Genomic DNA, 288,358 nt, shown 5'->3' with positions numbered 1-288,358 from the left:
TTTTAATATCTTTTTGTTGTTGTTGTTGTGTATGTTTAGTGTTTGATGATGATGTGTTGTGGGGAATTCCTTTTCTGGTCCACTCTATTTGGTATTCCATAAGGTTCTTGTTCTTTGGTAGGCATCTTCTTTAGGTTGGGTAATTTCTTTTCTATAATTTTGTTAGAAATATTTTCTGTGCTTTTGAACTGGGTTTCTTCTTCTTCTTCTCTCCCTATTCTTTGTAAGTTTTGTCTTTTCATAGTCTCCCATATGTCCTAAATATTTTATGCCTGGATTCTTTTTTTTTTTTTAGATTTAACATTTTCTTTCTTTAAGACCTGCAATTTTCTCTTCCATTTCTTGTAACCTGTTGGTGATGCTTAGCTCCGAGATTTTTGGCATCCTAAGTTTTTTATTTCCAGTTTTATTTCAGTTTGGGTTTTCTTGAGTGATTTTATTTCTATTTTCATGTCTGGAATTATTTTCTTTATTTCATTCAGCTGTTTGAATTTTCATGGTCTTCATTGGGCATTTGTTCATATTTTCTTTAAGGTCCTTGAACATATAAATAATTGTTTGAAGTCTTCATGGTGTACTTAAGTTAACCTGTTTTTCTTAGGGCCTATTGCATTAGGATTACTGGCTTCTGGAGGGGGCATATTGTCTTGGCTGTTCATGTTGGTGTTTTTGCATTGGGATTTAGGCATCTGGAGTTAGGATAATCGAGATGTTTCTTGGTTTAGGTAGATATCCGGCCTTGCCTTTGCTGGGCTAATTCTCCCTTCTTTGGCCACTCCGGGTTCCAGGTGGCTGAAAGGTCCGGTAGAGAGAGCTTCTGTGGGCTGCCATGAGACACAAAGGAGTGGAAATGGCCTAGGAGGAAATACTGAGAGGCTCAGCAAGAAAACGCTAGGAGGACGGGGGTCACAGCAACAGGTGGCGTCTCCAGGAAGTGGGGGTACAGCGGGGGGGGGGAGGATCTCGAAGGCAGGTTGTTAGGGGACGAAGAGTCAGCAAAGACATTGGAATGAAGGACGGGAAGAGCAGTGAGGATCACTGACTTGAGTCCCTGCCAGTGTGGCCTCTGGGGGTTCCTGCTGACCAGCAGCTGACACAGAGGAATGGAGATTGGATAGATGGAAGATTGAGAGGTCGGCAGAGGAGATTCCTGGGTCCTCACCAGAGAATGGGGCTGGTGTTGGTTTTTCATGACAATCCTTGTGCCTTAGATTTCCAAATACTAGAATTATAGGCATGGGCCACTGTCATAATTTGGTCACTGTGATAAAACATTGCCCAAATCAGCTTGGAGTGGAATGGGTTTATTTCAGCACAGTTCCCAGATCACAGTCTGTCCGTGGGGAATGCAGGAGCTGATGCAGAGGCCAAGGAGGGGTGCTGCTTGCTGGCTTGCTTTCTTATGCAGCCAAGGCCCACCTGCCCAGAGATGGGGCCCTGAGCAATGGAGGCTGGGCTCTCAGACATCAATCAACAAGCAAGAAAATGTCCCGCTGACACGATCAGTCTGATGGAGGCAATTCTTAAGAGAGATTGCCTCGTCCCAGGTGAGTGTACAGGTTTGGGTCAGGTTGACAAAACTGTGATAACCACTATGCCTAAGATTATCAGTTTCTTATTTCTCTAGATTCTAGATCGTTTGAGTTTAAAAAAGAAACTTCAGTACAAATACCAGGTTCTGAGGTCTCATATTAAAGAAATCCCTAGAGCAGTGGTTCTAAACCTGTGGGTCATGACCCCTTTGTGGGGGTTGAACGACCTTTTTCAGAAGGTTTGCCTAAGACCACTGGTAAAACACACATGTTTACATTATGATTCACAACAGTAACAAAATTGCAATTATGAAGTAGCAATGAAAGGAATTTATGGTTGGGGGTAATTACAACCTGAGGACTTACATTAAAGGGTCACAGCATTAGGAAGGCTGAGAACTGTGTCCCAGAGCCTCCCTTGACACGAACCGCCTATTCCCACCTTCCTCTCCCATGAGGAAATGAATGGCACCTGGAGCCCAAATCCCCAGCCCTCCTGGACCAAGTCAGGTGATCGCGTCTCCTCTCCTTATCTGGCTGTGGTTTGATGGAGAGGCAGTGCGGTGAAAGAAACCTCTGTGGTTAGGGAAGCATAAATCAAACTAACAGGGCTGGTTCAAGAGCCATATGTAGAAAAAAGTGTTTCTGAGAGAAACTTCATCATCTACAGTGTGCTCTTCAGAGATACATGGTTCTAGTCCTGAAAGAGCCTGTTTTGTTTTATGTGTGTGTGCGTGTGTGTGTGGTGTGATGTTTTGTGTGTGTGTGTGGTATGGTGTACGTGATGTGGTATGATGTGGTGTATATGTGGTGTGATGTGGTATGTGTGGTGTGGTGTGATGTGGTGTGTGTGTGTGTGATGTGCTGTGATGTGGTGTGTGTATGTGTGGTGTGATGTGGTGTGTGTGTGTGGTGTGATGTGGTGTGTGTGTGTGGTGTGATGTGGTGTGTGTGTGTGGTGTGATGTGGTATGTGTGTGTGGTGTGGTGTGTGTGTGTGGTGTGATGTGTTTTGTGTGTGGTGTGATGTGATGTGTGTGTAGTGTGATGTGGTATGTGTGTGTTTGTGTGTGTGTTTGTAGGGCTGGGGACTTTCACAGTCCTCATGTTCATACATCAGACTGTCTACTTACTGAGTCATCTCTGTTCAGATTTTTTTGTTACTTTGTTTTGAGAGATAGCCTCTAACTCAGCTCTCAAGAGCTGGGACACCAGGGGTGCATCACCATACCTGGCTCTGGCAAGATCTTGATGTGCTGCTCAGGTTGGTCTCCAACTTTTGGGCTCAAACCATCCTCTGCCTCCGGAGGAGGTGGGTCCTCCCGAGTAGGTGGGTCCTCCCGAGTAGGTGGGTCCTCCCGAGGACGTGGGTCCACAGGCATATGTACCACATGTGCAGATGTCAGCTCAGTAAATTATAGATAATGGATAGATACATATTGAACCAAGTATAATAGTGCATGCCTGTAATTGCAGCACTTTCAAGATAAAGGCAGAAGGATCAGAAGTTCAAGACCAGCCTGGTCTGCATGCTGTATCAAACAAACAAATAAAATAAACAACAATCACATACACACAAAATCTGTCTGTAGCGATTTGACCCCTACTCCTTGTACAGGGGCAGAGGTCATCACCTTTGTCTTCATTTGTGTTCAAATCAACTCTCCTTTATTCCGTGTATATTGGGCTGCATTTTCCTTTGAGTGGTTGATAAGATCCCTCGTCTTGGTTCCTTCAAACCCTCTGAGAAACAAATTCTTTGATACATGCTCCTTTTCTCCCAGCCCCAATGGCGCACACTTTTAATCTAACCCTTGGGAGGCAGAGGCAGGTGTAGCTGGCTTCTGAGGCCAGCCTGGTCCACCGTGTGAATGAGTCACAGGCCAGCCGGTAAGATGGGGAGACTCAAACAAACCCTGGTTGCTTAGGAGACTTTGGGGAGTTGTTCAGGGGAAACGGATGTGGTTTGGAGTGGCTGTGACCTTTAAGAAAGGGAAGTGTGGCTGAGCCCTAGGCTGCCTGCATGGAGCTACACACTCTTTCAAACACTGCTTGAGTAGATATCTCTTTGGTATCCCTTCTTTCCTGGTGTCCACTAGTCAATCTGAAATGTCTCATTGCAAGGGTGCATTGCAAACTGCTCCCATGTTCACAGTGAGCTGTGAGTTAGTGTCCAGTAACTCAGTGCCTGTCTATGTCAATGAAGGTTTCTGTGCTAGAAAAACCATTTCTAAAGACTTTAGCCATGCTCGGTGAAAGCACAGGTTAGAATACTCCAGACCATAGTCACAAAGCTGTCACACTGCATGTACTCAGGGCTCCCCAAAGTCATCTGACTCTCGCTTCTCTGGAGTCGTCAAAAGCATCTGACTTGGACCACCGATGTCACCTGTACTCCTTCCTGGCACGCCTGGGCAAATAAATCATCTGGTTATCTAGGTGCCTGGTACGTGTCTTGACTTCCGGTAGGTAATTACTTATAGTCGTAAATATCGGCTCTCTGTTCCCAGATGCTGATGCTGTAGCCAGAGGTCTTGACTTTTGGCTTCAGCCCTGGGAGGCCCTTGTTGCTGGGTGTAGCTGTCTAGGCAGAGGTGACGGACAGCTGGGCCAGCTGGGAAGATTTGTTCAGTTGAACTGTGCAGGGGAATAAGAAGGGAAGGCCTGGGTCTTTTTCCTCCGCCACACATCCCCACGGAAGCTAGCTTTACACGTTCAAAGGCTAAGTAGGCATTGGCTAGACATTATCTGGGCCCCAGGAGGATATGCTGGGATGCTTCCACAATGTTTTTCAGTGCTGGCCATGGGTTACAGCCAACTGGGGACCTCACAAATGATGATGCCTGAGCATCTAGACCGTCAAAGTCTGCAGGCTCTGGCCCACACTCTGCTCGTTGTTTGGTTGCTAGCATTTGTTTTGAATGTTTTGTTTCAGTCACGCGTGTTTATGTCATGGGGTGGGAGGAACATGTACGCGACATAGGTGTAGAAGTCAGAGGACATCTTGCAGGAGCTGGTTACTCCTTCTACCATGTGATTACTGGGGATTGAACTCAGGTCTTTGGTATTGGCAGGAAGTTCTTTTACCCGCTGAGCCATTTCGCCAGTTTTTGCTAGACAACCCAGACTGGCCTGGAACTCACCGCGGAACCTAGACAGCAGTGAAACTCAAAATCCTTCTGTTTCAGCGTTCCAAGTGTAAGGATTATTGGAGTTCATCATGATTCCTAGCCTGCTGGATTTGTTTTGTTTGCTTGCTTTTCTAAAGTCTCGGGCTGTAACCCTACCTGGGCTGGCTCTTGCTATGTAGATCAGGATATTCTCAAACTTGTAGAGATCCTCCTGTCTCTGACTTTCACATAGGGGATTACAGGAATTCGGTCAGCTATATTTCAGTTAGACATAACAGACAGCACAATGAATTGGCCAGTGTTTCCACCCAGTACCTATCACGCGATTCGCGATTCAGCAGGCCGAGCACACCCAGCCCCCCGAAAGTCCTCATCTGCCTTTTCATGGAAGGAAGAAAACATTTTCAAGTTCTCTGAATGTCTCTGTAAATTAGATTGACAACAGACACAATGCCTAAACAGGCAGCTTAAGGTCGAGGTTAGAGCTGGCTTGCAAGATGTCTTAATAAAGTTGTAATAACTGCAGAAAAAGGGAAGGGATTTTTAAAACCCTAGAGTTGCAAACTGTGGGGAGACCAGTAGATAGATCCAATAGAGGGGGCAGGACTTGTGGGAAAGGGGTGTTCCATAATCCCCTTTCATCCCCCTAGGTTGTCTCTGGTGATTGACTTCTGCCCTCTCTAGCAGAGAGAAGGTCACCTCCAAAAATGTGCGTCCTGCTTTTAGGCAGATAGCCGGAGGGCAGAACCTTGCTTGAATCTGCTTCTTCTCAGCTACCCACAACTCATAACAGCGCACACGCCAGTCTTCCATCTGCAGGACACCACGTCAATGCTCTGGGTGCAACTCTTGGCCTGAGGGGAAGGGACATTCCAGGGACTCCAGACCCTTCCTAGGATCGGCACTCTGTGTAGAAGCCACTTGTGGTGACTCCGCCTGTAATCCCAGCACTCAAGAGGTTAACTGAGGAGAACTGAGTTCAGGGCAAGCCTGGGCTGTATGGCAAGACCCTGTCACAAAGACCGAGATGATGATGATGATAATAATAATAATAATAATAAGTTGGAGAGATGACTCTGTGGTTTAGAACACTTGCTGCTCTTGCAGAAGACACAAGTTCAGTTCCTAGTGCCCTCATGATGGCTCACAACCAACCCGGGCTTTAAGCATAGTAGGGAAGCACCCACTGAGCTGTATTCCCAGACCTTTGGTTGTTGTTGTTGTTACTATTATATTCTTTGTATTTATTCCATGTGCTTGCACTACAGTTTCCAGGCGGAAGGAAGAGGAGAACATGGAGGAGTCAGGTCCCCTCCACCATGTGGGGTCCAAGGGACTGAACTTGGTCTTCAGGCTAGAGGTAGGAGCCTCGACCTACTGAGATACCGTGTCAGACATGTGGGTTTTTTTTGTTTGTTTGTTAGCTTGTTTGTTTTTTGTTTTTCGATACAGGGTTTCTCTGTGTATCTCTGGCTGTCCTAGAACTCTCTCTGTAGACCAGGCTAGCCTCGAACTCACAGAGATTCACCAGCCTGCTCTCTTAGGCATTGGAATTAAGGCTGTGCACCACCATGCCTGACCCCAAGATTGCTGTGGACTGTCAGCATTATTTCATTTTGGGTTAAGATACAAAACCTCATTTAATGGTGGTAAGCCTTTGGCTTTGTTTAAAAAGAGCTGAAGGTATACTCGAAATTTCCAAATAAATCTATTGCTTGGAAGTGCATAAAAACAAAAGATTTTCTCCTTTTAGGTCAAACTCCTCCCCACAGGGTCTTCTAATGATTCCTTTGGTAGGAGACACCTCTTGCCTGCCAACAGTGAATGTGGAGTTTGCTTGGCCTTTCAATAATATCGATGGAAGCCATTTTGAGGACCTTGTCTTGAGTGGTGGTGACGTCTTGACTCTCTAGTCTGTAGCATTTTCACTCCGAGTGCTATTTCAACTTGAGAATTGTTTTCTAGGCTTTTCCAGAAAAGCCTGCTGTTTTAGTTAGGGTTTTTATTGCTGTGATGAAACACCATGACAAAAAGCAACTTGGGGAGGAAAGGGTTAACTTCACTCACAGTTCATAGAGCAGTTCATCATCAAAAGCAGTCAGGACAGGAACTCATGCAGGGCTGAAACCTGGGGGGCAGGAGCTGATGCAGAGGCCATGGAGGGTGTTGCTTACTGGTTTGCTTCCCTTGGCTTGCTCAGCCTACTTTCTTATAGAACCCAGGACCACCAGCCTAGGAATGGCCCCGCCCACAATGGGCTAGGCCCTCCCTCATCATTACCAATTAAGAGAATGCTCTACAGCCTGATCTTATGGAGACATTTTCTCAGTTGAGGTTCCCTCCTTTCAGATGATCCTAGAACCCATGTAAAAAGCAAGGTACAGTAGCCTACATCTGAAATGCCAGCAATCTTATGGCAAGATGGATACATAAGACAGGAAAATTCTCCAGAGTACAAGGTCAGCTGGCCTGGCATATCAAAAAGAGACCCTGCCTCACAAGGACTGACACCCAAGGATGTCCTCTGACCCCAACAAGAATATCATCTCTCTCTCTGTCTCTCTCTGTCTCTCTCTCTCACACACAATATTTAAAAGAAGCTTGAGGCTGGGCGGTGGTGGCGCACGCCTTTAATCCCCGCACCCGGGAGGCAGAGGCAGGCGGATCTCTATGAGTTCAAGGCCAGCCTGGTCTACAAGAGCTAGTTCCAGACAGGCTCCAAAGCAACAGAGAAACCCTGCCTCGAAAAACCAAAAAAAAAAAAAAAAAAGAAGCTTGAAGCATGCAAGAATGAAAGCCATGTTGAGGAAGAAAAAGCCTTTCCTTCTACTGTCTTATGGGTGCGGCAAAATAAATTAGTGGGGTAAACAATAGCAACGCCACAGAAGTAAACCTCACAGAAAACTCCAGGACCACAGTTGTATGTGAAGGCTCCAGCTTGCTTGCTTGCTTTTTTATTTGTTTATTTTTAAATGTATTTATTATTATTTTTTTTAATAGTGCTGTACCCTGTAGCACCAACTGGCCTTGAATTCACATTGTATGCTAAACTGGCTTCCAACTCCTGCAGTCCACCCTCCAAATGCTGGATCCGGCACCGAGGACCGCACAGCCAGCCTCCTACAGCATTTACAGAAAGGGCAAGCTATGTGTCGGGAAGTCATAGAACAAAAGAAAAGGGGTGCAAGTCTCTAGAGGGGTTCAATATATGGGGAGACCAAGAGGAGAGCTGGAGGTTGCTGGACTGAGCCAGGGTCTCATACGTGCTAGCCCGTGCTCTGCCGCTGAACCGCACCACTCCAGCCTGGAAGGCAGTAAAGTCTGTGCAGCACCATCTCAGTGTGATGACCGAGATGTCTTCTTCCTAGTGACAAAATCCTCCTGCAAAGAGAGGTGGGAAGAAGCAGAGGGGGGACAGAGAAAGAGAAGGGGAGATGGGGGAGGGGGGCTTCTGCCCTTTGTCGGAGAAGCTGCATCTGCCTGATTCTCAGCGGCTCTCTGCTCACACAACCCGTCCGCCGAGAGGTGATTTGAGGACGGCATAGTCTACCCTCAGTTATAGTGGGTGCTAAAGGAAGGAAATGCCTTCTCTGGTCCTCAGGCGTCCCTCAGAACACCCCTGACCCTGCTTTCTGTAGACCACTCCCTCCCTGAGCTGCCTTGACCTCAGTGCCTTGGGATGTGTGAACTGTTATATGACCCTGTATGGCTCATTTGTTAGGGATGTGTGCATGCATGCGTGCATGTGTGCGTGTGTGTGAATGCATGTGCGTGTGTGTGTGTGTGTGTGCACCTGCGTTTGAGACTCAGTCTCCTTGTGTAGTTTAGACTTCAGCGATTCTCCTGCCCTCTACCTGTCCTTTCCTTAGTGCACAGCAGAAAGATGTGCTGTGGGGTACAACATAGCTACAGCCAGGCATGGTGGCACACACCCTAAATCCCAGCACTCGGGAGCCAGAGGCAGGCGGATCTCTAGTTCTAGGACAGTCAGCGTGACACAGGGAAACCCTGTCTAGAAACAAAACAAAACAACACCCCCCCCAAAAAAAGACACAGTTGCAGAGATGAACTGAAAATGTAACCGAACGTGTAGATGAGCCCCTCCCACTCCACCCCGGACCAGAGGTCAGATTCAGGGCCTTGCAAATGCCAGGCAAGTGCCTTATCACTGAGCTGCATGCCAGCCCTCGGAGGAGTCCGGAGAAAAGGGGAGGAGCTAAGATCGCCAGGCTCCAGTTTCTAGAAGGAATTGTGGTGAAAAATCACTTTTCAAGATCACAGATCTTGCCCAGGTGACAGGTCACAGACACTTGCTGCCGAGCCCGTGATCTGAGGTCAGGCTCTGGAACGGAAACGATGGAAGGCGAGAACTAACTCCTGCAAGTGACTCTTCAGCCACTGAAAGTGGTCGTTATTGATCCTGGTGTTTGAGAAGGAAGCTGAGTGGCCATATCAGCACCACTTAGATAGCCCGATAAAAAGGCCAGCAAGTACAGACCAGATTGAACTCCTCCATGACCAGCTCCTCCCATGGGGAGGCATGTACCATGCAAGCATGGGCTGCCACACATACATCACAACCGCACACACACAATTTTTTTTTTCAAAGAGGCCAGAGAGATGGTTCAGTCAAAGTCTTTGCCACCAAGCTTGACAGTCTGAAGAATTTGAGTTTAATTCCCAGGTTCCACATGCTGGGAAGAGAGAACTGACTCCCACAACTTGTCCTCTGACACAAACATGCACACACATGCACACATATACACATGCGCACACACAGAGACATATAAACACATGCACAAACACATGGACACACAGACATACACGTATGTACACACAGAGACATAGATACACACACATGTACACACACAGACATATACACACAAAATAAGTAAACAAACGTGGCCTATGATTACAAGCAGCACATGTCAGAGAACTTACATATTAGAGGTTCTCGTGGAGGTATGGGGCCGTCTTATGGTGGAAGGATCTGCCAGCTAAGAAGGGCTGCCAGTAACGTGAGTTTTTTAGACATCTGGCTTAGTGGCTCCCAAGCTCAGAAAAGACAACAGCTCCCAGCGGGAGGACTAGGCCTTCCTGGTGGAGCACAGTTCAGTCTGCACTTGCTGGCCTTTTTATCAGGCTAAGTGGTGTTGATAGGGCCACTTAACTCCCCTTTCAAACACCAGAATCAATAGTGGCCGGTTTCCAGTGGTTGAACAGGCTCATAATGAAGCCTCGAAGTGACTGTGAAGGAAGGCGGCAGGCCAGCCTGGATTCTAAGCCTGGTCTTGTTGAAAGGAGCTATGGGCTGTGTTCCTGTCACCCGGCTCCAGGCTGCCTGGCTAGCTTATGCCCCGAAATAACAACACACAAACTGTACTCTTTTAAACGTTGCTTGGCCCATTAGCTCTAGCCCTTACTGGCTAATTCTCATATCCTGATCAACCAATCTCTAATAATCTGTGTAGCACCAGTCTTATCGGGAAAGATTCAGCATGTCTGACCTGGTGGCTTGCTTCATCGCGTCTGCCCTGGAGAGTAGAAGCATGGCGTCTGTCTGAGGTGTCTTACCTCACTGCCTTCTTCCTCCCAGCATTCTGTTCTGTTTACTCCACCCACCTATGTTCTAACCTATCAGGCCAAGCAGTTTCTTTATTAATTAACCAATGACCTTCCTCCATCATGGTCTCATTTGTTTTCGTGTGGCAGAGGTTGAGGATGCTCGCAAACTTCTCTACACCTCCAGTTGAAAAAGATGGGGATGAAGGAATTACTGGTGGGTAAAGGTGCCTTCCACACAGCCTGTGGACACAAGTTCGATCCCCGGAACCTAAAGGTGGAAAGAGAGAATTGTACCATCACCAAATTGTCTTCAGACTCCATAGCATCATGGGTCATCCATGCCCTGCCCCATGAAGCCCCCATGCACATCACCATGCCTCTACACACATCATGCTTCCTGTCTTAGATAGGATTTCTATTGCTGTGATGAAACACCACAATCAAAAAGCAAACTGGGGAGGAAAGGGTTTATTTGATTTACTCTTCCATATTGCTGTTCATCACTAAAGGAAGTCAGGGCAGGAACTCAAACAGGGCAGGATCCTGGAGGTAGAAGCTGATGCAGAGGCCATGGAGGAAGTTGCTTGCTGGCTTGCTTCCTGTGGCTTGTTCTGCTTTCCCATTGAGCCCCTGACCACCAGCCCAGGGATGGCTCCATCCACACTGGACTGGGCCCTCCCCCATTGATCACTAATTGAGAAAATGCCTTACAGCTGGATTTTAAGTGAGGTTCCTTTCTCTCTGATGACTCTAGCTGTGCCAAGCTGACACACAAAACCAGTCAGCACACGCCCCATATCATCATGCCCACAAATATTGTCATACTCTACATCACCATGCCTCTTACATCATCAATCATTATCACACCCCTACATATCTTGTGCCCCCCCACATCATCATCTACTACACACATCTTCCGCACACACACAAATAATATATATATATATATATATATATGTATATATATATATATATATATATGAAGGAGGAAGATGGAGACAATTCTTTTTCGTTGTATCTGGACTGAGCTTTTCCTAGCTAAATAGGACACTAAATAGCCACAAGCTACATAGTATCTCGGAATGATGTGTGACTTTGGTCTGGCTCTTAGAGTGCTTGGTCCCGACTACTCCCTCTCAGAAGAGGGCCTTCACCTGCAGCACATGAGTGGAGTTCTGGGATCTTGTTGTCATTGCTTCATTTTTGTGTGACAGGATTCCACTCTGTAGCCCAAGTTGGTCTTGAACTCACGATGGCCGCAGACGTCTGTCTCAGCCTCCCAAGTGCTGGGATCACAAGCATGGGGCACCCGAGGCTTTAGATATCTATGCTTGAGGTATCTTTGCCATCTTAGTTTATTCTCTGTCTTGCTAGGGTTCCGTTAGTTGCTCCATATTTGAATATGTAACCAAGAAGTAGAAAGGATATCCCTCAACCTCTGCTTTTCTTTTCTTTTTTTTTTTTTTTAAAGAAAATCAGTGTTCAGAAAATGACTCCAATTATTTTCACCCTCCCTTCCCTAAAAGCTAGGAATTTCTGCAGATAGACCTCCCAAAAGCTCTTTCAATTAGGAGAACTATTGTTCATCCTGGCAAAACCATGCCTTCCCTTTCTGCCTGCCTCTTCCCACTTCCTCCGAGCTGTTCCCTGACCTCCCCTAGCTCTGGTCTCTCATCTCCTGTTCTGAACATGGTTCTCAGACTCCTTGAGACTCAGTTTGAGTTCGAGTCCGTGCTCTCTCTTTCTCCTAGTGATGTTTGCCATTTAAAATTTCCATCTGTCTTAGAGAGCCAAAGGCTTTATGATGGCCTGACGACAGGACAGGTCTCTTCGATCTTTCACTAGCAGCGCTATGTCCCTTCTTCCCCAGACTTTAGGGGCCAGACAGGAAGGACAGGTGCTGGGGCAGGGCGCAGATCCTACCAGCTGTGTGAAGGGGTGCCAAGGATGAGCTATATTAGTGGGACCATGCTGTTTTGTAAAACCTCCTTCATTTTGGTTGAAATGTGATAATTCCCTGAACTATAGTTATTTGGTTTCCAGACCTAAGTTGAGTTGTTTCTCGACCACTGAAGGAAGAAAAGGACCACAGTGTTCCTCTTTTGGGAGTTCACTTAAATATTCTTGGGAGTGGTCCTGGGTCACACAGGGAGGGATTAGGACCTGGCCTGCTGGGATTTGGAGTCCAGAGTGTTAACTCTCAGGCTCAGGGGGCTAGGATAGATGCAAGGGGCTGGGGCCTAAGCTCCCAACTTCACATCTTGCTTCCCTTGCCCCATGAACCCCCTGTAATTCAAAAAAATGATTTTTGAATAACCTAACAGTCTTTTGTTTTTTATATATAATTTTAAAAAATTATTTTTATCTCATGTGTTTACCTGTATATATGTCTGTGTGAAGGTGTTTGGATCCCCTGGAACTGGAGTGACAGACAGCTGTGAGCTGCCATGTGGGTGCTGGGAATTGAACCTGGGTCCTCTGGAAGAACAATCAGTGATCTTAACCACTGAACCATCTCTCTAACCGCTTTGGGTCACCTAACATTCTTTAACTAGTTACCCCCTAGCCTTGGCCAACTTTGGCCCAAAAAGGAATCTTTCTGTCACCCTCCTCCTTGCGTTCCTGCTCGCAACCAAAGGGCTCCGGTTATTTTATTGTATGCATATGGGGTTCCTCATGTATGTCTGCACCATGGATGTGCCTTGTGTCCTGGAAGGTCAGAAAAGGATGTCAGATCTCCCGGAAGAGGGTGTTGGGAGTCTCCTGGAACTGTAGCTATGGTTGGTTTTGAGCTACCCTGTGAGTGCTGACAATGGAACCTGTGTCTTCTGGAAAAGCAGTTTGTCCTCTTAATTGCTAAGCTGTTTCTCAGGCCCCCAGCTTCTAATTCTTACGGAATTCCTCTCTGTAGGTTTCCCTCCAAATAAGTTACTTGCTCCCCCCCTCCCCTCCCTTGTCATTCTTCTCTTCTCATTGCTCTCTTGAGCTGCAGAACATAAAAACACGTCTTTCTGACTCAGGTCTGGGGTCCAAATGGTATAGGAGGAAGACTCAGGTCTGTGAACACCAGTTATTCTCACCTTGACTGACTCACCTCTTGGAACTGAGAGAAGGTAACCGTTTCTGTGTGAGCAGAGTCTGCTTCCTTCTTCCTTCATGCTTGCCCAGTTCCCTCACTGAGTCTGAGGGAAGAGTAAGGCTCCCTTGCCCAGAGCCATTTTCCTGGTTTTTATAGCTCCCTCCATCAACCCACCTCATAGAGTCCAGGGCTCCCCAGCTCCAGGTGAGCAGCTGCTCAGGACAGGAAGGCAGTGACTAGAAAATAGGGCCTCAAGCCCCGGAGCCTCTTTTCCAAGGGCAGTAATCCATTCACAGCCCTAAGCCCTCAGCTGCTGGTCCTTGTCGATTTGGGAGTAGAGGGAGATAGGACTGAATCCACGGCTTTGTACATACTAAACGTGTTACACCCCTGAGCTCTGCCGCTGGCCCCAACTATCCTCTCTTATTTTTCTTTCCTCCCACCCTCCCTCCTCCTACTCTCCCTCCTTCCCTTCCTCCCACCCTCTTTTCCCCTTTCCCTCCCCCTCCCTCCCTCTCTTTCTCCCTTCCTTCTAATTTACAGTGCTGGCATCAAACCCAAGGCCTCATCCAGGTACACCATGCAGGAGCTCTACCATGAGCTCAGGCCTTAAGCAAAGGACTCTATCTCCTCAGTCACCATAGTGAGGGTTAAGTTTGGAGTTCCGGACGGCCACAGCTGGGCTATAGTGATGCCCACATGGAGGTTGGCCTTCTGTCAACTGTCTTCTCACCCCGGCCCACAGTGAAACTCTCCTGTTTCTGAATGCTTCCCTGAGACTTTCATTTGAACATGGCTTAATCATAACTTTAGTTTTCAGGATTAAACAGAGGGACTTGGCTGGGTTGAATAGTATCTCTCTCAAAGTTCAAGTCCATTAGAAATTTAAAATATGACCTTGTTTGGAAATAGAATCTTTGCAATTTGCTCTGATGAAGTCATAGTAGAGGGCTCTAAGACCAGCGTGACTTCATGAGACAGAGGAGGAAAACTTAGACATGTAGACACACACACGCACACGCACACACACACACGCACACACACACACACACAGGAAGAAGGCCTTGTGGTTGAGGTGTCAGTTGGAGAGATGGCTCTACAATCCCTAGCATTGAGACACTGTTAGGAGCAGACAAGTAAAGATTCTCCACAGAGCCGTCAGAGGACCAGCACGCCTGGCCAGCTACTCAACTTCAGTATTCCAACCACTAGAATGGAGACATATATTTCTGTTTTCTGAAGCCCCCCTAGTTTCCTAGCTGGTGTGATGATTCTGAGGCGAGTACTTGCCTCACATGCGTGGAGCCCAAATGGATTCTCAGCTCCACTTAATCCGGGTGTGGTGGCCCACACGTAGAGTCCCAGAGCTCAAGAATACAGAAAACATAGGCAGGAAGATCCTGCCCCAACCAGCATGGCTTAGGGATTACCCTAACTGGGGCAACAGGAAACAAAGAAATGATAACCAGACATACACAAGAACCAGAATTAAGTTGGTCATGGACTCTGGTGGAGACTCATCAACAGTCATCCAGAAACTCAGTGCATTTATTTTATACGTCTGAATTGAGGAAGCAGATTTGTTCTGCACTGTTGAATGAAGAGGCATGCTTAACCAATTTTAGTGCAGGGTGGTCTCTGTAGGGGAGCAGTTCTAGGGTTTAAGAATTCTGGAGGAAGAAACTACCACCCATGTTTTCTACATATACTGCAAGCATCCACACATGGACCAGGGGAAGGCTTTGACATTCTGAGGCATTTGGGGTTCTTGACATGGCCATGTGAATGTCAACAATACACATCCACTCAGGACTTCATCTGCTTCCCAAGGATCTGAAGTTGACAGTCAATCCCAGTTACCTAAGAGTTTGAGGCTCACTTAGGTTATATGAAACCCATCTCAACCCCCCACATATGTAGACGGAGGCTGCTCATTGGTTCCGGGACGCCCAGAATCAAAATGACCACACAGAAATTATATTATTTGCAATATTGTCTGGCCAATAACTTAATCATATTTCTGGCTAACTCATATCTTAAATTAACCCATTTTTTATTGATCTGTGTATGCCACATGGCTGTGGCTTACTGGCAAGGTTCATGTGCGTCTGTCTCCTGCAGGAGGCTACATGGCTTCTTTTTGACTCAGCCTACTCCATATATTTCTTTCAGGCTGGCTTACTCTGTTAAGTCATTGGCCAAAAGCAGCTTCCTTATTAACCAATGGCAATAAAACATATTCACAGCATACATCACCTCCCACATCACATGTACAGCAAAACAGAACAACCCCCCTATATTCCAAAACAAAGTGAAAATAATCTGCACAACTTCCTTCATCCTGGATGTGCCCATGGCATTTGCCTTTTATTTTATTCATATATCTTTTTCTCTTGCTATGTTGCCTGGGCTATCAGGTCTCTGGGCTTGAGTTATGGTCTCTCCTCTTGATGTCTAGGACTACAAACATACACCATGCATAGTAGTCTGCTATTTTGTATATTTTATTTTTGTTTTTAATAGGGAATAACATTCTTTTTTGTTTGTTTTTTGTTTTTTGAGGCAGGGTTTCTCTGTGTAACAATCCCTGACTGTCCTGGAACTTGCTTTGTAGACAGGGCTGGCCTCAAACTCACTAGTCTGCCTCAGCATCCCTAGTGCTGGGGCTAAAGGCATGCATCACCACTGCCTAGTGAAAAACATTCTTTTAAATAATTACCAACTTATTAAATTTTAATTTCATTATGTGTGTATCTACACATGCACTTCCACCAATAGTAGAGGAGTTTTTTTCTTCACCCCACATTCTCTTCAGCATAAATGTCAGCAGTACTTTTAATCTTGGACAAGGATAAGATGGAATCTCAGAGTTTTGATTTGCGTTTCTCTAATGGTGAAGGATGTAACATTTTTTAAGTGTCTTTCAATCATTTTAAGTTCATCTGCTGAGAGTTTTTAGTTTGGGTCTGTACCATACTAATTTCCTGAATCCTTCGTATGTTTTTGGAGTGGATTAGTGATAAGTAAAGATCTTTTCCCATTCTACAGGCTAATATCGTATCTTGTTGACTGTGTCCTTTGCTACACAGAAGCTTCTCAGTTCAGGAGATCTCATTTATTAATTGTTTCTCTCAATGTTTGTGCCACTGAGGCTGTGTTTGAGAGGTACCAATGCATTCAAATGTACTTCTAACTTTTTCTTCTGTGAGGTGCAATGTGGTTGGTTTTATGTTGAGGTCTTTGATTCATTTAAACTTGAGTTTTATGCATAAAGATGAATATGGATCTATTTTCATTCTTCTACATGTTGATTTTCTAATTAGGCCAGCATCATTAGTTGAATGCTTTCTTTTTCCATTTTTCTATCAGCTAGGCAGACTTGCAACTTAAGAGGAGAATAGTTTATAAACTTTTGATTACATATACAATGCTTAAAGCCTTAGTTATAATATTCTTAGGAGTCCTTGAGCCACCAAGTAAAATTCTTAAAGGGAGCAATGAGCCAGTTTCCAATAGAGAGCTTATAGTACCTGCCAGACAGGTACTCAAGCAGGTGGAGTATAGATCAACAGATAGAGTATACAATAATCAACAATTATGATTCGGCTTTGGCAAGTGTGTATTAAGTATAAAACTTATTCTACAGCAGTTTTATGAAAAAACAGAATGCGTTTTATGACTGCACCTTCCCTTTTTTGTCAGTTAAGATATTAAACTCTTAATTTAAAGCAGTAGCTTGTCTAATACAGGCTGGAATCTAGGAGACAGTTTAGCAGAGAGTTGACTATGATCAATGTTTCTTATACTAAGCACTAGATTAATTGATAATTTAAAGATAGTGATTCTTGGACAATTGTGTTTGCTCAGTTCAAAAGCCAGAGTTAGGGCCTTTCCCCAGACGATCGTTGCTGCAATTCGCACAACTATATTTCGCTAATGTTATAGCTAAAGATCCCTTAAAGGATGTTATGCTGAATTTTACAAATGGCTCTTCCAATGGAAGGACTGCATATATGGTTAACAATGAAAAGGATTTGTGGAGCATGATCTGGCTCCTTGAAAACAACTGAAGAGGATAAAAGCTGCAGACAGATCTGGTGACACCAAGGTGACCTTGCAAAGAGGCAAGGTAAAAAAGCCCTTGCAATGAATTATGAAAAGACCCGACCTATATTAATTTGGGGTCGAGGATGTGCTTGTGCTTTGTTCACAGAAAGAAAATAAAGCTGGATGAGATGACTGCATATACAGTAAAGGAGTGGCAGACCTGATGACATCCTAGCTGCAAACACCCCCATGATGGAGCTGAAGAGGAGTTCCTTGGTCCAGTCTCCCCCACCTCCCACTGAGAGGAGTACCTGGTCTGCAGGACCTGCTGCCACCACTCTACACTGCAAGATGCCATGCTGCTCGGAGGGACACATGCTGAGCTGCTTCCAGACACTCGGGACCCACACAGACCCAGAGGCCCTGCTGAGGTGACTACTGATGACTATAGTTTTCTGTAGTTTGAATCCTGTTTGCTTTGGAGCTGAAATGCAGACTGAATGTTTGACTGTTTTAGTCTTTTGGGGCACAGAACTCATTTTGATTAAAATATTGGACCTGAGAACTAAGACCTAAGCTTTCCCCTTAGGGAAAGAAAGACTCAAAATAAGGAATGACTGAAACCCCTCTTCACTTTAGAAGGGGGCAGACTAAGGGTTTAACTGCTGCTCAGAGCCTGGAACTGGTCCTGGATAACAGCAATGTCACTGGACTCTCACCCCTCAGAAGAGCTTTTCTTGTCATTTGATTAATGCGGATTTAAAAAAATTGTGACATGTTTAATTGTGAATTTATTGTTAATTATGGTATTGACATGATGATATTTGTAACTGCATATAAGATGTTGAGAAAAGTTGGTATTGACCAATAATGCTGAGAATTATGGTATTGACCTGATAATATTTGTAACTGCTTTTAAGATGCTGAGAAAAGTTTGAAACACCCTGTAAATGTTAGGATTTAATGTATATGTTAAGAATTTTAGATTTTGATACAATGTAAAAGATTTAAGAGGTATTCTAGATCAGCTGAAGAAACACTTTCAACGCAGGCAGTCCTTTCTCCTTTAAATAGGAGATTATAGCCTTTAGGAGCATGATTATTCATAAAGCATTGTAGTTTATCCTGACAAGAAAGTATGGCTCTGAGAAACAGGGCCCAAAGGTGTCTCTCTCCCTCAATCTCTTTTCTTCACACAGATCAGCAGTCAATGATGGGTTTGAAGCTTCTTGTCCCCAGATGCCTAAGACAGGAGCTTGCATAAAATGGAATGCCTGTTCCAAGATGAGTAACTTTGGGTAAAGGGAAAGTCTTTGCCTAAGGCAGGCATAATCATCTGTCCTGTTGCAGAAGCACAGGTTTTATTAAAATTAGTAGGAGAGAGTGGATTGTAGGCCCATATTTCTACATGGTATGAATCTCAGGTCATAGTTTGCACCTGCCACACAGGAGTCGGTCACCTCCCTAAAAAGGGTCAGGATTTGGAGGATGCCTGAAAAGAGATGTTAATTCAGCCTACAGGACAGAGCTGGCATACGGAGCAGAAAGACGTGACAGAGCAGGCACAGGTAGATGTGGATGTGACCACAGCCATTCACCTGGTTACCTAGGAAATAGAATGCTAATGAATTTCCCCCTCAGCTTATGTTTTGGTATATAAGGCTGTTTGGAGAATAAGTGGAGGAATTTTCAGGATGTGAACTCAGGATTTCATGAGGGATCATTGAAAATCTCCCTCCTGATAAAGCCATGTGAGTTGTGTCTTTATTCCCACGCCATCTCTCTGATCCAGAGAAATAATTTAGGATCTGGACTGGCATCAGACCCAGACAAGTTGTGGAGGTCACAAGTCTAAAATGTGTCCCTGAGGACCAAACTCAGGTTTAGACAAGGCTGCTTTTCTTTGTAGAGTTCAGAAGTATACATTTTAGTTGCCCTTTCTAGCTTTACTATACTTTTTGAGACAGGGTCTCATGTAGCTCAGTCTGACATAGGCAACTATGACCTCAAACTCCTCTTCCTCCTGTCTCTACCTCCCCAGGGCTGGGATAACAGGCATTTATTACCATATCTTGTGTGTGTGTTTCACAGGGCTTCATGCATGCCAGGTAAGCACTCCATCAACTGAGCTACATCCTCAGCCCAGCTTTTCTCTTTTCTGTTAACAGTTGCTTACATTACTTGGCTTGTGTGCTCCCAGTATCTTTAAATCTACCGGTGACTCATCAAGTCCCTGTGTTGTGGGCTGTCTCTCCTATCTCTCCCTCATTCTAAGGACCCTTGTGGCCTCACCTAACAATAGAAGATTAGGAGACAATGCTATCTGCCTCCTAGATTCCCCTATGCCATGTAACATATTATCTGCCTATAGAGTCTAGGGGTTAGAGCAGCGTATTCTGAAGAGGGGATGATCTTCTGTCCAACACATGGTCAATAAGTGACCAGGAGAGTCCACTAGCTGGTGGCAGGAGCAGAGCTGAGGCTCTCAGTGGTCCACCATGGCATGCATCTAGTCCTGTTCCCCACAGTCTCAGGAGGTGGTGCTCCACATTCCGATGTAGGAAGCAATGGGGCAGGTGGCACCTGAGGACACAGCAGATGCCACTCGCCCAGTCCAAGCCTCCTTTCATTTTTTATTTCGAAGCAGCTTGAAAAAGCATCTCACTAAGTTGCTTAGGTTGGCCTTGAGCTCACTTGGTAGCTCAGGCTAGCCCTGAGCTAGTGCTCCTCCTGCCTCGGCCTCCCAGGTATAGTTGTTGGTTTTTGTTTGTTTGTTTTTGCTTTTGTTTTCCTCTTTTCTCTTTGGGGGCCCACAACCCAGCTCCCAAATAATTACATTTGGAATTTATTTTTTTGAGACTTATTCTTTCTTATAAATGCCAAGCCTTAGCTGGGTTTGTTTCTAGCCAGCTTTTCTTAAATTATCCCATCTATCTCTTGTCTCTGGGTTTTTACCTTTCCATATACCTTTCTTTACTTCATACTCTGTGGCTGGCTGTATAGCTGGGTGGCTGGCCCCTGGAATCCTCCTCTCCTTCTCCCTTTCTTTCTCCTTCTTTCCTATTCTTCCTCTTTCCCATTTACTCTCTCTGCCTGCCAGACCCGCCTATCCTTTCTCCTGCCTTGTTATTGGCTGTTCAGCTCTTTATTAAACCAATCATGTGTTTTAGACAAGCAAAGTAACACAGCTTCACAGAATTAAACAAATACAACCTAAAAGAATGCAACACATCTTTGCATCATTAAAACAAAATTTTCGTAGCATAAGCCAATGTAACACATCTTCATAACACCCAAGTACTAGGATGATAAGCCTTTGCCACCAACCGTAGCTCTCAAACCCATCTCTGGCTCTGGCTGCTGGTCCTTGTTTTTAGGAGCTGTGTACAGGGAAGTGGAGGCTATTTACAGACAGCCTCTTGCTCAAGCACATTCAAATTTAGAAGGATTGTGAATAAAATCAGGGGGGTTGCATTGCTTTGTTTTTTGTGATGGGACTGGAGGTTCAACACAAGGTCTTGCTAGGTATGCTTGCTATCATTGAGTGAGACACCTCAGTTCTTGAGTGAGTTGGACTTAATTCATCTGACCATTTATTCAGTAACTGTGGATAACACTTTTCCAAGCTGGAGGGTGATCATTGGTGTAACACATTAGTTCAAAGAGTCACCTCTTTTTGGCTGAGTTCTGCTCTTTCATTCCAGAATGCTGGAGAGACTCTGGTGCAAAGATTCTCCCGGAAAGAAGGGGACAGAGGCCTTTTTAAAAGTGATGCTGTTGGACATAACAACCAAAACTGGCTACAAAGAGCGTATGGATCTTCCCATTAGCCCAAATAATTGATTAACTTAGACATCCTACTTCTCAATCAGATTAGATATTAAATATGCATGACAATTGAGGTCAGGTTCAACTCAAGTGATGTAAACACGGGGGAGAACGTCACCTTCCTCTACCACTCAAACACCCCTCCTCTGTGCCAGAGAAAGGAACTCGGGCTGAGTGACCCTCACAGTCAAACAGTGCTGCACCTACAAGAAAACATGCACCTCTGCTCTGCACACACTTCCAGATGGGCGTTTCTAGAACATAAGAACGTTAGACCACACACCATCCACCACTATGGACAGAGAGGTCCTGCCCTCCTGCAGGGCGTTAGGCATCTTCAAATAACGAACTCCAAATGAACTGTCCCACGGCATACTAAATGGTCCCTTTGTTCTTCCAGAGATCCCTTATCCAGGAATGTTCTTGAGATCTTTTGAACACCTCTTCAACCAGAAACACAAGAAAACATGATCTTTCCATGTCTCACTGGGCGGAGTTGGTCAACCTTGGGTCCATTTTCTTGGGCAGAACACCGTCATTATCCTTACTTCCCACAGGGGACTTTAAATGAACTAACTTTGCTCTCAGCTTAAGCCTTGCCTCACCTTCCCCGCGGCTCTCTCTGGTCTTTCGAACCCTTTGTTTGAAGGTCGATCTTGTGTGTTTGTTCCCCTACCCTTTCTCCATTCCTCCGCCTTAACTGCAAACTGCCAGTTCCAGCCAAATTTCTCAGCAGTTCAGTCAGGGCACACTGCGGGACCATGTTATTTTGCTTCGAGTGCATACATACCATTCATGGAGAACTGTATCCAGGTCTGTATACAGGCCTGCATGCATGGTCATTTGGGGTTGTCCCAGGCATGCTGCTAATGTTGGTTTACCCTTCTGGATAGTACAGAGATCTTAAACCTGGTGCCAACATTCCCCAGACATTTTGAGTTTATTTGACTAGCCAGCACTCTTGTACCTACTGGAAAAAATGGAGGCTCGTGGTGAACTGATGTATAGGAAATCTTTGTTCAGTGTTAAAAAGCAAGATGGGGCTATGGGGAGGGAGAGGGCAGTTGGGAGGGAATCAAAGCCAGCCACCCTGGAAGGTCATCTTGGAAAATTAGGAGATCCAATTTTGTTTTTTTTTTTTTTTTTTCTTTTGTAAAGCTCCATCTGGCTTTCATTTCCAGCCTGGTGTCTCTTACAGAAAAAGAAGATGACTTTAAAACTAAACGTAAGCCCTTCTAGAAATAGAACACACGGCCCTCTCTTCTAGTCTGGTGGCAGAATTGGCTTTTACACTACTGAATGCTGCGTGGGCTACCTTTTTCTCCATGTAGAGAAGCAGAACTGTGGAGCTCCCTCTCCAAAGAACTCGCCTTTCTCGTGGACTCGAAAAGCCCCACATTTCCTGTTAGTTTGCTGTGGCTGAGATTTGTAACTGGAGCCGCTGCCCAGGGTTCCAGTTCATTTCACCTGCTGTGGGTGCCCCACGCAAATAATCCGTCACAGCCAGCTCAACAGTTAGGGCTTGTTCTAGCCGAAGAGGAAAGTCTGAGAGGCGAAGGGCTTGGACATATGCTTTTGGTGGAAGCTCACTCAGTGTTTGGATTTCCAGTATTAGCATCACCGCCATGCCACAATAAAAGAGGCTTTTAAATGGTTGGCTCTTGTGGTAAGCTAGTATTTGTGAGTTCGTGAAAACAACAGCCTTCTAGTTATCTGCGAGTCAGGCCGCTTGGGTGGCTGCTTCAGGTCTGCCTCCTGGGCTTCCTTACCTGTGACCTGGAAGGTCAGAGCCAAGGTTGACAAAGCCAGCCTGGGAGTCTAGGCTTGCAGGTGTTGAAGATGACTCTCTCCTCCTTTCTTCCCAGTCATCTCTTTCCTGGGTTCTCAAAGACTAAACATTCTCTTGTGATCATTAAGTTGAGTTTGCTCTGCTTCAGACCCTCTCCACTTTCTGTAAATGTCCCCCTCCCCCACCTCACTCTTCTGCCTGTGGCCAGCTTCCAACACTTCATTGAAGGAGACCCGCAGCCTCCTGCCCCAGTTCCACCTTCATAGTTTCGATCCCCACTTACCTCACTCCTTGGGTGGCTGCTTCCTGCTCTGAGCTTTGTCTCACCTGCTGTGGGACAATGGTCTGTACCCTGTCAATTGTCTTTTAATAAAACGCTGATTGGCCAGTGGCCAGGCAGGAAGTATAGGCGGGACAACCAGGCAGGAAGTAGAGGCAGGGTGACGAGAATAGGAGAATTCTGGGAAGAGGAAAGACTCAGTCTGCAGTCCTCATTCAGACACAGAGAAGGCAGAATGTGACTGCCTCGCCAAAAAAGGTACCAAGCAATGTGGCTAACAAAGGCAAGAATTATGGGCTAATGTAAATTATAAGAGTTAATAAGAAGCCTGGGGTAATAGGCCAGCAAGTTTATAATTAATGTAGTAGACCACTGTGCGTTTCTTTGGAACTGAATGGCTGCGGAACCGGGCAGGACAGAAACCTCTATCAACAGGGACCCTCGCTGCTCCTTCCAGCCTTGCACCCCATACTCCCTTCTCTCTGTATTCTGGCTCCTAAACCCTTCCCAATGTGTTTAATGTCGTCTCTCCAGACAAAACACAAACATTTCTTTAAAACCACAGCCTCTCTTCTCTGCTATTCTTTTAGAGAATATCTTATTTATTGTATTTATGTGTATGTGTGTTGGAGAGTGCAGGTGTGGAGGTCAGGAGACAATTTTATAGAGACTGTTCTCTTCCTCCACCTCTGTGGATGCTGGAGAATGAACTTAGGTCATGGGGACTGATGTCAAGTGTTTTCACCTGCTGAGCCAATCCAGTGAAACTTCTCGAATAAGCTGCCCGTTCTCTTCCTCCTCGTCAGTGCCACCGACTTAGTACCATGGCTTCCCCAAGGAGTTCTTGCCTGCCATTGTGCCCCAGGGAAAAGTTACCCCTGAACTCTGTCTCCTTGGCCTTTGGAGCACCAAAGCTCTTAGTTGTTTTCTGCCTCCATCATTGTTCTTTCTCTCCCTCCTCTTTTCCCTTTGTTGAGACACGGTCTCACTATGTGACATAGGCTCTCTGGAACTCCTGATATCACCTCTACCTCCTGAGTGCTGGGATTCCAGGAATGTGCCAGGATGTCCAGCTGCCTGCTCATTCCTTATCTCCTTTGTTGGCCCTTCTGTCTCCATAGGGCTATAAAATGCTTGGACTATGTAAGTTTTTTTGCCTCACTGTCTTCAATCCTTACTAACCACATCTACTGCTCAAAATACATAGTTGGGTTTTGTAGTTGGAGGCCACTGGCTTGTTTCCCAACCACCTAGACCCGAAATAATTACACTGAAATAATATTAATTGCAATACAGTTTGGCCAATATCTTAAGTGTATTTCTAGCTAGCTCTTATATCTTAAATAAACCCATTTCCATTATTTTATATTTTACCACGAGGCTCATGGTTTACTGGCAAGGTTCTGTCTGGTGGCTCGCATCTTTCTCCTCCCACAGTTACATGGCATCTCATTAACTCTGCCTTCTTTGTCCCAGCATTCAGTTTAGTTTTCTTGCCTAGCTCTATTCTGCTCTGTCATGGGTTCAAGCAGATTCTTTGTTAAGCAATGGCATTCACAGCATACAGAGGGGAATTCCACATTAGGGTTTCTCGTAGGCATATCCAAACCTCAGGTCATGACAGTTGCCCTAACACATGGTACCCCATCTCTGATTCCTACTCAGCAAAAGATCCATCCCCAGGTTGCTCAAGTCAGAAACTTAAACATTCTGACTCCTTTTCCTATTTCTCAGACAATGTATTCTTTAGCCCTGGACGCTTTAATTAATTATTATTTTTATGTTATGTGTATGATTGCTTTGCCTGAATGTATATAGGTACACTATGTGCATGTCTAGTGCTCAAGGAGGCCAGCACAGGGTACCAAATCCCCTAGAACTAGAGTTACAAAGTTGTGAGCCACCGTGTGGGTGCTGGGAAACTGAACCTGGGTCCTGTGCAAGAACAGCAAAAGATCATAACCAATGAGCCGTCTCTCCCGTCCCTAACCCTGGAAATTTCTCATATGCATTTATCCTTTCCACCTCCACACCTTTTCTCCAGCCTTGGGTACCATCTTTCTTCTCTGTCAGTGCAGGAATGCCCCAACTAGTTCTGCTTCCACTCTCAGTCACCTCTAAACTGTTCCTCACAGTGTTGCTCGGTCACTGCCTCTCCTGATGGGAGCCTTTTGGGATACACTTGCTGTGGGATAATGTTCTTGTACACTGTAAAGATTTATCACTCATATTGCTTTAATAAAATTCTGATTGACCAGTAGCCAGGCTGGAAGTATAGGTGGGGCAACCAGACTAGGAGAATTCTGGAAAGAGGAAAGGCAGAGACATAGTTGTCAGCCAGATGCAGAGGAAGCAACATGAGAATGCCTCACTGAGAAAAGGTACCAAGTCACATGGCTAAACATAGACAAGAATTATGTTGTTGTAAGAGCTAGTTAATAATAAGCCTAAGCTAATGGGCCAAAAGTTTATAATTAATATAAGCCTCTGTATGTTTCTTTGGGACTAAATGGCTGTAGAACTGAGTGGAACAGGAACTTCTGTCTACACAAACCCTCTGTCATCCCCTTTACTGTGTCCTTCTTTTCCTAGTCTGCTTCTAGCTTGGATAAATGCCTCGCCTCAGGCATGACTATTCAGGGGTAATGTGGAAGCCTCTGAAAGTACAAGAGAGTTGGTTTCTAAGCAGCAAAACATGACCAGTGAGCAACGCAAGAAGGGAGAAGATAGGCAGATTAATTACTTCTTCTCTCTGCTTAGAAGTTCTGAGAAGCTAGACATGATAGGTCATATCTATAATCCCAGCACTTGGAAGCTGAGGCAGGAAAATTACCAAGAATTTGAGGTCAGCCTGGGCTATAAAGTAAGACTTGTCTCAAATTTAAAACAAAATTCTGGGGCATGGGTTTCCTTGAAAATTCTCTAGAAACATCCTGTGTGTTTAACAAGCATCCCTACTATGGTCCCGCACCTCCTTGTGACACAGTCACCAGAGTAATGACACTTAACCTTCCTTGTGTCACTTTCCAGTGTCCTCCCCTCTCTGTCCTAGGCTTTCACCTCCCAAGAAAGTGCCACTGTTTCATCTTTAACTCAGACTTAGCTTCCTCGAGGTCCCTGCCAGACAGAGCTTAGGATAAAGTCAGATGTGTTTATACACATGGATTCCTATCCACCTGGTTAGGCTATCTCATCCCTTGCCATTTTCTGGTTTATCACTGAGTTCTTTATTCAGTCTTCACATGCTAGAAGTCTATAGCATGTATTCTAGTTGGCCTTAGTAATAAAAACCCAGAATCAGATACAGGGGATAATGCTGATAATTAGAAAAACAGAGAAGCCACTAGAGAGTTCTTGCCTCTACCAATGCTCAGGCCAAATGGGGTGATCCTATCTCCATGAATCCTCAGACTGACTGATGTCTTTACGAAATCTCAGACTGTGTGCTTAGACTGACTCCTCAGACTGCATCTCTGGCTGAATCCTCAGATTGTATCTGAACTCCTATCTCCTGCCACCTTAAATTCCTCTGTTGACTGAGGTTTCTGTCCTGCCTGGTTTTTGCAGTTGTTAAGTCCAAAGAAATCACACAGAGGTCTACATTAATCATAAACTGATTAGCCCATTAGCTTAGGCTTCTTATTAACTCTTATAACTTACATTAGCCCATTATTCTTCTCTATGTTAGCCACATGGCTCAGTACCTTTTTCAGCGGGGCAGTCACATCTTGCTTCTTTGTTGTCTGCAGAGGAATGGGCTTTCTCCTTCCCAGAATTTTCCTGTTCTCATTGATCCACCTCTACCTCCTGTCTGGTTGTCCTGCCTATACTTCCTGCCTGGCTACTGGAAAATCGGCGTTTATTTATAACATAATTGGCAGAATATAGACAGTTGTCCCACACCATTCCTCACTCCACCCAACATTATCACTCCTGTCTCCATCTTGCTACTGCTGAGATTAAACGGTTGTGACTGCCAAGTACTGGAATTAAAGGTGTGTGAGCCACCATGCCTGGTGCTGTTTCTCTTTGAGGCTGGATCAATTTAGTGTAGCCCAGGGTGGCCTTGAACTCACAGAGGTCCATGTGTGTAGCACGAATAATAGAAACCCAGAGACAGATATTGGGGTTCAACCTGAATATCAGAGAAGTAAAGTAAGCAAGACAATAGAAAGCTCTTACCTCTATGAAACCTTCAGACTGAAAGAGAGCAAGTTCCTCTCTCATCCCACCTTATATTCCTCCCTAGTGCTGGGATTAAAGGTGTATACCACCATCTTCAAGCTCTATGGCTAACTAGTGTGGGTGTTGGATTAAAGGTGTGTACAACCACTGCCTGGCTTGTGTGGTTGTTTTGTACTTTGGTCTTCAGGCAAGCTTTATTTATTAAAATACAAATCCTGTACCACTGTATTTCCTCTTTTTGTCTAAAAAAGAAGGCTATAACTAATATAAGAAAAACTATATACAATAAGTACAATAACTATATATAATATATAAAGGCAATAAATACACCAACAATATCTAGTCAATTTGCATTTGACATATTCAGATAAAATACTCCATATTTATCCTACCTTGGTGAGTCCAAAGTCTTGTTCTTAATTTACTTTCTATCATAATCTGCTTTCTGCATCTGGTAAACAAGGAAAATAAATATAACTGTCTAATCTTTAATTTCCTCAGAGACCAAGGAGAAAATAATATTAACCGAGTAAGTAGGAAGTGCAAACAAGTGACTTCCAAAAGTGTGAGAAATGACAGAAACAGCTGGCTTCCTGGACAGTCACCCAAAGTTCCTCTGCAATGTTGGGGCATCCATCTTTGGCCTAGAGGTCTAGCATATCTGACAGACTTTTCTGTGAAGCAGGATATTCTGAAGGGCTGTCTCTCCTTGTCTTTTTTTTTTTTTTTTTTGGATTTTTTGAGACAGGGTTTCTCCGTAGCTTTTGGTTCCTGTTCTGGAACTAGCTCTTGCAGACCAGGCTGGCCTCGAACTCACAGAGATCTGCCTGCCTCTGCCTCCTGTCTCCTTGTGTTGACAATGTTTGGCAGTCACTTTCTTTTGTATCCTACTTGTCCCATTAGGACAGCATAATGTCAGCAGTTAAGGCAAGGGCATTTTCTTGCCCAGTGGTTTACGTTTGCCACAAAGAAAGTAAACTCCATGTGGAGTTTCTTCAAAGCCCATTATCTTCTCTGAAGTAGATTGGTGCTGCCAGGAGCAGACATGTCTCAATGTCATGAAAAAAAAGAGCCTATATGTTATTAAAACATCTTAAATGCCATATTCTGTAGTTCTCTGAAGTGTTTGAAGATGACCTATCTAAAATATATCTCTGTTTGACCTTGAAAACATACCAAATGTATTACTTGTTTGATTATAATAGTTGATTAACTACTAACTTACATTTTCATAGTATCTTAAGCAGTTGGTAATAATAATTTTCAAGGACTAGAAATTTACAGTACATTGTTAAATGAGTTGTATAGGTACATTACCTTGAACAAGAGTAGAAATGTCTGTACAGTATGTTCTAAAATATTAATCTCATTTATCAGTGAGTGCCAATATAATAGATGTTCCCCAGTGCAAGAAAGCCCCGTTGATACTTGAAATAGTAGAAAACTGTGGTTTATTATTCTACATCATTACATTAAAGCCAATGAGCTCTCCATTGAAGACTGGTCAATTTGTTCTCTGCAGGACTAGCCTTGATCTCTTGGCTTTATCTCAAGGTGATCAGTAGGTAGGTAGATGAGAGCTAGATGGTAGATAGATAATAGATAGATAGATGATAGATACATAGATATATAGATAGATGATAGATAGATAAATAGACAGATGATAGGTAGATAGATGATAGATAGATAGATAGATAGATAGATAGATAGATAGATAGATAGATAGATGATAGAGAGATAGCAGATTGTGGTGGTTTGAATAGGAATGGCCCCCATAGACTTATGTATTTGAATGCTTAGCCCATACATAGGAAGTGGCACTATTAGGAGGTGAGGCCTTGTTGGAGGAAGTGTATCACTGTAGAGGCGGGCTTTGAGGTCTTATATGTTCAAGCTAGGCCTAGTGTGACACAGTCTCTCCCTGTTGTCTGCAGATCAAGAAATAGAACTCTCAACTTCTTCTCCAGCATCCTGTCTGCCTCTGCACTGCCATATTCCCCACCATGATGATAATGGACTAAGTCTCTGAACTGTAAGCCAGTCCCAATTAAATGTTTTCCTTTATAAGAGTTGCTGTGATCATGGTGTCTCTTCACAACAATAAAAACCCTAACTAAGACACAGATTCAACTAAGCTTCAACTAGGACAGGATCTGGAATAGAGACTATATTGTCCAGACTCTCTTGCAGCTAGATGTGGTGGAGCAATGGTAATGGTTGTATGAGTCTTCCAGTGACTTCTAGGAACAGGATCTCTTCATCCTTTGAAACTGAAAAGGCAGGTTCCTAGTCTGGGTATGGACTGTTTGTCCACAGTTCCTGTTACTTGGGAGGCTTAAGCTAGAGGATAACTTAGTCCCAGCATTTGTAAAGGAATCTGGACAATAGACTGAGATTGTATTCTAAGCTGAAAAAGGCTCACGGATGCTGTGATGTTTTAAAGGAAATTCTAGCAGCATGTGGTTTTGTCTGTGTGTATTTTGGTATACACTATCCAAAGGGGAAATCATTTATTTTCTTTATTTTGTGTATGTGTGTGGGGGTGAATGTGTGTATGCCAGTGTTCATGCACTGTGTGCTTGGGTGTGTATTGGCAAGATGACAACCTTGTGTGTTTCTCCTCAGGCTCCAGAAACCTGATTTTCTTGTTTGTTTGTCTCTTTAGAAAGTCTCTACCTTCCCAGCACTGGGATTACAAGTGTGTGATGGCATGCCTGATTTAGGCTGGGCGATTGAATTTTTGGGCTAGCCTGGGCCACATAGCAATACTATATCTCAGGGTTGGATATTCTGGAAGATAGCTCAGTCACTGAACTACTGGCATTATGAGCAGAGGGATCTGAATTTTAAAAGCTGGGCATTAGTGGGGTGGTGGTGGAGCACACCTTTAATCTAAGCACTCTGGAGGCAGTGGCAGAGAACTCTGAGTTCAAGGCCAACCTGGTCTAAAGAGTTCTAAGAGAGTCAGGGCTACACAGAGAAGCTCTGTCTCAAAAAACCCAAACAATCAGTCCTGCAGCCCAAGCTTCTCAAGCATTTGGATTAACAGGCATATAACAATGTACTTGCTTTGAGTATAATTTCGCACCCAGCTTATATTTCCTATTTGTGATGGTTTAAACACCAAGTGGCAATACCAAGAAATACCTAATTATGTATTAGGACAAGTTGCATTAAGACACCTCCTTTCTAGGGTGAATATAAAGAGTTAAAATCCTCCTTATAGTTCAAGTTGGAAACTATAGGACAAAGTGCACACTCCTTCATCCTCAAGATGTCTTTTGGCTCAAAGAAACTGGTAACTAGACGACACAACCTCCTCCTCCTTCTCTTTCTTCTCCCATTTTAATTTTTTTGTTTTTAAATTTGACTTTCCAGACAGAAACAAAGTAGGATCCTTGTAGCTACCTGGGGAAACATATTCCCAGGACCACAGTTTGGGAAACTTTGATTTAGAAGAACAGCCAGTTGAAAACCAGGCGTGTTACTACATTTCCCCTTAAATCCCAGCACTTAGAAAGGGGAAGCAGAAGATTCAAGAGCTCAAGAACAGCCTGATACACCTTAGACCATGTCTCAAAAGTCCAAAGTCAGTTTACATTTTTATACATGTGTAATATGCATGTGTGCATACGTTTGGCTTGTGTGTAGGTGTGTTCATGTGAGTATGTATTTGGTGCCCATGGTTGTGTAGGGAATATCCATTGAGTGTTTTTTTTTTTTTTTTTTTTTTTTTGAGACAGGGTTTTACTGTAGTTTTAGAGCCTATCCTGGAACTAGCTCTTGTAGACCAGGCTGGCCTTGAACTCACAGAGATCCACCTGCCTCTGCCTCCTGGGTGCTGGGATTAAAGTCATGCGCCACCACCGCCCGGCCCCTTGAGTGTTCTTATACTTTATTCATTGCTGCAGAGCCTCTCAATCAAACCCAGAGTTTTCCAATATGGCTAATCATGCTAACCAGCTTACTTTGGGGACTCCAAGACTTCAGTTACGGGTGGATGTCCGTAGCCAACTGGCATTTATGTGGGTTCTAGGGACCCAAACTCTGGTTCTCATGCTTGCACAGCAAGCACTTTAACTGCTACTTATCTCCCTAGGCCCCCAAACCATTGTGGGTTTTATAGGGGGTTGCAGGGGCTCATCCTGAAGCTAACCTGGAACTCACTGTGTAGACCAGGCTGGCCTCAAACTCAGAGAGACCTCTGCCTCCTCAGTTCTGGGATTAAAGACATGCATCACCATGCTTGACTCCAAAATAAAATGAAGAAGAAGAAGAAGAAGAAGAAGAAGAAGAAGAAGAAGAAGAAGAAGAAGAAGAAGAAGAAGAAGAAGAAGAAGAAGAAGAAGACCCAGTTCAAAGAAAGCATCACTGAGCTCAGTGCTTTGGTATTTGAGAATCATAGTGGCGGGCTCTGACTACGAAGGGTTTTTCTCTTTTTAACAGTATTCCACTCTAAGAAGGATGGAGCAATCACTCTCAGCTTTGACTCCCGGTACGTCTGTTAGATTAGCAAGCACTGGCATAAAATACTGCAAATCTTGAGCAGATAAAGAAGCATGGTTATAAAGTTAAAATCAGGTCAAAGCCATCTGTGGCAAGAGCCTCCGCTCTGCTGCTCTGTCTGGAGGCGATTAATCTACAAGAAATATTTGCAGTGAGGATCTGGGAGGTGGCAGAGTTATAAGCTGCAGAGCACAGCGGCGTTCCAGCTTTCCAGCTGTGGAAGGAACCAGCGTAAGCACCTCACAGCAACACGCTGCCAGTGGTGTCTTCTAAATTAAAGAAACGATTCCGTTAATTGATGCTTCAATGGCTGGCTAAATATTTATACACTCCACAAGCACTGTACTCACAATTTACAACAGCAAAGCAGCCTGCAGCAACCAAAATATTGATCGAGCCATAAAACCTCAAGGTTATTAACCCAAGTGTCTCCCTGCTTTGTATCAAACTAATCGTGAGGGCCAAGGAATGCAATTTCTGAGACAATTACCAGCAATGGGGACTTTAATGACTTGGCCTTATTGTATTGAATAAATAAATAGTCGCTGCCTAAACCGGGTCACCAAGTGAGGCCCCTGCCAAATGCCAGTGTTAATCAAAATGTTTCCCTTCCTAAGCCTAGATAATTCTTTATCTGCATCTAGACCTGTGCGCATTCCGAATGTGCGTCCCTGCACCTCTGCGTATCTCCAGGCAGACATGGCTCTCGGATGGTACACTGCCATCCTTAGAGTCTGGAAAAGGAAAGCAAAGTAAGTTGTCAAATAGTGAACTGTGTCTCCATCGTGGCTTTGACGCTGCAGACAGGAACTCCAGCCCACTGCAGGGTTCGCTAGGGAAGATCCATGTGCCGGGCGACCTTGTGCTCCTGGGATGTGGTGTTTTTTGAGGAGTCAGGCAACATTCCCCCACAAACTCAGGACATAACCAGGTGTGGCTTGATCAGCAGTTGCAAAACAAGATATATCGAACTTGGGGTGGTCACAAATTGTCTCAAGTCAGGTCTGGCCACCATCCTCAATACCCCAATAAAAAGAACCAAATTAATACTAGAAAGGATAGGGGGAAAATCTATTTAGTGTGGTCGCATTAGGAAGACGGACAGAATTCAGAGTCTGTCTTCAGGGGCTGGAAGCAAAATCAGAATTTAAGTAGAAGGCCAAGGCTATACACACCTACCAGTAACCACAATTGCTTGCGTTTCTATCTCATCCTACAAGGTAATATCACAAGTTGTTTAGAACCTTTTGAAATTTCTTCCTGAGAAACAAGTTCTTTCTCAGGCTTTCCTTCTCCCAGCATGAGATTCCTGATGAAATTCCCACTTCTCTAGAGCCCACTGTTTCCCCGGTTTGATAGACTGAGAGACACAAGGCTCTCTTTAGGATATCTTCATTTCTGCCAGGGATCAAGATCATCATGAGGAAACCCACAGAAGAAGCTGAACTGAACTAGTGGGAGCTCACTGACTCCAGACTGACAACCAGAGAATCTGCATTAGACGGGTCTAGCTTCCCAACCTGCAAAAGCAGGTGACAGTGGGTGGCTTGGGCAGTTTGTGGGGCCGATGGCAGTGGGGTCAGGAACAGTCCCTAATGAATGATCTCGCTTTTTGGAGCCCATTTCCTATGACAAAAAAACCTAGCTTAGCCTAGACACGAAGAGGAGGCCTTGGCCCTGCCTCAGTTCGTTGACTCCCCATGGGAGGCCTTACCCTCTCTGAGGAGCAGATGGGGGGGCAAATGAGAAGAAGGTGGGAGCAGCAGGAGGGGAGAGAGGGAAAACTGGAATTAGTGCATTAAAAAAAAACAAATAAAAATTGAAAAGAAAGAAAAAGAACACTCAGGACTAGAAGGTGAGAAGCTCTCCCATGCCCATGAATTAGAGGAATCTCCCTCAAGCTCTGAAGCACAGGTCTGGGACAGGCCACACAATGAAGAAGTACTTTAATCAACCCAGGAATTGGAATTTGTCTTAATCTTTTCTTCTTCTGATACTGGCGATTGAACCCAGGGTCTTTTGCATGTCACACATATACTGTATTGCTGATCTGTAACCTTGTCCCTGAATTAGGGATCTCTAGAGAAATAGAACTTACAGAATGAATATACATACATATACATTCATTTATTTATTATATAATATATTCATATGTATTCATTTATTAGAATGGCTTACAGGCTGTGGTCCGGCTAGCCCAACAATGGTTGTCTACCAATGGGAGGCCCAAGGATCTAATAGTTGTTCAATCCACCAGGCTGGATGTCTCAGCTGGTCTTCAGCATACATGGAAATCCCAAAGAAGTAGGAGCTAATGCCAGAGAAGGAATGAACTTGCCAGAGAGAACAAGAACAAGCAGGCAAAGAGAGAAAGCGTCCTTCTTTCATGTCCTTGTATCGGCTGCCACCAGATTTTCCCACTTCAAAAGTTCTGGATTAAAAGTGGGTCATGCCACTTCAAATGATTTAATTAAGAAAAAAAAATGCCTCACAGGTGTGCTCAGCTACTTGGGTCTTAGTTCATTGCGGATGTGGTCACGTTGACACCCAAGAACAGCCATCCCAGCTCTCCAGCAGTTTAATCTACTAAAAGTAGAGACTGGCTTACCTACAGCCAGGAGAGCACCTTGCTGTGGTCAGAGGCAGAGGAGGAAAGGAAGGTGAGCAAGGGGAAGTAGATAGCAAGGATGTAGGGCTTCCGCTTGCGGTCTTGCTCGTGGTGCCTACGCCGGCAGAAGGCATGACTAAGCTTCCAGAATGCCTGGAGAAGGAATAAAATCTAGCTCTCACTGTTCCATAATCTGTCCTGAGAAGCCTGGTGTCCACCAAAAGCTCCCCTCCAGAGGCTGTTCGAAGAGGCCGGGAGAATGAAGCAAACTCTAGGCTTTGCCTAGGGATGGGAACAGGGAGCATACTTCTCCAACTGTCTTGATACTTCTTGTTTCCAGAAGTGGAGGTGACCAGGTGGCCTGGTGCCTCAGTGAATGAGCACCTTTCCAGGCTTAGTTCAATACAACCTCCAGGACCCAGACAACTGGAATGAGTCAGGAACTAAGCACAAGGAGCTTGGAAGCCATTTCTATAAGCTGGGCTTTGCCTTTGAACAGTGGGTGAGGCAATGGAAGACCTGCAGGTGTAGGAGCACCATGCCTGGGTTTGGTAAAAATAAAATAAAATATAGTTTAGAAGGCTCGCAATGGGGGCTAGGGGCCAGAAAAGGTCGCACGGGGAGATCAGGGTCGCGGGAGAATCCAGCAAGTGCTTGAGTTGGGAATTTGCGGCTGCACTGGGGAGAACAGAAGGGATTTATCTTCTCTTCTTGCTCGTGAGACAGTGTTTCACTGTGCAGCCCTGGCTAGCCTGAACCCACAGCCATCTTCTTGCTTCCACCTCTGGTGTGCTGGGATAACAGGCATTTGCTACCATGCCTGCCCTAAAAGGTGAGCAGATTTCTAAAGATATTTAATCTGGACCTGATCAGAGGACACAAAACACAGATCTTGCTGTGGACTTGGCTAGGTACCCGTCACTTGACATTTATGACCTATCTTATCAACTTTATAAGGTCAGTACTCTTACAGTACTCTAAATGGTGTGTTCAAAGAGGCTGGAGATGATGGCTCGCTCAGAGGTTCAAAGCACTGGCTGTTCTTCCAGAGGATCCGGGTTCAATTCCCAGCACCCACATGGCTGTTCACAAGGGTCTTAAACTCCAGTTCCAGGGGATCTGGTACCCTCACACAGATGTACATGCAGACTAAACACCAATGCACATGAAATAAAAATAAATAAATCTTTAACAAAAAAGATGCGATGTGTCCAAATAGCTCCTGATTGGGAGCGACAGAGTGAGGAAGGTGTACAGGATGGGTGAGGGTGGTGGGGTTTTCTGAGGTGGGTGCCGTGGAGGGAGGAGAAACTGGGCTTTCCAGGAGGTTGAGTGAGTTCCTCCAGGACTCGCTGGGCTACAGAGGTGGAGACATTCAGCCTTATCCCCCTGTGGTTCTCTTAAAACCTCCACAATGATACGCTTCACTTTTCTCTTCCCTAGGAGGCTATAAGGAGATGTTGGAACGGGAACATAGGTTCAGTGATTACTGCTGTGGGTTCATTTTAAAGCTTTGGGGTTGTGCCCAGCCATGGGATGTTTATCTCTGAATCATGAGCGATGAAGCCCTTCTCTTTACATGGGTAGCCACCGCCACCTCATGCATTTAATTGTCTTGTTTTACATGTGAAGCTCCGTTTTTGGCGAAGGTTTCATCACCCAAGAGAGCAGAATGAATTAAGTAAATATGTGGTTGGATGGTTTCTAAAAATCTGCAGTTTAGCCCGGGAGGCGAGAGAGGTTCCTGTCCCCTAGGTAAGCAGCAATTAAATGGGACGTCCAAATATGCATTATGCACCCGATTGGCCCATGACATAATTATGTATTTTAGGAATATTTCGAGCATGTGTCTGACATCCCTCCACACTGTTTAAATCCACCAAGTAATTCTATACTTAGAACATGTGTTCTGCATAGCGAGTCGTTTTATAAACCCTTGTTAAAGGGAACCGAAGCGAAGGCTGCAGCTGCAGCCCGTTTTTCAGAAGAGTTTATGCCAACCAAAGGCAGATAAAGCGAAACAAACCAGAGCTTCCTCCTAGCCTGGGTGCTGTGCTCCTCAAGGGTGAACCTGTACTGCAGGAGCGGCCTTTGAGGCTCCTGGCATCCTCTCCATAGTCCAGCTAGAAGCTGGAGAAAAGGGGAGAAATAATAAGGCAAGAACTGGTTATAATCCCCACCCTCTTGGCTCTGAGAGTGAGAAGCCGAGGTTCTGGCAGCTGGCTGGCAAGTGGGAAAAAGAAGGCTCGGGTCTGGCTTTCCCTCATGTGTTGCACTGGCCAAGGGGTGGGAGCAAGTACCATGACTCGGAGATCTGAGGGGTCACTCCAGAAGTACAGGATCCTCCTACAGACCTCAGAATGAATGCCTGAGGTCAGGGGCTCTCCTGGGTTCCCCGTTCAGAACTCTCGGCCTCAACTGCTGTACTGACACAGCAGCTCATACAAAGCCTTGGTTTTCCAAGCATTTCGGTTTCTCTTAAGTCTTTAAAAATGCCATTTCCAGGGCTGGGGAAATGGTTCAATGGTTAAGAATACAAGATGCCCCTTTAGAGGGGCCGGGTTCAGTTCCCAGCACCCACATGGCAGCTCACAACAATCTGTAGCTCCAGCTCTAGGGGATCCATGGCACCAGGTAGTCACTTGGTACATATCTGCCTACATGTATGTTTGTGAATCACATATATGTGTGGGTAGTGCCTGCAGAGGCTAGAAGAGGGTCTCTCAGATCCCCTGGGACTGGAGCCAAAGAAGGCCTTAAGCTATCATATGAGGGCTGGGAATCAAACCCGGGTCCTCTGGAAGAGCACCCAGTGCTCTTAACCTCTCAGGCATCTCTCTGGCTCTGGGGCTGCAGTTTAAGGCCAGAAATGCTGTAGAGGATGGAAAAGGTGGTTGGGGCCTGAGAGTCACACCTGGAAGGATTTCCAGGAAGGCAGTGAAGAAGAAAGTCACCCAATCACCAAAGTCTAAGTCTATGAGGAAAAGATGGGGGAATGAGAAGTAAGCAGGAATGGGACTAAATCATAGGGGTGCTGAGAAATAGTAACTTCAGGGGAACCCGTGGGAGAGGGAAAGGAAAACATTCAGAGGAAAAGACAGGTTGATCCGACCGGTTCCTCTCCTGGAAAAGATCCCCTGCCCGAGAAAACACAGCCCCCCTCTTGCTGAGTTGTGTGAGGACAGCGTGGAACAGCACCTAGTATCTGGGGACTTGGAAATTCTTTTGTTGTTGGTTTTACACATCTGCCTAATCAGTTTTGAAATGCGACACATGCGTTCTTCCAATGTTTTATGTCTAAAGTCATTGATGCTTGTGGGCAAAGTTGGAGATGAACCCCGGGAGATGCCCGAGTGGATCTTGGCATAGCCTTACATGTTTTAAGAATCTGTGACATCACAGGTAAGGTAGCTGAGTGGCCTTGGGCTTTCTGCTGGGTAGCAGACTCATTTGTCAGCAAGGTGTGGTTATACTGGATGGGGCAGTGGCTGGTTATCTAATAGTCTCCATTTAATGAGCACATTCCATGCTCCAAGTTGCCACGGGCACTTAGCCTGTTTCTTCCAACAACCTTGCATGGCAGGCTTCATCAGCCTCTCTTACAAATGGAATCTAAAATGATCCTGGCCTCACAGTGCCTGGCTACCTGCTTGTCTGTCTGTCTTTCCTTTTCTTGTGCTGGATCAAACCCAGGGCCTGTACTTATGTGTGTTAGGCAAGTACTCCACTGAGCTATATTAAACATTTTTGAGACCGCATCTCACTATATACCCCGACTGGCCTTCAACTTGAGATCCCCTTGCCTGCTGAGTGCTGAGACCTCACTCTGCATCACCCCAGCTGCCTTCACTCTTCGGTGTTTGCCTGTTTCCTTGCTGAACTATTACCATTCCCCACCAGGGGACCTGCTACCTATCCAGACTGTATTCCTCCCACCATTGAACAGCTCAGCTGCAGATGTAGCTTAACAGTATAACAAAAAAACCCAGCCACAGTGCGCTGGGTCATCAGCCACAACCGGCCACTTGCTAGGTCTTTTATAGTAGGGCACAAAGGAATCTATGTGTCCGAAGGGCTTGTTAAGACAACATTTAGACGTGTATTTGCCTACTTATAGTCAGTCAACAACTATTTATTGAACATTTGTTCAATATAGGCCAATTCTGGGTCCAGGATGGAGCAGTGACCCAAACAGACCAAATATCTCTATGCCCCCCCCCAAAGCTTATGCCCCCAGGGGCAGAGAGAAAATAACTGCAGGGTGAAGAGAAGCAAATGAAAAGAGAGAGAATAGGAATTTAGGGACATTCCTGCAGTCACCTGAGAAGGATGCCTGCACAGAGGGCTGAGAGGGCCCTGGACAATGGGGATGGAGCCAATGGCCATTGCAGAGAGGCCAGGCCCAGTGCACAAGGCACTATGGTCATGGAGAGGGAAAGGCAAGGAGAGGATGCTGGGATAGCGCAGAGAGAGAAGAGGGAGGGCAGGCAGGGCAGCCCTTGCTGTGAGGGCTGTGGCTTCACCAGAAATAAAGACAAGAAGTCATTGAAAGATTTCAAGTGGAAGATAATGCTAATTTTAAGTCTTTCCTATGATTTTTGCCTTTTCCCTTCAACTATAATATAAACATATCGACTATATGTCTAATTTTGTCTTAATGCCATCCAACCACAGGCTCACCTCTCTTCCTGGGCACGCATGTGCTTCGTGAAATGGTGCTTCATGGACCCTCGGATCACCCAACCCAAGTTTCCCCATGCGTGGCTCTATGTCCTCGTCACCGTGCAGCCACTTCACTGGCAATCATGCAGACGTTCACTGTTCCTCGGGTTCCATGATTTCGCTGTGTGTCTTTGCATGGAGTACGTCTGACGGTTCTACCTGTGGGGCCCAAGTCTTCCTGGCAGCACCACCGTCCCAGAAGCTGCACACCTTGATTCCCTTTCCGAGTACTTTATTTTCTCTCCATGAGTTAGCACCTTCTGAGTGCGACACTGAATTCTCTGGGGAGATATTCTTTTCTTCGACTTACTTCGGCTACTGTGTGGAGAACATATTCCAGTTTTACAGGCGAATGAGATGGGGACACAGAAAGATCTGGACTTGCACTGGTCTCCGTTCTCCAGAGAAAGAAAGCTAGATAGCTCAATGAGATTGATTACATAGGACTGGCTCACAAGACGCTGAAGGCTGAGAAGTCCTAGACGACCATCTGCAAGGCAGAGTCACAAGAATCTTGGTGGTGTAGGTCTAGCCCTGTAGTAGGAGCGGCGGGCCGCTTCCCGCCGCCTGGCTCCCAGCTAGCTTTACCTGAAATAATTACATGGAAACTGTATTCTTTTAAACACTGCTTGGCCCATTAGCTCTAGCCTCTTGGAGAGCCAGGAAGACTGGTATCTTACACCAGAAGATGGATGCGTCTTAGACGGAATCAGACTGGTCCTTCCCTCATCTTCAGCACTAAGGGTGCTGTTCAGGCCCTTCGTGGACGAGACTATGTCCACTGTCATCAAGTAGGGCGACCTCTCTACTCAGTCCACAGGTTTAAATGAATGCTAGTCTTTTTGGAGATATCTCCACTGACAAGTGGAAATACTTTAATTTTCTTTTTCATGTGTATGGGTGTTTTGCCTGCATAGATGTGTACTGCATGTGCGCCTGGTACCCACAGAGACTGGAAGACATCAGACTGCTGGAGTTACAGATGATTGAGAGCCATAATATGGGTACTGGGACTTAAACCCTGGTCCCCTGGAAGATCAGTCAGTGTGCTCTTAACTGCTGAGCTACCGCTCCAGCTCTAGCGTGTAGAAATACTTTAATAGTTAGTTGGACATCTACTGACCCAGGCAAGCTGGCATGGAGTTAGCAAGTTAACAAGAAGGTACCCAGATCTCCAGATTCCCTTGCCCACCAATGACAGGTGCCCAGGAAGATTTGCTGACTGGATTTAAAATGAAAAAGAGAATAACTCCTCAGATGCGACCCCTCCCTGAATGATTGGTTAAAGAGCCAACTTGCCATGGGGCTCCCTTTCCTACTCCCCCTCTTGTGTGATGTCTGACAGGCAGCTATGTCTGTTGGACACTTGTCAGGTTCTCTGCTCTCTTCTGCCTCTCTTCAACAATCCTAACACTAATTATCAGGGCTTTATGTCTTAGTCCATGCCATTTGGTTAGGCACGGTTGTTCTAACATAGTCAGGCTCCTTTCCGTACCTGTGACCCATGTTCATGTGACTTCCTACAGCATTTTCAAGTTCCTGAATATAAGGTCGTGACTTGAAGAGACCATAAGATTCAGAACAAGGGGCTGGAGAGATGGCTCAGAGGTTAAGAGCATTGCCTGTTCTTCCAAAGGTCCTGAGTTCAATTCCCAGCAACCACATGGTGGCTCACAACCACCTGTAATGAGGTCTGGTGCCCTCTTCTGGCCAGCAGGCATGCACATAGCCGGAATATTGTATACATAATAAATAAATATATGTTTTTTAAAAAAAGATTCAGAACAAGACTACGCATGTGACACTAATTTCAAAGTCACATATCATGGCAACCATAAAAATGACTAGTTCCCAGGGGAGCATCACCAGCTCTCCTCCTTACCGTATATGTATATCCAAATTATTCACATTCTAGCTTTGTGCCCCATCTTTTTCTGAGAGGGACAGATTTTGCTATATAGCCCTTACTGGCCTCAGTTCACTATGTGGACTAGGCTGGCTTTGAACTTTGGGCCCTCTTCCTTTACCTCAAATGTGCTGGGGATTACAGGTAGGCACCACATGCCTGGCCTATTTAAAATATTGGTGCTAAGTTGTATGACTGTCAAAGAGAGAAGGTTAAACACCAAGTTCAGCCATGGGTCTAGAAGAGTCCCTTGTATTGACCATCTCTTGCTATCTCCGAGGAGACCCATTTTCTACTTCAAAGGAGGTGGTACCAGGACCCGAGAAATACTCACCTGAGACCAGACATTCTGTGGCTGAGATGTGATAATCATGAGGGCAGAGCAAGAAGGTCCCCAAGCAGAAGTTCAGTGTAGAGAAAGGCAAGGGACAATACAGAGAATGGGAAGGGGGAGGGAATGGCTTAGCATGGGTGGGCCCTGGGTTCAATTCCCACCACACGCTTGTGTGTTCCCCTCCCCCAACACACAAAGGTTAACCCATGTACCGCATTGCTGATTCAGTTAGCTTCTAGTTAGGAGTTCCCTGGCAGGAAGGCTTAGGCAAGGGTCAAGTGGGAAGGAAGTAAAAGTGGTTCTAGGTAGCTGGACCCAACTTTTCGGCAGGATGAGGTTGGTAACCAGGGTCCTGTGGGCTCCAGATGAGGCTCAGAGAGTCAGTCAGCAGGTACTACAAATATCCAGTTCTAGTCCACACAATCTATGTGTTGTTTTAGTGTTGAGACAGGGGCTCATCCTGTAGCCCAGGCTGGCTGTCACCCCTAGGTACTCCTGCCTCAGGCCTCCTGAACAATGTTTGTTATTGTAATGTGTTGCACCATTAGGGTGGCAGGTAAAGGTAGCTATCTGCTAAGCCTGAGTTTGATCCTGGGAACTTAAATACCCACAAAAGCCACACACACACACACACACACACACGTACACGCGCGCGCGCACACACACATGCTGTGGCTTCCAAACTCACATCTAGGCACACCAACTTCTCATCCTGCCTCTTTTCATTGCCTGCCATTTTACAAAAGGAAGCTCATTCAATAAAAAAAGTGGGCTATAAGAACCTGTGAAACTCAAAATAGATAATTTTACTACTATACAGGCAAGCTCGGATTCAAGTTGTGCTTTTTCCCAAGCTCCTGCAAGGAAGGAGATTTAAATAACAGGGCGAAAAAGTGGGGTCTCATAATTTTATAGGTGTCAATTAATATCATCTATGAATTCACTGTTCCTAATTCCATCGACGACCAAGAATTAACTGGTATAGAGTAAAGACAGGTATGGTGGTGTACGCTTTTAATCCCAACACTTGGGAGGCAGAGGTAGGAAGATCTCCGCGAGGTCTAGGCCAACCTGGACTACGTAGGGAGCTTCAGGCCAGCCAGGGCTAAAATGGAGACTCTGTCTCAAAGGCAACAACAACAGCTAAGAAAATTATGTTTTTCTAGAATGAAACGGAAATACAATTTCAGGAGCTGGAGAGATGGCTCGGCTGGTAAGAGTGAGCAGTGTTCTTGCAGAGCATCTGAACTGGTTCCCAGCACCCAGGCTGGGTGGCTCCCAACCAACTGTAACCCCAGCTCCAGGGCATCCAACACCCTCTTCTTGCTTCTGCACCCACATTCACAACCATATGGAGGCATACCCATATGCAGGTAATTTTTTTAAAGTCTGAAACACAATTTCAGTTGTAATTATGAACATGCGCATACATGTTAAAATTCATATTGTGCAGAAATTATTAAAAATAGAAAAATAATTACTATAAGACATCCCTGCCATTTCACAGTGATCAAACATACACATTTTTACATATCAGAATTCATAAATACTTAAGAAGTCTAGCCAGGCACATACCTTTAATGTCAGCACTCAGGAGGCTGAGGCAGGCAGAGTTCTGAAAGTTCCAGGACAGCCTGGTCTACAAAGTTCTAGGACAGTCAGAGCTGCATTGTGAGGCTCTGTTTCAAAACAAAACAAAACAAAGAAGCCTAAGTAAAAAATTATTTTACTGTCAGGCAGTAGTAGTACGTGTCTTTAATCCCAGCTCTCAGGAGGCAGAGGCAAGCGAATCTCTGAGTTCAAGGCCAGCCTGGTCTACAGAGTGAGTTCCAGGACAGCCACGGCAAATACAGAGAAACACTATAATTGAAAGCTAAAAAGTAAATTATGTAACCGACCAGCCTGGCATGTTAGGCCAGGCCTGCAAGCCCAGCTTTGGGAGGTAAAGATGGATGCTACAAGTTCGAGGCCTGTCTGGTCTACATGGTGAATTCCAAAGAGAAAGCAATAATTTCAAAGAAATTTTCTCATTGGACCACTTAGGTGAGGCTCCCAATTGAGGACTGGCCCAAGGTGACCAGAAAGATACAATCAGGTAAGAAAATAGTCGGAGCGCAAAGAGAAAGTGCTTGCAGAGTAGGCAGACATGAAGACCCACCCACCAAAGATACCCTCTGACTTCCTTAGAGATCCAGCTTGGTTTTACTCCACTCTCCTTGCTCACACTGGCTCACCACCACACCCCATGTTCTCTCTTCATTCCACAGAATCCTTACTTGAGGTTGTTTTGTTTGAGACAGTCTCACTGTGTAGCCCTGGCTGTCCTGGGACTAGCTCAGCAGACCAGGCTGGCCTCAACTCAGAGATCCACCTGCCTCTGCCTCCTGAATGCTGGGATTAAAGGCGTGCCCTACTTACTTGCTTTTAGGTTCTCCAGCTACAGGAGGGGCAGGGGTAGTGAGGAGATCTGGAGGTCTCGTGCTTTGCTCAGTCTTCTACCTAGCCTTTGCAGGACTTTCTCCCAAGGCTTCCTGTTGTTGGTGTTTGGCTTCTTTTTTCTTGCTAGGAAATGTATGCCTAGAGTGGGAACCACCATTACGTTCTTCTCTTAGTCCCCAAGGCTCAAACTGAATGGTTACCATAGCGACATCTTTTCCTGAAAGAGCCCTTGCATGTGCTGGCTTAAGGTGCTCTGTGTGGTAGTTTGGCTGCAATTGGCCCCCATAATCTCATAGAGAGTGGTACTATTAGGAGGTGTGGCTTTGTTAGAGTGGGAATGGCCTTGTTGAAGGAAGTGCATCACTGTGGGGGTGGGCTTTGAGGTTTCCTATGCTCAGGATACTGCCCAATGTGTCTGTCAACTTCCTGTTGCCTACAGTATGGAAACGCTTTATGGGGGGGGGGGAACAAAAACAAAAACCAAACAGAGAGAGAGAGAGAGAGAGAGAGAGAGAGAGAGAGAGAGAGAGAGAGAGAGGAAAAAATTGAATGGTTGTGGTCATGGTGTCTCTTTACAGCCATAGAAACCTTAACTAAAACACCCTGTAACCCTCAAAACATCCCCAAGAGGGGTTATTAGCATTACCATCAATATCTCCATTTTACAGATAAAAAGCTGGGGCATAGAGAAGTCCACAAGCTTGTTGAAATTCAGAGGTAGAACTTAATTCAGGCAATCTGTTACCAAATCCTTGTTATTGGACCATGCAGTTCAGCAAAGACCTCCAGGCCAGGACATGGGCTCTAGGACTCCTCTGAGGCCTGAGGGCCTAAGACTTGTCCCATCCTTTTCGTCCTTTCTCTGTTCAAGGTCCTTCGATTGCCACCCTACTGTACCCTCCCCTTACCCCTAGTCTCCCATTGGCTGTGGAGGAACCCAGGGCCTACTGCTAACAGCTGCTGCTGCCTGGGCTGAGCCAACTATGGGAATACAAGAGGACAAAACTCCTTTGCTGCTCAGGGAGAAGGGAGCTGTGCCTTGCTATTTCAAGCAGACAGACCCTGTAGCAAGAATTCTAATTGGTCTTAATAATAATTAATGCTGAAAGATCAGGGAAGTAGAGTAGCCAACCACTAGAGTTCTTACGCCAACCAATGCTCAGACCGAATGGGGAGATCCTGTCTCTACGAATCCATAGACTGACTGCTGTCTCTAGGAAACCTCAGACTGCCTCTCACACTACATCCTCAGACTGCATCTGAGCTCTTGTCTCCTCCCGCCTTATATTCCTCTCTCCACCCAGACATATCACTCCTGTCTCCTCCCTAGTGCTGGGATTAAAGGCATGGGACCCCAGGTACTGAGATTAAAGGTGTGAGCCACCACTGCTCAGCTCTGGATCAATGTCGTGTAGCTCAGGGTAGCGTTGAACCCACAGAGATCTGTCTGCCTCTGTCTCCTGAGTGCTGGGACTGAAGGTGTGTGCCACCACTGCCTGGCCTCTATGGCTAACTAGTGGTTTAGTTATGATCTTAAGACAAGCTTAGTTATCTGATCTTAAGACAAGCTTATTTGTTAGATTACAAACGAAATATCACTACAAGATTCTCTTATTTTAAAAACTCTGCATTGAGCAGTCAGTGGTAGAGCATTTGCCTAGCGTGTGTGGAAACCCCTGGTTTGATTGCCAGCACCGTCTAAGGAAAGAAAGCTAGGCAAGGGTTTGGCTCCTGCTGTATCTCTCACTGGGCTTGTGCTCTGTGACCTGGACAAGGGCGAGAGTGTAGTTCAGTGGTAGAGCTTGGACAAAGACGCTTTTAGTTGCTACTTTGAACCTGGGTTTCTCAGTCTTATGAAGATCAAATGAACATGTTAAAGCTCATCACAAAGTGACTAGCATAGAGTAAAATTCAGCAAATAATCATTATTATGTTACAGTCCCAACTATAGTGTCTGAGAATCTGACCTTTGGGCTTCCAAATCTTTACACTTTCCTGGAAGGCATGAGGTTGGCTTACAGGAATCAATATGGATTTCCAAGTGCACACATTTTACAACAGTGCACATCACAGATAGCTCCTGGGGGCTGGAGAGATGGCCCAGCGGGTAAGAGAGCTTGTTTCTCTAGCAGGGGACCCAGCTGCACCTCGAAGCAACCTCCATAAATCCAGTTCCAGGAGCTTCAGTGTTCTCTTCTAACTTTGCTCAGTACCAGGCATGCAAGTAGCACACGTGCATTTGTGTGGGCAAAACACTCATACACATTAAATAAATTTTTAAAAATATTAACAATAAAAAAGTAATAGCCTCTGGATTTGAGATCTGAGAAACCCCAGACAGGCCCGGTGGGATGGGTCCGTGGGTAATGGTGCTTGTCACTAAGTCTGAAGACCAGAGTTCAATCCCCAGAACCCACATGGCAGAAGGAGAACAGGTTTTGGCAAGTTTTCCTTGGCCTTTCACATGTACAGGAACACCCCAACACATTCCATCACATACATGTTAAAAATGTAAAAACTCAAATAGGCAGCAAACAGTTAAAATTTCAATGGCCAGGTATGGTCCTGCACCCCGTAATCCCGGCACTTGAGGGGCAGAGCCAGAAAGATGGGGAGTTCAAGGTCGATCGGTGTTAGAGGAGAAACTGTCTCAAAAATAAAAAACGTCAACAAAAAGCAGGCCTTTTGTGGCAAAAATATTTAGAGATGAGAAGGAATTTGAGTGAGTAAGCAGGATAATTAGGGGAGAGTTGAGCATGTCCAGGAAGCAGTTTGCTTTGTTGGAGCTGTCCCTGGAAGGGGTGGCACTGGGCAGAGAGCACGTCCATTTCTTTGCAGTGGCCTGGCCACAGTAGGGAAAGGAGAGGTAGCCATAGCAGCATGCAGAGAAGAGTGGCCTGCTCGGGAGGTGAAAAGGCAAGGAACCGGCAGGTTCATTTTTGTGTGAACCAACCTGAGGATGGGGCCCCTCACCCTGCTTCCCCCTCCCCCCCCGGACCCCTAAACTATCAACCATGCCCTCCCCAGACAAGGCCCTGAGACTACCAAACGCAAACCATTGCACATACATACATACAGGCAAAACAGTCACACATAAAATGAATAAACTGAATTTAAAAGAATTATCTAGGTTGCATAGGCATGCAGGCCTGAGTTCAAATCCAGAAACAAAATAAACCCAGGCAAGCCATGGAAGGTCTGAAAAAAGCAATGAGGCTCTGCTAAGCCCCGGGAAAACTTGCCGTGACCTCATGTACACAGGTGTGAACACCAAAGAGACCGGTTCAAACAAGGTGGAAGGTGAGGACTACAGCAGAGGTTGGTTTCTGAGCTCCACACATGCACTTACGGCATGGGAGTCTCAGTCTCTCTCTCTCTCTCTCCTCTCTCTCTCTCTCTCTCTCTCTCTCTCTCTCTCTCTCTCTCTCTCTCTCTCTCTCTCACACACACACACACACACACACACACACACACAAAACACAGTGGGAGTTATACAGGTAGGGTTACCAACCTACCAACCAAATAAACAAACAAATAAAGGTTATAAAATCCTTTTTATTTGTTTGTTTCGGTTTGATTTTTCGAGACAGGGTTTCTCTGTAGCTTTGGAGCCTGTCCTGGAACTAGCTCTTGTAGACCAGGCTGGCCTCAAACTCGGTTATAGAATCTTTTTTTTTTTTTTTTTTTTTTTTTTTTTTTGAGACAGGGTTTCTCTGTAGCTTTGGAGCCTGTCCTGGAACTCCTTTTGTAGACCAGGCTGGCCTCGAACTCACAGAGATCCGCCTGCCTCTGCCTCCCAAGTGCTGGGATTAAAGGCATGCGCCACCACCGCCCTGCTTGGTTATAGAATCTTAACTTGAAAATGTGCCCTCCACTGGTTATAGAATCTTAACTTGAAAATGTGCCCTCTACTGGGGCGGTGGTGGCACATGCCTTTAATCCGAGGCAGGCAGATCTCCGAGTTGGAGCTTGGTCTAAGGAGTTAGTTCCAGAACAGCCAGGGCTATCCAGTGCAACTCTGTCTTGAGAATTCAAAACCAACCAAATCCACCGAACAAACAAACAAAAAGCCTCCCTTGCTTTTCCGGAACCCGGGGCCACTTATCTTAAACAAACGAGCCAGACAGTTCAGAGGGCTGTGACTTCCCCAGCTACAAGGGCATGACCTGAGTGTAGTCCTTGTAAGTGGAATTCAGCATCCTTTGCTGAGGCAAAATGCTATGAACTCTTGGGTTGTTCCAGTAATCCTTGCGTTCAGGATTTAAGGCAGAAGAAAAGATAATGCAGATGTAGTCAGTTGTAACAGAAAAATAAAAGGAGTTGGACAGAATAAGTGACGAGATAAAGAAATAAAGCCAGCACGTGGAAAAGGGCAAGGGGACCACAAAGTCAGAAGAAAGAAAGAACCGCAGGGTGGAGGAGGAGGAGGCGGGAGGGAGAGGAAAATAAACAGTGCCCCACAGGGCAAAGCCACAGACCGTGTTTGTGGGGGGAGGGACGAAGAGAGACAGAAACACGGAGAGACAGAGAGAACGGAGGGCAGGAACAGACGCCTGGGTGGGGGAATCCCACAACAGGCCATTTACAAAAATGCCAGTGGAAATTCCAACAGCGACTCCACGCGCGCGCACGCGCGCGCGCGCACACACACACACACACACACACACACTGTGTGGCGGCTTTTCTGTCTAGACTAGAGAGGGAGTTCTTTCGCCCAGCAGATGCTTTTAGAGTGTAGGTTTCACAGGACCCAACAGCTCGGCGGTGAATGGGGTGCGCTGGAAACCCAGACGTCCGTACCCATCGCCACCTACGGATCATTGTTCTTCCTCCTTTGCTCCGCAGCGTGGGACCGGGTGGAGTCGCCTGTGCTTTGCTTATGACTCAAAAGAGGTTCCTGTCTGTGGGGTCCGCTCCCCTCCTGCCCACACCTCTTGCAGCCCGTGCCCATCCTGCCCAAGCCCCTGCAGCTCGTGCTCCTCCTGCCTAAGTCCTGTGCAGCCCGCGCCCCTCCTGCCCACGCCCCCTGCAGCCCGCGCCCCTCCTGTCCACGTACCCTGCTGTCTGTACCCCGCCGGGCCCCGCCCTCTGCTGCCCGAACCCCTCCTGCCCCCGCCCTTTGCTGTCCGAACCCCTCCTGCCCCCGCCCTTTGCTATCCAAGCCCCTCTCGCCCACGCCAGCTGCTGTTCCAGCCCCTTCGGCTGGAATCCCTGCCGGCTTGAGCGGTGGAGTGCTACTAGGTGGCTTCCCGGAGTTCTTGAGCTGCGGGAGGGACCCTGTGACGCACCCTCCTGGCAATAGAACACATCACCTTCTATTTATAGCCACCCCACCGACCGCAAACCTACCATTCCCTGCCTCCCTCGTCGTACGTGAAAAAGCTCACCGAGGACCAAAGAGCCTAACCTACAGCAGTGAGGAATCCTATGCTAGCGTGCTGTTCTAGTTCCATCTAAAAGTAGCTGCAGGTCTAAAGGTTTCTCAGGCAGAGAATCCCAAGTTTTCTAATGCTTTAAAACCCGAGCGACTATTTTTACATGCGTCCAAATCTGTCTCTTCTGAGTTCACGAAATAGTCTCCAAGATTTTAACCAGGCCAAACAAGACCTAAACTGGCTGAATTGTGGGAAAAAATGTTTCTAGCTGGTTTGATGAATCTACTAAAATCTAACAGTTCCAAACATAGCATTTATTTGGGAGAAGGGGCTCAAATAAAAGGACAATAGCAAGTACACATCTCAAATGATAGGAAAGTTGTTCTTTTAATTTGACTTTTAGATACTGATTTTATGTTTTTTACATGCACACTATTCATGTAATTATAAGTGGTTAAAACGAATTCCTACCTAGTCACGTTAAAGTTTGCAGTAATTGAATTTTTAAGGCTGTAATTTATTTCTCATAATTATCCGTCAATCTAAAGAGGAAGCCTGGCCTCTGGCCTTCATCTTGGCTACTCAGTTTCACTTTCTCACCACCAGAAACGCCAGAGCGAGACAGCCCTTTAGCGTCAAGGAAAAGGCTGGAATAGGCAACCCTAGTTACAGGCTTGTTTTTAAAAGCTTAGCCAGCCACAGCTTAATCCCCGTGAGGGTAGGTTATAACCTCAAAAGGCAAGCATAGAAATGTACAGTGTGCTGTTCTGGCTAACACGTAGGCCACCAAAGTGCTGCAGGCGGTCAGCGATGGCGTTATGATGTGACTTTCCTGCAGAGGGCACGGGTTAAGTACTTTAAAAAGACCCCCGCAATAATCGGTACAGGCATTGTAAAATATCCCTTAACGGCAGGACCTTCCACAGTCAGTTTGGCAATACCTATCACATTTTAAATGTGCATGTGGACCTGGAGGGATGGCTCAGTGGTTAAGAACACTGCTCCTGCAGAGGCCCGAGGTGCAGTTTCCGGCACCCACACAGTGGCTCACAACCATCTATAACTCCTAGGAGTCTTGGTCCCCCCAGGAACTGGGCATGCATGTAATGCACATACATACATGCAAGCAAAACACTGTTACACATTAAAAGAAATGTTTCTAAAGCTTAAAAAGAAAAGTACACATAGCCAGGTGGTGGTGGTGCACGCCTTTAATCTGATCACTCGAGAGGCAGAGGCAGCCAGATCCTCTGTGAGTTGAAGGTCAGCCTGGTCTACAGAGCGAGTTCCAGGACAGCCAGGGCTTCACAGAGAACAACAAAGCGTACATCTGTCTGGAGCAGCAGTTCCACTACCGTCTTCCAGGTAGGGCACATGCGAAGTCATGGTTGTCGCAGGGCTTGTCCTAGGAACCAACTAGAAGCAACGTTTATAAAATGTTCTATACCGTGGCACATCCATACTATGATCTGTTCCGCAGGCGTGAAGACTGAAGCCACTCCTTTAGTGCTGGTGGACAAGGGACTGCAAGATACAGTAGTAAGTGAGAGAAGTACAGAAACAGCCTGGTGCAGACACGTCTATAGTCTCAGCTAGTACAGAGGAAGAGGCCAAAAGAACGCCAGAGCCCTGGGCTTCCAGATAGATTAGCTTGGTCAACACAATGAGACTGGGGTGGGGGGGAAGGATGGAAGAAAAGAAGGAAGGAAGGGAGGGAGGGAAGGAGGGAGGGAGGGAGGGAGGAAGGAAGGATGGGCAAAGAAAAAAAAGGAAATTTTGAATGATTTTTTTAAAATAGTTTACAGCTATCCTGAAGTGCATGGAGAAACCTCATCTTACACACGGAGAACAGAAACAATATACACGACTATCGTTTACGTTAGAAAGATAAACACTCATGCACAGATTAACTTCTACTTCATGTATGTGAAACTGGCCGCAGTGTTTGCCTCCGGGAAGGTAACTGAGAGAAGGGAACTAGGGGGAGGGAGAAACTATTCTCTATTCTATTTCTCTAAACTGTGTTGATTACCTGTCCTTTCCTATTTCTGGAATGTGTTCCATGAGCACCTTGAAATTTGAACTAGAAGTACTTATAATTCCTTTACATATCTACCTATATAAGCTAGGCCCTCTCTTTATAAACATGTTAATCTTTGGAAGCAAATCTCCGGGTTGTTCTTTTCCTAGACTGTGAAGCCCTCAGAACACACTGCAGATAAGTAGTGCTTGTGCAAGTTCCGTGCTGAGTAGTGTTGTTATTTTAGAAAAGTTTATAGTGAAGCCACTAAGAGCGAGATTCTTGTCCTCAGCATTCTTCGCCTAGCCGGACCCACCCTCAATATCGGGGTGCTTCACTTAAGGTTGCTAGAACTGTGTTATGGGCGCTTCAAAAGGAGGAGCTGTCGTGCCTATTTTTCTCTATCCCGTGGCGTGTTGTGGATAGGAATAACAACAGACCGAGTAACCATTATAAAATAATATTTGAGACTCATAACTCATCCATTTTACATTGCCACACATTTAAAACAATAGACAATAGTCAAAATTCGCGTTTCCCACAATGGCTTTCTACGCCAGAGGTCAAGCGGTGAGATTTCCAAAGTACTCCAGTGAGGTGGGCACAGAGTGCTTCTGTTTTCGTTATAAAAGTGAAAATGCACACACGCTGAAATGGCCGTCGACACTGCTGGCTATGCCCCTCAGCCGTAGATGTTTGGTGCTGAAGTTGGCGTTAGCGCCTTACTGGTCAGCAGAAGTAGGAAAGGACTGACGGTCAGCTGAATGCTTTCGGAAGGTTGGCCACTATAATGAAGATTAGGGGGGTGGATATCTCTGAACAAACAAATGTTTTTGGTTCGCCTATGTGTGAGTAATATGCATATAGCATTTTTCCAGAGTCTGGCAGAAAACAGTTCAAAATAGAACTATCACTGGAATCCAGAGAGGTTTCAAATCATTTCTTGGGTCTCAAGTTGTTTGAGTCGTAGGGTGAAGCTACCTACTGCCCTACCTATTTTCCCAATCCACTGCACATGGACTTTGTGGTTTGGGGAAGCAGAAATGGCAGTGGGCAGCCTCACCTGGTAACGCAAACAACTTGAGACCCAGGCAATACTTGGTCCTGCTTTTCTTCTCCAGCATCCCGACATGGAGAAAATGACCCTGGAGCTAGAAAAGTGGGCTCTGCTCCCTTTGGCGGATTCTCTCCCTAGCTTTGTAGCTCTTGGTTAGCCCCGCCGCTTTCCTGTGTGTTTGTGTATCAGACTCAGTGCCCCCTCCCTGTCTCAGTTCACAAACCATGCTAAGGACAGAAGTACACTTGCCAGCTGCTTAAGAGCAATAGGACTAAATTCTGTGAGTAGTGAATTTGAGTGTTTTCTGAGGAAGAACAGCTTGTATAGTCTAAATCCTTGTATTTTTTGGTTGAGGTTGAGGAAGCCTTATATTTTGGAATCGGTCTAAAATATATAAACCTATGTTCTATGCATACCAAGGAGTATATAAAAGCAAGGTGTACATTTTAACATTATATAGTGATACTTATGTGTCTACCATCCATTTTAATGAATAGAGCACTACTAATCCCAAGAAACCACAGTAATAACCACTTTAAAAATTTGCTTCTCAGCCGGGCTGTGGTGGCGCACACCTTTAATTCCAGCATTCTACTGACCAAACTATCTCTCCCTACCTGCCCCTTTCTCTCTCTTTAAAAAGCCTAAATTTTGTGTGTGTGTGTGTGTGTATGTGTGTACACATATACGCTTGCACACAGGTTATAGGACAACTTGTAGCAAGCAGATGGTTTTCTTCTACCACGTGGGTCCTAGGGATCAAACTCAAGCCGTCAGACTTGGTGTCAGTATCTTCACATACTGAGCCATCAACTACCTGCCTCCACCCCTTTTCTTTTTTAATACTAGTTTTGAGATGGTGGCTCCCTAAGCCACTTAGGCTGACCTTGAACTTGTGATCCTCCTGGGTAAGCCAGCCTTCCATCGTAGGTAGGAATGCAGGCATAGGGAACACACCTGACTTGACTAAATGCTTATACATGGCTTTCTAAAAGTCTTGACTGTGCTTAAACTATAAATAAGTAGAATTCTGCATTTCTCAGTTAACAGTGTTGTTTTCGAGATAACCTTGACCAAGTCACTCAAAGGACTATGCCTTCCGACTGCAGCCCTCCAGCTAGAGCCTTGAGGGATGCCTGCATTAACCTCCTGACCAGTCCTCTGTTGCAGATCTTTCGCTCCAAAACTGTCACCTTAAAAAATCGAAGTTGAAGGCCTGGGTTATATCTTACCCTGAATTTATTTTCACACGTCCCAGCAGAGGGGAGCAGATGAAGTCCTGAGTGAATGCCTGCTGTTAACAGGAGCCCAGTAGAGTCAAGGACCCCAATGCCTCAGCCCTGTAGGAATGGCAACGCTGCCCCCAGCCCCACGCGCCAAAGTTGTAACGGTGGGATGAACATGGAAGGCTAGATGATGATGCGGCCCCTGGGAGTACAGCAGGCAGACACAGATCCTTTCGGGTTGTGTTTCTGGATGTGAGAGTCCCAGGTAGAAAGCGGTGACAAGCAGTGTAGACTCCAACTGGGAATCCTGAGAAATAGGCTCCCGAAAACCTTCATGTCTGCAGGATCCCAGTCTGGACCCATAGCTAGAGGGGTCGCCTGACGTTTCTCAGCCCACCAAGAAGGGGTTCAGGCAGCTGGGTTCAGTCATACCACACACCTTCCTGCTGAACCCCCAGCTTAGGCCCAGACCTGCTCCTGCATAAGAACATCTGAGGGCCATGAAGCTGTAGCCATTACTAAAGGTCAGAGTTCAGGCTGCCAGTAATGAGCCATTAGGAGAGTCAGCGGAGACCAGCTTTTAAAGCAGCGGGATCCATATAGCAGGGTTATTCTGGATGCTCCTTTGTGGGAGATGATTGTTTTCAACTTGCCTGTGGAGGAGAAATATATAACCTAATAGTGCTAGTAAAAATTTTCTTCACCACCCGCCCTTGCCTTTAGCATGCAGCACCCTGACTCTATCCCCAAACTGCTTGGTGACAATTCCACTTGTCAATCAGTCAGTCCTGGTTTCAGAAGGGCGCTGCACCTCTGCCTAAGCCACTCTCCACAGACAATCTCTCTCCCTTAGGGACTTTGGAGAGGCCTTTGTGCCTATGGCTTGTTTCCCAACTCCCGGCTGACATCACAGCTGCAGCTACTGCTTGTCACCGTGATTGTGCTAGCGCCTGCAGCTTTCTAAGAAGTGTACAAACAACACACATGTAAACATGCCGAGGCTAGTCTGGAAATGAAGCTTTTTAAAATCCTGGAATGCTTGACTGTTTCTAACTAGGAAACAGGCGTGAGCAGAAAGGGTGGCTGAGTGGCGGGACTGTACCGTGTTAGAGCTACCGCCTGGCTGCACCCGCTCTTGAAAATTGGAAAGGGAGCCCCAGGGAATGCCGGGGGAAGCCATGGCAGTAGGAACTGTTGGGGGAATGTAGATAGAAGAGCCACAGCATGTGTGTGTGCGCATGTGCTGAAAACCTGCTAGCTCACTTGAGTTAGAGGGGAGTCAACTGCATTGGTAAGGTCACCCCACCACAGCGGTGCAGGCACTGCTGCGATGACCACCTCCCGCTCTCAGGTTAAGGACCCCTACAAAGCCTCCAAGAGTTCAGGAAGTTCTAAAGTTGGGGTTATTAAGACAGACAGTAAACAACTCAGAAGTCTCAGAAGTTCCTGAAACACACCAGATTCACAAGGCTTCTCTTTCTCCAAGGTTATAAAAGCAATAATGACTGGGAAGGAGGGAGACTCTCTGACCTAATGTGCTGGGAGGAGAGAGACTCTCTGACTTAAGGTGCTGCAGGCAAGTCGTGCAGAAAGCTCCAAGATTTCAGCTTTGAGTTGTCACTAAGGCTGGGGTGGGATTTTTTATGACATAACTGCTCTTGAGTAATCCATTCCTGTAAGTAATCCCGTATCCATACCACCATTAAGAAACCCTAGGAAGTCAGGCAGTGGTGGTGCTCTGGAGGCAGGGGCAGGGGGAGCTTTGAGTTTGTAGCCAGCCTGGTTTACAGATGGAGTTCCAGGACAGCCAGAGCTCTGACATAGAGAAACCCTGTTTTGAAAAACCACCCCACCCCCAAAGAAAACAAAACAAAACAAAACAAAACAAAACAAAAAACTCCCAAGAAATTCATTAGTTTACTGAGTTAGACCTTTATGAGTGTTACCTTGGTTTGCCCCCAGTAATTAAACGTTTGTCACTCTGACCTCAGGAACAGTGTCACACAACACTCTCCTCTCAGATTTGAGCACAGGGAACATGCAAGTGACCACGAAAAGATCATAAAATAGAAGACAAGAGAGAAAGAGAAATGAGAGGAATAAGGGTAAAGACAGGTCTCTAATAAAGTGGTTAGTATTTTAATATTCAGGTCATTTGAGCTATTTGCTTAAGCAGCAAATGACCTATAGTCCTGAGGGGAGACCCAGGAACAGTGGACCTTTCACACTTTAAGAAATATTGGAAGAGGGAGGGCACAGAATCCTGAAGTGATACACAGTGAGGAATGGAGGTAAGCCACAGCTTTCCCACCACGAGATGCTAACCCTTATTTGGAGATTTTCCACGTAGTCAAAAATCTGCTTTTAGTATGGTATATATAATAATTCATTATATTCACCTATCTATAAAACAACCGCATAAAAGAAGGTTTTATATATAACATCAGTAAGTTGGAGAGATGGCTCAGCAGATAAGAACACTTTGCTGTTCTTGCAGAGGACCCAGGCTTTGTTCCCAGCACCTACACAGTTGTGAGCAACCTTCTCTGACTCCAGTTCCAGGGGATCCGATGCCCTCTTTTGGCTTTCACAGACACCAGGCACTAGTGAAGGACACATTAATGCATACAATCAAACACTCATAAGCATAAAATAAAATGTAGCACAGAAACCCAGATTAGAAATACAGCGTTTTTGCCTGTGAGAGAGATCTGGTTGGTTTAGCTTTTCATAGGTTGACCTGGCTAACTTTTGTTCTCCTCCTACCAACCATGAGGCCGAAGGTGAGAACACTGGGTCCCCTGCACAGCTCCAAAGTGGTTTCAACACAGTAAGAGAAAATGCATTCATGGGCTGTGCGCTACAAGACGTTCCTGGAACAGCTCGCTTTCATTAGCAGATTCTGGGCTCCAGAAAGAACTCATGGAGTAGGGTTGTGTCACAACTAAGCCTCGGAACAGTGTGGTCTGTATCCTAAACTGAGCACAATGAAGGAAAATCCCAATGTGACTAGAGCAAACCTTTGCCTCAATTCTATCTTTTCTGATTTCCAGGCCACTGTTGATTTCAGTTTTGGGGTGGGGTGTATCTTACTTCAAGAACCTACAGCAATGCCGTCTTGCTAGTACTTGATTTTGTCAGAAATGGTTGTTACATATTCATGGTAGATCTGAATAGGAGTACAATTGTTTTAAGCCTCAGGAAATCATCTCTGAATCTGAAGAGGTCAAGGCAGTAAGGATGAAACAGGTGGAAGGTTCAGCCTGGGCTACACCAGCAAGTAGCAGGACAGCCAGGGGTAGGTAACAAGACCCTGTCTCCAACAACATCCAAAATTAACAGAATGCATTTGTCAGTGTGTCTGTTTTCTGGGACTTCCTTCAAGTACTAGTGTACGCAAAGGGTTAAAGTCTGTAAAGTGATTACTGGATAGTAGCCAAAATATTGAGACATGCTGGGAATGAGTACCAAAGCATGGAGGCACTGCCTTAGGGTTCAAGGTGAGGAAGTGGGAGAGAGTTCAGAGGGACAGAAAGATAAGCCCCACACCAGTACTGCAAAGCCCAAAAGAAGTTCATGCCAGGTTAAGAAGTGTCATTTCCAGAAACCCAATAAAGGAACGTGTGTACTGAGGAGCTGTTTAAACCTGTCCACACCCTAGGAGACTTCCCCACAAAACGGGCAAATCCTGGGCCAAAGTGACTGGTACGCCTCGCGTCTTTGGCTCCTCAAATCCCAGAGCACATGCCCACCGGACTTCACATCGGGCTGTGGAGGAGTGGGCGCTGCGTGGACGCCAATCAAGTTTGGATCAGATCCACTTTGAATCGCCCGGGGAGCGGGCTTGGCGGCAGGGTCCGCCTGCAGGCTTCGCAAGGGACCCGCCGGTGCGCCCCTCCAGCCGGTGCCCGGTCACGCCGCTCCGCCCCGCCCACGCTGCCCCGCTCTCACACGCTGACTTGCGTGACTTAACTCGGGCCGGGAGGGCTGGAGGACCGCGCGGGAGGAGGGGGCGAGAGCACGGGCCCGCCCACTCCTCGCCGCCAGCCTCTCCTCCTCATTGGCCACAGGCCGGCGTCCATCACCTGCAGGTGGCGCTCTGATTGGCGAAAAGCGCACTTCTAGAACGAGGAGGGCAGAGTGACTCCGCGGGTCTCCCGCGGCTCTTTTTCTCCTCCCCCTGCTCAACGTCCACCCACCTCTCCCCACCCCCATCGCTTCCCCCGCCCGGTGCGCGACAGTGTCCTTAGAAGACTCATTGGGCCAGGGGCGAAGCCAGCCACCTAGCGAGCCCCACCACCATTGGTTGACGATCACGCCCGTCAAGGCGGCGCGCCCCGCCACTGGGCATCCTCGCTGCGCTCCCGCCCCGCTGCCTCCTCCCTCGCGACTCTCCCGGGCCCCCTACCCCGCCCGCCCCGCTGCTTCTTCCCGGTCCAGCTGGGCGGGGACTGCCCTAGGACTCTTTAAAGTCTGTGAGTCACTGCACAACCCATCAATCCAATTAAATGTCTTGAGCGAGCCGAGCGGGCGGTGCTCCCCGCCGCCGGCCGCCCCTGCTCTCGGCGCCCCGCTATCCATGGCTGGCTGGCTGTACTCCTCCCGGTGCGCCCTCCTCCCGCATCTCGCCAGCCACGGCAAGTTCCCCACAGCCAGCCTCTGCCCCCAGGCCGCCGCGGCATGGGCTAGACCCCGAGCCGCTTCTTGCCGTCTCCGGTCCAGCCCGTGCGCGGTCTCGCTCCTTTAGCCCTCCTCGCCCGTCCCCGCCGTTCCCCCGACAGTCAGTCCATCACCCGGTCGGCTTTCCTCCGCGGGGCAGCGGCGGAGTACCCGCGGGCTCGGTAGGAGCGGGCACCCCCATCCCGCTCCTCCTCCCGCTTTTCCGCGCTCCCACTCGTCGGGTTCCCGGTCCCGCACCGAGGGACGCGCCGACCGACGCCCGCTCCCCACAGTCGTACGACCCGCCCGGGAGCTGGACCCGGCGCCCACTTCTTCGCGGAAGGTGAGTACGGCGCGGGGTTTTGGGTGGGGTGGTCTAAGAGAAAAAAAAAAATTGGTTGCCAGGCCACTTTTGGGAAGGGCAGGGATCAGGTTGTGGTTGGAGGTTCCCGGTCCGGTGTGGATTTGAGGAGGCGACTCCCTCCTTCCCTGGCTCGCTCTTCCCCCGCCCTTGACGCCCTCCTTCTCCTGTCTTGCTGTACATGTAGGTATTGCCAGACTTCCACCAGCGGGGCATTAAGCCGCTTGTAAAATAATTGGTGCTGGCATGCTTTCTGTCTTTTGAATGCCTAAGTGAGCAGTAATAGGCAGCGATGTGATCTGATAGACTGAGTGCCCTGCAAAAAGTGTAAAATGCCTAATGGGCACATTTTCCTCTAAATCAAAGTTAACTTTCATTCAAAGAAGGCAAAGCAAAAGGTGTTTTTAATTTGAACGCATGGTGATAGAGGAGGAGAAGACTGGTTGCCTAGTGGCATTGCTTAGCTTTTATTTTGAAACAATTTTGTGGGTTTTCTTCTGAAAAATGTGAATTCAGTATTGAAGGTTATGAAGTCTGAACCTGTTGGAAGAGAACATGGTAAGAGAGGAATCCAGCATGGTGTGTCCACTTCGGGCTTCCTCCGCCTTAGGGAGGCATTACAACACAGAACCTTGTCTTTCTCAGTCACTGGCGGCAGTGCAGAGCGGTATGGATGGAAGAGTGGTTTAGGTTTTGATTCTTTTTGTATACCTTTTGTATTCTTGACTGTTCTTTAAACAATGTTACTCTACAGAATTTCCTCAATTTTAGATTTGGTTTCTCCATCTTACGTGCCTCCAAACTACAGGTACCCACACCTCTCTATGCTTCATAAGGATCTTCCCTTCTGGCTCTGTAATATTTATTTTGAGGTGAAAGAATGATAAGACATGGTTGCTCCGAACTGGATTCTGAGGTTGCTGTTTAGACGTCAGTAGTTTTGAGCTGGTGTTGCCCCCTTTAAATCGAGTTCTCCATTAGTTGTCCACAAGATTTAAATTAGGCCAAACCAAACATGTTTTGAAATATTAAAACACAACATTGGCCTCTTAGTCGTTCATTTTCGACTTCTCTTTCAGACTAACCAGAATAAGTTGTTACTAAATTTAATTTTAAAGAATAGACTGTTCCTGTGCTGAAATGTGCCAAGTTGCTACAGAAGATTTCTTTTTAAAGAGCAGAAATGCGGTTATGATCAGTCCAAAGTGGTGAAGTCGAAAAGTGACTTAGATGTAGAAATGCTGTTTTAAAGACATGCTTGTCACCAGCTCCCAGGCCTTTCAGGGTGTTTCAGGAAGACTCACACAAAGCCTCTTTGGATTGTTTAATAAATTTACCATGTGACTTTTTCATGAGGATGAAGCTGCGTAGCACCGGGGACCCTGCTGTCTGAATTTGGATTTTGCCCACTCTCTCTCTCTCACTGGCTCTGTGACCTTGGACACATTTCAAATAATCTGGGCTGTAGTGGTTTTCTCCAGTTGTTTCTCCAGAAAGACTCCTCTTTAAAAGTTTTTTCTCTCACCACGCAGATGGTGGCGCACACTTTTAATCCCAGCCCTCAGGAGACAGAGGCAGGAGGAGCTCTGTGAGTTTTAGCCTGGTCTGCAGAGCAAGTTCCAGGACAGGCTCCAAACCTACACAGAAAAACTCTGTCTTGAAAAAACAAAACCAAAGCAAAAAACAAAACAAAACAACCCCCCCCCAAAAAAAACAAAAACAAAAAACAAAAAAAACCCAACAACCAAAAAAACCTTCCCCCAAAATAGTTTTTTTTCTTTCAAGGATTAATAAGATGCTTACCATAGATACATCATTGTTGGAAGATATGTGTCTGTGTAGTATTTAAGGGTGAAGCCTCAGGGACTGGGGAGATTGTTCACTTGGCAGTCTATTTTTTTGAATTCAGATTCTCAGTACCTACAAAAAGGTGGTAGCCTTCCTGTAATCCCAATACTCATGGGTGGAGACAGGGACTTTTGGGGCAAACTAGCAAGTTAGACTACCCAAATTGGCAAGCTCTAGGTTCAAGGAAGAGACCCTAGCTTCATAAAAGATGGACACTTGATGTCAGTCTTTGACCTCCACACGCGTTGCACGTATTTCTGTGCAGACACATGAATACACATGAATACATGCACACATACCATACCCACGGGCCTGAGGGTGGCGAGTAGAGCTCCAGACAAGGCTGCTGGTGACCAGCAGAGCCTATCTGTCAGGGAGTCTGAGGCGAAAGGATGACCTGAGACCAGGATGCAGACCATAGTGGAGCCTTTTCTGAAACAAACAAACCAACGGACAAAGAAACTAAAGCCCAAACAAAATGAAAAGAGAGTGTTCTTGACTGGGGTCCTGTAGGTCCAAGTCTCAGTATGCTTTTGCTGTCTCTGTGCCCTGGGCCAAGTTAACGTTGGATATTTTCACCTATGATATGATAACAGTAGCAGTACCAACTCCACACTGTTATGAGGACGGAGTGAATTAGCATGTGCAGAGATTTTGAATAGTGCTTGCTACACCTTCCCAAGTTTAGCTCTCTTATGTTTCTTGTATACAGTTGACTTTAAAAAAAGAAGGATGTTTGGGAATCCAACCTCCAACCCTGCCTGTGTGAAGGCAGGAGCTCTACCACTGATTTGCATTCTTAGCCCCAGTGGTAAAATTTTTATAAAGCATCATTGCCGTTAAGCAGACTTTTATCGTATGCCTGATGTTTGAATTAGAGTTTATGTGAAACGTTTAAGCTCAGTTTTTAGAAGCCAGATATGGTGGCACATTCCTGTAAGCCTGTACTCCAGAGGCAGGGAAAGCCACAAATTTGAGGCTGTCTTGGTCTACATAAAAAGTTCGACGCCAGCCAGGACTTCATAACAAGACCTTGTCTCAAAAATGCCTTCAGAAAGGCTAGGGAGATAACTCAGTTAATAAGTCGCTTGCCTTATAAGCACGAGGACCCGAATTAGATCTCCAGGCCCCACATTGAAAAGCTGGATCTGGTGTTGTAGGTTTGCGATTCCAGCGCTATGGAAGCTGCAACAGGCCGGTGCTCACTGACCAGCTAATTTAGCCTACTTGGCAGGTTCCAGCCCAGTGAGCGGCACTGTCTCAAAAACAAAGTAGATAGTGCCTAAACAATGCTTGAGGGTGTCCTCTGGCTTCCACGTGTCTGCTCATACGTGTGCGTGATCGCGTGTGCACATACCCGCACACGGGAGCATGCATACACATACTCAGAAGTGAAGGAGGGAGACTCAGTAATTGGGCAAGACATATTGTAATATACTTATAACCCTGGCACTCAGGAAGCTGAGGCAAAAGGACCAGAAATCAAAGGCTAACAGGGTTATATAGTGAGATGTTCTGAAAAATGGCTTTTAGCTCCCTGGATGAGTTGAGTTGTCCACACTCTTTTTCTTCTTTTTTCTTTTTTGAGAAAGGCTCTCACTCTTAAGTCCAGGCTAGCTTCAAGCTTGTTTGAGCCTCCTGAGTGCTAGGATTACAAGTTTGAGGCCCCTTTGCATTTCAATTTGCATAGTAGCTTGTACCCACCTCCTTCATAAAATTGTTACAGAAGTCAGTGTAAAACTCACAGTAGCGTTTTGCTGCTGAGTTCATTGCTGGTGCCTCACTTGGCATATAAAAAGTGAATAACTGGAATTAATTGAACAATGTTTTTTTTTTTCCAAATTGTTTATGAATAGTGCAATGTGCATGTTAAGGGTGGCACTGTAGACAACATTGTTTCTTGTTGAACTGGATTTTTACTTGGGTGTGGTGGCTCCTGCCTTTAATATCGGCCCTCAGGAAAAAAAAGGAATTTTTACTTTTAGTGCTTTAAGAGTAAATGAAACTTATAATTTATCTTTACTAAGAAATTTTTAATCTGAAGATTAAGTTGAAATACTTTGAAAAAGCGTGTCTTTTGTTATCTGACATGTCCAGGTTTTAATCATCACCCTTTTTGACTTTTAAACGTTCTCTCACTAAGACGAATGCTCTTCTTCATTAATGTTAGCCATACAGAATAGATTTGGAAAGTCCCAATCGGTGACAGGATAGAATTCTCTGCTTCAGAATTAATGAAGAGAACGTATGAGCCTAGCATTGGAGGGTGAAATGGCACCACTTCCTCAAGGACTGAAGCTTTGTCTGCTCCGTTCAGGAGGAAAGCTCTTCCTCTTGGACAGTCCTAATAATAATTAGCTGCCGAGGGGCGGCAGTAATAGTGTGGTCGGGACTAAAATGGAGGCGCATGCAATCAGTAAATGAAACAATCTTCAAACTTTCCCACGACTACACAGTTGGGAAATACACTTTTTTTTCTGAATGAGCGAATTTGATGGGGCCTGCGACCTATACTGTTTATAGAACTCTTTTGTTATACTTGTCAATAAAACATAGTTTGGTTACTGTGCCCTCTGAAGTTATAAATGCATGAATTAAAAGAAGTATCTTGTTTAAAAAATCAGGAGTATGGCCGAGTTTTATAACACTGTTAAACCTTCTCGAGAGAATTACCTGGTTACAGTAACCAGGTAATTGTGTATAGAATCCTTTGTTTAATCAAATCATACTACACAGTCTAGTTGACCATGTTGCATTTTCATCGACTAAAATAATCAAGTTTTAGAACACTTGTTCTCATGTGTAGCCCAGGCTGTGCCATGGTCCTCCTCCTGCTTCAGCCTTTGAGGTCTTGGATTGCAGCCATGTATCCCACATCTTTCTGTTCATGGGCTTTTTCCTTGAGATGGGGGCCTCGGAGCCCCGACTGGCCAGGAACTGTGTGGTCCAGGCTGGTCTGGAGCCCTCAGCAATTTTCCTACCTCCGTCTCCTGAGCGCTGGGATTACGGGTGTGAGCCACTACACCCAGTTAATCGGAACAAAACTTTACGAAAGTGTTTATAAGGCCGGTGAGACGGCTCATGGAGTAAGGGCTCTGATCAGTTTCATCTCTGGGACCCACATGGTGGAAAGAGAGAACGGACCCTCAAAGACAGTCCTTATGCACACACTCACTGAATAAATGAGATAAAATATTAAAAAAGAATTTATAGGCACTTAGATACAGCGTTTTAAGTATCTGTTCTGAAGATGGAAGGCCTCGTGTTTTTCACTGAACATGTGGAGTGTTTCCTACTGTCCTCTCTGCGCTCCCCCTCTTACTAAGTATGGCTGGGTTCTCCCGCTGCAGCCCTCAGCTGTCTTGACCTAATGGCAGCTCTTCTTGTCTCAGCCTCCAGTGCTTTGATTATAAGTGTGGGCACCAACCCTGGTTTTGAAATATGGCTTTGGTTTTCTTTCTGTAGACCAGGCTGGCATTGAACTCAAGAGATCCATCTGCCTTTGCCTCCAGAGTGCTGGGATTGAAGGTGTGTACTACATGCCTGGCTTGAAACTTGAAATAATGTTTTTTTCTCTTCTTCTTCTTCTTCTTCTTCTTCTTCTTCTTCTTCTTCTTCTTCTTCTTCTTCTTCTTCTTCTTCTTCTTCTTCTTCTTCTTCTTCTTCTTCTTCTCCTTCTCCTCCTCCTCCTCCTCCTCCTCCTCCTCCTCCTGTTCTTCGGTTTTGTTTTTAAAAGGCTGAGGCAGTTCTACTATACTTCTTTTCTTTTCTTTTCTTTTCTTTTCTTTTCTTTTCTTTCTTTCTTTCTTTCTTTCTTTCTTTCTTTCTTTCTTTCTTTCTTTCTTTTCTTTCTTTTCTTTTCAAGACAGGGTTTCTTTGTGTAGCGCCAGCTGTCCTGGAATCCCCTGTATAGACCAGGCTGGCCTTTACTCAGAGATTCGCCTGCCTCTGTCACCCCAGTACAGGGATTAAAAGTGTGTGCCACCACACCCGGTACATTTAATGTTTTTAAACCAAAATCTATAAGCAGACTAAACACCAATGAACATAAAATAAAAATAAATTGTGTGTGTGTATATGTATGTATTATGTGTATATGTATAGAACCAGACTTATGATTTTTTTTCAAAACAAATAAAAGAGAAAAAGTTAAAAAGAAAGTCAAAGAAAAATTCATTATTTGCTTTCAAAGGGAGCACTTGGCTTTGGGACCCCTCTTTGTACTCACGTATATTGAACCATTTGCATACAGTGGATTACACACGCTTCAGAATAGAGGGGCTTGAAGGAGTTCATCTATCCCAGTCAGTTCTTTTTATTTGGGCAGACAAAGGCATGCGCAAAAAGGCTGCACTATAAAAGTCCCCTGCCTGCCTCTGGAAATGAGTGGGGAGTCTTTATTATTGGTTGTTGTTGTTGTTGTAGGGTTTTCTTTTTTGTTTGTTTTGTTTTTTAAGACTGGGTTTCATGCAGTGCAGGTTGGCCTTGAGCTCTCGATCCTCCTGCCACCTTTCCAAGTGTTGGGATTACAGGGTGCACTACCACACCAGGGTTTAGGAGTCTTTAAAAATTAAAAGATAAATGGAGGTATGGTGGCGCACACCTTTAACCCCAGCACTCGGGAGCCAGAGGCAGGCAAATCTCTGAGTTCCAGGACTCCCTACAAAGTAAGTTCCTGGACAGCCAGGGATGCACAGAGAAACCAGGGATACACACACACACACACACACACACACACACAAATATAAAAATAAACATTAGAAGGTAGCTGGACATGGTGGCGCATGCCTTTTATCCTACCACCTAGGCAGGTGGAGGCAGGAGGATCAGGAGTTCAAGCCACCTGGTGTGGTCCAGGTCCGTCTGGGCTTCATGAGACACTGTCTCAAATATATATACATCTTAAAGTCAGAGGCTTGGAGTTAGCCTGTTGTATGACTTGGTCAGAATTCCGTTTAACTCCTTCTCTAATTATTAGCAGTTATCAGTTATGATATTGTTCACCTTCTAAAGAGAAAGTGAGATGTCAGTGTTCTCAGAACAGGACCTGTTTAAGCACGTGAGCTCTACACAGAAATATTATTGAGCTAATCAGTATTAAGAACAATGAGTAGTAATCTTCCAAATGTGAGTTTTCTAAGCGGAAATCATGTTTCTCTGGCTGCTGGGATTGAACTGTGCACTGTGTGCACACCAGACACATGCTCTGCCACTGAGCTACGGCCCCCATCCTCTAGGAAGCAACTCTTCTTTGTTTTAAGGCTTACTCTATTTTAAATTATGTGCACTAGTTTACTTTAGGTGGTGCGTGCGTGAGCGCTGTGCCTGTGAGGCTAGAAGTGTCGGATTGCCTGGAGCTGGGCCTACAGGCACTTGCGAGTCGTCTGACATGGACACTGGGTACTGAATTTGTTCTTAACTGCTGAGCCATCTCTTCAGCCTGCTCCCAGGAATCTAATCATCTTAAAGAACAAAAACAAAAGCAAAATTACCAGGTAGTGGTGATGGCACAGGCCTTTAGTCCCAGCTCTTGGGAAGCAGAGACAGGCAGATCCCTTTGAGTTCAAGGCCAGCCTAGTCTACAAAGTGAGTTCCAGGACTGTTACACAGAGTAAACCCTGTCTCAGAACAAAACAAAAAACCAAACCAAACAAACAAAATAAACTCACTTCTTTGTTCTTATTGTTCAACAGCCAATCACCTGAAGCAGTGGTTTCATTCATTCTCTGTTTTTGCATTTAAAGTCCATATTGCTAGGATGGTTTGTGTGAGGGAGGGTATGAGTAGACCTTCGGCACCCAATGTTTACTTTAATATATTAAATAGTCAAAAGATCCCACCTTTTATATAAGCATTGTTTCCCATAACCCTCTTCCCTTTGTTGTGAAATGCCTTTCATTTTTTACTATTTCTGGTTGAGTTTGTATTCATGTGTGTGTGTGTGTTTGTGTGTGCGCGCGCGCTCGCGCACGCACGCATTCCCGTGTGTATTCCTGTGACATTTTCTTACTTGGGCTTTTTATAATCATTGCGGTTCTTTGCTTGATCACAGTAGGGTTTTCCATTCCCTCTAGGTGCGTTTGTCAATGCAGGACACAGGGTTGAAGCGTTCGTTTACTTTAGATTGCTGTATTAGACCCATGGGAGAGTCTTTTCTACAGAAGGATTTTCTTTGTCTTATGGAAAGATGAGCATTGATGATCTTACCTGCACAGGGTCAAAGGCCACACTGTAAACCTCAGACATGTCTCAGAGTTTGTGAGAATTAGCATCTTTGTTATTTACTGACTTTTCTATTAATCTGTCTCATGGGGGGAGGCCCAGAGCCTTCTTTCCTACTGACGTTACTGTAAAGTGTCTTGCCCCACACCAAGTGACTGGTGATTGTGTAAGCTTTCTTTTGTGCGTGGTGACTGTCCCAACCATATTGAGATGACTTTCCTGAGAACCGCAGTGTGGGGAGGAGCAGCTCCTCTTGTTTTGTTTTTGACTCTTGAAATCGAGTCGGGACATCAGACCTTGTCCACTGTGACGTCTTCCAGGCTCATGTTGTTGCCTGATTAATGTCCCTGCTGAAGTCACATCAGCCTTATTGTCTTCATTGGCTTTACCTCAAATGCAGTGTCTCCTGTTGTTGGATTTTAAGGGTTCTTTTAGCTAGAAAATCAGAGTTTAAAAACAAATGCTTTTTTCTTTCTTTGTGATGCTGAAAGTCCCCAAGAAAACTGTCCCATAGCCACACACAGCAGGTGCCCTTCCGCTAGGCTGCACCTCCAGACCCAGTAAGACTTCCATAAAAATCTTGTAAGAAAAAAAATTTCCCAAGGACCACAGTGTTTCACTGGTGGGAGTGTTGGAGTGTTTGCTGACCCAATTTCTTGATGTTATTTAGACATCACAAATCAGGTGTCCTTAAACCCAATTCAGTAAAACGAATAATCGTTTCTTTTGAGACAGGGTCACCCTATGTCGCACAGGCTGAGCTTCCTTTGCAGTCAGGCCGACCTGATCCTGCTGTGTCAGCCCTCCGTGAGTGCTGGAATCGTCCGTGTGCACTGACGAGGCTGCCTGGCTCTTCCTTCTGACTTGGAAAATAATCTGTTGCTACTTTTAAAATTTAATTTTATGTGTGTAGGTATTTTGCCTGCATGTATGCTTGAGTACAGTTTGTGTGTATGGTGCCAGTGAAAACGTCAAATCCCTGTGAACTGGAGTTAGAAATGACTGTGAGAGACCATGTGATCACGGGGAATTGAACTCAGGTCATCCAGAAGAGCGGCCAGTCCTCCTAACTACTGAGTCATCTTCCCAGTCCCTGTTGTTACATTTTACTTAATTTAAATAAAATTAGATGCCCTGTGTTTTGGAGTCCCTAATGTGGGCCTGCTAGGCAGTGCGGTATTGCAGTGGGAAAGGGCATAGCCCTCCCTGGAAAGAAACCAGATTCCAGAGGGCTGTGGTGAGTTCAGAGCTTGGGAGCTGCTGTTTGGAGCAGTTACAATTAAATGTTGTCCAATGATGAAATGATAACAGGAAGGAATCTTAATGTGGATTTTATGTCCTTTGATTTTGTATAAAGGGAATCCCAGTTCCAACCACAAAATGCATTTGAGTAAACAATTTTTATTTGAATTTGAGTTGAGACATCAAAACACAACAATGTCAGCTTCTCCCAGAAATCATGAATCTTTCGTATTTATTAACCCTGGAAAATTATATGATGACCATGGTCTGGAATTCTTTCTAAACTTTTATTAGACTTTTAAAGTTGTTTTCCCTTGTTCCTTTGTTTCCTTTGTGACAGAGCCGGAACAACAACAACGATGACGAGGTTTCACAGTGGGGCTGTAGCCGTAGTCCTCCCAGCGATATTAGCAGTTAACAAGTTTGCTTGCATTTGCTTTGCCTGGTGTACAGTGGGAGCTAAGGTCTGTTTCAGTGACTGCACAAATGAAACTCTTAGTGTTGGTCCCATCGGGAATAACGGAGTGAATATACCTTAAAATACATGTAGCGTGGCACGTAACATGTAGTGATCGTCGTGAATTATTCTGTTTCTTTTTTATAAATATTTAATACATGTGCTGGGTTCTTTGGAGTATAGTGAGACATGGCATCTTCCCACACTGATGCTCATGGTCCGCCTGGAGACAAACGGTCCCTGCAAAGAAACGAATCCCTTCGATTGGCCAGTATGTAGTGTAGCGTAATGGAAAGTCTGCTGTGTGCCACAGCAGTAGCTCCAGTCCTAGACCCCTGGACCTGCCTCTGGACGTTCTGGACGGCCTTCTTGGGAACCATCCTCTCTGTAAGCTTAGGTAACATTGGTTAGAAAGCGTTTGTGCCTTGGACAAAGATTAGTCTCATCTCCAGCTACTGCACAGACTCAGTAGGAAAGCAATGAAAAATGGAGCCGGCACCCTGGCTCTTAGGGACACTCACTGTCCCCCTGGGAAGCAGCAACTGCACCTGTGAACAGAGTTTATGCACACAGTGTGGATATAGTTTAGATTCCTGAGTCAAAATTAATAAATAGAGGGCCCGCTTGCTGGGAACAGCATCAATGAAGGTGCTGTAGACCAGGGAGTTCCTGAGGAAGGATGGGCAGGCAGCCTTTGGCAGCTACTAAATATGCTTTTTCCCCAGTTTTGCCTAGAATAGCCCTGTCTGCCAGGTGGGTTTACCTAGGCCTAATTTGGCAAACTTAAGAAGCCGAATATATATATTGCTATAATTTGTAAATAATCCTTCCAGATTACTTTGTGTTGAAATTAGCAGACAGGCTGTACGTTTCTGTTTGCTGTTGTGGAATAGTGATGGAAACTGGGCCTAAGGCCACATGAACTCCAGGCAAGCACTGCTCCACCGAGTGGTGTTCTAGCCTTGGATTTAAATTCAGGCACAATGCTGTATGACTATGGTTTTGTTCAATTTTTTTCTGACCGTTTTGAAATGCTGATACTCTTATTTTTAGACCACATGATTCTTTATTTGGAACTACGTCTAAGAATAATGCATTCCTGTCTCTTAGGTTGCAATTTGGGGATAAAAGTCCAAAATCTCACAGTTTATCTGTTATTTGCTTTTTTTTGTTGTTTTTGTTTTTCAAGACAGGGTGTCTCTGTGTTACTCTGGCTGTCCTGGAACTTTGTAGATCGGGCTGGCCTTGAACTCATAGAGATCGGCCTGTTTCTGTCTTCTGTCTGTTAGTGAAAGTATTTAGACTGTTCTACGGAGACTTAGGAAGAAAAACAACCCAGGAAGACTGTGTTTTCCTGCACAGGGCATCATCTCTACCCATCACTCAGTCCCCGGGCTGAAGAGCCCATCCAGCATAGTCGTGTGTGCGTTATCTCTGTTGCGAATGACTTGAGGATGTCGACCTGTGTCAACTGTACCAAGCTGTAGCCTGACACGATGTTGTATGATGCCTGTAATCCCAGCACCTAGAAAGTGGAGGCAGGGGGATCAGTAGTTCAAGGTCGTCCTTAGCTACATAGTAAGTTTGAGACTACCCTGAGCCGTATGAAACCCTGTCTCAGAACAAACAGCTGCCGTGTAGGTCAGTGGTAGAGCACTTGCCTAGCGTGTGTGAAGTCCCGGGTTCAATCTCAGTACCACCCCACCTCTACAAAGAGAGCGAGGATTTACCAAAGTGATTGTGTGGTGCGTGTGCCTGTAATCCAAGTTACTCGAAAGGCTGAGACTGGAGGATTGAGTTAAAAACCAACCTAGAAATGACAGCAGAGACCCTGCATCAAAATAAATAAATGAACTTTACTAAATTCAATATTTTAAATGCATGCACTTAATGTATAATCAATACAGCTTATGTTCAAGCCACCTAGATTGTAAGGTACATTGTTATGATACTCTCTATTATTAGAATTTTTGTTTTTGTTTCTTTTTTTTTCCCCCAACAGGATCTCATTGCTTCTCACCCTTTTGACTAAGATCAAGTGAGGAGACAGGGTCTTACTCTGTAGCCCAGGCTGGCCTGGAACTTACTATGTAGCCCAGGCTGGCCTTTGTTTCTTAGCTTCCCACATGCTGGGGTAACATGTGGAACAACCACACCTGACTGACTCTGAAGTATGATTTTGAGTTTGTGGCTTTTAATCATTTCTCTATCTTATGTACCCTTCAGTCTCATGTTTCATACCTTAGGCCGTACATACATTTTAAATTTGAGAAACGGATAGAACCAAGGAGGCACGGAGGAATTGGTGTTGGTTTAAATTTATGTATTAGACCTTGGAGAGCTTTTCTTCATATGTAAGACTCACTGGAGTGTCTTTTAATAGTTTGCACACATTTGAAAGTAGAGAATTGAAGTTGTGTGTTCTCCAAGGGATCCTTTCCTTATAGGTTTACTGATTATGACTCATCTTTGACATGGAGTCAAGAATATAATTTTAGTCAGGCTTCTTTGTTCCTTTTATAATTATTCCATGGGGGTGGGGTGGGGTGAAGATGGTTCAGCGGTTAAGGGCACTGGCTACTCTTTCTGAGGATCTGGGTTCAATTCTCAGAACCCACATGGAGGCTCACAACCATCTGTAACCCCAGTTCTAGAGGATTTGATGCTTTATTCTGACTTCTGTGGGCACGAGGCATGTGTGTGGTACATATTCATACATGCAGGCAAAACACTCATAAATATAAAATAAAACAAAAAATCTTTAAAAAGAAAGTGTGGAGGAATGGATAGTGTCTGGTGTGTGCCTTTGTGTGCATGGGTGCACTTGCCTGTGCATTCATGTGTGGAGGTCAGAGTTCAGCATCCTGTGTTTTCTCCCTCTCCCCCTTTTTTGAGAGGGTTCTTTCACTGAGCTTGCTTTCTAGGCTAGATTGACTGGTCAGTCCCCTCCCCTAGATTTACCTGTCCACCCCACAATCTCCGGCACTAGGGTTACTGAAAAGTATTGCCTGGGCCTGTTTTGTTTTTTTTTGTTTGTTTGTTTTTTATTTTGTTTTTGTTTTTTCGAGACAGGTTTTTTTCTGTAGCTTTGGAGCCTGTCCTAGAACTAGCTCTTGTAGACCAGGTTGGCCTCGAACTCACAGAGATCCACCTGCCTCTGCCTCCCGAATGCTGGGATTAACGGGGTGCATCACCACTACCCAGCTCTGTGCCTGCTTTTATGCTGGGGATCTGACTTCATGTCCTCATGCTTACACAGCAAGCACTTCACCCCCCCAGTCATCCCCCTAGCCCCTGTTCTTTTTATGAATGGGGTAAATGGCTTAATGGTCTCCTAAATACATTGTTTCTTTCCCCCTCTTTTTTAGTTCTCTAAATTGAATTTTGCCTGTGGAGCCATAGACTTTCTGGATAGATTTGTTTAGAGGAGAAGTACATCCGTTCCATTCTTCTACCCTCCAGTTTTTGTTTTTATGGAGCCGAGGGCCTTCCCATTGCTAAACAAGTGTACAGTACTGAAGGCTCAATACAAGTTTACCAGGTAATGATTTCATGTGTGTGTTCTGGGTAAATTTCTCTATTGTCTTTAATGACTACATTTAGTTTAAAAATACTGTTAACTTCTCATTGATTAAAAATAATCAAGAAAAATGATCAAACTTTGGGCTCTGGCATCTGGACTATCAGAGTATTAATGAGCTGTGACTTAACGACTCAAGCATTTTCTGCCATCTTATCAGAATACATAGAATTAGCCTTTTCAGGACACAGTCCAGCAGGGAGAGCCTGGTTTTGATGTTTTGGAAGTCCTCAGGGAACCTGAAGCATAGATATTCTACAGTGCTGTGTCTTGATACTTTATCCCTCGGTACACCAGCCAAATGAGATGGGGTCTCTATGTAGCCCTGGCTGGCCTGGAACTCACTCTGTAGATCAGGCTGGCCTTTCATTTTGCCCTCCGCCCCAGTGCTGGGATTGCAGTGGGCATGCCCACAGCCACACTTCTCAGATGTGCAGAACCCTGAAAGGGAATCCAGCTAACAGCTCTCTTCCTCGCCCTAGATTTGCTGGGTAGGAGCCTTCTGCCGTCTGCCTCTCTCCCCTACTTTCCCTGCATGTCTACTTCTCCGGCGAGACTCTCTGCAGTCAGTTCCTCATGCAGCTCCTGAGCTCTAGGACACGCTCCTCTGTAACCAAACACTCTGCCCGCAGTGATGAAGAGATGGACGGAGGATCTTGCTGGTGATGTGGGAGGAGAGCCACCATGTGCCACCATGCTTGTTTTTGGTGTTAACGATATCATTTCATGTAGTTTCGGACTTAAGTATTGGATATTTGTATGAATAAGGTTTTTTGTTGTTTTGTTTTTTGAGACAGGGTTTCTCTGTATCCTTGGTTATCCTGGAACTCACTCTGTAGACCAGGCTTACCTGGCCTCGAACTCACAGTACTGCCTCTGCCTTGAGCACTGGGCCATCATTGCCCAGGATAAATAAGGTTTTTGAAAGAGCTTTTTGTTTCTTTTTTTCTTTTTTGGTTTGGTTTTTGAAAGGGTCTCAGGTATCCGAGGCTGATATCAGAGTTGTCACATAGCTGAGGATGACCCTGAACTTCTGGTCCTCCTGCCTCTACTTCCCTAGGGTGGGATTCCAGCTGTGCATCACCAGGCTTAGTTTACTAACGTGCTGGGAGTTGAACCGAGGCTCTGTGTGAGGCAAACACTGAGGTGAACTGCATCCTCAACAGGATGTTTTGTTTTCTGATGAAGTCTCACCGTGTAGCTCGGGCTGATCCTGAACTTCTCGGCTCAGGTGGCGCTTCTGCCTCAGCTTACAGACTAGCAGGAGCTACAAGCCTGTGGTACCACACTTGGTTTTTTTTCATCTTATGTTGGTCACTTCTGCACCTACAGGCACGACTGCTATGCGTATTACTCTTTGAGAGCTTGCCGCTTGTTCTTCACTGTAAACTGCTAGCATTCCAGGTAGCAGCACCTCACCTCTTCAGGGACAAAACAAGATGCACTTTGGACATTCATTTTTTTATGACGAGGAGAAAGGTTTGGGTGAGGAATCCTCTGTTCAGCCACTGCACTGGAACCGAGTCCTTTATTAGTTGTGTCTTGGAAGTTGACTTGTGTTACTGCTGCAGTCACCTGTGAGTGTGAACGCCCCCGTGAGTTCCTGGACTCCTTCCTGCTCCCCAGGTGGCTGTCATCTGGTGTTGAGTACTGAGCGAGTGCACTGTGACCGCCTAAGCAGAGGGCTTAGAAATGGCAGGTGATATTCTGGAAACTAGGCAGTTGGTCAATCTGATTATAAATTTCTGTGCTTCAGATGTCTGTTTTGTTCTGTGTACACCTCTGATTGCTTTATAACAAGACTGTCAAATTGTTAAATATAAAGGAAACAAAAAACCCCAAATGGCCAATTTTAGAATTTATCTGTGTCTGAGTGCATACACGCGGAGGCCAGAGGTTGATTCTCGGGTCTGTCTTAATGATCATTCCCCACCTTGTTTTGACAGTCTCTCACTGAACCTGGAGCTCATGTACCGGCCGGGCTGGCTAGCTGGTGAGCCCCAGCATCCTCTGTGCTAGATTGCAGGCATATGCACGGTACTGGCTTCATATGTGACGGCTGGGAATCCAACTCAAACTCTCAGGCTTGTGTGGCAAGCACTTTACTGACTGAAACATTTTAAGTTAGGGAAGGGAAAGTATTAAGAATGAGAGGGCTGGGGATGTTAGCTCATTGGCAGAGCACTTACCTAGCATACACAAGGTTCTGGGTTCAATTCCCAGTTCCATCCCCCCCGCTCCCCAAAAATGTAATAATGAGTGAGAATCTCCTTTGGTTTGGATTGTGTTGTGTTACTGTTCTTCTTGCGTATCAATGTCAAGATAACTGCTTTGCTTTATATAAAAGTCTGTTTCCTCTAAACATAAAATGTTGGAATGGCTGGGACAGAGCTCAGAGACAGACTGCCTGTGTAGCATCCATAATGCCCCAGGGTCAATACCTAAGTGAAAAGAAAAAAGAAAAGGAGGTTTTTGTACTGTCAAAAATAATAGACAAAGGAGATAAGACTCATGAACTTCTGTCTCCTGCGTCTGGAGGCGAGTCTCTCCCCTGCAGTCGTCGCCTTGTCCACAGGCTCACCCACGCTCCTGCCAGCTGCTGTTGTCGGAGTTTTTCAGGTGTCCTTTATGTGTGAAGCAGTGAAGCTGCTCACAGCCATTCCTAGCCTGCAGCACAGCTGTATATTTCTGTGAAGGTTTTTGGCATCTGTTTCTGGAGCTCGTATTCAGGAGGAACTCAGGGGTGGCCCTTCAGGTTCCTTGAGGTGTTTTAGAATAGTGGCCAGTATTGCTTGTTGGAAGCAGCCCTGGTGAAGCTGAACTGGTGCCATGGTTTTGTGCTACTGTGGTGTCTAACTAGAAGATGAAGGAAGTGCTGATTAACACTTCCTACTGACTTAGCAGGTTTTCCTCCCTGGCATTCGGAGGAGTTGGCCACTATCAGGCACTGCCCCAGCCTCTTTCTGTTTCTAATTCCTCATGTAATGTACACAGCTTCCCCTTGTTAGCTTCTTTCTAATGTCTTCTGTGAATTGTAAAATAGCATTTACTATTTTCATTCCCATTTCTCAGATGCTGAAAATAAAGCCCATCCCAGTTTAGTATTTGGCCAGGTTTTGCTCCTGTCAGCCACAGAGGCAGACCGGAACACGGGACTCTTCCCTGGCTTCATCTTGTTGATGAGCTGTGCTTTCTCCCCTGATCAGATATCCTTAGAGGACAAAAAAGTGTGTTCCGAGCACTGGTCACATCCACATGTCTCTTCAGTGTGTCAGCGTTAGGATTCAGGTGTGCCCCTGTGCAGGTTCAGCCCAGGCGTAAGCATGGTCTGCTTCATGTCTGGGTCAGATTGCTGCCCCAGAAGCGGGGGACTCGCAGGAAGTTGAGTGCCGCTCCTGTAACTGGTACTATGGGTTGACTTCCGTTGGGGGATTTTATGAATGGGCAATGTTCAAGAGCCATATTTTTTCCTTTATAGTAAGAGATGTAACAAAATCTCTCCCTCGGTGGATTCAGTTAGAGTGTGTTAGTGTTTTGAGCGATTGCTTCCAGAATTGTGTGTAATAGCAACCCTAACGACTCTTCAAATGAAGCTGTTACAAACCTGATCACTAGAGCTTTGAAGTTTGTCCATAATTCTTGTTAGTGAATGTTTGTAGAACTGGGTGGAGGGCTCTGTAAAGGCCAGAACTTCTGCTTTTAGGTTATTTTCTCAAGATTAAATAAACGATGAAGTTTGTGAGGGATAGTTCCTCCCTACTCTGAGTAACAAAAGTGAACGTTGTGTTTGATCAACTTTGCTTCGTCTTAGTGAAACCTAAGACGTGTGCTGTGCACACACCAGGAGATTTTATTGTTTTAGTGCCCTGAATATGACTCTGTGCACATACTCACGCCACGTAAAGATCCGTTCCTGCGCACATGCAGCCCGAGGAGACAGCCCGGGCCCTCTTGGGCTCAGTGGAAATTGGCAGCCTTCCTCCTGTAAACAGCAGCCTGACATCACCCTAGGATGTGAGAAAACCCACCTCGGAACCATGGAAGGCCTGGCTCTGCTTCCCTTGTGGCATACTCAAGCAAATGCAGTGCTGAGAAATTGGTTAATGTCCCAAATACTGGGGTAACCCTTTAAGAGTTTTAAAGGTACAGTACTTATTCTTGGATTTTCATGCGCAGTCCGAACAGCAGCCCAGCACGGCAAACTAGACAGTTGTGATGATTCATGTTAGGAATGTACCAGTGACAGATATTCAGAGCCAGACCCTTGGTGCCCCCCACTTTCATTCTTTTGTTGTTGTTGTTGTTTTTCTCAAGACAAGATTTTCCTGTGCAGCCCTGGCTGTCCTGGAACTCACTCTGTAGACCAGGCTGGCCTCGAACTCTGCCTGGGATTAAACGCGAGCCCCATTACCACTAGCCACTTTCATTCTTTTAATAGGCTCTCCCTTTTTGGTGCCCAGGCCGATCTGACTCTTGATCTCCTCATGTTGGAATTGTAGGAGACTGATAATTATCTTTGGGGTCTCTTGCTTTTCACTTCTTAAGTTCTGTAGAACAGTAAGTGTTAATTGTTACTTCCTCTCCCTTTTAAACATGGGAAGATGATTTATGGGGTTCCCTGCCTCTGTCAAGACCTCTGCACATGGAAATTGTATACAGTGAGGAACCTGTAGACAGTGAGCTAGCCCACTCTCTGCCTCGAGTCTTGTGAAACATGCAGCGTTAAGTTTACACTCAGCAGGGAGTTAGAGAGGTTTATTAACCTGATGACCCTGTTGCTCATTTCCCTCTGAAAAGCTGAGAGGATGAACTTAGTTTCTTGTGTTGCTAACTTGAGGAGACAAAAGTAAGGCTCACAAGTGAGCATTTCACCTGAGGAGAAGGGACAGGCTGAAGGTTAAGATTGACCTTGTTTGTACTGAAGTGATAGTGCATTCAGCATAGTGCTTGCTGGCAAGAGGACCCGCTCTCAGGGCCCCCAGGACCCATATTTCTTTCTCTTTCTTTTTTTAAATTAATTAATTGATTAATTTTTATTTGTATGTATGTGTGTCTACATGAGTTTATGCACACCATGTACATGCAGAGGTCAGAGGGTGAGCCCCTGGAATTGGATTTATAGACAGTTCTGAACTGCCTGATGTGGGTGCTGGGAACTGAATTCCCTTTGGAAGAACAGCAAAGGTGTAGAGGTGCTTAGCCTCTCAACCCCCAAGAACCCACATTAAAAAAAGAAGAAAAAAAAAAAAGACATATGGTGCTTGCAGTCCAGTGTCAGGGAGGTGTGAGGTAGGTGGATCTCTCCTGATGAGCTCCAGGCCATCTCTCCGTTCCAGTGAGAGACCCTGACTCTGACTCTGACAGACAACTGAAAACAAAACCAGAAGGAGCAAACAGAAGCCATGCTTTGACAGGTGTCCATTGACCACAGCAAACTGTGCACAGCTTAACTTCTCTGCTAGCAGCCAGGGCCCCCAGCTTGCTTGCCTTTAAGGCCTATGTCTAGGGAATATAAATTAATGTTGATTTTCACTTATCCCTAACAAGATGTGTTTAAATCCTATCCGTTGAAAACGCAAATATAGGACTCCGTTGTTAGCGCTCTCCTAGAATACACGAGGCCCTGGGTTCCCTCCGGGTGCCACACAGGGTATGGTGGCGTACGCTTGTAATAACAGCACGGGGGAGGTAGAGGCGGGTGGATCAGAAGTTCAAGGTACAGAGTGAATTTGAGGCCAACCTGGGCTACCAGAGACACTTTTTTAAAAAAATGCAAAAATTATTACTTTATAAATTACTTTAAAAAATTAACTTTGACACACAGTAGGTACTCAGAATGCATTTAAATAGTTATCATGCTCATAAAATATTGGCAAACTCAGCTAGGATCTATACAACAATTGACAGTGTATTCAAGGAACAAAAGCGCATTTGAAGTAAAAGAAACATCTTACTGAATAATTTTACCAGAACCAAAGGACTGTTTATTTTATTTTGCATTTTAGTTCATTTAACGGGGGGAGGGGGGGAATTGTGCCCTGAAAGGTGAAACTGCCAGTTTTTAAATCCTTTAGCGGGCGGAAAGAATAGAGGCGAAGTACTCAGATCTGGCCCAGACAAAGAACACAAGTCACTGCTCAGCATCGTTCACTCCGTTCTCTGAGTGACAAAGAAAAGGAGCAGGTAACAGCTGCCAGCCAGACTCATTTCTGCAGTGAAAGTCTAACAACGTGGGGCTGCTGCTGCGGCTGCTGCTGCTGCTGTTGCTGCGGGCACGGCGGTCTTCGTGATGCGGGCGGGGCGCTGCGCTGCGCGAGGCGGGGCCTGATTGCTGTGAAGGGCGTGGCCATCCAGCCAGGCGCTGCCGTCCCGGTGGTGCAGTGTGGAAAACGACCAGCAGTCTGGATCTGCCCCAGCCCGCAAAAATAAAAAAAAAAAAAAGTTTTGTTTTTTATTTTTTTTTCTTTAAAACGAAAAGAAGAAAAAGAGACTCCTAAAGTGTCGCAGCGTACCATTGTATAGCATTGGGCATTTTCAGCCCTGCGTGCGATTGTTATAATTGTAAACAAATAGTAGTTCCGGGCAGAGGCCAAGTCAGATAACTGCCGCGGAGCCAAATGGTGCCTCCACTGTAACGCACAAAGCAAATGATCTTGCTGTCTGTTCCACATAGAACACAAAGACTTTTAATTTTAATCCCTCATTAAAGTATTAGCTTAAAAAAATCAGTTGTTGAAAAATACTGTTTTTGAAAGAAATGTTACAGTTAATACCATGAGATTTGAATGGTTTTGCATTCTTTTTCTCATTAAAAAAGCAGTCTGTGTGAGTGCCCCGGAGTTCAGTCTCTTTCTCCAGTGTGCGACTGTGCTCCTTGTCAAGCCTGACAGCGGGTGCCCTTCTCTGCTGAGCCATCTCCAGCCCTACCGCTGTTACTGGTGCTCTCATGAGCTTTCTCCTCTGCAACACTTTAGCAACAACCGCCTTGTGAAGTATCGCCTTCCTGTGGTTTTAGACTGTCCAGCCCATCTAGAGCACCCTACTCCTGCATTCCCTCTGCTATGCCTGGAACCAGCCCTTGGGTGGCCTGGCTTCCTGGTGCTTCCTCCCGGCACAGAACAGTCTGTCTATGGCTGTTTCATGTTGCTTAAGAACAGTACATGCCTATCAAGTGGCAGCTTCTTGGATAAACTCTGACTAAAAAATAGATTAAAACTAGGGTCCATGTCAATTCTTAGAGTCAATAGTAGGGACCATTAAAGGTTTTTATGCTTATTTTTTGTGCTGGGGAGAACCTAGGACCTGCTGAGTGAGTGTGCTGCTGCTGAGCTACACTCACTCTGCCCTCCCACTTAAAAAAATTTTTTTTTTTACATTTATTTTGTGTGTATGGGTGTTTTTCTTGCATGTGTGCTTGTGTACCTTGTGCATGCCTGGCACTTGCAAAAGCCGGAAGAGGTTGTAGGATCCCATGGAACTGGAGTTAGAAACAGTTGTGAGTTACCATGTGGTTGATGGGATCAAACTCTGGTCTTATGCAAGTATAAGTGTTTTTAACTATTGAGCCAACTCTTCAGTCTGTCTTATTTTAAATTGTGTGTGTGTGTGTGTGTGTGTGTGCTACAGTTAAGGGCATCCACTTCTTCGGACCGTGCCTACGTGCCCTTTCTTGTAACGGGCTCCTTTAGTGGAGTTGCAGTTCTTGTCCTGGGAGCTAATTTGACCTGAACTTGCAGCCTGCATTCCTGTGAAACATGTGAGCCCTGCTGTGCTCCAGTTTAGGGTATTGTGAGGAGACCAGATCCAAGGAAAATGGCCCTAGTGCTAAGTGTTCCACTCTTTCAAAGCCTCGAGGATACCCAGGAAGAAGAAGCCCTTTCTTGCTTAGTGTTGTGACCTGATTCTGGTTCTTGGGCAGCTGAGGCAGGAGGATCTTGAGTTTGAGGTCAGTTTGGGCCACCGAGTGGGTTCTAGGCTGGTGCCTGCTGGAACTGGCTGCAACTGAGCCTAGTCTTGGACTCCTGTGAGTGCTGTGATTCCAGCATGTCCCGCCACCCGTGGCTTTCCACATTAACTGAGAAAACCATGTTGTTGATACTGGTATCAGAGTCCAGATACTGGCCTTTAACTCCTCAGAAGACATTTCCAAAGAACTAAGCAGCGGCGTTTGTGACTGCCCTGTGAACTTCTCTAGATTGTGGCACTGATCATTTGGATGGTCTCCAAGGGACACTGACTTGCAAGGGAATGAGGTTGGATAATTACAGTTCCATTGTACAAGAGACACTTCGCCAGTGCCCTCACAGAGCACCACATGGTCCCGCCCTGTGTTTCTTGGTAGATTCTTCCAGAGAGGAACAAATAGCACTGTGTAAAAGTTCAGTCCGTGCAGTGCACTGCATGACACATTCAGACAGACACACAGACAAGTGGGCTGCAGGCCTCAAAGGCGAGCTGGCGTTCAGGAGAACAGATGATGAAGCGTGTTATATGTTTAGAGGAAGAAAGCTCTCTCTGTAGTTTAGAAAGCAGCGTTCAGTCTCCTAGCCTCTTGGTCTGGATTCTGCTCTACTGTCTTGGTTTCTGCTCTGCATCCGTTCCCTCACGTTTCTGCCTCCAACTTCCTGAACAGCAAACACCTCAGTAGAACTCAGTTGTAATCCAGGGACCCTGCCCTCAGCAAGGTCTCCAGGGTTAAAGAACTTGACACAGTGCTTTGGGGATTGCTTAAGAAACACACATACACACAAACAAACAAAAACAACTCCCCCATATATCCTTTGACAGCAGTCTCTGCAGTACCTTCTGCTGCCAGGTAGCTCACTGGCTTCTAGTCAGCACAGAGGCAGAAACACTATTATAAATGATGTATTTATACATGAATTTTGCTAAAGAGACTTTAAAGTTCCTGTTTCCATTTACCAAATTTGCCGTCAGATGTCCTTTATTTTATTTTAGTAGTAAAGACCAAAAATAGAATTACAATAAAATACCTTTACAAAAATTTATTTTTAATTTTATGTGTATGGGTATTTTGCTGGCATATATGTCTGGGTACCACAAGCATGCAGTGCCAGCAGAGGCAAGAAAAGGGTGTGAGATCCCTTAGAACAAGTTACAGATAGTTGTGAGACACCAAGTGGGGTACTAAGACCCAAACTCCCATCCTCTGCAAAAGGAATAAGCGGTTTGAATAAGGATTGCCTCCTGGGCTCATATATTTGAATGCTTAGTCACCAAGTAGTAGAATTATTTGAAAGGAATAGAAAGAGTAGGAGCTGTGGCCTTGTTGGAGGAAGTGTGTCTTTGGGGTGGGCTTTGAGGTTTCAAAAAGCCCATGCTGGCCCAGTCTCTCTCTGCGTCCAGATCAAGTTGTAGCTCTCAGCCACTTCTCCAGCACCATGTGCACCTGCACGCTGCCATGCTCCTCGCCATAGCGATAATGGACTAAACCTCTGAAACTGTAAGCAAGCGCACAATTAAATGCTTTCTATTTTAAGAGTTGCCTTGGCCATGCTGTCTCCTCACAGCAGTAGAGGAGTGACTGAGACAAACGGTAGTGTCACAGCTACCTCAGTATGGCCAGTAGTCCCTGAATCTCATCTCTACCTCCTTTTGCATGTTTATCTCATTCCTCTTCCACTCAGATGCCTCCTGTGTACCAAGTTAGAAGATAATGGACAAGGAACTTGTGAGCAACATGGGCATGTACCCATTCCTTGTTGGTTACTCACCCAGGGCTAGAGCAGTGGTTCTCAACCTATGGGTCATGACCCTTTGGGGGTCGAATATCAGATATCCTGCATATCAGGTATTTATGTTATAGTTCACAACAGTAGCAAAATTACAGTTATGAAGTAGCAATGAAATAATTTTATGGTTTGAGGTCACCACGTTATGAGGCACTGTATTAAAGGGTCGCAGAGTTAGGAAGGCTGAGAATCACTGGGGTAGGGAGATGTGAAGGTTATATAAAACCGTGGTAACATCTTTGCACACATCGGCTATTAAGTGGGTAGATTTCCCTGGGTGCGGGTTGGTGACTGGGAGGAAACTCCTCTACACATTCGTCACCATAACCTGGCAGGTTCTAGTGCCTGTCAGATGTTTGAGGAGATTTGTGGAAATAATGCATTTTGCATTGAGGCATTTATATACACACAAGTTTGACTGAAAAGAAAAGATGTGCAAATCAATACTCACCCCGCTGCATTCTCAGCAGTCCGGTCTTCTTTCCTACTTCTCCAAGGTGGTTCATTGAAAATAACGCTGATTGTAACCTACATTGCCAACTTCACAACTCATTCGTGGTCTGTAGTTGGAAGAATTCTGTGCGAGACGTTACAGTCGAAGGAAGCTCATGTTCTGCACGTACCCTGTTGTGAGCATTTATGAGAGGAAGAATCACCGTTCTGTAAAGATGCTAGCCTGTCAGAGAGTCATAGTGACATGATTGAGTGTCTTTTCCAGTTTCCCTACTGAGGAATATTCTGGAGTGACTCTCCAAACTTCCTTTTCTTAGATTCCATTTTTACATTGATGAGTGTTTTGTCTGTCTGTCTGTATGTATGTATACCACGTGTGTACCAGATGCCCTTGGAGGAGGCCAAAAGAGAGCTTCTGATCCCCTGGAACTGGCGTTACATGTAGACACATGAGAGTTACCATGTGGGCGCTGGGAACCAAGTCCCAGTCCTCTAAGAGCATCCCTCCCCAGTGCTGTCAGCATCCCTCACTGGCTTTTGCGTTCACCTCTCCCTGAGAAGCAGAGATGCTGTGTGCCTTTCCCCAGCTTGCCTTCTGGTCTCCTTCATCATCAGCACAGCTTCCTTGAAATGGCAGCAGGGATGATCGTGAGCCTCCCTGATCTCAGCTGTGCTCTCAGAAGATGGCTGCCCTCTAGTGCTTTAATCTGTTCTGGAAGCACTGGGATCCATCACCTCCATCTCTTCACTGCACTGACAGATTGCAGTGGAAGCTTGGCAGTCATGACTGGGGACCAAGCAGGCAGCAGGGAGGAGAGGCAGTTTCTGGTTGCTCGCAGTCAGAGCCTGTGGCTCTAACTGAAAGACTGAGACTATCTGAATGACATAGAGTTAGGAAGAGGGAGAGGTTTCTCCATTAAAACATAGCAAGTATTGATTAGAACAGGAAAGATTGATAAATGTGACTATTTCTGATTAATTCTTATTCTTTGAAAGATGGATTGGGGAAAGTATTTAGAACCCATATAATATCTGAATATTTGATTAACTGCTGATGAAAGTGTCCTCACCATGTGTGGATAAAGGCTGACAGTGTCTAGGAAGCAGGAAGGAGAGGGACGCATGTCACCACAGTTCCTCAAGCTGCAGTTTCTCCTGCCCTCTGATTTCACTTCATATTTATGATATCTTTAAAATATGTCACCGAGGACCTCAATGAACTTACGTTAACATGAATCATGCATTATCTACCATTTTAGCAAATAAAAAAGTCAAATGTTTTCCATGAAAAACTTTTGGGCCTAGTGGTATAGCTTAGTGAAGAGGCTTGCCCAGCATGCTCGAGGGCCTGCACTCGATGTCTGTCATGGAAGAACCAACCAGAAACCACCCCAAGAAGATGAGTTGTTGACACAAATGGCGATTTGCTTTGTTTTGTTTGGGACTAGGGTCCAGCCCAGAGCTGAGCAGGTACAGTGAGTCCTCCACCTCTGGGCCTCATCTCCATCCCAGATGACATGGGTGGTTGTTGCTGTTGTTTTGTTTTTAGAAACTTTCCAAGACAAAAATACTAACAGAATCCTTTTTATTATTATTATTTTAAAGACAGGATCTCACTATGTAGCCTTGGCTAGCCTGGTACTTCCTATGTAGACCAGTCTGGTCTTGGACTCACAGAGATTCACCTGCCTTTGCCTCTGAGTGCTGGAATCAAAAGATGCGTGCCACCTTTCCCATGAGAATCTTGTTTTACTATGGCAAATCTGATTGACGTTTGTCTTTGTAGAAGACAGCTAGATAACCATATCTCCTTTTCCGTTTAGGCAGATATGTGTTCTTTGGATTGAAGTACATAATGAAAATGTAGTTTCCCATGGATACGTAGTTGGGAAAAGGCGGAACATTTAAATAACCTTTTCAGATAATTATGGATGTTCTTTTATACCCGATTAAAACTTGAAGGGTTGGTGCAGTGTAGTACCTAAAACCGAGTCCCTGAGCTCTTAATTATTTGTTACAGTAAATGTGGCTTACCTTGGCTACTGGATAAGCTTTTACTTGTACCTGATGAGGGTGTATCACCCATTGATTATTTAGAAAATACGGGTTTACTTGGTTATGCATAACTTTTCATAGCTGAAGGTTTTCATTCTGTGACATTAAAATCTCTCATTGTTAACGTCTCCACTGGCTTCAGCAGGAACACACTGAGTGCTGGGAAGGAGTCACGCTCAGGGTGCAGTACGAACTGTCCCGAACTCTCCTTTCACTCACAGGTCTGAGTTTTATTGCTACCACCAAACTACCTGCCAGTCCTTTCAAATCTGAATATCCACGGTGTGCATGACTGTCAGGCCAGCAAGGTGACATGGCCCGTGCTTGATAAACAGCAGCCCCATCTGCTCATAGGCCGACAAGGGCAAGGGCCTTTCTCAGGTGCCCTGCAGACCTTAGCCAGCTCATGTGCATGTGTGTTCTTCAGTTTCCCACACAGAGGGGCTAGGGCTGTGTTCAAAGGAGAGGGTTAATAAGACTAAGACTGCTCATAACCTGGGCATTTTCAGTGACTCTGATGTGAATGTAGGGAACATGCCATCATGGTTCTTCCTAACTTTGCCTATGTGAAGGACCTGGCTTTTTTTTTTTTTTTCCTATTCAGAATTCTAGCTGTGAAAGAGTAATGTATCAGAATTATGGCAGTGGTCTTGACTGTGCATCCCTTGAAAGAGTCTAGGGAGCCACCAGGGTCCTACGTCCCTACCACCACACAACTTTTGTTCCTGGGGTGGGGGCGTGTAAGGTTGAATACATGGCTGGATGGAGCTTGTTAGGTGATAGTGATGTTGTGTGTTTTCCTGGGAAAGAAACATTTGTTTTAGAATAGGCAAACTATAAAAACTTTAATTTATATTTTAATTTCCTCGCTCCATGTAGGAGATTCTTGGCGCTTTGGTGAAGACTCCCATACAAATCAAACCAGAAATCTCTAGGGCACCACTCACCACACCACAAACCAGCGTCCTTGCCTAACCTGCAGCTGCACGGGGATCATTGTTTTAGTACATACACACTTGCACCCAAACCATGCTAGAGCCAGCCAGTGCCAAGGAGCAAGAGGACATTGTTTTGTTTCCCTTCCTTCCTTCCTTCCTTCCTTCCTTCCTTCCTTCCTTCCTTCCTTCCTTCCTCCCTCCCTCCCTCCCTCCCTCCCTCCCTCCCTCCCTCCCTCCCTCCTTTCCCCCTCCCTGCTCCCCCCTCCCTCCTTGCTTCCTTCCTTCCTTCCTCCCTCCCCCCTCCCTCCTTTCCCCTCCCTTCCTCCCTCCCTCCTTCCTTCCCCCTTCTCTCTTTCTCTTCCTCTTTCTTTCAGTTCCTTCTTTTCTCTCTGTCCTTCCTTTTGTATTTCTTCCTTCCTTTCTTCCTTTCTTCCTTTCTTTCTTTCTTTCTTTCTTTCTTTCTTTCTTTCTTTCTTTCTTTCTTGTTTGGTTTTTCAAGACAGGGTTTCTCTATGTAGCCCTGACTGTTCTGGAATTTGTTCCTGACTGGCCTTGAACTCACAGAGATCTGCCTGCCTCTGCCTCCCAAGTGCTGAGAAGAAAGGCAAGTACCACCATAGTCCACTGAGAAGATATTCTTGTTGGGAGCTCAGGAGAATGGGAAGTTCATGCTTTCCTCCACAGGTCAGCTCCACTGTGGTCCATTCATCTTAGCAGTGGAGAGATGGAAAATAACCCCCCTTTGCTTACATACCTGGGTACACACTGAAGGCCATGCTTGGCGGCATAGAAAGTGCACTTCCATGTAGTCTAGTCAGTCTTTGTGGGCTGTTTTTTTGATTTTATAGCACAGACCGACTTGAACTCACGGCAGTCCTCCTGCCTCAGCCTCCTAAGATATAAACCCCCATACTCATCTCTGTTTTGTTTTAAACTAAGAATTACTTTGAGTAAGCTATTTCAGACCCAGCATCCACACAAAAACCAGGCATGACGGTGCATATTTGAAATATTTGAACTTCTAGCCCCAAGGAGGCAGAGATAGGAGGATTCTGGGTTTATTATCTAGCCATTCTAGCCAAATTAATGAGCTCCAGATTTAGTGAAAGACCCTGTCTCAAAAAATAAGGCGGAGAGTGCTTAACTTGGTGAGGACACCCGCCATTCACTGTGACTCCCTCATACCATGCACGTGTGAGCGGGATGCCCACGAATAAATGAGCAGCATTGAGGCTGGCGTAGGCCCTCATTACACAGCCAGGACCCAGAGCCAGCGAGCACCGGTCTGATCAACCCCAGCCACGATATTATTTGTAAGCATATGGTCTGAGTCTGCGTGTTTCACAAGTTAAATATAACAAATCTAAATGAATCTGCTAATTGTGCTTTTCCTAATGCATCTCAAATAGGGCAGTCTCTAATTATAAGCAACCCCTCCTTGCGAATGGCTGCAGCTCTTGCCCCAGTTTCCCCTTCTAACCGGGCCCTGGGGCTGCAGCTGCAGAAGTCATTGTGGTGCTCACAGAGACTCATTTGGTGTGGAGGAAGGGAGGCGGCTTTGGTGAAGCAGTTACCAGGGGAGTGGACCCAGAGGCCAGCTGGACTGTGGGTTCTAACAGTTCATTCTTGTGTTCTTGCCCAGTGCTAGCGTGGTTTTGTTTTCCTAGTTTACCCTTGTCATGTGCTGCAAAACCCAGTGACAAGTTTAGAATGATGTGAGTCTTTGCATTTGTTGATGTTTGTTTTTATTTTTACTTTTTGAGGCAAGATCTTGTTATGTTGCCCAGGTTGGCCTCTAACAAGTCCTACTGCTTCAGGTTCCCCGGTGCTGTGTTCATCCTAACACAAGTGTTTAACACATAGCAAAGAGGTTATATCTTAGGAGACAGGAAGTTGGGATACACCCCTTCCCAGCCCTGTGACCTTCAGGCGGGTTGCTTCATCGTCAAAATTAAGTCTCTTTTACCTTCTATGAATAGAAATTTTTGTACCTACCTCCCAGACTTACCGTTGAGCTTATATCATCCCATATCTAGGACATGGTGAACTCAGTACATGATAACTCTTGGGAGACTTCACACCAAAAGAAAGCTTATTAATGATCTGTGCAGGGTAAATTATTCTTAGACAGTGCTTTTTCCAAGTATCTCGCTGAGTCTGTTCCCTGGAGTTCCTGGCATGGAGAAGGTAGTAGTAGATGCTAGGGGAAAGGGCAGGGGGCGCTCAGGAGATCTAGACAACGCATGGAACTGGGAAGCGGGGAGACGAGACTTAATAGTGGGAGGAGATGTTTTGCCTGCACCGAACTCTATGCTCACTGTTGCCAGGCCAGGAACTACTAATGAGTACTGTATCTGCGCATTGACTGCACATTTAATCAACCAGAGGAATTAAAACCACTGTGTTTGGACCCTTCTAATCCATCAGTCTGGATCATTTTCTCCTCCTGGTCCTCCTCCTCTCCCACAGGGCCTCCCTCTCATAGCACAGACTAGCCTTGAACTTAATGTGCAGCCAAACTGGCCTTAAACTTGGCCCTCCTGCCTCCATTTCCCAAGTGACAGCTAACAGTCCAGGCTGAGAAGCTTTTGAAATGTGTGGTGTAGAGTAAGGACATTTGTAAAAGATGCCTAGAACTTGTCCATTTTGGCTTCTATACCAATGAACCCTACTACACACACACACACACACACACACACACACACACCTCACATGCGTGTGGTCCACTTTTATCGTGACTTTGGGGAATGTAGAGGAGACGCTGTTGTTAAAGGCTTTATTCACAAGTGGCTACAAGGTGTCCCAGGTACCTAATGGGGCATGCATGCCAAGCAGAGGTAGACATTAGGATGCCAGTGCAGAGCATGGAGTCAATGCCAGCAGGAGTCCTTCTGAAGCATACCTGTGGACTGCATTTTAAGAAGGCACTTTCTTAGACGTAGTGTGTATGGCTATCATTTCAGCACCAGAGAGCCTAAGGCAGGAGGTCAGCCTGGGCTACGTGACAAGACCTTGTCTTGAAACACAAAAGCAAACAGAGGGCCCAGAGGTGGTGGTGGTGGTGGCGTGTGTGTGTATGTGTGTTTGTGTATGTATGACTTTAACTTTGGCATTTGGAGTCAGAGATAAGTGGATCTCTGTGAGTTCAAGGCCAGCTTGGTCTATATCGTGAGTTCAAGACTACCTGGGACTAAGTGGGATGATGTCTCAAAATAAACAAATAGCATCTATGGTTATAGATAGGAGAAGGGGGAGGCCTTTCAGAGTGAGGACATGTGGTAGAGAAAGCCTGGAGATGGTGCACCTCAAGGCAGTGTAAGCGGTTGATTCTGGGTGCTGTTAAGGACAGAAATTCTAAATTTAAAGGGGGTTAACAAAAAGTAGGTGGGCCAGGTAAGGAGAGACTTGAGGCTTATGGTGAGGAATTTGACAAGTTGGTGCAAGTGCAGAACAGGAGGCGTCTTTCTGTCGACAAAGGACCGGAAGCAAGCAGGCTTCCATGGACATATCCTTCCTGAAGAAAAAAGGTTTCATGACAGTGGAATAGGAGTGTCTGTGTGAGCCAAGGTGCATGTGAGCCACGGACAGGGCTGTGGAGTTAGGACGGTCGGAGTGAGAGCTGAGGACAGGGCTGTGGAGGTGGGATGGACGGAGTGAGAGCCGAGGATGGGGCTGTGGAGGTGGGATGGATGGAGTGAGAGCCAAGGACAGGGCTGTGGATGTGGGATGGACGGAGTGAGAGCTGAGGACGGGGCTGTGGAGGTGGGATGGACGGAGTGAGAGCCGAGGATGGGGCTGTGGAGGTGGGATGGATGGAATGAGAGCCGAGGATGGGGCTGTGGAGGTGGGATGGACGGAGTGAAAGCCGAGGATGGGGCTGTGGAGGTGGGATGGACGGAGTGAGATCCGAGGATAGTGGCAGTTGGGGTGATGTGCATGTAACTGTCATAGGACAGAAAGCTCATTGTTCTATTCTACCTGCCCTTGCATAGTGTGCAGGATCTAGGCTGGCCAGATTTAATGTCTATTTGGGGTGGGGGAGAAGAGAGATGTGCAAAGGTACAGAAAATAGAAATTTTTTTTGAAAACTATTGTTTGGACCTAGACAATTGAAAAGGCCATTCAAGATAAGGTGTGGCCACTGCAGTCCACTTGTAACTACTGGTTCCTGCTAGATTGTTTCTAGACACCTCTGGAAGATTGTCTGACTTCTCTAGATCTTCCTCCCATTGTCAGACGTTCTTTATGTGATGGCCGAGATGGACAGAACCCTTGGGAGAATATGAACAGAGTTCCATGTGGGAGCACACAGAGCTTTATTTATGATAAGAAGAGTTTGTCGTGAGCCTGTTGCATGCAGCACCCAGTGGCATGCTTGGCATCTCTGGAAAGGCAGGAAGGAGTGTGGGTGTGCACGGCCTGCCTGTGCCAGCCCAGGCATGGGAAGGTAGTGCTTTCTGTGACTTGCATTCAGTGCAGAGGCTAAGAGTGAGAGGAGCTGGTCGTGCTGCCCTAGGAGGGACACTCATTAGGCAGCCGTCCAGTAGAATCCGTACTGGGTGAGATTGAGGACAGCGGCTTTCGCTAGGAAGAGTCCATACAGTGACAGGAAAAGACGGTAGACCAGAAGAGGTGCTCAGTCAACCTTCTCATCCCCGTGTTTTTGCGGTTTGCCTCATTTCGTATGTGTGTTTTTATGTGGGTACAAATAATACTCAGTATGATACCGTATCCCAGAGTGTACACTTGAAATTATAGTAATAATTTTATTGTATTTCAGGATCATTTTTATAATAGAATTTACTATTATGAATAATTCCTTATGCTTATAACTCAGAGTCAATCAAGCCATTCCTAATGTTAAGTATTATTCTTATTTTTAGATCCTAATCATGGCCATATATGTCTTCTGTGTATTTCTTCTAGCTTTTATTCAGTTATTTCCCTAGAATCGATTCTAGTGTTGTTATTGAGTCCAAGGGTATAATAATATCTTTATGTTGCTTGTCACAGTTTTTTTCTGAAAATAAATCCTGTATCTGCTTAGTACTTAGGTAATCCACCCAGAAACTATGATGTTTTCTTATTTTACCACAATTTTGATGCTAGCTTTTAAATCTCAAATTGACAAAGTATTATTCCTTCAGTTTAACTTTGTTCTTTTTTTCAAGACTAGGGATTGAACGTAGGGCCTCATGTATGCGAGGCAAGTACTCTATTGCTGAGCTAAAGCCTCAGTCTTAAATTTATCATCTTAAAAATATATCTTCATTCATAACTTAAACCAAAAATCACTTCATTAACCTGTAAGTGAGCCACAGCCTCTATTATGTTTCTAAAACCGTGGACATCATCTTCTCTGTTTGATGTTTCCAAGTTTGTATCACTCTTACTAAAGCTCTCAATCTGTGAAACTGCAAGTTTTCTTTTCTTCGTAATATGATATTCATATTTACACATTTAGCATGTTTTGAAATTTCTGAAGTTTGACATGGTAGCAGCTTATGCTTGTAATCCCAGCACTTGGGAGGTCGAGGCAGGATTACTGTGAATTCAAGTTCAGGTTGGTCTACAGAGTGAGGCCTTGTGTCTAGGAAGAAGACAGAAGGAGGGAAGGAGGAAGGGAGGCAGGGAGGGAGGGAGAGAGAGGGAGGGAGAAGAGATGGATGGAAAAATGATGGAAGGACGAACCAGCCTGGTTTTATTTCAGCTGATATATACAGATCTAACAAATGAAAGTACAGTGTTTCCCATAAGCTTTGAGTTAGCTGCTCTCAGGCAGATCTTTTTCCAAGAACTTGTTTTCTATATATTCGACGCATAGCTTTGTAAGCCTGAAATAAGCTTTGTGTCTGCCCACACTCTGTCCCCTCCAGCCCGTCTAGCTATTCCTTACTCCCAGGCTCATTTTCCCAGCAAGCCTTAGCTGACCCTCCATTTCTACATGAATTAAGTATACACTTCTCGCATTGATGTGCAGGATGCCAGTAAAGCATGCCTTTGCCAATCATGAAAATGGCACAAGAACATCCGTGTGCCCTGCAGCTCCTTCCTCACCCAGATTTACCTAGTTAAAACCTCATTCCCTTCTAAAGCTAGCCAGTTGAAGCTCCATGAGTGAGGGCCACGGCTCAGGACCCTAGAGACTGCACCAACAGCTCAGTGCTTTCAGCCTGGCGCAGGCCTCTCTGTGGGTGGGCTTCCTTTCGCCCTGGAGATGGGTTCTTGTGCCTCATGAGAGTGGCTGCAGTTGTGCATACAGCGATCACGGGCACAGGGTACAGGCTAAGAATGTTAGTGAGGTGGAGGATGTCACGAGCTTTGTGCTCCAGCAGATGGAAGCGCAAGCCACAGCTCTGTCCATCCACATTTTAGACATTCTCAAAGTTGCTGGATTCCCCAGTCCTGATTTATAAATAGGCCTAAAAATACTTTATTCAATATAAGATATAAAATGTTAGTACATAGCAATACAGTGTAGTGCAAATAATAAAAACCCAGAGACAGATATTGGGGTTCAACCTGAAAATCAGAAAAGCAAAGCGGCAACCATACCCCAGCACTTGGGAGGCAGAGGCAGGAGGATTTCTGTGAATTCAAGGCTGACCTGGTCTACAGAGTGAGTTCCAGGACAGACTCCAAAGCTACACAGAGAAACTCTGTCTCGAAAAACCGAAAAAAGGAAGAGAAAAAAGAAAAGAGAGAGAAGCAAAACAGCAACCGCCACTGGCTCTTCTCCCTCAGACTGCAAATGTGTGGACCTGTCTCCTCCCATTTAATATTTCTCTCTAGTGCTGGGACTAGAGTCGTGCCCTACCACCACCAGGTCTCTTTGACTAACTAGTGTGGCTGCTGGGTTTAAAGGTGTGTGCCACCACTGCCTGGCCTGGATGGATGATTAGTGTGGTGCTTTGCCCTGATCTTCATGCAAGCTTTATTGGTTAAAACACAAATAATATACCACTGTAGTAGAGTGGGCACAAAGTTATAGCAGATGTTTATTATATATATGGCACTGTTCTAAACCCCTTGTGTTTTAGCTACACAGCCTATCTGCCCTATGAAGTGCACCACTAATATTATTTCCCAGAGGAAAGACTAAGACCCGGGGAAGCTAAGTGGCTTCTCGAGGTCACACAGCTAAAGGCTGAGGATTTGGGACTCAGTCTTCAGACCCCTGAGCCCACTCTTACTGCCTCCCGTGTGATTTCTCACTATTGCATCGTATTATTGAATTGTTGGCACTTTTATTTTATTATTTTATTCCCTTCACCACCCGCCTTGTCAGCACTGTCTCATTTAGGGATGTGGAGAGTTCTTCCTATTCCCACGGCTCCTAGGAAGTACTTCCAGCAGATATGTGTTCGATTGAGCATAACGACCCTGCCCACTTCTGACAGCTGGCCACATGTAATCCACGGGTGCTTTTCCTGCTGGGCAGCTGCCCTCCAGCAGACCATCTCTGGCCTCATTCTGGACTTCTTTAATTTGCCCACTTAGCTGCTTTCAGGAAGCTCGTCTTCGTTTTTGAGGAGGCAAGGGACTTGGTTGGGACTCCGGAAGTATGAGGGCTCTGATGGGGAGAGGCCGAGGGAGAGCTGCCCTTCATCCTTGTTACCTGTACCTGTGATTGAGTTGGGAGGAAGCCTCACTCCCAGTGCCGTGGACATCCTCGTGTGAGAGACGTGATGCTGTTTGGCTGGCTGTTCCCAGGGGTCCCCTTTGACCCTCTTGTCTTCTCCAGTCCCTTCTGCTCTGGCGCTTCACGGGAGAGAAAGAATGCTGTCACTCCCTCCTGTCACGTTGCCACCCTGGCTTCCGGGGACTTGGCAGTCTCCTCTCAAAAGCCCCTTTATATTAGCAGTCTTCAAAGGGAAGAAATGAGGTCTGCAGTCATCCTACGTCACTCACAATCCAAAAACCGAGAGGTTTGATCAGAATCCTCCTTCCTGAGTAATCTGAATTCCTGTATTATAGTAATCATTGTTTTGCTTTGATATTAACATTTTGAGTATTGTTTTTTTACAGCACTCTTTTGTTATCACGTCAGTATATTCTCATTACAAGTAGTGGTTTGAATGGCAGTGGCCCCTACAGGCTCATATGTTTGAATGCTTGGGCCCCAGTTTGTAGAACTGTTTGGGAGGGATTAGGAGGTGTGGCCTTGTTGGGGGAAGTATCACTGAGGTTTTGAGGTTTCAAAAGCTAATGCCAGGCCCAGTCTCTCTCTCTCTCTCTCTCTCTCTCTCTCTGTGTGTGTGTGTGTGTGTGTGTGTACCAGGATGTAAAGCTCTTAGTTACTGTTCCAGCACCATGCCTATCTTTTTCCTGCCATGGAGACCATGGACTAACCCCCTAAAACTGTGAGCAAGCCCCCAGCTAAATGCTTTCTTTTTTAGGAGTCGCCATTATCATGGTGGCTCACAGCAATTAGAACAGTAACTACAACATCACAGGAAGCAAAAAGTACAGAAAAGAGTTTGTTAAAAAATAAAACTAGCCAGGTGGTGGTGGCACACACCTTTAATATACCAACACTCAGGAGGCAGAGGCAGGCAGATCTCTATGAGTTTGAGGCCAGCCTGATCTACAGAGCGAGTTCCAGGACAGCCAAGCCTACACAGAGAAATCCTGTCTTAAAAAACCAAAATAAATAAATAAAGTAAATAAATAAAATAAAACTAGGCTTTATTTTGTTACTTAGTGATAAGTCACTTTAACATTTTGATAGATATGCTTCTTGTGCTTATTTAATAACCACTGTTGTAAAGTTAGATACCAACTATGCATACCATATCTTAGTGTTATCCTGTTGTATGAATTGTATTGTTCTTGACTGGTTTAAACAACAATGGAAGTAAAGGGAAAGTGGAATTTATGTATGCTGCCAATGGTCACCAGTAGGTGTTTGTTGTTAGCGTGTTTCTTAGGACTTTTACCGAAACTCCGTTTTGGAGTCTGCTTCAGGCAGAAGAATAACTGGAAGGAAAAATCCTCTTGGGTCGGGGAGCGTTAGAGGTGGTTTCCTGTGTGGATGGCAGGCGCTGGCCTTCACCCTGTCATCCGAGTCCCTGCTGCTGAAAACAAAGCTGGCTTTGGGCTGCGCGCTGCTCTGTGTGGTGCTTGATTCTATATGCCTTGCTTTTCCATATGCCTTGCCAAATTGGTTTCCTGACCATGACCTTGTAGTTCAGCACTTCCTCTTCCCTCCACCCGTTTCCTCCCTCACTTTTGATCATTGAGACCCCCTCCCTGCTTTGAATCCCAGGGCAGTTAGCGGTAGCCAGAGCTACAGTCAGGAGACCCCACCCTGGTCTCCTAAATTCTTTTTTGGAAAAGTACATTTGAGGGTCTGTCCTCCGTAACTGTAACCTGACACCACCAGGCAATAGAAACTTGTCTTTCTGTTTGGCACAGCAGATGTTGGAGCAGTGAAACATTTTTTCTTCATTAATCCTGGCATCAGCTTTGCCCCCAAAGATAATTTTCACCTCTTACCTGACATGTCTAGTTCTGCCATTTTGTCTAGCCCTGACCCTCTCTCCTGGCTGGAGTTGTGCGTTTCTGTGTACTTTGAAGACAGCTTTTACAAGTGTGGCTTGTCACTTTAAGCTCAGACCCTCTTAAATGGACCTCATTGTGCTACACACAGACCTGCTTTCGCTGCTTGTTTTTTTTTCCTTCCTGTGGAACCCGATACCTTCTGTCTCCTGGAGAACTAGCCATTAGCACAGGCAGAGCCCAGCAGAGTGGTCAGGCGCAGCCTAAGCTCACAATCGGGTAGTTTTCCTGTAGATCATTAAAGCCGCCTCAAAAACATCATTTTAAAAGTCCCAATAACCATACCTATTAAAATTATAAATTGTGGGGATGGGAAACCTTAGTAATAATTCTGTAGGGTACATAATTGTAAGTAACTTTTGCTGAAAGGATAATACGTAGAAAAAACATTTATTTTCAGATGGGACCCACACACAGCAGACAGTCTGCCCATTAGTACAGGTCCAATAAAAGTGGCAGTGGAATTTTTTAAAAAGTTGTTTATTGTTCCTCTCTCTGTGTGTCTCTCTCTGTCTGTTTCTCTCTCTCTCTCTCTCTCGTGTGAGTGCTAAGTGTGTCGTGTGATATGTGTGTGGGCATGAGGTTCCATAGCACCAGTGTGATGGGCAGAGAACAGCCGTGGAGTCAGTTTTCTTCCGATATGGGTTTTTTGTTAGCTTGGGAAGTTAGGCGGATGATGGCACCTTTTGCTGACAGAAGAGGCAGGGAAAGGAGAGTGCATTCTGCCTTGGACCCTTTGAACTTAGAATACCAATACGATATCTCAAAGGAAATGTAGAGTCCAGTATCTGGGTTTGTAATTCTGAATCTCATTAACTATCTAGCAGGAGATACACATCAGCACAGAGTCCACAGTTGGCAGCTGGGAGTGGGCGCTACCCAGGAAGAGTATTTAAGTGAGAAAACAAGGCAGGCAGCCTGAGGAATGCCTGAGGGAGTAGAGCCTCCGAGAGACTGAGAAGCAGAGAAACAGTGTGGTCAAATAAGAATTTTGGCTGGGTATAGTAATTCATGCCTGTAATTGTGCACAATTTGGGAGGCTAGCCAAGAGAATTGAGAGATTGGGACCAGCGTGGGGCAGCCTTGTTGGAGGAAGTGTGTCGCTGTGGGGGCGGGCTTTCAGATTTCCTCAGTCAACTTCCTGTGGCCTGCTTATCAAGATGTAGCCACCACCATGTGTTGTGGAATATTAGTTGAAGATGTGTTACGTTCATTTATGCTGTGTAATATTTGTTTAATGACGCAAAGATGTGTTGCATTCTTTTATGTTGCATTTGTTTAACTCTGTGAGGCTGTGTTACTTTGCCTGCCTATAACATCTGATTGGTCTAATAAAGAACTGAACGGCCAATAGCAAGGCAGGAGAGAGAAATAGGCAGGGCTGATGTGCAGAGAGAGTAAATAAGAAGAGAAGAGAGAGTGGGAGGAGCAAGGAAAGGAGGAGAGGAGGACCCAGGGGCCAGCCACCCGGCCATACAGAAGTTTAAAAAAAAGACATAAAGAATAGAGAAAGGTAACAATCCAGAGGGAAAAGGTAGTTGGGATAATTAAAAAAAAAAAAAAAGCTGCCTAGAAACAAACCAAGCTAAGGCTGGGCATTCATAGGTCTCTGTCATACGTGGATCTAATCCACACGGGAAGTAGAAAAAGACAAGATCTCCTGAGTAAATTGGGAGCATGGGAACCGAAGGAGAGGGGAGAGGAAGGGAGGGGAGCAGAGAAAAATGAGGAGCTCAATAAAAGCAATTAAAGAAAAAGAATAAGTCTCTGTGTATTTACTTGGTAGCTGGGTAGCGGCCCCCAAAGAGTAAAGAGCAAAAAGGAAAACCAGCTGCAACCACTTCTGCCTGCACACCACCATGCTCCCTGCCATGAGACAGGTATCTCTATGCTGCCGGGCCAGCAAAGCCACACCTCTAGCAGGGCCGCTCCCTGTGAGGTTATGGGGCCAGTTACCTTCAAATACCTCAGCAACCAAGAGATTCAGATAGGAGGGGTTAGTCACCAAGTAGGTTGGTGTTGGTGACCCTGGCTGTGCCTCAGAACCTCTAGCAGAGCTCTCTCTTCCATCACACTGAAGCTGGACCTGAGGGTGGAGCCTAACTTCAGTGTTTCTCTTACACGCTGAGCTGCAAATTTGTAGTAGCCGAGAATGAGGAGAGGGGCAGACACACTGGGGACCGATTGGACCTGGCCGATGAGGCCTTGGTGATTTGGTAGAGTACAGGCTCAGTACATAAATATGATGGGATTATTTCAGTTTGCCGCAGGGGAGGCTGGGCGGAGACCAGAGTTTGGTGGGGAAGGTAGACGGAGAGATTGGTGCCAGGTGCTCTCCAGCTGTCCCACAGAGTGTGCCACCGTCAGCTATTGCCTGTGCGTGGATCTCTTTGAATCTGCTTGAGATCTTCATATGAGACCCGAGAAAATGAACCAATGCTATGAGGAATATAAGAGACCAGCAAAGCCGCAGGGATGGCCTTGGTGGCCGGGAGTTGCATTCTGTAATTTTTATTACCTGGTTTCACTGCTCTGTTATTAAAGTTGCATGCAGTGCTCATGCGTGTGGTGGGGAGATGCCGAAAGCAGGAGACAGGTTCGAAAGTTAGCATTTGCTCAAAATTGCTCTTAAAGTCACTGAGGAAGGTGAATGGTGGGGGCTAACATCCCATCTTCACAGGAACACTTTCCCCAGCAGCAAGATGAAATAGTTGATATTCATACACTGACATTGATATTCATACACTGACATTGTGGGGGAAATGTGACTCTCAGCCAGGCAGTGGTGGCATACACCTTTAATCCCAGCACTTGGGAGGCAGAGGCAGGTGGATCTCTGTGAGTTCGAGGCCAGCAAGGTGAGTTCTAGGACAGTCAGAGAAACCTTGTCTCAAAAAAAAAAAAAAAAAAAAAAGAAGAGAGAGTGATTCCCTGTACTACAAGAAGTTACCCATCTGTACTACAAGAAGTTACCCATCTTAATTAAATATTGTTAAGGACAGGTGCTCAGGCTACTGGGGAAGAGTACTTAAGACCTGGAATCTGCTGAGGATACAAATGAGGTAATAGTGCTGCCTAAACTCTTCCAGTGTGAGAGTTAAATTCAAGATAGTGCACAACTACTGTATTTGTATTTCTGGTGGTGGTGGTGGTGGTGGTGGTGGTGGTGGTGGTGGTGGTGGTGTGGTGTGTGCTGTATAGTATATGTATGTTTTGGCAAAGGCTGTAGCCAAGGTTGGCTGTATACCCAAAGGTAACTCTGAATTCCCATTCTTCCTACCTCTGCCTCATATGCACTGGGATTATAGGCGTGTGCCAATCAATACATATGGCCTTGTGCTTATTTTTTTTGTTTGTTTGTTTGCTTGCCCAAAATTATTTCTAAGAAAGTGTAATAGTTAAGAACTTAGTCTTTCAACAAAGAGGACCCTAAGAGAGACATATATGGGAAGTAGAAAAAGATAAGTTCTCCTGAGTAAATTGGGAGCATGGGGACCATGGGAGAGGGAAGAAGGGGAGGGGAAAGAAAGGAAGGGGAGCGGAGAAAAATATATAGCTCAGTAAAAACAACAACAACAAAAGAACTTAGTCTTTGAGACGTGGTAGAGCATGCTTGTAAGTCCTACATTGCCGATGTCCTGCCAAGGGTACATGCTGATTTGCAGGCCAGCCTGGGCTGCTATAACAGTTATTTTTGGTTGTCCACTTGGTTGTATTAAGAAACTCCTAGTCCCTCAAGGTATACCTTGAGTGTATCTTTGGGAACTTTCTAAAGAGGATTAACTGGCAGAGATGGGTCCTGAATGTGGGTGGCATTCTCCCGTGGGCTGGGGTCCTGTATTGAACACGAAGAGGAAAATGAGCTGAGCACCAGAACCCACCTCTCTCTGTAGTGTAGTTAGCTGCCTCGTCCTCTCCCCACCACATCTTCCCCTCCTGTGCTGGGACTTAAAACCAAGAGCCAGCCCAAACCCTTCCTCTGCTGTCACAGCCATGAGAAAAGTAACTAAGACAGCTACACACTAGACCTTGTCTCCAACGAAGCGCGATAGCATGGGGCCAGCATCAGCACCACTCACAGTACGTTCGCATCACTTCCTGTCTTTTTCTGTGACCAGCTATCTATAAAGTAGCATGAGGATCCCATGTGCTGTGTCAGTGTGTAGCCAGGGACACACTGACCTGGTTGCAGTGATGGTGTGTGCTGGTTTGTGAGCATGGTGTGGTGTCAGACTGCGAGGCCAGAGTTTTATTAGAATGACCTGTGGCCCGGGAGATAATCCTGCCTCTCCAGTCAAGCTTTGCATGAAAGAGCTGCTGGCCAAGATTAGATGCTCTCACTATGGAAAGGGTTGGGGCTGTGACTTTAAAAGGATTGAACCTACTTAAAAGAGATCACTCTTCTTACTCATAACAAAACAAACCCACTTGTCAGGACACAAAATCAATCTTTGCACCCAGGTGAATGGGAAGTAATTAAAGTCGAAGATTCCTGCTCTACCCGAGAAGATGCTGCTCTGGGGTTAAAGGCAGTCTCTTCGGTGAGGTGCTGGACTTTAGGTCTTGAGCGTGGGCCAGGCAGGAGAGGCTTTGTTTTAAGTGTGTCCCTGTTGAAAGGAGCAGTGTGTGAACCTGGAGACGGGCTGATGCACTGTGGCTTTAGATGAAGCGGAGAAGTGTGGAAAGGGAAGCAGCTCGTTTCGATGGGGGAAACGCGTAGATCCCCAGCGGAAGCTTTTTCAGTACTAGGCTTGTCCTCTTTTATCATAGTGGTAAGGTAAGCAGCAAGCTAAAGAGACGTCTTTGTACTGTGAACAGACGTTGTCACCAGGCTGCACGTGTGCCCAGATCTCACAAGAGAGGCAGCCGCCCTCTGAGCTTGTCTGCTGCCCTGCTTCTTCCCTCAGAGTATCTCAGCTGCTTTAGTGCTGTGCACAATTCAGAAGAGCATGATAAAGCAAGCTATTTTCTAGCTACATTGTAGATAATCTAGGTCTATTAGAAGGAAAAGGAGACTTCATGTTATCTTGGCATTGGAAACAGGCTCTTGCCGTGTAACCCAGGCTGGGTTCAAATCACAGTCTTGCTTCTGTGCAAGAATTACAAAGGTTTAAAGTGTGGAGCCTTGTTGGCAGACATGCTAAGGTTTTAGGCCTTCACTATCGTATGAACAGATAAGAAATTCTTTTGTTTTCGCAGACTCTGTATTAAATTTTACTACTTTGGAAATAGCTCTAATCCTGTGTGTGTATTTATGTGTGTGTGTATGTATGTGTGTGTGTGAGTCTGTGTGTGTGTAGTATGTATTTTGCTACTTACCTGTTTACAAGGATAATATATGTTTGCATGAGAAATCCAAACCATTATTGGGTATTCCCTTCAGTCTCCTTATGCAGAATCTACTGGCAAATGTTGATTTAAAAAACAAATATCTGGGTATGGTGTCACACGCCTTAAATTCCAACACTTGGGAGGCAGAGGCAGGCAGATTACTTGTGAGTTCAAAGCCAGCCTGGTCTACAAAGTGAGTTCTAGGACAGCCAGAGCTATACGGAAAAATCCTGTCTCAAACAAACAAACAAACAAACAAACTAATAAACAAACAAAAACCCCTAACCAACTTCTAAACTCTTTTCTTCCTTAGGATATGCATATATATAAATAGATATATTTACATATATGTGCATGTATGTGTGTATGTATGTGTATATGTATGAATAAACTCTGTCAGCCCTGTCAGTGTGTTGATGCTGTTCTTGGTTTTGCTCAGTTTTCCTGTCCTGGGATCTTTTTCTGACACTACAGATTATCTTTTTCCTTTGTAACAGAGTATTCAAGCATTGGCTATCTTCTTTTCAGAAAGTCGCATTTGTGTTTCTTTCATTCTTTATGAGCGACATAGCGCTGGAAACATCACACACCCTCCTTCTGTCTTGGCATATGTTTCCATTTTTCTCCGTAGGATAAACTCGTAGGTGTGGGCTTCATGATTCTAACAAAACGTATGGTATTTTATGTGTTGTTGGCTTGCTCCAGGACTGGACTGGTGCATGCTTCTGTTAACAGTGCACGAGGTCTTTCCTGGTGGGACTAATTCCTTATTAACTTTTTGAATCCTATATGCCGAATGTTGGAGTCTCAATGGCAAACACTATAGATACCTTTTTTTTTTTGCCTTGCCAGAATTATTTTGAAAAACTATAATCTTTCTACATATATTATCTTGCTGAAGAGATGGCTCCGCAGTTAAGTGCACTAACTGTTCTTCTAGAGGAGCCAGGTTTAATTCCCAGCACCCACATGGCAGCTCACAACCATCTTAACTCCAGTTCCAGGAATTTCACACCCTCTTCTGGCCTCCAAGAGTATCAAACACATGTTATGCAAAAATATGCCTGCAGACAAAATGCTCATACATGTAAAGTAAAATAAAAGAATTTTTAAAAACTTTATATTTATTCCTCATTAATGTCAGTACCTTTTATGTACTTATTGACTGGTACTCTTAAGAATTACATATCTATCATTTTTATTTTGTTACTATTTATGGATTAGTACATAGTCATGTCTATCTTTCTCCACCTTAAGCTCATACATTTTGTTTATCCCTTGGACTAACCAGGCTTTTTGTTTGCAAAACTAGAAACTGACAGTGGCCTACTTAAGTCAGACGTGGTATTGGGTATTCCAGCATTGCTAAGGTTAAAAATGTAGAGTCCATGAAGTCGCAGGCCTGGACCAGAGGAGAGCTGCAACAGGAATGAGCCCTGAATTCGCTGCTCCTCGGATAATGGCTGAGGTCAATGTGTGTTCTCGCCTTATCTCAGTGCTTTACCCTGTGCTAGCAAAGACAGCCAGAACCTAGTTTCACTATCTTAATATTCCATAAAATTAGAAGAGGACACACCCCAGCCAGTGAGTGTGCAAACAAAACACCTTGGTGTTCAGTCTCTAGAGGGCACACCCCAGCCAGTGGGTGTGCAAACAAAACACCTTGGTGTTCAGTCTCTAGAGGGCACACCCCAGCCAGTGAGTGTGCACACACCTTGGTGTTCAGTCTCTAGAGGGCACATCCCAGCCAGTGGGTGTGCACACACCTTGGTGTTCAGTCTCTAGAGGGCACACCCCAGCCAGTGAGTGTGCACACACCTTGGTGTTCAGTCTCTAGAGGGCACACCCCAGCCAGTGGGTGTGCACACACCTTGGTGTTCAGTCTCTAGAGGGCACACCCCAGCCAGTGAGTGTGCACACACCTTGGTGTTCAGTCTCTAGAGGGCACACCCCAGCCAGTGAGTGTGCACACTCCTTGGTGTTCAGTCTCTAGAGGGCACACCCCAGCCAGTGGGTGTGCACACACCTTGGTGTTCAGTCTCTAGAGGACACACCCCAGCCAGTGAGTGTGCACACACCTTGGTGTTCAGTCTCTAGAGGGCACATCCCAGCCAGTGGGTGTGCAAACATCCTGGTGTCCAGCCTTTTGACCTGTTTTGGGGTATGTAAGCATCAGTGAACCAGTCTTTATGGCAAGGGACATGACGTGCTTTGATTGACCAGGCCAGGGTCACATATCCATCCCTGGCATTGAGAGTGGAATCTCCTGGAATGGAAATTAAAGAAAAGGAGCAGGACTTTTCGTTGACTAGGGAGCGCTTCCAGAAGAAAGGGAACACGTGCTGCAAGGCAGTCAGTGTTCTCTGTGCTGGGACACTTGGAGTATTAACGGGATTCTACAGTCACTCGTGCACAGCACTGCTTTATAATAAAATTGATTCAGAAAATTAAAACGTATTTGTTAAATCTGTTTATTTTTCTTACTATATACATCAGTCACTAGGAGGAAGGATACTAAAATGCCCATAAGTGCCTATTTTAAAAAAAATTAAGTAACAACCAAGCAGGCAATAAAATAAAATGGCAATGATGAAAGTATGTCTCACTCGCTTTAATCAATTTTAAAAACGAGCCTGTTGTGATGGCAAACTTCAGTAGGATATGCCGAAGGTGGGGAGTCAGGAGGGTCAGGAGTTTGAGGCCAGCCTGGGTTATAATCAGTTATAACAAACAAAAGAAAGCTGCCTTTTAATTATATACACACAGGGAACATGGATTCTTAATATGAAAAATTCATCTATGGTAAAGATGTGTGGTGTCTCATAAGGACATGGTTAGAGGTCTAGATAGTAGCTTATACTAGAAAGTTAAAAATATAAAGCTGGAGGGAAGAAAACCCAACCTCAGTCACGTGCCATAAACGTTACTTCTATGTATGCTACAAGGTAGTTCTACAATCATTTGAGGCCATTCCCCTCTCTGAGTCAGCACTCCCTCATGAGAATATCAGTAATGTCCTGTAACAAGCAGAGAAACGTCAAGAAAACTATGTGCTATCATGAAACAAACATGGTTCTCGAGTGTGTCTCTTGGTGGGGAAATGATGGGAGAACCACCTCCAGGTTTAAGGGTTAGTGTTTACAGAACCGTAGTCACTTGTCATAATAACTTGAGTTTCTGTTGGGAGGAAAGCACCATTTTCTTAGGACACTCTTTGTGACGTCTAGGATATCCATAGACAGTTGTATTAAAAAAAAAACAAGTGTGTTGGCAGTGGGGGGCTCGTGCCTTTAATCCCAGCACTCAGGAGGCAGAGGCAGGAGGATCTCTGTGAGTTCGAGGCCAGCCTGATCTATAACACTAATTCCAGGACAGCCGGGACACAGAGAAACCCCGTCTTCAAAAACAAAACAAGGAAATAAGCCAGGCTGTGTTGTGTGAGTGTTTTACTCCTTTGGCTTTTTTTTGGGGGGGGGGCTGCCATTCAGCTCACAAATAAAGCACACACAGAGGCTTATTCTTAGTTATGAATGCCTGACCTTAGCTTGGCTTGCTTCTTGACAGCTTTTCTTAAGTTATCCCGACTATCTTTTGCCTCTGGGCTTTTATCTTTCTCTATTTCTGTATACTTTTCTTTCCTTCTTACTCCGTGAGTGGCTGGGTGATTGGCCCCTGATGTCCTCCTCGTTCTTTTTCCTCTCAGATTTCTCCTTCTATTTATACTCTTTGCCTGCCAGCCCCACCTATCCTTGCTCCTGCCTCACTATTGGTCATTGAGCTCTTTATTAGACCATCAGGTGTTTTAACACAGCTTCACAGAGTTAAGCAAATGCAGCATAAACAAAAGTCACACACCTGAAAATAATATTCCCAACGTTTCCCCTTTTTCTAAACAAAAATGAAAAGTTTTAACTTTAACATAGTAAGACTGTATACAATAAGAACAATTATCAAGTAAATATTACATTTACAATGTACTGAATTTCAATTCTTGTCTAGTAAATTTAAAGAAAATACTCCATAATCTACCCTATCTTAATAAATCCAAAATTTTATACCTAACTTACTTTCTTTCATATCTAAGAAAAAGTACAACTATACCTAGTCTTCAGTTCCATCAAAGGCACCAGAAGGATATAATATTATTTAAATACACAAAAAATGCATCACAACTTTCAAAAACTCTGTATAAATGACAGACTTCTGACTGCCTGGACAGTCACCCAGAGTTCCATCTTCACTCTACAGACCCATAGTATCTGGCAGACTTTTCAATGAAGCAGAGAATTTGAAAGACTATCGACCTGTACTGGCCATTTGTCAGTCACTTTCCTCTGTGTCCTGCAGAATGTCTGGCAGTTTCTTCTGTGAAGCAGAAACACTGAATGACCATTCCGCCTTTTTTAGCCTGGCAAAATTCACTCGTCCCTTTTCTGTGGGTCCTGAATGTCCAGTTTATACAACATACTTTTTGCTTTTTGTTTGTTTATTTGTTTGTTTTTTGAGACAGGGTTTCTCTGTAGCTTTGGAGCACGTCCAGGATTTAGCTCTTATAGACCAGGCTGGCCTTGAACTCACAGAGATCTGTGTCACCCTTCTTGGTGCTGGGATTAAAGGCGTGAGCCACCACTGCCCAGCCCAGTTTATACAACATACTTTCAAGCAGCCCAAGCAAGAACAGCTTCTTGCTCAGATGTCTAATCTTGTGACAGCAAACTCCACAAGGAGTTTCTTCTATGCCCATCATCTCTGAAGTAAATTGGTGCTGCCAGGAGAAGATGTGTCTCATTGTCATGAAAAATCCTCAATGAACAAAACATTTAAAATGCCATATTCTGTAGGTCTTTGAAAGGTTTGAAGACCACCTATCCATCTAATATATCTCTATGTGATCTGGATAGCATACCTAGCAGTCTGCAGATTTGATTGTTAGAGATGACTAACTACTGACCCGTGTTTCTTGATTATCCTAAATAGTTCATAATAATAGTTTTCAAAAACTAGGTTTTTACCTTACATTTTCAAATGAACTGTGTAGATACAATACCTTAAACAAGAGCAGAAACATATATACAATATTGAAACAAAATAGCCTTAAATTCGTATCAAATACAAAATTCTTTAGACAAGAGTAGAAACATATATACAGTGTGTTATAACAAAAAATACCTTAATTTTGTGTCAATACACAAACGGTCTTTAAAGAAGAGTAAAAATATATATACAGTGTAAGAAAATTGACTTTGAATTTGTATCCATATACTAAAATCCATGTCAATGAAAAATATTTGAGATTATTAGTTGTTTTTTTTAGCCTATATTCTCCTAAAGATAATAAACATCCATGACCCACAAAATAACCAAAGACCACCCATACCCCTTTTCTCTTGGGAATGGGAACATTGTGTTCTTTAGTCTGCTTCCTGCTGGATGTGGGTGAAGTATTTTTAGGGTCCCAGAGAGAAAATTTGAGATAACGACCAAGCCCTGGGAAGACCAGTTATAACAAGTATCTAGGCTGGATTATGTCCACAGCCCCTCCTTCACTCCAGGTCTCTCAGCAGCTGTCCTTGGCTTTTCATCAATCAAAAAATTCAAAATCAACAAAATAGCATACAAGATCCAGACTCCCTGTGTGTTTCCTATCTTTACATGACTTTTTTCTTTTACATTACTTGTACTGTCTCTTTAAAATTTTTTATTATTTTTAATCTATGTACTTCTTTCTATGACGGCCTATACCCCTTTCTTTCTTTCTTTCTTTCTTTCTTTCTTTCTTTCTTTCTTTCTTTCTTTCTTTCCTTCTTTCGCCTGTGCACATTGTAAAACACGCGGGAACCTGTTTAGAGGGTTTTCCATTTGGACTTTTTTTTGACTGCACAGCAAACTTTAGACTGTTAAGTTACTACACCTGGATCTGCCCATTTGGGTCGGGTTGTGAAAGCCAGGCCTAAAGCTGGCAGCCAGGTCAGAGACGTGTGACCTAGAACCGCAATAAACCTTCCTGGAGCTCTAGAATGCCGATGCTTGTGCCGTGACAGGCGGTTTTTTTTTTTTTTGTCCCTACTTTCCGTACTGGCTACTGTAGGGCCCACCAGCAGGCACAAACCCTTAAAGGAGCCATACCTTTTTTCAGCTTCCTCAGGCTCTAGATGGATTTTTCTTGAGCCACACATTGGGTGCCAAAGTGTTGTGTGGGAGTTTTACTCTTTTGGCTTTTTGAGGGGGGCCACCACCTAGCTCCCAAATAAATCACACATGGAGTCTTTTTCTTAGTTAGGAATGCCTGACCTTAGCTTCGTTTGTTTCTTGCCAGCTTTTCTTAAATTATCCCAGTTACATTTTGCCTCTGGGCTTTTTATCTTTCTCTATTTCTGTATACCTTTCTTTCCTTCTTACTCTGTGAGTGGCTGGGTGACTGACCCCTGATGTCCTCTTCTCCTTGTTCTCTCTTCTCCCAGATTTCTCCTTTTATGCTCTCTGCCTGCCAGCCCCACCTATCCTTGCTCCTGCCCTGCTATTGGCCATTCAGCTCTTTATTAGACCATGAGGTATTTTAGACAGGCACAGTAACACAGCTTCACAGAGTTAAACAAATGCAGCGTAAACAAAAGTCACACCTGAAAATAATATCCCCAACCAAGCTGTGTTTCTGAACGTGGACTGTGGTGTGCATTCTCGCTTATTTGTTTAGTTTTGGTTACCAGGATCTAACCCTGGGCCTTGGTTGGTAATAAACTAGAGCTTCGTGCTGAACTGTGGCTCTAGACCTTGGTCTCTCGTCAGCTGTGGGATTAGCTGTGGCAGAAGCTTATCTGGGGACCAAAGGTAGGCTGTGTTGTGCCAGCTAGGGTTTTCCCACTGTTTGAGGTTCCATGAGATGTCTTCTGGTGTGTGGCTCCAGTGTGCAGTGGTCTCTGTTTCTGAACTGCAGGAGTCCTCTGGAATTAACCCAGTCCAGCCTAGCCAGCGTAGGCTGATTAGCACTTTCTCCTGTCGGTGGTCTTTTTTTTTTTTTTTTTTTTGTCACTTTGCAATTGAATGATTTATACAAAGGCTTTAGTCCTTGGGCAAACATTATATTTGTTGTCTAAGTGCAGAGTTTAGCAGTGAATAATTTTATGACAGACCACATTTGGTATGCCTAGTTATTCAGGGACTTAAGAAAAACATGGAGGGACTTTTTAGTCACACTTCCTCTCTGTTCTTAGTCATCTGTCCCTTTTTTGGTGGTTATTAGTGAGTCTCTCTCCCTTCTATAATGCTCAACAGTGTAGACTTGCTACAGGGTTGGCTGTGGTGCACTGTGTAGCTTAATCACAGGATAATCAATGTGACTTGTGAGAACATAATCTAACTGTTGGTATATTCTCCTCCACACGGCAGAACCACCGTTGTTAATGTATCAGACTCTTGAGATCACGGAGAGAAGTTTCTCTTTCAGCTATCACGTTTTCTCTCCGCTTATACTGCTTCTTCGTCATCAGTCACATTCAGAATTAGTAACAGGAGAACTGAAAGTTGGTGTTAATGGAGGCTTTGCTTTAATGCATAGGAAAAGAAGCGTTTTTTTTCCATTCTAGGCAGTCAGAAGTATTGTGTACATTTAGCTACTTGACCCTAGTGACCTGGCAAATACAATGTTGCACAATTGCACCCTACCTTCCTGAGTACCCAGCACTCTTGCTCGTCACCACCTGGTTCTTTCTACCTGTAACAGTCACGCTGTTGTGCTCCTGTCAGGGTGTGCCAGAAGCATTTCTTGTCCCCTTTTCTAAATAGCAGATAAATATCACTCTAACTTCTAGTCCTTCTGCTTTCTCCTCAAACCGGTAGACCTCTTTCCCTAAACTGAACACTGGGACAGGCCTTGAAAACAGCCCTACAGGTAATGATTCACTAAGGTAAGAAAACAAGGATTTTGGTTGATGAGTCAGATAAATGGTAGGTCTTCCTCCAGACCTCCGGCAAGGCAGTGTGTTGCAAAATGTCTTCTGAAGGTCTGGCAGGCGGATGACTCACCATGTCCCGACAAACTTGTCTCTCCCCTTGGCCCCTACCTTCCTCCCTACAGTGCCCTCTGTCCTGCATGTATCGGAACTGGAGCCCCACTCCAGCCTCCCTCGCTCTTCCTCTCCTCGTACCCCGCTCCCGGAACTTGTCCTGGCTACTCTCATCCTCAGTTGTTTTACCCAGTAGGGACTTTGGTGTACTGCAATCTACCGTGCAGATTCCATTTTCCTTGTGTACTGTAGTGTGGAGAAGTTTGGAACTTACTCTCTGCAGGACAAAGCGCACGCTCACGAACGCCTGCAGTGGCTCCTCGTTTCATCGCCACCTCCCGGATGCATTGACTTTTAGAATTGCAGCAGAAGAGTCTCAGTTACCTAATGCACTTGATCCTTAGTTCTCTGCCTCTCCCTGCTTCTGCGTGGTGAAATGTGCACAGTCTAAATTTCTGCCGTGGCCTCACTACGCACAGTTGTGACTTTTATGACTCCACAGTTTATTCCAGTTCACTCTTGCTCTAGAATTACACTACCTGGCTTCAGACCCCAGCTCTCTGCTAGCTGAGTGACTGGTAGTTGGGTAACCACATAAACTGTCAGACACTCAGTTTTCCTATTTGTGAAATGGACACAGTAATGGTGTCTGACCCAAGAGGATACTTCAAAGATTTAAGTGACAGGTAAAGGTATTTAGTGCTCAGTGATTTGTTTTTATTAATCCTTAAGAAGTAACTTATTGTGTGCCTTTTACTGAGTCAAAAACTCCTTGACTCTTATTTTAAAATGTCTTATTTGTTCTTGTCCAGCATCTATGGTAGGACTTGGCATTTTCTTAGTATTGTGAGGCTCTAGAGGTCCTCCTGTATGCCAGTGTGTAGTGAGCGATCTAGAGTCCTCCTGTATGCCAGTGTGTAGTGAGCGATCTAGAGTCCTCCTGTATGCCACTGTTGGAGTGAGCGATCTAGAGTCCTCCTGTATGCCAGTGTGTAGTGAGTGATCTAGAGTCCTCCTGTATGCCAGTGTGTAGTGAGTGATCTAGAGTCCTCCTGTATGCCAGTGTGTAGTGAGTGATCTAGAGTCCTCCTGTATGCCAGTGTGTAGTGAGTGATCTAGAGTCCTCCTGTATGCCAGTGTGTAATGAGTGATCTAGAGTCCTCCTGTATGCCAGTGTGTAGTGAGTGATCTAGAGTCCTCCTGTATGCCAGTGTGTAGTGAGCGATCTAGAGTCCTCCTGTATGCCAGTGTGTAGTGAGCGATCTAGAGTCCTCCTGTATGCCAGTGTGTAGTGAGCGATCTAGAGTCCTCCTGTATGCCAGACCCTGCAACAAGACCTTTCTTATAGGCACCTCCCATCACGGTGCTCCTAGGAGGGAGGACCATTTTGTCCATTAACTGATGAAGAAACCGAGGCAGGGCGAGGTTAAGTACCTTGTCTCTGGATAGAGTTTGATCTTAGGCACTTTACCACCACACTAGGCTATCTCTTAGTAAGTGCTTAGTAAATATGCTAGAACAAGTGAAATCCAGATAAATAGGCCTGTGAGAGAATGCTGACAAAATCTAACAGAAAGAGATGTGGCTAAGAAGCAAATCATCAAGCCAGGCATGGAGCACCCTTCTTAATCCTGAAATTCCTGAGGCAGAAGCAGGTAACTCTGAGTTCATAATCAACCTGGTCTACATAGCAAGTTGCAGGTCAGTCAGGGCTACACAGTGAAATCAGCCTCAAAACAACAAAGAAACAAGGAATAAACAAGAAAGGCTTTCAGAAGCCAGACCTCCCAGATTGTCAAGTGCAAGAGTGAATGAGAAGGAACAGCGACAACCGTAACAGGAGGAAAATCAGAGCTAGCGACCAAGGGTGTGGCTGGCCCTTTCAGAGGAACACAAACCAATACCTAAGACTAGCTTAAAACCAACATTTAAATTGTATTTTAGGGGCTAGAGAGATGGCTCAGAGGTTAAAAGTGTTTCCTACTTTTGCAGAGGACCCAGGTTTAAGCCTCAGCACCCGTATTCAGACAGCTTACAACCACCCATAACTCCAGCATCAGAGATCTAACCCCCGGGCTCCTCAGGCCCCAGCACACACATGTACACACCCACACACAGACACGTGACTAAAACCTTTTATTGCACATGTGCTCTGTTTCACGGTTCATGGAGGACAGCGTTGTAGAGTCCAGCCTCTCCACCCTCAGGTTGGCTCCCGGGATCACGCTCAGGTGTATATGGCAAGGGTCCCCCTTCTGAGCTGTCCTCACTGGCCCCAAAATGTTACAATGAGGATTTTTTTTTGTCCATCACTATAGAGTTAATAACTCAGATAACTAGAAACTGGACAGAAATACACGAAGGAACTGTTTCATATATTAGACGTCAGGCAGTGTGGACCCTAATACCTGACAGAGTAAGTCCTGAGGTCACCATTGGTTCTGTTAGAGCACAGCCTTCTGTAGTTCGTGTACCTGAGCTGAAGAAATAGGCTGCAGAGGTTGGTATGTGTGAGGCCAGATGCCAGAGAGGAAGGAACCATGCAAAAAAAAAAAAAAAAAAAAAAAAGACAGAGCCCTACACATTTGCATAGGGTCCCTTAAGTCGGGAGAACACCAAGCCAGGTGTGCTGGTGGGTCCCGGGTCTCCCTGAGTTTGGTCATATGCTACATACCGCCACACTCGGGGCACTGAAGATGTATGACAGTGGAAGGACTCAAAGGAAACATCAGCAGAGGGAAGAGGCGTGTGGGGTGAAGTCAGGAGCACAGGGTTCTAAGAATCCCTCCCAGTGACATCATACAGGATGCAGACACACTCAGTTTCCTTAGCAACAAGCTGTGGCGACGGGTATGTATAAATGTTGTCTCCTCGCGAAGCTTTCCCGAGCCTTGGTGCTAGGGCTTTATTAGGGGCAGCCCTGCTGGGTTAATTCGGCTCTGCATACTGAGCAAAGAACTCGGAGAGACTCCAGGGGACGTTTAGCAGTTTCTGGAGACATTCTGTATTGTCACAACTAGGAGTTGCCGCTGACACGTGGGCTAGACGCCAGGAATGCTGAGAAACAGCTGCATTCCACAAAATAGCTCCTGTGAGTGGTGTGGCCTCGAGGGTCCGTAGAGCCAGAGCTGAGAAGCCCTGAGCTAGACTCCAACAGAATTTAAGAGCAAGCCTGGAAAAGATCAAGTTAATTTGCAGGTGACTTAACATGTTGGTCAACTTTAAAAAAAAAAAAAAATGATTGTTTTTTGCTAATTTCATACCTGTGTGAAAGGCATTCTGGCTATTCTGTCCTCCCAGCCATCTCTTTTCCCTCCCACCCCTGCCAACCTCCCCTCCTCCCTATGTGTCCCTTCCTCAGATTTGTGACTTCTAGGTTTGTTTTAGGACCCATTTAGTTTAACGACGACCATCAGTGTGATCATTGGATTAGGACTATCTATTGGAGCCTGGTGTGACTACCATTGGGTACATCAGCTGAAGGCAGTGACACCCCCTTTGCCTAAATCTGCTGGTAGGAAATAGTTCAGCAGTGAGAAGCAGGGTCCCCTGAGCCTTCTTCCGTTCTTTTTATTTATTTTGGGGTTTTGTTTGTTTGTAGATACAGTCTCACTTGGCTGGTCTGAAGCTCGCTGTGTAGACCATCGGGCCTCTGTCTTCTTAGTGCTGCTGTGCCTGGCTCTCCTCCATCCTTGGCAGTCTGTAATGGGCCCACTATTCATCTCGAGTTGTGTTTGTGACTGCAATGGCTATGTATTTCCAAAAGACACCATTTTGCAGCCTTTCTCTTACCCCGTCCCCAGCTCTCACAATCTTTCTCCCTTCAGTTTTTCTTGGGGATGTAACAACTGCTTTGGTAAGGGTTGAGTTCCCATCCGTGATTTAGTCTCAGCATCTGTGCAGCCATGAGTCTGTGCATTCATAGCGGTTTCTTGGAAAGAGAAACTTCTTTGATTAGAGTGGCAATTTGTCTATGGATATAAATATAAACAAAATTTATATCTATGGATACTATGGGTATAGAAATTGTCTGTGAATATAAACACAGACACATGTGAGAGAGAGAGAGAGAGAGAGAGAGAGGGACGGAGGGACGGAGGGAGGGAGAGAGAGAGTTGCTGGTCACTGTAAAGAGGACTAGAAATGCCTAAGAAGATTAGCTTGCAGGCCACTGTTACCAATGTAATCAAGGATTTAAAATAAGACATGAACATATAAGTATTAAAATGGAAGATTCATTTAAACCAGAAGCATCTGAGAGATGAACACACCACCAAATGGGCATCACAGCAGATGAGAAACTGTAGCAAAAGATGAGAGGCTTTGCCAGCGTGATGCATGAGGAAATATGGCTGTAAAAGAAATGGACAGAGAATCTCAGTGACAGGGAAACCCTCATTAAGTAACCCAGAACACATTCTAAGGGTAAAGGACAAAAATAAATGAAATAAAGTAAGATAAAGTAAGACTCAAAGTACTCAAATTTGATGAAAACCAGCTCTGTGAACCTAAAGAGACTAACACAAAACTACATCATAATCACATTTGTTTCAAAAACAAAAAACATGATACTGATAGAAATGTCAAAAAAAAAAAAAAACCCTAAAAAAGTTCCATCTAGAAAATTGATACTCCTGTCAGGAACCGTGCAGCAGAAGACTGTAGAAGTACATGTTCGCCATGTTGGAGCAAAGCCAACGCGAAACCACAGACCAGGTGAAAGCCCTCAAAAATGAAGAACCACCAAGACCATTTCAACGCCGAAAGCTGAGCAAGCAGCACACTAATCTGCACATCAAGAAGGGTAATAAGTTCTCAACTTGAAGAAAGAGCCCAGATGGGAACTTAGACGTAGTCAAAGAATAATAGCACAGAAATGGTGAATATGTAAGCAAACATGGAAGACTCCATTCTACACAGAGCACTGGAGAAATGTCCTTCTCTAGAGAGGGTCTGAGGTCGCTGCCCTGCACCCACATCGGACAGCTCGCAGTCCTCCATAGCTCAGCTCCAGGGGAGCTCACACCTCTGCCTTTGCACACTTGAATTAAAAATGATTTTTAAAAAGTTAAAAACAAAAAATAGTTAACTATTTAAAATAAATTTAATAGCATTGTATTATGGCATTTAGAAATTACTTGGAATTGAAATATAGGAATCTTAAATGTATCCAGAGTGGTCTTGGTACTATTTGAAGGCTATAGTCTCAGTTTAAAACGTATGGGACTGGAAAGGCCGCTCAGTCGTTGAGTGCTTCCTGCTCTTGGCCTTGTGTTCAGCTCCCAGCATCCATATCAAATAGCTTACAACTTCCTGAAACTCCATCTCCTTAGGGATTCAGTGCCCTCTTCTGACTTCTATGGATACCCCTATACACATGGCGTACACTCACAAATGCATGCGTGTGTGTGCGTGCACACACACCACACATAAAATGTTTAAATTAAAATATATATTATAAGCATTAATTAAATTTAAATGTATATTATAAGCATTAATAAAAATAACTAATATTCAAATTAAAAAATAAAATACTCAGTCCAAAAGAAAATAAAAATAAACAAAAGGAAATTTTGTTGTTGTTCCTTCTAAAAAGAAAGAAAAAAGAAAACAAATACAACCCATACCAATAATTAACTGTAGATGGCTTAAAGGAGCCAGCCTGGGAGGTGGGGAAGCCAGACTCAAGTGTCTGTTACCTATAAGAGAGCCCAAATGACTATCATCTACAATTATATTATCTATGCATTTATCATATAAAGACGGGTTAAAACTTGTTAGGATAGAGAAAAATAAATTATAAACGCTAATCAGAAAGAAACTTTGATGACTTTAGCAATGTAGAGAAAGTAGATTCAGAACTTTAAAAATTACCGGGAATAAAAAAGACATTTTATAATGATTATAGTACTTTAAGAATGTGTTCTCATTTTGTTTCCCTTTTTTTTTTTAAGAAGTAGAATTCTCTCCTCGAGTATGGATTGAACCCTGGAACTGACAGAGAAAAGCTAAGCTGTGGCCGGACTGGAGGGTTTGATCCAGCACCCGTGTTGGGTGGCCAGCAAGCACCTGTAACTCCAGCTCTAGGGAGATCCAAGGGCACTGATGCCTCTGGCTACCCTGGGCACCAGCACACACTTATGTACATGTACACATAATTAAAAACAGCAAAAACAAATCTCTCTTTAAAGGGTACTGTAACTTCCAATTTGGTTGTTCCCCATTGAGCCATTTATATTGGTGGAAGTTCGGTGCTCCTTGGTTTTGTAATAATGAATTTTATAATTTTTCTCAGGTTATTCTTATTTATGTGCCTCACCCTCCCACCCCTGCCACCTCCACCTTGTTACATTAGCCTTAAAGGTCTCCTAAGCCTCAGGAGGACTTGAATTTTTCTTCTCAGCACTAATCTTGCCTTTCTGTGTGTGCACACACATGTATGGTCGGGGGCTGTGACCTTAATCTTCTTATCAAGGCTTGTTTGACAGTTGGCATCTTTCAAATGTGTCTTGTGAAACCTGTCAAATTTCCAGTGAGAGGCCTTTGCATATACTGGGGCATAAACAGTGAAATTAATTCCAGCACTTAAATTTAATGTAGAACTAAGAAGCTCGTGTTGTTGAGTCCACAGAGAGCAGTCATTGATCCTGCAGATAAAAGAGGAAGACATTCTTTCCAGTGTAGTTTGGTAATTCTGCAGAGACTCACAGGTTTACTCTTACTGGGTCACATTGCCTAAGAGGAGGGTGGAGAAGCTCAGCTCCTGCCGGTGCTGGAATGCGGTGATGAACTGCGCAGGAATTGTCCCTTACGTGACAAAGCTGTACCTTACCTAGAGGCGGCTCGTGTCCTCTTCTCCTTCTTCTCCGGGAGCTCGTCTCACAGGCACGTTTTCTGTTTTTCTGGATGGTGCATTGCTTGTGCACTTAGGAGAATAATGGGAACAAGGTACACTTGTTCACTGGATCAGCTAAACTGTAACGGGTCGTACAACTTCCTCTGTGTTTGTGGCAGGAAATTCCAGAGCAGGAGCCCTGAATGGTTCCTGGCAGAAGTTTCCATTGCCAGGGGCCCTGATGGGCCACCATCTCTGCACACTCCTTACACTTCTGACACTTTGCTCGTGGCACAGAGGCTCCGTAGGAATCTGTGTGCTTTTAGAGGTGATTCTTTCGAAGACCTGAGGAAGGTGCAGGCAGTCATTTGGAATAAAGACCAAGGACCCCAGGAAGAAAGTTCTGCCAGTTGACTTTGGAAGGTAGATTTTTTTACCTCTGAAGAGGGGAGGGATCTCTGTACACACACCTGCCACCCCCACGCCGACTTCTTTCTATTGCATCCTGTCTAAGCACCCAGAGCAAAGATAGCTTTTCAACCCTGCCAATATTGTGAAAGCCCGCTGAGTTGGGTGAGTCATCTGGATGGATTGTACAGTATGAATTCTTTCTCAATGAAACTGTTAAAAGATGCTTCTCGACTCATTTGAGCTTTAAAGAAATCTATCTGGAGGATCTCTATCTCTCTCTGTCTCTCTCTGTCTCTCTCTCTCTCTCACATACACACACACAGAGGGAGAGAGAGCACAAGTTATTCTGTATGTGTAAGACTCTGTTTGGAGGTAGGAACTGCAGAGACTGAAGATCAAACCTTTAATTTGCTGGTGTTTAAATGTCCCCCAGTCTTAGCAATGTGGTTGGTGTTACTTACCCTTCTCATGGGTTTTGTAGCACTTTGTAAATCACACTGAATCCTATTCTGTTATAATCAAGATGCTGTTTTATTTTGATTGAAAAGAGTATGAAATCTTTATAGTTGTGTAATATAGGCTATTGCTTTGAAATGCAATCCTTGGTCCAAAAGATAAAATAAAGTTATTTGAGCAGCTTTCAAAGACCAGCAGCTAGTGTACAAATTGTCACTATAAACAAGGGCATTTTCTTCTTAAGATCATGTATACAGAGTATCTTGTCATATCCACATCCCCCTTTCCCGTCACTCCCTCTAGACACCCCTCCCAACATGTCCTCTCTCTTTTGGGGTTGGGAGGCAGCCCACTGTGTCCAGTTAATGTTGCCTGCTGGATATTAGCTGCGTCTTGTGCATGTCTTGTGCAGGTGACCATGTCGTGTTCAGAAGACAGCATTTTGCAGTATTTCCTCTGTCCTGCAGCCCTTCTATTCTTCTTCTTTCAGGATGTTGCTGCGCCTTGCAGGGGGTTGATAGAGATGTTCTAGAGCTGGGCATTCAGCATCATTTATTCTCGGCACCTTGACTAGTTGTGAGTCTCTGCATTACCTGCTGCTCCGTGCGGAAGAAGCTCTGCTGGTCAAGGCGGAGGTGTAAGCCTTTAGACAATCTATTTAGTAAAACAATAATAGGTTTTCTCGTAGGGCCTATGGTCTCTAGAACCATGACTTTTGACTAAGTTTACTGTACCTGGTCTGAATTCCTTCCTGTGGAGCAGGCCTCAAATCCAAGTGGTTCGTTACCCTCCTAACCTCATGCCACTCTAGCACCAGTGAACACATCTTGCCTGACATGGCACCATTGCAGAGTTCATCACTGGGTAATAATACTAGCAATGCCTTTTCTGTACCAGCAGCTCATATACAAAGCTATTAGCACACTCTAGATGATGTATTACTCTTCAGAGACAGGATCTTACTTTGTAGATTGGCCTTGAACTGCCAAACTTTCTACCTTAGACTCCTGAGAGCTATATAGTTCTTTTATTTTCACACATACATTTCTTCTAAGTTTCCAGTATTTTTTTGAAAATTGAAAAAATATCATTAAATGAAATGTACATATACCTTTCCAAAATAGTAATCTCTTACCACTGCTAATTATATTTTGTAATATTTGTGTTAGTTATCTTTTGCTATGTAACAAATGAACTTAAAACAATAGACATTTATTATCTTACTCTCTATGAATCAAGAATTCATCTCAGCAATGGGGATGTTCTATCGGGGACTCACCAAGGCCAGCTGGCCTGGGTCTGAAAAAGCATGGGATAAAACCGGACTCACTGAACATAGTGGACAGTGAGGACTACTGAGAACTCAAGAACAATGGCAATGGGTTTTTGATCCTACTGCACGTACTGGCTTTGTGGGAGCCTAGGCAGTTTGGATGCTCACCTTAATAGACCTGGATGGAGGTGGGTGGTCCTTGAACTTCCCACAGGGCAGGGAACCCTGTTTGCTCCTCGGTCTGATGAGGGAAGGGGACTTGATTGGGGGAGGAGGGGAAAATGGGAGGCGGTGGCAGGGAGGAGGCAGAAATCTTTAATAAATAAATAAAAATTAAAAAAAATAAAAGTGAATATATAAAAAAAAGAATTTGTCTCAGGGCTGGGAAAATGGCTTAGTGGTCAAGGGTACTTGTTATTCTTCGAAAGGACCTGAGTTTGGTTTCCAGAAACCACATGATGGCTCCAGGGAGATCCAACACCCTCTTCTGGTCTCAGCAGACACACACATGGCATACACACGTGGCGCATACATGTAAATAAAATAATAAAAATAAACGTTGAAGGAAGAATTTAAGTATGGCCTTCTTGGACACTTGTGCCATAGGCGTTTCAGTGTCAGCAGAAGACACTGTCTTATTTACAGGCCACAACGAGGGAAGATTGGCTTCCCAGCTCACTCACCTGGCCAGGAGCAGGGGAATCCAGTTCTCACAGACTGTTGGAATAAGGTCCCAGTTCCTTAAGGGCAGTTGGCTGGTGCTCCTTAATGTGAACGGGATCTAGAGTGACTCAGAGTGCAGCTGGCTTCCATCAGAGCAAGCTAGAGAGCAGGAAAAGGCAAGCGAGATGTCATATCTTGAAAGCAACGTCCCTTTGTCACATCTGTTAAAATTAAAAATATTATACCGAAGGGGAAGAGAATTGCACAAGAAAGTAGATACCAAAGGCAAGAGAAATGGGTTCCTCTTAGAGCCTGCTTACTTTGTTTCTCTCAGAAAGTTCTGTATAATCCATGTTTCAATTTAGATTTAATTTGTATTACTGACTTTGAGGTATCTTTTGAAAATTCTAGTGATACCCAGAGACGGAGTAGATGAAGGATCGGGTATCAATACACTAGTGCTGTTGCCTCACTTCCTGTCTCACTGCCTCTGTCTAGGGTGACTCCCACTCTTTAAACAGACTCTTTAAACAGCTCCTGGAGCTGGGTGAGCTAGTTCTGTAGTCCAGGCTGAGGCAGGAGGATTGCTTGACTTTGGGAGTTTTAAGGCAGTCAGGGAAGGAATGAAACAAGATCCCATCTCAAACAAAGTTGCAATTAGGACAAACCGAGAAGGTTGGTGGAACAGGGACCCGAAGAAGCAGCTGTTCTATGCTCTGCACCAAAACATTGCCACAACCACACCCAGCCACAAAAGAGGTTGGGAAATGTAGTCTGAGCAGATGGACTCGAACCCATTTCACCGTGGAAGAAAGGAGTACAGTACCGAAGGGGAAATTAGGCATTTCTGCCAAAGCTTCCAGTAGCACAGAAGTGGGGGCCACACAGCTGCTCATGCTGAGGCTCACTCACAGCTGAGCAATCGAGTCCCAACTCAGAGCTCCTTACTCATTTTGCTTTGGTTTTGATTTTAAAATTTATTTTCATGTATATGGATGTTTTGCCTACATGTATACCTGGGCGCCATATGTGTATCTGATGCCTGCAGAAGCCGGAAGTGGGTGTTGTGTTCACTAGGACTGGAATTTGAGATGATTGTTAGCTACCACGTGGGTGCTGGGAATCGAACGTGGGTCCTTTGGAAGAACAGCCAGTGCTCTTAACCATTGAGTCATGTCTCCAGCCAGAGCTCGCCACTCTTAACTAACACTGATGATTACTAACTTGGTTATGGAGCTTCACAAACCTGTACAGATGGAGAGGAAGCCTAGGGAAGGGCAGGCACCCCGGAAGCTGTGAAAACTGAGAGCGGAATGTCCATTAGCCGGTGTGCACAGACAGAAGACAGAGGCGGCGGCAGGCTGCCAGCGCAGGGGGTGTGGCGCAGGGGCAGGAGTCCTGTGAACTGGTCCGGCCTGGAGGCCTGTACCACACATTAAACCACTGACGATGAATAACGTTGCTGCAGAACTCTCTCCACTGCGGTTGAAAGAAAAAGGCTTCTGGCACTCTAAACTTCAGAGTTAAGCTTCACCAATTAGCTGGGAAATTCCTTTGTGTAGAACATTCTATAAAAACGCTCTCAAGTAAAGGGACGGTCCCTCTCCTCGCTGTATTCTTCACTTTGATTGGTTATTGCTTGCACACCATTCCTGTAGAAAGATGTTCCCCAAAGCCCATTTCTGGAGTCTAGGGTCACACATTTCTCAGAGCAGTTGGTACTAGTGAGGACTTCGTTTTTAAAGAAGTGTTTTCTATCTGTTACTTTCAAACATCGCAGATTGTAAGCACAGAGCAGTTACCCCATCTGTGCTTGTCATCTTCCAGGGTCTAGAATCTGTTTGGTTACAGTGTTGTTGAAGGTAGGATTACCAAAGTGTTCTCTTGTTCTCACGTTTGAAGTTCACCTGCATCCTAATTAGTTTTACAGGTATTAGTCCTGAATATTCTTTCCCATTTATCCCAGCGGCAAGCTCTCACCCATTTCAGATTTAGACTGTCGTAAAGTAAATCCTATCAGACCTGTAAAACACCACCAATAACAGGAAAAATTGTTACAAATAGTTCAGTCAAGTTTAAAAGTTTACTACATAAAAGTCTTTATTAAGGGATTAGTAGAGGCTACAGATGGGAAAATAATTTGGAAACATTTAGCTGACTGTGGACTAGTATTTAGGATATGTAAAGAATTGTCACACGCCTTTAATCCCAGCACAGGCAGAGACAGGTGAATCTCTGTGAGTTCAAGACCAGCGTGGTCTACAGGGTCACAGAACAGCCAGAGCTACACAGAGAAACCCTGTCTTATAAGAAACAGAACCAACTAAACAAATGAACAAAAAAGAATTGTCAAAATTCAGCACTGGGGATGGGGGATATAGTCCAATGGTAGAACTCTTAGCATGAATTTTTTTGTGTTCCCACCTGAAACATAAAAGCAAAACAAAACTAAACTGTTTTTAAAAACTAATTAAAATATGATAAAAGTCATGAAGAGAGACACTTCATTAAAGATACTGTACATTGGGCTGGAGAGATGGCTCAGGGTAAGAGCACTGACTGCTCTTCCAGAGGTCCCGAGTTCAATTCCCAGCAACCACTTGGTGGCTCACCACCATCTGTAATGAGACCTGGTGCCTTCCTTGCCAGCAGTACATTGTATGCTTAATAAATAAATCTTAAAAAAAAAATACTGTGCATAACCCCAGTAGGAAAATACAAATGAAGATGAGGTGTGTGTGTATACATATGTATGTATGTATATTAGTATGTGTGTAATATATAATAGACTGATATATATGTCAGTCAGAGTTTTCATGGTTGTGACATGGCCCAAGGAAAGAACTGGAGGCGGCTGTAAAGGATTCAGCCTGGCCCCCTCCTCTGCTGTGTATGAGCTGTGGTGAGTCGAGCATCGTGGAGAGAGGTTTGTGCCTTGTGTTGGTCCCAAAGCTGAGAGAAAGAAGAGCCAGGAGTAGCATATACCACTCAAGGGAAGACCCCATGACTGCTTCCTCCAACTAGGTCCCATCTCCAGAAGTTTTCACTTCCCCGTATCGCCATCAAATGATGACCACTACTTAGGTCAGAGCCCTCCCGACCCAGTCACCTCTTGTTAATTGGATCCACCACTTAGAGACCACTCCTTTGGCACATGAACTTTTTACTGTAGGCTATGAAAATGGCTAAGATAGGGAACTGTGAAAGTGCTGACTGCTGGATGCAGAGAAACTGTCAGAGACATCGGGCGGCTAGGGCATGTAGGATGTGGAAGACACCTTAGCAGAGCATCCTTTTATGTGTGTGTTTCTTTGCTTGTTTTTCGAGGCAGGGTTTCCCTGTGTAGCTTTGGAGCCTGTCCTGAAACTCGCTCTGTAGACCAGGCTGGCCTTGAACTCACGGAGATCAACTCTGCCTGGCCCGCAGAATATTCTTTTTTAAACAAACTAAATATGTCACTGCCACACAACCCAGTAGTTGCACACTGGGGCATTTATTCCAGAGAAACAAAAGCTTAACATCCTACAAAAGCCCACATACAGACTCCGCAGTGACCTGCTAATATTCCCAGACTAAAAACATTCCAGAATCTCCTCAGTGAATAAATAATCAAAGCTTGATTCATATAGTACTAGTCAGTGATGGAAAGGAACTAGCTAATGACCCAGGCCACAAATGGATGAGCCGGGCTGAATGAAACAAGCCAATTCAGAGAAGTTCATACCGTATTATTCCACATATATAACATTTTTAAAATTTATTTTGACTTTGTGTTTATTGGTGTTTGTCCACGGGTGTCAGTTCCCCTGGACCTGGAGTCATAGACAATTGCCAGGCGCCACATGGGCGCTGGGAATTGAGCCCGGGTCCTCTGAAGAGCAGTCAGTGCTCTTAACCGCTGAGCCATCTCTCCAGCCTGTATAACATATTTTAAATGACTGAATCACAGAAATGGAAGATAGACCAGATTCCAGGATTTATGGAAAGTATGAAAAAGGACAATGGTTATGATTGTAAAATGGCCACCAAAGAGATTTATGTAACAGTAGCAAAGTTATGTATCTTATATCAGTGTCAAAATCCTTATGCTATAGATGTACAAGTTGTTAATTACCATTAGAGGAATTGGTGAAGGATACTTCAGGTTTCTTAGATTGTTTCTTACAAGTGCACATAGAAATACAATCTCAAGATGAAATACAACTTAAAAATTATAAGCTCTTTAGAACTTCACTAGACTGTGAACTCTGAGGATGAGGTGGGGTGGGAGGCGAGTCCAGGGATCTGCGTTTTCCAGTAGCTAATTGAGTGAGTAGAAGATACCTAGAGAAGTTGACATGCCGCTTCGGGAGCAGAAGCAGGGGTCTTGAGAGAGCCATTCTAGAAGCCATGGCTGGCAGTAGGCCAGAACAGTGCCCATCCAGTCTGCCTGCTAGCCAGGTGGCAGTGTTTTTTAATCCCAGCGCTTGGGAGGCAGAGGCAGGGGAAATCTCTGAGTTTAAAGGCCAACCTGGTCTACATAGCAAGTTCCAGGACAACCAAGGCTACACAGAAAAACCCTCTCTTGAAAAACCAAAACAAAAAAGTCTGAGGGAGGGGCTGGAGAGATGGCACTTATCCCTGACGAGGACCCCAATTCAGTCCTCAGCACCGCGTGGTAGTTCACAACTCTCGGTACCTCCAGCTCTAGGAGATCTGACGCCCTCTTCTGACCTCTGCAGGCAAAACACGCATACGCATAAAATAAATAAATAAATATTTTAGGGAAATTTTTGTTTTGTGTATAAAATTTCAGTAAGAAACAGTATAAAATGACAAGACTATATCCACCTTACACTGAGTCAAAACAACATAAAATGTAAAACAGTCTGAGGGAAATATTCTGGTCTCCATGAAGTCTGTAGTTTTTTTTTGTTTGTTTGTTTTTCAAGATGGGTTTTCTCTGTGTAACAGTCCTGGCTGTTCTAGAACCCTCTCTGAAGACCAGGCTGGCCTTGAACTCACAGAGGTCGCCTGCATTTGCCTCCGAAATGCTGAGATCAAAGATGTGTGCTGTCACTGCCCGGCCATGCCTATAGTTTAACTGAAGCAGAAAATAATAATCATAGTCCTTTAAATTGCTATGAGATGATAGATATTTTGAAGAAAAAAATTTAAAGCATTATTTAGGGGTTAAAGATGGAAACATTACTAAATAGCAAGTTTAAGTAGGGTTTGAAGACAGAGCGGGAACATTTATGCCAAGTCCTGAAGGAAATAAGGGAGATAGCCATTGTGATAGAACCTCAATTAAGAGAATATCATTGGTTATCATATTTAAGTTTGAGATACTAAAGGAATGTCCTCCAAGGGACATTGCTATCTATTTTAAATGTATAATGCATTTGCAGTTATACAAGGGACAGTTATAGCATATTTGGCATAATAATGACCTGGTTAAGTATATAATGTTTTTGCGATTGAACATGGGAGAGTTATATCATGTTTAGGCGTTATTATGACCTGGTTATTGTTTTAATTTGGAAATTAATCATGACATAAGGAGATATGATTGTGCCAAGTTGACAGGGGGTGGACTTGTGATGGATATTCTTGGTTGTCAGCTTGACTACGCCTGGAATGAACTACAGTACAGAAATGAAGGTCACAGTTGTGAGGGTGTGAGAGGTTGCTTTTGCTTGGTTTGAAATGGGTGAATCCACCTCTGGTCTGGGCCTTTGAGGTAGGAAGACACACACCTTTGATCGGATCTTGAGGAGGGAAGACACACCCTTAGTCTGGACCACACATTCTGCTGGAAGCCAATATAAGGTCATAGAAAAGGAAGCTTTTGCTATTTGCCTGCTTACCCTGCCTTGCTAACCCATCCATTCCTTCACTGGCATTGGAGCGTACTTCTTTGGGTTTCCAGCATATACTGAAGACCAACAGAGACACCCAACCTTATGGACTGAGCAGCTACTGGGTGCTTGGACTTCCCATTCATAGCCAGCCATTGTTGGATTAGCTGGACTGAGGCCTGTAGGTCATTCCAATAAATCTCCTTTATTAAAAAAAATACACACATACACACATATATTCATATATCATTCTGAAAGTTCTGTTACTCTAGAGAACTATAATATAGCTATGACTAGTATAGTTCTGAAGGAAGAAAGCTCCCATAGAAACTTTCAATAACTAGCAAAGGAAAGAAGGTGTTGGTAGAATAAGGATGAGCAAGGAGAGCAATTTGTGATGGGGTTCTAGGGACACTAAGAGTGGAGAAGGTGCTGGGCAGTGGTGGTGCACACCTTTAATCCCAGCACTTAGGAGGCAGAGGCAGGCAGATCTCTGAGTTCGAGGCCAGCCTGGTTCCAGGACAGGCTCCAAAGCTTTAGAGAAACTGTCTCAGAAGGGGGGAAAAAAAGGAGTGGAGAAGGTGTTGAACCCTTTATCTTTTACTGATTGAAATGGGAGGTCACTGTTGGATTTGGAGTAGAAGAATGCCATGACCCAGCCTAATTCTTTTTTTTTTTTTTTTTAGACAGGGTTTCTCTGTAGTTTTTGGTGCCTGTCCTGGAACTAGCTCTTGTAGACCAGGCTGGCCTCGAACTCACAGAGATCCGCCTGCCTCTGCCTCCCGAGTGCTGGGATTAAAGGTGTGCGCCACCACCGCCCGGCCCCAGCCTAAATTTTTAAAAGGCAATTCTGGGAGGCTGGAGAGATGGCTCAACATCTAAGAGCATTGGCTGTTACTAGCAGAGGATTTGGGCTCCCAGAACAACATGGTGCTTCCCAACTATCCCAAACTCCAGTTCCAAGGGATCCAATACCCTCTTTGACCTCCAAGGGCAGCAGGCATACATGGTGCACATACCATCATGAAGGCAAAACACTTCAACACATGAAATCTAAAAAGTAAAATAAAAAGAATCAGTGGTTATGTTGAGATGAGGCAGTTGAGGACCATGGTAAGGAGGTGGAGAGAGAACAGCCCAGGCTGGAGAAAGCTTTGCAGTTGGGATTGCATACTGATCTTGCAGAGGACCTGAGTTTGATTTCCAGCACCCCAAATGTGTGGCTCTATCCCCAGAGGATCTGAACCCTCACCTGGCATCTGTGGGCATCTGCATTCACAGGTACACTTGCACACATGCACATAAATAAAATAAGATGAAACTTAGGGGACAAGGGGAAGCATAACCTTCAGAAGCTTTGCCAGTTCTCCTGAGGTGACACTGAGGTGACTGACTCAGAGAGGTCTGGTGGTACTAGAGTCGTGCTTGTTCAGACTGATGTTTTGTGTGTTGTGGTTGTGGGCTAGAGTCTGGGCCTTGTACATGCTAAGTAAGCCCTCTACCCCTCACCTGCCTCCCAGGCCTGGGTTGGATGGATAGGTAGGTGGGTGGGTGGATGGATGGACGGGTGTGTGTGTGTGTGTGGATGGATAGATGGATGGATGGATGGATGGATGGATGGATGGATGGATGGATGGGTGGATGGATGGATGGACAGGTGTGTGTATGTGGATGGATGGAGGGATGGATGGATGGATGGATGGACGGACGGACGGATGGACGGACGGACGGGTGTGTGTGTGTGTATGGATGGATGGATGGATGTGTGTGTGTGTGTGTGAATGGATGGATGGATGGATGGATTGATGGATGGATGGGTGTGTGTGTGTGTGTGTGTGGATGGATGGATGGATGGGTGTGTGTGTGTGTGTGTGTGTGTGTGTGAATGGATGGATAGATGGATGGATGGGTGGATGGATGGATGTGTGTGTGTGTGTGTGTGGATGGATGGATGGATGGGTGAGTGGATTGATGGGTGTGTGTGGATGGATGGATGGATGGATGGATGGATGGATGGAAGGAAGGAAAGATGGGTAGGTAGGTAGGTGGGTGGGTGAGAGATTGAGAACAGGCTATCCTGTCAGATTGGAAGAGGAAAATGATGGCAACGCCAAGGCTTTCAGAGCTGGGGATTTGTGTAAGTGTTGCCATTAGCGGAGAAGGAATAAGCAGCAATAATGCAGCTCTGAGGGGAAGTGGGGGCAGAATGTTGAATTCTAGATGTCCACATTTCCAACTGGAAATTCAAGTCTGGAGATACACAGTTGAGAGCTGCACTTAAGATGATGCAGCTAGATAAATGAAGTTTAGGGAAGAGACCCAAGAGCTGAGCCCCTGGGACAGTTTCAGAGGCTGGAGAAAGGGAAAGCCTGCTGGGAGAGACTGGGAAGTGTGGGCTTTGTAGGGAAGCGACTGGTGGTCTCCAGAACAGAGGGGCACTTTGCTCAGTGCTCTAAAATGCTCCATTACAAGGACAAAATGAAGCATCAAAGGATTTGGTTTTGGTTCCTGAGAAAGGGAAGCATAGCATTAAAATATAATCCAACAGTTCCATTCCATTTCTAGGCTTATTTCTCCCAGAAGGGAAGGAGAAGAGTTCACACCCATGTGTGCATGAAAGTATTCGTAGCAGCATCGTTCTCACTAACCAGAAGGTAGAAACCCCAAATCTTCATCCAGAATTGAGTACAATATAAGATGGGGGCGGGGGGATTTCTAGGCCTGATGTTGTATACTCATAATCCTAACGTTTAGAGGACTGAGGGAGGAGGACCACCAGGAGTTTGAGTCCAGCCTGGGTTACAAAATGAGACCCTGTTTCAAAATACAAACAGATGGGCTGGAGAGATGGCTCAGTGGTTTGGAGCACTGCCTGCTCTTCCAAAGGTCCTGAGTTCAATTCCCGGCAACCACATGGTGACTCACAACCATCTGTAATGAGGTCTGGTGTCCTCTTCTGGCCTGCAGACATACACACAGACAGAATATTGTATACATAATAAATAAATATTAAAAAAAAAACAAAATACAAACAGAAAAAAATATAATAGCACAACTTTTATGAATCTGAAAAACATACCAAGTGAGAGAAACCAGACATAAGAGGACAAATATTATGTGTTGGCATGTGAGGTGCCCAAAATGAGCCCATGGAGATAGAGTTAAGTAAAACAGGCTACCAGACGCTGGGGCAAGACAGGAGAGAGAATAACTGTTCAGTCTGTATAGAATGTCTCTTGAGTTCATAAAAAAAAAAAAAAAAGTTCCAGGAACAGACAATGTAACATTCGTTGTATACTAGTGTACAAGAAATTCCTGCTACTGAATTATATACTGACAAAAAGCTTGAAATAGTACATGCAATTTCTACAGTTTTTTAAAAAAGTGTAGGGCTGGACTGAGGGTATAGCCCAACAGTAGAGCTCCAAGGATCTGGGTTCGATCCCCAGTGCATTTTTAAAAGCGTAAGGAAGATGATGGGGATGGTGGTGCATGCCTTTAATCCCGGCACTCGGGAGGCAGAGGTAAATAAGCCAAAAAAAAAAAAAAAAAAAAAATCCCCGTCATTTCTGTTCTAGGTTGGCTTTAGGCTTGAATCCCTTTGTAGGTTCTTTAATACATGTTTTTTTGCACTCCTTTGTAGTTCATATTGTAGTCATCACAATTAAAGAGAATAATGTCCCTGTGTACAGGCCATTATCACCAGGAGAGAGCCAGTTATTACAGCGTGAGCCAACTAAAGTGTTAGAAGGCCTTGAACTTGATATATTCTTGTCTCTGCTTCCTCGGGGTTATATTACAGAGTTGTTATGCTCACATGAGCATATCGTTTAAATACTATATTTTAAAATAATGTGTGTGTACACTAAGGAAAACTACTCTCTCAAATACTGTTTTTTTGAAAATAATGTCTCGAGTGCACTTCAGTAATTTTCCTGCTAAAACAGCATTTCTGCTAATGCCACGGAACCGGTAGGGAGAATGCCTTGAGGACTGGGGTTTTGTGGCGTAGTCTATTTAACAACCGTGACAACTCAAGAATTGTAAGCAGCCTCGCCTCCGTGTCTGGGATCCGTCAGCAGCATTGTGTCTACTGGCAAACCCTTCAACATTCTGCTTCAGCCAAAGCCGTGCCGGTGATGGTCTGGGAAGTGTTTACAGAATGTTTTCAGGTCTTGGTAGTTTCTGTATTTAAAACAGCATTCCTTTCAAAAGCCACCATTCTAAAAAAAAAAAAAAAAGTAGCAATTTTGAAATAAAATGACATGAGTGTAGAATCCTTCTCAGTCTTGATGAAACAAAGGCTGGGTGTTGCCGCGGCCCGGGAGCGAGCTCTCACTGCTTTGTAGGATTGCAGAGGTGAATTTCGATGGCTGGAAGATAGATGGGTGCCAGATGCAGTTTGACATAGATTCGGGCAGCTGCTCCCAGGCTAGGTTTCATTAGCTGGTAAGTGCGCCAGCAGACGCAGCCGTGTGGGGCCCCACATGCCAAAAGGACAGCGAGAGCAGCGGAGCAATACAATATTCACTAAGTGATTTTAATCTCGGAGATTGAGTGTCGCCCAATCAGTTTCCAGGTTATAGAAAACTGAATTTGAAGCCGTTCAAGGGCCCAGGTCTTTGTCCACTTGGGGAGGAAAAAAAATTCCCCCTCTTTTGTTTGTTAGTTTTAAAACAACAATCACAAAAAAGTTCATTAAACCCATACAGGTAGATGCAATTAAAAATCATGTCAAGCTGGGCGGTGGTGGCACACACCTTTCATCCCAGCAGAGGCAGGCAGATCTCTGTGAGTTCGAAGCCAGCTCGGTCTACAGAGTGAGTTGCAGGACAGTCAGGGCTGTTACACAGAGAAACCCTGTCTTGAAAAAAAAAATCCTGTCAAATTCCCTAGCACACACACCCTTCCTAAAAATTATCACAGCAAGGCAGATAATCCTCAATAAAGGGGCCAGTGAGTCTGTTTAAGTGAAAGTCTTAGATGAAGCCCTCATGCCTCTGTCAGCCTCCAAGTTGTCCCCTGCTATCCCTGTCAAATCCATTCTCTAAAGCAAACAACAATAACGAAACAGAAGTCTACACAGAGAAAGCTTATGTGTTTTTGAGACCATGTGATCTGCATAGGTAGTGTTGAAAACTACATACCTGGCCACATACAGTGAACTTAAAAAAGTTCTCATGAAGGGTTTTTGCTGTAGCTACTAGTGGGGTTATCAGTCATTATGACACTGACTCCAGGTAGCAGGCTGGAGTTCGGTGCCCCTGTTTTGCTGTCTGAAGAAGGGAGCCTTTATTTAGTGTATCTTAAAAACTTGTTAAACTCCCTTCGAAAAGGAGGGTTGTGGGGCTGGTGAGATGGCTCAGTGGTTAAGAGCACTGACTGCTCCTCCAGAGGACCCGTGTTCAATTCCCAGCACCCACATGGCAGCTCACAGCTGTCTGTAGCTCCAGATTCAAGAGAATCTGACATCGTTATACCAATGTGCATGAAATAAAGTTGTTTTTTTAAAAAAAAAAGAAAGAAAGAAAGAAAAGGAGGGCTGTGACCTAATGTATCAGCGGTGCAACAGTTCCACGTAGGGTAACTGTATTGCCATTCCACGTAGGGTAACTGTGTTACCATTCCACGTAGGGTAACTGTATTGCCATTCCACGTAGGGTAACTGTGTTACCATTCCACGTAGGGTAACTGTATTACCATTCCACGTAGGGTAACTGTATTGCCATTCCACATAGGGTAACTGTATTGCCATTCCACGTAGGGTAACTGTATTGCCATTCCACGTAGGGTAACTGTTCAGTGCCTGTTGGTTTGACATGTACATGTTTGAGAAGCGAGCCTGTAGCAGCTCCCGCTTTTCTTCCAGTCTTAGGAATGCCTGGCACATTATGGCTCTGAGGCGTTCCGGAGTGCTTTTCTTCAAATCTCTGTGCTCAGCTCATGACATGAGTGGGACTTGTTCTTGGAGAAGAATAACTTCTATTCTTCAGGTTTCTTATGAGTATTTTACCTAATAACCTATTTTTTTAGTCTATAAAATGGTTAAAGTTTTGGGGATAAACTGAGATAGAAAGCCTATATGTTCAAGAATAAATTATAATGTTAATGAATAGCTAGCTACAGGATGCCCTTCCCAGTTTGCATGCATTCTGGGATTAATTGTGTTATATTGCCTACGAGGTCTCTGAAGTTTAATTTTTTTCAGAGCAAAGCTCTCATCTGTGAATTTATACCTGAATTAAAAGGAGTAACATTTGAGCTGGAGAGATGGCTTGCCAGTTAAGAGTCCTGGCTGCTCCTCCAGAGGGCCAGGTTAGTTTCTCAGCACCCACATGAAAAATCTGTGACCCCAGGTTAAGGGGATCTGATGCCTTCTGACCTCTGAAGGAACCAGGCACACACATAGTGCTGATGTACATGGGCAAAACACTCATATACATAAAAATAAACATTTAAAAAATAAAGGGAGTAATATCTTAGGTGATGAGGCTTTACTTTATTTGAATCTTAGAGGGTTACTTTATAGCCATCAAAGCCCCACCCCCCATTTTCTTCCTGCTAGCTCCCCTCTCTTCCTCTGGGATTCTAGCACTGTCGGCAGCTTCATTAGGTGACCCTAACTATTGGGACTTTTTTTTTCGTGTACATGGTATTCAACAAGACTTTGTATGCAGACTGCTTGGGTAGAGGGGGATTGGGCTCACGGAAGTGTTGCGCTCACACACTCAGACAGCATTTCTCTTTGCAGACCGTCCAGCCTGTCTCAGTTCTTGGGCTTTCGTATTTACTCTCACCCATTTTACTTCCGCTTTGCCCTGTGTGTGATCTGACCCTTCTCCTCCTTAGACGTGAGAAGACAAGAGCTGGTGGTGAGAACAGCATAGGAGCCCTTCACCTCAGAACTGTCCCCGCCCAGCCAGAGGCTAAGCTGTCCCCTCACAGGGTGTCCTGAAGGAGCGGGGAACAGCAGGTGTTGTATTTAGCTCTCAGCACAGGACTTTTTCAGTATTTCTGTGTTCTACATGTCTTCCTCTTACACAGATATCCTCGGGAAATTTAGCATCTATTGTTACGAGAAAAGTTAGTGTGCCCAGAGAACCCCAGAGAACCTTGGAGGAAAGTGCCAATGAATGAATCCAAGTAGCTGGTGTGATCATTACTATTAACTACCAACCAGTGCAAAGCCACTTTTTCCTTTGACACTTCAGTTCATTTTCCTCCTCAGTGAAACCATACATTTAAGCATCCTGGTTCAATGACTTCTTTTATGTGTGCTGTGTCTCTTTAGTTTGTCCTTTGTGGTTTTGCTTATGGTGCAGGGGATTAAACTCACACGTGTCACATCTGCCCCACCACCCATCTGTATCACAGCCTTTCCTAAATTTAAAGGGGAGACTGATTTTATTGTGCTAAGGTAAAAAAACTGTTGATGTGTTAAACTTGCATAGCCAAACTGTCTGCAGTCATGCTGTTCTGGCCTGAGAGACATGAATAGGAGTTCCTAAGGAGGATTTATGTTTATATTATAAATATAAAATGTAAAATATATATTATATATACTATATAAATATCAGTATATATTTTTTAATAAAAGCACAAAGCCTCAAAACATTTCTAACCTTATTCTTACATATATTTATTTTATTATATTATATATTATATAATACTTATTATATTTATGAATATATATTCTTATATATATATTTATTCACATAGACTGTAGATAAAATGCCTAATGGATCGCAGCCTGAGAACCTGAGGATGTACTTTTTTACTGTCCTTCTGATTCTTAGCCTTCTAACCTCAGTTATGAGAAACAAAGACCCGAGGTCATTTAAGCTGGTGATTGTCAGTGTCTGAAGCCCCTAGCCTCTGAACCCGGGGTCAGAGGACTCCCCGTGTCTGTGATTCGCACCAGCATAATGGGGCCAGAAGGATGGGTCCGTCTACTCCAAGCAGGGCCAAAGCTCTCTCTATTTTGTGTGTGTTCTCTGCTCTCAGGGCTCACTCACCAAGCTCCTATTGCACTCTGTTTCTTTGATGGTTTTTTGAGACAGCGTTTCTCTGTGTAGCCCTGGCTGTCCTGGAACTAGCTCTGTAGACCAGGCTGGCCTTGAACTCACAGATCCGCCTGCTTCTGCCTCCCGAGTGTTGAGGTTAAAGGGGAGGAGCACCACCATCTCTGGGCTCCTGCATTTTAAAGCCATTGAAGAACGTAGCTGATCCTTCCTGGTCTTTGTTTTGTTTTCTTCTTACAGTATAATCAAGGATAAGGACAAGATGTTAAGAATTCGGAGTGTAGCTGGATGTGGCAGCAGCTGACATGGTGGCTCATGCCTGTCGTCCCCGCATGTGGAGGGTATAGAAAGTGGGTCAACAAGTCAAAGTTATAGCAAAGGTAGTGAGTTATACTGGTGAGACCTCCTCTAAAAACAGCAAACATGTGCAGACTCAACCAAAACAACACACCAGTTGAGAGTCTTACCCTTCGCTCTTGGTGGTTTGTGACACAATCTCAGTTAAACTTTGCGTAGGACCTTACAATTATATTACATTATGTACATTGTATACATTAGTACATTCAGATAATGTTAGATAAAAATAGTGGGACTGGTTTTGATATTGAATCGCAGTGGCAGGGGGCGGTTTGAATGCTAGTCAGCTAAGATTTTTCAGTGAAAGTAGCTTTTCCCTGTCCTCTAGGCTGACCTAGTACAGGGATGGAGTTGTATCTCCTCTCTAAGGCACCATAGCATTGTCACAGACCCTACATAAGATCTGTCACAGTGCAGTGCTGACTAAGCCTGCTGAAGACAGGTAGCTGGGTTCTCCAACTCCAGAGGCCACCAGCAGCGAGTGGTCCGTTGTCATTGCTAGCAACAGGAGCCTCCGCCATTGGTCCTCATTTTCCACAAGCAATCCGTCGTCCTCAGCAGCAACACTAGACTCTGACTGTGGCTCCTCCCCCTCCCTCCTTTTTGAGGCATGGTCTTGCTATGTGACCTAGCCTGTCTCCTGCCTGAGCTGCTGAGTGTGCTGCCATAGCTAGCCTCTGCTTGAGCTCCCGATGGTGCCTCTATAGCTAGCCTCTGCTTGAGCTCCCGATGGTGCCCCTATAGCTAGCCTCTGCTTGAGCTCCCGATGGTGCCCCCATAGCTAGCCTCTATCCATTTTTACAGACGAGGAGGCTAAGACCAGTGCCTGATCAAGCTAGAACTTGAAACCCTGTGTGTCCCAGGAATGTTTGACTTCAAAGTCAGTGTTCTTAGAAATGTCAGACATATTGACAATAGCTTGCTCTAAATGACACTTCATTATAAATAATCTCCAAATGTTCTATATGGTTTTCCCACAAAAGAACCGAAATCTAATGGCGTAACAGCGGCCAACCTCGTGAGGAGTTTCTGTGGAGACAGTCACGAAGTCAGGATGATGTGTGACTCAAGGTGCCTCGACTGTGCAGCGTACTGTCTTGGTTGGGAGGGAGGATTGGGGTGACTGCTGCGGAGTCATATGCAGCACCCCTCGTGTGGTGGGGGCAGAGGAGGGCGAGCGGACGTCAGACAGAGCAGCTTCATACCCCACCCAATGGCTCATCGTGGCATTTTAGGCTGTGTGTGTCATCGGCCTATGTGGGCTGGAGCAACACGGAAGCAAGCATAGTAGCAGTATCTGGAAATACAAATACCAGTGAAAAAACATTGTGTTACCTGTGGCCCTCCATATAGCGCCAGTGCTTGTGAAATCTGTACTTTGAAGCTTTCTAGATAATGCTTTCACTAGCTGAAACCAACTTAACATTTTCTATTTAAGTGTCTAAGATTCAGTTGTAAAATTTCACTCGAAGCTAAAGCTGTTTATAGAAACTAGCTGGTGTGTGGGCATACTAAAAAGAAAAAGACAGGCTATATTTAAAAGAAGATATGTTAAAGTTTTTCTGATCCATGCCACTAGGTAGGCAGACAGACAGACCCCCACATAGCTGTCATCGGAGGTCGTTTTTAGAAATGTGCTTTGGCAAAAAGCCTCTCACTCGACATTAGCCAGAGGAGCAGTTCGGAATCCCAGTATGGTGCCCAGACCGAGGGGCTTCCCGAGCCAGTTCTCCAAGTGCACAGCAGAGCAGCCGCTGGCCCTTGCAGACCGCTCTGTAATCGGGGCTCGCTATGCAACCTCAAGGGCAGTCGCCAGTTTTAGAGGGTGTGGCACAGCTGGACTGTCACCGTCCTCACCCAGGGGATGGCAGTGTCACAGTGGTTTCCTGACAGCACAGATTTACCGAGGTCTTCGGGTGTCGGAGAGCTGCTTGCGTATCAGCAGAACATGTGTAGATTTGCAGCCATAGCTCATGCAGGAACTTCCGTTTACATAGCACACTAATGTTCTATAGAGACCTTAACTTTTTCTCTAGGTGTATCAGACTTGCTTGACGCACAGAGGTCCTATGAAAATCTTACTTTATACAGTTGTTGCTGTGGTCAGCGTTATTACGTACTTTGCATAGGCAGTGTTGACATTTCCTTTTCTCATGACTGGGAATCATTAGAGTGCTAAGGTATTCAGTTGAAATAAGAGCTTTAGATCATCCCAAATCAGGACATTAAAAAAAAAAAATCAGTGTTTTTAAAACCCTCCTTGTAGTTAGCTGTTTTATTTCATTTTTTCTTTCTTGCCTATTTCATTCTCCCTTTTAAACCTCCATTTACAGTCTTTGGTTTAAGGGGAAAAGCCAAATATATAGAAAATTAAAAGCGGGCCGTGCTTGCCGGCAGACTCGCCGCCATGGGCCGTGTGATCCGAGGGCAGAGGAAAGGCGCCGGTTCTGTGTTCCGCGCGCATGTGAAACACTGTAAGGGCGCCGCGCGCCTGCGAGCTGTGGACTTCGCCAAGCGGCACGGTTACATTAAGGATATTGTAAAGGATATCATTCATGACCCCGGTCGCGGCGCTCCCCTCGCCAAAGTGGTTTTTCGTGATCCCTACCGGCTTAAGAAGCGGACGGAGCTGTTCATCGCCGCAGAAGGAATCCACGCCGGGCAGTTTGTGTACTGTGGCAAGAAGGCCCAGCTGAATATCGGCAATGTTTTGCCCGTGGGTACCATGCCTGAAGGTACTATCGTATGTTGTCTGGAGGAGAAGCCTGGGGACAGGGGCAAGCTGGCACGAGCCTCCGGGAACTATGCCACAGTCATCTCCCACAATCCGGAGACCAATAAAACGCGAGTGAAGCTGCCTTCAGGGTCCAAGAAGGTCATTTCCTCAGCCAACAGAGCTGTCATCGGTGTTGTGGCTGGTGGGGGCAGAATTGACAAGCCTATCTTGAAGGCTGGCTGTGCCTACCACAAGTACAAGGCCAAGAGGAACTGCTGGCCACGCGTATGTGGTGTGGCCACGAATCCTGCAGAGCATCCCTTCGGAGGTGGTAACCATCAGCACATTGGCAAACCGTCCACTATCCGAAGAGATGCCGCTGCTGGACGCAAAGTGGGTCTCATTGCTGCCCGCCGGACTGGGCGATTACGTGGAACCAAAACTTTACAGGAGAAGGAGAACTAGAACTCAGGAGCTAATAAAGTATGTCCTTTGGCTAACAAAAAAAAAAAAAAAAAAAGAAAGAAAAAGAAAATTAAAAGCCAGATGGTGATGGTAGAGGCACACACTTGGGAGGAGAGGCAAGTGGATCTCTGAGTTAGAGGTCAGCCTGGTCTGCATGGTCAGCAATGTGAGTTCCAGGACAATCAGGGCTACATGGAGAAACCCTGTCACAAGAGGAGAGAGGAGAGAGGAGAGAGGAGAGAGAGAGAGAGAGAGAGAGAGAGAGAGAGAGAGAGAGAGAGAGAGAGAGAGAGAGAGAGATAGCTGAAGAATGCGTATTAATTGCGTATTAATGTGTGTGTTGGTGCGCCGGCTCTGTGGTGCTCTTCCTTCTCAAGAGTATAGCTTTGCTTGGTTTATAAATCCTGAGAAACTGGAGTCTTACTGTTTTGTCTACCACCACCGTTTCTTATTGGCCTCAGTTTCCTTTCATGATCAACTGTAATACAAAGCCTTTGTAAAATGCCTCCACATACATTACTTACCTTGTAGGGGCAGTGGTAGCGCACGCCTTTAATCCCAGCACTGAGAGGCAGAGGCAGGTGGATTTCTGTGAGTGAGTTCAAGGCCAGACCTGGTCTACGGAGCTAGTTCTAGGACTGGCTCCTTAGCTACTGAGAAACCCTGTCTTGAAAAACCAATGAATAAATAAATACCCTCCAAACATTACTTTCCTTGATTTCTCATGATCCTGAGAGATTGATGGTACATTTATTATATTTTTTGGATAAGAAAACTAAGGCATAATGAATCTTGGAGGTTACAAATCTCCTAGGGAGGTTTGCCCACCCATATCTGCCTAATGCCTATACCTCAATATCCCAGTTCCATGAGTCTGAGCAGGATACAGAAGGATATGTTTTTGGGAAAGAAAATCATCACTTTCTCAGACATTCCTCTGCATTTTTCTGTGGTCCACCTCTGTCCCCACCTGTAGTCACAAGCTAAGCTTTGATGACCAGTATGTGGTTTACTGTGTTGCCTCCACCTGTATGTTACAGGAAACCCAACCAACGGTGCCTTGGACCTAAGATTCCATGGTCCCATAATTGTCTGGTGTGACGGTTGCAGGTCTGCATTATTTAGCTGTGCATTTGTGATCGGGAGAGAACTTATAAGGAGGAGGCAGGAGGACAAAGGCAGGGGAAATGAGGGAGCAAATTCTGTTTGGAACGATGTGTTTTGAAGCTGCAGGAAGTAGACAGAAGCCTGGGAATGTGGGCAGCCCGTCGAAGTTAGAAAGGACAAGGAAATAGAAAAAACCCTTTGATTTTAGACTTCTGGCCTCCAGAACTAAAGAGAGTAAGTTTGTATTAGGATGGCCAGAGCCTGTATTGAGAACACATAGCTGGGTGACTGGTTGTTGCAATAATCGCTTCACGTCTGACTTGGTAAAAGGCACTCACTCGTTGCATTGGGTTCCAGGGTCTTCCACAGCCTGCCCTGCTCTTCCCTTATTAACCCAACCCAGCACCCTCAGCTCTACCTCCTAGTCCTCCTACCCACAAGGCCTGCTTGCATTGCCGCCCTCTCTCAGCAAGCCCTCTGCCTGAGAGGTGCTGCCTCACTTCCTGCAGGCGCCGACTCAAACGCTGTCTGTTCAGCTTTATTCTGTTTTCCTCATGTTCCTGGCTTCTGAGACCTAGGACATTCAGTGGGCATTAAATCCGTATTTGTTGAGTATATACAGAGCTCTGATTAATTTAGTAGGACAAATGACTAGAAGTGAATTCCCCGCATTACAGATAGGAACATTTAAAAAGGTTCTTGGAACACGTGACTAAAACCCTATTCTGCCCGAGGTCAAATCAATTCATATCCCATCAGCAACTACGAGACAACCCTGTCCACTTCATACTCATCCGTTGTAAACAACTCCAGCCGGCTTGGTACATGGAAATTCATTTCTTTTACATTTATAGGGCTTTTATTAGGTGAATTTGTATTTTTATGGTATTCATTAGCCTCTGTCTTTTGCCCATTCTTCTAATGGCAGTCTGATTCCAGTGTTTCTCTAGTTTAATGCTGATGCTTTCCTAACTGATTTGTAGACTCTAATGGTTAGTCTGTTGCAAATATTTTTCCTAGTTTCCTATTTTTTTCAATTTTTCATATGTATTCAATTTTTAAAAATGTAGTCATTTTACTTTTTTCCCTTATTTATTTGGAAAGCTCTTATCTAGTTCTGAAATCAACTGTTCACCTGTGATTTTTTTCAACCCTTTTTATGTCTGTGATTTTTTTTTTTTTTTTTTTGAAACCGGGTTTCTCTGTGTAACAGCTCTGTCTGTTCTGGAACTTGCTTTGTAGACCAGGCTGATCTTGAATTCAAACTCTCTGAGATTCACCTGCCTCCCGAATGCCGTGTGCCACTACCGCCCAGCTATGTCTATGATTTTTATTGTTATTAGTTAATCTCTGGCGTGGTGCTTGCTGTGTGGAAGAGGAATGCCATGTTGTCTCCTCCCGTGACCACAGTGCATGTGCCTCAGTAACACCTTGAAACACTAAGCCTTCGTCGCTGGTAGGGCTGTTTCAAGTGCTCGGTTCAGATTCATTCTGTTGTTTAAACACCAGAACTCAACCCTTAGTTATTGTAGCTTTTAAATAGGGTTTGGACTCCTTTTCAAAAAGGTATTTTGAAGAGGCTGGAGAGATGAGGGCTCAGCATTTAGAGCACCTGCTGCTCTTACAGAGGTCTTGGATTCCAGTCCCAGAACCTGTATGGTGGCTCATAACCATTGGTTTCTCCAGTCCTAGGGGATCCGATGCCTTCCTCTGACCTCTGTGGGCACCAGGCAGAAACATAGGCACACAGACATATACACAGGCCAGATGCTCATACACATAAAATAAAAATAAATAAATCAACAATTTTTAAAAAAATATTTTTAAGAGACTTGTAGCCGGGCGGTGGTGGCACACGCCTTTAATCCCAACACTCAGGAGATAGAGGCAGACCGATCTCTGAGTTTGAGGCCAGCCTGGTTTAGAGAGAGAATTCCAGCACAGCCAGGGCTACACAGAGAAACCATGTCTAGAGAGGGGCAGGGGGAAAGACAGGTATGGTGGCACACAACTTTAATCCTAGCACTCCAGAGGTAGAAGCAGGTGTATCTCTGTGAGTTTGATACCAGTCTACACAGTAAATTCCCAGGCCAGCCAAAGCTACGTGGCTGAGACCCTGTCTCCAACACACACACATACACACACACACACACACACACACACATGCACGCACACATGTATGTATATATCTTTCCCCTCATCTCTTGGTTCTAAATAAATTCTAAGATCATTCTGTCAAGTTTAGGAGTAGTTACAGATTTACTATCCTAAAATTAAAATCAAGTCTTGCCATCCTTCCATGGAAAATCTCTTTCTAACTCCTCCTGGCCTTCTAGGACCTGCCCCAATTGATCTCTTCCATTTTTGCATGGCCACTCCCCCCCCCCCCCCCCCCGGAATTTAACCATGAGTACATGCCAGTGTCCTGCGTTTTTTCCACCTCCCTGTCTTTGCTCCAGCCACCCTATCTGCTTGTAGTGACCTTGATTAGTGTCCTTGTCTGACTGCCCTAAAATCGATCACCATCTCTCTCGGTACCTACTTCCTCATGGACCGGCTTTGTGCATGGTTCAGCCATGTGACCCACTGTACCACAGTGGCTTAGTCTTTCCTCAGAGCTGTGTAGAAGCTTCTCTATTCCCCAGATGTCAGGTATGCTAGGCAAGAGGTTTGGTTGGTTGGTTTTGTTTATTGTTTGTTGGGACTGGGTATCTGTGTTATAGCCCTAGCTTTCCTGGAACTCATTCCAGAGCAGACCGACCTGGAACTCAGACATCCTCCTGCCTCAGCCTCCTGAGTACTGGGATTAAAGACATAATCTTTATCACCACCACCACCGCCGGCTAGGTAGAGGTTTTTCTACCGAGTATCCCTTCAGCCCTCGCCTTCATCTTGTATGTCTAGTATCTACCATGCTGCCATCAGACAGTCTGAGTATGACTGGATTCGAGGAAAACATTCGACTAGAAATTCGAAAATAGACCTGTTGCAGCACCTGCTGTGAAAGATAAGTTAGGGACTTGACTAAGGTTGCGATGGCAGAAGTAGGCTGTCTGGAAAATGGCAAGAGAACAGCTTTGAACCTCGAGCCTGGTGAGTGAGGATGAGAGGACGGTTCTCCGAAGCCCGTTTCCAACCCGGACACGAAATGGGTGTATTAAGAAGTGGTTAGGTCAACTTTATTTATAACGTTTCTTTATTTGGGAATGGGGACAAGGCAGGTGTACGCATAGTGTGTGTGTGTGTGTGTGTGTGTGTGTGTGTGTGTGTGTGTGTGGAGGTCAGAGGATAGCTTGTAGGATTCCAGGGATTGGACTGAGGTCATCAGGCACCAAGTCACCTCACCATCTCCTAGACCAGTTGTAGTTGTGCTGTGAGTCGGAGATGCCTTTATGATAACCAGTGGAGATATCCGATCTGCAAGGGGCTATAAATAGGCTAATTCTATACTGCTACTATTGGGAGGAGCACTTGGATTGGAAGAGAGGCATAATTATTAATAATTAGGTTAACAGACATACACCAGGAGTGACCCTGATTTGAACTGGGATGTATATATGGTATATATATTAAAAAAGAAAAAGGAAAAGTCAAACCTAAAGCGGAGGGATAAGTTATTATGTAGGTGTCCTGAGAACGAGCGCAGTTGCCTGCTGAGGGTTTACAGGATGAGAATAAGAAAAAACAGGCAAGGACAAAACCCTAGCAAGTATGTTTATTGGTTATCAACTGGGAAAAGTTTCCTCAATATTCTTATGCCCAGATTTTCCTTATACTCGAGTATCCCGACTAGTCGCCCCTATGGCCCACTCCCACTCGCAGTGCATGCTTCCCTTTGACCCCGGACTGCAGTCAGAGAGTTTTGTTTCAGTTCTAGGCACTGTAGCTAGCTCAGTGGAAGAATACTTGCCCAGTTGCATAGTGGCCTTGCTTTGATCTGCAGCTTAGGGGCAAAGGTCTAGAGCTGCAGGTTTATGACGAACCTGGAGGAAGAGGAAGGAGCAAGGCAAACCTCCGGTGAGCAGAAGGGGAAAGAGCTGGGAGAACCCCGTTGGGAAGTGGGCAGTAACAGCAGGGGCTACCTATACTGCAGGTGACAAGAAATGTCACTTGGCCGTGGCATTTAGATGACCCTGTTTCTGGAGTGGCCAGTACAGTTGTCTTGGAGCAGGAGTCAAAGCTGTGAAGAGTAAAGACAGGAAGAGCCATCTCTGCCCGCTGCAGTACAGGTGGAAGAGAATTCCTCCTGGTTTTAAGTGAAGATAGAGCTTGTTGGCTCTGTGGCTTGTTGACTGCTAGAAGGGACAAGTAAAAAAGAGCAGGACTAAGTAGCAGGGGATGTAGGAAATGCTGTCTGCAGTCAGCTAGCTACCTGTTGGGAGTGCCTGCAGAGTGGTTGAGCGCCACAGTTGATTCCAGTAGCAAGAGAAAAAGGAAAGCATGGTCTAGGTGTCTTTCTTGTTTGGTTGACTTGAAATCTAAGTGTTTCCTCTTTCTCCTAAAACCCACAGTGGACACCTTGGAAAAGAATATTAATGTGTCATCTTGTTGCATTGCTCTGTTGAAATGCCATTGGTAAAATGTTGATAATTCATTAACCTAGATTTATGGACTGATACTACGCATCCTTATTAAGAGGGGTGGGAAACAACTGTTCAGGTGAGCAGAGAGAGAGAGAGAGAGAGAGAGAGAGAGAGAGAGAATTTTGTCATATAAATTGGATGGGAAGCAGAGGGGTTTTGTTTGTTGGTTAGTTGGTTGGTTGATTTTTTTAATCGCTTTCTCCATCTGTAGGTCTGGCTGGTTCTGAACTTATGATCCTTGTGCCTCAGTGTCCCAGGCACTAGAATTACAAGTGTGTTTTAATTATGGCTCGTTTTAAAATTATTTATTTATATTTTATGTACATTGGTGTTTTTTCATGGGTATTGGGTCCCCTGAAACTATAGTTATAAACAGTTGTGAGCTGCCATGTGGGCACTGGGAATTGAACCCAGATCCTCTGGAAGAGCAGTTAGTGCTCTTAACTGATTGAGCCATGTCTCCAGCCCCCTAGTTACAGTTTCTATTTCTGTAACAAAACACCATTCATGACCAAAAAGCAGATTGGAGAGGAAAGGGTTTATTTGGCTTACACTTTCATATTGTAGTCCGTCTTTGGAGGAAGTCACGACAGGAACTCAAGCAGGGCAGAATCCTGGAGGTGGGAGCTGATGCTGAGCCCATGGAGGGTGCTGCTTACTGGCTTAGTTCCCATGACTGGCTCAGCCTACTTTCTTATAGAACCCAGGACCACCAGCCCAGGGATGGCATCATCCACAATGGGCTGGGCCCTCTTCCATCAATCATTAATTAAGAAAATGCCCAAGCTGGGTGGTGGTGGCACACACTCTTAATTCCAGCATTCAGGAGGCAGAGAGACAGGCAGATCTCTATGAGTTTGAGGTCAGCCTTATCTACAGAGAGAGTTCCAGGACAGGATCCAAAAGCTACGGAGATGAAGCTGGTTGGTGGTGGTGCACGCCTTTACCAGCACTTGGGAGACAGAGGCAGGCAGATCTCTGTGAGTTCAAGGCCAACCTGGTCTACAAGAGCTAGTTCCAGGACAGGCTCCAAAGCTACAGAGAAACCTTGTCTTGAAAAACAAAAACAAAACAAACAAACAAAGCTACAGAGAAACTCTGTCTCAGAAAATAGAAAAAAGAAAGAAAGAAAGAAAATGCCCTAGAGGCTTGTCTACAGCCTGGTGTGTTTGGAGGCGTTTTTTCAGTGGAGATTTTCTCCTGCCGTATGACTCTAGTTCGGGTCAAGTTGACATAAGATTAACTAGCACAAAGTGTGCACCATCATGCGTGGGGAAAAAGTGGTTCCCCCCCACCCTTGAGATATGGTTTCTCTGTGTAGACCTGGCTGTCCTGAAACCCAGGCTGGCGTTGAACTCAAGAGATTCACCTTCCTCTGCCTCCCCGGTGCTGGGATTCAAGGCCTGTGCCACTACAGCCTAGCTGAAAAGGTGAATTTTTAAGGAAAAGAAAAAAAATTTTTTTAGAAACCCCATTAAAACAAAGCAACATTAGAATAAAAAGCTGCCCTGTTTTCTGGTCTGCTGTCTCAGAGTGAGAAATTTTTATATGTTCACTTCCTCATAGGGAAGAAAGCAAGGACACCAGCAAGAGAATCAGGTGTTTCGTAGCTCTGCAGGCCTCAACACTCTGAAAAGCAGAGAGTTCAGGCATAATGTGCGACGGACAAAAGGCTGTTGTGAGCTGTTGCAGGAGTTGGTGAGAGCTTGTGTTCTGCCCCTTTTTTCTGTGGGAGTTATTTCCTGTTGTTGACTAGAGTTCTTTATTTAGACCCACCTAGCTTCAGAGCGCCTGCTAGCTTGCAGAGGGAAGTGTGCACTTAGACAGTCTCTTTGAAAAAGACTCACACTGCTCATGCATTCGACAGCATGATGTGCACAGGCAGCAAGATCCTGTATCAACATGATCTTGTTTCCATTTAGAAACAGCAACTTGGGTCTAGTGACATGCACCTGTAATCCCAGCCTCCCTAGAGTCGGAGGCAGCAGGATAGCAAGATTCGGACCAGCCTGTGCAATTTAGCAAGGCTGTCTCGATACTAAAACTTAAAAGATAGTGAGTGACAGAGATACAGCCAGAAGTGAGGTGCTTGCCTGGCATTGGTATGACCCGTAGTCCAACTGCAGTATCACAAAGTAAATAAATAAATAAATAAATAAATAAATAAATAAATAAATAAATAAATAGCCAGGCGGTGGTGGCGCACACCTTTAATCCTGGCTCTTGGGAAGCAGAGGCAGATGGACGTCTGTGAGTTCAAGGCCAGCCTGGTCTACAAGAGCTAGTTTCAGGACAGGCTCCAAAGCCACAGAGAAGCCCTGTCTCGAGAAACCAAATAGATACATAGGTAGATAGATATGCATATATATGTATGTGTGTATGTATATATATATTCATGTGCTAAGTAAGTTCTTTGGAGTTTTGAGGAGGTGATCAGATGGCCTTTAAATTTTGTGAGGAAGTTTGTAGCCCTTCTTGCATGGTAAGAGTTAGCTAGCAATCAGGAAATATGCCCAAGCACAGCTGTGAGCCCTGCTGGACAGCCTTCTCATTAAGACTTTAGGTTACTGTAACGTTGCCATTGAGCTTTGCGGTTGTTTGTTTTGAATCAGGGTCTCACTATGTAACCCGGACCTTGAACTTGTCATCCTCATGTCTCTAATTTTCAGATACTCAGATTACGGACACGTGACACCAGGCTTCTTGCTCAGCCCTTTATTAAGAATATTTATATAATACTATTAAAATATATAAATACATAATAATTAAGTTTTTAGTAAAGGGTAATACCGCAAAATTAATGAGAATAAATTGCTACTAAAATCATGGGAGATAATAAATATTTACTGTACATATGTCTTATTTTTATTACTTTATTTTTATGTGTCTGTTTGCCTGCATGTATAGCTGTGTGTCAGATATGTGCCTGGTACATTTGAGGCTGGAGCTAAAGGTGATTGTGAATTATCACGTGGATGCTGGGAACTGAACCTGGCTCTTCTATGAGAGCAGCAAGTGCTCTTAACCTTGAACCATCTCTAATCCATGTCCAGTAGTTTTTTAACCGACATTGGATACTGTAGATAAAAATTTCCTCTTAAGTTCTGCCTTGTGGACTCATAAAGAAGAAAGCAAAGAGCTTTTTGGTTCCTGTTCTGGAACTAGCTCTTGTAGACCAGGCTGGCCTCGAACTCACAGAGATCCACCTGCCTCTGCCTCCCGAGTGCTGGGATTAAAGGCGTGCGCTACCACCGCCAGGCAGAATTCTTAAATTGTAACACATTTATTTGGTTTTGATACTTTTAAAAGAAATAAACTCTCTAGACTCTGTGTCACTCCCCAATTCCATTCCCCTCCTCTCCTCACTAGTGGACAGTGTTTTTATGAACTCTATTATCTGTCGTATAGCTCGTATGGTTCCTACATATGTACTTGTAAACAATAACATGCTTTGAACACTTTCTGTTCGGAGACAGGGTCTCTCTGTATCTCTGGCTGAACTGAACTCCCCCTGTGCACCAGGCTGGCCTTGAACTCACAGAAACCCACCTGCTTCTACCTCCCCAGTGCTTGGATTAAAGGCATGGACCACCTCTCCTGCTTGTTTTGCAGTATCTTATACAAGTGGTAATATATTGTTATGCCTCACAGCCTGCTTTATTCTCTTCAGCCATTTTTGATATTTGAACATTTGTTGATATGTAATATTTGTTCTTTGAAGCCATTACAGTTTTCAGGTACATGGGTTTGTCCTCATCTGGAACTTTAATGTTGTTTCCAGCGTTTGCCATTATAAGCAGTGTACCATTCTTTTCTGTCTGTCTGTCTGTCTGTCTGTCTGTCTGTCTTTTTGTGTGTGTATCTCTATGGTGATTAAAAACAAATTTCTCTAGACTCTGAAGATAGCCCTTCTATGGCCTTCTCAAGAGAATTAAGCTCCAGTACCATAAGGAATCCATTATGGTCTTGTCCTGTAGTTAAATATTTGCCAGACTAGCACTGATTTTATACCTTCCTCTGAAGACCTGAAGGTATGATCCCCAAGTCATCTTCTGTAGGACTTACTTTCCTGTTGAACCCTAGTTAAGAAAGTCTTGTATGTATATAGGCGGGAATGTGCCCTTCAGTGTATTGCTGGATCGTTTCGAATTTTTCTAAAATAACCGTACCCACTTGTGTACTCATTAAAGCTTTGTGAGAGTTTAAAATTTGTGTGTGTGTGTGTGTGTGTGCGCGTGCGCTTGTGTATACAGGTTGACACTGGGATGTCTTCAGTTGGCTCTCTTTATTTGTGTGTGTTATGCATCTGTGTATGTATGTCAGCTCGTGTGGGTGCATGTGTGGAGACCTGAAGTTGAGGATCACTGTCTTCTTGATCACTTTCTAGTCTGCACACTGAGACAGGACCTCTCACCCAATGCAGAGCTCTCTCTCTGCCTTTGAGGGCTGAGATTGTAGGTGGCTGTCACAGATTTTACATGGGTTCAGAGGACCCAAACTCTGCCCCTCACACTTGGGCAGCAAGTGTTTTATCCACCAGGTCACCTCCCCAGTCCACCTGCTTTATTATTGTTGTTGTTGTTGTTATTTAGGCAGGGTCTCACTATGTAGCTCTGGAATTCAGACTCAGAGATGCACCTGCCTTTGCCGGGATTAAGGAAGTGTGCTACCACACCTGGCCCCTCCCCCTTGTTTTTTGAGAAAAGCCCTCACACTGAAATTGGAACTGAGTTTTATCTAGATCCGGGGACCCACATGTGTAGAGCTTGCTCAGTGCTGGGGCTGCAGAGAGACAGAGGAGGATCTGAACGTAGACCTGTGCTTACTCTCTGGTCCTCTCCTCCATTCTGAGCTTCCATTTTGTCTTCATCATTCATTAGATGAATCATGTTTTTAACAATTTAAGAGTTATGACATTTGTTTATTTTTTATAATTTGCATATTATTTTACTGTAGTTCCTAACTTTTCAAGTGTTTATTAGACATTCAATTTCTTGTTTTATCTGTTTTTCTATTGTATTTTTTTTAGCTTTTAAAAAGCTAACTCAAGTATTCTTTATGAATTCTAAGTACTTTTGTTGAGTCTGCGAACCTCATGTTACAATCTTTAGCTTGCTTTAACTTGTTAGTAGTACATTTTGTTTAACAGATACTTAACTTGGTTGTTTCTTTGTTTTTTGAGACAGGGTTTCAATGTGTAGTCCTGGCTGTCCTGGAACTTGCTTTATAGGCTGCCTCGAACCCACAGAGATCTGCCTGCCTCTTCTTCCTAAGAGCTGGTGTTAATGGCATTGCCTCCACTGCCGGCCATGTACTTAACTTACAATGCAACCAACATTATTGATCGTTTTCTCTGTGGTTTGTATCTTCTTTTTTGGAGTTCTGTATAAATGACTCAACTAAGGAGATGTTAGTGAAAGTACGGAGTTGTGACTGTTGAGACGTGGCACATCAATGATAGTAGAGAGTGGTTACAGCCAAAGTTGTGGGGGGAGGATGGTGCTGTTGGGGTGAAGCCTCCAGAAAACACAGTGGGAATCAGTGGACCGATAGAGGGCCACGCAGAAGCAGCTCTGTTGGCGGAGAGACGGATACTGCCAGTTGGGGCCCAACAAAGGCTACAATGAGGAATACCCAGACTTTCTCCCTTTGACCCTCCTGCTGCCGTCTTTGCTAAATCTCATTGCCAAGCAGTTGGCAAGGCTTCATGGTAAGCAAGTACTCTATCCACTGAGCCACATCCCGACGCAAAATTGAGAAGAAATTGTTGAAGTGTTTGATGCTAGGTACTAGACTCAAGGCCCCACATATTAGGCTAGCCCCTTGCCACTATAGTACACCCTCAGGCTGAAAATTGGGGCTTAAATCGGAGTTGCATTTAATGGGTTTAGGGGAGCACTAGCATTTCTATAGGGCAAAGTATTCTTGCCCATGAAATGGCATGGGTCTGCATTATGTATCCCTGCGTCTGTGAACTTAGGAAAGGCATTTATTATCTTTACTTTTCATTTCTGGCTATCATATGAAAGTAGTAATTCTAGAATCTTTATCCCCACAGCTATTAATTTTCATCATTAAAACTAGAAAGTAAAATGTTCAGCAACTTTAAGGTTATAACAAATTGAAGTGGATATGTAATTAGTTAAATTTTTTTCTTATCTTCTTTGTAATTTAGGTTTTAATTTCCTTTCCTTAAAAAAAGGTAGAATCTCACTATGTAGCTCTGGCTGGCCTGGAACTCAGTGTGTAAACCAGGCTGACCTCAGATTTAGAGTCTCCTGACTGCCTCCTGAGTGCTGGGATGCAAAGCATGTTACCACCACACCTGGACTAGGCTTTGATTTCTTAAAGAAGTCATACAGAAATGGAAACGGTGTTGAACTTCCTCCTTCCTCGCTCTCTCCTTAGTGCTCGGGTTGAAAGCATGCACCACCATTGCCCTTAGTGTCGCTGAGTCCTGGCCTCTTAAGAAAATATTAGAGTGTATGCATGTGTGCATGTGCGCACACGCTCTTAGTGTGTACAGCAAATTCAGGTCGCCAGGCTTTATGGCAAGTGGCGTTACCTGCTCAGCCATCGCTCTGATCCTCACCCTGTCATTTGTTCAGTGAGCTTTTTTACTCAACCTGGTTTCTTTCTTTTTTGCTTTTTGCTTTTTCGAGACACAATTTCAGATGTGTCCTCCCTGGTCCAGATGTTAGATAATTTTGAAACTGTCTCCTTCATTCTGGCAGTAGAATGTTTTGTTGTTATTGTTTGTTTTATTTTTCTCGTGGTGGCTATCTTAGGAGAGGGTCTCTCTGTATAGCTCAGCCTGGCCTGAGTGTACCATGTAGATGAGGCTGGCCCGCCTCAGATTTACAGAGCTGCACCTACGGCCCCTGTCTGCCCAGTGCTGTACTGAAGAGTGCTGGGATTAACGTGTGAGTGCTGCTAGCGCAGCTGTTTGAACAGCGGTTCTTCCTCTGTGACTGATACCACACTGGGATGGAGTTCCCTGGCAGAGGCTCACCTCATTAGCGTACATGACACCCTGTCCAGTCCCCAGCAAGACATAAAAATGGGAGGAGCTGTAAATTCCCGATCTTGTGTTTTTCCACAGACAGTTCCATTAAAGTCTTAACAGTTTTAGCCGGGTGGTGGTGGCCCACACCATTAATCCCAGCACTCGGGAGGCAGATGCAGGTGGATCTCTGTGAGTTTGAGGCCGGCCTGGTCTACAAGAGCTAGTTCCAGGACAGGCTCCAGGCTACCGAGAAACCCTGTCTCAAAGTAGAAATTTTATAGCTGTGGTTTAAAAATTATTTTAATAAAACATTTTATTTTATGAACATCATCATATTCTTCCTCGTAGGGCCTCCTTATTCACAATTAATTTTTGTTTGTTGTTGAGTTGTTTGTACTGCTCAGACTGGCCCTAAACTTCTGGGCCCAAGGTCTCCTCCTCCACCAGGTTTGCTGGTGACCGAGACTATGGGTGTGCCCTGGCTTTTATGGATGGTTTGAAGATGATCTTAGATAGTTACTACAATGGATATGAAAAATATACTATAGGAAATATAGTTTAGTCTAGCTGATCATATAAATATGCTTGATTTTGAAATATGAGAGGCATCTGGCATTAGAGTCGTGCTTTTACAAAAATGTATTTTCTACCATCATTTAGGCAAGTTTTCTTTGCAGTTAAAATGACTGATAATTTTTTTGTGTGTGTGTGAGAGACAGGGTCTAGCTCTGGCTGTCCCATAACTCATTGTGTAGATTAGACTGGCCTAAAATTGGCTACTGATTTATAGTGTGTGTTTGGTTACTGGCATTTAATTTTTTTGAGGTTTATTTTTCTTTTACGTGGATGGGTGCTTTGTCCGCACGTGTGTCTATGCACCATGTGCGTTCCTGGTGCCCACCGAGTTGAAAGACAGAATTGGATCACCTGGAACTAGAGTGACTGATGATTGTGGGTCACCATGTGAGTGCTGGGAATTGAACCCAGGTCTTCTTGAAGAGCAGCCAGTGCTGTTAACCACTGTGCCACCTCTCCAGCCCCCACGTCCTATATTTGTATGTATGGCTTAATTGACCCTTTCTTAGAGTGAACAGGGCAGAAAAGTCTTCATACGGAAGGTACAGAGTGGTCGAATGGTAGCAGTAAACGGGTGTTTATTGGTAAAGTCTTTACCCAGATAGAAAGTCTGTACAGGTTAGCTTTCAAGAGTGTACTTTGTAAGGCCAGTTAGCTCTTTTAACTAGGCTTGACTTTAATGGTATAGTACAGAGACGCTGAAAAGTTGTTATAGATACAGTGTTACTAGTGTTCTGTGGTTAGGAAAGTTAAAAAGAACCGCATAAGTATTTTGATTCTATACACACAGTGGGAACCAGTCATGGTGGCATGGGTCTGTAGTTCCTTATTTGGGAGACTGAGGTAGCAAGAACACGTGAGCCTACAAGTTTGAAACTGGGTTGTGTAAAAGATTAGAGCACATTTATACGTTTATATTTATGAAGGATTAACCCCTTCATTTCTCCACTCATTCTGCTAGTACTTTCCAAGTACGTACTTAGTGACCACTTCCTCCGCCACCCTCTGGCTTGGATGGAGGCTGGCGGTGGGGTGAGAAAAGCGGCCAGTAGAAGGCATATTAGAGAAAGGTAAAGGGTGGTCAGTATGATGATACGATGTCGTTTTTACCCTGTGCTTCGGCTGTTTATTCTGTGGGTTAAAATAAGGCCAAGGATAGGCAGGGTTGGAGTTTTTGGTAAAAGAAGCAAGAATTATTTTTATCTATATCCTAGTCTCTGGTTGGGTCTAAGTGAATGCAGTTTCTGATATACACCAGTATCAGGCCATCTCTGAGTGGCTTTGCTTCTCGAGGAGACCTGGAGAGCTGCCGCTGCCCTGTGTGTAGCCCAGCAGTGTGCTGTGGAGACGGGCAAGTGGGTCAACTGTCCTGCTCTTCTCCAGGACTTTGAAACCAGAAGGTGGTTTGAGTCATCCGGACATGTAAAGTTTTGAGGAACCTAACTTACTGAAGAGAACACATTATTACTTTTATATTATTTCCATTTAGAAATGTGGACTTGATTTTATATTCTTCTAGACAAGTTGAGCAAAGTACAAAGCATTGCATCTCATTTTAGCCCTAGAATTCCTCCACAAGCAAGACTGAAACTTCCCTTTCAGAGAATCCAAGCTCCAAGAAAGGGTTCCAGAAACCAGAGTCCAAGGTGCGGAAGTCAGCTCAGTGCTGCCCAGGGCCGGATTCGGCCTCCCAGTGCTGGGGCCAAGGAGCTAGACCCAGAATTATCTGATATAAACCTGTGCTTGTTGCAGGACCCGTGTTGATCTGAGATCTGTGACACAGTAGATTAAGTCACAGATTGGGCTGGCTTGATGGCTCAGTGGAGAGGTGTACATGCTGGGCAAGCCTGTGTCATCTGAGTGTGATCCCTGGATCCCACAGTGAACGAAGAAAACAGACTGCCAGAGTTGTCCTCTGACCTCCGCATGTGGCTCATCGATCACACACACACACTAAAAATGTTTTAATCCCAGCTCAGTAGTGGAATTGTGGGTCTCCAGATTCCCTGTCAAGAGTCTTCGCCTACCAAGTTAGTTCCTAGGACAAGAGAAGCCTGGAGGCCAGCCTCTCAACATCCTCTGACATTCCGTGAGAGAGAGCCTGTGTGCGGAGACCAGCAGATAGTACTAGATTGAGAAACGTTTGGGTCCCCTCCCCCCAAACGTTGTCTTTAAGATTGTATTGTGTTAAGATTTAGACACTGTCGGGTTTTTAGGAAAGAAAAAGGCCCAATCGCTGATATAAGAAAGAAGTGCCTGTGGCCTGAGCTGGTAGCCATTACACTTCAGTTTATGACAATCAGTGACCCCCAGGGAAAGATCCTTAGCTTGGGGCTATAGCTATGCTGTGTGAATGAAGACAGATGGAGGAGCAGGAGAAAGGCCTGACTAGGTAGAAAAGGTGGAAAGAAGCCTGCGGAGTAGGTTAGTTTGTCATCGGGCACGGGGGAGTCTGGCACTGCACCATCTGTGTGAGATTAGCGTTTCCTGATCTTTACATCCTATGTAAGTCCCCGCGTTCAGGTAAGGGATGTGGCTTCCAAAATTTTATTTTGAAAATCTATCCCATTTTCTGCTATTATGGTAATTCTGTAGTTGGTATCTCATATTTTCCATGAAAAGACATCTAGCCAGCTTGTTCTATACAATGCTTTAATAATCAAAGCATTTGTTCTTTTTTTGACATTAAAACCAAGACTAAGAATGTTGATGGATGATTGCTAGTATTTTAGTTTGAAATCTAGAATTAAGTTGAAAGAAAAAATAAGTTTTGGAAGCCTATCTTTTTTTCAGGCTGGGTAGCTCAGTGATCAAGTGCTTGCCCAGAGTGAGCCCCAGGCCCTAGGTCCATTCCCTCCGCACACAAAGCATCAGACATAGATACAAATAACTAAGTAGCCTTTGTTCCAGTTCCTATATCTGACTTGTCCTTAGTTTCCTTGGTCCATGCTAGTGGAGTGATAAAAGCACCCTTCAGTCAGTGCAGCTCCGGACAGAGTCTGTAGGACATATGGCTATAGAACTTCAAGAGAAGCAGGTCTGTAAACTAGTATCCAGGACTTCACCAGGACCCCTCTGGATGAGCTCATGATTTCACAGGTTTCAGAATTTGCCATTGAAGTCTGTGCTGAGGAAAGGGAGTAAGTGCTTCTCTTCTCCCTAAACAGATGTGTGATAGTTAAGTGTGACCGACTAACTTGTTCTCGATGAAGCCCTGAGAATAAGGTTATTTGAAATGGAGCTTTAAAAGAATTGATTGATTTTTTATATACATTGGGGTTCTGCCTGCATATATGTCTGTGTGACGATGCCAGAGCCCCTGAAACTGAAAGTACAGACAGTTGTGAGCTGCCATGTGGGTGCTGGAAATTGAACCCGAGTCCTTTGGAAGAGCAGCCAGTGCTCTTAACCGCTGAGCCATCCCTCCAGTCCCTTAAATGGACTTTTAAAATGTGTAAATCAAAGTTATGTGTTCACTTAGAATTTCTTGATCATTTTGTAGGAATAACTAGTATTTTTCTTTAAAACATAAAATCAGGCCAGCCATGGTGGCAGTGCACACCTTTAATCTCAGCACTTTGAAGGCTGAGTCAGGCGGATCTCTTTCTGTTTGAGGCCAGCCTGGTCTACATAGTTCCAGGGCTGGCCGGGCTATGTGAATTTTTTTTTTTAATAGTCATTGCGTATACTTCAGAAGTTCAGGGAAGGGACCTGAAGAGATGGTGCAGCAGTTAAGAGCACTTGTTCCTCTCGCAGAGAACTCCAGTTTGGCTCCCAGAACTACCTGGCAGCTCACAGCTGTCTGTATGTAACTACAGCTCCAGAGAACCCAATACCCTTTTCTGGCCTCCACAGGACCGGGCTTGCACATGGTTCACGGACATACATGCAGTCCTAACAGCCTTACTTGTAAGTTTTTTGTTATTAAGTGCAGGGAGGATCTTCCTTTATCTTTGAATGTCTGGGCTGCGACAGAGATGGCTGCGTTGGCCTCCATGGAACTCAGCCTGTGGAGACGGAGCAGGGAAGAGGTACCTGATGCTGCACCAGACAGCGGCTGTGTGGCTGCCATTTCACACTTGGGCCAGTTGAGCAAATATGCCAGATTCTAAATCGGGAAGGTGAAAAGGCGACGCCTGCCCCGATAGGCTACTGAGCATTCAAAACCACAGCCCGGGCAGCTCCTCACCCCAGAACCCACCATGGGCTGCTGTTCTTAGAACCCAAACTTTTGCACACAGTGTGGCCACGCGAAGATGTTGTTTTCATCTTTGGCTCTTTTCTTTTGCACAGGACCACTGTATTTGTGAAGCCATTTGCTAGGAAATATCCAAGTGCCACAAAAGTCTATGTCTGTTTTCTTTTTTTACTTCAATTCACGAATAACAGTTTCAATTCATTTTAAATTCAACAGAACTAAATACCTCTGGCCTCCCACAAAGACATCATCACAGGAAGAGAGTATTGCAGCTTCTATTTCAATGGCTGGTTCTTAAGTGAGCCCTGAACGTATAAGTGAGTGGGTGGGTAGTGAGCTGTGTGTAGTTATGTTGTCTTCAAAGGCAGAACTCTAGAAATGAAAAATAGCTTGGCTCTCTAGCAAAACGTTTGAAAATTTTATGCCACCTAGGCATAAACCAAACAAGCCCTCACAGGGCCTCGTGAGCATACTTTCTGTGATGCCAGTTTTAAATGCTATTATAATGACTTGCCAAAGAGAGACACAATTAGCTTTTGATATTGGTTATACCTAATGAAACATCTATCTGTATGAGATTTTGATGATACCAAGGACTCACTAAAAACAACTGATAAAACCTGATGCACATGGTTCCTTTAACATTTTGGCCCACATTATTGCTGTTATTATTTGAGACGGGTTTTCCCTATGTTGTCCTGGCTGGCCTAGACCTGTCTATATATACGAGGCTGGCCAGGAACTAAGAGATCTGCCTGCCTCTGTCTACCTAGTGTAGGAATCCTACACCTGGCATTAACTCATGTTTAATTTTGATAAGAACATCAAATAAATAAATCATTACACAATACTTTGAGCTGGTCTAAATTTGTCTTGATGTTTAAAACCTTTATGTTAGGTCTTAAAGCTTTATTATCCTTAATAACTAGTGTAGTAGACCATTAAACAGCAAAGTAGTCTGAGAAGAAATTATTGATTGGGGTGGCAGCCAAAAATTGAAGGTGCCTGAATTACTTTTATAATATCTTTATGCAGAGTGTACATGTCATTTTAAAAGCAATCATAAATGTTCCAGATGAGCTGTCCCTTACCTCTTGGTCCTCTTAAATTCGAACCACTTAGACACATGCATTTCATACTAATACTAAGGATAATGTAAGGTCCCCTGCTAAGTTTGAATAGTTAAAAACATTAGGCCTTTTTTTTTTCAAGGGGAAAGTTAAGGCTATCAGCGTGAAACTTGTGGGCAGAGGACGACGCCTCTGGCTTTCCGTGTTCACCAAGCTTGGTTTCCCTCTGATTGGCCTGCTGGGTCTCCATACAGGATACAACTCAGGTCTGTCCGGCTCCAAAGGTACTACTTGGTGACCCGTTTCGACTGTCGAACTTTTTCTGTCGCCAACTCTTGATGGAACTCTTGACCCCTCCCCCCATTCCGACATCTCCGAGGGCCATTGGTGGACCCTATCCTCCCGCCGACCGGCCCAAGTGGCCGAATAGCTCGGATGCCTGTCATATTTGTGGTCTCGCTCCTCTACGGACTGTGCCCGCGCCGCCGCCTTTGTCACCGCCCGCTCCGTCATCTGCCTGTTTTCCACTGCGTGGGGGTTAGTAGTGGCCCTTCAGCTTGAGCACCCCGGTTTCTTCCTCTCCTATTTCAGCCTTCAGCCCACAGAGCTGCCTGCAGAAGCTTGGTGCCCGCCTGCCCCTTCCTGAGCTTTCAACCGGCCAGAATCTGCATTTATGGCACCACCCATGGAGGGCGGGTCCGGGGCGGGGCCTGCGGAGCTGGGGCGGGTCCGGACCATCTGGGGGCGGGTCCCGCGGGGGCCAGGACCTGTGGAGCGGGGGGCGGGGCGGGGCCTGCGGGCTGAGGTGGGAGGGAGGCAGGGTGGGGCCTTGCTGCAGGGGCGGGGCTGTCAGGGCGGGGCCGGCCAGGCGGGGGGCGGGGCCTACGGGGCCTGGCCGGAGCTCGCCGGAGGCTCGCAGGCGGACGTCACTCCTGCACCGCGAGTGCTGGAGCACGAGCCGTGGGTCGCTCGGCTCGGGCGTCCCCTCCGCCCGCCTCCTGCTTCCTCCCGGCTGCCCGCCGCCTCCTCCACCATTGTATAATGTTCCCGACGCGCAGGCAGAGGACGCCGGAGTGATAGCTCCGGCCTCTCCGCGCGCTCCCATCCACCGTCGGCCCCGTGGCGGGGCGCCCCGCATGGAGCTGGCTTAGCTTGAGGGGTTATTGGAAACCCCTCCGATGCGTTAGCTCCGGGTGGACCTGCCTGTGGTGAGTTCCCGGCCGAGCTTGAGGCTCCCCGGGGTTGGGCTCCGGCGGGCGGGGGGCGGTGCTGGGCTGGGCCAGGCGGGAGCCCAAGGCGGAGGAGGCCGGGCTGGGCAGGTTGGGGTGCACCCGCCGACCGCCTGGAGACCCCGACTGTTACGACCCCGGGCAGGAGCCGGGCGACCGGGCCCGGGAGCTGTTGCCTTTACAGCTGGGTTGTCTGTGCTTGCCTTGTGGCTGTGGTGCTGAGGACGTGCGAGACTTTTTTTTTTTTTTTTTTTTTTTTTTAAGATTCTGGTTGCTGGCATGGAGGCTGCTTCACTTTTGAGTTCCGTGTATGGGTTTGCATCCAACTTGCTATATTGTGTTTTGAGAGTTTCCCGGTGGTTATATGTTAAAACAGCTCTCTTCGCCCTCTTTTCTTCCGTACCCAAGTGAATTGATTTTTGGATCCGAATGTATATTAAACTCAACGCCTCCCTGGTTTTTAAATTAGAAATCTACAAGTCATCTTGGTGGTAACCGCCTATGACGGGGCAGGGGGGGGGGCGGCGCTGAGGGGAGCCAGCTGTCCCGACGGGTAGACTTTGTACCATTGACACTGGGCACCCTTCAGAGAACCATTGCGTCGGGAGAAAGTACTGAATTGTTCATATTTTTTTCACCATAAATTGTCTTAGCTTTAGCAGAAATAGTAGCAATCAATAGAGTTGAGAGTTGAACGTTAAGTTTCACAAAAGGATGAGACGGTCTGTTTTAGAATAACTTTTTGCTTGCAACTAGGTAGCTCCAGGAGTGGAGAAGTAGGTTTTTCCAGGCAGCACGGGGAGGGCAGTGAGCAGAGTAAGACGCTCACCCTCAGAAATAGCAGTTTTTATTTGAGTAGAATTGGTCAAACCTTAGCTGGCCGTAAGGGAGTGACAGTGTTTTCAGGCTTTGTTCTTGAAACATGCTTTTGATTTCCCAATATATGTTAAGTGTTCAGAACCTGTGTAAAGAGCCTGGAAATTGTAGTCACCAGGAGGATTACCAAGGCCCTACCTGTTCAAAGTTGATTTTTGTAATTAATTTTTGTTACTAACAAGAGTGAGGTGGACCACTTAACCCTGGAGGGCTGCACACCTGAGAGAGAGTCCTGGGCTAGTCTGCTGTGGGGGATGGTGTGTGTGTGTGTTGCTTACCTCACCCTAGCTGCTACTCCACCCCACCCCTCTAGTTTCACTTTATTTTGATTTGAGGGGGAAGAATAAGATCCCAACTCTGGCATGAGCAAGAATAATTGTGGATCCTTGCTTTCCTGATAGTGTTTTAGAAGTGTCTTCATTTAAACATCTATAGAGCTGGCCTGGGTGTGATGGCATACACCTGTGATCACAGCACTGGCAAATCTAAGGGCTAGCCTGGGCTACACGGTGAGCTCCAGGCCAGCGAGTGTTTGTTTTCAGGTCAGGCATGCTTTCAAATAATATCTTCCCTCTCCTAGTGGAAATACGTTCAGCAACATGTGCTTTCTACTGAGAAATCTTAGGAAATGGACTTGGCAGCTTGCTCTCCCCCCTCCACCTGGCTCTGTCCCTTGCTTTATTTCAGCAGCTAGGAGGGACTCAGGTCTGTAGCATCCCCTGTGTGGCAGGAGATGTCCGAGGGGTAGTTTTCTTGTCAGGTGAGTGGCAGGGACTCGCAGGTAACAGCTGCTTAGACCAGCTTCTGGCAGAGAGCGGAGAGATTCAGAAAATCTCACCTAGAAAACACTCCCATTGCTGAATTCTCCTACATAAGAGCTTTTTAAATTGAGGAACAGAAATACAAGTTTTACCCAGTTACTAAGACTAGTTATTAACAATGGCATAGGAAGCAACATATCATTTTCTGTTTTTAAGTCACTTAAATGTATGTGTGGTGGCTGAGATCTTATGGCTGCCACTGCGTTAAACAGCACTCTGATGGTAAGGTAAAAAAGTTCCTGCTTCAAGAATGTCCTTGCTTAGAATATGGTAGACTCTAGAAACCGAGAAAGGTGAGAGCCGTAACAAGATTTTTAAAGTTTCTTTTGCTGTGGTTTCTTATTAAAGAACACTAGTAAAAATATGAGTTCTGTTGGTTTGGGGGGTGTTGTTTGTTTTGGGGGGTTGTTGTTTTGAGACAGGGTTTCTTCCGTGTAGTCCTGGCTATCCTCTGTAGACCAGGCTGGCCTCAAACTCAGAGATCCGCCTGCCTCTGCCTCTGGAGTGCTGGGATTAAAGGCGTGCACCACCATCACCCAGCCAAAGTGTGAGTTTTGTTTTAATTTTATTTATATTTTCAAAACAAAGACACTTAGTATTATTTGCAGAACAGTAAGTATGGTATTCAGAAAGGTGAACTCTACTGTACTTAGAGAACTTCCTAAACTTAGCAGCTGTGGGGGGGGGGGGGAGAGAGAGAGAGAGAGAGAGAGAGAGAGAGAGAGAGAGAGAGAGAGAGAGAGCTCTAGTTGCAGGAAGCATGTCTGATTGTTGAGTCCAAAGATCAGACCTATGCTAAAGATACCAGAGGGCAAAGCTTCAGTTTAAGTGAAAAGGGCCTGGTGCTAAGAGTATTGCCAGCCTTCACATATCTCTCTATTAGATGTTTTTCAAAGTTGTGTGTGTGCGCGCGCATGTGCACGTGTGGTGCAGGAAGGATTCATGTGGGGTCAGAGGACAACTTTGTGGGGTCAGTTTTCCTTCTCTCACTCGGGTTCTGGGGACTGACCTCTGGACTCCATGCTTGAGTGGCAAGTACCTTTGCCGGCTGAGCTATGTCTCAGGCTCCCTTAGTTAGTTCTGACTGGAAACGCTGTGGCCCCTGTGTGTGCACCAGCACTGCATTTTCTATCTGCCACTCATAAATACTCATTAAACATTCGTTAACACTTATAGGCTGTGACTTCTGTTTAAGAAGGGTCTGGAGGGGGAGGGAAATGGGAGGTGGGGAGGAAGCGGGAAAAAAAATTTTTTTTCAATAAAAAAAAAAGGTCTGGGTATTTAATTTGATTTTAATATTTCAGAATGAAACAACTACCAAAGTTGGGTTGCTTTTTAAAGAAAAAAAATCTGTTGTCCTAAATAAACAGTGTAGTTAGTCTTAAAGGCAAACTTCTGTCCTGTGCAAACACTGGGAAAGCCTTCTGGACAGAACTGTCCCCTGGAGCGTCCGTCACTCATTGTGTGGAGCTGTGTCTTTCTCCATTAGCACTGACGAGCAGTTCATTCTTTGTATGAATCTGTGAATGGCATATGTCAGCCTAATAAGGCGGCATTCCTATTCTGGGTAATAAATAGACTCTTTGTTGTAGTTGCCCCCCGCCCCAAGATCATGAGACAAAAACATGCTTGAAAAATGTATAAATTATTACATTTCAAGATAAAAACAGCATATACCTTTTAAAATACATGATTTTTAATAGAACAAAGCAAATACATTCTTGGACCGTGCAGCTTGCTTCTGGAAAGGTGGCTGTTTGTTGTCTGAGGGCTCTACAAGTCAGGAAGACTCATTTGTCTCCTCTCAGGATCCTCTGTCCGTCATCTGGGCTCAGTTGAAAATACTTGTTATGATTCGCAGAGTCAAGCAGCACGGCTGTGTAGATCTCTTGGAGAAGCCTAGCGTCACCTACACTATGTTCTGCCCCCACTGCAGTTTTCAGATCAGAATGGAGCTTCCTGGCCTCACACCCGATGCTCCCAGCAGGGTTGGCAGGAACACGGATGGGTGAGGTGGACTGAACTGTGTGGGCACGTGGGGGTGGGGGCCGGAGGGAGAGGGCGGAGGACATAGCTGCGGCAGGCTGTGCGACTGCTATAGCCAGTCTGACTAGTTTAAGGTGCCCAAAGGCAGCTTTGTTTCTCTGGTAACTCTAAGTAGCAGCAAACTTAAGTTCTTCAAACTCATGCACATCTACGATACTATGGCTGTGTCTTTGCAAAACCTGCAGCTTCACAGGCTCCCTAACTAACCTAAGCTTTTCTTTCCACCTTTAAAACCCTTCGTAAGCAACTAACTGAGAAGAAGCCACTGAACCACACTTTTTCTTCTTCATCTTCTAAGTTTTGCTTAGAGCGGTGAAGGGAAAGGGATTCTGACTCTACCCCACAGTCTGTGACTAGAGTGGCTCTGTCAGCCTGGTGGCCACAGTAGCGTGTCCCCAACTGTACAGTGGTCACAGAGCTGTCCTGAAAGTCCCTGGCTGCAGCTCTGCCGCCGAGCCCTTTGCTCTCCTCTCTGGAGAACTGCTTATCTATTGCTCCAGCCCATGCTGGTTCTGAACTTGGAGTAGACTGCGGAGCACCCCACCCCTGTGTTGAGAAGCCTTGCCCAAGTTAGACTCAGGGAATCCGAAAGTCCCAAGGTCATCTCTACCAGAACAGGTTTTCACAGGCTTCCAGCCACACAAATGAGATGTTCAGGTGGTAGCTCTCCAGATTCTTCTTCCTTTTTGAAGGGGCCATTTTCAACATTTTGTGCCTAAGTATGTCTTTGTCTTTGGGTCTTTCTTTACGTTCCCAGAAGCCTGTTTGGCAGAACCTGGGTTCTATGGCTTCAGATTTTTACTCTTTCCTGGTGAGACATGTGGTGAGCTTCTCTGACGCTGTGTTTGCCCCTCTTCTCAGTGCTGGGGATGGAACGCAGACATGCCAGGAAAGTGCTCTATGCTGAGCCCTGGGCAAACTGGTGATTTTTGTAATGCTGGAGGATGGAACCCCAGGTCTTACATAAACAATAAGAAATAATAAGCACAAAGCAATTTTTGAAATACTGATTTAAAAAAATTATTTCACTATGAGCAGAGATACAAAATAGAGTTAATTTCAGCTGGGAGTGATTCTTAGCTGTGTGACAGTAGTTGATTTACAAGTCCAGAGCGCAGTTTCTCAGATGGCCCCGCTGCTCCCAAAGGCAGGTGGGACAAACAGTGTTAGGGATAATTGCTCCTGGGTGGGCTCGAGGAAAGCCTTCCACGAGGATCGGACCTTCAAAGTGCTGGAAGTGGAGCTATTAACTATTTTCTTTAGGAATAAATATTTATTATACTTAATGTGGTAATCTGATTATTTTGATTTATTTAGCTAAATGACTTTGCTTAAAATTCAATAGGTTATAAATATCTGAGGTTCTTGAGGGAAGCTTTTAATCTCAAAACAGCCTGGAAAAAAATGGCTGTTTTTATAGTATTTACCACCTTTTAGTTTGTATTTTCATTACCTTTTCTACTGGGTGAACTATTTCAAGTATGTAATACAAAATTTAAATTGTTTGTAAAACCTTAGCAGCTTAGTTCTTCCATTCTAAATTATTTTGCTCTTTTATGTGCATAGGTGTTCTGCCTGCACATGTGTCTGTGCGCCACGTGTGCACCTAGTACCCAAAGAGGCCAGTGAGCCTCCTTGTGGGAGGGGAGAATCAAACCCAGGACCTCTGGAAGAGCAGCCCGTGCTCTTAACCACTGAGCCATCTCTGCTGCCCTTGACTACCTAATTCATAAAGGCAATTACAATAAATATTCTGAATATGTGGGCTACTTACATGAGCCTCAAATTCACCATTCATTCTTTCAGTTTAATCTTTTAACTCTTGTTTGTTTGTTTTTGTTTTTTGAAACAAGGTTTCTTCGTGTAGCCTTGACTGTCCTAGAACTTATTTTGTAGACCAGGCTGGCCTGGTATGCACAGAGATCCACCTGCCTCTGCTTCCCAAGTGCTGGGATTAAAGGCGTGCGCCACCACTGCCCGGCTAATCTTTTAACTCTTAAGAAACACTTTGATTAAAATATTTTCTGTGGTTGCATTCTTAGGTTTTATTCTTCAGTTTTAGTGATCAGTTAGCTAGTTAGCTCAAATGCAGTTTTATTTTACATTGAATTGGCTTTAAAGTTACTGTGTCCATATGGCTGCTGGTGATTTTTAAGCCAAAAGGGAAACTTTCACGTGCTTTTTGACAAATCGCTTGGTTCCTACTCAAGTCTTCTTTTATTTTCCCTTGACATTGTTTATTAAGGATCCCTTCTGTGAGGGAAAAACAAGGTATCTTTAGGGAAAAGATGCTACAAAGGGCTGAAACCAGAATCCCATCTTCGCAATTATAAATACAGGAGAAAAATATTTTCATTGTGCCCGGGAATGGGGGAGGGGCAGAGTTGGAGCAACCTCCCTGGCACGCAGTCCTATGGGAAAAAGTCAAATCTGAGGATTCCTTAATGCTAATGAGACTGTAGACTCAGGATGCTGAAGATGTACCCTGGACACCAAATGATTAGGAAGCAGCTTCATAATGTAAATCATTATGATATCTGTTCATAATTACTGGTTTTCAAATGAAAAAGAGATGCTAGTTCATCTGTTAGGAGCATTACTATTGAGCAAGCATCGTATAACCTAAGCTTGTAATACGACTAGAGAGAATCCAGCTAGTGCACAGTAGCCTGCTTCAGTGTGTCCCCGAGGTTAACTGCTTTACATTTGACAATTAAATGGCTTCTCCTCCGTGTTCCTGACGAATGGTTTTCTCAGATAACTGCCTGAAGCACTGTCTGTTTGGTGTGGAAACATTCTGCTGTTACTAGGGGGCAATAGGATTATAGAAAGTGGCTACACCAGTAAAATTCAGAGTTGCGAACGCAGGAGATTGCTGTGTGTTTGGAAGCCAGCCTCAGAGCCCCCCTCCCCCCGGCTAAAATCTGAACTGTCCCCTCCTCCGAGTCCGACTTCATGACTTGGTGCTTGTTTTTGTGTGTGTTCTTAATTCAGTAATCCTCCAGGGGTCCTAACCGTCGTTTCTGAAGCACTGGTGTTGCTTATACACAGGCAATAAAAGTTTGAACCATAGCATAATATAATTTGCTTTGGGCTTGGCAAGGCTTCTAGCTTTTAGCATTATCCTGTGGACTCCTGAATCAGAGGTAGAATTTGGAAGTGTAAATGCTTTGAGAACCCTGAAGCTCGGGACTTGGAGTTGGAGGTGCCTTGCTGCTCTGTGGCGCCCCCGTGTGGGTGGATGCGATGTCGTCTTTCAGCGTTGATAGGCTTTGCACTGGACATGCTTGTTTACATAGACTGTCAGGAGCTCTCATCTGTGTAAACATGCCTATGGAATTAGTGTAATTCTCGTGAAAGAAATTTGCTGCGCTTACTTGATTTTTTCTACTTGTAGGTTTTTTTAAAAATATTTATGTATTGTTTAACTTTATGGAAAATTCCAGACGGACTCAGAAGGTGCTCCTCACCAGCTTCAAAGGGGTCACCATTCTGTTGATCTTGTTTTGTCTACATGACCATCTTTAGTTTGTGTCTGGCGTTTTTTCTACCAACCTGGGGCCTCAATCATGTTGGGTATGTTTCTGTGAAAATGTAAGTTCAGAAATTGCCACTGGCCGGAACTGTGGGGTAAAATAAAGGAATTGTTAGCACTTTCATTCCCCTTGGAAGACCACTCGTGTCCTCCATCCATTGGGGTTGGCATCGCAACCTAAAGTTTCCAAGGGACAGAAGGCCAGGGTGTAGAAACATGTCCCGCTGTTGACGTGGTCCGAAAGCTGGCTGGGCTTTCGCATGTTCACCAACAGGGCAGACTTTATCCTTCCACATCGCTCTTCTTTATACTCTTGTTTATTCAGTGTAATTGGTTGTTTTAATTCCTTTTGCTTTCAAATGAAATGATAATAGTTGACAAATCAGCGTTAGAAATCGTATCCAGTTTAATAGAGGCGTGTGAAAATCCCAAGAGGAAAGCTAAATTTTATTAAAATGTGGACATTATAAAACAACCCCACATTATAAAGTTTTTTGCCTAAATACTCATGAAGGCTGGCCTTCGGGCCAGCTCAGCTCATCTCCTGGCCTGTGGAGGCCCTCAGGAGGGCTGTGAGTTTGCAGGGGGCTGGGTGGGCAGGGCTGGCCTGCGGGACTGTGGGCCAGGCAGAGTGGAGCCGCGGGCGGGTGTCGGGTTACAGCAGGCTGGGTGAGCACGGGGGACTGGCTGATGTAGAGAGTGACTTTATAATTACCTCGCTGATTCGTTAGGGGAGGCTTTGTCTTACTTACCAATTAGCATGGATGTTACTGCAGAGACCTCTGAAACCCTGGGTAGGCTTCGGTTTAAAAATAAGGTCTTCCCGATTCCAGCCTCACAGTTTGTCGCCAGCATGGTGGAGGGGTGGGAGTGCCGCCGTCTTCCCCTGTCTGCCAGCGACAGAGCCTCTTTCCCTGGTGGGCTGTTACCTCTGTTGCTGGTGCTCCCCTGACCTTGGCCCTTCACTGGTGTCTGAAGACTGCCCGCTGCCATTCCCACCTATCATGTACCCTTGTGCCCAGCTACCGCCCAGGACCTAGAGGCTGGTCTGTTTCTCTGAGCTTCTCTGGGTCTGCAGCATCCCTGACCACCACTTCCCTTGCAGTGTGATCTTTTTGTTCTGGCACTACTTTGTGCCTTGAGGAGGAAAGCAGGCGTTAAAAGCTTAGATATGATCAGGTGTCATGGTATAGGTGTTCTTCAGGGTGTGACATGTTAAGGGAGGAAGGCTGTCTAAGCCAGTGTGCTTCCCCACTGAAGCAGGACAGGGCTTTTCCTCACTGCCAGCTGCTGCCACCACAGCACAGTGACTCACGCCAGGGAAGGCCAGGCTGGTAGGGCTGTCTGTCAGGGACCACCTCAAAACAGGACACCAAAGGCGTGAAGACCAGGAGCCGAGAAGATTCTGTTTCAGAAATTGTTTCTGCAGTTTCTACCCCCAACCATAGCCACAGTTGTTAGAGTGGAAACAGGGTGCCCCCCATGGGGGGTCTTAATCTCATTAATAAAAAAAAGGTAAGAATGAGTTCACCAGAAGCGCAGGGACGCTTATTAGAGTTTAAAGGAACACCCCCAGGGCAGAAAAGTTATAAATGTCAGTGGCTACCCTAGGAAGAGAGTGGAAGAGAGAGACACAGCCATGGCCTCCGCTGACATGGTGGGCAGACACGGAGGACAGCTTTAGAAAGAATGAGGAAGCCCAGAGTATCAGAAAAAAGCACACTTAGGTTCTGTCCGGCCTCTGAGAGAGAGGCAGAGAGAAAGAGGAAGAGTTCTACTTTCCTGGCTGGGCCTCAGAAATGGCCGCAGACCTGGTGACTGGTGACTGGGAGGGGCTAGGCTGAGGGGGGAAAGGGTAGAAGAGAAGAGTACAGTTTCTCATTAAAGGGAAAACATCCTCTACCAGTCTCTTTGGCTGTTTGTTTGAGCCAGGGTCTCCCCTGGCCAGCCAGGAGCTCCCCAGACGAGGCTGTCCTTGAGCTCACAGAGCCCTGCCTCCCGAGTGCTGCCAAGAAAGATGTGAGCTGACTTCCTAGAGGAGGTTCGGTCCAGGTGACGGGCTGGGCACAGCTGGAGTGTTAGGTCTGCTCAGCCAGAGGTGGTCCACCCCCTTGCCAGGAGTTTCCCCTGGACTGCCACTCACTCTCTGTGCCGAGACCCCGAATTCTGCTGTGGAGTTGATTTAGTTAGGAGCACCCTTCCCTGCCACGGACCCAAGAGCAGCTTTCCAAGACAAGAGCTGAGAGCCAGGCAGCACAGATGCAGGCGAGAAATCACTCACGCTCTCTTGGGAACCTTCTCTTTCTTGGCTCCTTTTTGTCGTCAAAAGTAATAAATTAGCGAAGAGGCCTGGGGTGGTGGGGGTCAGCGTCGATGCTGTCTGTCTTTTCAGCAGTCCCTGGTCACACCAGTGGCCACACTGAACCTGTATAAGGAAGAAGGAAGTGACAGGGAATGTGGCCAGCCTCACAAGACCCATGTGCCTCACCGGCAACCTCTTTGAAGTGGCTTCTTGACGACCCCACGGTTAGGGTGGCACCACGTCATGGAAGCTGGAGAGGTAGATGGCTCCGTGGTTAAAAGCAATAGTTTCTCCTTCAGAAGACCTGGGTTTGATTCCCAGCACCCACATGGCAGCTCACAGCTGTCTGTGACTCCGGTTCCAGGAGGTCTGACACGCTTTTTAGACTCTGTGGGTACCAGGCATGAAAGTGGTTCACAGACATATATACAGGCAAAAACACCCATACATATAAATACAAATTAAATCTTTTTGAAAAAAGAAAAACCGTGTCACTTAATTATACTATATCCCTGGAAAATGCAAACCCTGAGTTCTAAGTTCAAGAAGAAATTGGTGCACACCATTTAGAATGTGTACAAGGTAGCAATCAGTCAAGCCCCGGGGTATTCCACGGTGACTGATGACTGCCCGAGTCCACTTTCATCCTAACCTGCCCACATCCGGGATGCTAAGCATGCTCACATTCGTTCTGCTCATCGGAGCACTGCCCCTAGCCTCCCCGCTCTGATGACCAGGTGCCGCTGCCTACTCTTAGGCATTCTTTGATGTGAGATTCGTTCTGTCTTGTCCAGTCATCTCCTTGCTTTGAAATTGGGACTCAGGTATCAGTTTTGACCCTGTCTGAGTGAGAAGTGAAGGAAATCTTAGTGTGTTTCTCCTGTCAGGTATAATGGCCATTGTTTGGAATGAATTGAGTTAAACTTTTACATCTTCTTTTGACTGGCACGGAGTCTGCCAGTCCTGGTGGGCAGGACAAGGCTCCATAGTACAGCCCATCCTGCAGTCGGCAGGTGTCAGCGAGGAAGCCCTGCAGCCATGCTCCTCTGCTCTTGTCTTTTCATTTTTTCCCCTTAACTGTTCATTTACTGAGGACAATTTTGGTGTCAGGGAGGGGCCCTGAGCTGAATACTGAGGTGACAGAACGGACCTCTTATGCCCCTAGGGGCCTTACATTCTGGAGGTGGTTGACAAACATGCAAATGGGGCCACCGAGCGGGCTCCAGAGGGTCTCATCTCTGCTGCTCCTTCAGGCTGCAGGGCTGCACCCATACCCTGTGACTTTGCTCAGGGCCTGGAGTTGTGGGACCGTGGGTAGCAGATCACAGTCTTCTGATTGTCTAGAGTCTAGACCTTTGTCTTCTGAGGAAAGTTGTACTGAAACTTGTCTTTTTTCTGTTGCCGTGTTTTTGGTTGAGACAGAGTAGATTATCTGCCTCTGCCTTCCCAGTGCTAGGATTAACTAGAGCAAAGCTTTGGAGCATTTGGGTTTCCTGTGAGAAGCTGTGCACTAGAGACCATGCCTCACACAGTTCAGTTCTGTTTGTTTCCTACCAATGTGTTTGTCCTTTACGATTACATTTTAGTTTTCTGCAGTTAGTATTTGCTAGATTAGCTTTACAAAATACTGACTGGGGAGCGGGGGGGGGGGGGGGGGGGGGGGGGGGGGAGCGGTGCAGCTCCCTGTCTGAGCGCTTACCCAGTGTGAGTGAGGCTGTTTTGAGTCTCGAATGTCCAGAGTTTGTTCCTAACCACTGGGAAGGGGTCACATTTTATCTCCAACCTTACAGTAAGAGCCACTAGATATTCGGAAGAAAAGCAATTGTGGACAGTTTTTAGGTTTGGGTAGCGGGAGAGGAAAGGAGGAGGGGCCATCCACCCCTTACCCCCCCCCCCCCGCCCCGTGGGGTGTCCTAACTTAGCCCAAACCTTAGGAGCTCATCTGCTCTTTGGGTAGATTTGGTTCTTTGCAAGCTGAGGAAGGGGACAGAGCGGAGCACCAAAGCCCAGGTATTTCTGCAAGGAAGCTAGTATCCAGTGTCCCTTTAGAGGGCCGTGACTCTGGAGCCCTTTCTAACCTTCCCAGGAATCCCTTAATGAGCCCGAGCTACTGCTCAGGCAGGCTGCCCCTTGTGAGGCCTTTTGAGAGGTCACGTGCCTCTCCAACTTCCCTTAAAGAGCTATTGTTATTTTTTTCTGAGTGTCTGAGGAGAAAGGCTTCTGAGGAGCCAGCCACCCTGCCCAGTAGCCTGCGCCAGGCCCAAAGCAACCAGCAGGGCCGTGCGTGTGCCTGTCTGTTGCTGTCTGGCTGTTGAGAGCATGCCGGGTCTTCTTTGAGTTATAGCTTGCTTAAGGAGTTGGAGCATACAAAGCCAGGTCTCTGTGGAGCTGGAGGTTCTCTGAGCCAGCCAATGGCAAGGCTGTTACCTTGTATCAGTCAGATTTAGGGGGATGCTCCGGTCAGCTTTGTTACACTTTTGCTTTACTATATGGTTTAGCTAGATTGTGTACATTTTGCAGTTTCATTGGGTGCGGGGAGCCATTTTTATTTGATTCCAATACAAAACAGAAACATGGAAACAAGCCTGTTTGAGACATAGTCCACCAGAGGTCCTTATTGACACATATGAAGAACACCCAAGATTCAATTTGCCTACCTGGTCCTGGTTACAGATTTTGCATATGGGTCCCTTCACCCTCCTGTTGAAGACAGCAGAACAGGTACCTCTGCAGGCTTTCCTCAACACCAGGGTTAGCATGCAGCTCCAGCCAGATGCTCACTCTAATTGGAAGTTAACTGCTTCTCACACTGAAAACATCTCCACAGATGCCGTTCAGCTGTGGGAATTCTGCTAAATGCCTGCAGCATCACACGCCTGGGTGTGGGTTTTCTTTTGTTTGTTTTAGATTTATCTTACTTTTTATGTGTGAGTGTCTTGCCTGCATGTGTATATATGCACAATTTGTGTGCCTGGTGGTGCCCTTGGAGGTCAAAAGAGGGCATGAGGTCAGAGGTAGGCATCAGGCCCCCTGGAACTAGTTAGAGATGGCTGTGTGTCACCATGGAAGTGCTAGGACCTGAACCCTGGGTCTCAACAATAACAAGTGCTCTTAACCCTGAGTCATCTCTCCAGCCTGTAGGTGTGACTTCTGTAGAAGTGGCAATTATTTCTAAAGAAATGTATTAGTAGGCCAGCAAGATGGCTCATTGAGGAGTGTGTACTGAGAGCCTTAATCTCTGCGTGAGCCGTGGTGGAAGGACAGAACTAACTCCAGCAACCATCCCCGACCCCCACAGATGTGCACACATGCATACACTCTGAACAAACAGATGAACAGAAAAAAAAACCAGGGTCTCACTGAGGAGCCCTGGCTGGCTGGCCTGGACCTCAACAGATCTACCTGCTCTGACTCACTGAGTCAGAGATCAAAGGCGTAGACCTTTATAAAGAAGTGTGTTGTTGAAAAAGTACTGTGTTCTGTGTGTCTGTAACCGAGAGACAGGAGACTAAGACGCAGATTGCTTAAGTCTAAAAGTTTCGATCATTTTGGTTGGCAGACATCTCATCTAAAAAATACAGGGAGGGAGATAAAGGAGGGAGGAAGGGAAGGAGCAAAAACTATAGGCGATACTGTTGTATTCTGGTCGCAGGCCTGTGCTCAGTTTATGTTAACGATTGGATGTCTACATGCTGTTATCCAAAGGTCATCTTTACCGGAGAAGATCAGTAAAAGTGCCGAATGGCAGTGAGTTTCTGGTTTGGTCTTGACTGTATTTTAGTGTTTCTCAAACTTCCGTGCTGACGGACCATCTTGATAGCCCCATCCCTTCCCAGTCATTTGTGAGTTTCAGTAAAGCATAAAAACAATTATTTGAAAAGTGAAGTAAAAGGAAAATGAAGAAAAAAAAAGCTTGTAAAAGCTTGCGTTGTAGGGTAGATTTGCAGACCCAACAGCCACTTTGTAATTTGCTATAAGCCTCCCTAATACAGTGCCTTTGCTTATGTCATCTGAATGGGTGCCAGCTCACAGGCTAGCCTCTCTCCAAGTAATACAGTGCCTCTGCTTACGTCATCTGAATGGGTACCAGTTCACAGGCTAGCCCAACCTATGAACAGTAGTTTGAGAAATGCTGGTCTGGGGTGTGGTGTACATATTTGTGCACTTGCACATTTAAGTGGCCTGATCACAGGATAACTAACAGATCAGATAGCGCCGTGTCCAAATTAAATGCATTTCCAAAGCTGTTTAGTCAAAGGAACATTTTTTTTCTGAGAGTATTAAATGCTTTAATTGTAAGCAGATACACATATAAATGTGAATACAATTACTTCAAAATCCAGTTGTCTGGTGGCGGCTCTGATGCATTGTTTTGCAGAGTGATGTAGGCTATCTCTTCTCTGAATGAGTACAGATACTCCCATGCAAGGAAGACAGGCAGTAGACTCACTAGAGGTAGGAATCTGGGAGAGGTGGGATAAGCCAGCCATTTTTTATCAGACCCTCCTTGTCTCACCGAACAGTTGCAATGATTGCTGTCTTTGGTCTGTTTTTTTGGTCCTAATGATTGATTGATACCCATCTTTGTTAATGCTTACGAAATGAGGGAAGCGGTTTCATCAAGTAATTCCACATTCTTTAGAAGCAGCGACAGATCTCAGAGCGGTGTCGGCATGGACAGGCTGCAGCTGTGTTAGCTCTCCCTCCAGGAGTCAGACATCCTCCATGGGGTCATGTGCCAGGCTCCCTGGCCTCCAGGATGTCTGGGGGTGTCTTCCTTCTGCTAGCCTTTCCTTTGGGGACCAGACTTGAAATTCAAAAGACTTGTGAGACAGAGGAGGAAGTTCGTGACTCCTCCCACCTGGGAGACCACAGCAGTGGAGTTTGTCTTAGAGAAGGAGTGAAGAAGGGATGGAAGAGCTGGCGGAAAACGAAGTAGCTGCCAAGCGCCTGAGGAGAGGGTTCGCTGGCTCCAAGGCTGAGTGCCTCAGAGCAGTGAGCAGTGTGCCCAGCTTAGTGAAACCACGCCTCCTACTCTGAGAAGTGGTTAGGAAGCCAGGTTGGGCTGGGTACCGTGGTGAGTAGACAGAAACCCAGGGCCTGGTAGGCTGAGGCACAAGGATTTGTATTGAAAGTCTGCTTCAAAATGTTAAACAAAAACAAGACAGTAAGGATTGTGGGGCAAGGGCTGGTCCTGAGAACTTGTGTCCACAGCAGTTCTGAAAGGGGTGTCGGGGTGGCAGGGTGGCGGGGGACTAGGAAGGGCTATTGCAATAGTGACCGCCAGCTAGGCAGCAGTATTCAGAACGGGACCTCACTGTAACCTTCAGCGGATTCTCAAGGTCTAGGATATAAAAACCTTACCTCGTTCAGACACCCAGGTCTCTGTCGTCACGGTAGGTGTTTGGTTATGACAGGTCTCCGGTACCCAAGGAGCAGGGCTCACAGTCAAAGCAGATGGCTTCAAAGCAAAGAAAGCAGTAATGTTCATCCCCAACTGTGTGCTGTCAGACAGAGCCAGGCAGAAACCCGGGTTGGGAAACATGCATTCCACTTACTCTAGAATGAAAGGCAGCGGCCGCTCAGTCTCTGTGGTCACTTAGCTTCACCACGTGTCCCCCGACAGGCAGGAAGGCTCTGTGTATAATGAGGAAGGAGAAGCATTTTGAAAGCACACACGGTTCTACCAAAACTGTATGTGCTCTTCCTTCTCTCCCTTGATGCTTTCAGTTGTTGGAGTTGTGTTCAAGCTGTGATTTCTAACACCTCTGTCTGTTGAGGTTGTGCGTTGTATGTTCCTGAGCTTTAAAAATAAATGCATTTGGGGGAGGGAGGTTGAACCTGTGTGATAATGTTGGGCATGCGAATGCAAGCACACGAGCTGAGAAAGTCAAAACCATGGTTTCCATGGTAACCCCTAACTTCTCTGCATCGTGTTGTACACATTACTCACACAGAACGTTGGCCAGGATTACCTAGTGGTAGAAATTGCTCTGCAGGCGGACAAGGGTGGATGTCCTACTTCTCCGTCTACAGGGTCTTCCCCGTGAGTCCACCTGCTCTGAGTACTCCGGGCAGGAGCCTGCGCAGCCGGGTCCTAACCTCTAAGCTGGCGTCTTTTCTCACGGTGGAAATTAGCCTTCATGTGACTCACGCTGTTTCCTGTCTTTCTCCTTTGTAGATATATGTTGGGTAAAGGAGGGAAGCGGAAGTTTGATGACCATGAAGATGGGCTGGAAGGCAAAATCGTGTCCCCCTCCGACGGTCCATCCAGGGCGTCCTACACCTTACAGCGTCAGACTGTCTTCAACATTTCCCTTATGAAACTGTACAACCACAGGCCCCTGACAGAGCCCAGCTTGCAGAAGACTGTCTTAATTAACAACATGTTGAGGCGGATCCAGGAGGAACTCAAGCAGGAAGGCAGCCTGAGGCCTGCGTTCACCCCCACTTCCCAGCCCAGCGACTCGCTGGGTGACAGCTGCAGGGAGGCCCCACCTGCCTTCACGCACCCGGCCGCGCCTCCCGCTCACCCCTGTGACCCAGGAAGCACTGCACCCCTGGAGGCCTGCCTCACCCCTGCCTCCCTGCTAGAGGACGACGACACTTTTTGCACTTTGCCGGCTGTGCCGCCCACGGCTCCTCCCAGACTCTCTCCTCCAGCCCTCCCGCCAGAAAAGGACAGCTTCTCTTCCGCCCTGGACGAGATTGAGGAGCTCTGTCCCACATCTACCTCCACAGAGGCCGTCGTGACGTCGGCAGCCCACAGCCCGAAAGGAACCTCCAGTGAGTCCGGCGTCCAGAAGCCTGATGGGCCGCAGGAAGGCCGCCCGGATGACTCACGATTCATGGACTCGCTGCCTGGGAATTTTGAAATCACCACTTCCACAGGTTTCCTGACAGACTTGACCCTGGACGACATCTTGTTTGCTGACATTGACACATCCATGTACGATTTCGACCCCTGCACATCCACATCAGGGACATCCTCCAAAATGGCCCCGGTGTCAGCTGACGACCTCCTCAAGACCCTGGCCCCCTACAGCAGTCAGCCTGTCGCCCCAAGTCAGCCTTTCAAAATGGATCTCACAGAGCTAGACCACATCATGGAGGTTCTTGTTGGGTCCTAAGACTGTGCCTAGCCAGGCCCTGCAAGCGTCCCCTCCGCCCTGACAGTTTCTCCGCACTGTGCATGTACCCTTGCTTGCCTTTTTCAGAGAAAAAGAAACCTTCACAAACGGATCACACTAGTATTTTCTTTGAGCAGAGTTGGAGTGCCTTCATTCGAGTATGACCACTTTTAATACACTCTCTGCGTGGGCTCCTCAGAGACCCGCTGCCCTGGCCTAGGAGAGAAGACGTTTGAAGACTGTGTTGCTAATGTTGAAAGGTGAACATGAGCAGTTCAAATGAAGCACAAGGATTGCGTTGGAAAAGCTGTAAATTGCGTGTGCATATTTGTCTATTTTTTCTATAAGTTTTATTGCAAGAGGTAAAAAAAAAATATATATCTATATTATTTGGATAATCTCAGTACCTTTCCTGGCGTTTTGCCCTGAATAAGTTGACTTGGCAATTCCGCCTTTTTAGAGGCATTAACTACTCATAAGTGTTGCATTTACATGGCTGTTTAGAAAACTGCTGCCCAAATTTATTTTATATTTTTGTACAGATTCTGCAGTTTATGATATTGTTTTTCTAAGAACAAATGCTGTTTATACATATGAGATAGCTATTTTGATAGGATTTGCTCACGTAGTTCCTGCAAACGTAAGCTGTACAAGTTGCACTTGTACTTTTATAGAGTCGTAATGTTTTATATGTGTATGGTGCAAGAGAAAATTGGATCAAATCAATCTGCAGTTGATGTCCCCAAATGCAAACACACACAGCGCTTTAATAAAGGGCCAGGTGATCTGACACCCAAATTTCACAATCACCAGCCCTTGGCACGATCACCCGCCAGTACTGTGACTTCCAAAGCCAGAGCCCTGTCTGCTCATCAAACTTGCGTTAAGCCATTGTGGGGGAGATGGCTGCGGATCCTGGGTTGATGTGATGGTCTCCTTAGCTCCCTCTTCTGAGCAGAGGCTATAGCATCTTGTGTAAGAGTGTACTCACGGCCGGGTGTGGTGGCGCACCCCTTTAATTCCAGCACTGGGAGGCAGGGACAGGTGGATTTCTGTGAGTTCCAGCCCAGCCAGAGCTCTACAGTGAGAACCCTGTCTCAAGGATGGGGGAGTAGGAGAAAGACTGTATTTATGCCAAGTTTGCTCTTTTAATTGTTTTTATTTGAATTTTATAAAATGCAAACCCCAGTCTTACCCCTTGGGCATAGCTTTTATGATGAGACCACAATTTTACATAACAGTTTTACAACAAGCAACTGACCTCTTCATGGAGCTGAGCCCTACTTCAGTGCTAGGGCTCCTAAAGAAGAAATTCTCCCCGGAAGGCATCCATCATGTTGCTGAACTGCCTTTCCCAGCGTCCCTTCCCTGGTGGAGCTTTGTTCCCTCTGTTGCTAAGAGCTGCAGATGGCATCTTCGTGATCACCACAGTGAGCTCCGCTCACCTCAGCCGTCCGGGATGCACTCTCTCAACATCTGTGACCAGAGCCACAATCCGCCACCTTACATCCTGGTGTCCAATCTGGTTGCTTTCTTTAATTAACTGCTGATTTAACCACACTTTACAAAGCTGTTATATCCAAATACACAACGGGAATTTCTGTGCGTGTTTCTGGCCCTCCCATCTCCTGACCCCCAAAGCGGCTCGCTATATCCAGTGATCCCCAGTTGTAGTGCTTGTCCGTGTATCATGCCCATTTGTCTGCCGCCCTCCCTCCTTTCTGTTTGCCTTCCTTTCTCACAGTGGTACTTCAGCTGTGGAGTGCAGCTTACAACCTGTATTGTTATGCAGATGGCTTCTTTAGGAATAACTTCTATATTTATTTAAAATTTTTAAATTATGGGATTTTGTTTTTGTTTTTGTTGTCATTGTTGTCGGTCACCAGTTCTGCTCACTTCTTGCCATGGATAAAATTGGGTCTCTGGCCACTTAAAAAGATAAGTTTGTAAATGGCACTTTAAACAAGCCATAGATAGTTTTATTTTTATAATGCACATGGCAAGCAAATGTGTTTGTGATGAAGGACTGCTCATCCAGGCAGAAGATTTGTGTATGGTGTGATTAATACTTTTTTACATTCTAATCTACCCTTTCCCGTGTGCGTGTGTTTGAAGGGCTGCTTCCCAGCTCTGTAGAGCGGCGAGGACAGCCCATCGCGCTGCACCTGTCCTCCTGCGGGCACCTTCCACACGGGCCTCTCACCATCACACATGTGTTTCCTCTGATGCAGGACCAGGGACCATATGAGAAGGTGAGGGTTGTTGATGCTTCCAAGTGTCATTGTGCCTGTCCACTTGAAGAACTTTTCTTCCTGGAAGAAAGCAGGTCTACCCATCCCATCCTCTGTGTTTTAGAACTGGAGGATCCTATGAACTGGCCACATGCCACACACATCTCCATACATGTGCTTATACATGTGTTGATTCTTCCCAACAAGAATGGCACAAAGCAGTTGATTGCCATTGTCAAAAACTGATTTACAGTAACTTAGAACAACTGTACTTTTGTTGGATCAGCAAATTGCGTGTTTAAACGATCCCTTATGTTGGGCAACAGTTCAGATAAGCACAGAGACGTGTCCGCCCAGACTCAGTTCTCCGACCCCAGTTCTTCACCATCACAACACCTTCCCCAGCAGCAGCGGGCACGCGCGTATTCTCCAGTTGTGCCTGGGAAACCCGAGCAAGCCCATCAAGAGTTAAGACTGACTTTGTGTCCTATTTATATTAAGTGATGTCCCAACAGGGAAGAGGTGGAGTCAGAGTGAGATCAAGTCCCAATTTGAGTGTGGGATATGCTTCCAGATGCTTCCTGGCAGCAGCGGCTCACCTTCACAAAGACAGTCTTGTGGCACCCAGAGGCGGGCAGACGGCCTGGGGTGCCAGGGCCCGAGAGGCTGTTATTGACGGCTGTGATGTGCAATGGCGTGGCAAGGCGGGAGCAGACTCCCGAGAGACATAGAGTGGTGGCTTCCCCATAACTTATTTATTCCTCTGTTTTCCTTTGTAAATATATTTATTTGACTGTGGCGCTCTAACAACAGCTGGCTGGTATGGTGCAGAATGTATGGTAGGAATGTATTTCTCGTAGGAATGTAAGTCTGTGTTAAAGGGGGAGCCGAGGCGGCCCCCACCCTGTCTTTGCATCAGATACACGGTCGACACTCATTTTCACCCATCTGGTCCAGTGTGGGTCGATTTAAAATATGCAAAAGCTGTGGGCGGGGGATGTTTTAATACCTCTAAATTTTTAAGAAAATCGAGCATAAAAGGGTTGGTAATTTTTTAAAGTTTTCTTAGTAGCACTTTGACTTACGACAGAAGGGGCAACACACAGGCACCCACCTTCATACCAAAGGGTGAGGAGTGGCCACAACCTCCCACACCGCTCGAGTGTCCTCAGCAACTGGGCTTTTTATCGCCATAGCCCCTTGAAGTGCCCCAACCGTCCTGAGGTCAATCAAGGAAAATTTCTTAACGAAGTAAGCTCCAAAGAGCCAAAGTATCAACTTACGGATCATTTTTAAAGCTTAAATTTATTAACCACCTTTGTGGTAAACAATGAATTATGAATACCGCAAGGGCAGCCTTCTTAAATGACAGACATAAAAGAGAGACTGCTTATGCGGCAATTGTTCCTCTACTTTGTGTGAATTGTCTTAATTTTGAAACCTTGCTCTTACAAATTGGACCTTTATACATTTCTGACAATAGCAAAGAGAGAAGAGCATATTTGATTTGTCCTAGCTGTAAGCGGTTAATTCTGGTGTGGACCCCGCCCCGGGATGCTGGCGGGGTGTGCGTCTGCCTGTGTGCGATTGTTTCCAGTGCTTCCAAGAATGAGTCTACATGGGTCTTGAAGATTAGCCAGGGTCAAATGCTCTTGCAGACAAAGCCAATACAATTTTTGGACTTCTCTTGGGGAATTTGGGAGGGAAAAGCAGTCCGTATGTACAACTGACGTGTGGAACGTGTACATAGGGACCTGTTGGGGACGTGGATTTCGAGGAGGGCTTTTTGTCGAAAGTCGGTGTGACCTTTCCCCCACAGACCTGAGAGCTGTGCCTTTTCTATGCAATATTACAGATGTCACATCAGAACCCAGAGGGCTGTGTTCAATGTAGGTTCATTCAGGCTGTATTCTGAACAGTTGGACAGATTAAGTGTACATGGACATGAGCGGTCTTTTGTAGTTTTATATTATACAATAAACAGTTAAAGAATGAGACTTGTGTTGTGTTTTCTTCTGACCGTGTCGTGACTCTTTGGTCCCACTGAGGTGCAGCCCCCGGGTGCTCTCACCGTGCTCGTCCTGTCCTGCTGAGACCTGTCCTGGCTTCCCAAGACCCCCCTAACTTCCTTCTCCTTCCTGACGCAGCCCTCTCCAGACATGGGTTTTGCCCAGAGCCTTTGCCTTGTCTGTAACCTGAGCTGTCTCCCACCTTTGCTCAGGACTTGAAAATCTGTGACCAGCCCCTGCCCCTTCCAGCTGTTGGGCTTCACCATCTACCTGAGGTGCAGAGTGTCTCTCCCTGTTGGCCTCGTCTCCTCCAGTAGGCCACTTGGCCCTCTCGGGGTCCCCTCAGTTCCAGCCTCTTTGTCCCCTCTGACACCTTCCCGTCGCTGCCTCTCTGACCCATACATACCCTCTGTCATCTTCCCCTACTGCCGGTGTCCGTGTGTCACTGGTCTTCCTGTCCTGGTGATTTTGGTAACATGTTTTAATGCCAGTCTCGGGGGGCTAGTTGGGGTGGGGATGTCCAGGCACGCGTTGACGGCTGGGCCACTGCTAACCGGTGAGACAGCGCAGGTGGGTATGAGAGACCTGGAAAATCTGTGCTCCGTTAAATCAGCTTTGAGATATGGAAGGCAGGAGGTGGGTGGGCTGGAAACGGAGCTGTTCTCCACAGAGCACCGTGTCCCTCAGGGAAGTCCTGAGTTCTGTCCCCAGCACCCAGGAAGTGGCAGCAGGATGATAAGCTTAAGGTTTGCCTTCCACCTTGGATTCAGGAGACCTTATCGAGAGAGAGAGAGAGAGAGAGAGAGAGAGAGAGAGAGAGAGAGAGAGAGGGTGCACAAGACTTGGGTGAGGAATGGCTGTCCACTCCTCCACAGAAAGAGAAGGCCAGCACCTAGCATCACCCCTGCTTGTTCCAGGTCCCTGCTCATCACCTGCACGGCCCCATCTCTGGCACACACCAGCACCCTGCCTTTGTGCCCTTGCTTCTGTTCTCCTGGGCGAAACATCCTCACTTCAAGGCCAACCTCAAGAGCATGTCCACGAATCCGTCTAGGCATCCCCATCGTAAGAGCCAGTCTCCTGAGTTCCTGCAGGGCCCTGGACATGGTGAAGTCCCCTGGCAAATCCTGCCCTGGCTTTAGACTCGCTGCAAGTGGTTTTCTCTGCAACACTGCAGTTCTGACGAGCAGAACCCCAGGGGTGTTCCTCTTCTCCCTGGTTCGGCATGCCACACCCCCTGCTTGTTTTAATAAGTGGTAAAGTCCTAGATCTTGGTCATGCTTGCTTAGCTGTGTCACCTCCGGTGTCTGCCTCCGTGGCACAGCTGAGCAGGTGCAGTTAAGTTGACTTTCCTAGTTCAAAAGAGTTACCATTCGGACCTTTACAGAAAAACATTCTCTAACGCTGACATTTACAGCTACATAGTCCTTAAGATAGCGTCCGCCATAGGCAAGCCAGGCTTGGGGCTTTGGGGAAGGACGTGTGCCTCCACACCCCAGTGCACCAAGAGCTGGGGAGGAGGGACCAGAGCGGACAGCAGTCAAGGAAGCCACACAGGAGGAGACATTATCAGAAAGCTCTAGACCTGTAAGGGGTCTGGGAGTAGGTCTTCTGTTCAAAGAAGCCTGATGTCAGTTGTGAGGACAGAAAAGGGAAGTGGCACTGGCTGGTCTCTGAGGGATGCGCCAGCCTGGTTCATAGCAGAATACCTGAGTTTGTACCAATTGTGCCCCTTTGTCACCTTCCCCAGCCTGCTCATCTCTTGCCCTCTGGCCCTGAACAAGTTTCTGTTTGCTTTTATTGGTGTGCACTGAAGCAGTTGTCACCCAGGCTGGTCTCAGATGACCACACGGCAGCTCTCCTCTCTCGGCCTCCTGAGTTGTTCACACTGTAGTTTCTGTCAATCTTGAGATCTCTTTAGCACAGCACACCCTGGCTTCAGCCTGAAGGCCTGGGAACTCCGGTCCTGTGTGTGTGTGTGTGTGTGTCCTGACTACCTTCATCACTGCCTTAAGGAGCAGGAGGGAGTGGAGGCGGGGCAGAGCTTTTCAGGGCTGAACACTCCAGGTGCTCAAAGGCTCTCCTGCCCTGGTTGTGGGACTTCAGGTTAGCCACTGTCCTGTGGGGGCAAGAGGAGACTGAATGACTGAATATCTCTGGCTTGGGCTGTAGGCCTCAAGGATTTGCCAAAGCTGAATGCCCTGAGCTGCCAGCCTTCAAGGCATCTGGGATGGCATGTCATGTGCATGACAGGACAGGGCAACACATGGTGACATTGTCCCCGGAGCTGGAAACCCTCTCTGAAGCAGGCTGACTGTCTCAGCCCCGTAGCTCTCCAGACCTCCCCCACCTCCCAGGCAGGGCCAAGCTGCCAGCTGCCAGCAAGGCCTATTGTTCAGCAGTGACAAGAAATTGCTGCAGAGCTCAGGCTGGAGAAAGGCTGGAGCCAACAGTGGGGGAGGGGGAAGGAAGCTCTCAACACCCTTCGCGTTGGCCTGTGTTCCCGGGAGAAGTCTGGGGCAAATCCAACCCTCCCCTCCCAGGGTCCCCTCCCGCCTTCGCCGGCCAACAGGCTTCCTTTCCGATGTCTCCTCTGGCCGTGTAATGTGGGGAGCGTGTGGCCCCATTTCTGTACCCTAGCAGAAGAATCTGTCAGCTGCCTCAGGGTTGAGCTGAGTGGCCCAAGTCAGTGCTGTGTGGCCTGCCCTTGCCCAGGCTGTGCTCTCCTGTGCAGTGCGCCTGTTGGGTCTGGAGAGGGTTCGGAGATTAGGACCCTGATGTGTGTAAAGCCACAGTGTTTCTCAGATGGCCGTGATTGCGCCAGTTCAGAGAGGGTGTGTGTGTGTGTGTGTGTGTGTGTGTGTGTGTGCGCGCGCATGGGAGGGGGTGAGGGGCAGTTCATAGAGGCAGAGGGGACCTCCAAGGTCATTGCAGGACTCTGCCGCAGCAGCCACTGAGGGAAGTTGTGGTTTGAAGACACTGGGAATCCACACTTTTTCTTGGAGCTTTGCAGCAAAGATCCGTCCACTGAAGCCATTGGGAGGAACAAGTCTAGCCTTGTCTGCCCTGGAGAACCTCCCCTTTCTCCAAACATTTGCCTACCCGTAGTTGAGGGGATGGAAGTGTCCCAGCTGTGAGATGGCCAGCATGAACAATCTAGCCAGAAAGCCAGCACCTACTGTGAGCCGAACCCTAGGTCTTCCCCAACCTGTCCTGACGGTGGGAAGCCCTTTCTCCCACTTTCTCTCCCTCGCTTTCCTCTCTGCCTGTCAATCAACCCTTCTTCATCCTTCCTGCCTACTCGAAGCTGCCACAGGACGCTGGGTTGCCCTCTGCCTCATGAGGCCTGTGTCTGGGGGTCGGATGAACTTGTCTTCAGCTCTGGACTCTGAGATAGACCCAGTGATTGGATCCAGAGCTTGGCTCATGAAGGTCTGGGAACTTCTGAGTCACCATGAAAGGTCCAGGAGGACCCATGACTGGTCGGATGCTTCTGAAGTGCCTGGCTTCAGCTACTCAGCCCTTCAGCTCTTTTGTCAGTGTGGTAGGTTTCCCTATTGCCGAGTTGGTCTACAGCTCTGATGTACAGGAATAAAGGAATGGAGGAACAGTCTAGGCAGAGAGGCTGCCCATGCTGGCCTGCCAGCACGAACAGGTGCACGGTTCTGCGAAGAAGCACCTGCTGGCAAGAGGGTAGAAGCCCATGGCGCTAGCACAGACAGGCAGCAGGCTTGAGCTGCATGATTTGCAAAAAGAAAAGGGGGGGAGGTTGTTGGTCAGCAGCTGGGATTAGGACCCTGGGGGAGGCAGGATGGGCAAAGGTACCTCTGGTGGGTATTTTCAGTCTCAGGTCACCTTCTTGACAAAAATCGGGAAACTCCAATCCAGAAAGCTTAGGTAAGGTGGTCCAGCTGGCACGGGAGCAGACACCCAAGCATGTTATGAGGCCCCTTTATGTACCTTGGGGACACACTGCTGTGCTGTCCGGGGGCCACAGGCCATAAAAGAGGAGACTTGGGAAATAGCCTCTGGGCTGGCTAGTTTTTGTCAAGTCAACACAAACCGAGATCATCTGAGGAATTGCTTCCATCAGATTGGCCATGGGCATGTCTGTGGAGCATTTTCTTTCCTTTTTAAAAAAATATTTATTTGTGTGTGTATGTATGTATGTATGTGTGTGAGTGCTCTGTCTGTACTCCCGCATTACAGGAGAGGGCATCAGATTCCATTAGAAATGCTTGTGAGCCAACACGTGATTGCTGGGAACTGAACTCGGGACCCCTGGAAGAACAGCCAATGCTCTTATCCACTGAGAGCCATCTCTCCAGCCCAAGAGTATTTTCTTGAGTGCTTGATGGATGTGGGAGAGCTCCCCCCCCCCCCCCGTACTATGGGTAGTCCCATCCCTGGGCAGGTGGGCCTGGAGAGTATACGAGCAAGCCAGTAAGCCACCTTCCCCCTTTTCCCAGTGGCCCCTGCTTCAGTTCCTGCCACTGCATTCCTGACTTGAGTTCTCGCTCTGGCTTCCCTCAACGACAGGACTTGATCTGAAGTGTAAGCCAAGCTAGTCCTTCCTCCCCAGGTTGCTTTTCCTCATATTTTATCACAGCAACAAAGGAGGCTAGGACAGAAGTTGGTAATTTAGCAATGCGACGTCGCTTTGACGTTTTTTTTTGTTTGTTTGTTTGTTTGTTTTTTTCATGCTGATTTGGGGCAATTGTGGTGGCATTCGGAACTTTGGGCTAGAGTGCTCAGAACAATGGGATGTTTTCTAGGAACTGGTAAGCTGAGACTGCTGTGAGAAATAACAGAGACCTGGCTTGTGACATTTCACAGGGATGCTTGCGAGGCCCTTAAACTGTCAAAAGCATGTGGGATATTTGAATTAAGGATCTCTAGTTTCTGGTCAGCTGGAACTGAAGAATCATCTATGACTAAGAGGAGACCAGCACAGTTTGAAGCAAAGTCTCTGGGGAGTTATTTCCCCAGAGGCAGCACACAGAAGCCGTGGTCTAGAAGATACCAGGGCTGTCTCTCAGCCTGGCAGCTAAACTCAGTAACATGTAAGAATCCCCCAAGTGTGAACTGGGTTTGGCTTCATGAGAGCTACTGATTGGAGGCATTATAAAGAACAGCTGTGGAAGCTAGGCGCGGCCATTGGTGAAAGTATCGCCTCAGGTGTAGTGGACACCTGGGGATTGAAGGGGGTCATGGAGAGAAGCCCCTTATAAAGAACAGCTGTGGAAGCTAGGCGCAGCCATTGGTGAAAGTTGGTGAAAGTATCGCCTCAGGTGTAGTGGACACCTGGGGATTGAAGGGGGTCATGGAGAGAAGCCCCTGAGGCTCTACACCGGCTCTACACCGTGTGACTGACTTGGAGTTCTTGAAGAGAGTCCCGGAAGCCATCAGTGAATGTGCAGGCTCAGTTAAACTGGAGACCCCAGGACCATGAGATGACCTCCAGGTACAGTTCCCGGTATGGAGCCTACATACAGGCTATGACTGTGAACGGTCAGAGAAGTGGGATTGTCCAAGCCTTGGAGCCTAAACGGTCATGAGTGAGTGGGTTCCATATGTTACATATAACTACATATACCGTTAGATTTGGTTTTACTTTGGTCTGATTGTAACTGTGCCCTGGTCCTTCCCTCTTGGAATGAGAAAGTATTTAGTGCCCCGCTTCCCTCTTGGAATAAGAAAGTATTTAGCTTGGTTTTCTCTCTACAGGAACCCACAGGTAAGGAACTTTGGATATTTTTAAAGAAACTTTGAATTTTTATTTTTTAATTTTTTAAAAACTTTTTTCATTTATATATTTATTTATTTATGATGTATACAATATTCTGTCTGCGTGTATGCCTGAAGTCCAGAAGAGGGCACCAGACCCCATTACAGATGGTTGTGAGCCACCATGTGGTTGCTGGGAATTAAACTCAGGACCTTTGGAAGAGCAGGCAATGCTCTTAACCTCTGAGCCATTTCTCCAGCCCGAAACTTTGAATTTTTAAAACGTTTGAAAATGTTTAAGGACTGTGGAATTTTAATTTGTTTTATGTTGTGATAGTAACACAAGATCATGGGGTTGAACAAGAAAAGGAAGAAAGTAGAGGTTTGGATTTAATAGTGACATGTTTTTGTGTCAAGCTGCCAAGGGGTCAAAAGCCCTGGTTAGTTTTTTTGCTGATTTGACACAAATTTGGCATATCTAGGAAAAGGGAATCTCATTGGAACAATTGCTTCCAGCAGACAGGCCTGCAAGCAGGGCTCTGAGACATTTTTTTTTTCTTGCTGATTGAAGTTGGAGGGCCCAGCCCACTGTGGGCGGTCCTACCCTCAGGCCGTGGGCGGGCGTAGGCTGAATAAGACCACTGCTTCAGTTCCTGCCTTTAGTGCTGCTTCACCTTCCCTCGTGATGGACTGGGATCTGGAAGTATAAGCAAAAAGAAACCCTTTTCTCCCCCAAATTGTTTTTGATCAGTTTTTGTTTTTGTTTATTTTTCCCTAGCAACAGAGAAGCAAAGTAGAACAGTTCCTAGTCTCCATATCCTCATAGTCGGACACCTGGGTACCCTGTCCCTTTAAGAGACAAGCCCTGCCCCACTCCCAACCCCCCCTTCTGTAGAGGATCTCCCACCTCCTCTCCAGCACGCTGTCTCCCTTTCTGTCCCTCTTCTGAAAAGGTGTCTACTGTTTCTCCTCCTCCCCTTTTCCTCCCTTTTCCCTTCCTCCTCCTTCCCCCTTCCTTTTCCCCTCCATAACCCACTAAATAAACTCTATATGCAAACGCTTTCTGCATGGCGTGTCTGTCTGTATGTCTCTCATTCGCTGAGGTCTCCCAATTGCCAAGGGGACCAGCGGAGGCCTCGGGTGACCCGCTGCTGCCCCTAGTGAGACCACTGCCGCTCATGGGACCGGTCCTCCACCACCTGTTTATAAATAACAGTCTGTGCCCCTGTCCTGCCAGCCCCTCAGCTTGGCCGCAGGGAGGAACAGGCGGGTCGGAAGAGCATGTTTGCACCTTCTGCGGAGCTTAGCCGGACAGAGGCCGGAGCTTCCCAAGGGATCTTTAGACAGCCTGGGCACTGTGACGCCTTCTGGGCGACTGCAGCCTTGTGACTCATTGACCTTCCCCTGCTCCCTTCTTTTTTCTTCCTTTGCATACTCTCTTTCTCTCTGCCACTTCCCAGACCCCCTTCTAAGACAGGCTTGTGCTTTGCCGAGAATTCCTATATAGACAAGGCTGGCTTCGAACTCCAGGCTGCCTGCTTCTGCCTCCCAAGCACTAAAGATGCGAGCCTCTGCTGCCTCTGTTTCTGCAGTTGTTTTAAGATTTTTGTATTTTTATGTATTTTATGAGTGTTTTGCTTGCGTATAAGTGCACCATGTGCATGCAGTACCCGAGGAGCCCAGGAGATGGCGCTAGATCAACTAGAACTAGAGTTGCCGACAGTTGGGAGCTGTTGAGTGGGTGCCGGAAACTGCACCTGGCTCCTCTTAACCACCAAGCAGACGTCTCTCTGGTCCCTTCATTCTAGTTTTGTTTGTTCGTTTTTTTTTTCTTGTTGATTTGTCTGTTTGTTGAGACATGATCTCACATGGTAGCCCAGGCTAACCTGTGGCTCACTCTGAAGCCCAGGCTAGCCTGAAGTTACAGAAGTCCTCCTCTCTCTGCCTGAGTCAGGATTACAGGTGTGTGTCATGCAGGCCCATCTGCTTCATTGGTTTTCATTCAGCTAACCATAGGCTCAGCCCCTGTGCTCCCAAGAGTTGGAGGTGGCATGAGGTGGTACCACCATTCACCTAAAACCAAATCTCATCTTGACCCCCATCCCAGGAACCTTTCCTGAGAGTCAATCATTCCACCAGGAAAGGCAAAAACCACACACGTTCCACCCATTGTACAGTCAGCCTCAGCAGGACTTCCACCTTCTGGGTGGCTTCCTGTCCAGTCAAGCCTTATTCCGGTCCTCTGTCCTCAAGACAGTGCCCAGTGTGAGCCTTTGCAAACACGGGTGAAGTTCAGGAGATGCAGCTCAGTGGTAGAGACCTGTCTAGCAGCACGCCTGAATCTCTGGAATCATATTAGAATCTCTCCAGTCCCAAAAGGAAGGAAGAGAAGGAGGGGAGGAGCAGAAGGGAGGGACAAGACATAAGGTTGCAACAGCAACGCAGCTTCTCACTTGGGTGGTTGGGAATGCATCCAGAGCTTCTGATGTCTAGAAACTTACTAGGCCATGGTGGTCCAGCCATACACCTGGAAACCAAATGTTAGGCTATGTTTTTCCTGTGCTCTGAGGACCTGGCTTCCCTGGAACCCAGTCCAGAGCTTTTGTCCAACCCTTCACTTCCCCTCTCCTCCATTCACCTCTCTCCAGCCCCAGCCCTCCTGTGGTTCCTCCCCGTGACCTTCCCTTCACCCAGGTGACCTCACATTCCCTCCCCAGGGCCTGCCTAAGGTAGCCACTGGCTCAGTGGCTCCAGTTCACGGTCACAACCCTGTCAATTCCTCACGGCGTAGCCCCGGAGTTTAGTTGATGAACGTCTCTGTCTTGAGGAGTATACGCGCCTGAAAGGGCTGGACACTACATGCTGGGGCAAGAGCCTAGGGCAGATCTGGAACCTGTCCTCTGTCATCCGGCAGGAGAGGGCAGAGGGACAGACAGTCACGTAACTGACTCCTGACCTCTTCTGTCTGCTCTGGGCTGTGGTGGGTTTTGTTTAACCTTATTTAATCGTCACTGCAGCGAGATCAGCACAATATTTCCCACCCAGCGTCCATCCGAGGGCCTCCTGCTTGGCACCACACAGCTTTTTAGAAGGTTCCCTTTCTCTCCATCAGCGTCTTAGCTTCCTATGGAACTGTGTCTTGCCCTGGGATCAATACTTGACAGAAGAGAGGTATCCTTGGGGGCTTGGAAAATCCATCCCTGAAGGAGGTGGGGACAAAGGTAGGGATATACTGTGAGGACTGGGGTGGTGTGGGGGGGGGTGAGAAAGGAATGGGGTAAGGACAGCCCACCCAGAGGGAGGGGACCCAAAGACATCACTTAGGCAGGATAATGGACAGAAATACTGATTTGGGGGTGCTGTAGGGGATCAAACCCAGGTCCTTATGTTTGCATGACAAGCACTTTGCCGCCAGAGCCACCTTCTCAGACTGGCAAATTTAGTTTTAAAGACCTTAATTAGACTTAAGAATTGAATATAACCTTAGAATTAATCAAAACTTCATTCCACGAAATAGAAGAGGTTGATTTTCAGGTCAGAGAAGGGCTGAGGAAAGAGGAAAACAAGGCCAAGTTCTGGTACTGTTGTTTGCTTGCTTAGAGAGCCGCTCACTGTGCAGCCACTAGGGGTGGCCGGGTCTGGTCTCAGTTTCCTGGCCTTCTTGTCCGTTGTGATGTGAGTCACTGTTCCCTGCTGCTCCTGCCACAGCTTCACCATGCCTTTCCCACAGCCACGGTCTGAAACCTCCCGAGACCATGGACCCAAAGACCTCCTCCTTTGGGGCGTTTCTCTGGGCATTTTGTCCTAGAAATGTGAACATGCTCAGTGTGAGTCCCTGGAAATGGCTGCTTCTCAATGTCATGCAAGGCCACGAATGCAGCCTGAAGTGTTCCTCCCTCCTCATCGGCAAGCCTCAGCGCAAACACCGATTCCTCGGCAGAACTTCCGACCACCTCATCCCCATTGCAGGCACACTGTCCAAATCCCAGGCCCCAGAGCCTCGGGGTGCCATTTCAGGGGGCTCCAGGGGAGTTTGGACATCTTTTGTTACACACTCCTAGTGGCGGCTACGCTGGAAGCAAGGGTCCACCCAGTGTCTACACTGCTCCTGTGGAGAAGAGAGAGACCCTGGGCCCTCGTGAGACCGCACTAACTAAATTCTAAGGTGTATACTCTGCGTGTCTCTCTATTTCACCTTCTTCAAAGGAAGGAGCTGCCAAGCAACCCTTCCTTCTCCACATAAGCACTCTCCTTTCCAGTCTGCAGAACACCAGCAAGGACAAGGTCACTGTGGCCACCTCAGACCCTGACCGTAGACCAGTGTCCTGGCCAGTGAGCCTATCAGACAGCATGAGCCTACAGACCCTAGATTTCTGCACCGCCTAGGGAAGAGCAGGTCCTGTGTCCACCCCAAAATTGGCTAATGTCATATTTCTGAGCAGCTCTCTGGCTAGGAGTGGAGCCTGGCTTACCTGACATACCTGTGGCTATGATGTTTCTGTCCTATGCGTTGAAAACTACTTTCAGAATCTCCAAGAGCACATGGCTGAACAGTAATGTGGATTGTTCAGGAAAAGGATTTTGTTGGAGGTGAGAAGCCTGGGTAGGAACCGGCTCTGCAACACCTTGTTGTTTCCTTGGCAACAACAAAACCCGCCCCCTTGCTCAGCAGAGCTCCTCCTCTGGGATTTGGCCAAATTGGCTCCTGGGTGCCCTGCAGAGGTAAATGTTTTCCCATGCCTCAACTCTCCTGACCCACTGACTCCCTAAGTCCCCGGAAGGATGCTCCTCTTCTCTCACCCAGCCACGTGTCGTCCCGTTCCCCGCTCCCGTCCCCGGCCAAGCCCCGCCTCTTCTAGGAACATTCTACTCCGCCTAAAATGCAAGTGTCCTGAGAACTCAGGGGCTTGCCTGGCTCTCAGGCAGCTTGGAGGATTGCTGCAGCCTGTTTTCAGCGTCCAGGCTTTGGAAGGCCCGAGTTGAGTCCAGAAACGTTTTGGAAGGCCTAGGAGGGCAGACCAAAGGACTCCTCAGCCAGAACAGGCCTTAACAGTCATCACCAGCTGCATGACCCCCAAAGTTACCAGCTTGAGAAGTGGGGCGTGGTGCCCTGAAGGGGAATCCGTGTCCTAGTTCCTTCTCTCTTCTCTCTTCTCCCCGCCCCTAAGTGTGGAGCCAGCTGGCCGCTTGACTCGACTGACAGGAGAAATGTGCCCCCTCCCAAGCTGCCTCACATCTGTGCCCAGACAAAGCCAGCTATTAATCCTAGCCTTTGTGTGAGTGTTTGGGTGTTGGATTCCACTTGGATCTGCCAGCTTTTGGAAGGGAGATTGGAGGGGATTTAGCAAGGACAAAGGGAGTCCACCGAGGGGAATTGGGAGGATGAGGGGAGCTAAGAAACCCAAGTACATTCACTTAAACCCTGGTGAGGGCTCCTGGGATCATAACTCTAGCTGGAGCCCAGCAAGCTTTCAGATTCCCAGGATCTGAGTCACAAAAAGGGGGCCCCTTCTCAAGCAAAATACCAATTCAGTCGGCTTGACTGAGACACACCTCCTTGCTTGAATGCTGTTTGGGGTGAAGTCTGTCAACCTGGGCACTCTCTGTTCACACTGGGGAACTCATTACTCAGGAAGTCCAGGTGGGAGACAGAACCAGGTGAAGCCCCGGAACTGTGTCCAATTCGAACAGAGTATTAAAGCTCCTGCTAAGACAACACAAGGTCTGGGTGGGGCTCGGGAATTCTTAGGTCCCTAGTTTCAGGCAGAAGTTCAAAGTCCAAAAAATACCATCTATAAATTCTTTTCTCCCTGTCTCTTTTGCCTATAAATTCTTTTTTTCTATTATCTTAATTATTTGTGTGTATGTATGTGTGTGAGTGCATGAACATGCATGTGCGCACATGGAGTTCTGAATTGTCTCATTTCTCTGGAGATGGAATTACAGGCAGTTATGAGCTGCTCAGTGTTGGTACTCTTAACCTCTGAACCTCAAGGTGTCCAGGTACTTGGAGAAAGGCTCTGGCTTTGGGGGACTCCCTGTTCCCCAGACCTCCCTCTGTATTCTAGAGCTGGACCATCTTGGCAGGCATCTTTCCTTAGGCTGACTGCAAGGTCCCTGAGTCATGGGGTAGACGTGGGGTCCAGGGGATTAACAAGAAGAGCTGGCCTATGATTCCCAAGACCCACCTTAACTCAACTGTCTATAAATTCTAATTGGCTCAAGCATTGAGCACTCAGCATGGCTCCAGACAAGGACATACTGGGCGTGTGTAGATGCACATGTGCACACACACGTGTGTGTGCTCGCGTGTGTGTGCTTGTGTGTGCATGTATAATGTATGTACATGCACATCCATGTGTGTGCTTGTGTATGTTCGTGTGCATGCATTGCACCTGTGTGTGTGTGTGTGTGTGTGTGTGTGTGTAGGGCGGGCAGCTGGAGAGGAAGACCTGAAGCCTGGCAGGTATTCCTTCACTAGCTGACAAAGCAGAAGCCCTGATCTCATTGTCAAAATGCTAGCAGAGCAGCCTGGGGTACCAGCTAAACACTGCACTCTGCCCCTGCCCCTGCCCCTCCTTCTTGGTTAATTTCATTTTAAAAACGTGCTTCCCATCTGCAGGTGCTTGCCTTCACGGCTCAGAAAGTTGTCAAATCATACCAAGTACAAGCGGTTTTAACTCTCTGTGGGTGTGGAGACACAACACTCGAGCTTCCTGCCGCCTCCCCACCCCTTCTCTGAGATGTGCGGTGATGGCCTTTATTCATTCATACAGCTGAACTGCAGGCCTGCTTTCTGGGCCAGCTGCGGGTAGATGGTGCAGAGTTCACCGCCGGCTGACACTTACGCCATGCTCGGTGAAGTTTCGGGACTTCCCTATTTTTAGTTGGCATTAGCACGGCGGATGCCTTAGTCTTTCTCTACCTTAACTAACTATACCAAAAGGTGGACAGGAGTCAGTCATTCACTCCTTAATCAGGAGTGTGGAAGTCAGAGCTGACCATGTGTTCTGCCAACCCCTTAATCTCAGAGAAGGGAGTTTTAGTCTGGGAAAGCACTGGCGAGCAGGACTCTGGAAACCCTAGCCCCAGTCAGGCCGAGGCTGGAGGACGGGGAGAGTAGGTTGGGCCGGCAATTCTGATTTCCAGATTTGACTTTTAGAATACGGCCATTTCACATCCCAGTTTTGTCCACGGAGTTCTGCATGGCCACTGAGGTGTCCAGGTGCTTGGAGGAAGGCTCTAGCTTTGAGGCACTCCCTGCTCCCCAGACCTCCCTCTGGGCCATCTTGGTAGGCAGCTTTCCCTAGACTAACTGCAAGGTCCCTGAAGGCATGGGGTAGACGTGGGGTCCAGGGGATTAGCGAGAAGAGCTGTCCTATGAGTCCCAGGAACCACCTTATTATAGGGGTGATGACCTGTAGCGAGATGTGTCTCAGGAGGTTCTGTCAGTAGAAGGCTGAGAGATAGAGAAGGTACTGGGGTCAGAAGCCCTATTCGGCTGGCTTCCAGTAGGCCCAGAAACCAGGAAGGTCCTACGAAGGGGTGACTCTGGGGCCTGACTTTGTCCTCAGCCTCCCTCCCAGATGGATCAGGTGGGTGCTGTGGAATATCATTTTAAGATGTGTTACATTCGTTTATGCTGGGGAACATTTGTTTAATGACGCAAAGCTGTGTTGCATTCTTTTCTGTTGCATTTGTTTAACTCTGTGCATCTGTGTTCCTTTGCCTGTCTAAAACACCTGATTGGTCTAATAAAGAGCTGAACAGCCAATAGCGAGGCGGGAGAAAGGACAGGTGGGGCTGGGAGGCAGAGAGAATAAAGACGAGGAGAAATCAGAGGAAGGAGCAGGATAGAACAAGGAGAGAGGACTCCAGGGGCCAGCCACCCAACTACACAGCAAGCCACGGAGAAAGAAGGAAAGAAAGGTATACAGAAGGAGAGAAAGAGAAAAGCCTGGAGGCAAAAGGTAGGTGGGACAATTTAAATTAAGAAAAGCTGGCTAGAAATAAGCCAAGCTAAGGCGGGTTATTTATAAGAAAGAATAAGACTTATGTGTGATTTATTTGGGAGCTGGGTGTTGGGCCTCCCAAAAAAGCCAAAAGAATAAATCAACCAACAATAGTTTGGCATTTTAGTATCCGGCAGAGTAAAGGAAAATCCAACAACAGGTGGATTCGTGGCAGCATTGCTGCCCAGACACTGTGTGTGTGATCTGCCCACCTCTTGGCAGGGAAATGCCTGGCTTCCCAAAGTGAAAGCAGTCAAATGGTATCCAGTGGACGTCCTGTGCCTGAGGACACAATGTAAAAGTCACACCCCGAGCCTTCCACACTGTGTCAGCTCACTAAACTCACACCCAGCCCGGAAGTCAGGCCTGTGGTTCTTCTCATTTTTATAGGCCTGCACACAGACCTGGGGTGGAGGCGTGACCCCAAATCACATGGCTAAACAGAACGGGAGCCAAGATTCCTCAGATCCCTGAATCCTCTCTCCCTTCACAGCCCAGCAATATGGGGAAAGGCCTGAGGAGGAAATAAATCAGTCTACTAGTCATAGATGAGATGCAGAAACAAGAGGATCTGGCATATTTGGAGGTTTCATTCAATGTGTAGATCATCAATCATCTTCCAGGGGGAAAAAAAAAGACATAGTTCAACTTGTCCCCACAAAGTAACATTTTAAATAAAAAGTAGTTTTCTCTTTAAAATCTAAGTAAGTCATTGGTAGGACTGTGCAGAGAAACAAAACAGAGAAATAAAAACACAAAGCTTCCTGTCTTCCTTCTAACTGGAGGTGTAGATGGTTAAAGCTTGGCAGGCGTATTTTCAGGCTCTGGCAGATACAGTCTGCACACTGCCGTCGTGGCTGGCACTCAGCGACTGTGCCGATCTAGTCTGCGGAGACCCCACAGCCCACTGACCCGATCTCCTCGTATCCGGCGTTAGAATGAGCAGCGATTGACAACTCTGGTTCCACGCCTGGCAACCTTGTCTGGAGTCTTTATGAGAAACTGATGGGTCAAAATTGTGTGCCAAACTGGCCTCTGAAAATATAATTGACATTCATTCTTACAAATGGAATCTGGACCTAATCCCCTGCCCTTTAAAAAAACAAATGCCTGGAAACACCTTTGTGATTCCTGGGAATAATCTATCACTAGGAAAAAAAAAAAAAAAAAGCTTGACAATTGATACATGAAATGTTATCTCATTATTGTTTATTTAGCGTTCTTTAATTATTCACTGGGGTCAATGGGTTCCCATATGCCTATTAGCCTGCTTTATTCTGGCTTTCTGTTGGGTATTCTTTTTAATACAAGTGTCTCATCTTAGATGGGTAGTTCTCAGGCCTGGCATAGGATAATCACATGGCTGACTTGTAAAACCAAGGAAGGAAGGAGAGGAGGGTTTCGTCCCAGGGTCTCCGCTGGAGGGGCCTAGGCACTAGTGGCCTGAGAAGCATTCTTAAGCTTTTAGTTGGAGCCATGGTGTAAGAACGCCTCTTAAAAATTCAATTTCTCTTACTGTCTGGTTCCTAGCGCTTTCATTGCAGAATCACATCCTTGGACACCAGTTTGCTCTGGTAAACAAACAAACAAACAACAACAACAACAAAACGTGCAGCAGACTTGCATGGGTGCATAGCACCACCGCCCCTTGCACCCCTCTGCCCCCTTGCAAATTCCCTAGTCCCGCAGGGGAGGCAGGCTTGCAGGAAAGGTGGGTGGAGAGTCCTTGTTCAATGCATGGGTGTCGCTGCAGACAGCGGTACTCTATCTGGAAGGGAAAAGCGGGTTTTAGGAGGGCTTGCCACTCTGTGGTACTCACTGGCAGACACCGGCGGCGTCTAGACTCAGGATTAGCGCTTCATCCAGGCTGTGTCCTGGATGCAGTTCGGACAGAGAGAGAAACGGACAGAAGGTGGGAGTGAGGAGGGCACAGATGTGGGGTTGTTCAGGACAGGGCACACGTACCCACACACTCACACGTGCGCGCACACACACAAACACAATCACAATACTAATAGGCACACACACATACACACCACAAACTAGTTTTGAAAAGAATCCCGAGTTGCAGGGCTACCGCTTCCGGTTTTCTTAAAGGGCCCCGTGACAGTCTCATTTCCCTTAATCCCAAAGAAAGGATCTGCTCCTCTTCCTGCAGTATCTCCTCTCCTCTCCCATTCTGTTCATGTTTAGGGTCCTCTTAGGCATGGAACCAGAGTCCCTGGAAACCAGGCTGTCCCTGTGCTATCCCAACTTGAACTTTGCTTGAGGTTTTTACTTTTTTAATCTATGGCTGACTGTACTTTGTCTCTTTAAATACTTCGTTTTATTTTTTAAAACAATTTACTTAAAAAAATAATTATATGTGTGTGTGTCTACATACATTTTTAAAACACACTGTGTCTTGTTTAGAGATCTTTTATGTCTGAATCTGTCCTATTGTGTACCGAAACTCTTTTCTGACAAAATGCATTTTAAAATGGTAAGCAGTGTGGTCCCGGCCTTGGATACGGGCTCCACCTCTCTCGGCTTTTTAACCAGAGGTACTTCTGCCAGCTCTGGGACCCAGGAGGGAGCCACTCTCACCACCTCAACTCTGGAAAGCACTTGGCCCGTGCTGCCACCAAGTAACTTGTAGCATGCTACCCATAAACCCATTCAAGTGCTTGGCCTCCTGAAAAAGCCAGAGTTCATACTTCTAGCACAAACCAGGAAGAGCATTTCTTATGCTGAGTCAGTAAGCCTTTTCTTAAAGGAGCCGCGGCACCTTTGCTTGCCACCAACAAACAGAGCTCATCCAGGAAAAAATACAGTTACCAAGAGGCTGTGCTAAACTCGTTTTTTTTGTGTCTAGAATTTTTCCCCAAGCTCTCTCAGGTTTTATGTGGATGTAACTGCCCCACGTTGGCCACCAATTTGTAGGTGGAGGCCGCTTGTTCATTTCCTGACTGTCCAGACCCGAAATAATCACACAGAAACTATATTAATTACAATACGGAAGGGCTAATAGCTTAGGCTTCTTATTAACTAACTCTTACATCTTAAATTAACCCATTCCTATTATTTTATATTTTAACATGAGGTTCCGGGGCATCTGTCTCCTTCAGCAGCTACATGGCGTCTCTCTGACTCTGTCTTCTTTTCTCCTCTATCTGCCTGGAATTCCTGCCTTGCTCTAGTCTGCCCTGTCGTAGGCCAAAGCCATTTCTTTATTAACCAATGGTAATAAAACATATTCACAGCATCACCTTGTGGCTAGAGGATGGCACCCGCAGGCATTCAGGGTAGCATTGTGTGTAGCCTGAGCAGCCTCTATGATGCCCAACATAAGCTTGAGCCTCAGCTTTTCCATCTGGAAAATGGAGATGGCAATGCAAATATTTGAGGTTGATAAAGGGACTAGAAAGTAGCAGGTGGCACGCAGTAGATCCCAGAAGTGTGCCAGCATGCTCTGTGGCGGCTCTTCCACACCATCCACACCGGGATGGCAGGTGTGCAGCATCGGATCTGGAATTGTATCTTTTCTGATTTACCATTCATTCTTCATATGCCGTGGCTCTAGAGCTGCTGGTACGCCCACCTAAGCCTCCTTGCAACCTCCAGCCCCCAGACACAGTTTTGTCTGCCTCTGCCAGTCTTTTCTACCTGAGGTTTCCATCTTCCCTGCCCCATCTCCTACCTGCTCTACAAAGGCCATGCCTAGGACAGCCCTGTGCTTTCCTGCTCAGGCTTGACTTGCGTTACTAAGTACTTTGTGCTAGGGATCATTTGTCTCCATTGACTTATTAATTGCTCATTTTAATTAATTTATGTTTACATATTTATAATATTTCATAGAAACATTTAAAAATATTTTATAATATTTATAATTATATTAATTATATAATTAATATTTGTATTTATAGTAAATATTTTAATATTTAATTTTAGTTTATTTTTAAGTTATTTTTGAGACAAGGTCTCATAATAATTATTTGTATTTATAATAAATATTTTAATAATATTTAATTTATTTTTAGTTTATTTTTGAGACAAGGTCTCATACATACCAGGCTGTTTGGGAACTTGTTATTTAGCTGAAGATGACCTTGACACCCCCCCCCCCCGTGTGTGTGTGTGTGTGTGTGTGTGAGTGTGTGAGTGCGTGCACACATATGAGTGTATGGGCTAGAGACTGACTTCCGTGTTTTTTCCTGTTGCTTTCCACCTTAGATTTTGAGACAGATTCTCTCCCCAAGCCTGGAGCTCCCCAGTTCCCTAGTCTCCACCTCCCCAGAGCTGGGATTGCAGTTGCACTGGGGGTGTGTCTGCCTTTTTTTTCCTCAGGGTGGGTGCTGAGGATCTGACCTTGACTGAGCAATCCTCCCAGCTCCTGACCTTGAACCCATCCTTCCTGGGTGTGGAGATTACAGCTGGGACCACTCCACTCAGTTCTCTGCTAGGGACTGAACCCAGGGCGTTGTGAATGCTAGGGCAAGATCTGAGTTGAGCTGTGTTCCCAGCCTACCGTGCCTGCCTGTGTCACAGGTGAACAAAGTCAAGCCAGCTCAGCTCTTGCATTAAGGACACTGACCTGTGCCTGCCCTGGGGGTTAAATGCTAGTCTCCTGGGTTCCTGCTTCAAGCTCCTTCTCTGCCTTGTCCTCCACCTGCCCTCAGAGTGTTGCGCTTCCATTTTCTTACATCCTTTCTGTGGGTGGGGAGTGGAGAGGAGCCAGAAAATGTGTCCTTCGGGTTTTTGTTTGTTGGTTTTGTTTTTGAGTCAGCTTGGTCTCCAGATGTTGCTCTAGCTGGCCCAAAACTCTTTCTCTTAAGGGGTCTTCCCACCTCAGCTTGTCACAGCACGGTGCCCCACTCATTGTTTTTGAAATCTTCGTTTTCCTTAGACAAGTAATAGTTGTTTTCACAGTGTGGGCACCATGGGCATTGTACTTTATCATCTCCTGTGCTGCATCTCAGCCTTAGCACACCCAGGCTCTCATCTCAGGGATTCTGGGATCGTAACTTCATCTCTCTTAATCTTGAAAAAGTAGTTACATATTTATTTATTTATTTATTTACTCGCTGATTCATTCATTATTTATTTATTGTTTCACCTGATTTATGTATGGGCAGTGTCTGGTGACTTCAGAGGTCAGAGGAAGGCATTGGATCCCCTGGAACTGGAGTTACCCGTGGTTGTGAGCTGCCATGTGAGGGCCTAGGAACTGAACCTGGGTCCTATGCAAGAGCAAGAGCTCACCTATCCTGCTGAGCTGTCTCTTCTTTTTATGATTATAGGGGTCAAACCTGTGTGTGTTAGGAAGCGCCCTAACTGAGTTACATCAAGGCCCAGATGGGGAGTTTTGATGGCTGCAGAATTGTTCTCGTCTGTGGCTGGCACTTTTCTCCTAAACATCCTCACATGACTGTTCATGAAGGCCTTTCTGATTACCACCCCAGGTAACTCTTAAGTGGGGTTGTTTGGGTAGAGATGACGTTTTTACACAGCCCTGAACAGACACTTGTTCTGCTAAACCCTCTCCTACCTTCTCCACACTGATCCTCCCTCCCCACACTGGCCCTCCCTCCCCACACTGGCCCTCCCTCCCCACACTGGCCCTCCCTCCCCACACTGGCCCTCCCTCCTCCCCACACTGGCCCTCCCTCCTCCCCACACTGGCCCTCCCTCCTCCCCACACTGGCCCTCCCTCCTCCCCACACTGGCCCTCCCTCCTCCCCACACTGGCCCTCCCTCCTCCCCACACTGGCCCTCCCTCCTCCCCACACTGGCCCACCCTCCTCCCCACACTGGCCCACCCTCCTCCCCACACTGGCCCACCCTCCTCCCCACACTGGCCCACCCTCCTCCCCACACTGGCCCACCCTCCTCCCCACACTGGCCCACCCTCCTCTCCACACTGGCCCACCCTCCTCTCCACACTGGCCCACCCTCCTCTCCACACTGGTCCACCCTCCCCACACTGGCCCTCCCTCCCCTCCACACTGGCCCTCCCTCTCCACACTGGTCCACCCTCTCCACACTGGTCCTCCCTCCCCACACTGGCCCACCCACTCCAGAAAACCCTGTCCTCTAGGCCCTTCTCATCTCCAGTGTCACAAGCAAATGAGAAAGCTACCTGGGAGTTGACACTGAGAAGCCTCAGTGACTTGCCCCAGATCTCTTCTCTCTGATCTGGACTCCATCATCAGAATTATGTTCTTGGGGTAGGAGCAGCATGGCTCCAAGGCTATTGTCTGCAAATGGACTTCCAACAAGAGATATCTGGCCCCAAGCTGAATGTGGCCACTAGGTCTTTGTCACTAGGTTATTGGTGTACAAAGCACATTATAGAGATAGACATGTATTATGTCTTACTGTAAGTATTACTATTTAAAGATTATTCTGAATTGGGTGTGATTGTAGGAGCCTAGAACCACAGCTCTTGGAGACCAAGAAGGGGGTATAACCTGTAGTCTTAAGTCAACCTGAGCTGTCTCCATATTGAGAGCAGGATGAGGGAAAAGAGGAGAGGAGAGAAGGAAGAAAGGAAGCAAGTCAAGATAATATTATTTTGTAAAATATTTATTTATATTTATATTTTATGTGTGTAACCTGGTATGCATGAACGTCTGTGTGTCATCTGCATGCTTTTGTCTGCAGAGGCCAGAAGTGAGTGTGAGGTCCTCAGGAATTGGAGTTGTGAGTCGCTATGCAATGCTCAGAACCAATCCCCTCTCCCTTTCACACCCTACAAAGCAACAAGTTCTCTTAACTGCTGAGCTCCAGCTCCCTAAATTATATATATGTAATTTCTGAGTCTTTTTCTGTCCTGCCAGCCAGCTCCCAAATAACACAGAGATGTCTTATGAATTTTGAAAACCCAGCCTATAGTATAGGCTCATTCCTAACTAGCTCTTGCATCTTAAATTAACCCATTTATAATGATATACATTTTATCACATGGTGTTACCTCTCTTCTATGTTGCACCCCCTGTTTCCCCCTCCATGTCTCCTGGCATCTTCTGTGTGCCTAGATTAGTTCCTCCTACTTCCTCTCTCTGCTGGAAGTCCCACCTATACCTCCTGCCTAGCTATTGGCCGTTCTGCTCTTTATTAAACCAATCACAGCAATATATCATTATACAGTGTACAAATATCCCAGAGCAGGGTATGGAAAAGGGAAAGATAAGGAGGGGATGGTAAAAGCATATTAAATATTTGTATGAAAAACATCCTTATGGAACCCACTACTATGAAGAATAAATATATACCAATGAAAACTGAAGCCGAACAAGCAGACAAACCAGAGAATATTCTGCAGGGAAAAGTCAGAGTCTATTTTAAAAATCTCCATTTTTTTTTAGAAGTTTCCCCTATGGAATGGTTATCTTTAAGCCTCCTCAGACAGCTAGGTGTTCACTCAGCCTGGAAGGCCATCTTAAGGCCATGGCCAGCTCTGTCCTGCAGCATCTCAGAGGTCCTGGGACCAGAGGCCGTGATTTACAGCTCTGCTGTACAAATCTAATCTAAGCAGGTCCCAGGTAGATCAATCCTTTGAGGACATTTGTGTCGGTTTCCACATCATTATTAGTCATGGTCCAAGGAAGATCATTCCTATTCAGTCCAGGGCTGTCTGTAGGAACAGTTCTCTCAGATTCTCCAATCAGCAGCACACAGAATAGGATCCCTAACCTCAGGGGGTCTGGTTTACCCTCCCAGAGATCTGTGGCCAAAGAGCAGAGGGTGACCAGAAACTAGTGGAGGGCCAAGAGACTGATCCTGGAGGTCTGGGCCGGAGTCCCAGGGATGCTGCTGCCGCTGGTCCTAAAACAACACTTAGAGGAACATGGGTTGATCAGTGACAGCCAGGGCATGGTTCGAGGAGGAGAAGGTGCCAGGTGGAGGCTCAAAGGCTCAGGGCCTGGCATTACCACCTAACCAGGGACCCAGAGCTGTAGCCATCAGAGATACCTGATCAGGTGTGACATCACCCATTCCCTCCAATGTACTGGGACAGAGGGCTGGGAAGAGTGGGGACCAACCCTGTGCCACCTAACACAGCAGTACTCTCCAACTGCCAAGAAAGCTGGCTGTGCCAAGTCGAAGGCAGAAAGGGCCCGACCGCACCTCGTTTTCAGAGCCTTCCTCCTCAGAGCTCGGCTACCAGAGAACAGGGTGGTCCTTGCCCACAGGAGATAAAGGTTCCATGTGGTATCATCTCCTGCAGGCTCTCAGCCCAGCCACCCATGTGGGTTCTGTTTAGTGAAGGCCTCACAGGTGATGGCCTTCGGTGACCCCTTCGTGTCTCTGGCAGTGTCCCTAGTGAACATCAGGGTCAATGGGATGGATTTCTGAGACTCCTCCCAGCTCCAATGACCCTCCCTTGCTTCCATTCAACAGTCTGATTTGAGACTGTCCATCTGAAATACCCCGTGTAAGTGGCAGAGGGTGGCAGTGGTCTGGGCCGGGGAGGACAGCCAAGTGCAGCTGGCAGAGCCCTGAGGGCTGATAGCACAGAAGCCTCAGGAATCCGCCTACTCTCCAGTGGTTTGGCAGAAATGTTTGCCAGAGGATGAAGGAAGGAACAAGGAGCAATATACAGGCTTGACTGGAAAATCCAGCTGGGCAGGAGGCTCTCTCTGGAAGCTGAAACTTTACTTGGGTTTGCCGCTGTTTTAGTTAGGGTCTCAATTACTGTGAAGAACTCTTATAAAGAAAACATTTAATTGAGGCGGCTTACAGTTTCAGGGGTTCAGTCCATTACCACCAAGGCGCAACATGGTGGCATGCCGGCGGACGTGGAGCTGGAAAAGGATCTGAGTCCTACATCTCGACCCACAGGCAACAGGAAGTTGTCTGAGACACTGGGAATGGCTTGAGCGTGTATGAGACCTCAAAGCCCACCCCCACAGTGACACACTTCCTCCAACAAGGCCATACCTCCTAATAGTGCTTCTTCCTGTGAGCTTATGGGGGCTAATTCCATTCAAATCACCACACCACTGTGTCACCTCTCACTACTGGAAGCTCAGTTCAGGCTAGTGACTCCGTCAGGCTTCAGACTCCTGTGTATAAAGTCTGGGAACTTGCAGCTTTGGCAGCATACCAATGTGTTTCTTGGGTTGGGCCAACGACATTATTTTCAACGTGAATTCACTGCCCTATAGATTTTTTTTTCTGGTGTGTTCAGATGGCTGCTTTTTAGTTTCTGAGTTTGATGACAGCTTTTCCCTCATTTAACCCGTAGGCCAACATGTCCCCAGACCTCTGCATTAAAGGAATCTCCCTAAAGCATCCCCATGGTTCAAAGAAGCGTTCTAGAAAATCTGGCAGTAAGGTCCACACCAGGAAGCTGAGGATGTATACTCACATGCACTTGCTCACTTACTTAATCTAGATAAAGGTTAGATGGTCAATGGGCAAGGGTGCAATTGGGCCCTCACACGTGGGCCTCTTGCCAGTTTCAAGTCTGACATAAAAGGGTTTTGGTTGTTGCTGTTTAAAAATTGTTCTAAATCTAGATAAGAGGATCTTTAGTCAAGGCTCACCCCTCCATCAATCAACCTTGAAATCAGGCTTCTGTGATTGAAGGTACCTGAGCCATACCCCACTTCTGGACCAATCAGCAGTGCCTAGGGGTTGGCATGTGCATCTTTCACTTGCCCTAAAGTGTCTCTGCCAGCAGGATTTAGAGAAGCAGAGGTAGGCCTGCCGTCAGCTGGATGCAGAGGGGAAAGGTTACCTCAAGCAGTAGGCAGATGAACAACGCACACAGAACATCTCAGAACGGTCTGCTCTGGCTCTGCTTTTGGGTAATGGTTTCGTGATACAAATCTCATTCCTCCTCAGGCGGGACTGATTCTGTGCAATTTATATACCAAGACACACTGGCCACAGCCGGAACTGAAGGAGCTTGGCTCGCCGCTCTGAGTTACCTGTCAGTTAGCATTTGACCTGTTCAGAAGTGTCCAAGGTGTGTGGCATGGTGATGTGGCGTGCAGCAGCTTTTGTCGGGGGAAGGCAGGGCACCGTCTTTGTTGCTGACTCTGAGAAGGTTCCCCCTGGAATTGTACAGAGAAGTATTAGTGGCCCTGGGGGGGGGACACCTTTAGAAACCTTTTCCCTCACGTTTATTTATTTTTATTTTATGTACACTGGTGTTTTGTCTGCATGTATGCCTGTGTGAGAATGTTGGGTCGCTTGGAACGGGAGTTATAGACAGCTGTGAGCTGCCATGTGGGTGCTGGGAATTGAACCCAGGTCCTCTGGAAGAGCAGCCAGTGTCTCAACTGCTGAGCTGTGTCTTTGTCCCCCCTTTAGAAACCTTTAATGATGGCTTCCTGAGGCCTGCTCAGATGAGCTGTCTCAGCATTGCCCATAGGAGAGGCTATTGTTTCAGGACTGGAAACAGGTACCTGCTCAGAAGGTAGGGCAAGGCCCAATGAGGGGCTTGGGTGGCAACCCTGTTGCTGTGCTCACAGAAAGCCTCCTCCGGGAACCACCGGAGACTGTGGTGCATAGCAGGGAATGAGAACTGGTGCCATCCTTGAGGACTGGGTCTCATTCTGTCTCTGGGAGAAGAACCCATCTCTTGTAGAAGGGGAACCCCTGTCCACGTAGAAGGGGTCCCTTTGGTTCCCACTTGAGGGTCTTGCAGATTTCCACTGTTCCCTGTTTGACCCTCTCTGGTTAACCCTTTCCCCAGAGATCTCTGAATTCCTCTGGCTCCTTTCTGGCACTTAGCCCTCAAAGACAAGCAAAGCACAGCAAGCTTCCCAGCCTCCATGTGCCTGCCTGCATTGGTGTGTCCACCTTCACGGGTGTGCCCACCTGCATTGATGTGTTTATCTGCACTAGTGTGCCCGCCTGTACCGGTGTGCCCGCCTGCATTGGTGTGCCCGCCTGCACTGGTGTGCCCACCTGCACTGGTGTGCTCACCCATACCATGGGGTAATTAGCGCAAAACTGGAGCTCAGGGACCACAGCTTGTGAATGGTTTCTGTCACATGGTTTGAATAGGTGCGCTTTGGACTTCTGAGCAAGATGCCTAAATCATTTTCTCATTCATATTATCTCTCTCCTATTACATTTATTTATTTGCTGGTTTGTTTGGTTTTTTTTTTTTATTTATTTGTGTGTCTGTCTGCCCCATGCACATGTGTTCAACTGGGCATGCGCATGTGGAGGACCAAAGTGGATGTCAAGTTTCTTCCCCAGTTGTTTCTCTTCCTTATTTTTTGAGACAAGGTCTCGTGCTGAACCTGCGGCTTACTCTCTTGGCTGGTATCTTAGTTAGGGTTTTTGTTGAAGTGATAAAACAATCGGCCGTGACCAAAGCAGCTGGGTTTATTTCCTCTTCCTATTGAAGCCCATCATCCAGGGAAGCCAGACAAGAGTTCACAGCAGAACCTGAAGCAGAAGCTGATGCAGAGGCCATGGAGGGGTGCTGCTTACTGACTTGCTCACCATGCTTGTTTAATCTCTCTTTTATCACCCAGGACTTCATGTGTAGGGGGTAGCAACCTCCCACACACAATGGGCTGGGCCCTCCCCACATCAACCATCAATCAAGAAAATGCACCATAGGCTTGCCCACCAGCCAGCTGGCAGGATCAGTTTCCCAATTTAGGTTTCTCCTTCCCAAATGACTCTAACTTGTATCAAGCTGACACAGTAGTAGCCAGTACAGCTAGGCTGACTGGCCAGTAAGCTCCAGGTGCCACCCTTCTCCACACCCGGATACAGGTTATAGAAGTATGCTGGCAAGCTCAGCTTTTTACAGAGACTCAAACTCAGGTTCTCATTCTTAAAAGCAACGCAGATCCTGCCCCGCCCCCTCCCAGGCCTTGTCTCTTACAGCAGAGTGAGATCCTTGTGAGGTAGGCGGCCCAGGGCAGGAGTTTGACACAAATTTTGTTGGTGTGTAACGCCTGCTCTATGCACTACGGTAAGGGCCTGGAGATTGAAACGTACACAGAGAGACATGGGTGCCAAGAATGCCCCTTTATTGTGTTCCAGGGAAGCTTATTTAGGGTCTCTTTGGCTGAGGGCCACGCCCTAACTCTCAGCTGCAAGCCCACCAGAAACCACTCCCCTGCCATCAGGAACTCCTGAGGGTCTCGTGCTCAGAGCAGCTGCAAACACAGGAAAACAAGTGGTTTACTCTGGCAGGCAAGGGGTCACAGGAAATTCAGGGTCTGGGGGTCCACAGTCCCCAACTTTGGTGCAGTTTCTGTTTTTTGTTTTTGCTTTTTAAATCTTCTTTTTTTGAGAGAAGGGGGATGTGTCACAAACTCCGGTTGACAGCCACAGACCCTGTCTCCCCAAAGGGATTGGGAAACACAGTGCATTGCAGGTAGTTTCAGGAGGCTGGCTCCCCAGCCCAGCCATGACAGGAAGCCCCACTTTTGCTATTGCGTCAAAGCAGAAGCTAGCCCTTTTCCTTCCTTTGTTGGTGGACTGTCTCTGTTCACAAGGCCTCTGGCTGCATCTGTCCCAAGTTGCAATCCTTGGTGAGGTGTTAAACACAGCCCCTGTTCAGAATGTGAGGCTAAAAAAGAAGCAGAGGGGGCACAAATTCAACTTTAAAAACCCAGACAAAATGAATCTTTCAATCTTAGGGCGGCCTCTCACAGGTACCTTATTTGCTGAGTTGGACTAAATGGTGTCTATGGCTGATAGGCCCAGGCTCACCTGAGTGGAGGATGAAGGAGAAGAGGGCCCAGTGCTTGGGGGAGTCAGCCAGCATACTGGGAGATTTATTGTTACCATGTGGGTGTCCCCAGCTTAACGTGAGGTGTACTTTTAATCATGCATTTAATCATGAGAGACGGAAGCAGGAGGACTGTGGCAAGTTGAAGGCCAACCTGGGCTACAGTGTGAGATTCTGTCTCAAAAGTCAACCCCAAGTCTATTGAGTATAGTTTCAGAATTTTGTTCTGTGTCCCTGGGAAGATGGTCAGTGCTTGCTTCAAACAGTGTTGTCTTGGGGACAGCTGTGTGCTTGGCATTGGATTAGGTGCTGTGGATGTCATCATCCCTTCCTCCCAGTTCTTCAGGTCCTTCCCATGTGGGACCCTCTCTAAGAGCTGGGAGATAGGCCAGGGCAGTAGCGGTCCCTGTCCTGATGAGGTCTCTGGTGTGGGCAGGGGGCAGAGGATGAAGTAATAAGGACACATGGATCGTAGCGTGAACTAGAGGAAGACCACAGTGAGCAGCGGTGTGGAGAGAGCAGGGGCAGGAGGACAAGCTGCCCAAAGGAGCGAGGGCCGGAGCTGTACTGGGGGCTGGGGAGGCCCAGGCAAGGATGGAAGGTTTCCCAGAAGGCTGCCTACTCTGCTTACTCGGTCAGCCCAGCAGGAGTGCTGGCCACAGGGCCAGTTCCCACTGCAGGGGTCTCTGGTGACAAGGTGGCTGAACACCGTCAGGGGAAATGATAGGGAACCAAGGGATAAGCTAAAAGACACCAGAAGGAGACAGTCAGATAAACCCTGGATGTGAGAAAGTCCACAGAACCACTGTGTAATGGGGGGCGGGAATGGAGAATGGGTCATATCCAAACGACCACATAACAGGGATGCGTGGTCTTCTAGCAGACATAACACATACACTAAAAGGGCCTGGGTTTCAGATGGCGTCCAGGAACTGCTGCCTCTCTCAGGTGTGAGGGTGCAATAGCGAAGAGCATGGTCAGAAAGAGATGGCTCTAATCTGGGTTCGTACGGGTGATGGTGTTCATCATTAATTCTGAAAAAGTTCAGCTAAGTATATAAAGTTACTGCTAATTAAGACTTGGGTTAGAACTCATGGCGGGAGAATGAGAGGCTTCCAGAGACGGCCACCGGAGGTTTGGCAAACCCTGAAGTGTGCCCTTTTTGGCTGGGCAGTGTGCCCTAGCCTGTGGCACCTGGAAGGTGTCTGATAACGTGTGAACGAAATCAAGGCTAGAGCATTGCTGGAATTCACTCCAAGGATGGTCTCAGTGAGTGCTCTCCCGCATTTACACCCCACCCACCTTCAAGCTCACCAGGAGCAGGTACACCGTGAGACAATTAAAACTGTGGGGAGATGGTTCTGGAGGTGCCTAGGAAGAAATGCTGCCCCTGCCCATGCTGTGCCCCTCAGGCTGTCCTGACCACAGACAGCTGGCTTGCTGCTTCCTTGGGATTTGATTCTGTCTAGCCAAGTCTGTAGGCATTCAATGGGAACAGTGCCCTGCATAGTCACACCGAAGGTTCCTTGAGCTCTTAGCATTTCCGAATGCCATGCTGCAGATGAACGGTGTGGTCCCAGGGCTGCTGTCCTTCCAAATTCATGGAGAAAGCTACCCCCCCGCCCTGCCCCCCCCCATTGCCAGCTGAGGCATCAGAGAGGAGATAGGGTCCTTCAGAGCTGAGTCCTCACAGGTGGGATTAGTGGCCCTAACTAATGAAAGAGGCCCGAGGGCCCTTTCCAGAAGCCTTCCTGCTTGTGAGCAGGCAGCATGAAGACATTACCTATAAGATAGGATGGCCTTTGACCAACATGGAGTCTGCTAGAACCTTCTCTTGGACTTCTCATTTCTGGAATTGTGAACAACCAATTTCTGTTAGGCAAGTGCCTGATCTAAGACAAGGAGGCCTCCCTAACCCTCCTAAGGGCTGTGGTCTCAGTAGGTGTCAGTGCCAGGTTCCTGATGGGGCGCCTTTCTCCTGGAAGCAGCAATGCAGGCCACACCCATGCCATTGAAGGCTCAAGCTCCTTCACTTAGTTTTGTTTTGTTTTTCAAGATAGAGTTTCTCTGTGTAGCCCTGGTTACCCTGGAACTTACCCGGTAAACCAGGCTGGCCTCGAACTCACAGAGAGCCAATTGCCCCTGCCTCCTGAGTGCTGGGATTAAAGGCATGCGCCACCACCGCCTGGACTTAAGATCTTTTTTGTTCTGGGGCAGGTATCTGCTTGTGAGCAAGGACGTAGGGAAGCCTTGAGGCGGCTGGGTCTGTGAGTTGCCTCTGAAACAGGCATGGGCTCCAGCCAGGCCTGGTCTTTGTTCCCTCCCTGGCCACATGTTGAATTATTTAAAACAATAGCTCATGCCCTTTCTTTCACAATCCCCAAACTGGCAGATTGGCTAACATTGCCTTTTATGGAAGGGCCTGGGAGGATCCTTTCTCTGTGAAGAGTGTACCCACATCTGTGGAGAGTGTACCACGGTGGCAGATGCTCTCCCTCAGGAGAGGGTAGGTAGAGGGCTTTGCTCTCTCAACAATCGGTCGAACAAAGGAGCCTGAAGCGGGGCCCCTGCCAGCGTGCGCAGCTTGCAGGCCACCTTTGCTGTCTCGGATCCCCCAGTGCTCGGCTGCCCGTCCTTTTCCTGTTTTCCCATTGGCTGAGGCTGATATTAGATAAATACCAGCTGTCCCTTGAGGGCCGTGCCCAGATTTTCTACCCCTAATGTATCCTTTCAACAGGTGTCTGTGACATAGGACCCATGCCGTCCTGTCTGCCTCACAGATGTTAGTCTGTAGCCACAAACCCAAAAAAACCTGGGGCGGGAAAGAAGCGTCCAGATTTCAGAGTGGAGAATGCCAGGCTGCTGACTAAGGCATTTTCTTTCCAGACTCTACCACAGCCAGCACTGTGAATGAAGAGCCCAGCAACACCCCTGTCTCCCCTGCTCCAACCAATGCTGTATGGAACCAGGGGAAGAGGAAGGGAGGCATAGACAGGAGAGGAGTTGGAGGATGGGAAAGGCTAGGGCCTTCGCTGTGAGCCAGATTAAAAATAGGAGCGGCAGGAAAAGGGCCAGTGGACGAGCAGTGTCCTGGGGGCGACTCTGGTAGGATCTTGCTGGATTTGGGATCCTAGGGTCATTCTCAGAAGCTCACAATCAGGGGCAATCCCAACTCTGCTTGCATGGCTATTGTTATCACCAACACAGGAGGAAGTCCTCTCGGAGTAACTGCGGGGAGCCAGCGGCTGGCCAGGCAGATTTCAGTAGTCTGTGCCCTCAGCCTTTGAGCACACATCTTGTGCCAGCTAGAGCTTAACAGCTGTTATCACATCTATGGATGCCTTCCTTCAGCAATCTCAAACGTTGGGGGATCCAAGAACTGGTCACCTGAGCACTGTGAGCCATGCATAACCTGGTCAGGGACTAAGGTGTCCTTACTGATTTCCTGTAAGCATGGTACCTAGGTGTGGGGTCTTTTCTGCAGAGCTGGTGTCTTAGTTAGGGTCTCTATTGCTGAGATAAAACACCATGACCCTAACCCTAAAGCAAAAGCAACTTGGGGGAGGAAAGGGTTTATCTCAGTTCTCTCTCACAATCCATCACTTAGGTCAGGGTAGGGGAAATCAAGGCAGGAACTGATGCAGAGGCCATGGGCGAGTGCTGCTTACTGGCTTTTTCCTCATGGCTTGTTCAGCCTGCTTTCTTATGGTACCAGGACCACCAGCCTACGGGGTGGCACTACCCCACAGTGAGCTGGACCCCTCTTGCATCGATCATCAATCAAGAAAATGCCTCACAAGCTTGCCCGCAAGTAAATCTAGTCCCAAGGGCATTTCCTCAGCTGAGGTTCTGTCTTCCCAACGGCTGGAGTTTGTGTCACGTGGGTGTCAAGCCAGCCAACACATCGGGTTCTTTGTGTTTTTGCCATTTGGGGGACAAGATCTCACTGTGTAGCCCAGGTTAGCCGAGAATTTGAGATCTTCCTGTCTCAGCCATCTCTCACCCCACCCAGTGCTGCCCTTCTAGGTCTGTGCCACCACACCAGCGCGAGTTGTGTGTGTTTATAAGCAGAGAGTGGCGGTGTGGGCTCTGAGACTATGCCAGGAGTGGCTGCAATCCCCCACCCCATCCTGTGCTCTCCAGTTCATACAAGTCAGGGGTGAAGTCCAAACCAACCCGCAGCAGCAACATTGAAGCCCCGCGGACTTGGGGTTGCTGTCTGAGAGCCTGGTGACTGATCTGGGGGTGTGGGGGGTGACTGCAGACAAAGCGGGAGGTCGAGCTTACATTATTTGCAGGCAGACAGAGCAGTTTCTAGAAAGAGCAGCCGTGCTCAGCGTCATGCAGAGTTCAGGGACAGACCTGGCAGACCTTGTTCTCAAGGAGCAAAGACCCGCAAGAATGGTGCATGGCTGACCAGAAGGTGAGGTGGCGGGAAGTGAGGTGGCTGACAGTGTGAGTGTCAGGCTCGGTGGCTGTCTTGTCCTGGGAGGAGGACTTTGCTTTCTGGCTCAGTGGCCTTGGGAAGGCACAGATATCTCCTGTCTTGGCGTCCTTACCAGCAAGTACACTTGGTGCTATCATAGAACTGGGCTATCCTTTGCTGGGCAGTGCTCTTGGTGTTATAGAAAGGGGCTAGCCTTTGTTGGGTAGTGTTCTATTAGTTGGTTTTTAGGTCCATGTGCAGTACCAAACAGAAGCAACCTAAGGGAGGAAAGATTTCTTTTGGTTCAAGGTTCATTGTGGTGGAGAAGATGGGGCGGTGTTTGTTGCTGAGGGAGCATGGCTATTCAAATCACTGTGGACCAGGAAGCAGAGAGGGAGGGACCAGGATATAATGTTCAAAGGAAGGTCTGTCCTTAGTGACTTTACTACTCACGCCTTCCAGAGTTTCCAGAACCTTCCAAGTAAGCACTGCCAGCTGGGAACCACATGTTCAAATATGAGCTGGCAGGGTGTGGTGGTCGTGGTGGACGTGGTGGAGTGTATTTCACGTTACAACCAACCTTTAATTAATATAACTAGGTTTATTTTAATTGTTATGTGGCTAGAGGGTTTACAAATAACCTGGGGATGTTGGAAGGGCCAGTTCTGTTCAGTGTGGGTGGGAGGACGGTCTCCAGAGGAGATGACGCTGGCTAATGAACGAGGGCATGTTCTCCTGGGTAAGAGGGTGGTTTTAGCCCGCTGCTGGGGCATTTGGTAGCCAGGGAAGAGCCCACAGTGTAGAGAAGAGGCAGAGCCCAGGCCTTAGCAATGCGGTAAGGCTGCATTCACCGGGCTTCAGGAAGGACTTGCTGTTGGTCAAGAACACTCTGTCAGCACAGTGGAAGATTAGATCGGGAGGAAGACAAAGACTGTCACCTGGAGGCGAAACAGTAGTCGGGTGAGATGAGTGAGCCTGGAGGAGGTGGTGGCTGTGTAAGAGGCGTGACTGATAGGACGCTAGAGCCATAGGCTGAAGGGTGACGCGGGGGACCAGGACAAGAGTGAACGTTGGGCTGTAGACTCTCAGAAAGAGGGCCTGGCGAGGGCAGTGAATGAAAGGATTCATTCATGGTGCGTGGGCTAAAGCTGGAGCCCTGGACCTCCAGTGTGGCTGGCCAGGGGCAGAAGAGACCTGCAGCCCACGGAGAGGCCAGAAGGCTCCACCCAGCACACTGGGACTGGTCCCCCTTCCTTCTCCTCCTCTTCTCTCATTTGATGTTTTGAATCAGGATCTCGCTGTGTCAGTCAGGTTGGCATCAAACTTGGAATCTTCTCTCCTCTGCCTGTTGAACGCTGGAATTGCGGCCCGCACACCAGGCCCGATCTGTTGGAAGCTTTGTGCTTGGGGAACCTAGGGCGGAAAGAGACTCGAGTTAAAGACTAGAGTGCCGGTTCTGAGGCGCTCTCCTTATTCTCTCGCCTTGGTCTGTGGTGGTCTGTGTCACTGAGCCTCAGAGATGGAGATGGGAGAGGGCTGAGGCTCCATGGAGGGATGTGAGGAGCAGGGAGGGAGGGAGACAGGAGTTAAGGCCACACAGGTCATGCAGTCACTCAGAGTTTAAGGTAACTGAGATGGTGGCTAACAGAAACATGACACACACGGCAAGGGCGGCTTTAGCTCTCTGGAAGGCAGGATGACATTTTGGCTTACTACTGTTCAGGAGACAGTTATCTGTGTTCTTCTACCGTTATCTTTATCTTCATCGGTACTGACAGAATACTGACCCGAATAAATGATGGTAAAAATTACTGTGTGCCACAGATGACATGGATTATCCATTCTCCTTGGGCCTGAACGGATACCATTTTATCCTTTCAAATCTCTCCCTGTAGCCCAAACTTGCCTTTCAACTCCCGACCCTCCTGCCTCAGTCTGCCGAGTGCTGGGACTCCAGCCGTGCGCCGCCATACCTGGCAATTTCATCCTGGACTTACCACCTCCTGAGGCACATAGAGTAAATGCTTATGATGGCTTTGCCTGTTGTATTCTGTAGCCAAGAAGAACACGGTGTGCTTGGTTGGGAAGCCATAGTGCCTGAGCCTGCCTGGTACCCCGTGCAGGCATTTGTAGTGGTTCCTACTGGTCAGTGTTCATTCTGGCCATCTGGATCACGAAGGACGTTCATCAGTCAGTGGACGACAAGGCTGAGGAAGGAGGGAAGAGTCTGTGCACAATGGGGGACGATGACCATTTGGGGCAGTGGGTGTCAGAAACAGTGTCTGAAATGGACATAGAAGGGTTGGAATGACACATGTAAAAACTGCTTTTAGGTTTTAAAAACTCAGTGATATAAGATGACAGTCTGATTTGATGGTAGTTGCTGGGGGGATACCTACATGGGTTAAAGAGACAGATTTATCATCACTAAGGATAGAATTTTAGGATGGGCTAAGTGTCTGAAATAGAATAAACATGAAGCCCACGTCAGTGGTGAGGTGATACCTGGTCTAGCCTGGGGGACACACTGACATTTAGAGAAGACTGTGTACAGGGGAAGACCCAGTGAAAGAGGAAGGTGATAGTGACCTTCAGGTATGTGGGGAAACGGGATTAGGTTTATCAACAACACAAGGGGACAGCTCAGAAGTGCAGGGTGGTTCTGGTGACAAAGTGAGTATGTATGGGTTCCCTCAAGGGGTCGTGAGCCCAGTGGCAACCCCAGTGGCGACCCTGTACATGTTCAGACCACACAGGCTGTTCCTTCTGAGGAACACACAGGAAGGTATAAGCCAAGCTGCGTTTGGGTCCTGCCTCTGGATATAGTTGTGATGTTGTACACAAGTCAGCTTCCTTATTTATGCTTCAATTTCTTCAGTTGAAGCTATGAGAACTGACTCATCCCTGGCCCTCAGTATTTTTACAGCAATAGAGTGCTTTTCTTGAACAGGGTTTTCTGTAGCCACTTGGCCCTGGTATTACCTAGGGTGTGTTATAGCAAGACAACCCCGGCTGCATGTGTGTCCTGGCTCTGATACCATTGGGAGCTCCTGGGAGAGTTTGGGGAGACTGAGTAGCTTAGCTTTCAGCCCTAAAAGCCCAGACTCCCTAAAGTTGCTTCTACCTCAATTTTCTGTGTGTGGGGGGGTTTGGGGTCTACAAGCATGTGTGCTTGGGGTCAAATTCAGGACATTATGCATGTGAAGCATGCTCGATTGCTGAGCTATACCCCATAGTTTTGATGCTTTAGACCTTTCTATTAGGGCTCTACAGTAGCAGAATTTTTAGAATGAAGAGCTCTCTCTATAGAAAGGGGATTTATTAGAATGACTGACAGGTTGTGATCCAGCTAACCCAACAATGGCTGCCTATGATTGGAGGGTCCGACACTCCAGTAGCTGTTCAGTGCACAGGCTGGATGTCTCAGCTGCTTTAGCATATGCCGGGATCCCGAAGAAGTAGGCTCTGCCGCCAGTGAAGGAGTGAAACTTGCTCTGGTGGTGCGGGCGAGAGGCAAAGAACAAAGCTGCCTTCGTCTTCGTCTTTATGTAGGTTTGTAGCAGAAGGCGTGACCCAGATTAGAAGCTTCCCACCTCAAAAGATCTGGATTAAAGGTGTATCTTCCTACTTCAAAGATGCGGATTAGGAGGGATCTTCCTACTTCAAATGATTTAATTTAGTAAACATCCCTCATAGGTGTGCCCAGCCATCTTTGGGTTTTAGTTAATTGTAGATGTAGTCAAGTCTACAACTAGAACAGCCATCACACTCCTGCTATGAGCATTTTCATCCTGGGTGGGGAGACCATGCAATATACACCTGCTCCTTGTGAAGTCCCAATGACAAAGCATGGCTTGATTCATCAGATCTCTTCCCTCCTCCCACACACCTACTAAGTTTATCAGGCACACTTGCAGGGCAGGAGGACCAGAATGTCTTCACCCCATGGGGATGATGGCTTCCTCAGGGCTGTGTAGCTAGAGCCCACTCCCCCAGTCTTCCTCAAATTACACACTGTAACCCCTTCTCAAGACCCAGAGGCCACATGCAGTTGTCTGGGTCCTCAGGCGTGGGTCCCATGACTCCACATCCTCCGTTCTGTAAGAGGGGTCAACAGTCAGCAAGTACAGCTATGAAGACGGTAAGTAGACGCAGCTGAACTCGTGGACATGTTGGCTAGCTGGGAGGACAGTGCTGTACAGTAGCCTCAGTTCCTTATTTTATGCCCGAAATATCAGAGACTTGAAGTATCTGAGACTCTAGGCCACACTTTCCTGACAGGAAGCTGTCAGTGGTGTCACGCCTTCCACTAGAACATTCTAGTGGACACTGTAGGCTGCCACTGGCTGACAGCTTGTTCTCTGGCAAATGTCTAATGACAGTATTCTAGACTACTTTTGTCTTAGACTTAGGTATTTTTACATGTGTGATTATTTTGCCTGCACGTATATATGTGCAACTCGTGTGCTTGGTGCCAGAGGTCCGAACAGGGTACTGGATCCCCTGGATCTGGAGTCTCAGATGTTTGTGGCTGCCGAGAAGCAAAGCCTGGCCTCTGCAAGAGCAACAGTTGTTCTTACCATTGTGCCGTCTCTCTAGGACCCCCACTTCTTAGTCATTTTCTGCTCAACCTAATTTGACACAAATATTCTGAAGTCATGCTACCATGAATCATGGGAATTTCTTTTACAGCTCATGTTGTACATATGATAGTTCAGCTGTTAAAAAGAACCGATCCTGTTAGTATGTGTGCGCTGGGGGGACACGTGTGTCATGCAGAAAACCTTCAGGTTGCCCTTCTGAAACCTCGTCTGAGACAAACTCTTGTCACTGTGTAAACTGGGCTAGTTGCCCCTAGAGCTTGTTAGCCTAATTTATTTCATTTTCTGTGTATGAATGTTTTGCCTGTATGTATGTCTGTTAACATAATTGTGCCTGGTGTCCTCCAATGTCAGAAGGGTCGGATCCCCTGGAACTGAAGTTATGGAAGGTTGTGAGCCATGATGAGTCTTCTGCAAGAACAAGTGCTCTTGACCCTGAGCCATCTCTCCAGCCTCACAATTCAGTTCTAAGAGACCAGATTCTGATTCTTCCTGATTTTAACCAGGTAGAAGTCCTACCAAATCACTTCATTTGGAACAAAAGTCATTAATTCTGAATAAAACCTCACATTCAAATGGATTACATTTTTCCTGAGATATTAAATACAAAGACAAAAGGCCAATTTTCTTTTAAATTATTTTATTATTGTGTAAGCTAAAAGGAAATTTACACACTTGAAATCTCAAAAGTCTTGGGCATGCACATTGACCTTGTTAGAGGCTCCTCTACATGGCTCTCTTTTTTCCATAGGAATTTCCCCAAACATTTAAAACCCATAGTTTTTTTTTTTTTTTTACTGTATATACAGCCTAAACCATAGCAATCTATGATTATGTCATTTTACACTGTGCAAAATCCTCAAAAAATAATGGTATGATAGAACAGAAAGATTTCTAACGAATTTCATTTTAAGACATTCATATCATTTGGTCCTTCTCCAAATCAAACTAATTAAAACAGGCACAATCTCGGTCAAGCCTCCAATCCAATTCTGACAGTGATCCACACCCTACAACCAGAGAGCAGCGATGACCTCTGCAAGATTGAAAAGACTAAAACAGAGCCCAGAAAAGTTAACAAAAGCCAGGCCTGACACAGCCCATCACAGACCAAACTGAAAATCAGACAGGGTCTGAGCTCTGTGACGGCAAAGTGACAGCGCATCCAGGAGGGAAGTAAGAGTGGCCAGTGCAGTGAGGAGAGACCGGAGGGGACTCCAGACAGTGGAGATTTGAGGTTTTAATTTTCTTTTTTTATTTCAAAAGTTTTTTTTTTTTTAAAGAAGGACACCACCAGTGTATTTCACAAAGACATAAATGTATACACCCCAGCAACACAAAAGAATAAATCTTCAAAAATGTTCATCCCCAATTATTTACATTTTTTCTAATATAAATTTAGGACTTCAGTATGTAAATAAATATACATTACTATGTATACCTTTCTAGTGTGGCTTACCAACAAATCAGCTGAACTTGAATGTATTTATTCATTTTTAAATTACAGCAGGTATGTTTTTGATGGTAGGGAAGGGATAGAGGAAAGGAAAAAGTATTTGAAACTGTCCAGTTCAACCAGCTATCCTTCTGCTTGTTCCTGGGAGCTTGTGGAAGGTGTCAGTGTGGCTGGGAACATCAACACCTTGGCATGCATGAAGGTTAAGTCCGGAAGGCTGGCGATCACCTTCACAGCTTCTTCACTTAGGTGTTCCTCTCTTTTTGGTTTCCTATCAGCCAATGGGAAAAGACAAATGTGTTAATGGGAATTCCATCTCAAGGTCTGCAGTCAATGGTATTGGGCATCTGACTGGCTTTTCCTCTGCTAGTTGCTGAATGAAGAACAATATATGTGGCTTTTTGTTGTCCATGAAATCATGCATAACCAGATACAGACATTGCTATGCACATGTGTATGGGCTCAAAGCTTTAGTTAAGGCCGGAAGCACCTACCCACCAGTCTTCAAACATTACTAAGCGCGAGTAGAGTACTAAAGCCTTGCTAACAGTCCGCCCATCTGGGTTTCCCCTGCTTGCTGCAAAACTACCAAAATTACCTCAACATGAAAGGTGTGGTGCAAGGCCTGGTAAGTCATTTAACTTCAGGCTTTCTTAACCTAATGGGGAATTCCAAGAGAGCCTTCAGCCAGGCTGGGATGCAGGCGGCAGCATGAGAACCGGGTGCAGGCAGGAACCAGGCGAGGCAATCTAAACCTTCCTTGTGGAAAATGTCTATTCAACCACCTCTCCCTCACTTTAACAAGTAAGTAGCCTGAAGCAAATCACAGGTGCCCAAGAATTCCTGGTGAACTAGTGGGCAAGCGGAAGAAAGTGCCCAGTGGGCATCACATGTGCCCAACCACTGCACAATGCCATCCAAACCATCCAGGCTGTTAAATATGTTGAAAGGATTATTATATTTGTACACAGATCAACTTCAGACCAAAGATCATTTGAAATTGCCTAGAGAAAGCCCAGTTCTTTCTTTTATGGTAATCAGCAGATGAATCAATATTCAACCCAGTCCTACTTTATTCTATATATAATGGCTATCCTACATTTAAAAAAATTAAAATTTACATTTAGATAGCACTTAATGGTAACACATCATCAGATGCTTGAGGAAGGAGAAGACAACTGCATCACTTCAAAGTCAAACAAGTGTCTTGCTTCCTAGGCTGGGTCTTAGAATCACTAATACGGAGCCCATAGCCATGCAGTCAGCAGGGGTCAGATGTTTTCAACGTGCTGGGAGATCTCAGACGTAGTCTAGACAAATGTTTATTACCCTGTATTTGCGAGGCTCTGGATATAATTTCCAATTTATAGAAGATCGGGGAATAAAGAACTAGTGGACACTATTTCAGAAAACACCAGGAAGTAGAAGTGGTCCTGCCAACTTCCCCATTTGTGAAGCACAGGCGGGTCGAGAGAGGACAAGGGAGTTCTAAACGAGGACCCAACTGTGACAGCTGGGCTAGGTTTGACCAAAGGATTTCAGAGGCAATAGGAAACTGAATTTAAAAGTTCCTACAATGTTTAAGATTTGCAGTTATTTGTGTGAACTATTCTTATATGGCTCTCCATCTCTTTTAGCTGAGATTTACCTTTGTCAATGACCACACACAAATGGCAGGCCAACATGGCCTATGATCAATTCACTCCCCCCCAAAACGGACATGAGGAGACCTTTCAATAGGGTAACCAGGGCAGGGCAGCAGGAACAGAATGTAGACCTCTCCCACCTTCCACTACATGAAAATGAATTGATAATGCATTAGAGAGTCGGGTGTGGCGGCACACGCCTTTAATCCTAACATTCAGTAGTCAGAAGCAGGCAGATCTGAGTTCGAGGCCAGTCTGGTCTACAAAGCAAGTCCCGGGACAGCCTAGGCTACACAGAGAAGCCCTGTCTCAAAACAAACAAAAAGCACCAACCAAACCCCAAACTGAGATGCATTAAAGACCCACACACATACAAGGGTGAAACTATAAACTCTTAGGTGTAAGATTCTCCTGATTTTGAATCAGTCAATCATTCAACCTAAAGCACAAATAAAAGTTTGATTTTGATGAAACCCAATTTTTTTTGAGTGTCAATACATGGTATAAAAACTGAAAAGATAACAGAATAGCAAATATTTGAAAAATATGTATCTGAGAAAGGTGGTATTTTTAAATATAATATATTGATTTTTATTTTATATGTATCAGTGTTCTGCCTGCATGTGTGTGTTTGAGGGTGTTGGAAGTCCTAGAACTGGAATTACAGACAGATGTGATCTGCCATGTGGGTGCTGGGAACTGAACCTGGGTCCGCTGAAAGAGCAGCCAGTGCTGTTAGCCACTGACCCACCTCTCCATCCCCAAGAGCTCGTATTTGTAGCCTACAAGGACAGCTTACAAATGGTCTGACTGGAAACGGAAAGAATCTGAAGCAGCATCCTTGGAGGCAGGGGCATGGATGCTAATAAGCACATCGGAAGATGCTCAGTAGCTCTGCTACCAGGAGAATGCAAATTACAATCACACAACTTCGTACCCACTGGCATAGCTGCAACTGAAGAGTCAGACAAGCTTGGAGAGAATGTGGAGAAACTGGAAAGCTCCCGTCACTGGTGGGAACACAAAACATTACATTCTAGCACTCTTAGCACTTAGCAAATGCTAAGAGATCAGGTGTTCAAGGCCAGAGGGCAACAGGAGCCCCTGTGTCAACCAGTCACCACAGCCGCAAAGTCCTGTGTGGTGGGCACATCTGTAATCTGGCACCTAGGAGGGTGAGGAGTACTGAATTAGAAGCAAATGTATACAGGAGATTTTAGGCTTAAAGTAATAAACATTATCTGGGTTAATTTAATGATGTCAGTTGCAAAGCTTTGTGAGCCCACTAAAAACTAGTAACTTTACACACAGGAAAGAAAGAGAAAGACAGATTTTATGATGTTAACTAAATCAATAAAATCCAAAACCGAGAACCCCAAAGTATTCCTGTTAGCCACTAGTGCTTTGGCTTGTACACATGTCAGTTAGTGGCCTCTCTGTAGCTACTATAGTGCATAACTGGCTATGCACTGATTTAAACTAGAAATTTAAATTAGAAAATAACCTTTCTCCATAATAGGACAGTTGAGCAAGAAGATGGAACCATCTTCAAACTAAGAACTTGGGTTTCTCTAAAGACAACACACGAGCGCTGACGATACAGATCAGGGTGCAGTGCTCGCCTGGGAACAACGCCCCCGCCATAGCCACATGCAGCGGCACAAGCCTGTACTGTGCTATGCCAATTTGGTTTGCACAAAGTCTTGACATCAGGTGGTGGCCCCTCCAGTGCGGCTACCAGCTTGCTTAAGGAGGGACAAACTGGCCTGGTCAAACAAAGCACATCAAAACACCCGCCACAATAAACAAGAAGTGAAGTGAGAAATTACAGTCCATGGGAAGAAAGACCCATCATGTTTCCTCAATATTCAAAAAGGCTCTTAGGAAATCATGTTAGCCTACAAAAGGACTCAGTCAAGGACCCTGACGACCTGAGTTCAATCCTGGAACCACAAAGAGAGAACTGACGCCCACAGTTGTCTGACCATCACCCTGACAATTCCTAAACAAACATCAGTTGAGACATGAAAAAAAAGACATGTTCCATGTTAAATGTCCTTCCCTATCTCAACTACAGTTTCTTTGCTCCTAGAGACAGAATTCTCTTTGTAGCCGAGGCTGGTCTCAAGTTTATGATGCTCCTGCCTCAGCTTTCTGAGTGCTCAAATTATAGGCTTTGACACTACACCTATTTTAACCCTTTCTTATCTTACAGCTCTCATAAAGCTCTTTCATTCAACCTTTTATGTAATAAGAGCCAAGTTGCTTTTGCTAACCTTTACTTACAAAGAAAAAGAAATAAATCCTAAAGATGAAGGTATTGAAAGAGCCTTTTGAAATCTCACACGCCACTTGTCTGTCTTTTCTAAGTACAACTAAGAACTGTTATTGGAAGGCTGGGGCTGACGCTGCTTTTAAACATTTGCCTAGCATGCAGAGGCTTTCAGTTTGATCTCAGCATTGAAACAAACAAACAAACAAACACAAGAAAACAGCTCTCACCCCTGCAAAAACAAAACACTCAAACTCCTCTGGTGATACTTTATAATTTTAAGTACTAAGATGTGGATATTCTTTCTCACTATTTTCAAAGAAAAAAACGTCCTTCAAAATGAAATCCAAAGTTGGCAGCTTGTTTTCAATATATTTCATTTACATGTCAAAGTGAATCTGAGAAAACAGCCCAGTGGTAAGAACCTAGAGTATGCCAGGCCCTGGGCTTGTTCTCCAGGACCTCACTAACAGAAAGGTCAGGTAATTATTAAAGAGAATCTCTTTGGCTGCTACAACTTGCCTCTTAGATGTGTGCTACAGTTTTAGTTTATTCTTTTCGTTCAGAAGATGAGGGAGACCTTTAGTAGTAAAAGAGGTTGGGCAATAAATACAGTGAAGTCAAGGAGTCTTAAAAAGGAGTACAGCTAACGACGTGAATAGAGCTCCTCCTACTGGCACAGAGGATGAACTGTCACAGCCGGGAAGTTCTCTAGGTAGGTAGGTGGTACAGGGGAAAGGTTAAGGAAGCAGCAGTAGGGCTGGCTCAGAAACAGGGAGGGATCCCACAACAGATGACATTAACAGAAGGTTCATTTAAAGGCAAAGACACTGCAGGGCCATTACAGCAATGCAGTGAACCTGTGGATAAAAGGACCTACGTACTCCAAATCTATTTCCTGGGAAGGTTAAAGGCATCTACAGTCATAAAAGCAGTAATGGAAGCTTTTCAAACCCACTACTATCTGTTGAGTGGACACCCACAGAGAATAAAGCTCAACAGGCACTGCGGTCATTTAATTCAGGGGGTAGTGGCGGTGGCGCACACCTTTAACCCCAGCACTGGGGAGACAGATGCAGATGGTTCTACGTACAAGACCAGCCTGGTTCCTATAACAAACAGGACAGCCAAAGCTACACAGAGACCCTGCTTCAAAAACAAAAAGAGATTGCAATCACTTAAGCTAAGATTTTAAAAAAATTATTAAAAAATGAATAAATAGATGTTTCTTATGAAAGAATTAACTTTAAAAGACAAATCTGAGTGGCATGTGTTATCCAATAGGAATTTCTAAACTTCTCCCAAAGTGGGCAACTGACACATAAACATCCCTCTAGGAAATGCAGCCTGACGGTCGTCTGGGAAACGGAGAATCTAACCAATCAGTGCCTGCCCTGGCACTACTGATGTCCTGCCAGGAACAACTCCCTTCTACTAGGAACTGGCTTATCTGATGCCCAGTGTGTCAAGGCAAGAATTACTTAACTGTGTTAAACTCTAAATACAAGGTCCAAGTGACAGTTCTAATACCAGGAGGTAACTGTCCCTAAAGAGGCTCTCCATAAGTTTGGGAAAGGAGTGTACGAAGCCTCAAGTTAGGGTGTACAATAGAAAATGTTCTGAAAATAAAAAGGTCTTATCTTTACTGTTAGCTTCAAAGTAAACATGGTAGTCTGTGGGACACCAGCAGTCTGACACTGGTCTGGAGAAATGCTTTTCTCCACAAATATGAAGGGACGGGGGCATTCCTCAGTGGCACCAGCATCTTAATACTGAACCAGAATTGTTTTCTATGGAGGAGTGTGGTAAAGAGAAACGTGGTCTGTTAATCTCCAATAAAGTTCGTCATGGAACGTTAATTTGATGACGTTTCCTAGGCTTCGCCATCTACTGGCTTTCACACATGTAACACAAACACTGCCGCTGGCATGCTTTGCTTGTGACTGCTTACACCAGGATCCAAAGTCAGGGCAGAGTTAGAGCGCCTTTACCTGGTCGACGTGCTCGTCTTCTCCACCGTAGACATGAGCTTCGCAAATGCATCAGTCACTTTGAGGCTTGAGGTGGAAGTCTCCAGCTTAGCAGTTGTTAATTCATACAACTCTGGATCCACACCTTACAGCACAGAACGATAGTGAGTGAGGGCAAGCTGCACGGTTACAGTGAGCTACAATCCAAACGCAACAGCAATAGCTAGCCACATCTGAGTCTGCATAAGCACTCACTGTCAGATCATGTACTACTCTTGTGAATGTGACAGTCACACTGTGTGCCACAGTGGGTGGTGCCAGCTAACTCTGTGCAGCTGGCTCTCAGTTTCCACCCTCATATGGTCTGGGGATTGAACTCGGGTCACCAGGCCTGGGCAGCAAGCACCTTTACTTGCTTGAGCTGTCTGGGTTTCCTTTTTCATTTTATGTGTGTTTGTCTGAATTATGTACACACATCACATGCATGCCCGGAGACCAGAAGGGGACGTAGGAGCTCCTGGAACTTGAGTTAGATAGTTGTGAGCTACCATGTAGATGTTGGGAACAGAACCCAGGTCCTTTCCAAGAACAGTCAGTGCTCCTAACTACTGAAACAATTAATCCCATGTTTATTTTTAACTAAACAGTAGGCTCTGAAGTATCTGTAGAAGGAACATAACAATTCCATTTTGGAATTAATGCTGTATGTACCTGATGCCTCTTAAAAATGCTTCAGGAATCTATCACTCCATCTTACATTCATTTCTGACACATCTTCAGTGTTTATAAATAGAATAAGCATGCGATGATAATCTCAACTTCTATCTTTTGATTTTTTGAGATGGGTTCTTACTCTGCAGCCCACACTGGCTTTGACTCATGAATGACAATTATCCTGCCTCAGCTTCCTGAGTGTTGGGTTATAGGCACGAGTCACCACATCTGACCTCCAACAGTCTCAACTTTTTAAAACATTTTTTATTTTATGTGCGTTGGTGTTTTGCCTGGCTGTTTGTCTGTGTAAAGGTGTTTGGATCCCTTGGAACTGGAGTTACAGACAGTTGTGAGATTTTATGTAGGTGCTGGGAACTGAACCCAGGGCCTCTGGAAGAGCAGCCAGTGCTCTTGACCACTGAGCCATCTCTTGAGCTCAACATTCTCAATTTTTAAATTAGTCAATGAACCTCATTTTGAACTTTGATCTAATCCCATCTCATCTACTTTTTTTTTAACTCCAGGATTTTCTTCCATGTCAGAGACTTGGAGAGTAATATAAAGTCTCCACTGTAGAAATGACTTGTTATCTTAACTAACTAAAGGTGTGAGTGATTACTCAGGACATGAAATTATTACTAGAAATATGCTGATGTACTTCAGGTAAGAGGTGGGGAGGGCAGCGCACTCCAGAGAGGTGAGTGGAGCTCACTTGTATGCGTGCAGTCTCCCTTAGATATCGAGCTGGAACAGCACAAGAGAAACCAAGTTGGGGCTATAGTTTAGCATCAGTTTACAAAGAATGTTTGATAGCTTCTCCAATGTTTTCTTTCTCTTTTTTCATTGAGATAGGACACTTTAATATCTGCTCAGGCTGGCCTTGAACTCAGTTCAGGTGATCCTCCTGCCTCAGCTGGGACTACAGATGTACGTACGTGGCTGTATTTGGCTTAATTTTATTTTTTTAAGAAAAGTCTACAAGATTAGACAAAAATCTAAGCGTATGAACAAGCTTTTTCCTTTCTGAACCCACCCTGCAGATGAGCAGGTAGCAGTGTGGATTTCAGATGTCTACAGGAATAAAGGAACAGCTGCTTCCACGGCTACCAAGCCCACCAAGGGAGAAAGGCCAGAGAAGGTGCATGCTGACTCCCAAGTGCTTAACAGCTCATTCACATACATACACTTTTGAGACAGACTTCCTAACTTTTTCTATAATATGCATACAGGCCAAAGTTAAGATGTTTAAAACTGTAGCTGTCTGTATAAAGACCAAGTGAGCCCAGACTGTTCCCTCTTCCACGGCTAAAGGTTAGCTTCTAGATCTCTATATGGTGCAGAACACCTGCATTCTGACTGGCAATAAGGAAGTGCCAAAATCTCAGGTGGGTTTATAAAACTGGATACTCAGCTGTCAGAGTAAAGTGTAGACTGAAAGCAATAGTGTTGACCATGACAGAAAAAAATCACCCTTCTAGGCCCCCAAAACATTCTTCCCCTCCATAAACTGCCCCCAAACCAAAAAATGACTGACAGCTGTAACAACCACAGTTAACGTTTTTAGAGACAAGGCAATTATCTACTAAAAACTAGAGAGAATTTTTAATGGAAGTTTTTTAAATAGAACTTTAATGAGGCACAGCTTAATCACACAATTAAGTAGCCATCCAAGGTCTATGCCAGCCTCCTAAGAATCACACACAAGATAATTAACAGCAAGCTAAGATAAAATGACTTTCCCATAAACAAGTTGAAAAGGACAAACAAGTGTTAAGATGGAGCACTAAGGAAGGCATGATACTTGGAGCTTGAGGGGAGTTTTAATAAAACCCAATAACAATAAAAAGCCAAAGCAAATTTATTGTAATCCAATTTGTCCACAGCTAGAGCATACTGATGAAAATTAAGAATTGTAAAGTTTTCACAGGGATGGAGACTGCATTGGACCATGTTGTGCTCACGTCCACTGCAGCACTGAACAGTTCACACTTAGAGCTGTGTCCTGAGCCCAGGTGTCAGGAAATCTCTGCACTTCTTTAAGCAACCAGGTTACTGGTGTTCCTATTAATGCTTTTAAAATGAGTTTAAAATATAAGCAGATTTAAAATCTAAACCAAGTTTTAGGCACCTCAAAGAGAAAGTGGCCTCATTTTAATTATAATGCAGATTGCAACCAAATTCAGCTGAGAAGATCTGGATAATTCTCAGCTCCTCCTTTACCTTCAGTAAGTATTATGAGTTGTCAGATAATTCTAGCTCCCCCAGGCTGTTCTATAAATCAGATATACTTAGTAGAATTTATGTTGTAAAATACCAAATTTAAGTAAAAGCAGCAAAACCGGATTACAGACTTTTTCATATACTTACAAGGATTTTGAAAACTAGTAGCTAGACTTGAGAGATCTTGTCATTCTACTCTAGGATCTATGGCTTTCCTGCGGCAGGAGCAGGTTTCCGCAGCTGGCTATGAGAGATGGCATCTGGGTCCACACTTGCCCTTAGCTGACTCTGTTGTTTTCCTTCCTATACCACTATGGCTGGGAAACCACTGAAGTGGTGGCTGGGTTACCTAACAGACTCACCCCAAACAAAATACCCCCAATTCTCAGGAACTAACTACAAAACTGGCCACTAGTAGGTACAGAAGGGAATCCTCAATATGCATTCCAGAAGTTAGCATTTGAACAGAACCCCAGTAGCTGTCTGATGATCAATGATTACCAGATCACAACTTGGGATGGCAGGGATTCATTAAAATCATATTCAATAAAATGTAAACATTAAAATGCCATTATAATTTCCATCTTTTATTTGGTTAGAAAATGACAAAGTACATTAGTCTTTTAGTTAATGAACTGCAGGGCTGAACATTAACAGGTATAGTGAGCTTAACTTTTAGGGTTAGGTTCATAGCAATTACTTTCTTCTATTAACTTTTGTTAACATTTTTATTGCTCTATGGAAACTTAACAGTATGCTATTTAAGAACTACATAAAAACAGTCATTTTTTTGATGTGGGACTATATAACTACATGCTAGTTTCCAACATTTTGAATTATATATTTAGCAGCACTAATAAGAACTAATTAAAATGCTAGAATTTGTAAAATTTACATTATTATAGACACTATAACATGAAGCCATCTTTGTGTACTGAAACATTCTTCTCTTTCTAAACTAGTGTTACTTTTAAATGGCTTTATAGAATATGCTTTCAAAATAAGCATATAAATACATTTTCCACTTAAGAGAGGTGAAAAACAAAATATCCTTAACTAGTGCCAGTGGGCTGTATTACTGTAGAAACCACTGCCAACTCTGAAAACGAGAAAATTTTCTTTAAAATGTATCCATGTAAGTTGTTTCTTACAGTCAGGCATTGGAAAGTGGGACAGGGGAAGGAAAAGTGCGAGAGAGCCATCATCTAGCGGTTTCCTTGTTTATAGGAAAGTCAAGTGTGGTCATGCTTTAGTAAGTAACCAGAACTGTGCTTAAACACTCTGCTGACCTGGGATTGTGCTGCTGCTAGAGCTACTGTCATCCACGGGCCCAAAGAAATCAAGGTTCAGAAGAGTGGAACCTCCACTAGCTTGGAATTCAGTGACCGTGTTGGTAGGCAGCCACACAGAAGGTAAGCCAAGGGAGGAGGGGTTATGTGTAAAAAGGGGTAAGACACACACTTGAACATGCAGGTTATAATTAGTAGTCATTACACATTTTAAAAATCAACATTAAAACAACGTGTACAGTATTAGGTTTTCATAACTAAAGTAACAATTTAACTCAATGTACATTTCCTCATGTACAATGTAAAGAATGTTAACACTTTGTTAGATTTTAGCTAAAAGTCAGTTCTTTTAACCAAAACTGAAAGGTATCAGAAAGACCAGGGAAAGCAGACTAGTTAAAGGGAAACAATACTTAATCTTAACCCAACATTAAATCACTACATGCCCGATCTTTCATGTTAGTTTCTATGAACAACTTCTGGTTTCTAATGCTTTTTAAAAGACAATGGCAAAGTTGTGAGCTTCGGGACATGCATCAATACTTTAACGTATTTAAAGTAGTATGGATGGTGCAACTGCCCTACCCTGATGTGCAAGCTGTACTGTTCCCCTTTAACTCTGCAACAGTAATCACAAATAGTATACATTTTTAAAGAAGTTGTTAATAAAAAGCATGATGATTTGACTGAAGACACCAGACAATAGTAGCAAAAGGTGCATCCAGGCTTTCCTTCAGCAGGACATTCAATTGATGGTTTCCAGGTGCCCTAGGAGCCTAGCTACAAGGAAAAGCGGGCAGCAGTGTCTCAGGCAATGGGATGGTAAATGCCACGGAGATGATGGTAACAGATATTCTAGAGAATGGCTCAAATGGCTTAGGAAGCAATTATAACTCAGGGTCCACTGAAAACCCCTAGCACGGGCTCTGAAACTAGCACTGTGTGTTAAAGACCCTACAGCACTTGTGTAAGGTACTCCCTGCTCAGAGTTTTAAAGTTGTAAGAAGAACCACTGACTTCTGTTAGTATTTGGAGATAAGTTATTTAAAAAGAATCATGAAAATCATTCATCGTCCATTTGCATTTAAGTACTCTATAAAATGCTACTGAATCCGAAAACTACATTATATCAATAAATATGGATCTATCTGCGCAGTTTTTGGTTAAGTGAATAATTGTGCTTTATGCTTTGAAGCAACCTCTAATCACAAGACTTTGTACCCAAGAAAATTTCACAAAGTAATGCTATAAAACATTCAAATAAATTGGTTCTAGCTAAAATATCATTTAAACTATTTAATTTTGACTTAAGATAAAGGAACTAAAACTTTACCTTGCTATTACTACCAATACTTGGGCATTAATATTGTTGATAATAGTAATGGCTGGTATCTTGAGCAATTACTATTTAGAAAGAAAGCCTGAATTTCCAAAGATAAGAGTAAGAAGTTATGTTCAAACAAAAAAGGAAATCAGCAGAGAGAAGTCTGTCTGAACTGTGTAGCTTTCTTAACTCTAGCTCTGGTGCTAGAGGCTCTACGGAGAGACGTACCATCTAAAGGGTTAGTAAGGCCACTGCTACTCCAGTCAAACTGGACGGGTGGTAGAGACTCCTAGAGTTGAAAACAATAAAAACAAACAAACAAACAAAAAATTAAAATTAATCAGTACAGGTAGTAGCAACGTAAAGAATCCTTAAAGCAAAATCCCCAAAATATAGCAAGACCATTAGGCAACAATGTACCTATAGACAAAATTTGGATAATATACAATTTCAGGTTATTTGCAAATATTAACACAATCTGAAATTGCAGAATTGATAAACAGTATACTTATTGACATTATAAAATTTACATCCAACAAATGGAGTATCTTTAAAATTTCAAACAAACTTATGAACTGATTCTGTGATTCTATTTTAATCTTTCTCAAGTTGTGTTTTAAACTGTTAGATTTCAAGAAAAGGATTTAAAACACACACATTTTTAATTTGTTTAGTGACTACATTAATTTTAAAAACTAGCCACGTAACACTAGCAGAGAAGGAAGTGAACTGAGAGTGAATCTGGATTGCTGGAGATGGTAACTAGTTACATATGATCTATACTAGCTTCAGTGGTCTCAGGATCCATAAAATGAGAAGGTACAGACTCCAGAGTCTCTAGTTCTTCACAAGTTTCCTGATTCTTAGTAAGTGGGATGTATACCTTTTTGCTTGTTTTTGAGACAAGGTCCTGGCTGTCCTGGGACTCACTCATTATGTAGACCAGGCTGGCCTCAAACTCAGGAGACCAATTTGTTTCTGCCTCTGAGTGCTGGGATTAAAGGTGTGCACCACCATGCCTGGCTAGGATGTACATTTTTAAAGTGTTGATTTCCAGATATTTAAGTGTGTGTGTGTGTGTGTGTGTGTGTGTGAGAGAGAGAAAGAATTTGTGTGTGAGTGGGGGGCGGGAGAGGAAGACACTGGACATCCTGCTTCACACTCTATCTTACTCCTTTGAGACAGGGTCCCTCAGCAAACCTGGGGCTAGTCAACAGGCCCCAGGACCTTCCTGTCTCTGTCCTGCACAGCACTGGGTTACAGACTTCGAGTGGATATGCCCATGGTTATTCAAACTTAGGAACTCATGCTTGCACAGGCAAGTGTTCTTAACCACCGACCCATCACTCCAGTCCAATTAATATATTATTGAGATAAATTTCTCAGCCAAGTCTCAAACCTGTGGTCCTTGTGCTTCCAGCTATTCAATAGCTAGACTGCAGATATGTCGTGTGAACTTCCAGAACAGGCCAGGGATTTACTTTAGTCAAGTTTTCTGGCTTAGAAATTACTTGCAATCAGATTTTTTTTTTTTTTTTCCTTTTTTTGAGACAGGGTCTTGTTTTGTTGCTCAGGGTGGCCTTAAACTGACTATGTGAAGCTAGGCTGGTTTTTGAGTTCGCACTCCTGTTTGGTCCTGCCAGTGAGATCACTGCATGTACTACCTAGGGGATTTATGCATGACAGTGAATTCTTACAACTGATTTGACTACTCTAGGTTTTTAAAGTTCATAACATAAAGTGAACAATGTAACATCAAATAGAAGATAGTTGGCGGACGTTCTTTAAATAAGCAGTAACTTCATTTTAAGATTTTTTTATACAGAAAACTTTTTGTTTTCTCTTTTGTTGACTGTATTAGCAACACCTATGGAAATAGCTTGTGTTCTATTAGATTTTTAAATACAACACGTTGTTGCTCATTTACATTCATGTTGTTGGCATTCTAGCCATGCTTCACTGTAAGGAAGGTGCTATTAAAACATTCTACTTACTTTTTTTTCTGGTTAAAGATGCTATTATATGTAGGATAGGGACATGAATTAGTTCTTTGGGGAAGATAATATAATTGTTTTGGTAAAATAGGGATAGGCAAATTAATATAAGCATTTAATCTCCATAAATCAAGCTCAGTCTGTCCAGCTTAGAGGCTGAGGAGGAAGGTCTAAAACCAAGTAAAATGTTGACATTAAGAGATGCCAGGGCTGAAAGACAGTGGGACAGAAGGGAGAGTGACCACTGAGGGTGTCTTTGTTCCATGTCTGTGCTGTGCACAGTTCCCAAGGGCCTGACTACATTCTCAGCTCCTAAGAAGCTCTCTGTGGCGAGTGAACATTTTGTATGTTGATTGTGGGGTAGTTACCTGCATCCACATATGTGACCAAGGGGTTCATAGCTATATAAACAAGATCATATCTTATTCCTGATTATACTTTATATTTACTATAATTATGTAAAAGGTAGCCAAGAGGGTACATAGGCAAAGGACGCATAGGGCTTTTCTTTGTTCTACCTTTGAAATAACTTGGATATCTGTAATTATTTCAAATAAGCTAAAAACTAATTGTGGGGAAAACCTCGTGCTAACAAGAACAGAAATACGGAGGCCGGCGAAAGGAGACCCACTGATGTGCAACCTTGGGCAAGTCATTCGGCATTTCCAGGTATGTTTCCTTACTGAAAAGGGGGTACATGGTATGAGATATCCGTTCCCCAGCCCTGGTCTTAACCTTCTCATTCACAACTACAATAGCTCTATCAAGTGGCTGAAGCTGCTACTGATGACCAGGGGGATGTCGTCAGTCATATTCGCCTCTGTATAATGAAAGGTGAGTTGAAGACCCGACCCCCCCATGCACACACAAAAAAGCTACCTTGGTGTCCCCTCCTTCCGAGACTTTTACCTTTTCACACTTTCATGGTGTCATTACTAGTTTCCCTCTCAATCTGAACCCAAGATTTCCTTGCCTCAGTCTCCCATGCGCTGGAGTTATAGGCGTGTCAGTACACTTGGCTCCAAGGTTTTCAAATCCCTCAACAACAAAAGCAACGGTTATAGGACTGACAAGTCATACTCGGGTTGGGGGGGACCCACACCATGAGGCAAGTATTTAAGTTGGGATGGAGTAGGTAGACTGAGAAGAAAACAGGCAGCTGTGGTGTGGCAGTGTGGTGTTCAGTGATGCTAAAAATGAAAACAAAAGGAAGCGTGGTTTATGGCTTCTGGGGAGGAAAAGAAAGAAAAACAAGATAGGGAACAGGTATTCCTGATATAATTTGCAAGCTTCCAGTATTACAGATCACTGTCATGCCACCTGAAAAGCACAACCACCACCAGACACAACAGCATTACTGTATGGACCAAAAAAATGACATAAAAATTATACATGGCGTCCCAATGACTTTACATGAAGATCTTTATGATGCACTTCAGGTTCTATTTTAAGGTGAATCACAGGTATGGAGCCAAGTCAACTAGCACAAAATTCTAAATTAAAATACATGTATTTCATTTGGTTAGCTAGAAATATGCCTTCAGTTAAATCTGAATTAAATTATGTAAGAATATAACATGGTGTAAAGTTATGACCAGAAGAAGCTTCTAAGCTGTAGGGGCAAAATGACAAGCAACAGCTAACTCCAATGGAATAAGCAATAGTGATGGGGATGGCTGTATAGAGGAGGAAAACAGGAAAGAAGAAAAACTGACACTAATGTTGCAATACAAAAGCTCCATTTTCAGTAAGTATCCCAGAGCAGTGTGGGCCTGCGAGTGCAGTGTGAGGGCAAGGAAAAGAGGTAACCGAGGCATTCTACCCCACCATCACAGAGCCAGGTGGTGTGCACTCCAAGCCTGGTTATCTTACTGAGCCAGTGATATTCTGGCTTGGAAATGAACTTTAAACTATGCCCAAGAATAAGCCACAGCGGCATAGAGCAGTAACAACAGATGCTTCCTGAAACATACTTGAAAGGATCAGACCTATGTTTTACGCATCATTTTCTTTTCTTTTTTTTTTTTTGACGGGATTTCTCTTTGTAGTCCTGGCTGTCCTAGAACATGCTTTGTAGACTAGGCTGACTTTGAACTCACAGAGATCCACCTGCCTCTGCCTCCGAAGTGCTGGGATTAAAGGCGTGAACCACCACTGCCTGGCTATCTTTTTATTTTTGAAAATTACAGATAATTTGTCCATTGTATTCTAAGAGTGTTAATTAACAATCAAAACACATCTACTGTAAAGTTTTACAAATATAAAGATAAAAGATATATTAAAGAAAATAAACCAGTATGTGTAATTATGTGTCCATATACACGCTTACAACACATACAAATATTTTTACCTGGAATGGATCAGATGTACATGTGTTCATTTCTGGTGTCATAATGGTTGTCTGACCAATAGAAGCAATTTTTTCTGCAGCAGACAGTGGTTTCAATGGTTCCTTGGTGGGCTCTAACATACCCTGAAAAAGGTAAACTCATCATTAATTGGAGAGGGATCAATACAAAGTTTATAATAATGGCAATTTAAAAGAAAAAAGATCATTTCCAAAGTACTATATATATATTTTAGAATAAAATTTTTGAAGTCAAATCTTCCATTTAAATAAGATTTTATTTAATGATGTTTAAGATACCAATATGACACAAAAATGCAATCTTTTTACATATGGTATGTTGAAAGCACAATGCCTGTTAGTATGACTTTAACATGTTTAAACCTGAGCTAGTGTCTTGGTATTTAGAACTTTGTACTGGAAAAGAAAGCACAGAGAGACTGCCATTTCAGAGAGGGAAAACACTCTGTTTACTCCACTGATCTGAAACAATTCAAACACACTTTTGTGTGTGGAGGAGTTAAAGGGTTTCTCTGTGGAGCCCTGCCTGTCCTGGAACTCACTATGTAGACCAGGCTGGCCTCGAACTCAGAGAAATGCACCCACCTCTGCCTCCCGAGTGCTGGGATTAAAGGTGTGCGCTGCCACAATGGCTCAAATACACTTTTTAAGTAAGAGAGGTAAATACTTTGGATGGGCACAGAAACAAAAAAAATCATTTGATACCAAACACAAAATGGATAATCGAGGATAACAGCATGAAAAAGCAAAAGGTTTTTTTGCATATTATAAATCATAGCTGAGAACAAGTGTAAAGTGCTTATACCCTCTGGAAACCAACCAAATAAAACCAAACAACTTGGTACGTTCCTGAATATTTAGAACATCTATATTCACACAAAGGTCACTCTTAACTGTGAGTATGTGAGATCAAAGCTCTAAGACAGTAAATCTCAGAACCTGCCTTTTAAGGAATCCCTACTCCTTCAGAGGTATACACTAATAAAAGCAATTTATATTCAACTCTCCTCTTCCCACAGGCCCAATTCCTAATACTAACACACGATAGGCTTTCATATAGTAAACAGAAAGATGAAAATAAGTTCACAGTCAACTTAGTACCACATATATATTATACAGGTTTTGTAATATGTTTTTTATAAAGGAAGAAAATATATTTGGTAATTACTAGTGTCAGCCAAATTTCTTAATTTGAACTATGATTTAAACAAGCAGTGCTCAAATTGTGGTTGTCAATTCTTTATTCAGATGCATAAGTTCTCCCGCAGCTTTGTCTCAGAGCCACATAATAAAAATCTTAGGACAGTGCCAGACAGTTTCTTTGTGTAGCCCTGGCTGTCCTAGAACTTAGTCTACAGACCAGGCTGGCATCTGCTTCCCAAGTGCTGGGATTAAACGCATGAGCCACTACTGCTTGGATTCTTTTGGTTTTGCAAGACAAAATTACTCTGTGTACCTCTAAAACAGAGAGTAAAATCTTAAATCTGAAGATCAGGCAGGCTGGCCTTGATCTCAGAGGATCACCTGCCTCTGCCTCCCTGGTGCTGGAATTAAAGGTGTGCGCCATCACACCCAGACCTCAGATATCTGTGTCTTAAATCTTACAAAAATTTTTGAGGAAGTTGGAGAACCAGAAACTTAAATAATTATTTCAGGTATACGCCTCCATATAAAATGCACCACAGGGGGAAAAAATCAGGTATAATTCAATTTTGGTATTAAAAATATCCCTGGATAAAGTACTGGCCTTGTAAGCATGAGGACCCTTACTAGTTCAATGTTTACGCAGGTGATAAAAGGTGAGCACAGTGACACTTGCTTACCCATGCAGGGAAACAGATGGACAGAGACATACAACATGTACCCGACAACCCACACCCACAAACCACAGACACAGAGGTGGGAAGATCTATTTATATTCACTAAATAAATTTTAGCACGGGGCCTAAAATAGTATATTTTTTACTATTATAGGCAATAAACTAAAAAATGAAGTGTAAGCCTTAGCTGCTAACTCCTCCCAGGATGTGGAGCCAATATGCTAATATGACACGTGCATAAAGCAGGCCACTGCCGGCAAGATGATCAAACTGTCCACAAGAGGAATTCACAGTTCCTACTCAGATCAAGGGACTACACACCAACACCTCTGGAGTACTACTGTTTGAAAAAAGAAATCCAGATAGCTAATAAAGAAATGTTCTGGACTTTATTTACCTAGAAGAGATAAGCATACAAACTGATAAGAAAGCTTGGGCACAGAAAATTCCACAACAAACTGCAAAAATAAATCACAATGTTCTACTTCAGTACCAATAAAATTAGAGCCTATTCACAAAAAATAAAATGTGGATTAAAAAAAAGTCAGGTTTCACTTATATGCACATAAACGTGGTAGAATTTAGACTGTTTTATGACTTTTTAACTTTTTCTTTCATTGAGACAAGGTCTCATGTAGCCCAGGCTAGTCTTGAACTAGCCGTGAGAAAGGATGACTCTCAACTCCTCCTGCATCCACCGCCTCAGTGCTGGGATTCTAGGTCTGCTCCACCACAGCCAGGTTTCTTTAGTGTTTACATTATTTTCCCTTAAATTCAGATTATTCCTTATAATAACATGATATTTTTAGTTTAACAAGTAGGACATTTTCATTTAGCAATAATTCACCCACAAGCCACAAACATCAAACTGAAAAATGTGACTGAGAAGCTGGCTCTAAATGCCTGCTGTGCAGGCCTGAGGACCCGAGGCTGTTCATGCATGCACTGTGAGTGCTGAACACAGGAGCACTGCTTGGGCTTGCTGGCCTGTGGCCAAGCTCCAGGTTCAGTGAGTACTCTGTCCCAAAAGAAGAAGGCAGAGGGTGAAGAGCAGGACTATGTTCTTCTCCTGCACCCACATGCACATTGATCACACATGAGTACTCACTCCACGAAAAGCTTCAAAATGTGACTGAATCTTGCTAAAGAAAAAAATGAAAAATGCCCATTTGCCAGTACTACCTAGCATATCTGAAAAAATAAAATTAACACATTAAAAATATTAAAACATTAATGGAAACTCTAAGGTCGTGGCTCATTTTCATGTACTATAATTTGGTATTTTCAAGCTCTTTTGGACATCCATAGCCTCAATGTTTTATTTAAAATTAATAATGAATTAAAAACATATATCAAAGGTTCCAGGCACTTTATTTTTCTTTTTTCTTTTTAAAAGTATAGAAAATACAGGCTGGGGAGATGGCTCAGATTCAGTACTGCCTTACGAGGGTGAGACCAGAGTCAGCACCATGCGGGTGTAGGTGATGGTGGCGCATGCCTTTAATCCCAGCATTCAGGAGGCAGAGGCACGCAGATCTCTGTGAGTTCGAGGCTAGTCTGGTCTACACAGTGAGTTCCAGGACAGCCAAGGCTGATAACACTGAGAAATCCTGTCTGGAAAAACAAATCACCCCCTCAAAAACAAACAAACAAACAAACAAACAAACAACAACATAAACAACAACAACCCCCCACCCCCCAAAAAAAACAACATCAAGAAAAAAAATGAAAACCAAACCAACCCAAACCACCACCACCACTTTCTGGCAAGTGTGGTGATGCATATCTTTAATTTTAAGCACTCAGGAGGCAAAGTCAGATAGGTGAATCTCTAAGTCAAGGCCAGAATGTTCTACATAAAGAATTCTATGTCAGCCAGGTCTACATCCAAAGACCGTATTTCAAAACAAACCTTTTGTCGTGCTATAAAATAATTTAAAAATTAAACATAAAGATGAATATATGCACAGATATTCTGTACTTACCAATCCTGCTGCATACATGGGTACTATAACAGGCTGCTTCTTATTGCCAGTGAATAGCTATGTTTGTATTAGGGAGAAAGAACATGTATTTAGAGAATGATTTGTCTGTCATGAAAATGCTTCTAATATGCTTACAATGTTTTTATTATACTGTGAATGATGAACAGAATAAACAAGTTTTCCTACGGGCTCATACAGACACACATACTACATGTGTGCACATATATAAATGTGTGTATATATGTAACCCAGTCCAATTTTTCATTTTACAGTTAAGGAAAAACAAAACTCTTCTAAAAAAATACTTAGAGCAGTGGTTCTTAACCTATGAGCTACAACCCCTTTGCGGTCAAACAACCCTTTCAGGGGGTCGCCTATCAGACAATCTGCATATCAGATATCTACATTATGATGCATAACAGTAGCAAAATTAGAGTTATGAAGCAGCAACAAAACTAAATGATTGGAGCTCACTGCAACATGAGGAACTGTATTAAAGGGCCACAGTGTTAGAAGGTTGAGAACCACTGACTTGGGCTGGAGAGATGGCTCAGTGGTTAAGAGCACTAGCAGCTCTTTCAGAGGTCCTGAGTTCAATTCTCAGCAACCACATGGTGGCTCACAACTATCTATAATGAGATCTTCTTCTGGTGTGCAGTCATGCAAGCAGACAGAATACTGTATACACAATCAATCAATCAATCAATCTTAAAGAAAAAAAAAGACCACTGACTTTAGAGGAACATTAGTGTCTTAAAATTGCCACATTCAAAATAAGAGAACATCCAAGCCACCATTTCTCTGTAGAGCTAGATAATCACAGCTTAAACTGAATAGTAAATTTAAAAAATACACAGGTTGATTAAAGGGTTTTCCAAGACTCTGACAAACTCACAATGTTTCGAGTGTCTATTCCCAAGGAACACAAAAGCTTCTTGTTGCTATGGGAGCCACCCCACTGGTATCTCAAGCCATGTGCATCATGAATATCCTGCAGTTCCGTCCATACATCCAGCAGTTCACTGTAAAGGCCACAATGAAGCCAACAACAGGTTACTCAAGCGCTTTCACCATAAACTTCACCTTCAATACATTGACGGTATACTATGCATTGCAATTAATCTTGTATCAACTGTTCTCTCAGTGCAACCAAAAGTCAGCACTAACAGTAATTAGAAAGGTTAAGTTAAACTTTTGTGAAGGAATACAGTCCAGGAATTAGCTTGTTCCTTTAAAAAATTATTTAATATGTATGAGTATTTTGTCTGCATGGGTGTATGTGTACACATTTGTGCCTCATATGTTCAGAGGCTAGAGGAGGGTATCAGATCTTCGGAACTGGAGTTATGGAAAGCTGTGAGCTATCATGTTGGTGCCAGGGACTAAAACTAAGTCCTCTGCAAGAGCGAAGTGCTCTAAACTGCTGAGCCATCTCTCCAGTTCTAGCTTGTTCTTTTTATTGTAAAAGAAAGACATTTAAGGGCTGGGGTACAGCATAATTGGGGGTGCTGCTGTGCATGCCCAGATCCCTGGGTTCCATCCACAGCACTGAGAAAACCTGGCATCGTGGTGCAAGTCTACATCCCCAGCAGCACGCAGGAGAAAGATCAGAAAGTCACAGTCATCCTTGGCTACAGAGGAAGCTCCAGGCTAGCTAGCCTGTGATACATGAGATATTGTTTCAAAAAATTAGTATTTAAAAGAAAAAAAAATCACCTGGCACCCACCATTTTAATAGAGTTTCCTAATTATTGCATTTTCTCCTTTTTGTGGCTTAAGACAGGCTCTGGTAGACCTGGCCTATGGCTCCTCTTGCCTCAGTCTCTAGAGTGCTGGATTTGTATGCTACCACCTAACTGTTCTTCAGATCTTTCTCTCTATATATAGTTATATAATATGCAATTTTCTATTTCTTTTTCTGATTGTATTTTCTGGCCTGCATATGTACAGTAGCATCTTCTACCCCATCTGCCATTGTTATTTCTTTTTCACGGTTTTCAGTTACCTGTGATCAACTATGTTATGAAAATATTAAAAAGGAAATTCTAGTAAGAATAATACATTAATTTATTAGGTGCTATTATAAGTATCTGCCTCATATCTCATCTCATATCACAGTACAGTAAGGTATGCTGAGATCAATTCATATAACTCTGATCACTGTATGATCTTCTACTCTTAGTTACTATTTATAATTTCTTACTATTTTTAATCTATAAATAAGGCTTTGTGAACATATAGAAAACAACACAGCAGGTACAGAGATTACCACTATTCGATATTTTAGCATCTTCAGGGATCTTGGAACACAATCCCTATGGACAGGGAGGGACTGCTTTGACTTTGCCAGTGGCTACATAACACCAGGTCAATGCACTATCATTAGTTTAGTTACAGCCTTCAGCTCTCGGTAGACGTCTCTTACTACTTGGATCCTATTATTAGGCCAGCAATGACCACCTTTTGGCATTTTATGAGGTAAATTATTGTATGGTATATTTGTGCCCTTTTTGAAAGTCTGTAACAGAAATACTGAGGCTACAACAAGGTACAAACAAGTTACAAGTGACTTAATTAAATGGAAGAGGGAATATTTGAGAAGGAAAAGGATGCTTCCAGAGGCAGAGAATGAATAATAAATTATAAAAAGAAAGCCCCCAAATAGAAGTAACTTTGAAATTAAAACCAGAAAATAAATTTAGACACCCTAACATCAAATAATTAATAGGAATTCTAGGAAAGGAAAATAGAGGCAAAGGGGAGATGGTAACCATGAAGGTCAAAGCATAAAAAGAGGGCTCATTACTGAAGAACAAGCCATCACCGTGATGAGTGAAAAGACTCCATTAAGAGACTTCATCGAAAAAAGAGACTTCATTGTGAAATTTCAGATCAGCAACAACTTATAAATTTGTACTAACAGAATACAGTAAAACTTTGTCTTGTGTGCATTTTTCCTAACAGGTTATACCAAATTGGATAAAGGGGAAGTCTTAAGATGACAGGTATACGGAAGCCTAGGCTGAACCATTCTAAATAGGAGCAAGACGGTTGGTGGAAGGTGAAGCAGGGGATGACAGCCTGACAAATTTAATCACAAGTAAAAACTGATCAAGTAAAATTGTAAGAATAGGCTGTTAGGGCTCAGGGTAGAAGATAAAGGACAGACTATGTGAGGCGCTTGAGAGCAGGCATGTTTTAGGCTTTAAACTGGTACGTTTTGGAATATCTGGGTAGATTTTACCATTTGGGCATCTAAAATCTGAAACATTCAAAATCACAAACTTTTTCATGTCAATGCTCAAAAATTTGTGGATTACAACAAAAATCAACCTCTCTGCCTTTTTCAGTGTTGGAGACCAAACCTGGGACCTTATACAAGCAGGCTAGGGCAACGATCTACAGCTGATCCACAGCCACAGTTTCCCAGGGCTGGGTTTCACAGCACCTCAAAGTTTGGATTTCCAGTTTGGGAATGATCATCATGCATAAAGCTTAGGAAGACAGTGTATAAAAGAAAACAAGGGCTTATTTAGCAGTACATAGCATTTACACAGTTAAAAAGAAAATGAGAGTTAAAAGAATTAACCAAAAGCTGTGATGTAAGGATCCTGAGAAGATGAAAACAAAATAACATAAGATCTACATTTTAATCAAGCCGAGTGTGGTGACACATTTTCACACATGTCAGGTGAGTAATCTCAGCCCTTGGGAGACTGAAGTAGGAGGTTCTTGAGTTTGAGTGTAGCCTGGTACGTGTGTGTGTGTGTCTTTTTATGGCTATATAGTCAGACATTGCCTAAAACAAAAACCAGCTCATTTATCACACTAGGTAGTAAGGAGGTAACATAACATTGGCTGATTAGAATGTTAATTAAAAAACTTCAAAAGCAACATCTCAAAAGTAGAGAAACAGGGATATTTTCTAAAGTCTTATAGTGAATGGTTAGGCTACAAATATATTTTTAAACAATGCTGTGAGATCTTTACAAATTAGAACTGAAACTAGCAGTCATATGTTCTCTAAGAACTATCTACTACTTACCCATTTTCAGCTAAGGCCTCTCTTGTTTTTATCTGCGAGGTGTTTGTTTCCAGCAAGTGCTTCAGGGAAGTAACTTCCTCCTCAGCATCAGGGACAAATACAGAAGGAAAACAGGCTTCGAAAATTCTCTCCAACCGGTTGAGTAAAGCTGTCTGAATCAACCCCCAAAAAGTTCACTTTCATTTCTTCAGTTTTAATGATGTCATAATTTTAGTGCAAGCTCTCTCGCACGTGTGCGCACACATACACACACACAACAATCTACTATTGTAAGAATAAAGGAAACCACCACTCCAGTACAGAAAATAGTGACAGAGACAACTTCAACAACTACTCTAAATGACCATGCAATCGGTTGCTGCAGCAGGTGACAAACTAGAGAAGTATCAAGCATCCACTGTACTTTCCATACAGTATCTTAGTCTGCTACAGTCTCTACAAAGAAAAAGTTATTACTCTGTTGTATATAAGAAAGTTACTTCCAAGTTTGAATAATCTTCCAAAAGTCAAACCAAAGGAAAATAAAACCATTCAACGCTCATCTTCTTTCCATTACTCAGTGAACAGAGTAAACATGGAGGCACACAGGCCAAGGAAGGTGGGGGTATTTGGAAAAGTAGGCTGCAGCAGCTAATCAGAACCATTTTCTTGACATAAACACTTAACCACGAAAGATCTTTTTGAAATACCTCTGCTGCAACAAGTGCAGAATACAAAAAAAAAAAGTGTCTCAAAAAAAAAAAAAATGGAGGTGGGGGCTGGAGAGATGGCTCAGTCATTCAGAGCACTTCTGCTCTGTAGAGGACCCAAGTTCCCACGTCAGGTCACTCACAACTCCAGTCTCCTTGGGCACCTGCACTTACATGCCCATGTCCATATGCAAACACACACACCTCCACAGACTTAAAGATAATAAAGTCACTATTTTTACATGTATTTATTTTCTGCACAGCAGTGGAGGTAGGACTGCTGGCCACGGTGTACATCTGGAGGAGAGAGGTCCCCTTTGGGGGTTGGTTCTTTCCATCTACCACATGGATCGCAGGAATTAAACTCGGGCCTTCAAACTTGGCAGCAAGCACTCTTACCCACTGAGCCATCCTGCTGGCCTGAGTGTTTCAATTTTTACTGATAAAATTCAACATCTCTTTATCATTTTTAATATTATGCATTATCTTCTAGAAATTCCATTTCTTTACTTACCTTGAGATAAAGCCTGGGCATTTAGTAGAGTATCTTTCACCATAAAATAAACAGATAAATTCGCTTGGCATTTTCAGTTTTTTTTTTAATTAATTCAAATTTGTTGGATTCAGAATAGTGATTTTTTTTTTTTTCAGGGGAGATACCACTGTAATTTGTTGTATATATGCAACCTTATTTCCATTAATTGTGTTTCATACACATACAAGACATTTTAAAACTGGGTAAAGTTTATTATTTAAACATTAAACAGTAGAAATATAACTGTTATAACTTAAAGCTTGTCAGAAGATTAAATGTACTACTGAAAATTGATAACGGAAAAAATACCACACCAAAATTCTTCCTGGCTACCGACACAAACAAGCTAACACTTGAGTTCTCCTTTTTGTAGTCAGTAACTAGGAAAAAGACAAACAAAGGGCATAATTTCCACAATCACATTTTCCAAGTGCTCAAATCTCCCTTTTGGAAGCTGTACTAGAGCAAAAGCCTTATCGCTTATAATTAGTCTCAGGGCACTCCTTTGCTAACTCTGCCGAGTTCTCTGACGCCCTCATTAGATTCATGGGAGATGGAACAAGTCTCACTTTCAATTATGAACCCTAAAGCAAAGGGTAGACTTAAGATCCCCAGGCTCCTGAAACTTGAGCCTGTCAAGGGGACCCAGTACTAACTGGCTTCAACAGGGGGAATGGACAGCCGTGCCTCTGAAAGAGATCAGATAACTATCTAATTGGAAACCTGATGAGCACTTTCCTCCTGTGCAGGGAAGGTAAATAAAAACTCACCCAGGATTACATTTTATTTACCAGAAAATTCAATCTTTACTATATCATCTTTGTTACTTTTTTAAAGGGATGGGGGAAAGACTCAACCTGTCACCAGAAGAAAACACGAATCCTAAATTCGACTGGCTGGGCAATCCTACATGTAACTTAGGCGTCTGAGGTTAGCAATGAACAAGCGCTCAAATGACTGCAGTGTATTTGAGGGACGAAATTCCATTAACCTAATGACTTCGACCTCTTTTTCTTCAGCGTTTCTCCACAAAGGATATAAACTACATCAAATATTTAAAACTGAGTTTTACATATCTTTAGAATTAGATATAAAATACATTTGCTTCCAATCTTTTGTTAGATGAGGCAAAATGGGGGTTAGCAAGGTTTTCAGCAGAGAGTAATATAGTAAATACTTTAAGCTTTGTAACCCATCTCTAAGCAAGCAAGTCTGAGTGGGTTCCAAGTAAAACTTTATGTACGAAAGCAAGAATTAAGAGACAGATTTGTCCCCTAGGCCATTCTGTGCCAACCCCTGAATTGGAGCAATAAATAAATATTAAATAACCAGTATCTGCTAACAGCACCAGCCACCGGGAAAGAGCTCAACACAACGCAGCTAACAGAATCAACAAAGATTCTGGTTAAGTTAAATTTGTGGTGACATTGCCTTTTTTTTTTCCTCGAGACAGGCTCTCTCTGTGTAGCCCAGTCTGTCCTCTGAAGGGCTGGGATGTGTGTGCCACCACTGCCTCTTTTAAAAACACAATGAAGTTAAAACTGTGATGAAATGTAAGTTAAATAGCTTGGCAAGTAGAATAGGTACAAAAATACAACCAATATCATGTTCAAAAGAAAACCTATCCTCAAACTCACAGAGATCTGCCTGCCTCTCTGCCTTCTCCGGAGTGCTGGGATTAAAGAGCCATCACCACCTGACCTGACAACCATTTCTTTACCATTATTATTTGAGCAAAAAAGTCAGCACGTCAAAGGCTAGAGTTGCTCAAGTAAAATATTAAATTTGGATTTAACTTTAAAATTTATACGAACTATTTCTAAGCAGAGTATACCACATGACATTTACTTCTAGTTTTGATATAAGGGAGGCATCACCTAATTTTTGCAAGTTGTAACTTATTATCTAAATTGTGACTTTAAAACGCGTGCCTTTCCATGTTTGCCGCTGCCATTTTTCTCTGGTATCAGGCATGGTGTGAATGGGCATGGGGAGGGCCCCACTGGTCCTCATGTTATATGATTAACTACTGGGCATTTTTACCTGTGGATTATTAAGAAGATGTTTTCCTCCTAAGCTGTTTAACTGAAGCAATGATTTTATACAATAATAGTGTTAGTTTAAATAGGATTTTGATGACTGAGGGTCTTTATTAAAAGCAAGATATGGTGCTGCCTCAACCCCTGATAACGCGGGGGCTGAAGAGGATGGAAAATAAGAACAAGGAAATGTCACACAGTTTGTTTCTCTTGAGAAGACATATAGTCTGTGGCTTAGTTAATGATTAAGAAAAACAGCTGTGTCCCAGAAGCTAAGTTAGCTCAAGTTCTTTTAATCTTAATGTTGATATGCTCATGAGTTTCAGTGTGTAACATAGCTGAAACAAATCTTTAAATAGAGATCTTAAGTTAGGTTAAGATGTTTTTGTTAATGGATTTGTGGTGAAAAATCTTGGAAAACAATTTAAAGACAAACAAGAACAATGACAGTCTGGCTATTGCTGACTGACTTACTAGGATGGGTTGATGATGATTAATTCCTTGTACTCATTTCTGCCCTCAGCTTCCTGAAATTAAACAACCAAACAAAAAACTACTAATGAGTGGGTATGCACCCTGAGGATTTAAAGTAGAGCTGACTGTTTTTCATATACAAACGTTTAGATTTGTGATTATTCTGAGCTTTTTTAAAAGATTACCTTTTGAGATAAATAATAAAATGAAAGGTCCTTTCTTTCTAATGGCAAAATGCAGTCTGCCAGCAAAAGAACTGGCCGAGAAAAATACCTTGTTTTGCTTACACTCTGTTAATCTATAACAAGTTGCTTGGACATGAATACATGTGGGTTCTTGGGACAACTTGTTTTTCACCTGTAATAACGTAAAATGTTTAGTCATGTGAGGGATGGGGAAAACATGTTGTTTTTTACTTGAATTCATTGTAATCATTCACTTAAAAATAGATTGTAACCACACTGTAATTTTTTTTTTTAAATATTTATTTATTTATTATGTATACAATATTCTGTCTGTGTGTATGCTTGCAGGCCAGCAGAGGGCACCAGACCCCATTACAGATGGTTGTGAGCCACCATGTGGTTGCTGGGAATTGAACTCAGGACCTTTGGAAGAGCAGGCAATGCTCTTAACCTCTGAGCCATCTCTCCAGCCCCCCCACACTGTAATTTTTATACTGCTTGAAAGATTTTGCTAGATGTAAAAGCTGCTTGAGAGATTTTGCTGGATATAAAAAGGAAAAATATAAAGTTAGCTAGAAGAAAGAACTCAAGAGAGACAGAAGGGATACATCTAGATAGAGGTAAGAAAAGAAACTAAGACTAGAGAGAGAAGATAACAGAGAGACCATAAAGGGGTGTGTGTGTGTGTGTGTGTGTGTGTGTGTGTGTATGTGTGTTCCCTTTTTCGCCAGCCTGAGAAAGCTAAGTTTTGTCCCCTTTTGCTGGCTCCAGAGAGTTAACTTTTACTCCCTCAGATAGAAAAGTCAAGTTGAGTGATTAGTCCATGGCTCTCCTTCAGTTCCTGAGCTGCTAGAGGCTGGTCGTCATGGCAGTGATGATACGGGGTGTTTTGCCTGTATGTATGTGTGTGCCACCTGCATACTTGGTGCCTATGGAGGCTGTATCCAACAGCCTATCCCCTGAAACTGAAGTTACAGACAATTGTAAGCTGTCACTGTAGACAGCAAAGAGCCTGTGCACACAGGTAAGCACCAAAAAAGCCAGGAAAGTTAAACATACAGCTTACCTCTTTAAAGGAATGAGGTGTGAAGCTGGTCTTCCTGCAGTGCTAGGAATGATGCTGTCTTACAACCTGGTGATCCTTTGTCTGATGAGACACACTCTACCCTTATCTTCCAGAATTTATGTTTTTACTTAAACATAAATTCTAAATCTTTCCTCTAAATCTTCAGCATTGTTTTGAAACCATAAACCTACTCTTATGTGTGAGTTCAATTGTGCTTTATAGCAGCCTAAGTGATTCTATCTTATCTTAGGGCCAGGCCAACCCTGACACCCACAGCCAAGCCCCCTAGACCCTAAATCTTGGGCACTATCTCTGAGTCAACAGTACCCATTCTTATGAAAGAAACCATATGTACTTTGTGAGGAATCTCATGTAAACATGTCTTCAATTGTTGTGCACTTGGGACTGAGTGAATTGTTATCTGAATACTTTTTTCAAATATGTGTTGTGCTAAAATATGGCTAAAGTAAAATGATCTGTATATTATTGTATTGTCTTTGAATTTTTTTGGCTGCTAAGAGACACTGGATTATAAAAACTGCTAGATTAAACCAACCTCTATATTTTAAAAATATCTTGACTTCAAAATTTAAGTAAAAAAAAAATGTTACTTTGGGGGAGAAGTTATGCTTTTATTTCCACAGGAAATGAGAGGCTATGGATTCATTCCAGAGTTAAGAAAAATCAGGTTTGATTGAGGAAGACTCCTTGAAAAATCTGACTACAAACATAAACAAACCTAGAAGAACTACATGACACATGATATATATTTTACCTGCTCAAACATAAAACAAAAATCATCTTTAGCTGACTTGTGTACAATGAAGTCTATACTTGTATTATTAATATAAATATCCTTAAAAAGTTTATGTACACCGGGTGTGGAGACACACACCTTTAATCCCAGCACCCAAAAGGCAGAAGCAGGTGAATCTCTGTGAGTTCGAGGCCAGTCTGGTCTATAATGCAAGTTCCAGAACAGCCAAAAACACACAGAGAAACCCTGTCTTGAAAAACAAAACAAAAAAAAGTTTATTTATTTTCAGAGCAAGGAGGCCAACCACCAAGAAAAAAAAAAATCCATGGTCCATGTGATACAACATTTCAAAATGTCTCTGATATAGTCTCTTCAAAATTCTGCATTCAGAACAGCTTCAAGGTTATTGGTTGAAATAATACAGACTCACAGAATATTCCAGTCAGGACTTAACCATAATCCTAAATTTTCTCAGGGTCCCCCAAAGATAACAGCACCCACAAATAAGAGGAAGCAGTCTAGAGAACTACACCCATATTCCCAAAAGATGGGTTACAGATATTTACTATTATTTAAGGGGGGGGGGTTGGTTACAATTTATCATTATTAATGTTCAGGAAAAAAGCTGAAAAAGGAGATTAGATTCAGGGATTTCATTCTAAAAAGAAAAGGTGGGATATAGAAATGATAGGATAAAAGGGTATATTATTGAATCTACTTTAATCCAAAAACGAACTATTAATCTTAAATATTTTACATTGGTATGGATTTTGGTTTACTGATACAAATTTAAAGTTAATTTTGTTATGCTGTATGTATATTTCTACTCTTGTTTAAGGTATTGTGTTTATGCAGTTGATCTAAAAATGTAATGTATAATTAAGAAATACAGACTAATAGTCATCTATAATAGTAAACTTATAGGCATGTTAGGTATGCTTTCAAGGTCATACACAGGTAGATACCTTCAAACACTTCAAAGACCTACAGAATATGGGCATTTAATATGATTAATAACCTAAGGATTTTCATGACTGTGAGACACATCTGCTCCTGACAGTACCAATCTACTTCAGAGAAGATGATGGGCATGGAAGAAACTCTATATAGAGGTTTTTTTTTTTTAATGGAAAAAGCTATTCATGTGGGTAAAGAACCTGCCCTTGCCTCAAACACTGACAGTATACTGTTTAAACTGGACCTACAGGATGCAAAAAAAAAAAGGGTGACTGTCAAACTTTGCCAAGACAAAGTAGGACAGTCCTTCAAAATTCCCTGCTTCACAAGAAAGTTTGTCAGATATGCTAGGCCTGTAAGCCAGAGTTGGATACCCCAACATTGCAGAGGAACTCTGGATGACTGTCCAGGCAGTCTAATGTCTCTGTCATTAACAAACATTTCATCCTTCTGGAGTCTTTGATGGCATTAAAGACTAAATAGTTAAACTTATAGTTTTCCTTAGTTATGACAGGAATCAAATTAAGTATAAAACTTTAGACTCACCAAAATAAGATAGATAATAGAGTATTTTCTAATTTTATCAAATACAAATAGACTGGATATTATAAATATAATTCTCACTTGATAACTGTTTTTGTTGTACTATGCTAATAAAGTTAAAACCTTCCTAATTAGACAAAAAGGGGGAAATGCTATAGAATAATACTTCTGTACACTGTAAAAATATATCACCATGATTGGTTTAATAAATAAGCTGACTGGCCAATAGCTGAACAGGATAAAGTTAGTCAGGAAAGTCAAACTAAGAATTATGGGATGAGAAAGGGGGGAGTCAGAAGAGTTGCCAGCCAGGTGCAGAAGGAACAGGAGGTGAACATGTTATGCTAATAAAGGTGCTGCCATGTGGCAGAGTGTTAATAAGGAATATGGGTTAACTTTAAATGTAAGAGCTAGTTAGTAATAAGCCTGAGCTATTGACTGAGCATTTGTAATATAAGCCTCAGTATGTTTACTTGAGAGCGGATGGGGGACAAGAAAATTCTGTCTACAATAACCCAGTTCAGAAAAGTAAAGAACTAAATTTAGTAGAAGACCAAAGGTATTCATTCTCTGAACACAGACACCGAAAATGCATGATGTAATGTATTATAGTTTTTATTTAATAAATCATAGTTAAATCATGCTTGCCATGTGCCATCATTCTACTTGCTTTACAAATATTGGATCATTTAAGGCACAGAAGCATTTTGGAAGTAATTATACATTATGCACCATGTGCATGCAGCTGCCTGGGTGACAGGTGTTTATAAGCCATGTGATGTGGGTGCTGAGAGCCAAACCTAGGTCCTCTGTAGAAGCAGCAAGTGCTCCTAAACTACTAAGCCACTTCTCCAGCTCCAGAAGTAACAATATTATATCCACGTTCTAGATGAGAAAAATGGAGCACCGAGAAGTTACATTAACTTGCCTATGGCCACATAAATATTAAGTAAGTGGGGAGGTTGAATTTCAATTTCAAATCACTGTTTTGTTGTCATGAAAGAAGGGGTTTGTTTTGTTTTGTTTTGGAGACAGGGTTTCTTTGTGTATCCCTAGCTATCCTGGAATTCACTCTGTAGATCAGGATGGCCTTGAACTCTGTCTCTTGAGTGCTGGGATTAAAGGTGTGTGCCACCATTGTCTAACCATAAAAGCAGTTTCAAGCTGAGCTCCTGAAAATTACAAGGGCTTTGAAGGGACAGACTGTGTCTTTAATTCTTAAATCCTGAACACTGCTGGGAAGAGGATAACTAAATCAGTGCATATGTGAGATTTTAAAGAGCACTTCATTTTGATTTAAGACTGCTGTTCTTACAATTACATGCAAAGGTTGGCATGTCGATCCAATTACAATATATACTGGTAACAACAGCTGAATGCATTCTGTGTATTATGCTATGTTTGATGTTGGAAATGTATTATATGCTAAATCTTTTAATAGAAATCCCATCAGCTTGCAAACTGGTCTAGTTATTCTAAAAATCAGTGTGGAGAATTCTCAAAAAGCTAAAAATGAATCAACCATACAGCTCATATAACCCAACTAAACCACTCCTTGGAGTACACTCAAAGGACTTAGTATCCTACTCCACAGATATTTACTTGCTCGGCCGTTCACTGCCGTTCTACTTACCATAGCTAAGAAATGGAAACAACCTAAACACCCTTCAGCCAATGAATGAATAATGAAAACGTGGTACATTTACACAGTGGAATAATACTCAGCTATAAAGAAAAAAAGCCACGAACTCTGCAGATCAATGGGTGGACTTATAAAATATCATATTGAGTGAGGTAACCCAGACCCAGAAAGACAAATGTCACATATTCTCTGTCACTGGCGGCTCCTAGCTCCAAATCTTTAGATGTGAGAACATACCCTGGAGTCACTGCAGAAACCAGGAAAATAAAATGATACTACTGCCAGGACAGGAGGATTAGAGAACAACAGAGGGGATATCAGGGTGGGCAAAAGGAGGGCTCTAATTAGGGAAGGGGGAATATAGAAGGAAGAGGGCAAAATAACAGTAGCGATGTCTGAAAAAAAAAACATAACAAGTAGTCATATTACTATCTACCTAAAAATAGCTCTATAATATATGAGTTTGTGTTATAATTACACTTATATAGTTTAAATGAAATTTTCTTATCTGGTCAAGCAATGCTACACAAAGACCATCAAACAAAAATGCCAACATCAGGCATGAAAAGCCCTGCTTTGAGTTGTTGGTCAGAGTTGTCCAGAGACTCCCTTACAGGCTATTTATTGCAACTGTCCTTGTTTGTCTCCCAGAGGTAGAACATTAAGTCTCTGTTGCTGAAAACACCATACACTTCAGATGCAGGGCCCACAGGCCCATAAGCTGGAACTGATCTGAAATGCCTCCTCCCTGAGTACTGGCTTTTATGGTACCAGAAGGCACCATACAAACTTCCAAAGATGGGAAGCAACCCACAGTCCTACCCAACTATGCTACCATTGACTTATGTCACTGACCAGCATGGCATGATATCCCAAAGGGTGCAGTAGTGGCAGACATACCTTGGCAGTGATCGACAACTTTCTAATTGGACTTAAGATCTACCAAACAAGACAGAAATCATTCTTGGTACTGGAAACTTAGCCAACTACACACAGATAGTGAAATCATGGATTCTGGATGAGAACCTACAGTCACCACTTTACTAAACCAGAATAATCTCTAACTACATTCTTAATATTTGTCCTTATACCCACAGGTAATTGTACTATCTTACCCCTCATCAAGGAGACTCCTCTTTGCAACAGATGGAGACCACCACAGAAAACCACAATCTATGAAAACGCAACCTAGAGACCAGTTCCAATGGATATGCAACTGCAGCACCTAAGGTTCAGGGAACATTACAGAAGAGGGGGTGGAGAGATTTTAAGAGCCAGAGGATCAGGGTGTTTGCTGTGAAACTGTGTCTCCCAGTAATGTCAGAAGCTACACCCATTAAGTCTTAAAACAGGATTGCCTAAACCAGAGCTGATAAGGACAACAGGCGTGTTAAACAGGACTAGAGTGGGGTGGGTTGGGGAGGGTCAATAACACGAGGCCTCAACCCTTACAAAAAAAAAAAAAAAAAACACCAAAAAACTACAGGCAACGAATTCCTGCTGAGAGTGGGAGAGAAATAACTGTCCTCAGGGATGAGTATACCAATTGGTTATTCAGTACCAAATGATCAACTCTGAACACATACATACAAGGAATATATTACAAACTGAGACGGTTGTATTTATGTATTTAGGAATATGTATGCATATACATATATGTATGCAACAATAATCAATAAAAAAAGATGCCACAAATTTGAATACACAGAGAAGTATATGAAAGGGTTTGGGGGATGGAAAGGGAAGAGATAAATGATGTAATTACATTATAGTATCAAAAATAAAAGTATTTAAAAAAGGCAACACCACCAGATAAAGGTTATTATTTCATAGTATAAACAAACCGAAGCTCAGAGAGCCTGGATCATTAATGATGATCTTTAATCTTATTAACAATATGCTAAGAACCAAGGATTTAATCCAGATCTGACTATATTCTTTGCAACAATGTATTTGTTTACCTGATTTGTATGTGCCGTTCAAATATTTCTAGCATTAGAGTAGGGTGATGATGAAATACTGTATGGAACAAGAAAACTGGTGGCTGGCTAGCTAAATACTAATCTGCTTATGTAATTCAGTTGTATCATCCCATTTTCCACATGTACTAGTTCCAAGCCTGGTACACAGTAGCATATTTGGCCATTAAATACGTTAAAAACTGGGGCTTTAATAAAGGGTATAGTCGAAAATTCAGAAGGCTCTGCAATGCAAGTGTCAGAATTTTCTCTACTGGTGTCCAATGCTAGAATGCCAGTAAAGGAGGTCTGCTAACTTGTACACAAGTCACCTTTTAATCAGAAATGTGCCTACTGGAGAAAGCTATGAGAAAAGAACAGGAGATTTGCTTTGAGTAACCTGGAAGGTGAATATATTGTTAACAACCAGAACTAGAGTGAAACCCATGCAATCCTGATTTATCTCCCTTTTCCTTTCCATTGTTAATCTAATCTAATTATTAACACTATTTCCTGTACTATGAAGGATGGTCTTTTTATTCCAAAAAAGATTTACTTATGTTTATGTGTGTGTTATGTGTATGTATGGAGGTGCCTACAGAGGCCAGAAGAGGGCACTGGATCCCTGGAGCAGGAGATGCAAATGGTTGAGCCACCTGATGTGGGTGCTAAGAAGCAAACTTGGATCCTCTGTCAAAAGCAGCAAGTACTTTTTGCTTCCCCCCTTTTGTATGTATGTATGTATTTATTTATGTATTTATTTATTTCCTGAGACAGGGTTTCTCTGTGTAGTCCTGGCTGTCCTAGAACTGTAGAACAGACTGTACTTGAACTCTGAGAGATCTGCCTGCCTCTGCCTTTTGAGTGCTAGGATTAAAGGTGTGTACCAGTTCTGCACTGATTCTTTTCTTTTTTTGAGACAGCATTTCTTGATGGCCTTGGATGGCTTAGAACCCTCTATGTGGACCAGGCTGGCCTTGAATTCAGACCCAGCTGCCTCTGCCTCCCAAATGTTAGGATTAAAGGTGCATGTCACCATGACTGTTTTTAAGAGATTTATTTATTTTTATTTTGGGTGTTATTGTTTTGCTTGTATGCATGTGTGTGTACCATGCCTATGCCCGGTGCCCTCAGAAGTCAGAAGAGGGCACTGGATTTCTGGAACTGGCATTACAGACAGATATGAACCACCAGATGGTGCTGGAAACCAAACCAGGGTCCTCTCCAAGAGGACCAAATGTCAACCACTTGTCATCTTTCCAGACATTCTATAAGTGCTCTTAATAGCTGAGCCATCTTTCTAGCTACTTACAGTTATTTTCTAAAAAGTTTGAGGTTATTCAGGAACAGCTAACATTTACTGAGTACTTACTGTATACAAAATCAATGAGCTGAGTGCTGCTGTAGGTACAACTTTATCCTCACAAGCATTTTCAAGCACTAGTATTCTCTAAATCTTTGTGTGTGCACATGAACATGAGGATGCATGTGCATATGCAGGCCACTTGGCTTGCTGAGACTGGGTCTCACTGCATCTAGGGTTAAAGGAGTTGGCTCGGTTGTCTGGCTATGGAGTCCAGGAACCTGTCTCTATGCCTCCCCTCCTAGCCAGTGCTGAGATCACAAGCACTTTACTAACACATCTCTGAGGTCTCTTTACTGTGTATGTCATGAGACAGAGAAGCTGCTCAAGAGGAGTTAGTATAAACTCTTAGAGGCACTATAGAGGCTTGCTTTTAATCTTTATACTATGCTTAGAGCTAAGGTGGACAGAAGGCACAACACTTATTAGCTGTTATGAGAGCCCACAATATTTATTGGAGTCCATGAAAATGTTTTAATAGTTAATATTATACAGTATATGTTTACATAAGAATAAGCTCACTGCTATTTCAAGTTATAGAACAAAATCTTAAGCATTTTTTTTTTATGATAAAGGGACTTGTAAAAAAGTCATAATGTGGCACTAGCTATACCACTGGCTTTTCTTCTCTATCTTCCCCAGTTTTCTCATTTCTCATATATAATTTGCTATCTGAGTCTTTCATTGTCTTGAATGTCTCTATAATTATATTTTAAAACCAAACTGGCCGGGCGGTGGAGGCGCACGCCTTTAATCCCAGCACTCAGGAGACAGAGGCGGACGGATCTCTGTGAGTTCGAGACCAGCCTGGACTACAAGAGCTAGTTCCAGGACAGGCTCCAAAGCCACAGAGAAACCCTGTCTCAAACGCCCCCCCCCCAAAAAAATACAAAAAACAAAAAACCAAACTGACTCCAGGAAAAGTGACAATGACTAATCACTTGAAAGTTTAATTCATCCAAGAGGATGAAGCATCATGCATGACTTATTCCCACTACTGTCTTGTCTTTGTCTGCAGGCAGGGCCCTGGGGTGTGTAGGCAGCCATTTCATCTTGTCTACTGATGCACAGAAGCTGCACATACTACCTAATACAGAAAGTTCCTTGTGGTATGTCTTAACCACGAACAGGTTTCAAGTCTTCCAAGCATCCTGAACAGTATGTTTACTCACTGTTAATTTTGAACATCAACTTAATGAGGCAATCACACACCCAGATATTTGGTCAAACATGAGGATATTTCTAGGTGAAATTTAATATAGGAGTTGATAAACTGACTAAAACAGGCTGCCTTCCCTAAGATGAGAGGGCTGCATCCAATTAAAGACCCAAAGAGAAGAAAAAACAAAACCTGAGAACCATAGAATTTCTGTCTAAAGATACCAATTTTTCTGTCTTCTTACCTGAACTGTATTCTGGAACACACAACACTCTCCTGGTTTTCAGGCCTTCACATTCACACTAGAACTACAGCTTTTATGGTCTCCAGCTTACTGTGTATTATCTACTATGTACTTATTCCTTCTTCCTTTTCCCTTCACATACCCCATTGTTTCGACTTGTTCTATCTATACATCCATTTCCTTAAATGATACATCTCTATTTCCTAAATGACACAGATTATAAAAAGGGTCTATTGGGTTAAGGATGTGGCTCAGTGGTAGAATGATCCCTAGCACAGACAAGGTCCTATTTTGAATCCTGAGTATTGTAAAAACAAACAAAACTCAGGGAGTTTCGTGTATTGAAAGTGTAGCTCGGCTTCTCAGAGGCACGAGTGGCACGGCTCCTGGGATTTTAGACTTGGCTCGTCTGCCACTTGAAATGCACATTTCTTTACAGTACCTTGTATTTAAGGCACCTGTTAAAATCTCCTCAGCTTATTTCCAATTAGTTTTTCTTTCTTGCTTATGATGAAATCCTGGCTTTTCTATTGCAATAGAACACCAAGTCTTATGTTAAAGAACTTTAAAACCCAAGTAATCTAATCTTCCACTTCAGAGGATACCTTATGCCTTACCACCATTAAATATTAAATCAGATATCAAATACAAGCTACACTTGTATACTTATCAATCCCTAATTTCAAACTATAAAAAGAGTGACCATCGTAATATTTACCACGCTCTGAAAAAGACAATTAGTTCCCTCTGCACAGTTTCTGGACAAATCTAACACAATACTTCTACTTGGTATTAAAGGCCAGAATGACAAATTTTCTGAGGGTGAAACAGTAAAAACAACAACAATAACAACAAAACCAATTCACCAAATACTTAGTAAACAAAGACTCATAAGGCCAAAATCTTAAATCTTACTATTTGGTGTTTTTTTTTTAAAAGATTTACTTACTTACTATCATTTTATGTATACGGGTACTTTGTCTGCATGCACATCTGCACACCAGAAGAGGACATTAAACAGTTGTGGGCTGCCACGTGGTTGCTGGAAACTGAACCCAGGTCCTCTGGAAGAGGAGACAGTGCTCTTCATGGCCGAGCCATCTCTCCAACACTATTTTTTTATTTTGTGTATGTGTGACTTATGTGTACTTAATAAGTACAGGTGCTGAAGGAGTCCAGAGGTGTGGGATCCCTCTGGAACTGGAGTGACAGGCAGTTGTGGGTCACTTGGCATGGATGCTGGGGGACTGGATTCGTGTACTCCAGAAGAGCAGCTCTCTCAACTGCTGAGCCATCTTTCCAGCCCCTATACCCTTCATTCTTAAAGGTCTCGGATTTCATCTAATAACCTTTTCAGTAATAGCAGCTGGATGGCTACTAACAAAAAATAACTTCATGGCCTCCCTTCTAGAAGAAAATCTTAGTATTTATCAATGACCTAAATTCTCAAGTAATGTTCTGAGTAATATTTAGTTTTACAAAAGCTCAGTGTTAAATCAATGCTTTAAGTTATAAACTCTTTTGCTGAAAAGGCTCCTTGGCCATTTAATCAAGACTCCTGGCCAGGTGTGGTGGCTGGCGCTTGCCACCCAGCACTCAGAAGACTGATAAGGAAAGCAGCTGCAGCTGGGAGACATTTTAAGAAAAACATTAACGAATATAATCCTCCCTCAAAGGGCAAGATTAGGACTAATGTACAATTTCAGCAGAACCTGAAGTCCAGGGAGCAAAGTCCAGGCCAGCTTCCTTCAGAACAGCAGGCCAGGAAAGTCACTGTCTGATCTGTACGTACTGACCCGTCTACTAGGCTAACCCATTTCCCACTCGGCCGCCTTCACAAACAGCTTCAGTGTTTGCTCTCCCACTCGACATCGACCTCTAAAATCTTGCAGGTCCCATGCCCCATTTATCACAGTATGAAGCCTGGCCCAAAAGATTTCACCAAACTTTATATTTTTGCTATTTCTATGTAATTTACATTTTAACAAAACAAAATTATCTTTCTGTACATTTTCCACTCATTATCCCAAACTATAAAGCTTTCACGAGGCTGTCAAGAAGCAACATCACGTCTTATTCCACTGAAGCCCATATATGATACATGTATGTGTGTACATACATATTCAACTATTAAGTTATATATAAACAAACTCAACATGTACGATGCAAGAAATTTCCATTTGAAGTGGTTATACTTTTAAAAACTCATTATCTGATGTTTAAAGTTCTCAGACTACAAATTAAAGATAAAGATCATCCAGTAACACTGTCACCCTATACTTTACTGCAGGGAAACTAAATAGGGAAAGGGTTAGGTCAAAGCAATAGTCTTCATTTTGTATTAAAATTAGTTAATTCGCTGTTAGAATTATAAGGCTTTCCTCAATGATAAATTATTAAGCAGTAATACCGTACACTAGCCAAGCCATGCAATAACTGAATTGGCAAACAAACTACTCAGACACTCAGAGTCCAGAAAAAGTGAGAAGCTCTGAGTGTCAACTGGTCACACCACATGTATCAAAGCTGTCAAAGCAGTGAAGTAGAATCATTTCAGTTAACAGACTTCGGAGATAGCTCTAGTTGAAAATGGATTTCTTAGCAAGAGACAACTGCAAAACCAATAGACAGAGCTACTGTGAGAAAGAAGCCTGTGGACAAGATGCCCACATCAATCACCACTGTAAAGAGGAGACTTTTTTTCCTCACAACGTGGGCTGACTAATGGTAAGAACTAGTACAGAGAACAACTCAGGATTGGGAAACAGTGATTACCAAACTACAACTACAGGGGATGTTTTAGGTCAAAATAAATATTAATGAATCTTTTCTGAAAGCATATGAACAAGAAAGAATTGTACACACGTGCTGAGTGGTAAAGATATTCTCCCTGATACATCTACTCCCTAAGAATTGCTATAAACAAAACAAAAACCACATATACACACAAGCAAGAAACTATAAATAAATTACTATTAACCACAATAAGATAAGCCACAGTTACTTCTTCTTCTTCTAGGGCTAAACCTTAATTTATCTTATGCGAGATCTTTTTGTGGCTGTTAAATTATGAGGTTTCAAATCCCATTAGCTCTCTCCTGTAATCAAAACTGTAGTTTAATCTAATTTTTAAGGGACATAGTTAAATGACCTTTTTAAACTCTAAAGTTAAAAAAAAGACAACCTTCTTTAAAAATCACTGTAAAGATAAAAACTGAAGGAAAATGGCTAATATTTAAAACAAACATTATTAATAAATAATTTAAATTGATGCATTTCTGTTAACTAAGAAATTCCCCATGATAGCAATTTTACAACTTTCAAAGGTTGTGAAAACTCTAATCTTTAAATCAGGCCAGCAAATATCTTATTTCATACAGAAACCCCTTTAGCAGGTATTTAGTTAATTTTTTAAAGTTGTATTAGAAGTTTCCCTGGCAATTAACACGCTATTAAAAATAGAGGAAATTAGTAAATACCTGAACTGAAGTGGCTGAATCCTGCAAATGGCCACTAGCAACTGTTCCTTTGGAAGTCGCTAAAGGGATGCTGTGCATCTTAGGGGTTCCCAGAGCATCAATGTTTTCATCTGTCCTATGTGACTGCCAGACTTCCTTTCGATGCTGGGATTCAGGAGCCTGCTGGTCTCCAAAGGCAGCCCAAGAACAACCATCTTTTTGTTCATCCTCAAAAGCATTCCAGTCTATAGCTTGGCTAGGACCAGCTGAACTGAAGTCAGCAAAGTCATCGGCGTCCTGAAAAGCGCTACTGCTGTCTTGAGTATTTGGCACAGAATCAAAATCTCCAAATTCACTGTCTTTTCCAGCAGACTTTCCTGCCAACTGATCTTCCTCTGACAAACTACCAGAGGTCTGTTTTAGGTTGGACTCAGTAAATATCATTTCCTCTTGGCAAGAAGCAGCATTTGTATCCTCAAATTCTCCAAAATCATCACCTGGCTCACTAAAATGTAGGCAATGTTCCGAGGTCTCTTCAAAAGTGACATCACTCATTGAATCTTGAGTACAAGTAACAAAAGGTGGAGTGACACCACTGGCCGTACCAAAGTCGCCAAAATCATCTTCATTGGTATCGTGGCAAGTTGCAAAGTCGTTACCACTGTCACCATTTTTTATGCTTGCAGCCGAGTCATCCAAAATATTTTCTTCTGTGGGATCAAGGTTCGGACTTTTGGAATTGGTAAACTTTCTATTTTCTTCTTTGGAAGAATCAACTTCATTAACATCAGAAGTTTTAATAGAATCCATGCATAAGTCAGCACATTTAGAAGCAAATAAATCATTTTCCTCAGTTTTACACTGGTCCCGCCTAATGGCTTCTGAATTTTCAGTTGAGTCTACCAAGTTCCAAGCCTCAGACTGAATTCTTGAATTTAAAAATTCATCCTGTCGCAGTGTTTGAAGGTCTTGCTTTTCAACATGGAGATCTCTGTCAGTTATTACATGGACCTCTGAAACACAGACTTGATGTTCTCCATCAGTAACTCCTTCATCCTCAAAGCTTCTACCCACAGACACGCCCTTCCTAGAGTTCAGTTCGTTGACTCTGTTGACTCTGCTGTTTTCCTGGACGGTCAGTGCATCGCTATCATTTAAAATTGCACATTCTGCTTCTTCTAGTTGTATCCTTTCTGTTTGGGAAAAGGCAGCAAAATCCGCAAATTCCTTAGCAGGACTAGATGCAGACTCTAAACCACACTCCGTGCCACAAGGGCTATGAGGTTTCAATCTCCTTGAATCAGCCACGTTGTCCAGGTCTTCTGTTCCCTGAGGATTTACAGTTTCTAAACCTGTAAACCCGTTTGTTAGAATTTCCAGGCAAGGCGGCTTTTCACCATTGCAGCTCTCTAACTGTTTGGTTTGATGAACAATGTTTCTATCAGTTCTAAAATCTCCTGGAGAGAAACTTCTGGGTTGTCCAGTGTTTGGTCCTGGTATCACTACTTTATTTAAATCTCCCAGGCTTTCCGTGCCATCGATGGAAGTCTCTAAAATTTTAGATGGAGTCATTTCTTTGCTGGTGGTAGAAAGTACAATATCAGATTGACTTTTCAGAGGAGCAGAAAGTTCAGCAGTGATATCCTTATCATTACCATTTTTAACGGACTTAAAGCTTGTAAGGCTATCTACATTTTCTGAATAATCATGAATTGGCATAAAATGGTTTGAAGGTACAAAGTCTTCCTCAGGACGAGTGTAATCTGGTGCATCAAAATCAACAAACCCCACACCAGAAGGGCTGACTTCTGAAAACCCACCAAATTCCCCAAATTCATCCTCATCATCATCCTCTGCTCCATTGTCTAGCGGTGGGGGAGACGAAGAATACATTCGAATGATGTCTGGCTCCATTGTCTAGCAGCTTTCCAATAATTAATTTATGCCTAAAAAAAGAAAAATCATTTTTTGTTGTTGAGAAGAGATGAGATAAAACAGCTATTTCAAGCTACTTTAAAAACAGGACAGTTATCTGGGCATGGTGACTTAGGAAGTGTACACAGGACGCCTAACGTCACCCTCAGATACACAGCTAGTCAATCTGGGCATTAATTTCAAAATAGCAAACAAAACAAACCCACTACCACCAAAACCACGAAGAATACTGTTCTGCTCTGTGTATGCGTGTGTGTGTAAATACAGGTGCATGTGTGCTTCTGGGTGCAATTCATGCATTGTTTCTCAGACTCCACCCACCTTTTTGTTTTTGAGACCTGGTCTCTAACTGGTCTAGAATTTGCCAAGCAGTTAGCTACCTGGTCAGCATAAGAAACACCTGTCTCCAGCTCCAACTGACTTTCTTTTTATGCCCTTGGGTTCTGGTGATAAAATTCAGGTTCTTGTGTTTTGGCAAGCACCATTTTTCTGTTAGGTAAAATGTTTTTTAATCTTAATTTTTTAGCATTTATTACTGGGGGCATTTGGCAAAACAATAAAAATATGGGATTTCAGAGAGTCCCCCCCGCCCCAAGGCGTGTGCGCATGCACGCACAAGACAGATTTCTCTGTATAGCTTTGAATATCCTGGAAAGCTCCTGTAGACCAGGCTGGCCTCAAACTGAGAGCTCCTCCTGTCTCTGCCTTCCAAGTACTGGGATTAATTAAGGGCATGATTTCAGAGAATCTTGAAAATATACTTATAAAAGTACACCTATAAAATTTTCTCTCAGGTACTCTCCTATCTTTTAAAAATTCTTGTTCAAATTTACTGGGGACTCAGTGTTTGCCTAATAGATTTGTATAATCTCTCTCTCTCTCTCTCTCCTCTCTCTCTCTCTGTGTGTGTGTTTACATACATACGTGTGTGTGTAAAACATTATATATATAATTATTTTATCTCTAATAACTGCTATTAATTATGTTCTTCATTTTGCTTTCCAATGTTTATTTCTGGCTCAAGTTGACTTTTGGATAACTTTTTTTAAAATAAGTAAATAGAATCTCCTTCCCAAGACTGTAGCATTTTTTTAAAGATTTATTTATTTATTATGTATAGGTGTTCGGCCTGCATATCAGAAGAGGACACCAGATCTCATTACAGATGGTTGTGAGTCACCATGTGGTTGCTGGGAATTGAACTCAGGACCTCTGGAAGAGCAGCCAGCGCTCTTAACCTCCGAGCCATTTCTCCAGCCAACTTTCGGATAACTTTTAATTCTGAATTAGTTCAAAGCTCAGAAGATGTGAAAAACTGTAGGATTCTCATATACTCTACCCAGGTTCCCTCGACAACGCAGCCAACAACCACAGTGCAAATGTCTTGACTTATCATGGACTATATTGTCATGGAACACATGTAGATTGCTCCAAGAACCTAAGTTTTCATTTCTTTAGGACACAGCTACGCAGTAATTTGAACATCAGGTCACATAGTATGCTCAACTTCATTAAAAAAAAAAATTGAGAAACTACTTTTTCAAATTCACTTTTATAATAACAAATCAATTTGCAATCTCCTCATCTGCAATTTTCTTATTTTGCTATCATACAAGCTTGAATTAATAAACATTTACTTTTACTGTCCTCTACTTCTGTACTTAGAAAGAACACTAAAAGAAACAAATTTAAAACTTATTTTGCTGTATAAAGATCCAAGTAAATTTATGGATATGCCTTCCCATACTCATTAACTTATAGTATTTTAAGTACTTAATTCCTAAAGTAAACCTGCCAGCGCTATTTCGATCCTTTGTGTAAAGACCAATAAATGAGACCTCATATTAGAAGCAAAGGCTGGGGCTGCAGAGGTGGCACTTATTGCTCTTGCAGAGGACCCAGGTTCAATCCCCAGTACCCACACGGTAGTTTACAACTAGCCATTACTCCAGTTCCAGGGTATCTGATGCATTCTTCTGATGTCCTTGGGCACCAAGCACAAACACATGCATGTAAGCAAAACATTTCAACAAAAACTTCATACGTAATATAAAATGAGTAATTTTTAAAAAGGGTTGGGCAGGGGGGAAGATGACAAAGCTATTTTATGCATAGCTCTGTGAATGAGAAAGGGCAACTGTATTCTGGAGAAACAAAGAACTCTAGGAATCAAGAAAGAGCTTACAGTGTCAGGCCCAGGCAATCCAAGCATGTATAAGGTTGTAGCAGATTCTAAGTTTGGGGCCGGAATGGACTACATAAGAAATTCTAGACTTACTGGGGCCACATAGCCAGTTCCTACCTAAAAAAGATGATGAAGGCTAGGGAAGGAGAAAAAGCGAATATGAGAATCAATGGAAATACATAGGAAAACTAAAAAGCATACTGGAGCAGCAGAAATGCAGGCCCGCAGCCCTGGCTTCAGGGAAGGGGCAGGAAGGGAATCCAGCAAAGCAGGTAGAGCTTGTCACTGCAGCTTCTCTCCTCTACACAGTACTGAGGAGCGTGCTGTAGTGATACTTTGTTTGTAATATAACAAATAAAGCTTGCCTGAAGATCAGAGTGCAGACCTAAGCCACTAGTTGACAGGCAGTGGTGGTATACACTTTTAATCCCAGCACTTGGAAAACAGGGGATCTATGTTAGTTCAAGGCCACTCTGGGTTACAAGAAATTAATGTAGTCTAAAAGAGAAACAGAGTCGGGAGGCAGTGGATCACAGCTTTAATCCCAGTACTTGGGACCACACGTTTTTAAGTCCAGTACTAGGGAGGTAGAGACAAGATATGGCTGGTTAGAGAGAGGAATATAAGGTGACAGGAGGCAGAAGCTCAGATGCAGTCTGAAGATGCAGTCTGAGGATCGCCCCTTCAGTCTGAGGATTTGAAAGAGGTAAAAAGTCTCTCTAGTGGCCAGCTGCACTGTTTCTCTGATTTCTCAGCTTTCAAACCCTAATATCTGACTCCGGGTTTTTATTAAGAACAATTAGAATTTGTGCAATAATGAGCCCCTAGGGAAAAGCTGCTCACTAAGAAGACCTCACATAAAAGTGAAAGATCATTCCCCAAAACAGATGCTCACATACCAACACAGAAATATATTAAGAATTATGAATAAACAGAGTACTGTTTCAGACAAATTCATAACTCACCAGTAACTAAATTTAAATCTATGAAATACTGTATAAAATAAATGTAATTTTTTTCTTTTTTAAAAAGATTTATTTATGTATTGTGTATACAGTGTTCTGGCATGTATGCCTACATGCCAGAAGAGGGCACCAAATTTCATTATAGATGGTTGTGAGCCACCATGAGGTTGCTGGGAATTGAACTCAGGACCTCTGGAAGAACAGCCAGTGCTCTTAACCTTTAAGCCACCTCTCCAGTCCAAAATAATGTAACTACGGGCAAATAACTAAAAAGATTTATTTAAAAAATGATCAATGAACTCAAAGAGAATAAAAGAGTTCAATAAATTAAGGAATAATTAAAAGTAATAAAATAAGCCAGGCTATGGTGGCACATGCCTTTAATCACAGCACTCAGGAGGCAGAGGCAGGTGGATCTCTGAGTTTGAGGCCAGCCTGGTTTTCACACAAAGGACCAGAATAACCCTGACAGGTTCTGTTTTAGAATGAAGTATATAAAACACTATTTATTATTATGATGATGAAGATGAATTATTGTCATAGAGGATCTGAAAGAACATGTCAATAAAAGATTCTGAAAAAGAAGCCAACAAAGTCTTAGAAATGAAAATCTCAACATATCAAAAAAGTAACTCAGCTGAAAGCCTCACAAGGAACTGGAGCAAACACATCAGGGCTTAAGGACAATGTTGACAAATTATCACATTCAGACATAGGAAGGAACGATCTATAGGAAATACAAGACCTAGGAAAGGTAAGGGACCAAAATTATGAATTGGTGTAGACAAACAAACAGAAATGAAAGCAAAAAGCACAGAAAACTTATTCAAGAAAACACTAGTAGATTTCCTAAACCTCTCCACATCATGTCATAGTTAAAACTGCCAAAAGTACATTACCAGGGAAGAATATATAAAGCTACAAAAGAGAAATGTTGTTACTTATAAAGGAGGTCCATCAGAATACCAGAAAAATTATCAGCAGAAATCTAAAGGTTAGATGGTGTAGAATGCTGTATTTCAAGTCCTGAAGAAAATGACTGCCAACTAAGATTACTGTATAGAGCAAGGTTATCCTTCAGAATCAAAGGTGAGATAAAGACCTCCCAAGATAATCCTAAACCAAATTCATAATCTCTAAACTATATACAAAGAGGAGGAGGATAAATACAAACATGAAAGAAATAGTAAGATTCACCAGAATAGTAAAATAAGCCAACGAGAATTAGGAAAAAACCCAATATGACTGACCCAATAAAGCATCAAACCTTTAAAATGAATTTAGAGAAAAAGAAATGGGTATAGATTAGTCAAAGTAACCACCCCCCCCAAAAAATCAAAATGACAGGAGCTAGTAACATATATCTTTCAGCAATAACTGTGAATATAAATGGCCTTAATTTTCCAATTAAAAGACTGAAAATGACTCAGAGGTCAAGGTCTGGTCAGCCATTAAGCCTTACATGAGAGAAGTATACAAGTCCCCCCCAAAAAAAGATCCATCGTGGATCTTTATTTATGAATTATTTTCATTATAAAATCATCATAAAAAAGGAAATAAATATGGTAGCTCAAGCATTCCGTTTTGTTGGGGTTTTGTTTGTTTGTTTGTTTGTGTGTTTGTGTAGCTTTGGCTATTCTGGAACTTGCTCTATAGACCAGGCTGGCCCCAAACTTAAGATATCCAGTTGTCTTTACCTCCTGAGTGCTAGATTTAAAAGTGTGTGCTACCACTGCCTGGCCTTCTGTTAGTTTTCAAAGAAAAAAATTATAAAAGATACACACAAATCCAGTTTTCTTGCCTAGTGTCCCATGTTCTTATACCTACACATGTGGCTTCTTCCTCCTTTGCTTGCTACCGTAATGCCTTAAGACAGTGTTTTTCACTGAACTGGACGCTGACCTTAGCAAGGCTGGCTAGCCAGCAAGCAAACTCCTGGGATCTGCCTGTCTCTGTACCCCAGTACTGGGATTATAAGCACACATAGTCACGCTTGGCTTTGTAGATGCTAGGAATTCAATACAGATCAGGTCTAATACATTGAGCCATTTCCCCAGCTCTCAAAATGAAAATAAATAAAATTAATAAATAATAAACATTGAAAGAAATGTCTCAGCATTTAAGAACTCTGTCTAGTTCAATTTCCAGCACCTATGTTGTGTAGATCACAACCACTTGTTAGCTTCAGGGGATCTGACATCCTCTTTAGCCTCCTCAGGCACCTATAAACATATGCTAATAAACACACAGGCACATAAAATACAAATAAACCTTTTTTTGGGGGGGGGGGCAGGGTTTTTCTGTGTAGCTTTGGAGCCTGTCCTGGAACTCTCTCTGTAGACAAGATTGGTCTTGAACTCACAGAGATCTGCCTGCCTCTGCCTCCCGAGTGCTGGGATTAAAGGTGTGCACCACCACTGCCTGGCTACAAATAAATCTTTTTTGTTTTTTTGTTTTTTTTTTTGTTTTTTTTTTGTTTTTGTTTTTCGAGACAGGGTTTCTCTGTGGTTTTGGAGCCTGTAGACCAGGCTGGTCTCGAACTCACAGAGATCCGCCTGCCTCTGCCTCCCAAGTGCTGGGATTAAAGGCGTGCGCCACCACCGCCCGGCACAAATAAATCTTTTTAAAAAATAAATTAAGGGGCTGGAGATGTGGCTCAACAGTTAAGAGCACTGGATGCCCTTGCAGAAGACCTAGGTTCAATTCCCAGCACCCTCATAGTGGTTTACAACCACCTATAGCTCCAGTTCCAGCAGATCTGACACCTTATCTTCTGACCTTCTCAGGCAACAGGCACACACATCATACACATACAAAGGCAAAACATTCATATGTTAAAAAATAAAAAGGGTATATTTAAATAAATGCATTACTCATAAAAACTATACAATGGAGGAGGAGGAGGAGGAGGAAGAAGAAGAGGAGGAGGAAGAGGAGGAGGAGAAGGAAGAGGAGGAGGAGGAGGAAGAGGAGGAGGAGGAGGAAGAAGAAGACGCCGACGACATGGTGTTAAGACGCCAAGAGTGGTGCTGGAACCTATAGTAAGTATCTATTTAGGTTTTCAAAAGAAGCTATCAAAGATATTTCAAGTGAATATACCATTTTACTTTCCTATGCTCCTATGCTGGACCTTTTTTTTTTTCTTTTCCTTTTTTTCAGTAAGACTGCCTTGCTATGTAGCTCAGACTGGCCTCAATTCTTCTACCTAGAAGGTCCATATAGTCTACATAAGTCTTCTTCTACATGCTGGGAATACAGACATCAGGCACCATGCCCAGCAATATCTAATATTTAAAGAGCAACGTACGGTGTTTCTAGCCGAAGCTGATTGTAGCTAAACTACTGTTTTTTACAGAATCTTTCACTGTTGGAAAACTGAATCATTAATTGGTTCAGGCCTATTTCAAAATCAGTTGTCAACACAAACACAAAAATGAAACCAGGGCATTTGTAACCATGGCAACAACACAGGAAATAGTTTTTCTTCCAGTCACATCTTGGCAAGGTATTCTATTCCTATGTGTTATAAACTTGACTGACCTTCCAGACTACAGGCATGTCTATACCTCTCACTCAACCCAGAGTCAGCTGTTCAAAGAACAGCATTGCTCTATTTCCTCCCCAGCAGGACTGGGCTCTGGCTCATTTGCCCTTCAGAAACTTTCAGAAAGATCATGACTACTTCTAAGTTTCAGCCAACTAGCCAGAGTACAGAGGTTCATACATTTCCAGTTTTTTTTAATTGATTTTATTGAGCTCTACATTTTTCTCTGCTCCCCTTCCTATCTCTCCACTCCCCTTCAACCCTCTCCCATGGTCCCCATGCTCCCAATTTACTCAAGAGATCTTGTCTTTTTCTACTTCCCATGTAGATTAGATCCATGTATATCTCTCTTAGTGTCCTCATTGTTATTTAGGTTTTCTGGACAGTCCAAGTCTTTTATGTGGTCCAGGTCAATTCTACTTAAAAGAAGTTTTATGTTAAAATAGCAATGGTACAATGAATTTAAAAATTATATTTGATTTAAATAATCCATTGCTTTTAAATACTGAAAATATGGGTTTTTAAATATCTGCTTCTGCTTAGCAATGATGGAAAGATAAATGAACTACTTCAATGCTGTGCCTGGCATACAACACTGTTTCTTCACCCTTCCTAACAGATGGCTTACTCAGCACCATAAAATTTTCTAACCAGCCAGCTAATTTCTGTATATTACCTGAGCAAGTAAGTGGGGAGAGGGGAGGCATTTCACTTGCTATTTTCATTTCTGCTTGTTTCAAGACGTTTTAGAAGAAAGTGAACACACAGGGTATTGTCTTGGCAGTCAGAGAACAGTGAAACCACAGTAAACACAAATAGTTGACACAAGAGTCTCATTACAGCAGCAAACAAAGTCTGGGACAACAGCAGTCGGGGGTGGGGCTCCCAGCAGGACTTCTGGACCTAGAAAAGTTTTCCGTGGCAAATCACATCCTCACGAACCTAGGTCAATGCAGGGAAGGAACAGTAGTTGAAAATGCAAGGCAAAACTAGGAATTTGATCATGCTCCAGTGAATATATGGACAAATACAAAAGGGAATTTCCTCTTGGAAGAAGAGTCACAGGGGAGGGGAGTGGACATGGGAAGACTGGGAGGTGAGCACAAAGGGGAGCATGATGTAGAGTCCCCAAATAATCAGTAAAAAAATAAAAAAGACTTAAGGAAAATCTTTTTTTGTTTTTTGTTTTTGCTTTTTGAGACAGGAAAAGCTTTGGAGCCTGTCCTGGAACTAGCTCTGTAGATCAGGTTGGGCTCAAACTCACAGAGATCCTCCTGCCTCTACCTCCCGAGTGCTGGGATTAAAGGGTGCTCTACCACTGCCTGGCTAAGTAAAACCTTTTATCTGGTATTATATGTCAATATCTCTGTGAAGACATTCCCACCTACCTGACAAAATTAAATCGTTCCTTTGTTATGTTAAAAAGAAAACAAGGCAAAGTATACCTTATGAACTATAAACCAGAAAGATCAAAGGGTTTGGGGCTTGGGAATTTGGTAAGGAAGGTGTGATGTAAAGGAGTCAGAGGAAAGATCCTTAAGTCCCAGCTGTAGTTAGCCACACCTGGGGAGCCTGCAGACTGGCAGCTGGGGCAGCAGAGCATACTGTGGAAGATATCTTGGTATTAACCTTTCATGATGAAAATCTACACTTACTTAAGGACTTCTGGCTTCAAGTCTGAAAGGGGCATGGAAGAGAGGAGATACTGAGCCTGTAGGTTGAGATTTTTAAAATTAATAGGCAAAATGAGCTTAGGAAAACAAAGGAGAGAAAAAAGAAAGGGGACAACAATGACCTTCAACCACTTGTCTTTTTAAAATTAGTTTTTCAAGGAGGATGATTAAACTACTAGCTAGAAAGGCTTGATTTAAAGCCACATGGCCATACGAGAACATAAAACTGCCATTACAATGTGGCAAGCAGAGGACAGACTGACTTTTCAAAAAAATACTACAGCAGCTGCATATATAGCTCTAAAGGTCTCAGGTTTGAGGTCATTCTGGGTTACATGAGATCTTGCCTCTTAAAAAAATAAAAAGAAATTACAAAAAGTAAACAAAAGGAAAAAAAACCATTCAATTTGATTCAAACTCAAGAAACGGAAAAACCAAATGCTAACAACTTTCTTTTGGAAGCAAACTGGCCAGTGAAGAGGAGACAGGAGGAAGGTGCTACACAAGCATGAGGAGCTGCGTTCGGAGCCAGGTCAAAATGACTCTAATCCCAGCCCAGAAAAGAGACAAGGAGAGGCTTGCTGGCCAGCCAGTCTAGCCAACTCAATGAGCTCCAGGTGCAGGGGGAGAGTTTGCCCTAAAACAAGCAACAACACACACACATATGTATGAAGATATTTTATATTTTTAAACGAAAAACTGTATATATGCACATAGGTATGTATATCGTATATATATATGTGCATATATGTATATGTGCATGTGTATGTATACATACATATACTATACATAATATACATACATATTGTATATATAAATATAAATAAAACACTGAGGAAGATACTAATGCTGCCCTCTGGCTGGCCACACACACACACACACACACACACACATTTCCCTTACAGTACTCCTTCTAATCATATTGAGTCTTACTTTGGTGTCAGGCATTAAACAGATGAACACCTGCCATAGGAAGTATACCAGTTTCCCCCCTATTTTTCCCTAGTTTTCTATAGTTTCATAATTTTAAGAACCAGAAAAATACAACATGAGGTTAATAATGATTTCAACAAATCATTATTTTGGATGAACTGGCGAAGAAGTTGATTATGTCCTTAAATACTGGTTTAGGTGACTTGGCAAAGCAAACACTCTAAACTGTATGCACTAAATTCCATTCTGTTGGGCCAGGAAGATAGCTCAGTGGGTAAAGGAGCTGCTGAGCAAGCCTGTGACCTGACAACTTGTGTTACATTAAAATTTATCATTTCTTTTTATCAAAAGAAAACCATTACTAGAGTGAAAAGGCAGCCATTACCTATCTGGAAAAAGATATCTGCAAAACACAAAATTGTCAAATAACTCATATTCAGAAGCACAAAGATTTCCTACACATGAATGTGACACAATCCGGGAGAAAAATGCCCAACATATTTGAATAGGTATTTTACAAAAGATAACTAAATAGCCAGTAAGCACATAGAAAGTCGTCAGGAAGGCTGGGTTTGGTGGCCTGGGCCTTTAAGAGGCAGGGGCAAGTGGATCTCTGCTGTGGGATAACCCTTCTATATGCTATGAATATATTTTATTATCATTGGTTAATAAAGAAGCACCTTTGGTCAATAGCCAGGCAGGATAGAGGCAGGCAGGAAATCCAAGCAAAGATACAGGGAGGAGGGTGGAGTCAGGGGAGATGTCAGCAGATTGGTAACGCCATGGCCCCATGGCAATACACAGATGAATAGAAACGGGTTAATTTAAATGTAAGAGCTAGTTAGTAATAAGCCTAAGCAATAGGCCAAACAGTTTGTAATTAATATTAAGCCTCTTAGTGATTATTTTAGAAGCGGCTATAGGACCAGGCGGGACAGAAAAGCCTTCGTTTACAGATCTCTGTGAATTCAAGCCTAGCCTGGTCTACATAGTGAGTTACAGACCAATTGGGGCTATACAGTAAGACTATGTCTCAAAAGAACAAAGAAACAAAAAAGTCATCAGGAAAATGAGCATTAAAATTATAGTAAGAGGACCTGTGAGATAGCACAGCAGGTAAAGGCATTTGCCACAAGCCTGGCTAGAACCCACACAAAGGTGGAAGGAGAGAACTGATTCCACACATGCATATGTAGTACACATGCCTTTCCTCCATCATACACACACACACACACACACACACACACACACAACTTTTGGATGATTTGTTATTGGCAGTTAACTTTACATAGCCTAGCAAAACAAGAGAGAGCACCTAAAAGTACAAACTTTCAAAGAATTAAGAGAGTTTTCATTTTGTTTTTTGAAAGCACAATTATATATACTCTCTTCAACACAGGCTACAAATTTTAATGCTATTCAAGCAAACTTTCACAGTCCCCAAACTAAGTTATTATGTGGAGGTAGTGAGTGCCTTTTTTCTTAGCACTTGGGAGGCAGAGATGGAGTTTAGCCTGGTCTACAGAGCAAGTTCCATGGTAGCCTAGAGATACATAGTGAGACCCTGTCTTGAAAAACACAACAACAACAACAACCAAAGACCTCTGTGTCATTTATGTATGGATCAGAGTGTGCATGTGAGCATGTGCGTCTTTGTTGTTTTTCCACTGTGTGTGCCTGTAAACTTCTAGGGATTCTTCTGATTCGGCCTTCTAGGAGTACTGGGTTACAGATTCATGCTACTGAGTCTGGCATTTATGTGGGTTCTAGGAATTCAAATGCAGGCCCTCATGCTTGTATGAAGCATTTTACCCACTAAGTCATCTCTCTACGCTCCCAAACTGAGTTTTTTTTAAAGATCTCATAATTAACCTACTAACTTAAAACCAAGAATTCAAGACATCAGGAATGCCAATATGTCATCAACTACAAAATACTATGCAGTACTATTTAAAAGATGTATTAACTATTACCTCCATGTGTTTTCACCCTGCTTGCGTGTGTGGACATGTGCATGTGTCTTCATGGATGTGTATGTTTCTAGTTTGGGTCTTGCTCAGGCTGGCTTCAAACTTGGAGCACTATTTCTGCATCAGCTTACCTAACCCTGAAATTACAGACACATAATCACCATGCCCATCTTAGGTGTCAAGTCAGTATTTTTTTAAGGGTCTACTATGTTCCAGCATTATGTGGAAAGAATTCATAAACTATCTCTTTTAATTTTTTTTCTTTTGGAGCTAGAGGTCTCATATATGTTCCAAGCTGACTTCAAACTGACAGTCTCCCACCAGAGCCTCTAGAGCAGCTGAGGTCAAGGGCATACAACTTCATTTATTTATTCCTTGTGTTATTGGAAGCATCTTAATTTTACATATGAAGAAATAAAAGCTTAAAGCTTAAATATTAATCTCATCAGTAACTGAATTAACCAATCAAATATTTGATGAGATTTAAAATATTTCAGAAATGACTGACAGAATATAAAAGAATTCCCCTCAAAAGGCATCTGAATTGTTCAGAAAAAGTTCCCTGAAACATTTACATTAATTTGGAAAGAGAAAGATGATTTCATAAACTCAAAGGATAGCCAACAAAAATGCCAAGAAGCAAGTCAGTTTCAAAATTAATGTACATATTATTCAATGTATGAGACGAGGGAAAGCAAGCACAAAATATCTTTATTCTATCAGCCTTAAAAGGCCAGACTGTTCAAAGTGACAAAGTTTTGATAATCCTGCTTTTAATATCAATTAAAGCAACACATAAAAGTATAAATATTATTATACAATGTCAATTATAACATGAGAGCAGCTACATGTATTTGCTGAGGAGCTAATTACCTTATTAAATAGCAGTTAAGCATTATCATTTTATATGATCTGGTTTTCAAAGATCCACAAAAACATTTTTCATGGGCTAGAGATAATGTGTGGCAGAGTACAAGGCCCTAGGTTCAATCTCTAGCACTGGGGAAAAAATTCCTTTAACTGAACATCTAAATACACGTACACCCATAATAATGTGTTTTCTTTGTATTTGGATGGGTTTCAAATAATAATTAAGGTAAATAGAAATAGTATGAATTGTTTTACATTTAAATTGTCATATTAACTGACCATATTTGTAATTTACTATTTTATGCAAACCAGTTCACCTTGAAACTCTTAATTCTTTGCCTTCATATCCCAGAATCTTTACAAGGACAATACATTTTAAAGGTAGAGAGCACAATTCCATGCCTCCTCCACAATCCTGTATACAAACAATCCTGGACCCTTCTGCCTTTCCTTCCCAGTTATGATCAGGGACTCTGAATTTATTTCTTTATCATTTCTGATGCTTTCTATTCATCTTACAAACATTCAAGCGTCTTCCATTCTGAAAACAAATCGGAACAAAACAAAGCTCTGCCCCTGAGCCTTTCTGAATCCCTTGCTACAGAGCCTCTCGACAGGGGCTGTCTCTACTTCTATACTTTCCAGTCAAGTCCTCAACACAGCAATCTCTGGCTTCAGCCCTACCAAACGACGGAGTCTGCTCCTACCTATTTTGCTCAAGCTCAAGATGACAATGCTGTTGTTCTTTTTGCATCCTCAGGGCCTGGCTCAAAATAGGAAATGAATACATGTTGTTCTTACTGGTATTTACTCTACCGACTGCTACTGAATACAGCACACCTCCCACAGGAAAAAGATTTCAGTACCTCGCCTCTGGCCTGTCAATGCTCCACCGAGTAAGTTAGAAAACACACGTGGTTAATTGGGGCAAGTGTATTCTGATGAATGCTGTCTGACATGAGATGAATGCGAGAGGAAGCCGTTGTGCTACAACCTGTCTGAAGAGACAAGCATCTGGTCAGAGGTGGTGCTTTATGTGCTAGCTATACGGAAAAACTGCTAAAGGACAAAAATGGCTTGTGATTTCATTCAACACAACCCCTAACATGAGGACCTGCTTTGAATTGAAGCAATTACTCAGCATGCACAGAGGTGTCACCCAGTGTCACCAAAGCATGATGCTGCACTGGATAAGCCAACTAACGTTCTCACTTTTTCTGTTTCTAGCAATTTTCTTTAGTTACTTCATGAAAAAAATCTTCTACACCCAACTTGGCAAATAGCTAACAGGAATGGTTGACATACTTTGAAAAAATTTCTTGCTGCATGTTTTAAATTCACATTCTAGTCAAGACAGACACACTGAACTTCACAAGACTAGAATACTGTGAGAAAAACAAACAAACAAAATCCTAACATCCGCCCCCCCACCACAAACTACTTTGTGACTTTCAAGAATAAATGCACCACTATAGTATGTAACTAAAAGAAAACTGTCAGGTCTTTGGCCGTTGCTCTTCTTACAATCTGCTCACCACACCACAGTAAAAGCCTTGTAAGAGCTACCACATAGAAAAAGCAGCAGCTACAAGAGTTATAAAACTATAGCTGGGTGAAGTTGGAATTCACTTAGCTGGGCTAACAGTAAAGAAAGTAGACAAGATCCTAGATAATCTAAAACTCACAAATATGGTCTTAAAATATGACCTAAGTAAGAGCAGATTTACCTTACAAATTCTTTTCCAGGTAATATTAGCTTGACTTTAAATTGTTCTCTTGCCCTTCATTGATGCAACAGCATTTATAGTAACAGAAGGAAACAGGAAATAAACTAGGTACAAGCTATAACTATAAACAATAAACCATACATACACACATACATACTACACAATAAACCATAAGTAAACTATATATGCACAATCCACAGATCAAAACACTACCACAATGACATTCCTGGGGGAAGATTATCAAAACAAAAGCTTTGTCAATAGTGCTTATCAGGGTATCTGCATGTAGAACACCAAGGCATACAGGGAGTATGCCTTGTACCAAGAACTCCCTGTACCAAGAACTCCATGGAAACTAGGGAAAGAATTCTATAGCAAACATTTCTAACTGGTTAATCTTTCAATGTTTTTGTTTAAAGTTTTGCTTTTGCCTGAAATAGAGAAAGAAAAGGGAGAAAGATTAAAGGCTAAAGGGGAAAAGTTATTTGTAACTTACCAAATACCTATGGTTAGAAATGAATGGAAAATTAGTCTGCCATATAAGCAAGATTTTCCACACCATTTTCTAGAGAACGCCTTATTTTGATATCTAAGAAAATTTTTTAAAAATAGACTTATAATTAAATATAATTACATCCTATTCCCTTTTCCCTTTCTCCCTCCAACCCCTCCAATATCTCCTTCAATAAATGGTTCTTCCTTTAATATCAATTTCATTTACAGAAAGAAATGCAAAAATATATAAATACAATATTATGAGTCCATTTTTGTTGTTTGTGTGTATATGATTTCAGGGCTGACCACCTTGTATTGGATAACCAATTAAGGGGCTCACCCCTGAAAGAAAAATTTCACCGAAACAGAATATACTCTCAGCATACACTGACTTGTTTAGTTCTAGTTCATTTGTCCCTTCTTTCTAGTTTTGTTTTTTCTGAGTCAGGGTCTCATGTAGCCCAGCACAGCCAGCCTGAAACTCCTATCCCTCCTCCCTCCAACTCCCAGGTGCTATTATTATAGGCATTGCCATACTTACTTGACATTCTCTTAAAAGTTGGTCATGACCCCTAAAATGATTTTACAAACCAGAAATTGTTCCTAATCTAAAGTATAAAAAAGTGTTTTCTTTCCTTTGTTTCCAGTTTCTCCAATTCCAATTACTGCTTCTAGCATTACAAATGGAGAGAATATTTTTATTTTAAATTTATTTATTTATTTATCTATCTAATGTGTGTGTCCTCATGCATGTTATAGTGCACATATTGAAGCAGAGGACAATTTTCAGGAGCTGTTTTCTCTTTTACTATGTGGGTCCTAGGATCAAACTTAGACCATAAGGCTTGCCACTGACAGCCAAGTGTCCTTACCCACTGAGTTATCTCAGTAGCACTGACCAAATTTCTATTTGTGAGTTGCTAGATCTCCTTCAAAGTTTTTTAATTATGCAAACATTCTTCCATATTGCAAAAGTGCCTTTAAAAAAATCAGGCAAATTATTTATTTTTAGGTCTCATGTAGATTAGGCTATGATGCCAAAGACTCAACCTGATCCTTCTTCCTCTATTTCCTAGGCTTGAGCCACTTCACCCAGCTCAGGTAAACACTTTGAAAAGTAGAACTGGTTTAACCTTTTGGAAGCAATAGGCTTGGGGAGGAGGGGTGACAATTAACTGTTTCTAAGACTTGATCTAATGGTAAAACATCAAGGCAGTAGTTTACAGACTTGTTCACCCAGATGGTCTTTCATAACACAAAAAAACGAAAAATCCAATGTCCCAGTGAGGTTTCAATTGTTGTGATAAACACCATGACCAAAACAACTTGGGGACAAGAAAGGTTTCTAAGTTCACCTTCAGGATTACAGTCCAGCATTGAGGGAATCAAGGCAGGGGCTCAGGGCAGTAACTGACGCAGAGGCCATGAAAGAATGCTACTTATTGATCAAGGTTTGCTCAGCCTGTTTTATACAACCCAGGACCACCTGCCCAGGGGTGACATCACAGTTAACTGGGCCCTCCCGCATTAATCACTAATCAAGATATCCATCAGACTTGCCTACCATAGGCGATCTGATGTAGGCATTTTCCTAAATTACTCTAACATGCATCAAATTAACAACTTCAACAAGAAGAAAGGAAGAAACCCAAACAACAACAACAAAGCCAGGACATCCAATTGTAGAGAAATAGCAAAATACTTTGAAACTCACTTGATGGTATTTTACACAGTCACTAAAAATCATGTTTAAAGATTGTCAGTAACATGGAGATATGTTCATAACCTGCAGCAATAATTAGGCTCAGGCATGGTTTGTTTGGTAGAGTGCTTGCTCAGCACATGTGAAGCCCAGGGTTTGATCTCCAGCACTATATATGCCAAGCACGGTAGCACAGACTTGTAATCCTAGCACTCAAGATGGAGGCAGAAGGATTAAAAGTTCAGTCATCCTTGCTACAAAGCAAGTTAGTGGTTAGCCTGAGTTACATGAGACTCTGCCTCAAAAAAAGAAAAAAAAAATCAATTTGATTCAATCTCAAGAAACAGAAGAAAAACCAAATGTTAACAACAACTTTCTTTTGGAAGCAAACTGGCCAGTGAAGAGGAGACAGGAGTAAGGTGCTGCACAAGCATGAGGAGCTGCGTTCGGAGCCAGGTCAAAATGACTCTAATCCCAGCCCAGAAAAGAGACAAGGAGAGGCTTGCTGGCCAGCCAGTCTAGCCAACTCAATGAGCTCCAGGTGCAGGGGGAGAGTTTGCCCTAAAACAAACAACAAAAAAATAAAAAAATATATAGATTATATTTTATATTTTTTAAAAAATAATTTACAAACATACATATAAAACACTGAGCAAGATACTAATGCTGCCCTCTGGTCTCTCTCTCTCTCTCTCACACACACACACATTTCCCTTACAGTACTCCTTCTAATCATATTGAGTCTTTGGTGTCAGGCATTAAACAGATGAACACCTACCATAGGAAGTATACCAGTTTTCCCCCATTTTTCCATAGTTTTCTGTAATTTCATAATTTTAAGAACCAGAAAAATATAACATGAAGTTAATAATGATTTCAACAAATCATCCAAATTATTTTTGGATGATCTGGGGAAGAGGCAGATTATGGTCTTGAATATTGGTTTAGGCAACTTGGCAAAGCAAAACACTCTAAACTGTATGCACCCGATTCCATTCTATTGGGCCAGGAAGATAGCTCAGTGGGTAAAAAAGCTGCTGAGCAAGCCTGTGACCTGCTTTTGATCTCTTGAACCCATGTACAGGTGGAAAAAGAGAACTCAATTATCCACAAAGTTATCCTCTGATCTCTGAACAAACATGATGGCATGAATACCTACCCTCTCCTATGACAATAAATAAATATAAAAGTTTTTTTCTTTTTGTGAAAAGCATACATATACATATAAATATATATAAATGCTTGGGAGAATATATGTTAGTTACTGTTGGAGGAGGCCACTTTTTGATTCCCTGGCTGCTCAGCTCCGAAATAATCACACAGGAACTATATTATTTAAATCACTGCTTGGCCCAAACTCTAGTTTCTTATTTGCTAACTCTTACATCTTAATTTAACCCATCTCCATTAGTCTGTGAATCACCACAAGGTTGTGGCCTATCAGCAAAGTTTCAACGTATCTGTCTCCGGTGGCTCCATAGCTTCTCTCTGACTCTCCCTTCTTTCTCCCAGCATTCAGTTTAGTTTTCCCCACCTAGCTCTATTCCCCTATAGCTCTGCTATAAGCCCAAAGCAGTTCCTTTATTAACCAATGGTATTCACAGCATAGAGAGAGGAATCCCACATCACCTCCCCTTTTCTGTTTAAATAAAAAGGAAGGTTTTAACTTTAACATGGTAAAATTACATATGACAAAACAGTTATCAAGACAGAATTAAAAAATTTATATCTACTTTATCTTTTAAAATAACTAAGGAAAACTCTATCTATTCTTCAACTCTAGGAGGATATAATATTACCTAAGTAATCAGGGAGTACACTGTAAGCAACTTCCAAAACTCTAGAATTGACAGAAACAAGTTCCTAACAGGAGACGAGGAGTGTGGTGACACATGCCTGTAAATCTTTTACTTGGTAAGGAGAGGAAGGAGGACTGCTGTAAGTCTGAGGCCACAATGGATTACATATTAGGGACCAAGCCAGTCAAGGTTCATAATAAGACCCCCTTTTAAAAATCCAAACCAAATCAAAACTGTAACAGGTCAGTTTTTTGTTTTATTAAATGTGGCCCCTTTTTACCTTTGTATGCTTTAAGCATAAAAAACATAACCAACTACGGAGTATCTACATCACAAAACTGCTAGAACAGAGTAAAGGGAGTAATAACCACAATGAAACTTAAGGCTAATAAGGGGGATTAATACGAGAAGAGTTTACAGTTTACAACTCTGTGTGGGTGTGTAGTAAAGGAGGTAAAGTGTGGCTAACAGCAATCTAACTTGATTGGGAAGAGGAGGGATAGTGAAAATGATTAAATGCTCTAGGGGGTAAAGAGAATTTTCTTCTCTCTTTCTTCTCTGAGACAGGGTCTTCCCATGTAGCCTTGGCTGGCCTGGGACTCTGTATGTAGACCAGACTGGCCTCCTGAGTGCTGAGGTGTACAGCCCATGCCCAGGTAAGAAAGTTTCTGAAGGATTTTACAGAGAAAACGGCTGACACCAAGGATGATACATGGAGCCACTGTCTGGGCACAGTAAGACATGTAATAGAATTTGATTAGAAAGTAGGATAGGCAAAGTCTCAGAATAGGCTAGGACACTGGTAGTATGGACTTGAGTTTCTGGAAGGTGACTGCCACTATAACTTCTCTGAATTTAGCAAGGGGAGGACTCTAGGTTTCAACTCAAACACTGGCCACTCTCATTATCTCTACACTACCAGTTCTGGACACTGCCTGAGCTGCATCACTGTACCCAGTTCCTCAATGAGTACTTCTGCTTCTATTTTCACATTCCTATGGTCTCTTTCCTGTACAATAAGTACATGCATCCTTTTTCTGAAGGTAGATATGTATGTGTGTGCATGTATGTGTGCATGTGCCTATCACTGAATTGCACTCTCAGCCCTAATATATTCTTTTAAAACATAAATGGGTGGTGAATAATCTCAGGGATTTAGACCACTTGTTGCTCTTGCAACAAGAGGACCTGGGTTCAATTTCCAGCACCCATATGATGGCTTACTACTATCCATAACTGCACTTGCAGGAATCCAACACCCTCTTCTGGCTTCCTCAGGCACCAGGCACACAACTTACACATACAAAACATAAACAAAGTAAAGCAAAACATGTTAACTGACATCTTCCCTTGGCAATCTTGCAATTGTTTCCCACTAAAAAAAGCTAGTCTCTAGACGTTTACAAAGGGCTTCAAACGCTGTTCAACTGGCCTCTATCTCCGATCTGACCTCCTGTTTAGCTCTCCTGCTTGCTATTCTAGAGACACTGTCTTACCTGCCGCTGTCCTTTCAATATTCTGGGCATGTATTTATATCTACTATTCTTCCCCCATGGTTATCTTTACTTCCTACAGGTCTTGTCTTCAACCCCACCATACATTAAACAGCAAGACCCATCAATACCCTACAAACGCCATCTAGTCCATGACTTAAAGTAAAAAGTAATGCTCCTTTACCCCCCAAACCAACTCTTTTATGTCTGCTACCTCAGTGCCTGTCCCAAACACAAACATGTGTAAAGTACGTACACACACTAGAAATCAAAGCTCTGTGAGGACAGAGTTTTACTGTTGTTTGTCATTTCAGTCCCCCAACACCTACAAAAGGGCCTGACACAGAGCAGGTACTGGATGACTACTTTAAGAATAACCCAAAGAGCCTCAGCAGATACTCAGCTGAAATGACTGCCACATGCTATACCTGCACAAACAGAATCAAAAGGGGGAAATTTGCCCTAATTTACTATGTTGTTTTCCTCTGGGTAGTAATCACTATTAGAGTGCTTGTAAATTAAGGTCTGAACATACAGATACTTAGTTTCTTAGCAATTTATCTTTGGTTTGCCTTTACCTTAGCTATTTGGGAGAAGTAGCAGTGGTCAACAAGAGTGAGATGGACTATTGCATCTGTTTTCCTCTTTACACTTCTCAGGAACTCTTCCCACCCAAGTTTCTGATCTCTCTTTATCAGAGAATTGGTCTAACCTACTGACCAACGAGCCCCTAATTCTAGGGCCCACCTAGAAATATAAACCACGTATGTCAAATAGGGCTGTTGAGATGTTTGGCAGCAATTTTAGATTAGGGCCCAAGCAAAAGAAGGCAGAGAAACCTGGAAAAGCTTTAATTCAATCTAATAGCTCCTGTACTTTAAAATGAAGTCAATACAAAATAACATTGTTTCCCTACTCCCTTCTGAAACCCTGCTAAAGAAAAAAGTGATACTTTGTTTTGAAGAGAAATGTTTAAACTTTTTATTTTACTGTAAAGCATCCCAAGCAATAAAACAAAGCTCGAGGAAAAGAAATGATCCCACACCCACTACACAACTGTTAACACAACTATGTTAGAATTTACTTAACTTTCTCTAATCAAGTATGTGACAAACAGTAATGATCCATTTGAAAAGTCACGGGTGCCTTCCCAATCCTTTAGCACTCTCTAGTTCTCCAGAGGTCAACTTTTATACTCACTTGGTGGTTACCATTACACATTGCAATGCTGGGACTGAACACAGGATCTTGTACAAGTTAAGCAAGTTTTCTACCACTGAGCAGAACACCCCCAGCCCACACATTTTTATTCTTGTGATACATGCTTCATGAATCCCAGAAAAGAGTGGTATAGTTTTACATTTTTAAAAACTACATAATGTTCTATTGTATCTTGCCTTGTCACTTACCAGCTGATTTGCCTTAAGAAAATTACTATTTTTGTGCCCCAGTTTCCTCTGAAAAATAGGGATAGCACTCTATAATACTACCTACAGGGTTGTTGGGAGGATAAAAATAACTTAAATCCTCAGAAAGAATATAGTATTTTAAAATTTATATTTATTTACGTGCACATCTGTGCATGCATGAATCTTTCATGGCATGTATGTGGAAGAGGGCAATCTGCATGACTCAGTTCCTTCCTTCTACAATATAGGTCTTGGAGATGAAACTCAGGTTGCACCAGGCTTGGCAGCAAGTACCTTTAACCCACTGAACCATCTCACTGACTCAGAAAAACATTTCTTAAAGTATCTTGCTGGGCTAGGGATGGGGCTCACTGGTACAGTGCCCACCTAAAATGCATGGGGCCCTGGGTTCACGCTTCAGTAACACAAAACAAAGAGAAAAGAGCAAGTATCTAGCTCACAGAAGGCAGAACATATCACTGTTAGAAATTACTATGCAAAGTTGCACAAAGACTTGTGGTTGTGTCTGCACACACATGCATATACTAATTAGAAACAATTATGATTGTGTCTGCACACACACATGCATATACTAATCAGAAACAATTAATCACCAAAATGACATATGTAAAATCCATAGTTGCTTAATATTTTCAAAGTTGCATTAAAACAACAAAAAATTGAACTTTTGGCTGTAAAGTCTTTTGGGTTACATAATGAGGAACTGAAAGTGCTTAGAGAGAGAAGTCCTTTATTTTTAATTTACAAATTTTTGGAACCTGGGTGTGATGGCACACACCAAGCACTTGAGAGGCAGAGACAGGAGGATTAGGAGTTTGAGGCTAGCCTGAGCTCCATGAAACCCTGCCTCAAAAAACAAAAACAAATTGTTGGTAACATTAAATTGGAATATCAACATTTAATTTAGGTAATTCTTGAGGGTTTTTAAGTCTCTAAATACGTTAAGAGACTGCTATTATGAGACCTGAGGGGAAGGTTGGACAGTCAATTTCTCAATGAGATGCTATTTAATAAATTCTTTGCCTGTTAGAGTTCAGAAAAAAATCAGTACTCAAATTTCACTGCTTTTTGCATCTAGTTTTTTTATTAATTATAAGCAGAATAGAATTTAAAATTATGTTCTATAATGGAATCACCTAGATTATGAGATTTTCATAGGCAACTGGATTCTGCAAAATTTATCAATGCCATTGTGGGTTTATCTTTGCTTGACATGAGATTATTTTCATTACAGCCTCTAGGTCAAAATATCAGGTAACGTTCAAACTCAAGGGCCCTATGTATTATCTGAGGGCCCTACATATTATCTGAGTACTACTTAACGTCTTTCCGGAGCTTTTTTAATGGTTTAAAATATGTCTCTAGACATCAATGGATAAACCTGATACATACACAGAAAAGTGACTAGATCTAATAATCTAGTAGGTTCTACTTGCTGGACTAGAAATTTTGATGCTGGATCTAACTTTTGATTCGAGTGAGACCTCTCCATGCATAAGGCTACCATAAATACTTTATTTTAATAAACACACCCCTGGAAATCGTTAAAAATGATTACTATAAATGCCAATATTTAGAAACTTATGAAAAGTGGGTAAACTAGGCTGATTCTATCAACGAATTAGAGTTGAAGCACAGTTCCCCCTAGAGTTTAGCATATATTTCTCTAATAGTTTAACCGAAACCAACAGTTAAATATCAAATCAGATTTAAACTGCTCCCGAGCCCTCGTCTCCCTCAGTAACCTCCCCCAAACAAAAACCCACCTCTGAGTATGAGGACGTGCCTCATAGAAGACATTTATGCCGTGAAGTTTATGGGTAGAAGTTTTACTTAAAGTGAGAACTCCGAAACAGAACCATGGCTCCTTTGACGTGTCCCCCCTCCCGTTAATATTTATATGTATGAGTCAGTTCTTTCCTCAGCCGCAACCGATTCAGAGGGAAATCACGCTATAACTTGAATAAACCAAGAAGGTGGGGGGCAGTGGGAGGTCCAACTAGTCTCGGTTTCCCAAGGGGAAAAAGACCCCACCACTGCTCGCCCTCTGTCCCCTGCACCCCGCAGCACCTGCCAAGCCGGACGCTTAAAGAATAATAGCTCAACTTTCGAACGCAATGAGGGAGAGGACGCAGACGATTTCCTGAGGAGTGCCGAAAAGGTCCTCTCCGCAAGGGACACAGCTTGGGGCTGTCCCTGCCCGCTGGAGACATTCCGAGACCCTCCGAGGCGACACACTCCCGCAGCCGCCGGCCTCGGGCCTCCGCGAGGCAGCCAGTGTTTACACCTGTCACGAGGGGAGGAGGAGGGAGAAGGAGGAAGCCGGAGCGGAGCCCCAAACTTCTCCACCGCGGCCGGGAGGGAGCCCCGGCGGCGCGCAGCTCGGCCAGGTAGACGCCAAGGGGCAGGGCGGGCCACGGCGGCCGGGAGGGCACGGCTGGCTCTCCTCGGCCGAGCCCGGGATGCCGAACGCCGGGCCACCGCTCCGGGCGCTGCCGGCGGCGTTCTGCAGCCGCCGAGGAGAGCAGAGCCCGCGCCCGAGCTCGCAGGCCCGCAGCCGGGCCGACGCCGGCAGGTGCTCCAGGCCAGGACCACCGGGCCGGTCGGCTCCTCCGCAGCCCCGGGAGCGCGGCGGCGGCACTCACCTGGCTCGTCCCGGACGGTCGCGATGGGCATGGCTCGGCGGCCCGGGGAGGAACTGGCTCCCCGAGGAAGGACCGGTTGCTCGGACGCTGAGCGGGCGAGGGCGGAAGGCGAGCTGCTCCCAGCCCTGTCAGCGCAGCGGCGCCATGAACGCCCACCCGGAGTTTCAGCGCTGCCGCGGGACCCCCATCCCACTACCCTCCGCCCTCTTCCGCCGCCGCCGCCTCCGCCTCCTCCTCCTCCGCGGAGACCCCCGCCCACTCCACACACTCTCCCATCATGCAGCGGGGAACCGCTGCCGCTGCTACGTCACTTCCGGGCGCAGGTGGCTAGGTCGGGGCCGGGCGCTGGTGGGTGCCGGGGTGGGGGAGGACACTCCGGGGGAATTAGTGTCACCGAATTCGGACTCCTGCGCAGGCGCCGTCGCGAGGAACGACGATCGCCATTTTGGGTGCGGGCAGACTGCCTTTTTCTGTACTCATTGGAGGCGCTCAAGTGTGGGCTGCGGACGCCCTCCCTCCTCGCCCGCCTCTCAGGCGGCGCTCCCGGCGACGGACCCGAGCTCCTCTCAGCCCGGTTACTTTCCCGTTGCGCCCGGGAGCGGGTTAAGTCTCGCCTTGGAATAAAACTGCAGACGTGTGGAAACAGAACCAGATCGCCACTGAAAAAACCGGCTGGACAACATTTCATCAGCTCGTCCTTTGCGCCCGGAAAAAAAGACTTTTTTATTCCCTTCCTCCTTTTTTTTTTTTTTATGTAAGCCAACAAAAGAGGAAGCTGCTATTTAACAAATGAGAAGTGATTGTCCTACTTAAGATGAGAAGTCAGCAGGCAAACTAACACATCGTCTTCTACAAAAAATCAGTCCAGAATTGTGTTGGTTTTAGAAGATGGTCGTTTTTCATACATCTTTCAAATCAACTTGTGCGTTTGAGCGAATCTCAATAATAGAGGTCATAAGAGAATTTGTTTCCATCAGTCCTGAGCAGTTGATCTTTCTTTTTATAACCTTTCCCCGTCCTTTCCCATGAATCTGTTAAAACACGTGCCACTGTAAACTCAGACTACAAGGCTGCACGATTATTATCTCTGTTTGAGACGGTGAACCCTGGGCTCTACCCTACAAATCATGAGCCCTGCCGGGTTCTCTTTCTGCCCACGTTGAATTATTTAAAATAGTTTCAAAACTGCAAAGCTCAGCAGTAACCCAAAGAAACAAGGACGGAAAACACCCGTCATCGCAGAGAACTGTCCAGCCCTCTGAGTGGAGGAATTATACACGTCGGGAAAGATAAGGACAATAGCAATTCATCATGGTCCATCCTGCCTCCACAATGTGCTAGACAAATTAACTTGAAGAACTAAAATAGACCCGCATTTGTCTCCTTACAGTTCAGTCGTTGCAAGATAACAAAGACTGAGTCACTTTAAATTGTAAAGTGTCTTGTGATTATGCTGAATTTTTTTGTTATTGCCCAGTCACTGAAGTGAGAAAAATCTATATTGCTTGTCAAATTTATTCCTTTTGTATTTCGCCCCCTGCTGGTGTAGCTCGGGTGCAAGTTTGAAAAAAAAAATTGTGTCACTGTGTTTATTGACAGAATGAAAGTCTCTCTCTCTCTCTCTCTCTCTCTCTCTCTCTCTCTCTCTCTCTCTCACACACACACACACACACACACATAACTGTATGTAAAACTGGAAATTAATTGATTTAAGACAAACATATGTTTGTTTTCACTTAATAGCTCCACCAAACAAATACCGAATAAGAACAGAAGGAAAGGTTTGAATGATGAATTTCAAATAATTTAACCAATCAAAAATGTTTAAAACAGTTTAAAAAGAAACCATGCATTTGGGGAAATTTCTTCCTGATTTCACAGATTATATGATAACCAAATGATTATTTTTGTTTGGTATGTGAAAAGGCAAATTCTGTATACTTTTTTTTTTTAATCCCTGAAAGTTGAGTAGCATTTTGTCTAAATGACTTGTGAGCACAATAAGCCTATTGGTACTTTACTCTTACATGTAATTCCCAAGACAGCATTCTAATGCTTAGACACTATTACAAAAAGAAATTCTGTTGAATGTTTTTCTTCTCTCTCTGTCTCTCTCTCTGTGTGTGTGTGTGTGTGTGTGTGTGTGTTGAGGGTGAGGGTTCAGATCGGGTTTCTTCGTGTAGCTCTGGCTATCCTGGAACTCACTCTGTAGACCAGGCTGGCCTTGAACCCACAGAGATTCACCTGCCTCTGCTTCCCAAGTGCTGGGATTAAAGGCATGTACCACCAGCGCCTAGCTATTGCTGAATATTTTTAAGATGACAAGTTTTTGAGAATATTCTTCTAAAAATTCATTGCATTTGGAGACAGCAGCAACAATTTTGCTTACCTCTGAAACACATGATGACTATATTATCCTATATTTGGCATCAAGAAAAGAAAAAAGTCTATTATTGTATTTCTAGTTTTTTCTTCTATTCAGACTTTTAAAAAATCATAGTATAAATAGTTATTTTAAACCTATATACCCTTTTAAGCCAAGTGTTATGTTGTGGTACTATTGTTTAACATCTCAGTCACTCTAAAAGCTCGTTCAAGGTCAAGACTCTCTGGATCATACCTTAAGTAGAGAAACCTGCATCACACAAAACAAAACACAGAAAACCCCCTGAAAACCTGAAGAAATGTTACCACATACTGATTTACGATTTTCTGATTTTTTACTTTTATAAATTTATTTTTTGTTTTGTTTTTTCAAGACAGGGTTCCTCTGTAGCTTTGGAGCCTATTCTGGAACTAGCTCTTATAGACCAGGCTGGCCTCCAACTCACAGAGATCCGCCTGCCTCTGCCTTCTGAGTATTGGGATTAAAGGCATGTGCCACCACTGCCTTGCCTACTTTTTATCTTGAAACAGGGTCTGGCGTAGCTCAGGCTGGTCTCCCAGCTTGCTAACCAAAGAGCACCTTGAACTCCTACTCCCGTCTCCACCACCCAAGTGCTGTGATTATAGGAATGTGTCACCACTCTCAAATATACTTAAATCTAATGAAGGAAACCAAATACCTTTGCAATAAAACTTTAAAACATCAAAGAAAGAGATAGAAGACCCTAGAAGATAGAAAGCTCAGTGTTCATGAACTGGAAATCTTAATTAAGGAGATTCTTCCTATTCTTGTATCCCAGGGGCCTACTGTGTTTTCTTTAGTGTCTGGAATCTAATCTGCATTCCTTCAACTCCAAGGGGGTTCTCATGGCTATCCCTTCTCTTAAGTATTTACTGACAACAGAGAACCAAAAGGACTTCTGGTGAAGTTCCTTGTTCTCTCTGGATGCTCTAACTATACCAACCCTCTTCCCTCCCAGAGCTGATTCTGCCCCTCATACTTTCGCATGTAAGCTGGGAATGCTGGCATCCCAGTGTCTCCCCCCCCCCCGTTATCGGAAAGAAACAGCTCGGACTATGAACTATCTTTGAGATGGAATAGGCCAGGTTTGAACCTTAGCAACAGCATATAACCTTACTAAGAACTTTCCCCAACTGCAAAACTCAAAGAAGGGTCTTTCCTTCACAGACCTGTTATCCAGAGGAGATGAACATTGTAATGTATGTAAAATATCTCAACAAGTGTCAAGAATCTGTCCCATAGTGGAAAACCTTATTGTCATATCTTCCCCAAGACAAGTGGTTTTCAACTAGGGGCCATTTTAACACAAGCTTCCACTCTCAGTCCTTAAATGGTGATAATGAGCAAAGTCTGAAGAAATTTTTGATCCTCACAGTTGAAGTGGAAGTTAGGGATCTGTCTAAGCACCCCACAGTGCATGCCAGTCTCTGCAACAAAGAATAATCCAGAATGTTAGTCTTGCCAACTTTGAGAAATCTTGCCATAGAGCCTCCTGCTGATAATGCTTCTACTAACTCTGACCACTAACATTGGTAATCCTGGGGCCCTTAAGTCAGGTATTGAAGGTAGTTGGACAACTGAGGAAATCTGAATACATGCTGGTATTAAACATAGCCTTAGGAACATATTGTTAATTTTTAGGTATACTAATAAAACTCCGAAGTTGTGCAACAATATACCACATTTTAGGTGTTTGAAATGTTGAATCTATAATTCAGTTGTAAATGTTTCAGGGAACATTTATACATGTATACACAGAGATAAAATGAATACACCAAATTGTAGCTACTATTGAGTTCGCTGTCGGGGCTAGATACACCAGTTCCTACCCTACTCTGCTTTCTAGTTCTCTGCTACGTAGACTACTTTTGTAAAGAAACGATTTTTAAAATACCTGAGTATACAGATGAGGTATGGATTTATTTCTTTACAAATTATTACATTCCCTAGACAACCATTGTCAAGTAATGCATTTCTGACCCTGGAGCAGATCTTTTAGATGGTGATCTTGAAAAACATTGCAAAGACGTAGAAAAGAGAAAACAAATAATGACTGTAACTCCTGAATCAATTGTAATTAGTTTAGACAGTCTAATGTGCACAAATGCAGTGGGATTTCAACTCTGCTCAGTAAAGAGCAGTGCTAATACACTGTTATCAGGAGGACAGCAGGACTTATCATGAGAAGTAAACCACTTAAGTGGCAGTACCAACTGGACTTCTGTGTACATAAAATACTGCAAGAGAAATCGGGGAAACAATCCCATTCACGACACACACATGGGGAATAATGATGGAAACACCTCAAAATCAAGGTTGCAGAGATGGCTCAGCAGTTATTCCAGATGACCCAAGTTCAGGTCTCAGCTCTCACACTGGAGCTGCAGTTACAGGCCACTGTGCGCCTCCATGGGGACTCACACACACACAGAGAGAGATACATACACACACACACACACATGCACGCACACGTAAATGAAAACAAAAATTCAAAACCCTCCCAAAAACCTAAACATCAAAATAAACAGTCCCACTAAAAATTGGTTATGGAACTGAATAGATTTCTCAAAAGAAGAAATATAAATAGCTAGTAAATACTTTTCAAAGTGTTCAACAACCTTAACCATCAGAGATATGCAAATTAAAATTACATTGAGATTCCATATAGCAAACATGGTTGACTATATCCATGTAAAACCTGAGAAAGCTTAAAAAGGAATTCTATACACACACACACCAAAAAAAAAAAAAAAAAAAAAAAAAAAAACCCAAAATTTAGCCACATTTTTTTTTTTCCCGGCTGGAGGCATGCTGCAGCTCCCTTAAGAGAGGTCTTTCTGACTCAGTGGTAACAGCAAAAACTGCATAACTCCTTTAAGAAAGCTTCCTGGTTCACCAGCATGAACAGCTCTGACTCTTCAAAAGGTATGCATATGGAGCATTTAAATGGGGTTTATGAGCAGAGTGCTACAATTTGTTTAATGGCAACATAGACCCACTGTGTGCCTGAAAATGGGGCTGTGAGCATGGCTCACACTAAACAGACCTCTGTCCCACCATGTTGGGCTGGGTGGAGCCAAAAAGGTAAAGAAGCCTTAATCTTAGTAACGACACTCAGCTGCTTCACACTTTAGGAAGTGCTTCTGAACAGAAAAAAATTTCAGATACACAATAGGACAGATTAAGGCATAAAAGAATTCCAAATGAGTCACAGTGTGTTAAAAAAATGTACATAAGCTTGGGAGAGAGAAGAAAAAGATTAAAGAGACAATAAATGTAATATAAAAAGAGTATAGATAGTCATAGATTAAAGAAGTAAAGATAATAAAATATATATTAAACTTGTAGAAAAAATAATAGAGTAAGAAAAATAATTCACATAAATAAAGATGGAATATATTCAGAGAGTCTGGATTATGTATATTATTGTGTTTTTTAAAAAAGTTTTTTGACTATGAAGGAGCTAAGTACAGAGAGACATTTCATTGTATGGACTGCTAAGCTAAACCAACCTATATATTTTAACAGTATCTTGATTCCAAAATTTGGGTCTAAGGATTTGTTGCTTTGGAAAAGAGGTTCTTCGTTTGTTTCCACAGATGTGGTTTGATGGACCAAGACCACCTGAAAGGTCTCAGTGAACCTCCCAAAAGAAAATACTTCACCCAACAAAAAACAGGAGCAGTTTGGAGATAAATGCACAAATTCCTTAAATTATTGTTTATAAATGTTTGTTTACATTTAAAGGAGGATATGATATAGAGATTTGCATTGGTATGGATCTTGGTTGCATGCTTATTTCTGCTCTTGATTAAGGTATTGTGTTTGTGCAGCTCATTTAAAAGTGTAATGGATAATTAAAAAATATAGGTTAGTAGATGGACATCTATAATGTCAAGCTTGTAGTCATGTTAGTTAGGTTTTCTAAATATATAGAGATATATTTCAGATGGATATTTAAAACCTCTCAGAGACCTTCAGAATATGGATTTTAAAATGTTTTAATAACTTAAGACTTTTCATGACAATGAGACACATCTGCTCCTAAGCAGCACCAATGACTTCAAGAGGAAGATGGGCATCAAAGAGACTCCTTGTGGAGTTTGCTAGCCATTTGGGCAAGAAACTGCTCTTGCTTGGACTGCTTGATGATATGCTGTACAAACTGGACATGCAAGACCCAGAGAAAAATGACTGCTGAAGTTGCCTAAAAAAGGTGAGACAGTTCTTCAGAGTTGCTGCTTCATGAAAGAGTCTGCAAGCGATTCTTCAGGACACAGAAAAAAGTGACTGGAAAACTGCCAAGATAGGTGTAACTGTCTTTGAGATTTTCTGCTTCATGAAAAAGTCTGCTAGATACTATGGGCCTGTAGGCTGAAGATGGATGCCTCAATGTTACAGAAGAACTTTGGGTGACTATCCAGGTAGTGAAATGTCTCTGTCAATTTTAGAGTTTTGGAAGTTGCTTACATGCACTTTCTGTTTACTTAGGCAATATTATATCCTTCTGGAGTCTTTGATGGAATTGAAGAATAGATAGTTATAATTATAGCTTTCCTTAGTTATGCTAAAAGATAAAGTAGACATAAATATTGCAACTGTAATTCTTGCTTGATATCTGTTTTGTTATTTTAAATTACTGTGTTAAAGTTAAAACCTTCCTTTTTATTTAGACAGAAAAGGGGAGATGATGTGGGAAGTCCTTCTGTATATGTGTTGTTTTTATTGGTTAATGAATAATGAGACTCCTTTGAGCCTATATCATGGCAGAACAGAGCTAGGCAGAGTGACCAACCACTAGAGAGTTCTTTTACCTCTACCAGTGCTCACACCTAAGGGGCAATCCTGTCCTTAGACTGCATCCTCAGACTGCAACTGTCTCCACCAAACCTCAGACTGCAATGAGCTCCTGTCTCCTTCTGCCTTATATTCCTCTCTCTGCCCAGCCATATCACTCCTGACTCCACCTCCCTAGTGCTGGGATTAAAGGTGTGGGATCCCAAGTGCTGGGATTACCTTTGTGTGAGCTCTGTTTCTCTTTTAGACAGATTCAATCTTGTGTAACCCAGGGTAGCCTAGAACTAACAGAGATTCCTCTGCCTCTGCCTCCTGAGTCCTGGAATTAAAGATGTATGCCATCACTTCCTGGCCTCTAGTGGCTTAGTTCTGCACTCTGACCTTCAAGAAAGCTTTATTTGTTAAAACAGAAGAAGAAGAAGAAGAAGAAGAAGAAGAAGAAAAAGAAGAAGAAGAAGAAGAAGAAGAAGAAGAAGAAGAAGAAGAAGAAGAAGAAGAAGAAGAAGAGAATGAAGAAGGGGAAGGGGAAGAATACAATGATGACAATCAAGGCTCCAGTCTCTCTTTCTGAAGCCTTCTCCTCTGACTTCCCATGTAACACGAGGGCGAGCTTGTTGGGGTTTCTGTCCTGCCCAGTTCCCACAGCTGGTAAGCCCTCAAAGAATCATACAGAGAGTCTGCATTAGCTATAAACTGATTGTCCCATTAGCTCAGGCTTCTTGTTAACTCTTGTAATTATATTTACCCATTATCCTTATCTATGATAGCCACATGGCTCAGTACCTTTTTCATCTGGGTAGGTCACATCCTGCTTCTTCGGTGGTCTGGGCAGGACTCTGGGAGGAATGGGTTTCCTTCTTCCCAGAATTCTCCTGTTCTCATCACCCCGCCTCTACTTCCTGTCTGGATAACCCACCTATACTTCCTGCTTGGCCAATCAGTGTTTATTTAAAACATGATTGACAGAATACAGACAATTCTCCTGTACCATTCCCACTTCTCCATCTCTTGCTCCTTTTCTAAGCCCTTTCATTAGCTTGTGCATATCTACAATATTGGTCATATACCTATTATAGTTTCTAATTTCCCAGTCTGCTCCGACAGCTTGGAGGTCTCCCTTAAAAGAAAAGAACAGTTCTTTTTCATCTACTTTACTGGCATCACACACTTGCTGGAGAAGCAGCTGAATGCATCAAATGGATGGTACAGAATTCTGTGCTCAATAATAGTTATGTAAATATGTATCACTGCAAAGTTTTAAAAATTATTAACATTCTTGTTGTAGTATCTCACACATGAGGTTTTAATAAATAAAGTGGACCACATTTTAGAGTACTAGCTTTATAAAGATTCAACCATAAATTCTTTGGAAATTACCCCTATCCACAATGCTAATGGATTCTTTCTCACCTGGTAATGGCTCCCCTTTTATGCACTACCCAAAAGAAAACTTTCCATTGTTATTCCAACAATTGCTTTCATTTCTTTTGATGTGAAAATGTTGAAAGCATGGCTTTGAAAATCCATTTAGATAACATTCCTTAGAGTACCTTAACTATTTGAGAAGAATTATGTAAGAAAATTCATCTTAGTAGTGAGATGATAGACACACTTCATGGTGCTTTTAGTCTTATGAGTTCGTGAAACCAAGGCAAGCATGTAAGAGAGAACCCGTAAAATCCATGCCCCAAGGAGACAGGGTCGCTGATCACAGGCCCTGAAAGCTTTTCTGGATGTCACACAATGCTTTTATCAGTTTCAGGCATAGATAAGGTTGAAATGATGTTTGAGGTAACAATCAAATAGGTCAATAAAGCACTAGCTGTGTTCTGTCTGTGTCGTCATCTGCAGAACTACGTTTATCCTGAAAAATCCAAGTACTGATCTCAACATGAGCATGTTTCAAGTTAAGAATCATATAATTAAGGTTCCCAGGAGAAACAAAGGTAGAACTAAGGGCTATGAGAGATTGACATTAGCGTGACCAAAATCAAGCACACGTGTAGGTAGCGCCAAAAGGGCAATCAGCTGACACCAGTGCTGTGCAAACTGAAGCACTCAGCCTCCAGCGTCATTACTGATGCTCATCCCTGGCAGTTCCATTGTAGACCAACAATTCAGGTCTACAGTCACGTAGATTCCAACTCCTTCGGTCAAGTAAGGCAGCCAGTGATGTATTTCCCAAGGGGCCCTTTGTTAAGAAATGGGAGCCCACAAATCACTGCACTATAGATCACATCTGGACCTACAAGTCCCCTTTCTAGCTGAGTGGAGTTGTTTGTTTTCCTGGTTCAGCCACCTCCAAATTCA

General features: G+C 44.4%; 3 protein-coding genes across 7 annotated transcripts; 2 read left to right on the top strand and 1 right to left on the bottom strand.

Moving 5' to 3' along the window:
• Positions 1–58,149: 58,149 nt before the first annotated feature.
• Sertad2 (SERTA domain containing 2) lies at positions 58,150–175,821 on the top strand. Of its 4 annotated transcripts, none has more exons than XM_057772259.1 (2): positions 58,150–58,630; positions 170,658–175,821. In XM_057772259.1, the coding sequence occupies exon 2, from the start codon at positions 170,662–170,664 to the stop codon at positions 171,604–171,606; it is 945 nt and encodes a 314-aa protein (XP_057628242.1). In that variant the 5' UTR covers positions 58,150–58,630; positions 170,658–170,661; the 3' UTR covers positions 171,607–175,821. The 4 variants fall into 4 exon arrangements, with proteins under 4 accessions (XP_057628242.1, XP_057628241.1, XP_057628240.1 ...); XM_057772258.1 differs by lacking the exon at positions 58,150–58,630 and adding an exon at positions 71,945–71,958; XM_057772257.1 differs by lacking the exon at positions 58,150–58,630 and adding an exon at positions 153,899–153,951.
• On the top strand, positions 134,337–135,127 carry LOC130875940 (60S ribosomal protein L8-like). Its single transcript, XM_057772260.1, has one exon. It carries the CDS (start codon positions 134,354–134,356, stop codon positions 135,125–135,127), a length of 774 nt encoding a protein of 257 aa, XP_057628243.1. The 5' UTR covers positions 134,337–134,353.
• A 36,118-nt stretch (positions 175,822–211,939) lies between the features above and the next one.
• On the bottom strand, positions 211,940–279,074 carry Aftph (aftiphilin). Of its 2 annotated transcripts, XM_057771579.1 has the most exons (10): positions 278,845–279,074; positions 253,500–255,424; positions 236,410–236,561; positions 233,260–233,386; positions 232,365–232,421; positions 228,542–228,664; positions 224,426–224,486; positions 222,874–222,954; positions 218,672–218,795; positions 211,940–213,033 (listed from the first exon to the last, which is right to left on the bottom strand). In XM_057771579.1, the coding sequence occupies exons 2-10, from the start codon at positions 255,390–255,392 to the stop codon at positions 212,886–212,888; spliced, it is 2,766 nt and encodes a 921-aa protein (XP_057627562.1). In that variant the 5' UTR covers positions 255,393–255,424; positions 278,845–279,074; the 3' UTR covers positions 211,940–212,885. The 2 variants fall into 2 exon arrangements, with proteins under 2 accessions (XP_057627562.1, XP_057627563.1); XM_057771580.1 differs by lacking the exon at positions 222,874–222,954 and having other exon boundaries at positions 278,845–279,073.
• Between the last annotated feature and the right edge of the window lie 9,284 nt (positions 279,075–288,358).

This window comes from Chionomys nivalis, chromosome 6 (genome assembly GCF_950005125.1).
Source record: "Chionomys nivalis chromosome 6, mChiNiv1.1, whole genome shotgun sequence".
NCBI classification, from domain to species: domain Eukaryota; kingdom Metazoa; phylum Chordata; class Mammalia; order Rodentia; family Cricetidae; genus Chionomys; species Chionomys nivalis.
Note: the sequence above shows the minus strand (reverse complement) of the source record. Positions and strands in the feature narration are given on the sequence as shown.

Excerpts from the sequence above, each read along its gene's own strand:
- LOC130875940 (XM_057772260.1), top strand. The coding sequence starts at position 134,354 with ATGGGCCGTGTGATCCGAGGGCAGAGGAAAGGCGCCGGTTCTGTGTTC.
- Sertad2 (XM_057772259.1), top strand. The coding sequence starts at position 170,662 with ATGTTGGGTAAAGGAGGGAAGCGGAAGTTTGATGACCATGAAGATGGG.
- Aftph (XM_057771579.1), bottom strand. The coding sequence starts at position 255,392 with ATGGAGCCAGACATCATTCGAATGTATTCTTCGTCTCCCCCACCGCTA. Across the intron at positions 218,796-222,873 it reads TAGCAGCAGCACAATCCCAG|GTGTGGATCCAGAGTTGTAT; the intron begins GTCAGCAGAGTG and ends CTGTGCTGTAAG. Across the intron at positions 213,034-218,671 it reads AAGACGAGCACGTCGACCAG|GAAACCAAAAAGAGAGGAAC; the intron begins GTAAAGGCGCTC and ends ATTGGCTGATAG.